Source organism: Nylanderia fulva, unplaced genomic scaffold (genome assembly GCF_048542155.1).
Source record: "Nylanderia fulva isolate GAGA-0341 unplaced genomic scaffold, ASM4854215v1 Scaffold6, whole genome shotgun sequence".
Taxonomy (NCBI): domain Eukaryota; kingdom Metazoa; phylum Arthropoda; class Insecta; order Hymenoptera; family Formicidae; genus Nylanderia; species Nylanderia fulva.
The window spans coordinates 2,340,949-2,595,882 of record NW_028190698.1 but is presented as its reverse complement, the minus strand read 5'-3'; the positions used below and the strand labels follow the sequence as shown (position 1 = coordinate 2,595,882).

Here is a 254,934-nt window from a genome sequence, read left to right as displayed (position 1 = left end):
TATCCGGATGCAGATTCAACTTGATTTCGATGATCCGAATAAATTAAAGTCTTTTCGTATACACAATAAATTTGGATCGTCGTTTTTCGTGGAAAAAATAATTCGAAAATGAATAAATAATTGAAGAAAAATGGAGCAGCCGCGATATTTGTAGGATATGCGGGAGATGCCGCGAATGATCGCGTGCTCGCGTGACGAATACGCGATTCGCACTAAAGGCGCATCGACTCGGGCGATTCGCGATCACCCGGAGTTTCTCTCACGTGCGACGAAGAAGCTCGCTTCTTCTGCCATCCTCGCGCTCACGTTGCTCTTCCTCTTCCACCATCGCTCTCCTACATTCCTCCTACTCTCTCGCATTCTCCCCATATTCTCTTAATCGATAAACAGAATTGATTCTTTAACCCCGCGATGCCTCCCGGGTCAATCCGTTGATCGTTTCCAGTAATAATACCTCTGGAAGAAATTATGTTAACATTTTCTATCATATTTCTCTAATTTTAATATTTAATATATTAATATTTAATATATTAATATATTAATATTTTATTATTTAATATATTAATATATTAATATATTAATATATTAATATTTTATTATTTAATATATTAATATATTGTATTACTGTATTTATTTATAAAATAGAAATCAATTATATATTGATTTCAAAAATATATTTATAATATACAGGATATATCTAAATAAGAAAAATTTTAGGAGATGATTGTCGAAAATTAAGGAGAATTATTTATTTTTTTTCTCAAATTTTGGATAAATTAAAACATGAAACTTGGTGGATATTTTCCACTAAATATTAAAAAAAATGAAAAATTTTTATATGTATAAGAAACCCCCCTTAATTTTCAACGAAGAATCATTTCCTAAAATGTTTCGCACTTATTTAGATACACTCTGTGTATTTATAATATATGCATATACATGATTGTAATTATAATTATAAATCATATATTAAACAGAGAATATACGTAATATATTACGTAAAAAATATGTGTGAAATACGTAATGGATACCTAATGTTAATCAATACGTAATGTATATACTGAATATGTCAGTGTACATTTTTATGTCAAATCTCTTCCTGTCATAAACTGATTAGAAACAGGCATCCGTGAAAATATAGTGGTGCGTTATCTATGCAGAACCAACAGCAGGCAATGACAATATTATCTTAACGCAAACTAATCGGGTAAAATATAGTGCACGCTAATAGCTGGAAATAACTATACATGTAATATTTCGTCAAACAGGAAAGTGACGCATTAAGCAATACTAGAAGTAGTAAAAATACAAAAAAGTAATAAAAAATATCGATCGTGATAACGTAGAACAATATTTAGGACAGTCTTAAAGTTCTATGTTTAAACGTCAAACACTGTACATCTGTCTTTTCTTGTTTGCATAATAATGCAGTTTGCCTTACAAACTCTTCTTCAGAATCTTCAAATTTATTTCGAATTCTCTTCGGGTTTTTAAAGAAAGATTCATAGATTTTTGCTTATGAATAAAACAATCTGTACACACACATGCTTTATAGATATGCGCATATGTATATGCGATGCATGTGCACATGTATAAATCAGCAATTCTTATTGAAGAAACAACTATAAATAATCGTTCTTTTTTTAGAATTGAATTAAATTTTATTTGTTTTTAAATTTTTTGGAGTACTGTGTTTTTAATAAGATATGACGTTAAGTATATTAATTATTTCAGTTTCACGTTACAAATAAATTCAATAATTTAGCTAAAATTTTTCGATCGAATTTATTTCACGTTTTTTTGATCTGCGATAAATAATAAAAAAATAATTGTAAAATGTAAATGATTTATGGATATATTTGTATAGAAATATCATAGTAAGATATGAAATATATTCGTTTCTAATGAGGTGTATCTAAATAAGTGCAAAAAATTTTAGGAGAGGATATTTTGTCAAAAATGAAAAACAGTTTCTTATATAAACATATATTCTTATATCCCTTCTTATGAGAAGTTAAATTTTTCTAAAAGAGAAACATAAAAATTAATTTTTTTTTTAATATTAATAAATATTAATAAATATTCTTCTTATTAGTAGAAAATATCCATCAAATTTCATTTTTTAATTTGTCTGAAATTTGAGAAAAAAAACTTAATTTTTACCTCCCTCTTTAGCAAAAAAAGAAACTTGATTTTCGACAAAGAATCATCTCATCCTAAAATTTTTCGCACTTATTTAGATGCATCCTGTATATACAAAAATGAACCAAAAATCTCGAAAGATCTGTCTTAAACACTTGTTAAAATTAATTACAATATAGCTACAAGAAAGAGAGAAAGATATGACCTACAAACTACAAATTGTATATACAAACTATATCAAATTAATTCTTACAGCGTTAATTACACGCATCTCAAAATATAATGAATGGACATATCACACACAGCTTCCAGAGAAATGAGAAAAAAGCGCACAGATGATCACATTAGATTCGCGCTCCTAATTTCTTACTGTGACAGAGCAGATGTCATGTAAGGAGAGAAGGTAAAAAAAATCGCACTAACAAGAGATGCAATTAATTGGAGCTGTGTTAGAGTATATAATCATTACGAGACTGGGGTGTGTATCGGTAGGTTAGGTCGGTCCATGGCGTTAATATCGACCAGTCGCGCCGTATTGACGGCTAAATTTCGGACGGCGCCCAAAATGGTCGGCGTCGTGTCTCGTCGCACCTGGCGCGCGTATGTATATATATATATATATATATATATACACATCAGGTGTACACTTACCACTGCGCTGCATCGTCGTTCTCGTTCCAGCGGGACCTCGTCACAGCGGCTCATCGATCATAATCCTGCGCTGCTCCGAAGACGGGACGCGGATTTACCGGCGCACTTCCTCGCATGCCACGCACGGCGTGACACAAAGACGGGACGCGTGACTCGACCCCGGATTTTCGACTCGGGATCGCGAGGAAGGAGGTGGCGCGCGAGCGAAGGGAAAATCCGCGAGAAACGTCAAACGCGGGCACCGGAGGACGCGACGCTCCCGATCCGCCTCGCACTTTTCAAATTCGCGTAGAGCACCTCGCACGCCGATTCGAGTGTTGCTGACGCGTGCGCGTGCGCACGAGGAGCGACGCGAAGCTAGTCGCACGCGTGACTGCCAACTTGGGAGTGAGAAACGACCACCTGCCATCTGTCGGCGCGCCGCGGAGCTAAACGCGCGTCACGTGATCAGCTGATCGCGGTGCAACGTGTTCCTCTATTTATTATCCGCAATATTTGTGTAAATATATATATAAAAAAAAAATAAAAATTGCAGAAGCATTCTCGTTTCTGTCATCTAAGTGACATTTGTATTCTCTGCCATCTAATTTTTATTATCACTAAAATAAAAGGAGACATATTTTGAGGTTATAAGACTGAATTGTTTGGAAATATTTTTGGAGTGACAAGTATACTGATGCAACCAAGGTAAGTTGTTTGATTGATAAGAAAAAAAAAAAAGAGATAAGCGACTACGTAAATGAATAAATAAATGTATTTGATTACTGATGAAATAATTTGTTTTACATTTAGGTTATGGGGAGGGCATGTTGCATCTTGGGATGCCCTTCGGGCGGAGACGCCCCGTCTCATCAGATACCTAAGAATCCAATTCTCTTTCAAAAATGGAAGAACATGATCTACTCTGAAAAGATTCAACATCTGACCGATGAGCAGATAAGCAAATGTGCTGTGTGCTATCGGCACTTTGCAGATGAGGATTACCTAGTGACGTTCAGAGTCAGAAAATTGAAGCGCGGCATCGCACCTTCTTTAAATCTGCCGAACAAATCTACCACTAATAATTTCAGGTCTAATACTGTTAAGATAGAAGTGGAAACTGAAATGGAAACACTCGATGGGGATAACTCGACAAGCATGTTTATTGAAAATCTGAAAATTGAAAGGCAAGCTGAAACAGAAGTACCGGAAATTGCATTGTTTGAAGATATTCCAGAAGAGGTTGAATCCTACTTCCCCAAACAACTGCAACAAATTTCATCGGATCAGCATAATGTAAAACAAACCAATTCAACAGCAGAAGCATTTAAATTATGTCGCAGAAAAAGAGCATTGAGGAGAAAACAAAGGAAACTAATGCCCGAAAATTTAGTATTGTTACGACTTAAAAAACAAGCCGAACAATATGAAAAAACACCTACAATACAAAAACTATTATCGTTTTTAACACCTGCTGAAGTAGCATCTATTAAAGCCAAGATACGCACATCAAGATACTCGCCAAGAGTTTATGTTAGATTATATTATGACATTGCTAAGAAGCAGGCTCTTGATCAATTGTAAAATTTGTTAATTTGAGATAAATTTATAAAATGAATTATAAATTGATTCATAAATTGAAAGGATATGAGAGAAATTAAGATGTGCAACCTATTATCTCAATATTTTTGCACATATAATGAGAAATGAAGACATGTTATAAATTACAAGTATGACTGACAATTATAACAAACAAAATATCGCATTTACAGAAGTTCATAGGTCGATTGAAAAAATCAATTCCACATAATAACATAACGAGTACCATCTATTGTAAGTATATTTTTATATTAATTATATACAAGTTGCATATTATTTCTTCCGATAAAAGAAAATGCAAATTATATATATGTATACTCAATAATGATTTATATATATATATATATATATTTAATATATGTATATAAATCAAATATATGACATGTGTGATGTAATCATTATAGAGCAATGTATTTATTTAATCTGTATTTTTTCAGATAATTGAAGAATAATAAACATTCTGGACGATTTTGCTACGTAACAAAGTCGCAAATCCTATTAAACATTCTTCTCTAAACAGACGGAAAAGGTACGAGCGAAAACGATGCTAGGTAATCGTTCGAGGGTTGTATCGACACAACGATGGTTTTACTGTATTTTTAAAAACGAATACATGAAATATACATTTATAATTATATACATGTATATATATAATTTGGTAGAAGGATTACATTATTCTCTGAATATAGACCTCTGAAGGCTATCTTATCGCTAAACGACGTCGTAAAGAGTATAACGTATCCTCTCTGAACACATAATCTTGACGGGGATTATTCTGTTGAGCACTTTACTCGCCGGTGATGTATTTTTTGTAGTTTTTGTTATATTTTTCTTTTTTTTTCTTTCACTACGCGAGAGAATCGCTATACTGACAGTAATCCGATGATATCCGCGTTCAGGAAACGCGCCGATAAATATAATATAATACCCAGGTAGCAAATTGACGTCATTAAATATCAAAATGACGTCATTTTGACGTTTTAATCATGTCAGTTTGCTACTTGGGTGTTTAATGGTATTTATCAGTGCGTAATCGATTCCGCGGGACGGGAAAATAAAATCGATCGAAATTTGGTACAAATCAGAGATACACAGCAAAGATGATACACCCTTTAGGATCGGTTGTCATGTGCGCAAAGTATAATTTTTTTCTTTTTTTTTTTTCGAGCGTTATAACACATCCAAAAAGTCGTCCGACAAATTACGTTGAAAAATACTCTCATTTATACATTTATATTAAATCTATACATCTCTTATCGATTTATATTCTGGAGGTGCTGCATGTTTATGTATTTTTTTCTTTTTTTTTGTATTCTCTTTCTCTACGCGTCCGCACACTAATTATATATATATGAAATAATTTCAAGATGTGCTCGATTCTACGACCGATCTCAAAGAATTAGCGTTCGTCGTCTGTATATATTAATTAGGAAATACTTTCCCTTTAGTGATTTGCAAGTAATTATTATTAGTGATTTGCAAGATATACCTATATATTTTACGAAACGCTTTTTAGCTCTGGATTCGATTTCTTATTCACTTTCTTCATGTTGCTGGTTCTTTTTTTTTCTCACGACGATTCGAGGAAAAACGCGCCGAGTAAAAAATTCCTCTCATTTTCTAAAATCTCGATCAAAGATCTCTGATAATTTTTTAGTAGATAGATAAATACAAGAATACGACAAGTGAACGAGAAGAGTGAAAATTGATTTAAGAACGATGTCTTAAAAATTTGCATTTAGTACGTTTCTTCAATTATTGATTCGATCGATACGTAATTAATTAATTAATTAATCGATACGTATTAATTAATATTAATTAATCACCGTCTCGTGTTAACGTGATTAAGTCGATAAAATATAAAAAGAGAATCTTTTGACTTTTAATACGATAAGACAGATCGATATGACAGATGAGAAGTGTATATCACGACAGAAGTAAAATTATCCCAAAAAATCCCTGAATAAAGATCGTATTTGACTCGTGCACGTAGGAGATATCTAAGGGAAAGTGTGCAAAAGTAAAAAAAAAAAAACTACAATTATATCATCCCGACGCCTTTAGGCCTTTACGGAATTAATGGTTCGAGTCCCTCGACAAAAATCGTTTGGGGCCCTGAAATAATATCTTCCGATTGTGCAAAAATTCCAGTAATATTTATCTTGAGAGAGTGTCACCCAAGTAGCGAGCATACGTCATTTTGACGTCTAGTGACGTCATTAGACATCAAAATGACGTCATATTGACGTTTAATGACGTCAGTTTGCTACTCGGGCACTTTCATAGACTATAGATATAAAACAGTTAACTTAATCGAATAAAATGACGCCTAAACGCGTCCCTGACTAGTACGGGACAGTTTGTGCGCGTTGATACTCGTAAAAATCGATAGTATACATATATGTATATATATAGAAGACCGTCTCTGTGTCTCTCTCTTTCTCTCCTCGATGCACGCGCGAGCTATGAACGTCGATCAACATCGGAATGTGTATTAATTTGATTGTATGTCGCCTGGGGCACAATGTTGACCGACTACTGGATATTACAATCGCAAACGTTGTATTTTCAGCAATACGAGAGCAAGACGAGTGAGCAATATATCGAATTAAATCGACAAACTGACAGCGCATACAGAGTATATATATCTCTCTTAATATACATATGTACGTATCGAGTATAACTTCTCCTCTCTGGATTTCTCGATTAATCAAAGTTTCGAGAAGAACGAAGAAAATCTCTGCGGACAATCATAGTCGTCGAGGATTCATATATATAGTTGGAAAGATATTTTTTTAATTATCTCGGGAAACAATTTCTTATATATAATTATATATAAATAATTGTATAATTACATACATATAATCGTAAAATTATATGTGAAATATATATGTCTATTTTTATACATAATTATATAAATTATAAGGGTTCATATATAATCATGTCGAATAATATATGAAACATATATATTTATATATAAAATATAATTTATATAAATTATATATAAAAAAACACTTTTATTTAATTATGTATGGACATATTTTATATATAATTTTATATTGTTATATATAAAATATTTTTTCCCGGGATATATCGCACGAATTTTCTGCATTTCTTATTTTTTTACACCTATTTAATTTGAAATGACAAACCTGTGACATCTTTGTGTGCGTGTGAAAATATAGTGATGAGAAAATAGTATATTTTTGTCGCTCATACTTGGTCCAGGCGATTGTACAGACATAATTCGTCGCTCGTAATCGATCAGAGTTTCGATATATATAATCGCTACATTTTACTGACGATAAAAGCCGCGAGAGTGGTTTCTCGTCTCTACTTAAAGGAAATAACATGTCGTGCGTATCGCATACATCTATCTCGATATACCTTGATACGTGTAAATGATTGTCCGTGATTGTCCGTAGTTCGTAGAGAATAATCACACTTCGATATATCCCTTCTATTCTTTATCTTTGCCCGTCTGTTCCTTTTTTCTTCATTTTTTTTTTTCAAGTATAGGAGAGGGAATATAGAAGAGCGAAAGAACGAGTCTTCGCGATTTGCGAGCCTCGATTTTGTCTCTCCCGACATTTTTATCTTTACTTTCTCCAAATGTGTACCGGGGTGTGCTTAACGTTAAGGACACTTAACTTTGTATAATCTCTTACGCCATTAGTTAGAATAATATTTAACCACACACGAACGAGATTCTTTGGAATTGGGTGACGAAACGAGATCGATTGTAACTTCGGCGATTTTTCTTTTTTTTTTTTTTTACGATTTTTTTCCTCCATTTTGCCTTCGATTATTATGTATTACATATATAATGAAGAATGAAAATTACGTTTCTCTGGTTGAATTAGAGGATAGAAAATATTTGACACGTAAAATCCTGTACGAATATAATCCGATTTTCGAATTTATCCCCCAAAAAAGTATCTTATTTTTCCAATTAATATACGTCTGCATTCTACACATTCCGACGTTTAATAATTTGAAAAATAAATCCACTCTCCCTCTTTCTCTAAAAGAGATTTTTATCCATTTAAATTGATTCTGAAGTTCATAACATTTAATATTTATTGCACGGCATAATTATAGTCATGCGAGTGCAAATTTATTATTGGCTATATAGACTTTTTTATCTACTTTTTTATAGAATGGGTTTTTTCATCTGCTTGTCTACTATGTTCATTATAGCTTTATCATGTTATATCCTCTTTGATATTTTAATTACAATCCAAAGAGATAGAGAGAGAAAGAATTTTTATCTTAAAGAGATTTTATTTATTTTTCATTTAAATTCGCGATTCACGCTCCAATAAACAATAGTTTAAAATGGATTGTTTTATAAACGTAAATTCTGCGAAATTCCCACGTTCAATAACGTGAAAAATGAATTTGTTTTCCCCTTTGTTTCTCTCTCACTTTCTCGATGTTTATACATAATACGCGTATGATTTCTGTTTATTTTAGATGTGCTGTAAAATTTTCCTTCTTTATATGTGCAGGCACATACATAGAAACAGATAGTTAAAAATCGAATTTATTAAAATTTATAATATTTAGTATTTTTTTATTACGCGACATAATTAGTAGCGCCAGTATTTATTATTGGCTTCATACATTTTGTATATTTTTCGTATGGAAAATGCCCCATTCGCGATTATAATATCGAAGAAGCTGCAGATATTTCTTTTTGGAAGAAGTAGATCATTACGATCAGAAAGGGAGGAAGAGAGCGAAGAGGCAGAAATCGAGACAGATTTTTATACATTTCAATGAACAAGTATTTAAATGGATTGCTTTAGAAAGTAAATTCCGCGAAATATTCCGAGATTCAACGGATCGCAAAATAATTATGTATAAAATTTATTTCTCTTTTTCAAAATCTATGTATATAATCTCTATTTATTTATTTTGAACACTAAAGTTTTCTCTCTATGTGCACAAACAGTGCTCAGATCTAATTAACCGAAGTTCATAACGTGTAGTTTTGATTAGACGACAAAAGTGCTGAAATTAATATTTATTATTAACTAGACACGCTTTATAAATATATAAAATGGCTTGTAATGAACATTGTGCAACGCTAATTGCTGGAGAGCTTCTTTTATCGACCAACGAAGGTCGAGCATTATTACTGAATACTGAAACTGATTAGTATTACTGAATTGACGACGGCAGTACATGATTATGATTGCAGTAATTATGATCAAAATGAGAAAAAGATATTGAAAGAATTTCTTTATTTTCTAGAAAAATTTGTATCTCGATTTAAATTTATGATTAACGCACATTTGTTCAAAATAAATTGTTTTAGAAAACAAATTCCACGACATTCCGACGACGTTAATAATATGGAAAATAAATTGTCTAATTATCTTTTCTTCCCTATTCTTCACTTCTTTTCTCTCTTTCAATATTAATGTATATACGTGCGCGTAATTTCTGCATTTATATATTTTGAATGTGCTGTCTTTTCCTTTATGCATGTATACGTGAACATACAGTCAGGTCAAATTAACCCAAGTTTATAACGTTTAAATTTCATTAGCCGACAAAACATTAATTAAATTGTGCGAAATATATATTTCGCATATGCAAATATATATATAAAGGTAATTGCGATTAGAAAGAGAGAGAAAAGAGGAATTTATATCCATTAAAATGTATGATTAATGTTCTAATAAACAATTATTTAAAAATAAAAACTGCTTTAGGAACAATAAATTTGACTCGATGATTTCGCTTTTGACATTTGAAACGTTCTGAATGTCTATTCTTAATGCGAGGAAATCACTCGACTTCTCGTTTCGCGCTTTAAATCACCACCGTTAAAAATCGAGATTATATTCGCACATTTTCAATTCGACGGAATGTCGAAAATCGTGTCAAATCGTATCAAATTCTCGGATTTTTTCCAGGGAGTGGCATGATTGAAATTTCATTTGTTTCTTATTATTCTTTCTTAATTTTTTTAAAATTCAATTTTTTTTTCATTATTTCGTAATTTTAATATTTTTATATCAATTAAATAAAATAAAAATAGTATAATTAGCTCTGTTAAACTTAATAATTGTAAACAAAGAAGGGCTATAAGAGCTATTGAACGCAATACAGTTGACAGTTGATATTAATAAAATTTATTAATATCAACTGTCAACTGTATTACGTTTAATAGCTCTTATAGCCCTTCGTTGTTTACAATTATTAAATTAAATAAAATTGCAAATAAATTCCAGTGTTTATTCACAAGGAGAGCAAATGCTTAATTCTTTTTACTGATATGTGATGAATTCTGTGTATATATTTATTTCGCAATTTTCGAAAGGCAAAAGGAGTCCTTGCGATCCTTAATTAATACGCGAGTTCACCGAAGTTCGTATTAACTCGTTCCGCGATCAGTTCGTATCTTATTTCGTATTATAATTAGACGACGTGACCGGTCGCGCGCGAATGCACACTTATCATTAGCTACACACTCTCTTTGGACACGTATATTATACTTATCCTTACATAAGTATATCTCGTGACGCGTTGGTACCAGACAAAGCTGTCCAACGAAATATATATTTTTTTTTTCAACGTATAATATTAGTGAAATCCAATATTAGTGTACTGGTCGTGACTGATAGATTTAATATTGAATTAGTGAGACTAGACAAAAAAGGAAGACAGAAAAAGGGTTTTGTGTGTGTGTTTGTGTGCGTAGAAGTGATCGGAAAAGTCACATCGAGGATAATAAACGAAACTTACGCGGAAAAGTTTTTAAAATCTTATTGCTACTAAAATCCTTCAACGCACGCATGCACACAATCATCGGAAACTGCGATTTTAGATTTTCCCCACGTGACTGCGCGGGCGAAAAAGCACTTGATAGATCAAATAAAATTTTGACACGACGAAAGATTGTAACCATTAATTTGTATGATTAATTAGATATATATGAAGTTTCGCTTGTCGAATCGAGATATTTAAGTTATTAGAATATTTGAGAATATATAAAATATTTTTATGTCGAAAGAACTTAAATTTGAAGAGAAATAAAAATGTGAAATATCTTTTATTTATTTATTCCTTCGCGCATGTGTAATTAAACAGTAACGAGAAATAATTTTTTCAATAGAAATGATACATTTCTCATGCTTGAAAAATTGCATATACACAAATGGATAAATAAAATATATTAAACAATTATTATTTATCACAAATAATAGTCTCTTAATTTATACATATATATATATATATATATACACGGAAAGAATTTTCTATTAGGATTTACTTTGAAAATTATGGTAATCCTGGAACAATACGGTATTGGAAGAATTATATAAGAGTTTCTCTGATTAATACATATTATATTTACCACAATAAAAATATTAATATAATTATATGTGTTAAATTTTACTATGTATATAGTAAAATTAATCGAACATATTTTTATATCTTATTGTGATAGATATTAATATTGTTTATGGTGATAAATATTAATCAGAAAAACTCATAAAATTCTTCCAATATCATATTGTGATTACTATAATTTTCAGGATAAATTAAAAAAAAATTCTCTATGTACATACATACATACATATATTTTTTATATACATATATGCATTTATAAATTAAAAAACTTAATATATAAATTAAAAGAAAAGTTAAACTTACATTAAACTTATATTAAATATATATTTATATGAGGAGACCACAGATGATGGTCGTGAAAAACCCGATTGCGTATATATGTGCGTGCGTGCGTGAAACCCGTTCAGACGATCTATAATTTACGATAAAAATTCGAGATAAAAATCTATTTACAATTTCACAATGTGTACCGCATATCGTACGATATATGCACGTATATATATATTATTTTTTTCCAAATGTTATTTCCTCTGGTTATTACACGCGGCACGTAAAATAATAAATAGAATTAATCTGCCGCGAATTTTCCGCCGCGAATCACAGATCGTCTAAAGTGTGTTTTTCTCTTTTTACCCGATTACGCCTGAGTTATAAAAGCTAAATCTTAAGATTTAGTGATTGTGTAGTGCAACAATTGACGACTGCGACGTGCGGCTAAAAATTTGCTCGCACGTCGTTATTCCACGATACTTTTATAGATTTTATTACATAGACAAATATATATCGACGAGAAAAATATTTATTCTTTTTTGTCTCTCCGTACGTGGCTAAGATAGAGAGATATATTTTATATATATGTATATATATTATACTTTTTCCTTTCTTTTTCTTTTTTGCTTTTTTTAGTCTTGCGTGCATTACGTATGCATTTATGTATTTCTATAGGAAATATCTCCTGTCGATATGCAGGCTGTTTCAGAAGTCGCGATTTACATCTCCGATCTTTACTTGCAGATACGAAGTATGGATCCGTGACGTTTTTAGCTCACGGTTCCATGTTCGTCTCGAACTTATCTTATGTCACCCGCCACTTTATGGAGTCGATTATTGACGTTTGACCCAGATAAATGAAGTTCAGAATCGGACGGTATATTATGAGCTCTTTAAGTTGCGCGAAGAGAGAATTTAATTCTTAAATATGAATTTATTATAAAATTATTATATCATAATAGATATAAAATAATCAAGAAATATATGCAATAATTAATAGTTAATATTTATAATTAATTTCATTATTTACCGTTAATTACGTTATATTGTGTATATATATATATACACATGTAGAATATTGAAATATCAACATATACGTATATTAACACTTTATCATCAAGTGTTTTCAAAGTTTTTTATTCAAAACGGAGATGTTTTCTTGCATCTTTTTATTATACTTATTATTGATATAATTGTGATAATTAAAAATTCGAGATAGTATAGAAATATTTCGTCATTGACATATATCTTTTTGTATGTTTTTTAAATATAAGTGCTTCATTTATACGAAACTGGAAACACAGAAATTTGCAGACAAAATGTTAATATTGCCCGATTATTCGACATGGAGAATTAACATCAGGAGGGACTGATTTTCGGAGTTGGCGACTTCTGATACACCCCCATACGTCCATTGCTCGTTATACATGTCTCCCAGAACCGCATATCCCTGAATCCTCCGTCGCCACTACGTCGCGACAGAGATAATATATGCGGTGTGAATATTAACCCGGCGAGAGGGAGAGATTCAAGAAGGATCTCTCTCTCCCTCCGAATTAATTTGCGGCCGATTCGCGATCTTGGCCGCCGAAGTTTGCACCTATACAAACCTGCAATTCCTTCTTCTTTTTTTCTTACATCTACGATTTCGCTGACTCGCAATCTGGGCAAATTCGCGTCTATACGCACCCGCGAGGCTCCTTTTATTTAATTAGAAGAAGAATCGAAGAAGTCGTTGAGACGTCCTCCCGAGAGAGGATCCTTCCTCGAGTCCTTCGCAGGCTCCTTACGATTGACCGAGCGTGCGAGCGAATCGATGCGCGCTAGTCAGAGACTCCACAACCACCGCGATCTTGTCCGATCTTTGTTCAGCGACGATCGTTGGCACTTCACGCTTCGGGCTGTCTATTGAAGAATTGGTACTGCAACAGAGAGAAAAAAAAAGGGAGGACGTCCCTTTACGGCTTCGCCGTTTCTCGTACAATGCGCGGCGCGAGACACGTCGCGAGAGTAAAGAGGAACCGCGTTAATGATCGATCCCGTTGAAAGAATGTCCTTGAACTCGCAGGATACATAAGCGCTCTCTCTTGAAAAAATTGTCTAAACTTATTCAATTAAAATCTCTCTCTGGATCTATAATATTCCTTCCGTTATTAATTTTTTTTTTTTTAACGCAAAGTAATATTCTTATCTTGTCCTGAGAAATTGAATCGACTATTGACTCGATGTCCGAGGAAATTACCATTTTTTTTAGAGAAAGAGAGAGAAAGAAAGAAAAAGAGAACGCAAAAAATATTAAATTCTTAAATTGTACGATTACGATACAATTTTTATATGAAAATATATATTTAAATGAGAAAATACGCGTATAGTTAAAACTTTGATATATATATTCTTCCCGAAATTATCGCGTTTGAATTATCATCAATCGCGAACAGGAAATTGCTTTGATCAACATTTCGATATCGCGCGACGGTTTCTCCCAATTAAGGCTCCTGGATCCTCGTCGCGGCCATGTTAGATTGTGACGTCAAAGGCGAGAAAGCTACACAAAAAATTCTTTATATTTTGATGAAAAATTACTTCAGATAGCTTTGGCACACTTTTAAAATAATCTGAAATTATCCTTTTCTCTTTAATCAATCAACAGCTGTAAAATAACAAAATCTGATATCACAATTATTTTACGGTTGTTGATTGTCAAGGGAAAAATAATTTTCACACTATTTTGAAAGCCATCTGAAATTGTGTTTCATCAAAGAATCTTTTTATTTAAAAATGGTACGCAAGGAATTTTCAGCGTGCATTTTCTCGCCTCTGACGTCACAATTCCAACACGATCGGCGAGGAGCCAGGAGCCTTAATCAAGAATCTAATCTCTAAGGAGAAGAGGTGCATGTGGGAGTGATCAGACGGAGAGAGAAGAAAGAGATAGAGAAAGAGAGAAAGAGAGAGAGAGAGAGAGAGAGAGAAAGCGGCAAGCACGAAGCAAAGTCTTAGCGAATATCCTTACACTGTAACGGAGGGTCAGTGGGAATGTTGTCCCGGTAGCTGGAGTGATGGAGAGAGTGTTGGTGGTGGTGGTGGTCCATTCAGGTTCAGGCAGATGGGGGGTAGTTGTCTTACCATGCTGGAGCCAACCTGCTGCAGTAGCCCGATTCCCTGCTGCGACGACGTCGAGGATACGGACGGCCTTCTCGAGCCGCGAATACTGTTTAGGCTCGTACTGAGCAGATAGGGCACGCTGCTACTCGTGATCGGCATCCCACCTCCCTGTCAACAGATTCGATTAACTTAATACATAGACTTATTCGTATATAAAATAAAGCAGGATTTTTTCCTCCAACTTTTTAGGTGTCTTTTTATACTGCAGCAGCAAATCAGTGATGAAAATTTATTACAGCATATTTCTTTGTTCTCTTATTATTTCAAGGTTTTTATATATTCTCATAATAATCTATTTTATTCTTAAAATTCATTATTTAACTAATATAATAATAATAATTAGAATCAACTAATTGCGTGTTTTTCTGCTTTGCTGCCTTTGCTGTTCGTTCAACTGAACTTCATCAACGGTAACAAACTGCTGCGGCAGCATTCTGCACATGAAATGGTACCTTTTCTTGAAATTATGCAATTTTGTGCGATTCTCGACTTAATAATACGTATACACCGCGCGATCAATTAACGACTGCTGATTTATTTCTGCTTAACGCCGTGTCGTATGATCAATAGAGGTATTCGCTTTTATAGGCGACAGGTAGTTTTCCGATTGTTCCAAAGCGCATGCAAAAATGTCACTAGGTCACGTTAGTTTTAAACTTCTCGTGTTTCATCTGGTTAAAACGCTAGATAAAATTCCGGGAGAGTCATCGAATACTTTTGAGTCTCGAAATCGAGATGGGAATGTCAATCTCGCATGATTCATCTCAGGAGAGTATCGTCGTTCGCGATCTCCGAAAATTCAACAATTCTCATAAATATTTTACTTGCTGTATTATTTTTTTATACTTTCCGTATCTACTACACCCTTTTATTATGTTTCGTCATTGCGTGTCGCGTGTCAAAGATACATTTCCAACGAGAATTAAAGTAGGCGCGGTGAAAGAGATACACATGCATATATATTTATACATATACAGACGTATTCAGTGTATTAGAATCAAATTAAGTTAATTATAAATTATTATTCACAGTGCACCTAATTATTCAGGTTTGTACAAAAATAATTCCATAAAACTAATCAATATCAGATATAATGTGACACAAACATCAAGAGTGCAGTGACTCCGTTTACTAATGCAAATATGGATTTCTATCACTAAAATAGATGTTTACGAATAATATTCAGATCAAAATATCATGAAGAAATCTTCAATCTTTTATAAAAAAAATAATATGAAACTATTAAATATAAAACTATTGAAAAAAAAAACGCAAAGAGTAATTTCAACATAAAAATGTGAATCTAATAATTCGTATACGTCTGTATATGTGTACATATAAGAAATAGATGTATATACCGTAGGCGGGGATAAATTAATATTGGATCCACGTCGTTCCTGGGGTCCGGTGCTGGAGTGTCGACGAATCGGTAAACCACTTCCGGGTGTCCCACCTGGCGAACTGGCGCAGGACGGCGCTATCCTTATCTTCGGCGTCATCAAAGTGTTATCCGACAGGCGTCTGCTCGTGAACGTGTTGGCCACACGCAGGAAATTGTTGTCGTTGGGCGACGATGAGGTGAACCATCCGCCAAACATCGCTAAACAACCATTCCGATTCGGTTAGATCGATCTCGTTCTTTGCGTGTTTCCTTCCCGAAGGGAAGGGATTTAATTTCCCTTTCCTCCGTCCGAAAGGATTGGCCTCTTAATATTTCATATTAAGAGAAGAAGAGAGAGAAAACTGCCACATTTTTACTTACCAGCCATCGAATTTTTCCGTGCCATATTTTCCGCGGACGCCGTCGATAAGGAACCTGCGTACGGAGAAATGCTGTTTTAGTATCTTGACCGTGGGTTCCTCGGAGGAACCGTTATCATAAATATTAGATAAAGTTAATGGACCCGTGTTCTCCCTATCCTGTCTGCTTCTCCGATCCCGTCTCGCTAAGAGACGGCGGTTTTATATTTATAAACCATCGTTTATAATTTAATTAATATTCATGAGAACCTTATTTCGGGGCCGATATTTCACTATGAAAAAGGTGTCCTAAAATGAAAAGAGAGGACATTCTTCCAACTATCATGAGTGACTCGAGAAGGAAAAAATCGAAAAAAAATTAAAGACTGTGTGAAAGCTTTAAAAGAAATTTCGTTTCCAATTCATCCTGCGACGTCATTTTGACGTCGAGTGATATTATTAGGCTACTTGAATAGATTCAGAAATCAAGGAAATAAATCGGAAAAAATTAAAGATTGTGAAAGCTTTAAAAGAGATTTCGTTGAAGTTTACCAAAGTAGCAAACTGACGTCATTAAACGTCAAAATGACGTCATTTTGACGTCGAATAATTATTAGGCGTTAAAATGACGTCATTTTAACGTCTAACGTTTAGTATAATCAGTTTGCTACTTGGGTAGATTCGCACGTAAAAAAAAAGTTGGAAGAGATGTTTGACATATCTGCGGATATTTAATTAAATATTCGCCGATACCGATACTGTTCTTCCTGGCCATATCCTCGGCCGATGAGGTCTTGCGTTGCTCGATGCGCAAATTCGGAATGTTGAATGTCGGCACGTGCATGTTATCGGTGCTGTACTGATGTCGCAGGGATCGATACTTGTCCGGACTCGGTAGTGATAGATTGTCAAGCGTCAATTTGTTCCTTTGATTTCTACAATGACAGAAACGAGAGGAAAAGAGAGCTTCAGTTTCTCGATTTATATACTCGATATAAATTCTATGGATGCATTATACGGATGTATATATCGACAGATGCGCGATATTAATTAATTGATAGCCGCCATATTTATTAATTATATTAGGCAATTTCCGTAATCGAGTTAAGTCTGCCGTATATAAATGGGATCTTCGTTTCGGCGGAACATCCGTGTTTCCGCGAAATAAAATATCGGTCCGGCTTTTTCTCGTTTTCTTTAAATATCATTATTCACACATAATTACTAAAATGTGTAATGAATGACGAATTCATTTTACGAGTGAAAAATTCTGCAAAATTATTTCACACGCGTCGTTAAACGTGGCCGCGTTTTACATATCGCTCGCTTTATTCTCGCGAATAATTATTAGAGAAAGAGAGACCCGTTTAACCGATGCTTTTAATTACACAGTTCGTTTCTAACAATAAGTGTCTTAATTGCACTTGCCTCTCGATGTTATTCAACATGTCCTGCAGCACCTCGAGGAGCAAGATGAATTGCTCGAGATTCAGAGCCGGGTTGACGGTTTGTGGCAGCAAAGATGGCATCGCATGAGCCGCCATCCAGTTGACAGACAAGCCGTATTTTTTATCGGTGAGCATCAGCCTGTAAATATCTGCAAACGAACGAGACAGATTAGCCTTAGGATTGTTTGTATATCATTCGTATTATATGTATAAAAAAAAAATATATATATATATATCGTCTTTCCTCTCCTTAAAACGAGAATATCTCCGTCTCTTTGGAGCACAAATCATTTATTTCTTTATTTTCCCTTCCTTTAGTCTTCGTTTTTTCTTTTTCTTTTAGACGTTGTTTCGAGAACAGAATCTCTTTCCTTACTTCATTACGGATTAAAATGGTCTCTGGTCTTCTTTTTCCTTACTAACAGGCATTTGATCTGAAAGTCCTGGGATTTTATTGAAATATTGTACATTTGCCCGAACATCATATGATCAAAATAATTGCGCTTGTCTCGAAAAATATAATTATAAAATGAAACTTTGATTCATTTTTTTAGCACTTTTGAATTCCAAATGAACAAAAAAGAGATTTATATTATTCTTTAATCTTCTTTATATCTCTTCTTTTATGTATAAAAAAAATTTAACGACATAAGACACGCGAGTAGAAAAATTTGTGTTTTCTTGTTAAAAACGGTTCCCGTTAAAATTTTTGTGTTAAATATTTGATACATTCATGTGTTAATTTAACATATTGCTATTGTGTTACTTGAACTTAAATGTTAAATTATTAAAACTGAAAGAAGATGTAAAAATATAACATAATGTGCGTCTATTTTCAATTTTACACATTAAATATGTTCTGTTTTATTAAAGACAAAATTTATCTGTTAAAATTTGCAGAAAAAAATGTTAATTTTTTATTTTATAATATGAATGGGAATGATAAAATCTACAATTAACATATTTTTAGTTAATTTTTACATTAAAACTATGTTAATTTTACACAAAATTTATTTTAAATTATTTAAAGTCTTGCATTTATTTTGTGTTAAAATACACAGTATTTGTCTCCATCTAACATATCTATATTGGGTAAAATAAACACAAAAATTTTTCTATAAACCGTTTGGGACATGTGATACTTATCTCTGTTTTTACCAGAATTTTTTCAACTGTGCATATAAAAAGGTAAGTGTGTAAAAGATGCTCGCTCTTTACTTCACTTACTTACAACCCGCACGACGATCTCGGGCTCTTGCAGCTTGACTTTACAGAGCAGCGGTAGGATGCAGTCGATGATCTTCTGCTTCTCGAGACGGCTCAGGATGCACGGCACTACGTCCATCAGTACTCGCGCGTCCGCCGAGTTGTTCTCGAAGGCGTCCAGCAGCTTCGGCAGCACCACATTACGTATGGCGTCGTCCTCGAGGTAGCTCGTCACGTGCGATACGGCCACAAACGCGGCCATCTAATCGACGAACAAATCAAAAATATCATTAATATCAGAACTCTACTTTCTTAGAAGAACAGCAATTTCTTAGGTAGTTCCGCAAAAATCAGCTGAATTAACGATTTAAAATTTTTTATATATAATTATAATATAAATTCTAAATTACAAATATGGGAACGCAATATAATTTTTTATTATTTTCTGAAAAATAACAATCATTATTTTTCCAACAATGTAACATAACCAAAAATAAACTCACATTGCGTTGCGTCGATTATCTAAACCTCTCTGCTTTAATATATCCGCTTTAATGTTCCACTGCTGCTCTGCTACAATCTCATATGGTTTGGCACATACTGATCACTGCACTGTTTTTTCTATTATTTTATATTTGCAATAATTATTTATCGCACTTCACTACACACAGATGCACTTTGAAATAAACGACGATACGAAAAAAAATAAGATCACTCGCGAATGCATTCGGCACTTTCGATCCCGCTCGATCACGTTCGATATCGCCTTCGCGAATAAAAAGTCGAACAAAATATTCGTTGAAAAATATACTTTTCGGATTCCGGGAAAACGAGCGTCCTAATATTAATCACATTAAACGCATCGAAATACCTTTAAATTAATTCGTGACATCCATAGAAATATATGTGGTGGTGGCGCGCCGCGTCTTTCCGTGACATCGCAAAGCACGCGAAGTAAACAGAAAGTGTCATGGCGGAGTGACACTTGCGCGCCAACGATTGTTACGCGCATAGTCCCAACAGCTGAGTATCTCAAGCAATGGTGCTCCTCTCCCATAATTTGAAACGACGGTTTCGATGAATTCGCGCATTCTCGAACACTTTCTGAGATACTCGGACACTCCAGAAGATGCTGGAGCACTCGCGGAACTCCTCGACGAGACGCGACACACACCTGTCTTATCTACAGCTGGATTCGCACTGATCGGTGGTGGCGCTGGCGTCGCTGGCTGAAGTAATTCGCAGTCGTGACGTCACGTCAGTATCGGCCGATTTCATGTATTACTACGCGCGGGAGTTTTCTACGCGTAAATAGTAAATAATATAATCAGCAAGTGTACATAATTTTAATTCGCCGAATTTCAATTATGCACACAATTTTAATTTTTAATTTTTTATTATATATACATATATAATTTTAATTTGCTGAATTTCTATTATGCGCGTAATTTTAATTTGCCGTACTTCTTTTATGTAAATAATTTTAAGTCGCTGAATTTTTATTATGTACATAATTTTATTGTATACATAATTTATTTTTGAATTTTCATTGTGCACATAATTTTAATTCTTGTATGTCCATTATGTTTTAAATTTTTATTTGCCAAATTTCTGTTATATACATAATTGGTATTCTTGAATTTCTATTATATATTTATAATTTTTAATTTTAAATCACTACATTTCTATTATGTACATAATATAATAGAAATTAGTATTTATGTATTATGTACATAATTAAAATTCAGTGAATTAAAATTATGTACATACACTACTGATTATAATTTACTATTTACGAAAACTCCCGCGCGGAGTAATACATGAAATCGGCCGATACTGACGTGACGTCACAGCGTGACGTGCTTCAGCCAGCGCCGCCACCGATCAGTTGCCAGTCCAGCGGTGAAGGAGCAGGATGTGCGTCGCGAGTGCTCCGCGTCTGGTCTAGATTTCGTGCGCGAGTAACGCGAATAAACGCGAGTGCAAGTCCAGGAGTGTCGTGTTTCGACGCGATGGACCGAATAATCTTCTCGAAGAGCATCCGGGCGTCGGCGGGCCCCGGGAGTCTCGGAGCGTCGCGAATTCGCGGAATCAGCAAGCTTGGGGAGGGAAAGGGGAGGAGGGACTTATTGCTTGAGATATCGAAAAGTGTCCGAGAAGCGCGAATTTATCGAAACCGTCGTTTCAAATTATGGGAGAGGAGCACCATTGCTTGAGATACTCAGCTTTTGAGACTTCGCGTAACGGTCAGTGGCATGCCAGTGTCGCTCCGCCATGACACTTCGTTCGCTTCGCGGCGTGCCGGTAGATGTCACTATAGACTTCTATGGATGTCACGAATTAATTTAAAGGTATTTCGATGCGTTTAATGTGATTAATATTCGGATGCTCGTTTTTCCGAAATCGGAAAAGTATATTTTTTCAACGGATATTTTGTTCGACTTTTTATTCGCGAACGCGATATCGAACGTGATCGAGCGGGATCGAAAGTGCCGAATGCATTCGCGAGTGATCTTATTTTTTTTCGTATCGTCGTTTATTTCAAAGTGCATCTGTGTGTAGTGAAGTGCGATAAATAATTATTGCAAATATAAAATAATAGAAAAAACAGTGCAGTGATCAGTGTATGTGCCAAACTATATGGGATTATAGCAGAGCAGCGGTGGAACATTAAAGCGAATATATTAAAGCAGAGAGGTTTACATAATCGACGCAACGCAATGTGAGTTTATTTTTTGTTATGTTACATTGTTCGGAAAATAATGATTGATTGTTATTTTTAGAAATATAATAAAAAATTATATTGCGTTCCCATATGTGTAATTTAGAAATATAAAAAAAGTTTTTGACATATTAAAAATAAAATTATTAAATTATATATATATATATATATTACTATAATGCTAGAAAAGTAATTATTTTGTTAATAATAAATTTAAGAAAATCTTAATAAAGTAAAAAAATAATTTTAACTGAATATAGAAATAAATTAATTTACAAATTTAACGCTTATTTTATAATAAATGATAAAAAGTTTGATTAATTTTAGCTAACAACAAATTAATTTTGTTCATTATTTTCCGAACAATCAATAAGTTGAATACGATATTGTATAATAACATTTTTGAATAAATATAATTAAGCTAAATAATATTAGGTAAAAAAATCTTTACAATTATTTAAATGCTTAAATGCATAACACTAAAAATTTTTTTTATTTTTGGGGAGGGAAATACTGGAGTGACTTCTCTTTTTTCAATTAACTAATATTAGAAAAAATAAAACTAACTTGAGCAAAAATAAGACTAACCCGAGGAAAAATAACACTAATATTAGGAAAAAAAAATTATTAAAAAAATGTAATAAAATTATGTGCATAATAGAAAATTAGCAAATTAAAATTATGCACTAATTAATAATTCGGTTAATTAAAATTATACACATAATAAAAATTCGATGACAAAACATAAAATTATGTGCTAATAGGAACTCGGCAAATTAAAATAATATTAAGTTTAACTACAAACTGTAAAACTATCAAACGATTTGATTGTGATTCAAACCGCAAACTTCGAGACAACCAACTAGCATCGCAGAAAAGAGGCTTTAATACTTCGATTAAAATTAAATTCACTTAGTTAACATGCCTTTTTGAGGAAAGGAGGATAGGGGAAAGGGTGTCTGTACTTAGTGAATCATTGATTTACAGTAGATTCCTGACGTCATTTAGAGACGAATTTTATTGTCACAATTAGTGAAAATATCGAGGCATCAATAATTTTCAAATGATTGAAAATAAAGGGTTTTTCGCAAATCAAGTCTTGTGGAAACAAAAATATTAACAAAATCACATTCTTTAGTTAATTTCAAGTAGAGTTTACTTTTAAAATTATCATTTAAAGCTTACAAAGAAAGAACTCGGAAATTCAAAAAATTCTGAAACTTAGTGTACAAGTAGAGTAGTTCATTTGTAACACAAAATTTTTTGTTCGTGCTAAATTACGGTCTGAAGAGGTGAAACTACCCCTCATTAGTAGACTTTCTATTTTTCTCAATAAAATTATTTAAGATATCAAAAAATGTTTCAGACAAAAGTTTTATAATGAAGGCACCTCTATTCAACTACGTTAATAAAATTTTGAAAAAAATCTTGTTGGGAAATTTTTTTCAAATATTGTCAAAATTATTTTTTCAAAATTTAAAAAAACCCCTCAGATCGTAATTCAGCACGAACGAAAATAGTTTTGTGTTACGGATAAACTGTTCTGTTTGTACACAAAATTTCAGAGTCTCTTTCCTTGTTAGTTACAAAAAATACATAATGGCAAAAATTGGGAACATGTAAAAAATAATGACGTTCCTCGATATTTTTGCTCAAAAAAAATTGTCTCTAAATTTCTTTCGTCGCGTTCAGGCTCGACAGTGTTCAAACCGATGTTTCCTTTCTCTCTCGTCCTGAAATTGATCGTTTCACTTACCCGTACTTGAATGGTCGAGTTCTCGAAGGACATGTACAGCATGGAAAGGACCTCGCGCTCGTGCTCCTGGGGCGTCTTCTCCAGGATGACGTGCAGGTTTTCCAGCAGGGTGACGGTTCCCTGAATCGACTTCCGATTGGTGAAGAGCGGTCTGCGAAGAGAGAGAGAGAGAAAGAGAGAGAGAGAGAAAAAGATGGAAGCCTATCTCGCGCGGTCTCCTGCTCATTTCCGTCGTCACTTCCGCTTGCACGTTTCTACGTACTTGAGCGTGGGAAACACAATTTGCTGGTACTCCTCCTTGGTGCAGTTTTGAACGATGTAGAGCATAGGCTGCAACACGGCCGACAGCACTTCCTGCGTCTGCAACTCCGCGTGAAGATACGTCCAGATGTGCTGATACCAGAGTTTCTGCGGAAAATGTTGTGCGTGACACACGTGCGTGATTAGGGTCAGGGATTCTCTTCTCTTTCTCGTCAAATTTACAATACGAATATTCCTCGGTGTATTTTCTCGACTTCCCGAGGATGAAAACGTACAACGGAACAACATCGTATTCCTAATGGAAATTCTACGGCGGAAGGAAAAACGTATAACATCGTCATCTGGGGAATCGCGGGAGAACGTAAAAGGGCGCTTCGTCTTCGATCGAAAGTGCATTAGACAATTACTTCTAGATTATGTGGATATCCGTTTCCCGAGAGTTTTCATCCCCCAGTCGAAAGCTCCCGCCCTGAATAATTAAAACGTCTCTATACCTTCGGCATGTACGGCAGGAGTTCCCTCAGAGTCGTCGTGTAAAAGTGCTCCTTCTGCGACACGTCCTTCATTTTGCTGACATCGAGAAATTGCAGGGCGTGCACGAACGGGTCCCGAAAGAACTTGATCATGGTCAATATTTGCGCGGTTGGCCTCTGCTCCGGATCCTTGTGCAGGAGTCGCGTGCAGGCTTCTCGCAAGGGTATCGGCACCAGCGGCAGAAGAACAGGCGACTTGATCGTCCAGCTGACGTATTGGCGTGATCACAAATGAATAACACGTCCGTCGAATTATTTGTTTAGGAGACTTCAATTTTATCATTTTATTATAAATTGATTTATTCAATTATCGAGTGTCAAAATTCAATTTATCCTATAACTCAATTATGAGTTCGCTCTTATTCGATTTATTCAATTATGAAAAATCGATTTCATTTCTTTTATCATTTTTTTTTTTCAATTAAATATTTATTTATTCAATTGTCAACCCAATCGATTTTATTTATTTCATAATTTTTTTCAATTAAAAATTTATTTATTCAGTTTATGCAATTAGCAAATGTCAATTTAATTTATTGCATGAATTTAAAATGTTATTGAAATGTGTGTGTGTATATTATGGGATTATATTGTGTATGTATGTGTGTGTTCTGCATAATTATTGCATATTAATTTACGGGATGGCAGAAGGATTAACTGTGCGATAATACAGAGCGGAGAGGACTCTCGAAATATTCTTCACATCGTGAATATATATTTTTTTTTTTTTTTTGGGAAAATTGCAGCTATACCCTTTTGACCATTGAAATGTTGAATAAAATCGTGAATTCAAACGAATAGAGCGTAGCAACGAATGACGCACTACTACGTCTCGCCATTCTAACGAAAAACAAACGCAATTTGAAGCTACCGGAATAGAATAAAATCAATACTTTTTTTTTATATAAATAAATAGGTGTATATCTCGCAAAGAGAATTTCAGCAAATAAATTGCATAGACGCGCTTTTTTTAACCTTCCCAATTAGATCAGCCAGCTATGATTCGATCGCAGCTGCGCGATAGAATTTGCAAGCGATGCTCATGGCTATGAAAAAAAAAATATGTATACTAAAGATTAAAATTTACTTGTGCAAAAATCAGAGAGAGAGAGAGAGAGCGCGCGAAATAGAGACTCTTTCGAAGAAGGGAAAAATATCTCTCCATATCCCGAGAGTTAAATGCATTCAAAGAATATCCGCGAGATCCTCTCTTCTCTGACATTCCTAAGGGAATCATTCTTTTTTTTCCGTCTCTCCGGGCGGACCGAGATTAACTTACGGTCTCGAGTTGCTTGAGATAATCCGAGCAGCTGTGATTCGCCTGTATCAGAGGTCGGCCCTGATTGTAGATCGCGCATATCGTCATACCTAGGCTGTACATGTCGCTGGAAAAGCTCGCGAGCTTCTTCTGCTGCACCTCCGGCGCTGCAACGTGTTGCATTTCAGAACATGACGTCCAGTCGCGACGACAGAACATAAATTAGCATTGCAAATGAGAAGAGAGAGAGAGAGAGAGAGCTGCTACCATCAGTAATTTTCGCCTCGATCCAGACAAAAAGTAGGGGGATGCAAAGCGACGCGAGTCGAGTTTGTCACTGAAGTTTCGGAGATAATAGAGTTTTCCCGCATAAATCCGATCCTATTAATGCCGCCGAGCTCATTTCTCTCGCGTATACGCAAACAAGCGCCTCTTCTTTTTATGTATATGTGTATATATATATATATATAAACGCCAGGAGCCAGCAGGGAATTCGATTTGCTTTCATGGCCAATCTCCCCTCTAACTGCTCCATCTTCCTTCCTTTTCCCTTTAATATTATCGTGTGTCCGATGATATAAATTGTCCTTCACTCGGCACAATTTATTAGAGACTTGCTGCTTCCAGATCCACGTGTCGATAATTTTCTTTTATTTTCCACAGAAATTATGACGATATTTTTTTATCGTTTTACGTATCGTTGTCTATCAATATCGCGTGTTGTGCTTAGATGATTTTAAAATTATCTAGATAAAGATCAGATGAAAATACGATATGTAAATTCGTTTTAGATAAGATAAAGGTAATTTTGAATTTAAATATATCTATAAATAAAAAAGATAAAATTGTATAGCGATTTATTCTAAGTAACTTATTCCAGATAATATTTTTAAAATCGTTACAAAAAACTGAAATGATTAAAAGGCTATAAAAATCTATACTTTTATTTGTAAGTTTTTATCGCTTACTGCTTAAGTTTTATTACTTGAGTATTTTTATGTGCTATGACTCTAAGGCACAAATTAGCTGAATATTTTATTCTAGATAATTTAATAAAGATAACACTTTTATATTCATCTAAAATGCATATATAGATAATATATATATTTTTATTATCCATATAAAGATAAAATAACGTCAAAATTTCAGATGACCATCTATATAATTTTATTTAGATAACAGCAAACACTGATCGTATAATACAAAAAAAAAAAAAAACGTACTTGAATTGTTGTTAATAAATCGTAAATGTTAAATCGTTTAAATTTTAAAAGGCCAACTTAACGAGCTTATATGCTAATAATTGAAAAATTTTTATTTATTAATTTACGTCATACTATACAAAAGTTACGATAAACGTTTCGACTGTACGACAGTCTTTCTCAATATCTTAATAATATGTTAAAAAATTAATTTAGTCATTTCGACATCATAAATAAATACAACAATTATAAGATTATATGACGAACGCCGTACAAAATTCATGATTGTTGGCATGTGTTAGAGCGTCAGATGCTGTTATATTATGTAACGACATTTTTTGTCAACGAACATAACACCTTTGTTAAAAAATTATTTCTTTTTACTTAACATAATCACAATGTGTACTTTTTTAAAAACAATATCGATACAGATATCGATTTGTTTTTTAAAAAAGTACACATTGTGATTATGTTAAGTAAAAAGAAATAATTTTTTAACAAAGGTGTTATGTTCGTTGACAAAAAATGTCGTTACATAATATAACAGCATCTGACGCTCTAACACATGCCAACAATCATGAATTTTGTACGGCGTTCGTCATATAATCTTCGGTATATTAGTCATTCCTAATATCTCCGATCCATACATATACATATATAATATATACGAACGTTCGATATAGGAATGTATTCATCGAGAGCTCGGGGTTCAGTTCAATCGAATTACAAAACGCGATATCGAATCGTTACGTTATTGTAACGGCTGTATAATTAGATTTCTGCTTTCATCGCGCATTCATCGCGTTAAATACAATTGTGTAATACCGAGATTGCTTCATCTAACACACGAGGATATCGCGCGCGCAAACAGGGGTGAAATCGGGGTGGGAAAAGGGAAAGAGGGGGATGCAAATAACCGCGTTTGATATTAAACGCGTTTCGCGTTTTTTATCTTTCTCGCTGTTGCATAAAGATCTTTTAAATTCCATTTATTTAAGAGAGGCAAAAAGAATGTCTATTTATAAGGACGCAATATTCAGGGTTTTGCTATTTATAGAAGAGCCATTTTCTATTTACGAAGAAAATCAATTACTCGGGTTTCGAGAGAGCGAGAAGGCTCGAGAATGCATTTAATCGCGTTGAGCGACAACGAAATACAAACTCGATTGATTTCACTAGGTATAAAGTTGAGTGACTCGAAACGCCGCTTTTCCTATGTGTAAACCGGAAACAGCTCTCTCTCTCTCTCTCTCTCTCTCTCTCTCGCTCGGCACGTGTACGTCAACGGGGGCGTATATGTCAACGTCATATGTTAACACGACATTCTGGGCAGCTCACCTATGTAATCGAGATTGGGCTGAGTCATTTTAGGCATGTGCTTCGTCCACGATTGCACGGTTATTGGTATCTCCTTGGCCGCCTCTAACAACACGAAAAACGCATTCTGAACTAACAGACTGCCTGATGTCATCGCAATTTGCCCGATATCATTTACTTTCTTTTTTTTTAATATTCATGCGCTCAAATTTATTTTAAATTTATACCCACAAAATTCTCCTTTTTTTAGATAATGTCAATATTTGCCACTACGTGCAGGATGTATTTAAATAAATGCGAAAAATTTTAGCAGATGATTTTTTGTTGAAAATCAAGGGAGATTGCTTATATTAACATATATACTCTAAAAATAAGAAAATTAAAAAAGTGAAATAGGGGTTGTTAGTTTCAACCCCTTATGAAGATATAGGAAGATCAAAAAAATATGAATAAATATTCTTTTTATTTTTTAGTGAAAAGTATCCATCAAGTTTCATTTTTTTAATTTGTGTGAAATTTGCTCCTAAAATTTTTCGCACTTATTTATATACAACCTGTATTTTAACAAATCTCGTTCCGTCAAATTTAATATTTGACAATTAAAGGAAAAAGCAATACGACATATGCTCTTTATTTTGATGGAAAATTACTGACAAAAAGTAACGAAACTTTGATGAAGGAATTTATCTTTGATACGAGGGATAACGAGACTCACCGAGAAACTCGAATCCCGATAACTTCCACGTGCCTCTCTTCGTGATGATGATGCTTGTCGGGCAAACGTTTCTATGAAGAAATTTACAGTTGCCGTGAAGAAATAAGAGGGCCTCTGTGATCTGCAGAAAGAAAATATAACAATAAAAAAATGTCTATATAGATCGTCACACTGAAATGTATATGAACCATTACATTATTTTTCTCTCACATATATATATTTTTATTATAAAGAGAATTTTCTTTTGGAATTTACCCTGAAAAAATTATAGAAATTGTGGGACAATATATGGTATTAAAAAAGTTTTCTAATAATTTCTCTGATTAATATTTACTACACATTTTTATTGTGATATTAATCAGAGAAACTCTTACAAAATTCTTCTAATGCCATATTGGATATTTTCCACTAATAAAAAGGATATATTAGTATTGTTTGTACCTTTCTGTATATTATAAGGGGATGAAACTAACAATCCCTATTTAATTTTCTCTTAATTTATCATAATTGTGAGACAATATTGAATTGAAAGAATTTTAAGAGTTTCTCTGATTAATATTTGCCACAATAAAAAAATATTAACATGTACATAACATAGTAAAATTAATATTTTTATATTGATATATTAATATCTACCACACGAGATATAAGATATAACATATGTTCCATAAATTTTACCATGTGCATATTAATATACTTTTGATTGTCCTATTAATATTTATATTGTCCCACGATTACCATGAATTTTCGCGGTAAATTCAAAGAGAAAATTCTCTCCGCGTAATAATGTTAACGCGTTATTTCTGTCCGGAAAAATTTCGATATTACTTTTCCGCGGCATTTCATCCACGTTCAGCTTATTCGCGTCTCGTTTATTTACTTTTCGCCCAAAGATATGATTGCGGGATCCGCGGGTCGTTAGACCGCGATTGCAAGTTTCAGTCGCAGTTTGAAGGGAATTTAAGGGCATCAAGTATTCTATTACGCTTCGTAATACATTCTATTATGCGAGAGAGGGCTGCTGCGACACCGTGATGGAGTTGATTTCTCGCGGTTACAACCGGGAACTCGTTTTTGAGAAAATTCGCTCGGTTCACCCTCTTTCTCTCTCTCTCTCTCTCTTTTTTTTCCAGCGCATACGCATGCGTCTCCGGATTCGACTTAATTTTCCACAACACGACCCCGTTATATCGCGTCTCCTGCTTACGCACAATGTCATGGTCGTACATGCGTACTCGTGTGTGTATGTGTATGTGGGTCTCTCTCTCTCTACCTCTTTTATTCAGTGCAATGAGATCGATCGCGTGTAATTTCCGCTCCGAATAGCGAAAATCGATTGTTTGCACGCGAAATTTCACACGATTCGACATCTAATTTCACGTTATAATTTACGGATACATTTGCTGTCGTGGTAACAATGTACAACGTGTTTCTAAAATGTCAGAAATTTTAAGAGCGTATTCTAAGGGTCAAATTAAGAAGAAAAGTTTCTATAAACATGGGGCCAAAAACGAAAATTCCTCTCCAATAAAATTGTCGAAACCACATAAAGTATTAATTATTACGCTGTATAAAATTTCAATGATCTATGAAAAAGTCTATAATTCCCTTTTTTTCTCCCAATTTAGGGTCTGTAACTCGGAGAAAAATCATTTTTGGACTCATGTTTATAGGAACTTTTTTTCTTATTTTGATCCCTAAAATACGCCATTAAAATATTTGGCATGTAGTTTTAGAAACATGTATAACTTCTATCGAAAGCTCGTGAATGTATACATATATATATATATATAGATCGTATTAAATATTATTGTATTGGAGAAAAGAAAGCGAGAAAGGAGAAAAAATATTTCAATATTGTGAAACGATATAGGTGAAGAGAGAAAAGCTTAAAAATACGCTACGTCGATTTTTTTTTCGTTCACCCCGATCTCGTTTTACACGCTTACGACAACTTAACTGCTAATGGACGAATCCCATTATCGGGTGACCCTGTATTTGTGGAGCCGCGAAAAGTATAATTATCGTTCGTTTTCTTTTCATCGTGAAAATGGAGACAAACGAGAGAAATTCACGAAAATTGATTTATCGGGAATACTTGAGGCGTAAGAAAGAGAATTGAAGCGCGTTGCGCAATTTCTATGGCGGACATCCGATGACATTCCTTCTTTTAAACGGAAATTTGGCTTTTCTTACGTAATTTGTATTTCTGAAAAATCATTACGATGTTATACTAAGACGATTAATTTCTTTTTGAATAATATAATACAAAGATTTTTTTTAAATATTCATCGCTACTATTTATCACGTTATTTTTGCCATGAGAAAATAATTCATTTTGATAAAATAGAACAATTGTATAGGTACAGAATTTTTATCTTGTTTTGACGAACCATTAATTAAAAAATATTATATATTTTATATTGATAAAAAAGGCAATAAAATTCTTCAAAATAATAATTCATTTTTCAAATAAAATATCAATTCAAATTTTTTTAATATAACACACAGTTGCGGCTTTTTATAAAATAACGTATAAATATTCATTCCCACGTGCACTTAGATTCTACAATTTTTCGCGAAGAGAAAACAATGAAATATATCCCAAGGATACATGTGTATAGGAGCAATTTTATTGGAAAAAAGAAGAATGCGACTTTCTATCGGGAGATCTTGTTATCACCTGCAAAAGGCCGTACTTGATCTCCAGCTCGAGCAGCTCGTACTCCTTCACGAAGGTCGAACGATGGTGGCTCGTGGTCGGGGGATGATTCTGCTTCCCCAGCGGTCCCGAGGACTGCGCCGCGAGGGTGTTTGCCAGTTGTTCCTTGTACGCCAGGACGTTCGCTAGGCTGGCCAGGACCGGTTCCGAGGCGAAGGCTAACGTGTCCGCGCACTCCTCCACTTTGTACGCCTACATCATATATATATATATATATATATTTTATATGTGTATGGCTCGTGAAAAATAATCACGGACGAATATTTGAGCGTTCCGAGCGGAAACGTCCCGAATAAATTGACCAAATTCGTTGCCATCCATTTCGTTTCCAAATAATCCTGTTTCCAATTACATTTCACTATGTGTGGGTATATTTGCAATACGTATTGTGTTTTAAATATAATTTTCCATTTCAGAAAGAACATGCCTCTCGTCGTCTCTATCGCTTCTTTAATCAAAATTAATTTATCTAATAAATAAATCAATAAATAAATTTTCTCATACGGCATATTTTTGCAATACGTATATCATGTTTTAAATATAATTTCCTATTTTAGGAAGAAAATGCCTCTCTATCGCTCCTTTAATCAAAATAAATTTACCTAATAAATAAATAAATTTTCTCATACGGCATATTTTTGTATATCTGCATCTCGAGACGACTTTCAAGACGAACAAATGCGAATTAAAAAGAAAAAAATATATATATAATTAGCTTATTGCGACGATACTTATATCAATTATCTTGCATACATCAGAGAAGTTTCAAGAAAATTGGAAAATAAACTTGTATAAAGGCCAAGAGTTCTCTCTCTCTTTCTCTATCGACGAAATTATTTTAGTTCGATTTAGTCGACTTGTGAAATGTAGAAGATACGGACGGAAAATTAATTTATCTAATAAATAAATAAATAAATAAATTTTCTCATACGGCATATTTTTGCAATACGTATATCATGTTTTAAATATAATTTCCTATTTTAGGAAGAAAATGACTCTCTATCGCTTCTTTAATCAAAATAAATTTACCTAATAAATAAATAAATTTTCTCATACGGCATATTTTTGTATATCTACATCTCGAGACGACTTTCAAGACGAACAAATGCGAATTAAAAAGAAAAAAATATATATATAATTAGCTTATTGCGACGATACTTATATCAATTATCTTGCATACATCAGAGAAGTTTCGAGCAAATTGGAAAATAAACTTGTATAAAGGCCAAGAGTTCTCTCTCTCTCTCTCTCTCTATCGACGAAATTATTTTAGTTCGATTTAGTCGACTTGTGAAATGTAGAAGATACGGACGGAAAATTAATTTATCTAATAAATAAATAAATAAATAAATTTTCTCATACGGCATATTTTTGCAATACGTATATCATGTTTTAAATATAATTTCCTATTTTAGGAAGAAAATGACTCTCTATCGCTTCTTTAATCAAAATAAATTTACCTAATAAATAAATAAATTTTCTCATATCTGCATATTTTTGTATATCTGCATCTCGAGACGACTTTCAAGACAAACAAATGCGAATTAAAAAGAAAAAAATATATATATAATTAGCTTATTGCGACGATACTTATATCAATTATCTTGCATACATCAGAGAAGTTTCGAGCAAATTGGAAAATAAACTTGTATAAAGGCCAAGAGTTCTCTCTCTCTATCGACGAAATTATTTTAGTTCGATTTAGTCGACTTGTGAAATGTAGAAGATACGGACGGAAAAGGGGATGACGGAATATGGCCACCCATTCTGGAGGAGGGAGAGAAACTTCTCGCACTTCACCTTGGCCTATTTAATGCACACGCGTATACATATACGTATATATTTACGTACCTGCAGGAGCTTCGGATGCGAATATCGTTCCATCTGAGTCGCGCCAGCTCGCAAAATGTCCGTGACCGTTTCCCTGCGTTTCGGCTTGTGCAGCTTCTCCACGGAGCGTTTGTCGAACAGGAAGATCGAGACCTCCTGCAAGCGAATTGAGAGTGTCTGAGTGTCTGTGTTTAGATGATTGAAAAATTAACTAGATAAAGATGAGAAAAAATATATAAATTATTTGTCTTAGATTAGATAATTTTGTTTTAAATATATCTACACTGATTGTGAGAGAATTTTCTCTTAAAATTTACCCTAAAAATCATGGGATATCGTGGGACAATATGGTATTGGAAGAATTTTATAAAAATTTCTTTAATTAATATTACTTATAGTTTTACTATGTATTAATTATAATATACTAATTATAATTAATACATAGTAAAATTTACTATGTGCGTATTAATATTTTTATTGTGGTAAATATTAATCAGAGAAATTCTTATAAAATTTTTCCAATATCGTATTGACCCACAATTAACATATGATTTTCAGGGTAAATTCTAAGAGAAAATTCTCTCCATGTAGATAAAAAATATAATTATAATTATGGCGATTCATCTAGATAATTTTTTAAACAATATTTTTGAAGACTGCTTATATAAACACAGTTATTAAAAAAATGTAAATTATAAAAGGGATATAAAATTATATGTATTCATATTTTTATTTATGAATTTTTATGTCTTATTGCTTAACTATTTAAATATTTTTATCTGAAAATTATTCTAGATAATTTAATAAAAGATAATAGTTTCTTTTATTTAAGATGCAGATATAGATAATACATATTTTTATTATCCATATAAAGATAAAATGACGCGAAAGTTTCATCTACATGATCATCTATATAATTTTATTTAGATAACAGCCAATCACTGGATATGTAATTATATTTGGCGTTCGCAAAGAATTCGATATTTTTTTATCCTTCGTCTGAATTGTTTCCAATCGCAGGAAGTGAATTCGAGCGAAATATGGAATGTGTTATTGTAGTTTTATCGTAAATCGAGAGAAAAGTGAAAGATTTATTCAGAGTAAAATATATAAATCCTTTTCGCTCGTTTTCTCTTTCTTTTTCTTCCTTTCTCTCTCTCTCTCTCTCTCTCTCTTTCTCTTTCTTTCTCTGGAAATAAAATGTTCATTGAAAAGTTTCGTTTTGACAGTAGAATGGCGTTCAGTATTTTCCGATATGTATTCTTATATTGAAAGCTATTTTCAGAGCATTAGAGAGCATAAAGATTTGTGAAATTATATTCGGATGAATAATATATATTTATTTATTAGTTTTATATAAAGTTGAATTTTATGAAATATATATATTTATATTTATTTGTATATTTAATATTATACATATTTATATTTATTTATAATTATATATTTTATGAAATATATACACGCAGAGAATTTTTTCTTAGAATTTATCCTGAAAATTATGATAATCGTGGAACAATATAGTATATTGGAACAATTTTCTAAAAATTTCTCTGATTAATATTTATCACAGAAAATATTAATATATGAACATAGTAAAATTAATCAAACACATTTTATATTTTATTGTTGTAGATATTAATATTTTTTATTGCGATAAATATTAATCAGAGAAACGCTTACCATATTGTCCCATTATTACCATGATTTTCAGGATAAATTCTAAAAGAAAATTCTCTCTGAGTAATTTTAAGAAGTATGTATTTTTCCATTGCAAATCAAAGCTTTCTCCAAATTAGAAATGATTTTTTTTTTTTTTTAATGCTTTCTCCGAATTAGAAATATTTTTGTTTAATGTAAGGCAACAGCAACAAATGCAATAGAGTTTAATTATCTAAATTAAGGACCGAGATCTCTTTCGAGATGTGTCTGTCATTATAACACCTTAATCGCGCGATTCAATCTTCCTTCCTTCTAATGATGACATCAGGCTAGAGAGAGAGAGAAAGAGAGATAGAAAGAGACAAGGGGACGATTGGATCGCGGATTAGTAAGTAATCCAATTCGAGAAATCGATTCCGAAAGCGATCAAATAAGGTTGAGGCGCGAGAACGATGAGACGGATTTCGTTATCCGCCAACTTGTTTCGGATCGATTCTCGCGTTTCAATTCCGAAGATAAATTCCTGAAAGAAATGATACAGCTCGTCAATTTGCAATGTTTGCTGTTATCCAAATAAAATTATATAGATGATCATCTAGACGAAACCTTGGTGTCATCTTATCTTTATATAAAAATATATACAATATTATCTATATCTGCATCTTAGATGAAAAAAGTATTATCTTTACTAAATTAATCTAGAATAATTTTCAGATAATTTTGCTATAGAATTATAGCACATAAAAATACTTAAATAGTAGAATTTAAGCAATAAGCGATAAACATTTATAAATAAAAATATGAATACATATATTTTTATATCCTTTTTATAATTTACATTTTTTTAATAACTGTGTTTATATAAAGCAGTCTTTAAAAATATTATCTAAAGAATTATCTAGATGAATCGCCATAATTATAATTATATCTTTTATCTAGATATATTTAAAAAAATCATCTTCATTTATCAAAGATAAATTTACTTATAATATTTTTATCTCATTTTTAGCTAATTTTAAAATCATCTAAGCACAACACTGGATGTTAGGAGACGAGGAAAAAAAATATCGACTCCTTCGCGAACACGCCAAATATAAACATAATTAATTGCAATTAGAATAAGAAGCTCGATAATAGAATTAAAAACAATTGATAAATGTTTGGGCCTTTTTTCGAGCAGGAGATACAAAATAATTAAACCGACATCAATCTTCAAATTAATCATAACAATAATTGAAAGCAGAACGTTTCGTGTTTTTACTTAAGCCTTCCTTCTGTCATTATTTGTTCCATAACACAGCAATTAATATTAAGAAAACATGTTGTGTGTTATACTACAATTTTTGACATGTACATCATAATTTCATTTTATTTTTTACCGTTTGACATTATATATATTTATTCTTACTACAAAGATGAGAAGTTTGCGTTAAACATACAGCGTCATTAATTTCTGCGGCTGAGGAAAGCTTAAGTAAAAGCATGAAACGTTCCGCTTTCACTAAATGTCACGATTAATTTGAAGATTAATGTCGATTTAATTACTTTATATCTCCTGCTCGAAAAAAGGCCCAAACATTTACCAATTGTTTTTAATAATTAATTACATACATAAGTAAAAGCACGAAACGTTCCGCTTTCAATAAATGTGACGATTAATTTGAAGATTGATGTCGATTTATAATTGTTCTGTATCTCCTGCTCGAAAAAAGGCCCAAACGTTTACCAATTATTTATTAATAATTAATTACATACATAAGTAAAATCACGAAACGTTCAATAAATGTTACGATATTAATTTGAAGATTGATTTATATTTTGTATCTCCTGCTCGAAAAAAAAATCCAAACAATTGTTTTGAACAATGAATTACATACCATTCGGTCCTTCTTCCGGTAGCCGTCGTAGATGCGCCAGACATTTTCCGGTCCAGCCGTGGCTGACTGCTTCCCGATCTCGTAGGTGTTGCGTATCGGGTCCGGGAGCAGATCGCAGGGCGTCGTACTGCTGCCTCTGGACTTGGCGAACATGGCTGAGGTCACCAGGAAGCGAGGGTCCCTCAGTGGATCAGCGTCGACCTCGTCCGTTTGTTATATCTGCCGAGCGAAAGTTCACGTCGAGTCAAATCAAGCCGCGTCGTCGCGCCGGAAGGATAAACGGGAAGGCAAAAGGTGTAATATCGCGAAAACAATCTCTATGCTCGTTCGTGTCAATGGGATATTCCCGCGGTATGATATTCGCGAGTATATCTCGGCGTGCGTGGATATACGGGGTGTCCCAAAATTACGGACACCCTGTTAATAGGGAAATTCCTCGGGTTATTTGGAGATTTTTCCTCGGCAAAAATTTTTCACAAACTAAAGCTTGTGGAAATAAAATGTTAACAAAATCACGTTCTTCGATTATTAAATTTCAGGCAGAGTTTACTTTAGTAGAATTTTAATTTCAGGCTTAGTTACAAAGATTCATGATGGCAAAAATTGAGAACATGCAAAAAGAAATGATGACCTTTTTCGACATTTTTGCTGAGGAAAAATCGTCTCCAAATAACCTGAGGAATTTTCTTATTAACAGGGTGTCCGATAATTCTGGGACACCCTGTATATGTGTGATATGAGGGAGCTCGCTGAGAGATTCGCCAAAATTATGTTGGCTTTAAATGTCATCATTGTGTCGCATGAAAATTTTTATTGTGACGATGAGAAAAAAATTCTTGAAAATTGCTTGATCTCTGAGAATTGAAAATTTTAAGTCTTTAAATCCTCCCTAAAGAGTTTCTTTCAAACCTTTAAATTTCCCTTTTTCTCTTCGTCTTTTTATTTATTATCCCGTGTCTCTGAAGAAGAGAAATTTAAAAATGAAAATTAAAAGAAATTTTACTTAGGGAATTAAAATATTAGAGAGATAAATTAAAAGGTGGAATTCGAAGGAATTGGAATTACATTTATATATGTCAACCGTTTAAAAAATTGAATTTTTTTCAATCGTTTGACTCTAATCGTTTTTATTAATATATATATTTCTCTTTTTATGTTATCGCGTGATATAAAATTTATTTCATTTGATTAAACTTTTTTAAAAGATTCTACGATTTTTAGTCGATTTCTTTCTTTTACTGGAATTTAATCCTGGGAAACCCCTGTGGCTTCGTGATTAATTAAATTCTTTTTTCTCTTTCGCAGTATTATTCTGCACAGAATGTCCAAATACCTACGAATTCTTTGACTTTGAAATTGTATCTATCTAGAGAAATACTATCTGTGAAAACTTTTTAATTATCGACACTGAAAGTTTCGTTGAAATTAAACGGGCATGAGATTTCGTTACCTATTTGCTATTCTGCGGCTTAATTTGCGCAAACTCGTTTTTTTTCATCCGAGAATGTTAAGTAAGCCCGTAAATATTGAACTTGTAAGCTAAATATTGAAACGCCTTTGTGATTTGCGGCAAAATATATATTAACCGTTTATACAGTCGTTTGCAGCGAAATGCAACTATTCATCGTGAGCTAAATTGCGACTAAAGCTGAGCAAATTGTATTTTCACAAAGGAAAAGGAACGTTCTTTTTTTTGTCATTTGCGCTATAAATAAGAGGAAAATTAAATTTATGGAAAGTTTAATTCGTATAATATAAAACGAGCATTTTCAAAAACAGGGAAATCTCTTTAATTATCTAAGTGACTAAATAAAGAGGGATGAAAGAAAGAGAGAGAGAGAGAGAGAGGGAGGAAGGAAGGAAGAAAATCTGTCATCAACATTGACATTTATTATTCATTATTCCATAACTTAAAAAATATGAATTAATTTTATGTTAGAGAAAAAATCGTTCAAAAAAAGATTAAAATTTTATTTTTTTACAACTCGTCTCTCTTCATAAAATTTATATTTCGATACTCGGAGACTTTTTTTCAGTATTCTCGTCCTTCGGAGGAAGAGATATTCCGTGAGTTATTATTCGCAGCTCTCGCGTGGGAGTGAAGGTCGTTGTCGGATCTTTCTCGACAATATAGAAATACGAGTTTTTCAGAATGGCGTTGCTTTCAGAATATCCGGATATAATAAGAAAAAAATTAAGAAATATCAAAGTGAAATTCACGTGGACGCGTCACTCGTCCAATAAAATCACTCAAATGCTCCTTAAATCGAAAAGGATCGATATATAATATTAATGCTCAGAATCTCTAATGCTTATATATATATACATATATATATAATTAACAATTCCTGTGTATAAATAATAATTTATTTCGCGAACACGGTGTAAAATTATCTCTCGATCGGAAATCGAATTAATCAAAATTTATGATTCATTAGTTCTGCGTTTATTTTATCGTTAGATAAAAATAAACGACGCATATTTATTATTAGTTATTTCTTATACGCCTACACATCTAAACGGATACGCACATAAAATCTGAAACGCAAACTCCTTATTATGTTTTTATTACAGTCAGGTAAAACCATGATCAAAAAAAGAAAAGAGGAAGAAAGAGATAGAGAAAATCTTATTTGTTTAAACTGACATTTACTGTGTGTGCATTTCACAATAAATAATAATAATTTAAATGTGATTTTCTTGAAAAGTAAATTTTGCAAAAAAATATAAAAGTTTATTTCTTTCTCTATAAATTTTCTTAATTTTCCAAATATTTGGGAAACATTTCGAGAGACACTTGAAATTATTCTTTGCTCTTTTCCGTGTAAAAATAGAGATCGTTTTCGCATACATCCGTCGAAATGCAAACTCTTCAATTTATCTTCGAATGCTAGGGCAAGATACGATCAGCATGGACGTCTGTAAGATTTTTTCCAGAAGGGAGCATAATTTTTGTCTTTTAATTTTTGTTTCTTAATTTTTTAAAATTTATTTTTTGTCATTTTTAAAATTTTTATTTTTTTATATTAAATATGCAAATAAATTGTAATGCTTTTATTAAAAAAGAAAGCAAATGCTATATATATATATTATAGGATTTTGCAATAATATATAATAGGAGTTCATTTTAATACGTAATTAATTAGTCAAAGATTTTGTACGCGCGTTACGTAAGACATTTTCAAGTACTTTGGACAAATATATTTAATTCTGACATAATACGGAATAATAATATAGTTATTAAAAATTCTCAGATGAATATGCGACTGACGATGGCACAAAAAACTTCATTAATGTAATAATATAATCAGAATGAAAGAGTGAAAGACAGAGAGAGGATGGAAGAGAAGGACGATATATCGTTTTCTATTTTATAATTATAGTTGTAATTGCTTTTCTATGTACATATGTATGCACACGGAGAGAATTTTCTTTTAGAATTTACCCTGAAAATCATGATAATTATAATTAATTATAATTTATTTAATAATTATTTTAAATTTATTATAAATTATTTATATAATTAATAATTAATTATTTTTTTAAATAATAAAATATTTATATATAGAGAGATAGGATAATATGCTGTTGGAAGAATTTTATAGGAGTTTCTCCGATTAATATTTACCACCATAAAAAATATTAATAGATACATAATAAATTTTACTATTACATGTACATAGTAAAATTAATCGAGTATATATTATTGTGGTAGATATTAATACTTTTATTGTGGTAAATATTAATCAGAAAAACTCATAAAATTCTTTTAATAAATATCATATTGTCTCACGATTACCATGATTTTTAGGGTAAACTCTAAGAGAAAATTTTCTCTGTGTACACAATAATGAACTCCACCTCTTTCTCTCTTTCTCTCTCTGTATGTGTGTATATTTCTTTATATTGGAATTTAGACAAAAAATCATGCCTCGAAAAAAAGTCAGTTACACGCGCGAATACAAAGAGATATCGAAATCGGTCGAAATTCACGTCTCGTTTCACGATCAGTTCATTTTCACGCACGCGTGATTGATACTGTTAATTAGTCAAACACTTTTTACACGTGTAAACAAATATGCTTTCTTTTGACACACTTTCATTCAATGGTTTCTTTTTTGGCGCAAAAGAACGTTTGCAAGTTTTGGGAAGAGAGAAAATCTGCATTCGTTATTTTGAGTAATTATTTATTTTACGTAAATATAATTAAAATAAGAGATAAAGAGAGAGAGAGAGAGAGAGAGAAATTTTTTAAATATATACGTATATATAAACGCGCGAATATAATGACGTTTGCATGTGTGTACGTGTAACTTAATTTCCTTTGAAAGATTTTTCATTGCGTCGCATTTTGAATGCACACGTAATTAATATTATTAATAATTCAAAGATTTTTTAAATGCGTTTATATATAACATTTTCAAATACTTTGGACAATTATATTTAATCCCAACATAATACAGCACAAGATATATTTGAAGACGTGGGAGGAGAGTGAGAAATCCTAGCAGAAGAAATTATAAGGGAAAATGACGAATAAATGAATAGTATCAGCATAAAAGAGAGAATGAAAAAAGGTGTCGAATCGAAGAGAGAAAAATGATATATTGCTTTCTTCTTTGTAATCGGTTAAAATAATTTTTCTATTTTTTGTACAAGTATACAATGACAATACCATTTTCTCTCTCTCTCTCTCTCTCTCTCTATATATATATATATATATATATATTTATTTATTTATTTATATGATAATATTTACTTATATCACGGTCAAAAGATCCTTTCTTGAGAGTAGTCAGTTTGATACGCGAATACAATCGAAAGACATCGAAATCGATCGAAATTCATCATGATTAATTTTCTTTTGACTCGTGATTAATTACGATACGATACGCGATTGATATTGTTAATTAGTTAGACTTGAATATATTTGAGTGAATACGTTTAAACTTGATATATATCAATAGTTAATTTGATTGTTTCTTATTCTGTGTAACAAAACTTGTTGACAAGAGAGACATTCCGTGTAGAATTGTTATTTTAGAGAAAATATAGCGCAAATAAAATAAAATAAATTATATAAAAAATTTTTTAAAATTCTTAACAAATATACTTTAAACAAATATTATATATATTTTTGTTTTTTGCGATATATCGAAATGAGCGACACGCTCCGACGCGTTTCTTCTTCAAAAAGATTTTTTTTTAACAACAGTTTATGACACACACGCGTATAATCGAGTGACAAACGAATCAGTCAATTTAAAATTCGTCACGTCTCATTTCGCGATTAATTCGCTTTGACATGTGATTAATCGAAGAAACCCGCGATTGATATTGTTAATTTGTCGAGCACTTTTCACGCTCGTCGCACACATAAAACAAGAGAACAGTTTCAAATTTTTATTAAATACACTTTAAGCAAATATATTTGATTCTGACATGATTCGTGCATCGAAAAGTTTGAAGCTATTGAGATTGCAACGGATGAGACCTATTATTATCAATAGAGAAAGAAGTTGTAGACCATATATACTGTAAATATAATTAGAACAAGAGAGAGAGAGAGAGAGAGAGAGAGAGAGAGAGAGAGAGAGAGAGAGAGAGAGAGAATTTACTTATCTATGTACACTGAAAAAAATGTTTGTCTAAAATTACATGATTATGCTGGGTTTTTTTTCAACACAGGATAATCATGCAATATTGCTACTCATATGGAAGATTAAAGATTATATGTAATTTTATATGAAATATACTCTTATATATTTTCAAGATTAAAAATATTCCATGGACGTGGAATTACACGTATATAGGAAACGCTAGTAATATATAAATGCTTTAAATAATGTTATGAATAAAATGGATAAATACATATAAAATAAAGTTCTCATAAAGTAAAAATACAAAATTTAAAATTACAAGTAACTTTTTGCATAAAAATAGTAATTTTATACATATATTTTTACATTAATATGTATTTTCACTTTAAAAAATATGGAAAGAAAATAGAATGATTACAAAGTAATTTTTCCAGTTTTGAACAAATAATTTGTTCATGTAATGTAAAAGTATATTTTTTTCAGTGTACATGTATGTACTTATAAACGTGCGAATCTCTATAAGCGTGCATACTTATTTTTATCTTGATCCTTCGTCAAAAACAGTCTGTTAAATACACGCGTAGAATCAACAAACATTTGAATCGGTCAATTTGAAATTCATCACGTTTCACTTCGCAATTAGTTCATTTTGACATGTAATTAATCGCGCGCAGCCACACGCGATTGATATTGTTAATTAGTCGAACACTTTTTATACTTGTTGCACACATAAAGAGGATAGTTTCAAATTTTTATCAAATACGCACTTTAAGCAAATATATTTGATTCTGACATAATGAATCGGCATCTATATAGATTTGCTGTTTCTGAAATGAGAATTGCTAAAAAGGATTAAGCATATACAAATCGGTTTTATAGGCTTAAAATTAATAAATATAATCAAAACGAGAGAGAGAGAAAGAGAGAAAATGTGTATGTAAGAGCCCGGGAAAAAATTTTTTATATAAATTATAAATAATTGTATAATTATACATATAATCGTAAAATTATACGTGAAATATGTCCATTTTAGACATAATTATATAAAGTTATATATAATAAATTATAAGAGTTCATATATAATCATGTCAAATTATATATAAAACATATATTTATTGTATATATATGAAGAAATACTTATTTATTATATATATATATATATATATATATATATATATATAAATTTATATAATTATATATGCAAAGCACTTTTTTATATGGACACATTTCATATATATAATTTTGCGATTATATGTAAAATTTTATATATTTCTATATCATTTTATATTGTTAAATATAAAAAATTTTTTCCCGGGAACGCACGAATAATATCTCTATAGGTGTAGAGGAATATTCGAATCTATATATCAATTCGAAAATTGTCTCATCTCGCAAAGTTATTGTGTTTATTTGACACGTGATTAATCGTGCTCACAAACACGCGCGATTGATATTGTTAATTAGTTGAATAGTTTTTGTGCGCTCGTCGTACGCATAAAAAAACGACAGTCTCAAGTTTTTATTAAATATATATTTAAACTATATACTTTAAGCAAATATATTTAATTTTGACATAATGAATCGTAGATATGCAGCTCTGATGGTGAATTTGGACTTAAAAACCTGGCCTACCTTACGGGACTGGTACTATATGCATATGCAGAAAATATAATTAAAATTAGAACGACAGAGAGAGAAAATTTATTTATTTATATATGAATATATATTATTATCCGGTAAAAAAGTTTTGTATATAACAACATAAAATTATATAAAATTATACATATATAATCGCAAAATTATATATGAAATATGTCCATACATAATTAGATAAAAGTGCTTTTTATATATAATTAAGTATATAAATTTATATAATAAATATACATATAATAAATAAGTATTTCTTCATATATATAAATATATATGTTAAATATATAATTTATATATAAATATATATAATTATGTATAAAAATGGACATATTGCACATATAATTTTACAATGATATGCATCAATATACAATTATTTATAATAAGAATACTTTTAAGTCAGCTCTTTTAATTTTAAAACCACAATCTACACTTCATTCCTCTCGACCAATAGAGCCAAACGCGATGTTATTGCGACAATTAAGAAAGAAAGAAAATTTGGAAACTAAGGAATTTGAATCCTATGGTTGGGATCTCAAAAATTCCCCTTGTTCCTTCTCTTAACATCCCCTGTAAATAAATAGGCGAGAAAAATATTGGTCCGAAAGTCGGCTGAATTGGGAATCGAACCCTAGACCTTCCGCTTGCCGGTTCGATTCCCGATTCTGCCGACTTTCGGACCAATATTTTTCTCGCCTATTTATTTACAGGGGATGTTAAGAGAAGGAACAAGGGGAATTTTTGAGATCCCAACCATAGGATTCAAATTCCTTAGTTTCCAAATTTTCTTTCTTTCTTAATTGTCGCAATAACATCGCGTTTGGCTCTATTGGTCCAGAGGAATGAAGTGTAGATTGTGGTTTTATAATTATTTATATATAATTATATATAAAAAATTTTTATCGGGTATAAGGACACGAATAAGAATATGTGTGTGTTTATTTTTGTTTTACGATACATCGAAATGCGCGACATAAGGAAAGGTTGAGAGATCCTTCGTCAAAAGCAGTCTTTTACTCGCGTACAATCGAGAAACACTCGAATCGATCAATTCGAAATTCACGTTTCGTTTCGCAATTCGTTCGTTTTTATGTGATTAATCAAAAGCACATTAGATTGTTGCTATTAATTAATCGAACATTTTTTACGTGCGTTACAGACATCAAAAAGACAAACGTTGAAGGATCTTTCTTCAAGAACAGTCTGTTAAATATACGCGTAGAATCGAGAAGCATCCGAAGTGGTCTATTCGAAATTCACGTCTCGTTTTGCGATTAGTTTTGACACGTGATTAATCGAAGGCACACGCGAGTAATATTGTTAATTAGTCCAATTCTTTTTACGCGCGTTACACATATATAAAAAAAAGAGAAAAAAACGGTCTCAAATTTTTATCAACTACTTTAAACAAATATGGATTATATTGACAACGAAATAAGGAACATGCTACACATGTATTATTGTCCTCCGTCTCTCCGTAGAGGGAGATCGAGGCTTAGTCCGCAACAGAGAAGTAAATTGTGGCAAAAGTTGATTAATTCATTAATAGATTTGCGTTATATGACATATGAGTAAGTATCAGAACGAGAGAGGGAGAAAGAAAGAGTGTGAGAGAGAGAGAGAGAGAGAGAGACCCGATAATAAATTTTTAATATATAACAATAAAGAATTATATAGAAATATATAAACATAATTGCAAAATTATGTATGAAATATGTCCATACATAATTAGATGAAAGTGCTTTTTATAATTAAGTATATAAATTTATATAATAAATAAGTATTTCTTCATATATATAAATATATATGTTAAATATATAATTTATATATAAATTTATATAATTATGTATAAAAATGGACATATTTCACAAAATATAATTTTATAATTATATGTATCAATATACAATTATTTATATATAGTTATATATAAAAAATTTTTACCGGGTATAAGGACACGAATAAGAATATGTGTGTGTTTATTTTTGTTTTACGATACATCGAAATGCGCGACATAAGGAAAGGTTGAGAGATCCTTCGTCAAGAGCAGTCTTTTACTCGCGTACAATCGAGAAACACTCGAATCGATCAATTCGAAATTCACGTTTCGTTTCGCGATTCGTTCGTTTTAATGTGATTAATCAAAAGCACATTAGATTGTTACTATTTATTAATCGAACATTTTTTACGTGCGTTACAGACATCAAAAAGACAGTTTCGAATTTTTATCAAGTATACTTTTAGTATATCAAATTTCGACATAATGATGTCTAAATTTATATATTTGAGGCAAATCGGTGTGGGATCATTGAGTAGAGATGTCGATGTGGACCGGTTTTACATGGAAATTGTGTAAATATAATTAGAACGAGAGAGAGAGAGAGAGAGAGAGAGAGAGAGAGAGAGAGAGAGAGAGAGAGAGAGATACATATTCTCTACTTATAAGTGCGCGAATAATGACTTCTATTGCAGTGCATATTTATTTTTGTTTTGTGCACAGTAAAAAAAATTGTGTTAAATTTAACACATTTCACATGTCCCAATTTATCCACTCTAATTTTAATGTTAATTTAACAGAAAACAATTATGTATTTAAATAACACACGTAATATGTGAAAAAATAACACAAAAAAATATAATATAAGCAAAAATTCGTACATTTTCATTTAATTGTGTTGTTTTAACACTTAAAAATAGTGAATATTAACTCAACAGACAAATGTCAAAATAACATAACGACAATATGTTATATTAACATAAGAGTATGTTAAAATTTTAACACAAAAATTTGTACACAAGATAATTTCAACAGAAATACGAAATGTTTTTACCGTGTGTATATATCGAAATATGTGACACAAAACGTTGAAGGATCTTTCTTCAAGAACAGTCTGTTAAATATACGCGTAGAATCGAGAAGCATCCGAAGTGGTCTATTCGAAATTCACGTCTCGTTTCGCGATATAGTTTTGACATGTGATTAATCGAAGGCACACGCGAGTGATATTGTTAATTAGTCGAATTCTTTTTACGCGCGTTACGCATATATAAAAAAAAGAGAAAAAAACGGTCTCAAATTTTTATCAACTACTTTAAACAAATATGGATTATATTGAGAACGAAATAAGTAACATGGTATACATGTATAGTCTTATGTCTCTCCGTGGGGGGAGAACGATACTTAATTCGCAACAGAGAAATAAATTGCTGCAAAAGATTCTTGATTCAGTAACAGATTTTCGTTATATGACACAGGAGTAAGTATCAGAACGAGAGGGAGAAAGAAAGAGTGAGAGAGAGAGAGAGAGAGAGAGAGAGACCCGATAATAAATTTTTAATATATAACAATAAAGAATTATATAGAAATATATAAACATAATTGCAAAATTATGTATGAAATATATCCATACATAATTAGATGAAAGTGCTTATATATATATATATATACATATATATATACATATATATATATACATACATATATATATATATATATATATATATATATATATATAATATTTATAAATATGAAGAAATATATATATATATATATATATAATATATATTTCTTCATATTTATAAATATATATGTTTCATATATAATTTGACATAATTATATATGAACCCTTATAATTTATATAGAAATAGACATAATTAATTTTAAAAAATTATATGTGCATCTTAAAAATAGACATATTTCACATATATTTTTACGATTATATGTATAATTAAAAATTATTTATATATAATTATGTATAAAAAAATTTTTACCGGGGAGAGAAAATTTACTTGTACAAAAATGTATATATAATACTTATAATACTTGTGAATACGCGAATGTCCTTTATGTGTGTACATTTATTTTGTTTTCCTATACATCGATAGATAACACGAGGAGACTGTTATGAAAAATTCTTCCTCAAGAACAGTCTTTCACCTGCGTAGAATCGAGAGACATTCGAATCGGTCAACTCGAAATTCATCAGGTCTCGTTTCGCGAACATTTGACACGTGATTAATTACGTATAGACACACGCAATTAATTCGATCACTTTTACTCGCATAAAAACAGTTTCGAATTTTTATCAAACATACTTTAAACAAATATATTTGATCCTGACAAAATGATCCGTGTATATGTGCCTCGAGTGTCACTGCAAACGATAGTAAAGATTATCAATATATGGCTCACTGGATATGATGGATTTGTTAATTGGATTTATATGGCATGCAAGTAAATATAAGCAGAACGAGAGAGAGAGAGAGAGAGAGAGAGAGAGAAAATTTTCTTGTACAGATTTTATAATATTTATTTTAATTGTTTTGAAATATCTCGAAATTCGCGACACGCGTTGAAAGATTTTCTTCTAGTCTGTTATAGAATCGAGTGACATTCGGATCGGTAACTTTGAAATTATCGGCACGTCTCATTTCGCGATCAATTTATTTCGTGACACAATATTAATCGCGTATAGACACACGCAATTAATATTGTTAATTTATCGAACACTTTTCATGCGCGTCGCACGCATAAAAAAAGACGAGAAATTTCAAGTTTTTATCAAATATACTTTAAGCAAATATATTTGATTCTGACATATAATGGACCGTAGAAATGTAAATTTGCCGCGATTGTCATTTCCAATGATACTAGAGATTATAAATTTATATAGATTATATAGATTAATTTATATGGGAAATAAGTAAGTATAATCAGAACGAGAAAGAGAGAGAAAGTTTCCTTGTACAAATGTATAATATACTTATAAATGCGGGAATAACCTCTATAGGTATTTATTTATTTTGTTTTGCGACATATCAAAATTCACAACACGAGGAGACGTTGAAGATCCTCTTCTTCAAGAATAATCTGTCAGCCGCGAAAAGCATTCGAACCGATTAATTCGATAATATCGTCAAGTCTTGTTTCGCGATTATAGTGACACGTAATTAATCGCGTATAAAGGAACGCGATTGATCATTATTAATTAGTCAAACACTTTATATGCGCGTTGCACATATAAAAAAGAGTTTCAAATTTTTATTAAATGTACTTTAAACGGATTTTGGTGACGAACGGACGTAATGGTGCATCAATAACATATATATAGATTTATCGCTATCAGGAGTGAAATTTAGACGAAAGGCTGTCAATGCATATAATAATTGGGCTTATGTGTAAAATAAGTAAATATAGTCAGAACGAGAGAGAGAGAGAGAGAGAGAGAGAGAGAACATTTATTTGTACATACGTATATATAATACTTATAAATGCGCGAATAATGACCTCTATGGGTGTTTATTTATTATTTTTCGCGATACATCGAAATTCGCGACACGAGGAGACGTTGAAAGATCCTCTTCAAGAACAGTCTGTGACACGCGTATAATCGTCAAATATTCAAATCGGTCAATTTGAAATTTGTCATATCTTGAGTTTTGCAATTAATATAACACGTATTTAATCGCGTATAATGAAACGTGATTAATATAATTGTTAATTAGTCAAACATTTTATGCGCGTTGACACATAAAAAAAGACAGTTTCAAATTTTTATCAAATATCCTTTAAAAGGATTTGGACATAATTATGCATCGATATATAGATTCATCGTCATTAACAGTGCAATTTATACGAGAGACTGTTGATTCGTATAACACTTGGGCTTATATGCGAAATAAGTAATTATAATAGAAACCAGAGAAGGAGAGAGAGAGAGAGAGAGAGAAAAAAAAATTTACTTGTACAAATATATAATACTTATAAATGCGCGATTGATCATTATTAATTAGTCAAACATTTTATATGCGCGTTGCGCATATAAAAAAGAGTTTCAAATTTTTATTAAATGCACTTTAAACGGATTTTGACATAATGGTGTCTCGATATATAAATTTATCGCTATCAACAGTGGAATTTATACGAGAGCCCGCCAATATAATTGGGCTTATATATGCAAAATGAATAAATATATAATCAGGACGAGAAAGAGAGAACATTTATTTGTACATACGTGTAACACTTATAAACGCGCGAATATTTATTTTGTTTTGCGATATGTCGAAATTCGCGACAAGGAAACGTTAAAAGCTCCTTCCTGAAGAACAGTCCGTTATAGAATCGAGAGAGAGAAAATTTTCTCGTACAGATTTTATAATATTTATTTTAATTGTTTTGAGATATCTCGAAATTCGCGACACGCGTTGAAAGATTTTCTTCTAGTCTGTTATAGAATCGAGTGACATTCGAATCGGTGATTTCTAAATTATCGTCACATCTCGTTTCGCGATTAATTCGTTGTGGCATGTGATTAATCGACGAAACCCGCTAGTGATATTGTTCATTTATAAACTGGAAAAAAAATTTTGTTGGATTAACAAAAATTCTGTTCGAAAATGGACGAAACGGAATTACTGGTTCAATCTACCAGAATTCCTTTTAATGCAACAAGCATCTTGTTTGTACAACAAATCAGTTTGTTGGTGTAAACAAGATATTTGTTGTATTAAAAGAAATTCTGGTAGATTCAACCAGAATTCCGTTTCGTTCTATTTTCGAACAGAATTTTTGTTAATCCAACAAAAATTTTTTTTTCAGTGTATACCTTTTGCGCCCGTTACATTAAAGAAAAGTTACAAATTTTTATCAAATATACTTTGCAAATATATTTGATTCTGGCATAATAAGTGGAAATACATTAAACTTAAACATACAATATCTAACAGCACTTCGCTCGATTGAGATTAGACAACTTAACGCAGATGATACCTCTATAATATAATAAATCGGCTTTTTGTGAACCATATATGTAAATAATATATCTCATATGCAAAATAAGGTAAATATAATCAGAACGAGAGAGAAAGGGAGGAATAAAACAGAGAAAAATAGTAAAATTTGTTCCCATTTCCTTGATTCGTTCACCATATGAGGGAAAATAATAACGAAGCACATATATACACGGTAAAAAACATTTCGTATTTCTGTTGAAATTATCTTGTGTAGAAATTTTTGTGTTAAAATTTTAACATACTCTTATGTTAATATAACATATTGTCGTTATGTTATTTTGACATTTGTCTGTTGAGTTAATATTCACTATTTTCAAGTGTTAAAACAACACAATTAAATGAAAATGTATGAATTTTTGCTTATATTATATATTTTGGTGTTATTTTTTCACATATTACGTGTGTTATTTAATTACATAATTGTTTTCTGTTAAATTAACATTAAAATTAGAGTGGATAAATTGGGACATGTGAAATGTGTTAAATTTAACACAATTTTTTTACTGTGTACTCCTTTTGTTCCGCGCTCTCCAGGATTAACGCTCGCGGAATTTTAATCGCACGAGGGAGGACGCGAACGAAAAGTTTTCGTCGGATTGACGTTAACGGGCGTTATATCCGCTCCGGTAAATCGATATTAAGCGCGCGCGAGCCGTTAACGTTAGCAAGCGCAACCCCTCTAAATCGCCAGGCCCGATCTTGAAGGCTCGGTTTCTCGGCCCGCGGCGACGCGTTATCCTGTCGGATATTCCCGGCGCGACCCCAATCTCACCCCTAATAATTCCCGCGCGTGTAATCGCCTTCCTTCCGTCTTACTTCTCCACCGAAGAAGACCAGGAAGATCCTCAAAAGGAGCCAGCGAACTATAATTATCCGCGCGATATACAATACACGACGAGAATATATATATATATGCATATATATATATATCATCGCGCAGGCAGACGCGAAGTGCAAAAGGCGACGGACCTATATATACGGATGGATAGACAGACGAGGGAGCGCTTGAGTGTGTGACTCACCTGTTGCCGAACGATATCGGAAAACGCGCAACAGCACACCAGCGTACATAGGCTCTCTCTCTGTGCCGAGGACAAGAGGAAGAGGAAGAAGAAGAGAGGAGAAAGAGTCACCCCTCGGTGGTGGCCAGCGGTGGCTGCTACAGGGTGAACGACGAGGACGATGATGACGACGGCGGCAGCGGCGACGGCGACTTCGAAAAGGGGTTAATAACGCTTGCACGCGACAGTTGACGCGAACTCTCGAGCGAGTGCGGCGAGTGGCACCGAAATAAGGGAGCACTCGCGCGCGGACGGCGCGCGCTCCTGATGCCGCGTGTGTATATATATATATATATATATATATATATATATATAAAAATATATATATAATATATATTGTATATATATATGTGTATATGTGCTTGTAGATGTGCGTGGACGCCGCGCCGCGGCCGACGGATGCGCCGATGATGCGTGGCGACGATGGACTGGCGCGCTCGGAGGAGAAGAGGATCCTGTTATCCTGTAAACAGCGCGCGATTCCACCCCCCGCGTCGTCACCGCCGCCGTCGACGGCGACGTCGACGTCGACGTCGACGACGGCGCCGGAAAAGAGAAGAAGCCGCGCGCGTGCGCGCGAGCCCTCCGCCTCCTGGCTCTCCGCCGGCGCCTGGCGCAGGTCCTCGCCCGGTTCGGAGCTCAGGGTGTAGGCCTCCGCGTTGCCTGGAAATTATAGGTCTGGGTTGCAGGGTAGGTAGGTAGGTAGGTTGGTAGGTTGGTAGGTAGATAGGTGCGCTGGATATGTATATATATATTTATATATATATATATTCATGCGGGGGATGTATATACAGGGTGTTTCTAAAATTACGGCAGAAATTTGAAGGACGTATTCTAGGGGTCGAAAGAAGAAAACCTGGATCCAAAGTTGCTTTATAGTCGCCTTAATTTGGGAGGAAAAATGAAACAATGCGAACTGACGTCATGAAACGTCAAAATGATGTAGTTTGCTACCTGGATATACATATATATATATTCATGCGGGGGATGTATATACAGGATGTTTCTAAAATTACGGCAGAAATTTGAAGGACATATTCTAGGGGTCGAAAGAAGAAAACGTGGATCCAAAGTTGCTTTATAGTCGCCTTAATTTGGGAGGAAAAATGAAACAATGCGAACTGACGTCATGAAACGTCAAAATGATGTAGTTTGCTACCTGGATATACATATATATATATTCATGCGGGGGATGTATATACAGGATGTTTCTAAAATTACGGCAGAAATTTGAAGGGCATATTCTAGGGGTCGAAAGAAGAAAACGTGGATCCAAAGTTGCTTTATAGTCGCCTTAATTTGGGAGGAAAAATGAAACAATGCGAACTGACGTCATGAAACGTCAAAATGATGTAGTTTGCTACCTGGATATACATATATATATATTCATGCGGGGGATGTATATACAGGATGTTTCTAAAATTACGGCAGAAATTTGAAGGGACATATTCTAGGGGTCGAAAGAAGAAAACCGTGGATCCAAAGTTGCTTTATAGTCGCCTTAATTTGGGAGGAAAAATGAAACAATGCGAACTGACGTCATGAAACTGTCAAAATGATGTAGTTTGCTACCTGGATATACATATATATATATATATTCATGCGGGGGATGTATATACAGGATGTTTCTAAAATTACGGCAGAAATTTGAAGGACATATTCTAGGGGTCGAAAGAAGAAAACCTGGATCGAAAGTTGCTTTATAGTCGCCTTAATTTGGGAGGAAAAATGAAACAATGGACACTGACGTCATGAAACGTCAAAATGAAAAGGTGCAAACTGATATTAAACGTCAGAATGACGTAATAGGTTTGCTACTTGGGTGTATTATAAGCTTTCACAGATGAATACTTCATTTTTATGTGATTTTGAGTGGGATATATGAAGGCTGCTAATTTTCATTTTTGCACCCTTGTATAGGGTGTTCCATAGGAAATTGCTGAAACTAATCAACTGTCATTTTTTAACGCACGCAGTTATTGAGAAAACAAAAATTGTGTTGGAAAGAGGAATTAAAATCCAGTTTTTAATCAATATGAATAAAATGTATATCAGTTTATTTTATTGATAAAAAGTAATTTAAAAAAATCCTAAAAATGACAGCTGATTAGTTTCAGCAATTTCCTACGGGACACCCTGTATGTAGAAACTTGTTTCTCATATTTTGATCTCTAGAATAAATCCTCCAAATCTCTGCCAGTTTTAGAAACACCCTGTATATATGCGGGGGATGTGGATCTATGGGGGTGAGAAAGGCGAGAGAATGGGGATTGATGCGGGATATATAGGGGGTGTTTTCCTCGCCCTGGCGTCGAAAAACCTACCTACCTGCCTGCCTGCTTGCCTGCCTGGTCGCCTTCCTGTCCGCCTGTCATCGATACGCTCGGCCGCTTCTTCTTGCCTCTTCTACTCCGAAACGTCACGTAACGATGAGCGATTGTCCGGCGGCGGCCGGCCGACTGATTCGACTCTAATTGACTTATTAGCTGTGAATCGCCGACGAGATCGATGGTCCTCCTAATCCTCTATTTTTAGCGATCGCGCCGGAACTCTCCGCGTAATTTTTGTCTTCCCGTTTTATTCCTCCCGATTCTCTCCTTTTCTCGAGCGCCTCGTTTGTCATTGTCGAGACGCGACTATTAAACTTGTTTGAAAAATTAAAAGCTAACTTAGGATATAGGTAACATCGTTAATCAAACTTTGATATGGGATTAAGGATTTTTATATTTTATGAAAGATTTATTCGAAGACGATTTTTCCTCGATAAAAATGTCGGGGTGGTCGTCGTTTCTTGCGTGTTTTCAATTTTTGCTGTCGTGAATCTTTTTGTAACTAAGCCTTAAATTAACATTCTGTTAAAGTAAACTCTACCTAAAATTAACAAAAGAATGTGGTTTCGTTAATATTTTATTTTCACAAATTCACCAGGCTTAGTTTAATGAAAAAAAAAAACTTATTCTTCATTTAATCGCTAATAACTCGAAAATTATGCGCCTCGATATTTTCGCTGAGGGAAAGTCTTCTCCGAATAACCCTAGAAACCTTCTATTAAAAGGTGTCATAAGTCCTGGGACATCCTGTATACTCGAAGAGGGAAATCAAACTTTATAACATAAAAATTATACCTATACATTTTCATAATTATTTTGATGCGCGCTTATTACAAACTTTTTTTTACAAACTTAGACCGTCTCGATGACGCAATTAAGAAGAGTTTGTGGAGGAGTAAATAAGCGGGGCGTGCAAAAAAATAAAAAAAGAAAAAAAAAAGAAAAACGATGGAAATTCGAAACCTACACAATCGCGCGAAATCATGCTCGAAATGAGTCTTGCTCAAATTACGACGGGCTCATCTCGTTCCTGCATTGAACTCCTCGGATCTCGTTGCGTATAAGCGTACCCTCTGACGTCACACGCGCGCCGTTCCAAATCAGAAATACGAGTCACGGTCGTACCTATAACGCCGTATTGTAAGCAAGCTTGTTACGAGTCAACGAACCAATCAATGGACCGATCTAATTTCGTCGTGATCGTGCTATTGTGTCCGTCGCGGCGTCTATTGTACATCCGGCCCGATCGGATCTCTTTCACAATCACAATCCGTTTTCCCCGACGACGACGATTCGTGTCGGCCGGAAAATTTATGTCCCAATGAGATTTCGCGGACGCGTTCTTTCGCTCGCTCGCTCTCTCTCTCTCTCACTCTCGTATATAAAATCACGACCCCGAATTAATCGTGCACGCGCCCGACGTCGACTCGCTTTAATTCAATCGGACACGGTTTATGCGGAGGGAAATCAATTACGAAATGCGATTTTTCGAGTGCAACCATTTTATAGAAGAATATTAAAAACGAAATTCCACGCGGCTGGTGCGTAGAAACAAAAATAAATTGTCTTCCGACTTTCTAATATAGAAAATTATATGTAGATATATACAAAAAAATTTTCATGATAAAATATCGAATGTCTAAAAATTGACAATATTGACTTTTTCCGTATTAATTGTGTCTAATTAAAATTGTCAAATAATGCGCTTATTGTGAGATTTTATAAGAAGCTCGCGTTTTTCTTCTGAAATATTTGCGATAATATAAAATTTATACAAAATTTATATTATAAACTTAAATTTTTTACAAGAGATTACAATAAAATTATATATAAAGAAGAAAAAATCTAAAAAATATAATCAAATAAAAATTTGTTTAATAAAATCAGTAGATGAATAAATTAAATTGCATTTGGATTTTATCGAGTAAAAAACATTATTAAAGATATCATATTAATATAAATATAAATTAGGATAAACGAATATATTATTATTAATATAAAGAAAAAAAATATGTTAGAGTTGAATAAAAAAATAAAAACTGAAAATTACTTTATAAAAATTACTTATTAAAAAGATAAAGGAGAAAAGATCAATCTCATATTTCTACTGAAAGTTAGATTAAGTTATTATATAATTTATGTGTGTATGTGTGTGTATGTTCTGAAATAGGATTAATTATAATTAGGTATACAATCAAGTAGGCGTAAGTGTTTATAACGTCGATATTTACAATTTGAAACTCAATTATTGACACGCGCAAATAGAGAGTGAAAGTTATTAATATACGCGTATGTATATTTCATTGTATAGATTTATTTTAAGTATCATAGAGGCAGATTCTTTGGATTTTTGACGCCTATATTTATTTCCTGTACACACAAGAAACGCCAGCTCATTATTTACTATCGATCTTCGAATATCAATATTGAAGGTTTTACGAGACTCAGTCTCTTAAATTGAAATCTTCTGAAAGCAGATAGTTTTCACTCTTCAAATTAACGAAGGGTAATAATCTTGTGATTTCTCTCAAGTTCAATTTGCGAGAAAAAAATAGAGAGGAAGAGACGATATCTTCTCGTGATTTTCGACCCTTCGGGCTCTCGGAAAATTATCCGGTATTACAAGAGATATTTTCAATCTAATCGGCAGTTCGTATATATATCGTGAATTATTTGCGATGAATATATATGAAATTAGGGCGCGATTGAAATTCATTGCATCAAACGCATTATCGTGCAAGTACCATTTTCAGAACGCGCTCACGTCCGGAACGGAGAGTAGCGAAGCTTCCGCTTCGTATCGAACCGTTTATACAGATACGATTACGCGCAGGACAATCGGAAATAGCGGCGTAACATTTGCTAACGCTATTAGGATTCTCCCGTGCGTGATTGACAAGGCCGAGGGTGATGACGCGTCATTGGATGATGACAGACGCGAAAATCTCTACGAACTAAAAACTTGCTTTTATATCAAGTAAACGATTTATTATCCAGAAAACTGTCGAATATATTTTCATTGACACTGCATTCATTGGACGATCCGGAATCGATTTTTAGGGAAAATATTTTTAGAGAAAGATGTCTTATATTTCATATTTTTTGCCCTCAAATAAAAATTCGATATAAATTGCAGCCAAAGTCGATTTAAAAAATATTTTATCACTCTTTATAATCGAAATAATTGAACAAAGGCCTTTTTTCGAGCAAATTTTTTGACAATTAATTTATTATTGAAATATTATACACTGCGGAACGTTTCGAACATTTACTTATGTCATCTTCAGTCGCTAATCCTTACGAAATATTTTAAAAATAACATGAAATTGTGTGTAATAACACCATAAATACGTACATAACTCGACAAGTCAATTATTAGTCATGACAATTAAAAACATGTACAACAATTGTGTTCGTTCGACGTATAAAAATATTATTCACTTATGTCAAAGCATGGGTATAACGACCCTATCGAGGTATTACTTAAAATGAGTTAAGTTTTACCTCGATAGGGTCGTTATATCCATGCTTTGACATAAGTGAATAATATTTTTATATATCGAACGACATGTACACCAATTGTGTTTTTAATTGTCATGACTAATAATTGACTTGTCGAGTTATGTACGTATTTATGGAGTTATTACACAATTTCATATTATTTTTAAAGTATTTCGTAAGGATTAGCGGCTGAAGATGACATAAGTAAATGTTCGAAACGTTCCGCAGGGTATGATATTTCAATAATAAATTAATTGTCAAAAAATTTGATCGAAAAAAGACCTTCGTTCAATTATTTCGATTATATAGATTATTATTATTCGAGCCGATCTTTTTTTGTATTATATAACTGTCATTTTAATTTTATCACTCATTTAGCTTCTTATAGTTTAATTTTACTTAATAAAGTAAACTACTTATTATCGAAAAAACTGTCGAATACATTTTTAATTGGCATTGGACTCATTAGACGATCCGGAATCGATTTTTAGGGAAAATATTTTTAGAGAAAGATGTCTTACTATATTTCATATTTTTTGCCCTTAAATAAAAATTCGATGTAAATTACAGCTAAAGTTGATTTAAAAAATATTTTATTACTCATTTAACTTCTGATATAGTTTAATTTTATTTAATAAACAACTTATTATCCGAAAAACTGTCGAATATAATTTTAATTGACACTGGACTCATTAGACGATCCGGAATCGATTTTTAGGGAAAATATTTATTGAGAAAGGTGTTTCATTTCATATTTTTTGCCCTTAAATAAAAATGCAATGTAAATTTGCAGCGAAAATTAAATTAAAAAATAATTTATGATCCATGCATTTAGCTTTTCAAAGTTTAATTTTCGCGAAAATAATTTTTCTCGTTCTCTCCATCGTTTGTTGAAAAAATTATTAATGCCTCAGAATTATTTTATTAATTATTAAAGCTACAAGCTTAATTGTCTAATTTATCGAACATAATAGACTTAATCTATTATGATATTATAGACAACAGTAAATATCTAATCTATTAATCAGCTGTAATTATTTAATCTTTAATCTTTTGTTCTCGCAAAATAATAATTTTCCGCTCTTATATATATGTTTGTTTACTCTATAAATGATTAAAGTGCAGGTTTGAATTTTCCTCTATCCACGTAATACGACAATGACATGACAGACCTATTATATTTTTAATTGATCACATTTTATTTTTGAATCGAGATGCAACAATTATTTTTCGTGATTATGAAAATATTTTGCGCATTTTCTCTTCGTAGAGAAAATAATTACAGTAAAAAATCTTATTTATTTTTTCTTCTAATACATCAACAACGTAATCGATAAAGAATTTAGTAAAGTATTAAGATTTCATCTATCTATTACGTTTCCTACAAAGTGTGATTATCATTTCCATTTCCTTTATTTCTCGACAATTAAACGTGAATACAGAAATGCTTTAAAACACTGTATGATGCAAAGGAAAAAAACAAAAAATGTTTTTTCCTTTACATTAAATTTTTTATTCAATATACATACTTTTGAAAAAAAAATTAAAACAATATTTTTAATAAAAAAAAATCTCTGTTCAACAAACACAGAATTTGCATATCGTATCGAGTTTATTATTCGACACGTATCAAATAACAAAATATTAATCGTGCGAGTGTATCGATAAAAATATAGTAATGTTGAACCATTGATCCAACCGCAAAATATTTAACCGCGAAATTAACCGCATTCTTGTATTGAATTAATCATCATTTTCCGCCCTTGTAGAAATTTATCACTTGTAACGCCAATTAATCACTTATTTCGAGTACTTAATTACTTATTTCGAATACTTAAATTACTGTATATCAGTATTTTAAAAGTATTTTAAGTTACTAGTGATAAATTTCTATAAGGACGGATCTCGTCGCGTATACAGGGTGTCCGGTAACTAACGGACCAATGATTAAGGGTGGATTTTCTGGCCAATTTGGAGACGATTTTTTCTTAGCAAAAATGTTGAGAAGTCAATAATTTTCGAGTTATAAGCGATTGAAAAAAATTGGTTTTTTGAAAATTAAACGTTTTGGAGTTAAAAGTCACATTCTTCAGTTAATTTTAGGTAGAGTTTACTATAATAAAATTTTAATTTGAGTTATAAAGATACACATAATGACAAATATTGGAAAGTTGTAAAAAATGATGACCTTTTTCGACATTTTCGCTGAGGAAAAATCGTTCCCAAATTGACCAAAGAATCCATTTGTAATCGTTGGTCCGTTAGTTACCGGACACCCTGTAAAAAATTCGGATTGTCACTCTAACAAGTTTAATCCAAATTTATATACGCTCGTCCCTCCGCATAAATTTCTTTTAATACCGCTATCTTGTAGCCATAATCCTTCAGTCCATCTTTCGAATTGCGCGACCTTTGCTTTTATCTTATAAAACTTTCAAACACGATTATTCCAAAGTTTCGGAACATTTACCGCGGTGCTATATATGTATATAGAATAATAAATCCGATTCGATTTGCATAATCAGACGAATATTTCTTGAGAAGAGCATTTTCGCAAGAGATTTAACGATAATAGATTACAGAAGAGATTTATGAAATTGTTATGAGTATAAAAAAATTATAAAACGAGAGAAGACGCGACGAAATAAATTATGAAAAAATCGATTTGCAGACAATATTTTATGCGAAATATAATATATGTATATGATATACATTTTACACAAAATTGTATTATCAATAATGTATACATGATCTATTAATTCATTTTAATGTTGTTATTTTTATTATAATTATTTTTACTATTGTTATTATATAATATACATCTCTTTACGAAAAGATGTATTAATACATCATATATACACATATAAATGTATTAATGTATATATGATATATTACAATTTTTAATATATAATGTAATACAATTTTTTTTTGTAAGATATGTATGGAAATATACGCTTGTGAATGATATATGTAAATTACATAATAATGATTATTGTTGTCATTTTTATTATAATTGTTTTATATAATTCACAAACAATAATATTTTATCTCCAAAGATTGAAATAAAATCGATAAAATGTCATTAGATTATAATTAACATGCAAATAAATACAGAAAGGTCGCTGTTTTAAAAATCATGAATTTTTCAATTTTAATGTTATTGTATTATTATTAATTATCAAACGAGTTTAATGTTAATCAATTGCGAGAATATGGATTTTGATATTAAAAAAAAAAAATACTTTTTTTTATCGCTGTAATTATTTGCATTCATATTATTACTATTATATATAAATTGTCGGATTTGCATTTAAAAGGCGACATTTAACGATGATAGATATAAATGCTCGATTTCCGTATAAATACGTCAAATGCGCTAAATTGTTTACGAAATGAACAAAACCGCGGATCTCGAAATCACCGACCAGTTTATTTTGAATGACGATAAATAGCGAAATATATATCATCTGTATACACGCAAATTTATTTGTGCATTGTTTATATTAATTAGAGTCGTTCAACGTTGCACGAAATCGTGAAACTGTTTCGAGCATGGGATTGCGAAGTATAATTTGGAATCATCTCCAAGAACACGAGATTCCGAAAAAATAATATTCATCCGCATATATATACATAATAATTCACCTCATAATCTCTCCCAGTATTGAATTGTAAACGATTCGATTAAAAATTGGAATTGAAAATCTCTCTTAATTACCTTGTTAGAAATTCACGATTTAATCAACAATCCTTAAATATTGCAGCCGTCTGTTCAAGCTGGAGATGGAATATGAAGTAAATACAGAGAGAGGGAAAGCGCGCACAATTTTTACATTCAAATATGGCGGAGCGTTTAAATACCATAGACTTTTGCATACAAATAGAGCGCGCACTCTCGATTATTTTTTACCTTATTTATTTTTAATTCACTCATTTACGAGTTTTCATCCAATGAGATGAAACCGTCTAGAAAACAAAAATTAGCAACTCTCTTTGAACGAAAAGTCTATGGTAAAAATACACAAAAGTAAAATTCGCGTACGAGCGATTGGCTGCGTTTTCAAGCTTGACTTCGCGCGCGATTGAAGTTTTTTTCAGTATATATATACGACATATTCATGCGTGATCCGTGCATGAATATGTACGTAACAACACGCAGGCGCAGGGGAAGATATCTAATGTTGAATCTTTCGTATGTCGTGCTGTTTTTCTCACCTTCCTTCCGCATTAAACGCGCGAGCGATCGATCTTTCGTGCGAACGTGTGAATCGCGCGATTACGCGTCTGAACCGAACGTCAAATTCGTCGAGCTCTCTTTCGCGCGCGCTTTTTTTTTCCCTAACCTATCCGACCCCCTTGTGTGTCTCTCTCGCTCTCGTGCGGCCCTGTGACACGTCGCGTTTGACGTTTCCCCGGCTGATCGTCCTCTCGCTGATCGAGATCGACAAAAAAAAAAAAATGATAAACATGACGGTCCCTTTTTCTCGCGTGCGCTTCGCGCAGGTTATTTGTCCGCTGTATCTGTCAATCGTGTAACCTAACTTAACCTACCTCTCAATCTCACGCGATTTACTTGGAAAATATATCTCGATTGTTTTTTTTTTTTTTTTTTCAGCACAAATGGTATAGAGGATGAAGATGTTGAATCCGAACCAGAGCATCCTCTCGTATCGAGGCCGGACTTTGTTCCAGATACATCCAGGCTAGTGGTGAGTTATCTGTTGTAACTATAAAAATTATAGAATATGTAAGAATAATTATAAAAATTCTTCTTCTTTTCTTTTCGTTGAAAGAGATAATTGTCAAATTTTGTGTGATATGTATTCATCTATTATATTATTACTTTACACTTTCCGTTGATTGTTCTGTATATTATAGTGTGCAATTTACATCAATCATAACTTTGTGCGCTGCTTTTTAGGACAACAACATAAGTTGTCTCGTAGGAGAGGCCTCTGGGGTAATGCAAACTTCTAGACAACAAAATAAGTCCATCATACCTGTGATAGAAAGATTAAACCTCAATGATGGTTCTAGTCGAAGTGAAACATGTAACTTAGGAAATAATTTTTTACCAAATAACCCCCGCATGTTAAAGAATTATTATTCTAGAATATCTTGTGGAATATATTCAGAGGACGGAAAATATTTCCTCTCTGCGACTCATGGTAAATTAAATTGTTAACATTTATCACATGTTATTTTACATGCACATTGTACGGAAATAGCAATTGAACTCGTGTAATTTTCTAATCTCACAATAAGTTGTCGATTGTCAATTAATGTTCAACTTGTCAAATCTTTGCACATAAATCTTTATTATTTACAGATAAACAGTTGTATGTGTATAGCACGCATAATGGTAGATTGAAGCCATATAGGACAATTCAGGCATGCGATGTAGGTTGGAGTATTCTGAGCGTAGCATTTTCTCCAGATAATAGTTACATCGCTTACTCGACTTGGTCGGAGACTCGTAAGTACATTGTGATTATACGACGTGCGTTTACAGTTTTGATGCAACATATATTTTTCTTTTTTTTTTTTTTTTTTTACAGTTTTTCAATGCCCTCTTTTGATGAAAAATGAAAATGATTCCAGTAATGGGATGCAAACACTACAGTTACACCCGAAAGAGCGACCATTTTGCGTATTTTCAATAGCCTTTTCGAACGATGGTAGAAATATTATTTGTGGCGCTAATGACAACCGTATTCATATGTATGATCGTCAGCGCAATCAAAAATTCAGTGAGGTTCGTAAAATCATTAGCTAGAGAGGAGAGGACGTGTTAGCGATATTTTTACATTAGCCATTAATTTTTACAGATTGAAAGTCACGACAAGCATGTGAATGCTATACATTTTGCTGATGACTCTTCACAAATTTTTTTCAGTGGCAGCGACGACGGATTGTGTAAGGTAAGAAACTTCTTTCCTTCTCTTTCTCTGATATAAATCATGAATATCACGAGAGAGAGCATAAAAATATTTTTATGTAACTGATATAGTTAAGAGATAGGCAATTATTCTCGAAAGTTCTCTTTCTCCACACACACACACACACATACATACATACATACATACATACATACATATACTTTTTTATATCTTTCTATCCGTTTAGGTGTGGGATATGAGACGAGATAAAATGGTTGGAATGTTTGCTGGGCATCAAGATGGAATTACGTACATCGATTCACGCGGCGATCAACGATATTTAATATCCAATTCTAAAGATCAAACCATCAAGTTGTGGGATATGCGCAGATATTCTACAGAAACAGTCAGTCAATCTATGTCTTGGGATTACAGAATAAATCATTTAACTGCAGCAGGTAAATATTCATTCAAGCTAACTAAAACAAGAAAAAAATGCTCGAGACAGTCATTGTTTTTATTTTTAATATATATATATATATATATATATTGATTGATTGATTGTAATGTGCAATCATTAATTATATATATATAATATACAATATACAATGATATTTTGCTGTTTTAGAACGAGGATGTACAACTTTATTAAAAAACGACACTAGTGTCATGACATATTACGGTCATTCCATTCGTAAGACTTTGATACGTTGTCATTTCTCGCCAAAAATTACAACCGGCCAACGATATATTTACACGGGAGATTCGAGGGGTCGACTTATCAGTAAGTTTTGATCCTGCTGAGCTATCGGACGCAAATTCATAAATGAGCAACCTGGTTTTACACACTTATTTTTCTCAATTTCAGTATACGATCTTCTAACGGGAAAAATAGTGCACAATGTAAGAGGTCACACAGGATGCGTCCGTGATGTTAGCTGGCATCCTTATGGCCACAATATCCTTACCTCATCGGTAAGTAAAATTATTACGAAAATTATTGTTATAAAGTAAAATAATTACACTACTTATAATTCGTATTTTATGCCTATAGTGGGATGGTAAACTATGTGAATGGAGCTACATGGGTGATAGGAGTCCCGATGTGTAATAATAAGAAGACAAGGAATAAGTGATTACTAGTCTCATACCAGAGTGAAAGAATAGTTGAATGAAGGAAAGATTATACATTCATATAAAAAGATAAACAGAAAAATCTTACAAATACTGCAATTGATCTATATTTGTAAGATTTCTCTTTTTCCCGAAGCAAAAAGTTTATAAGAGAAGAAAAGGAACGAATTTGTTTTGAAAAGCAGACAGGAAGAGGAAACGGCTATTGATGATGACAAGCTTTGCTGGATTAGTGCTTTTGATTTTCCAGAATACAAGTAAGTGTTGTACAAGACTGAACAAACACGCTTTTTCTCGCCCGCCTTTGTGTTTGCGTATTTTGAGGCAAAATTTCTCGCCATGATTGTTTTTTGCGTCATCGACACAGAATGAAGACTAGATACAATCATTACTTAATCTGTTGTGATGATACCAAAACAATCTGTTTATACTATGTACGCTACGTATATATCTCTTCCTCTTTTCATATTATTTTACAAAGATTTTAAACTACAAAGAAGCGATGTTTTTTTATTTAAATCGTCGTCTCGTTTTTATGAAATATTTGACTAGTTATTTCATTAAACAATGCTTTAGTTGACAATATTATATAATCGGTTTTTTCGTGGACTGTTATTTTTATATTTGGACATAGAAATTAAGCTAACAATAAGTAAAATTAATTATCTTCAAAACGTTCTTCTTTTTGAACATATCTCTATAACTTATAAATTCGGATCGTTCTTCTATTTAATTTTAACTATGCAAAATAGTTTTTCGGAGATCATATTGTATCATTTTTTTAACAGTATGTAAGATATTCGGGACTGATCGTTTTTATGTTAATGGACAGGATCTTATTTTTCAAAAACGAATAAAACAAGAGAAAATAAAAATAATTTTAGCATCAAAAATTTTTTGAATAATTTTTTATATAAATCAGATATACAGATAAAGGTTCAAGTTCAGCTAGCACAAGATTAAGAGAGAGATTTTCTTTTTGTGAAAGAAAAAATATCTCCGAAATATAATGTATAATTATTAAAGTCTGTTTATTTTAAATTTTATATTATGTACAATATATTTTATAATTTATTCTATAATTATAATTATGGTTTATAATTATAATTTTAATGTTTTGTAATTATAATTATGGTTATATTTTATAAGTATAATTATATATTATAATTATAATTATATTATAATTTATATATAATATAATATAATTTATATTATATTTTATAATTATATTATATAATATAAGTTGTAATGCTATATTAAAATTATAAAACTGTATAATTATTAAAATCAGCAGCTATTTTATCATTTTATTACTCTATAAGAACATATTCATTCGCGATTTTAATATTACTGGCAAATGTACAAATCTTGGTGCTTTTAATATTAAAAGTGACTTGCACAATATTGCAATTTTAATTAAAATTAAGTAAATTTTGCATTATCTTTGATATAATAAGAATAAGATGTATAATCGCGGGTAAAACAGTCTCATTTTGTACAACACGCAGTACTTATTAAGGTCCAAAAGTGCGCGTATAAACACATACATACACATAAGCGGTTTTCTTATCATATAATTATTATTTTTTATTGCGACGTCAAATAAAACGTATTAATTTAAATGTATGTACTACATACATACATACATACTGAAGTAAAAATGAGATAAACATAGTTTAAAATTATTGAAATTATTGCGTAACGACAGAGAGAAAGAGAAAATCACGTGTATGTATGGAGTTTTAAAAATTAATTAACTTTATAATTTTATTAAGAAATAGCAACTATTGGGCGATTCGTGATTTCGAACCGATTATGAAGTCCTTATTCTAATAATGTACATTTTTATATCCAAAATGTAATATATTGTTGGTTTAATATAACACGATTATTATATGACTTGGCATTTTAATATTATATTACGAACTCTTTTTCAGAACTTTATTAATACTTTTTAAGTACTTTTCTTAACGTACTTAAAAAATATAAAATTGCACATATAGACACAAAACTTTATAATATTTTTTAAAAAATCTTCCAGAAAAAATATTACACTGCATTTATAATTTATAGTCTATTGTACTCTGTACATTTTATACAACTTTATTGACATTTAATTAATTCTAGCATTCTAGTATTGAACGTTAACGCGGAATTTGATGCCTGCGACTACGTAATGCGAAATCCAACACGCGAAAAAAAAAATAAATAAAAATATGTGCAACTCGCACTCGCGAGTTTCTGTTCTGCATATAATCTTTGAATCAACATGACATTACGGAAGCCCTAAAAACGGACGATAATTGATTTAACTCGCGAAAGAACAAAGAATTTGGAAGTCGCACAAATTCCAATAGCAATCCATCGATCGTGATGTAATTTGCGGATGTTTGCGATTACAATAATATTATATAACACGCGTAAAAATTATAAGGAAAATTATACATACATATATATATATATTTTAATATATTTTTATATGTACATATACAGGGTATTTCTAAAACTATGTCAAAAATTTTAAGGAATTCTAGGAGTAAAAATAAGAAAAAAAATTCCTATAACAGGTCCAAAAATATTTTTCCTTCGATTTATAGCTCTCTTAAAGATGGAAAGATTTCAAGAATCTGTGAAAAAGTCTCTGACAGCTATAATACATTTTTAGATTATTTCCCCCAATTTCAGGGAGCTATAACTCAGAAGAAAAGCATTTTTGGATCCATTTATAGGAACTTTTTCTCTTATTTTGACTCCTAGAACACGCTCTATATTTTAGAAACACTATATTTTATACATATATATATATATATATATATATATATAAATTCACGCAAATAATATTAGTATCCTGAAGAATATTATGAACTGTCTTCCAAGGCGACAAGGTTTATTGAAGCACGAGAGAAACCTTGATTTACCGCATTTTATTGCATCCTTGAAGAATATTTTTCTCAAACTTATCCGAGATCTAATTCTCAGAACAAAACATATCTACCCTACAGACCATACTTGGTTGTCGTCGACGCGCAATGTTTCTTCTCGCAGATTTCCACGTGAAAAATCATCGTTTGAAGATCATCTCGCCAGTAGAAGACCTAAGGTCGAACGAAGTCTCCGCCACTTCCAGATTTAGTTGCACGCGAAATCTCTATTTAGAGATCCATTCGTCGGTGGAAGTATATGAAGTATATACACACGATATATTTCCCGGACGGTCCTTGTGCGCAATATCGAAGGGACCTTGAATGAGATTCTTCCACAAGAACGAACGCGACTTATTCGAGACTTAAGCGTATCACTGCGAAGAAAACTGACAGCCATAAATGGAGCTGCCTTAATTTCTTACGCGATGGCATTTATGGCGCTATAATTCTTTCGCACGTTGTTTTTCTTTCTCCAGTTTGTTCAACACGTACGTTTTCTTCAATTTTCTATCGCAATTACGATGACGAGTGATAAAGTGCTGTTTTGAGGAGAAAAAATCACGATAAGAGTCTATTCACGTCAAAAAAGAGAATTTATTAGAAATTGAAAAAATATAAATATAAATATAATAAATTATATGAATTATCTCGATTTATTAGTTATTTTTTTAAATACAATAAGTCTGCTCGTGGTTACAAAAACATTTCCTTTCGAATTTTCTGTTCCTTTATTTTGATGAGCAAAATACAAGTATAGATGTAGAAATCAAATTATGATCGTAATGAGGGTAATATATAGAGGGTAAATAACTCACAAATAAAGAGAGGATAATACACGTGATTTATTGTATAATACGAATGTGTTTATAAGTCTAAGAAGCTAATGCTTCGACTTATTGCTATCTTTGACTCCTGTTGATCCGTCATTTTTTCTTCGATCCTTATCAAGCATGGTTGGATTCCAAGATTTTCATTGTCGTCATCGTCGAAGCGTAATTCATTTATACGATTGTTCAGCAAACTCGATACTTTTCGACAGAACGACGACATCATATTAAATGAGCTTCTCGTTTTTCTTCATTCGGGTGACTATCAACGGTTCTCACCTCCCAGATCTACCTACGAGAAATCACCTCAAGGTAAGGTGGGTGGCGGGAAAATGTCGTTCCTCTCTTTTCTTTTTTTCCACGTGCGATGGATTGCGGCCGCAATTACGTGATGTAACGCGATAAAAGCCAGATAAAAGACACTCGCGAGTCTTCCCGATCGCCAGGCGGATTGTCAGTCGCGCGACGATATCATTAGAAACTGTCAGTCGTCGTGAACCGGTGACAAACAAGCGGATAAGAGAAACACCGTCATCATCATTATCATCGTCGGTTCGAGCGAGCTCAGGTGGAAATCACCCAGACATCATCAGGTATATACATGCAAACGATGGAGAGTCAGATGATTCTTCACCCTCCTTCTCATCTCTGTTATTTTTCTCGCATGAATGAAGAGTGAAACGTGAAGGAATCAGGGATCTGCATTCAGTGAATTGTCTAATTATTTTTTTTTTGTTTTCATATATTGAAATTATATGCGCTTACGAGATTATCGCAGCATTTTTGCACTATATCCGGTTTCCGATTATGCGTGGATTAAGGTATCAATTTTTATTTCGTTAATATATGCAGAGAAACTGGATACTGCTGTTGAATGAAATCGGAAACTTGAAAAAGTTGTGTAAAAACCAACAGAGTGCAACGTGCTGCTTGTAGAAGGATAATAATTCATAATAAAATTTATGCGACCATTATTCAACTTGTCAATAATAATATATCCAATTATATAACTGTTAAGACACGTGTTATTGCATTTATATTGTTGAGTGGGGAATTATAACTAACAGTTATATAATAGTTATTTGGTGTTTGTTGGGATAATTATGATCAAGTGTTAATAAGATAATAACATTATTTAACACATTAACAATTACCATTTTATAAGCTTTCCAGATGAATGACTAATGTATTATACAATATGTTATTTTCCACGCTTCGACTACTAATTTGAATCTGATCAAGCATTATAAAAAAAAATATCAATGCAGATCGGACATTTATCGAGTTAAGAAGAAGAAAAAACGTTTTTTATCATCCACGACGAAAATATGGCAACCGATTCGTGCAAGATCAAACCGATTTCTAAGGACATAGGCCGCAGGAACGTCATTCCTATAATCCACGTTCGAGGAACGCACTATGAGATTGGCTTCGATATAGTAAGAATCAGATTTTTACTTATAATTAGTAGATTTTGTCCGATTTTTTTAAATTCTCATGATCTATCAGAGTGATCAGATTATTTCAATTTTTCTGTATAACAATTATTTTACTTTGCTTTCCAAATCAGAGTTTAACTTAATACAATTAATAGATCTTGTTCGATTTCCTTAAATTTTCACGATCTATCAGAGTGTTCAATTTTTTTGCATAACAATAATTATTTGTTTTCAGGGTCAGATTTTTTATCTTGTTCGATTTCCTTAAATTTTCACGATCTATAAGAGTGTGACTTCAGTTTTCTTGCATAACAATAATTATTTTATTTTGTTTTCCTGATTTTTCCAGATTTTTACTTATACAATTAATAGATCTTGTTCGATCTTAGTAGATCTTGTTCGATTTCTTTAAATTCTCTCGATCTATCAGAGTGTGATTTCAATTTTTCTGCATAATGATCATTTTCCTCTGTTTTTTAGTGTACAATACTCCCAGCAAACATCAAGTAACAATTACGAGTATATAACTGTTAATTATAATTTACACACGTGTTATATCGCATTTATAATGTTGAGTGAAAAATTATGACTAATAGTTATATAATAGTAACTTGGTGTTCGCTGGGTTTATTAGTATTTCTGATTTCAAGCTTAATGACCCGCGCTTTAATTATATTTTGTAACAGATTGTCTTATATTTCGATTTATTTCGAAATTCTATGAAATTATTATTAAGATAGTCCGGTTGACTTACAGATATTTATAATATATGTATATTATTTATAGGTATATGTGAGTTGGCTATTTTTACTTGATTTCAAATTTTAAGTTGCAATTACAATGTGCCAGAAATGATAAAATCAACGTGAATACAAGTTCTTTAATGTAAATTAAAATTATTTTGCACAAGATATATTTTTAATATGTAAATCAGTTTCTCAATTAACTTCTGCAACATCTTTACTTAAATCTTTGCATGGATATATTTGTAAATCCATTTTGTAAATCAATATATAAAGTTTTAAAGCAGATTCATCGATAATTTACTGTTGCACATCAAATTTTTATTTTTATTTGTCTTTCTAATTCAAAAAAAAAAATTTAGAGACTGAAAGAGAAATATCTGTCACTGATAATATTATATTTATATAACACTTTTTCTTACGATATAAATGATGTAAATGACACATAAATTGGTATCGTTAATAGAAGCAATATCTCAAGTGAAACGAATCAACTTCGACATCCATATGCATGATTGAGTAAAAGAAATGTAATAAAATAATTGAATCGAAACGAGAGCGCGAGTAGAGAGAGAAAGAGAGAGAGAGTGAGAAAATAAGGGGTGACGTTCACTCGGATTAAATTCTCTGCATAAATTATCACGCGACATGCAATACATATATCAATCACGCGTTCGATTAGTTATTATTTTAATTCGCTCTCGAGATTGAAAGACTCGAAAGGATGACGAGAAAATCGGGCAAAATCTGTTTCCATTTTTAATGTAAATTTTAAAGGAATTTTTATATAATAGAAAATTAATCTCTCTCTCGATATAATTGAATCTTATATTTTCTTTCTTGACGTGTCTCTTGTTTGCCTACAAAAGGGGCGCACTTTCGCCAAGATGATCCAGGATTTCGTGAACATTTACACACCGCTGAACGAAACCTATCTACCTTTGTTTGCCACCGAAAAGGGCAAGAAAGTTTACGAGGAAACCCTTAATGCGGTAAAAAAACAATTCCCTCAATATGTGAGGGAAATCGAGGGAACAGCCGATGGTGCGAATGTACCCTTTTACAAGGTATGTCCCTTGTAAAATATAGCTAATATAAATAAAAATATATATAATTGATGAGAATAATCAGTATAATTGATTAGATAATTAATTGATTAATTATTTGGTATAATTGATTAAATAATTAATATAAAGAAGATAAGAAAAGAAAGAGAAATTTAGACATTTTATTTAATTTATATATATTAATTTTTATATTTAATTTATATTTAATAAATATGGAGAAAAAATTGGCATCGTTGAACTCTAGTTAATAAGGATCAATGAAAAATTGATAATTTAAATATATATTAATTTTCATTTATATATTAATAATTTGATTTTAGAATTTAAAAATATCTTTTTTGGCCTCAATTATTTCGAAATAAATTTAAAAATTATTTACGTGCTATATTATTTTAAAATCAAGATTTTGATTTGTTCCTCGCGTGCAAAAGATCGGATAATTTTTGCAAATTAAATAAACACGTAACATGATTGTTGCAGCTGTTTCTAATGCATCTGGATGACATTATTTCAAACGTCACGGTCGGAACCCTGGGAAACTCGCTTCCAGTCGGCTGTTCAACTATAATATGCAATCACCTAGGACATGTAAGAATGATAATAAGTTAAAATATAACTCACTGATACAAAGTAAGCGTGTAGTGGTCAAGGTGAAATATCTTTGTAAGTCAAACATTGTTTTGCGTGTTCATTGTTTAAGTGTCAACATTAATCACGATGAGATAAGATGTTTTTTTCTTTTACGATCTATTTTTCTCATTCTATATCAGATAATATGTCGATGAGAGAAAATTGATTGTGAAATCGTGATTTCGCTCGAAGTTAATAAATAGTCGATTCAAATATAGGATATAATCATTACTTCTATTATTTATATATATAGTTACAATAGTAACTATATATAAATAAGTAATAGTATTAATAAATAAATAATAGTAGTAATAGTATTAATTATATATAGTTATATAGTTACAGCGAAAAATTATTTAACACTAAACGGACACAAACACACGCCATGAATTAACGTGGAATGCAGATTTTTTAAATATAATTACATGTGCATATTTTAAAGTAATATTATATTATAATTAGAATCGATATAGATAATACTACTGAGAAGATATTAAAGATACATATTAAAACATTGAATACAGATACGCATGAGTTAATTGGAATGCAAATTTTTTTACCATATGATTTTATACATATTTAATTTATCTTATTATAATTAAATAAATTATGGCGATGTAGAAAATGTAATTTACCTTCAAATTCTCGCATAATATAATATATGTTCAAATTCTCGCATAATATAATATGTATATATAGTAAAGTGTAAATTGATAAAATTGAAATAATCAATAATTAAGAACCCTTATTGTGTTTAGGAAAAAAATCCGCGACAGAGAAAAACGTATTAACTCGCTCTCTTGCGTTTTATAAAGATATACAAACACGAATATAGCCGAATGGTGATCTCATCTTATGTAAAACAATAATGATGATATTAGGACGGATTATTAATTTAATACAACTTTCTTTTCGTTCAAAGAAACGTACGTAACAAGATATGAAATGGCAGGTATTATTTCACGACTATAAAACATATTACTTTATAACAATAATCGAATAATAATTATTATTGTTTTATACATATTATTATATCTTGTTGTACTTTTAATATTATATATCTACTTATTCCACTTATTCGATTTTATTTTGTTTTCGCAGGAGATTCTAGGTCACAACGAAGACGCCCTCGCGGAGACCTTGAATCACTGGTACCTGGTGAGCGCCCATGTGATCGAGGCCGGTTACCAGGAGGAGAAGTTCACGTCATTAAGCTATGCTGGTTTCCTGCCGGGTTACACGATGGGCTACAACCATCATGGTTTTGTTTTCAGCATCAATACCCTGAGTGCCCGTGTCCTACGATCCGGCAAGACTCGTGAGTTTCATCCCTTCATCCCTGAAATTTCGAACTCTCTTTAGAATTCAACGTAAAAAAAAAAATTAATTAAAATTCATATTTAAAAAAAATATATATATATAACTTTGTCATTCATCATTTGTATCCTGAAGTTCTTGGTCGACAAAGACGTATCTTTTATATTCAATCACGTTGATTATATAATATTGTAACTTGATTGAGATGAAAAATCGTCCATCCTGTTTGAAAAAACAAAATAAAATAATTTTGCAGCGCGATACTTTTTGACGCGGGCGCTTCTGGGCGTGAAGAACTTCGTGCAGGCGCAGCAGATCCTGAGGAACGAGGGCTACGGCGCGGCGGAGGGCTTCTCGGTGAACATGACGTTCCTCGCACAGGAGGGCGATCGGATGTTTCACAACGCCGAGGTGGGCCCGGCCGAGGCGAACGGCGTCAGGTCCCAGCTCAACATCCTGTCTGTTAGTCCGGGCGAGAACACATCGCATTGTAACATGTACATTATACGTCTACATTATGCGTTATTATTGCGTAAAATATTCATCGCATCTTTAATTTATACAGATATCATTTTTTGCGTTCTTGTTTCCTATTAACTTGTCAATTAAAAACACGTGTCAGTTAAGAACACGTGTAAATAAATCGAATCAATCTTTGACAGATGTTCATTTACATTTCTGTATATATATAATAATTATTATTATTATTTAATATATTTGATATATTATTTATAATTATATATAATTATTACTATTATTATTTAATATATTTGATATATTATTTATAATTATATATAATTATTACTATTATTATTTAATATATTTGATATATTATTTATAATTATATATAATTATTATATTTTTGTAATCATTAATTGTAATTATTTTTTTAATCAGATAAGTGCAAACGAAAGAATACAATAGTTAGCTCGTTCGTCTTATAATAATCTAAATTTCGAAATATATTAAAGTAAAAAAGTTATTACTCCAAATTGAAATAATAATATAATTACTGAAGTAATAATATTTAAAATCGCAAACATAAATTATTAATAAATTATTAATGTACATGTATTATGAATGGGATGAATCATTATTTTCACATCTTTACAAATTAGCTATTTGGTCAATAGTCGAGGATACTGAAATAATTAAATAATAATGTATGCATCGAATAATTGAATAATAATGTTTTTTTTATTACATGCCTTTGTATTAAGCAATAACAACTTCCATTGTTTCAGGTATCTGCGTCTGAAGGTGGCAGAGGTGGAAGGATTAATCATAAAGAGCAGCATCCATAGGACAAAGGCGATCCGCAAGCATCCATTGCCCAAATGTCGCCAGGATGTGATCGACATACTTAGTGATCAGACGGACAATGAGTTCAGGGTGTATCAGGAAATCAACAGCAACGATCGCGTCAAAACAATCGCCACTGGTACGCCCTGAAATCAGGAAGTCGAACTTATATAGATCTTTTTTATCTTTCTTTGAAATTAAAATTGATGATAAGACTATGGCCAAGCATAGATTCGATATTTATTAAGAAAATAGGAAGCATTGTAAAACAAACGCGTAAGAAAGATAACGTCATACTTATTTAGGATTTCCCTATCAACTCGTCTGAAATTAGACGCTGACCGATTAAAATCCAAGCACGTCTTCCAAGCATATCTCTTAGAATTCTCTTCGCAGGATCACAAAGACCTGAATGCGAACGAGAAAATTATTGTGCGTCTCGCGCGTACGAGATAATTATAATAATTATTATTCATCAATTGCAGGTATCTTCGACTGCGTCGAACGAACGTGGTCCATTTACACGGATAAGCCTCAGTGCAACGAGCCAATTCTGGTAATACCTATGCAGCTTCGAGACTCTGCGACTTTGCGATGCAGCAACGGGAAGAAATAAAGCTCTGTTGCCTCTCATCTCGATCGGATTTCCATCACCGTCGCTCGAATCACGAGTGCAGTTGTTCGTATTAAGTTGGCGCCTCATTATGCGCGTATTCTTAATCTGCAATTCCTCATTTGTTATTATAAATCATCTATTCACTGTTTACGAATTACATATGATCGCGAATACGCGCATAAATCTAATGCTAGCTTTTGCATAATGACATACATATATATAATAAATAACATAATATATAGGATATATTACATAATATATAGGATATATTACTATTATATAAGTAATTGGTAAAAACAAAAATATATTTTCAATCTTCTCTCACATGCAATGTAAAAATAATCTAATGTCAGACTATCAATATTAATTCCCAATACTAAAAAAAAAATTATCTACAGATATCAATATATGTATAGATTTACTGAATAAAATAATGAGATTTTATACATTATATGAAATCCTTGCGCATTGCGTCAATGTCAATTTTTAATTTTAATTGAAGGAAATTGGCCATAAATACTATTAAAAATCGTCATTATTACGGTACATATTGGGCAAAGGGAATAAAAGTGTTGTGTCTATTTCATAATTTCATCTTTAATTCCTTGATATTTTCGTAATGAGTACATTGTTGCGATGATTCTTCCGTTTGAGTTAATTTCGGGAACTGTTCGCCTCCGATCAATTGTAAAGTCCTCAACGCAAAATTGACTAAATTTCGGTAAAAAAGCAATATATATATATGTTTTATATATATATAAACTATTACAGAATCCATTTTTTTCGTTTAAACAAGATTAGCGCGAAAAACGCTGTAATACGAATAACAGCCTTAGCGCTTTACCCAATATGCTAAAAAAAAATATATATATATAAGCAACCAGTCGACGTTGCTTCCCTAATTAAATAAATGTACAAAACATACCGCCTCTTTGCACTTTTACATGCAGATATACTCTGCACATTTTTCTTGTTTCTTTCGTTATATAATTACATTTTTTTATTATCCTTGTTCGTATTTATAATTGTGTGTCTTTCACGGATCATTGCGCAAAACAAAATTTATAATAAACCGATGTTGTAATTGTTGTACAGCAGCTCCAGCGATTTTTATTAATCGAATTACATAGGTATTTAAATATGGTGCGCGTGGATTGAGGTTACAATTTGTCGAGGTACGCGTTCAAATCTGGGAGACCCTCTTTCAATCCCTTCCTCTTACGTGTATCCTGCAAAAAAAAGCATACAGATTTTGTCAAGATCTCAATATGTGATTGTAATAAACGTAATTGTATCTCTCATCTGATTATTTGTTTATATAAAAGAATGTACGTTTCCCTATTCAGGCGAACCAGGACATTACCTGGAACGTCAAAACTAAAAACGCTCTCTCTTCCACGAGATTAAAAATGACGGTGGCATTGTATCGATCACCGCCATCAGTTATGCACGTGGTGAAATCAACGCGACACAAAATATATGTACCTGCACAACTTGGTATGGTCGAGTGCTGGATTCCATCGGATCACCTGGCAGGATCTGCCAGTGATCGAACACGCACTGTGGGAATGCCTGACCACCGGTGTTGGAGCGTAAATCGGCGGTGAAGCCGAAGGATTCGTTTACGGGAAGATAAGCTTTAACTACGAACATGGGAGTACCCGCAACCTGTTGTTCTTCGAACACGTGACCTCTCCTACGGTTCAGCACACCGTAGATACCACCGACTGCTACTTCTGGGCACTGCAAAAAAAATTGAAATGTAATCGTGTCTTAATAGATTTATTTTCTATCGATTTTATGTAAGATGTACATTAATAGGTCTTCGTTCGTTTCAGCTGAACTGGCTGCATTAATTCAGAATTTATCTTTTTTACTCGTTGAAAGGAAAAAGATTAGCTAGTCCAGCCAGTTCAGCTAAAATAAACAGACTTATTATTGAAATAACATGATTTACCTGAATTTCACATAAGTAAACGGGTTCCATAATTCGGGGTGAGGCAGTGAGAAGACAGGCATAAAGGCAACGTCTTGTGGTAGGGATAATTTGACCACCACCTCTGTGAATCGCGTCGGCGTGTAACGTTACGTCGTGAATGTTGAAGCGTACACCTCTCAAATTCTCTTCCGAAAGAACACCCTGTGATAATGTAGAAACAAATTGTATTTACGTTGATCACGCAGGTATTACATGCAAAACGAGAAATCTTGCGATAGATCTTTACCTCTTTCGTAGCCCATTGGAATCCAGCTACTACAGAGTCCTTAATTTCATTGAGATACTGTACACCCTTGGTGCAATCGACCAATATATTGGGTCCGCTGCCATCAGGTCCGAAGCACCAGATTTTCCTAGCCTCGGTAACATCATAATCGTATTTTTCATTCAAGTAACGAGCGCGCACTTTGAAGTCGTCCCGTGGGTTAACATCACCCTGCAAAATATCAGAAGATAAAACTTACTTTGGTTTATTTCTATCTTCCTTTCTTTCTAAGTTGCCTACAGTTTATACAGTCTTATGACTCATTCCATCGTCTTCATTTAACTGTTACATTTCACTCAATTTTATTAGATATTACATTAATTAATAATTGAGTTTCTGAAAAGAGAAATGTCGAACTTACGCTGTCAATGTCCTCAGCGAGACCATCCGGCATCGGACAAGCCATCATGAACAGTCGATTGTGTTTGTTCGGAGATTTCGAAAGACACATTTGATTCGACTGTTCAGAAATCGTTTCTCTATAAGATACGACGGGATCGGACTTCTTAATCGGGATACATGCGTGGTCCTCTTCAAGATCTTTCAGACAAATTTCGAGATGCAACTCTCCGGCACCGGCGATGATATGCTCGCCAGATTCCTCAATGATACACTGCACCATAGGATCGGATTTTGCCAGACGCTTAAGACCTGTCAAATTAAAAAAAAAATTAAATCATATATTTTCGCGAATAAAAAATATCTTAAAATAAATAATATTTAACGATATTTTTGATATCGTGTCAGATGGAAAAATTCAAATCATGGTTTATCATAACCCAATGCTCAAGTCAATCTCATCATGTGAATCATACCACATACAACACACACACACATATATGTATACATTTCTAACAAAATATTTGTTTAAAATGTTATTAATTATCAAGATTGGATATAACTATAAACTTATTAACTTTTTTCCTAAATTAAAAATTTCTTTCCATTCCTCAATGCCATTATTTTTTCTAAATCTTAAACATTGAATTAAATTTTAATAAGAGCATTCTATAATGTATGTCAATCTTACAAGTATGATAATAAAAAATTTTATACTATTAGTTTTAATTTTTTTTCATAATTGTAATTACAAAAAAAAAAAAAAAAAAAAAAATTTCTATATTAAAAATAATTTTTATTTCGTTATTTTATATAAATTTTTAAAAAATTAAAAAATTTCTAAGTTATGACATTTTAATTTAATATAAATATTTTTAAAAATTAACTTTTAATTTAACTAAAGTTAATTTAATCTTAACTTTAATTGAATTACTTTTTTCTTCATGCAATTTTGAACTAAATTAATTTTATAAACTATTAATTTTTAACTCAGATTTAAAAAATAATAAACTTATCCAATTCTACTAATTATATTTAAATCGAAAGCTTACGTACCTTCGACCAATTTTGGCAAATCAGCAGGATTCTTCGGTTCTACCGCGACACGTACGACGGGCGAAACCGAGAATTTCATAACTTTCATATTGTGGGCATCCTTAAACGTCGTGATGGTACCAGTTTTTACCAAGAATTGATCAACACCCACAAGACCGCAAATATTACCTGTATTATAAAAAGATACATTAATAAACGATTTAATTGAGCATGTATAATGTAAAAAAAATTCTAATTTTGTTTAATTAAATCAGCTGGCCGTTCTATTTGTCGATCATAAATTATCAGAACAGGTCTGTAGAACAATCATCATTTTTAAAAAATTTTTAGACATTTTTTTAAAATTAAAATAACACCAAAATTAGAAATCTTGAACTACTAACCGGAAGGCACATCTTCGATAGCTTCGACATAACGACCCATCATCAGAATGGTACGTTGAATAGCTTTCTCGTACAAATCTTCTTTCTTGCCCGGTTGGAAGTTGGGTCCCATAATACGAGCCTTCATGCCGGTGCATACCTTGCCCGAGAACACTCGGCCAAAAGCGTAGAAGCGTCCTTTATCCGACGTCGGTACCATTTTCGAAACGTACATCATCAAAGGTCCGTTCGGATCGCAATTCTAGACAAAAGATAATTAATTAATAGACAAAAATTATTATTTTATGTATATATATAGTCGATTATTTTATATTTTATACATATATGTATATATATTTTTTAAAATCAGAATTTCGATTTCCTTCATTAAATTTCGGAACAGGTCTGTGAAATAGATGCTCATCATGTGTTTGTTTGAAATATTTAGAAAAAATTATATATATTACAATTCTTGTATATAATACAAACCTTGATGCCAACAGCAGCTTCATCATCAAGAGGTCCTTCGTATAGCATCTCCATACGATATTTTTGAGCAGTTACAGGAGATGGCAGGTGAATGGCAATCATCTGAAGTAGAGCTTCTCCGGCAGGCAACCACGTTCTCATAACAACCTAAAAATAATGTGCATGATAAAAAATATTCCAAAGTAAAAAAAAGCCAATACATTTATCGAGCATTTCTCAGAAATACTAGTATTCTCTCATTATAAATCAGAAGAGGTGTCAGAAAAACTAAAATTATCATCATACTTATAATAAGTATCTATGCAACATTTACTTTCGAAATAAATATTACCTTTAAAAGAGCTTTACCATCCTTGTCCTTATCTTCGGGTTTCAGCACAATTCCCAGTTTTTGCAAAAGAGTATCTGCCTCCTCCTTCTTATAATTCATAATACTATCGAAAACCTATAAATAAGTTTAGTTTTTGTAATTTTTTTATAATAATAAAACATTTTTGTTTTTTGATAACACTAAAGACCAAAAAAGTGCTTACCTTATAAATCGGATCTAAAACGTACATGCAGAAGGATCGTTTGTTATCAGTTTCCTTCTGTTTGCTCCATTTCTTGGTCTTAGGATTGAAGAAGGACTCGCCCCACAATCTGTTCATAAGTTTCACTACGTCAATCTTAAATTTCTCAGCATACATTTCAGAGAATTGTTTTAAAGTAAATGCCCAACCATGGAGACCAGAACCGAAACCTACGGAACCCTTGCTGGGATCTACCTGTTTACAAATATATCATATTTATAAAGAAACTTTATGTATATAATTGTTTTGATCCAAAAACAGAAATAATTATTCCTTCACTTACTCTAACTTCGCCCATGGGACCATCATCATCAGAGTACGTCGCAATAATAACGTTAACATTTTCAACAATACGTTGGAAAGTTTGATAAAGATCTTCACTATCCAGCTGAAGTTCCAACAGTGCGCGATCCATTTTGTTCATAAATAAAACAGGCTTGATACGCTCCGCGATCGCCTGGCGCAATACAGTTTCAGTTTGTACGCATACACCTAGAAAGAAACAAACAATTATAATTGTTTTTCTTTTATTTTGGGAGAAAAATATTAAAATCTTTGTAAAGATTGTATTTTATGTATATATTCTCTTATAAAAATATCCTAACATTTTAAGAGGAAGGATTTGTAACATTTGTGTCGTAGCATATTAGTAACAGACATAAAGATAGAGGTCCACTAGTAGCGTTTAGACACACTTGTTCTTTACTCTTCTTCCATTGCACTGTCAACATTATCAATGTACGTTGATCAGCTGCAGATGCAAACCAAACGACATACTATAAAGTAACCCTTGTGTGCTGGAAGATCAATCTCTTTGATCGTACCAAAAAAACTTATGTACGAGTGCTAAATGAAAAAGAAAGAAAAATATTAAATACATACCGGACACACAATCGACGACAACAAGAGCTCCATCAGTGACACGAAGGGCGGCTGTGACTTCGCTTGAAAAATCTACGTGTCCAGGTGAATCAATCAGATTAATTAAAAAGCCCTTCTCGTCTTTGTCACGTTGATCAGGATTTGTGATGAAGACTAAATCTTTCTCTTCAAGTTCAAAGAACATGGAGATTGCACTGAAAAGAAAGGAGCAAGTGATAATATTGAATAATGTAAAATTAAGAGATCGATAAAAGTAGTGCATATAATAAATACTGAAAGATGCGACTTACGTAGATTTAATAGTGATACAACGCTCCTGTTCATCTTTACGGGTATCAGTAAACCGGGTTTCACCGGCCTTAGCACCAGCGATAATACCAGCCTTGGATACAAGGGAGTCGGTCAAAGTTGACTTTCCGTGATCCACGTGTGCAATGACGGACATATTTCTGATGTTCTTCTTTTTGTCCATCATCGTACGGATCTCGTCTACCGTAAAGTTCACCTACAACAATGCATTTTCACAATTAAAACATGCTTTATTTTTATTTAAGTTAGTTTAATTTAAACCTACATTAATTCCAATTTATCTGAATAATTAATATATAAATTTACAATCAATTTATATATAAATTTGTAAATGTATACTAGATAAGATAGTTGATGCACTTTGCTATATATGTAATTCCTTATAACACTCTATTGCAACATATTGCAATATATGAAAACATGTAGATATTTCCAAATTATACAAAAAATATTTCCTTTTCACGTCCTTTTTATATTAAATCAATTTAATTCTCATATAATAGTAATATCAAATACTTTTGCAAAAAATTTGAAAAATTATCCAAAATAATATCCTAACATGAGAGGCTAAAAAGAATTTGTAACATTTGTGCCGTAGCATATTAGTAACGAACATAAAGATAGAGGTCCACTAACAGCGTTTAGACACATTTGTTCTTTACTTTTCTTCCATTGCACTGTCAACACTATCAGTGTACGTCGATCAACTGCAGATGCAAATCAAACGACATACTAAAGAGTAACCCTTGTGTGCTGGAAGATCAACCAAATTACCAGTTTGAAATATATACTCTGTATATCTCAAAATAAATTAATCATTTTTGTATTAATAAATAAAAAAAAGTAATTTTATTGAATGTATATGGTAACGTAAAGTTAACAAGTAGAAAATGTGCATCAAGAAACAAAGGAACAAAGCATGCTGTTTTAAGTCTAACCTAAATAATCTCCAAAAAAAAAAAAAAAAACCAATAATACATATTTATGTAAAATTTATATTCTGAATATTAGTAAAAACAATTATTCACTTTGAAGTAAAAATGAAAAAATGAATTACAAAATTAAATAAAATGACAAAACAATGCGCAATATAAAATGCAATCACAGCTTGAAAAAAAAAAAGAATAGATATTAAAAAAGCCATAAAACATTTTCGTAACAATAAATTAAAACGTTTATTCATTGAAACAGTCAAAGGCAGCATAGAATTTTATGACTGAGAAGAAAAATTGTTGAAAGAAAAGATGCATAAAACTGAAATAAAGTAGATCGAACAAATAAATGAGAATACAAAAATCTCAAGATAATACAAAGGATGATAATAATAATCGGAATTGATATTCAACATTATATATATTTTCCCGCTATTTTCGGGTAGACCCACATTTTTCCCTAAAATTTCTCGCTCGACATCTTCGACAAAGAAAAAAAGTCTCCGAGAAAGATCAAGAAGCACGTTGCCTCATGTATCGACACGAGGCTGCGTCGTGACACGTCGGTGGGAGAGCTAGAAGAACGAGAGCGCGAGGCAGCGATGAAAGATTTCCGCCCGGAGACGGAATTTTCACGCTCGCGTGACATTTCACATCTGCCTCGGACGCGAGGCAGCCTCCTCTAAAATTCTCCATACGCCGAAGCGTCCGCCTTGACGCTTCTCATAATCGCAATTTTGCCTCGACATACATTTTTCCTACCGCGCAGGCGGATCCCCCCCGATGAATAACCACTCGGGAGCGAACCGCGTGGCCGAGGAATCTCGTCGCGGAGAGAACGAGAAGGCGCACGCTGGATCCTCGCGAGCACGTTGCTCGGCCCGAGCGGGCACCATGACACGTCGCGGGCGATAGCATATTTCCGCTCGGGACACGTCGCGGACGTGACGCCGCGGGCGGCGGAATCTCGGCCGAGCCCGGGGACGAGGTTCCGCGACGACCCCTGAACCGCGTGGCGCGGAACAGCGTGGCCGGAAGCTCGGGATCCGCGGCGAGGTTCCACGCGTGTCGAAATTGCGCAATCCTGAGTAATCGCCGTCACGCTCTCTCTCTCTCTCTCTCACCGTCTCGCGGCTTCTCTCCTCCGCGAACGGATTCTCGAGAGCCGAGGTCGACGAGATCGCCCCCAGGTCTCGGGGAAAAAAAATATTGCGGGCCGCGCGTCCTCCGGGGCCGCGAGCTCGCGATCGCGACGACGGCATCGCGACGCGGTTACGTACCATCTTGGATGTTGTCCGATCGCCGACGGCCTGGTCCGAAATATACGTGCACCAACAATGGCGAACTCCCTCGGAAAGACCTGGCTATCCGCCGTGCACCCGAACGCCGCCTCTAATGAGTGGCGAAAGCGCCGCGTCGCGGCGGCGTGGGACCGCGCCGGCCAATCGGAGCGCGCTCCGCCGCGCGGACCAATCGCGGCGCGGCGCGCTCGCGCAGGCGCGCCACGCGACATTCGAACAACCTGAACTTGCAGGGTGAGACTTGCGGACGTTCGTTCGTTACTCTGTCTTATTGTAACATTCCGAAACGTCCTCTTCGATTCGGAAAATGCGAGAAGCTGCGACTCAACGAGGATTTGGTTCGTATTTACAAGCTCTTTTACGAGCAGAATACAAAATATATATATATATATATATCAGCTGGTGAAAAATTGGTTAGAAACACTTATCGTATGACGCGTAGTGATGATAATAAAAAATTAACTGTTATTACTTTAATCTCAAACCGCGCAAAAACATACAGAAATCTAAAATGATAAGCGAATTGTGCAATGATAATTATAAGAATTAATCTAATCTCTTTTCCCGAGAATACTCGATGTTTGACATATGATATAATTTATATCGAATAGTAAATGTGGATAGATCCTAAATTAAATGAAAAATAACTAATAAATAAACTAAATAAAAATAAAATAACATTTTTGATTGAAATGCGAATATTCTATAATCTATTGTCTTGTATTGGATATTTTTTTTTTGGACAACTGCTGAGCTGTACAGCTGCGTAAATTAGTGCAAACTCATCTTGCTATCCGAAATCTAAAAGCTACACCAATCATAAATAAGAACGCTCAATAAACGATATGTTATGCTATAGATGCATTGCTTGCATTCCTTGCATTGCATTCCACAGGATTTTGGAACGCACTTCAAAGCATTCTTGCACCTGCCGCCATCTATCTATAGATAGTCAAAATGTTTCGAGAAATCGATTATACTATATAATCGAGATAATCGATAAATTTTTTAAAAGAAAAATATAAAAATAAATTTTTACAATTAAAAAATATATATAATATTCTACACAAGCGATTGCGACGATTGTTCTTGTCAAATCGAAACGATTTCGCTGAAAAAATATTAGTTTTTTGGTAAATTCTTTCTTTTGAATAAATTTTGTTTTATAAAATTTTTTTTATTGACTTAGTTACAAAGCCACTCTGTGTGTCATGTAAATCAAAAATTTTTCCGCTCAAATTTTCCCTAAGATAATGTCAATTTGACAAAAGAATTCGCGAACTCTGAAGTAATTCCAATGTATATATGTATATTATAAATTATATAAAATGTGTTAATAAACCGACCACAACTGGCAATGTTATTATTTAGTTATTTATTCAAAATTCAAAAGTCTGATTTTGAATAATAACATTGCCAGTTGTGGTCGGTTTATTAACACATTTTATATTTTTATTTCCCTGGCGATTCATAAATTACTCGTAATTATAAATTATGTAGAGATAATTCACTTTCCATGTCTGAGAAATATAACGTGCGTTAACATGCTTAATTACAACACGACTTATTGACTGTCTAATAACATTCGTGTCCACGTGCAAAGTGCACGTCAATAAATGTTGCATATATATCTGAGTCTCTTATTGTTAGCTAGAGATCACTTTGACAAAGTTTAAACGCATCACTAATTCAAATTATTATACGTACATAATGCAAACTTAAATAGAAGTAAAAGTTAAACTGTTAGAAAAGTCGCGAACTAAAATATTTTACAATATTTAGTCTTCATATAAAAACACACAGATTATGAGAATCACTTCTATAGAAAAAAAGATTATAGCGATTTAATTGTTATTATATGCTCTACCACTTTGTTCATAGTTAGACTATTTATGTCCACCCGGAAAATCAATCTCTAAAATTAAAGAAAGAGCAAAAATCGCAGTGTAATGAAGCCTCAACGATTTCCTTTGCAGCTGTTCTCGTGAATATTCACGCGGTCCGGATTAAAGGTTCTTCCACAATGCTTACACGGTACCAGCTGGCTCAAATGTGTCATCCAGTTGGCCTCCGTCGTCGCCGCCTGATCAACCATCATATTTCCCGTCCGGGAATCTTCTGCGAACAGTGAAGTCATCATTGCAGAATGTATCGTACCTTGAAAAGTGTAGATAAAATCTTAAAAAGGTACTCGTAATTAAGTCGATAAATAATGCGGTAACTAATCCGCGTTCGACTGTTACAAAAACTTGCAACATAAATTAACGTCGAAGTAAAAATTCTTTAGAAAAGATTTAGACTAAATAATGTTTTTTATTAAGTTAATAAAATATTATTATTTTTAATATTTTATATAATATATATATATTTTTTTATTTTTAATTAAACTTTTAAAAGCAGCGATTTTTCTGTATTTGCGACACTCGGATTTTCAAATCCCTATCTCGGAAATTACATTTTTCGTATATTTGTATGAAAATTAAGCAAAGAAGAGAAGCGAATTTTTTTCATCACACACGAATTATTGATTCATTGTAGGCGGCACTTTTGACCAGGAATAATCTGCGGTGTATAATAAATCAGGCCTACACCCACTTCCATTCCATGACGGTGCATAAAACGAACGCATTATGGATTCATACATCATACATGCACGCGTAATCGCTTTGGTAACCGATTGATTGACTAAGTACTTGACGTATTACTCTTGACCCTGACAGCGGACAGAATGCATCTCAAGGTAAGATAGAAATGTGTTTGCGAAAGGACAAACGTATTTTACGTATTGAATAAACAATTATGAACTTGAGAAAAAATCAATTTTAAATATTATTCATTATGTTTTCAGACAAATATTTTTATCTTGATTATTAATTAGAGAAAGATTAAAATTTATTTAATAATATATAATTGTTTCTCTAAAAATTTAATTTTCATGTTTAAATAGAAAGTGCTACGAATATTAAATCAGTCTCTTGTGTTCAAATATTAAACTCTTCTTTTAAATGTACGTACTTTAATTGCACGTTCTTCCGATGATTTTTTCGACACTTTATATTTCCATGATATATTCACATATATGCGTGAGATTGACTTACGTATGTATATGACGTCAGGTTTTTGCGGCTCCTTTCTTCTTCGGCTCGGCGACAATTTGTCATTCTCGGCGTGCCATTTCTTCAAGCACTGCGGCTCGTGAATGGCGATACTGGAGGACCCGAAATCTCTACCGCAAATGTAACACGTGACGGTCTTCTTTTGCGTTAAATCCTAAAAATCAAGCAATTTATACATCTTCTTCTTCTTTCCTTATCTTCTATTAAATGTTTTATTCACAAAATAATTTGCTACTTGCACGTTTTCTTTCATTGAAATCGCAAGTTTTGCTTTATTTCGCAAAAATGATAAAGACGAGATCGTTTATACAGAGTTACATATATGGGAATAATTCATTTTAAATATTAAAATATTTTTATAAATATTAAAAATTAAAATATTTAAAAAATGACCGATTACTATAAAAGAAATTTTATATGACGACAGGAGGTCGGCTATGGAGATTTAATCATTTACGTGTTTTTTTTCTGTAAGGACGCACCGGATACGTCGACGAAGCTCCCTGGTTTCCGGCCGATTTTTGTCTATGGACGGTCAAGTGATCTTTTTGCTCGCTTTCTGCGGAATTATTCTGCATCTGCCATCGTCTACTGCACTGAGGCTCATGGATTTTGATGCTTCTGGTGCCGAAATTTCGTCCGCAAATCTGACAGGCAACTGTTGGCGGCACATTGCGCCCGTTCGACGGCGTGGACAGTCGTTCGTTATTCTGGAGAAAACACAAATGATGAGAAGAAAATATAAAATCTGAAGATTATTGAAGAAAAGCTTCAGTACCTTCGGTGTAGCTTTACAGCTTCTCTCGTGGACCGGCAGTCGTTCCGGCAAAAATGTCCTTCCGCACTTTGCGCATGGAATTAATTGCTCCTGAAAAATCCAGATTTTCATGTCTTTGATCATCAAAAAAGGAGGTAAAAAGAAGAGTCAAATTATCTATTTAAAAAATTCTTCCAAAAAAGATATTCGAATAAAATGTGCAATCGCGGGCGCGCGCGCGCGTATATAAGTATTTAAATATATATTAAAATATATATTATATATTATAAATTATTTAACACACTAGTAGAGAAATACCGAATAATTCAATTAATAATTGCAAAATAATCTGAGAAACAAATTCTTTTGTTCGCCTGTAAGACTCGGTCGGATTTGAAAATATTAAGATCTGAAATCTACAATTTATATTAGTGCATGCAAAATTCTGACTTCTTACGCAAATGTTCGTTAATCATCAAAACTCGCTCATTTTGTATGCGTTCGTGCGAGTTAAATGCATATGAGATGTTAAAGAGCAAACTTTAATATTCTACGTTTTAGAATTACGCACTCGAAGAATTACAAATGGCACGAAATCTTCGCACAACATCGCGATGCATATTTTCATTATGATTTATAACTCAACTTTAGACACCTAAAGCGAGTTGAATATATTTGAAATTTAAATATTCATTTCTAATTTCGATATTCGATTCTCCAGAATTTTTTAAAAGCTAGATGTGTTTGTGAATCTCCGTCTGCGCATCTATATAAATCTGCTTCTCGCATCATCGGTTAACGATTGCGTCACGACAAGATTAATGAAGCGCGAAAATGGCGCGGCGCGCTTCTCGCGTAAAGATAATAATCGTAATACCTTATTCTTAACGCTGCAATGTTAATTAAGCAAGAGTAATTACCTGACTCTGTTCCCAGGCGGCCGCGTTCCAATCGCTGTGTTCGACTCCGACCCCAGGTCTTTGCGGTCTAGGTCGTCTTTGAGACGGAGGCAGCAAATTATTCTCGCGATCCCACTTCTGCAATAGAGACATTCGCATAAGTAAAGTAAAAGTAGCATAATAACAAATATAGTTATTGAGCGACTAAATATATATAATATATGTGTATACATATACGAAATAAATATAGAAAAATAATTAATTATATTCAATAAAATAAAAATAAAATATTTAAAAAAATTATTTGATATAAATAAATTAATTAATCAATTTTATGATTGTTAAATTAAAATTTTTGAAATGTTTTCTTTTAATAAAAACGCTGCGACAAATTTTTGCGACGATTTATGCGCGGCATGCAGCTATTGTATCGATTTTACATTGCAGCATATTGACATTGCTGTTGAGGGCATATACAACGTGTTTTTTAATGTCTATCATTTAAAAATATATACCTATATCAAGTGACTATATGTGTAAACGCGAAATTTGCTGATCGGATCGCGGATGCGCAAACGCGGGAACACGAGAAAGATAAGAATCGAATAGCATCACTAACGCGTTGTTTGGCGCTAAAACTTGTGCGCAGAAATGCGAGAGACATGGATGATCTACTAAACAAGTTTCATCATTACAGGGGAGAAACGCGGTCGATCGATCGGAGACACCCTGTACTAGAGAACGCGCGAATTAACGATATCGCTTATATAGTTATAGTTATAGTTATACTTATGGTACTATACGACACTTCGCACGAATCTGCATCCGCGAGATATCGAGCTCGATGCCGTGCAAACGAGTCGCGCCATCGATTTTGCAAAAGGGCCTTGACTTATTACATGCGCGCATTGTCGTGAGATGCTATTATATTATAAACTTTCTGTATTGCTTCCGCGATGAAATCGCGGATGTCACACGTAAAGTACGGAATTTATTCGGACATTTCCCGATTAATCGCTTTAACTCGATTTTAAAAGACTCTTCATTAAGTTAGATAATTAAATTATATAATTAAATCATATAATTTGTGAACTATGAAAGAGGAATGAGATTTTTATTCATAGAAGTATATAGTTTAATTATATGATTCATGTAATGCGTTTTATGAAGCTTCTTATTTTTCCATCTTCTTGATTAATTAAATATATGAAAAATTTTATCATATTATTATATGCGCAATAATTATATATAATTAATAGATCGAAAAGGGGCTCTGATATAAAGAGTCGATAAGGGTCAGACACATATATATCAGGGGCAATAAAATCATTTTTTTTCTCTCTACTTATTTGAATATAAAATAAATTTATCCAGAGCCTTTTTAATTTATTATTTTACATTTATATAATTATTGCGTGCATATACAAATGTGATAAAATTTTTTCCGACTCTAATACCAGGCCTTTTTATGCGTTTGTATTTATAAAATGTGTTATACTAAGATGTGATGATTAAAATCATTTACCTCCATGCACTTAGGTTCGTGAATGGGGAAACTGGCGGTGCCGAATTCCCGGCCACAAATGTAGCACGTGATCGTCTTGGGGCCCCGTTTCGCGGACGACGACCTGACCTGCCGACCCGAGTCCTGGGCAGAAGGATCCTGAGAAGCGACCGGCCTTGTCTCGTCCGATCTGTTCCTGTTCCGGTCGCTGCGGAAGTTCAACGCCACCGGCTTCTGGATCGACTTGGGCACCGGCGGCACCGCGGGCTTCGGCTTCATCGTCGACGTCGGGATGTCCTTGATCTTGGTCTGACTGCCCTTCGGATGACTGTGAAATCGCTCCGGCTGATCCGGACGTCCGCAGGTCTTGCACGGCTCCGGAGCGCTCCTCGTCGACGACGCCGCAGCGGTGAATATCTCCAGATCGCTCGGCAAACCCGCCCGCGAGTTCCTCTTCTTCACCGAGGACAGCACTTTGGGAGGACCATTTCTAGTCGTATAGATAGATTCAAATAGACATATGTAAATACGCTTTTAGTTGAGTCATCAAATGCGAATATATAGTACCTATTTAGGAGATCTTTAAATTGATATATTATGTAATTATTTTTTGAGGATAAAATTCATGATTTTTTTCCAATTTTTCAATGACCATTTAACGTAAATATTTGATATTTTTAAATAATTTTATAACATCATTTTTTATTTATTACGTCCCTATTTGATTTTAAAGTAAAGTTTGAAAACACTTGAAGGAAATTTTTATAAGTATAAGAGAAGACTCTATAAAAGTTGCGCTGCTACTTTTGATATATGTATCTGCAGAATACACAAAGAAGAAAGCAGTAGTGTTATTTCGGCTTATATAGAGCCATTACTTCCAATGTCTAGCACGGTACATCAATAACTTATTTCCGCAGAAATGTACACTCGCGCGCGTATTTTTACAATAGTTTTACTTACATCGTGACTATGCATCAGCGATTCGATCGAAACAGTTGTTATATTATTTTAATTTTCTAACTCTTCTAAATTGTAGTTTATTTTACAATTTAATTTTTAAATCTGAACATTTTCAATAATTTTAATAATTTTTTAAAATAATTTTTATGCAAATTAGATTCATAATAATGTATTATGTAGAAACTTGAAAAATATCTTATATGTCCTAAAAAAAATTATTCAATTTTTTTCAGAAAAGTAAATGGCTCATCTATGAAACAAATAATAATCAGATCACCGACCTATTATTATTATCGTCGAGTTTCCGGACATCAAGGTTCCGTGTCGCGGGTCCTGCGGGCGACGTGATCTTCTGACCTCCGGTGGGCGATCGCGATCGATCGATCTCCTCCATCTGACGATCTGTCATCGTCGCGGTCCGCGGGCCGCGGATCTGCTCGAAACTCCGTCGCTGGCGGTGCGTCACTGGAGCGTCTTCGCGGGACGACCACGAAGAGGTGGACGTGGCGGGGACGGCTGCGCTTCGGCGGCGTCGTCGTCGTGTCGCCGATGGCGATGACGACACCAGCAACAACGACGATGCGGATGTCGTGGTGTCTCCGCCGCTCGACTTGCTCACGTTCCGGGTAGACTGATGGAACCGCGTCATCGAGTCGCACAGCAGCTCCTTGCTCAGCAGCGACATATCCAGCTTGTCCACGAGCGCGGGATCCAGGACGCTCGGCCGCGCGAGATTCGCCGTCTTCGGCCGCTCCGGCTCTTCCGCGCGGAACCCGTCCGTCCGTTTCATCTTCGGCGGCCAGGTGCCGGTGTTGCTGGCCGCATTTCTTGGCGTCGTCCTTTTGTCATCCGTCCTCTTAGTCGCACCTGTTCAGACGATACTCTATTGTTGATTACGATGAACGCCGATGTCATTACGCGTGTTACATTAGTTAATATCCATTAGAAAAGAGCTATAATTATTGTAAAAAATTTCTCACAATTGTTTTTTCTTTTTTTAAAGATCTCAGATTAATGTACACTGGGATTATTAAATATAATTGATAATTTAACGTTTGTATAAGTGGATAACGGAAATTAAACTTGATAAGATCGAAAAAATGTACTAGGAAATAATAATACAAATAATATTGATTTAAAATTATTTTTTCTTTTAACAAAATTAAGTATTTCAATTGTGAGAAATTTTTCTCTCAAAAATAGATATTAACTTTTGTCAGAGATAAACTTGAAAAAAATATTTCAATTCAAGAATTTACTTATACTATTGCGTTAAAATAATATTTTCTGCGGTATCAGTCAACTAAATTTATCCTGTAAATTCTAAATCTTTTTGTCAATACATTCTATTTATAAGAAATATTTATATTTTTTTATTAGATATGTCAATTAAATTGTGAGTGGAGTTCCGCTATATAACTCCATTTTAAATATGATATATAATCTTATTAATAATTGATGTTTTGAACAATGTACATTATTTTAACATGTACATCAATAAGTTTGCGTTTGCGATAAAATACGCGATAAAAAATAATACACATGACAGATGTACATTACCTTTCAAAATTTTCAAGTCATCTTTTAGTATGAGAAACGTTTTCTCCGACAGAAATTCACACGGTCCTTTCTTCCACTTCATGGCGTATTTTATCAATTTCGTGATCTTACAAATCGCGGATATCAGAATTATTCGCGCGCTGCGAACATATCATATATATATTTCTCGCTAAATTTTCTTCCTCATTGATTCGCACCAACACCTTTACATTGATTTATGGTGAGGTGAAATAAATTAAAAAATGTATCACTCTTCTCAAAATTTCATCAATCAGAAATTACGCGTTTTATAATATATATTATAATTTATATCTCATTAATGACGTGTTTCGTGAAAATTCACGTGATGGAAAATATTCTGTTGTCTTCTGTTACTCAGCAGCCTGACGTCACAAATGTATAGTACTTTTCCACCCGATGAACACAGGCGATAAGTAGCGATTTCCGTTTATCTATCGAATCGATTATCGAATCGGAAACATAAAAATCTACTTAATAATTTTAATTAATTTAACGACAACGTCAAAATAATGATTTCATACCATTTACGTTGTATATGCGAGAACGTGGTTTCTCGATTTTAAAATTTTGTTTTACAAATCGCACACACGTAATACAGATGAAGAATGATCGTTCCGATCGTGTATCCTTAATGGTGCGTGAACGTAAAGCGGAAGTCAAATTCCCGAGTTCGACGCGCAGCTCCTCGCCGTCGAATTACGCGGCGCACTGCGAGGCTCGGCTTTACCTTGCCATTAACTTCGCACAGCTTTTACCTTCCTCACACATGTACGAGTATGAGTGTGCGGTCGACTGTGTGACAGTACACAGGTGGCAGAGGAAAAATCGATCCAACGACCACCGTTTAAAACGGCTATAGCACCACGCTAGGGTGTGTGTTCTCGTCATCGCGCGGAAGTTGTTCGGGCGAGCGATAAAAGTACGCGGAAATCACGAAGGGAACCCTTTGCTATAAAATAACAACGTACAGTCCGGTTCCGTTTAAGCAAAAAATATCCTCTATATATTCCGAGAGATCTTATCTATATTCATTTTTTTATATATAAATACAATATCAAAAAATCTGCCCGTAGCGTTGTACAATAATAAAATAATGTACTATATACAAGATTTATCCATAAAAATATGGTATTAAATAACAATACATATTTTATATTAACGACGGTATCTATATCTCTTGAAGTGAAACCACAGCTGAAAGATGTTGTTGTGAAACTGACATCTGAATCCGCGTTTGTACGAATATTCCCATTCCCGGTTGACAATCTTGAACGCGATGTCCTCATAAGGCGGGCCCGCGTGAAATCGCAAAATAGCAAAGTCCTTATTATCGGCGCAAGGTGTCTGAAAGTTAAACATCGAAGATTAACTCTCGAAACATCCGTTATCGATTAAATTAAATATTAAATAATTTTACGCGCGCGCGCGCGAGAAAGATTACATTATATATAATTATATTGTGTGTATATATATATATATATATATATATAATTATAATATTTAGATATAATTATATATACACATTTAAATTTATACATGCATATATATGTATGTATGTATCTTACCAGAAAGTATTCCGGCGTAGTATTTTTATCGATAAGATCTGGATAGAAGATGTTGAACTTATAGCCCTGCACAATCTTGGGCGGCGGATTGTCCATGTCGTAGTGCGTTTGGTTGTACTTGTTCCACTCGAAGCCGGTGTGCACGCGATTGAAGTAACGCGGCTTACGTGGTCGATACTTGTCCGACCAGAGATAGATCTGTGCCTCGAGCGACGACTCTACACTAAACTGGGCCTCGTCCGAGCCCATGCCTTTGCGCGCCTCCCGGTGCATCGCTTGCTCCTCGGTCGTTAGCACGTTCTGAATCTTCCTGCCGGTGCTGAGCACCTGCTGCCTCGCGTATTCCAGTCGCTGACTGTCCTCGTCCTCCTGTGTGACGAGAGTCCCCGGTTCGAGTTGCGAATACTGTATATAAGTAGGTGAATAGCAACCCGCTTCGTATTCGCGGAAGGATTCGTACAACAGATCGTCGGCAGCATTAGTTTCCTGATTATTACTGGAAAATATAGGAAAAATTTATTATTAGTTTATTATCATTGAGAGAAACAAAATCAAAGAACCCTGCACTAAATACATAGGATTTTGACTTTCGGTGGAATTGGCTATTTTTTATATGTTGTAGCTTATGTTTTGCTGAACAAAAGATGTAATAGCTTCAAAGCTAAATATTGGATAGTTACTGAGTTACAGCCAGTTAAACAAATTCGTAGAGCCCAAGTTTTTCGTATTTGACTGGGTGTAACTCAGTAACTATCCAATATTTAACTTTGCGGCTGTTACATTTTTTGTTTAGCAAGCTACAATATATAAAAAGCAGCCAATTCTATAGAAAACCAAAATCTTATGTATTTGGTTCAGGGTTCTTTTACTAAATTAGGAAAAAAATCGATGTGAAGGAGAGAACACTTACTCTGGACTACTTTCATTCTTCTCGATTGTTGTACTCGTGGAAGGCTCATCCTGCTTAACCAAGGACTCGCTCTCCTGCGTTTGCGAGCTCTCAGCCTCGTTCTCTGCTCTAGCTACACCTTGTTCGGCAATCAGAACCTCCAACTTCTTACGGAGGTTTTCTTGATGTCGATCTCTAAGTCGCGCCCTCGCCATATGGGCTACATGATTAATACTTAGCGTGAATAACATGCATTATTATTTACAGTTTATGTTTTTAAATTAATCATTATATCTCTCTTACCTTTCAATTGCGACAATAGACTTTCCCAGTATCCGATATCGACGCCTTCTGGTTTTCCCGTGATTTTCGCTTGAATCTGCAACTGTAAAGCTTCCAATTGCGTTGCAGTTTTACCCTTGAAAATACTCGTAACGTCTTTGGCGACTGATTCATGAATTCCTTCTCTTCTTCCAACAGCTGAAAAAGGAAATATAAAATATGATATAGAATACGAATATACCATAAGAATAGAAAAAAAGAATCCCTCTTCTTACCAACTTCGTATTCCGTCCGTTCTAGTTTCCTAAGCTTGTGCAGCTCGTCCTCCACGATCACCGTTATGTCATTCCAGTAATCTAAATTTTTACCCCTCTCCAATTCCTTGTAAACCTTAATATCCTCTATGAGATCCTCCAGATCTTTCACGTGCAAACCTCGCAAATACGTGTATGGTTCGTGCATTTCCACCGCGTCGACCTCTTCCTCTGCACTGATGTACTTCGCAAGAAGATCGATAGGTTTCGCCCGACCGTCCTGAATCCTAATGCGAGATCTCAATCTGGCCTGCTCGAGGTGAAATTGATCTTCCTGCCGAGCCCATTGCTCTAGTTGCGCAGCTTCTTTACCTCTTTGCAACATAGTCATTTCCTCTTCTCTCTGCTGCCGCTCTAATTCTCTCTCTTGCCTCCTCTTCTTCACCTTCTCCAACTCTCTCTTATTCTCCTCCTGTTTATGTCTGTTACGCATCTCCAATTCCTCTCTGCCCACACCGAGTAGACCCTCCTTCCCCAATTTTTTTGACCACACAAAAGTGGAGAGAATATTGCCATCGCCAAATGGATTATCTGTATTTGTGTAATGTAAATAGTCATTGTCCCAGCCCATTCTCTCCTTTCGCCTGCGTTCCTTGGCTTCTTTCTTCTTCAGCCGACGTAGACGCTTCTCCTCTGGCGTTTCTGTTGCCTTCATCAACTCCTTCTGGCGTTTACGTTCCTCGATTTGCTTCTGCCGTTGCTTCTGCAGTTTTTCCAACAATTTTGTGGAGTCCGAGGATGAATCTGTAGACGAACCATTGCTAGGTTTACTCGTATCAGACGACGAAGACGATATCGACGACGTGGACGATGAAGATGATTCCCTAAGTAAAAAATATATGTTATGAAACCAGTGTTGTATTTAGATGATTTTTAAATTAGCTAGATAAAAGAGATAAAATTTTATATATATATATATATATATATATATATATATATATATATATATAGCAAATCATCTAGCTAATTTCTAGATAATATTAATTTTAACACCGCTTATGTAAACACAGTTATAGAAAAATTTAAATTATAAAAGTGATATAAAAATATATTCATACTTTTATTAATAAATTTAATTTACTTATATTAATAAATTTGTATCGCTTACTGCTTAAATTCTACTAATTGAGTATCTTTATGTGTTATAACTCTAAAACTCTAAATCAAAGTATCTGATCATTATTCTAAATAATTTAATAAAGAAAACACTTTTTTATCTAAGATGCAGCTATAGATAAATCATATTTTTATTATCTTTATAGATAAGATAACGTCAAAGTTTCACCTAAATAATCATCTATATAATTTTATTTAGATAACAGCAAACACTGTGAAACAAAGAGCACAAAAATCTCGAAAAATAATTTTAAAAATCTGCGAAAGAAACCTACCTCTTTCGACTTTTATGTTTGGAAGACTTCTTCCGCGATTCGCGACGAGCACGAGAATCCTCGTCCTTGGACTTTTTCCGCCTCTCGATGGACCTTTCCGTACGTTTGTGTCCGGATCCTGCCTTGGACCTCCTGGATTCCGCGTAATCGCGATCCCTTCGCGACGTTCGCTCCTTACGTCTGCGATCGTCATCGTATTCCTTCCTCGATCTGCGATCGTTGTCGCGAGAATATTTCTCCATCGTATCACGAGAAGAAGAAAAACAATTATTATCAAAATAGAAAAGACTCACGCGCCTAACCTTCGCTCCGGCGCGACGACGATGCGTTTGACAGTTGCGCCATCTCGCGGTAGCCGCGAACAGCTGATTCACAGCTGACTACGCGAGTCAACAGCAGAGTCGAGCGGAACCAACAGACTCGGAGCCCGAAAGTGTCGAAGGGATTGAAAAGGAATCGTTCACGATCATCGACGAGATGATCCTTTCGTCGATACTGATTCTGAATTTTATTTTCGTCGCACGTCCGGTCGTAACGTCACGAAAAAGAAATAAATCTTTTAAAAGTCTCTCTTTTGACATTGCGGTGAGGTCGACTCCACTGCTCGCATGCTCATATCCGTTAAAACTTTCAAATTAGACAGCGTATGCACGCTAGCGCGAGTTCGGAAGATTTGTCCCGCGTGTGTATTGTGTACTTTTTTGCCTCCTGTCAAATCAAGTCTGTCTCTCCCACTCGTTCTCTGAATTGGTGATCTCGCACGAATTACGTCGACGGATACACGATGTCGGACAACATCTACTATTCCCGCAAGTACTACGACGACAAGTACGAGTACAGGTGGGTACTTGCACGCAGAGAGTCCTTCATGGATACCCCCTTTCTTCTTCGTCCTTAGACGTAGCCTTCGTTGATCTCGAGTCCCCGCAACTTTTGACATTTCCTACGTCCTCCACGAGGCTGAGACGACTCCGTCTCTGCGTCTGATTCATCCTCTTCTTTTCTCTCGTCTTTTTTTTCTTCCTCGTGTTTTTCCTCCTCGTCTTTCTTCGTCAGCGAAGCATCATTTAAATGGCCGAAATCGAGAAAGTTCCTGCTGTCAATTTGCTTTCTTGTCCAAACCAAAGCTCATTTTTCGACATTTTTCGCATCTTTTTTCTATTTCAATGAATCTTTTGACACGATTTTCTCAGATTTCTTGATTTCCGTAGCGTAGGCGTTTTGTTTTCGGATGAAAGGGAAATAGTGCTGCATATGTACTAATACTATAAAAAAATAAGATAATATTGCTAAAACTTTAATTATAAAAACTGGATAAAAATTCGAGAAAATATTTTCTAAATGTTTGATTTAAATTAAATATTAATTTTCTATATATTGCATTAATATTACAAACTATAATATATATTTAAAATTAAAAAATTATGAAAGGAAAGTTAAATATATATTTTTGTTTGATGTACTAATTCGTAAAAATAATATAAAATTGAATTTGGAAATTATTATCTTGCACAATGCCATAATCAATTTTTGTTAAAAGCAATTTGATAAGAATTTATTAACAAATTGAATAAATTTTATTTTTTTTAATAGTATATATATATATGTTGTAAATCTCTATAAAAAGATTAGAAGATTTATCATGCGTATTTCTTATTTTTTTTCATGTATTTATGTTTACATTTTCTTTTTCTTTCCATTAATTTTTTCTTTTATAAATTCTTTATAGGCATGTTGTTTTGCCAAAGGAAATGGTAAAACTAGTACCACAAACTCATCTGCTCTCTGAGCAGGAATGGAGGGCCATTGGAGTTCAGCAGAGTCAAGGATGGGTACATTACATGATTCACGAGCCTGGTATGCATTTACATCAGTAATCTAACATTTCTAATATCGACACAATTATTAAGAAATTTGTTATAACGAATGATTTCAGAACCACACATCCTTTTATTTAAGAGGAAGATAACGACACCCCCAGAACTAAGAGAGGAAGACAACTGAAAAATGTGGCGAAATTATATATTATTAGTTTGTAAATAATGATTCAGATCATGTTCATATTTATAGTGGGACATATTTGTGACGGTAAAGCAATGTTACTTTCTCTCTCTTTAGCATCGCAAATACGCTGCATGATCCAATTATTAACTTTCTATTGATTTGGTTTAAGAAAATTGCGCAAATCAATCGTACATAAACCTGGTTTAGTTAAATTCCACAGAATAGTATGCCCATGGTCTTCATGTTTATTACTTTGCTTAGTCATTTGTGAAGAAATGTCGAGCAAGTATACTGTATATATGTCTATAGAGTATCTTACTTTAGTTTTTAATCATTCCCTTGTCATAGCTTTGTCATCTTTTTGCATAGAACTCAACACAGAGAAAGATGTCTTATGATATATTAACTCTAAAAATACATGTGACATACTCTAGTTGCCCCCAAAGGTAGTAATTCCGAAGCAAAGTAATTTATAAGAATTTATTCTTGTGATGATACACAGAGTGCCTTGTAGGAGATTAGTCTGAAAATTACAGTTAAATTAAGGCGCTTAGGATAAAAACATTAAGTTTGACAAAAGTTTTAACATAATTAATACAAAAGAAGTGTAAACACATTATGTTTCATGCAATTTGTTCATTTTAAAACTTTGACTTTAATAAGTTATTTTTATTTTATTTTTGCACTTTTCTTTTTGATTCAAGTAATCTTATATAGTGTATCCGATTTATATAGCCTTTAGAAGACTGTATAAACGAATACATTAGTTCATACTCGAAATACATAAATAACGAAATTATATTATTCATTGTAATGCGAATTTTTCCACATCCGAACGTCAGATATATTTAGCGATTTTGATTTACTTTTTATAAGAAAAAAAAAAGGAAAAAGATGTATTACTAATTATATTATGTTAAATAAATGTTTGCATTTATGAACACATAATATTATTTTATTTATAAACAATATTACCTTATATTTAACAATATTTTCTTTACGCTTGTGTAATAATCATAAATTTGACAAAAACGTACATCTAAATGCAGATATTTATAAGTTATAATCTCTCAAATGTATATATTTTAGTTTATTTCACATATACCATGACTCGTACGACTTTCGACAACACTGCGTAACTTTAAGGATTAGAAGAATTTGACACCTTGATTATCATCAAATAAGATTAGCTCTGCCTTTCTGGCATTCTCCAGTGTCCTCAGCGATCTGATTAGTACTTCTGTATCAAGACCATGGAATTCTGTAAAATTTAGACGCATGTAAAAAGAATCATGGATTACTATAAGTAACATGAATCGCAACAAAGAATTATAATTGACCATTGAAGCGTACCTTGATCAGTTGTGTCCTCCCCTTGTGTCAGTTCGAATAATGTGCATACAGATCCGATGAAACCGCTCTCCTGGGCCCAATTATGAATTATATCACCCCATTCCTCTAAAGTATGCCAATAAACTAGCCATCTCTGTTTGCTTTTGTCCAGTGGAGATGCGTTCCCTGATTTTCCTAGTTCTTCCAGTATTAGTAACACAGCTTCAGACGGCAACCTTCCTATTATTATTTTGTTAAGGAATTCTTTTCGAGCAACAATTTTCTGACTAAACTATTGTAAATAGCATTATCATTATTTTTATTATTATCTAAACAAATTAATATTAAATAAACAAATAATTAAATACATGCGCAGAGTATAGAAATTTCATTGAATAGAGCATACCATAAGATTACATAGTAAAATAGTACTATGACAAATAAAAGAAGGATACTATTTATATTGGTGTTATTGAACAGAGGATTCGTGTGCACTTCTCGCACATCTACGACGGCTTGCTTCGTGATACGATGATATTCCAGCACTAAGCTCTTCCAAGCCGCTATTTGTTTCGCTCTGGTATCCGCGTGAGGTTGAAGTCTGCAATAAGGAATGAAGGGAAAATTATCAATTACGTATCTGCCTATTTCCGAGTATTTTTTTATGCAAAAAAAAAAAAAAGAAAGAAAAAAAACATTAAAGAATCGTGAAACATCGACATACTTTCGTTCTCGAATTTGGTTCTTAACCTATGCGACGACTTTTACGAAACAGATATCCTTTGCATTCGAGCTCACACTTATTCGAAATATCAGCGTGACGTTTTCATTTCGTTCTGCAAAGACACGCATGTTTTTTTCGGCGAGGATACTCACGTAAAAAACGGAGGGAAACTGTACTGCCACGGCCATTCAATTTCTGCCATTGTCAATGATCAATTGTCGCGGGACGACAATTTGTGCGTACGCTATCGTGATTCATACGGATATTATTCCGATAGAAATAATTCAGATTCGGAGCGTCAAACGTGCTTTCAATTTGCCGAAAGTAATAATGTATTTTTCGCATTATTGCGCGGACGATAAAAAAATAAAAGCACAACCGTATCTGTTGTATTTCTTAATCAGCTTCAAATTTTTAATTTCTCTGTATATAAATTATTTTCAAATTTCTTCTCTCTTAGACTTGTAAGCCTCTGTGGATTCTTCTCACAATATGCATAATGTACCTTTATTAATCAGGATGTGATATTAATTATTTAATAATTCCTTTTTTTGTTCAACAAGATAAGATTAATAAACAGTTATGTTTAGTTAATATTTTTATATGTAAAAAACTCTAATTGATGTTTTAATTCGAACATAAAAGTTCATTTTTAGTTTGATTGCATTATATATATTATTTATTGTTTTGTATGACGCACATATAATTCTATATAAAACCTCTAAATAGTTTACGCATGAGATACTTTCATAAAAAAAAACAATTATTATTTCTCTTTTTTTCCTCTTTAACTTATTTATAATTTTGTCTTTTGAATTTAAATATTGTATTTAAATATTGCATAAAATAGAGAAAAGCTTTTAAAGATTGGCAAAATAGAAGGATACAATTAAGAATTTTAACTATATTCCAAAAGAATCACTATTCTAAAAATTTAATATTTTACATCTAGAATTCATCTACAATTTATTTTCATAAAAAAGATACACTGTACAATACAGAATTTACAAAATTTCCGGAATCACAGTGTGCTGTCAAATTACCTCGGAAAATCTGCACAACTCTGTAATATAAAAACTTTCTTTCTTCCTAATATTTCGAAAATTCATTCGCAATATAATATATACCCTAATATATTAAGATAATATACATATTTAGACATTTATTTCAAAATATAATCGATTTCTTCTATTCTATCCTCTATTCTAGATTTTTCCTTTTTGTAACATCATAAAGGCCATTGCACGTAAAAAAGTTTTAGTCGTAACTGTAAAATTTAAACAAATCGACCAATCACAGCGAGTAGTAACGTTTACTGCTTACGTTTTACAATTACAATTTACATACGTTTTACAGTTACAACCAAAATATTTTTACTTGTAATGGCCTTAAGTAAGGATACTTTTATTATGCTGTTCTCCTATTGCTCACATTTGTCATGTAACATTTTAAAGTAAAAAAACGAAAGACAGCTCACATAATGATATTTTTATCTTGCGTAAGCAATAGAAGAACAGATTAAAAGAAAATTATAGAATAGAGGAATCTCTCTTTCGATCATAGACATAAATAGACTAATTATTCTCTACATTAAAAAAAATTAAATATTCCCTTTAATTTAAGGACTAGGTAAAAAAAAAAAAAAAAAGACTAAAAGATGTACTTGCACAGTAATTATAGAATAGAGGAATCTCTCTTTCGTTCGTAGACATAATATAAATAGACCAATTGTTCTCTATATTTAAAAAAAATTAAATATTTCCTTTAATTTAAGGACTAACAATAAGTAAAAAAAAAAAAAAAAAGAATAAAATATGTATTTGCGCAGTAACTTCTAGCAAAATTACAATTTGACATTGATATAACTGAAGTCAATTCTAACAAGCTTGATTTTTTTTCATTAACTTTTAGCTATATTCTCCTTTTATCTGTTCCTTACACCAATTCTGAGTCTATTTATACTATGTCTACAGTATCCAACAATACTAGAATAGAAAAAATCGATTGTATACTGGTTTCCGCCTCGGAAAAGAACTAAATTTCAGATGGCGAGAGGATATGTAATGAATCCATCTGAATTTAATAAAAATACGGACTGTCGCGCATCTAAAACGTCTCGTCTATATTACATATGATTTGTCATTAATCACCAAAGTGAACCGATAGATTTATCATGCAAGAGCTTGGTGTTTCATAAATCGATTCCTTGTCGTAGATTGATTCAATAATAGTCGTGAAATCAATCTATTTGATGTGACAAATGATGCTCGAGATAATAAAGATCTTAACTGCATGTTGCTATACTCTCTGCTCGTTGCCTCATTAGGCTTTGAAGAAGCGCACAACACGGACGACGTACTGCTTGCATATCGGACATTCGGACATTTGTTTACCGCAGTTTATGCAGCAGGCCATATGACCGCATTCTAAAATCACGCATTCGATCGGAGCGTCCCAGCAAATTTTGCACAGTTCCTCTTCACTGAGTTTTTCAACATCTACAAAAATTTATTCATAATAGTGTAAAGTGTTTCTCAAAGTAACACAAAACACATATATAATTATACATAAATTACACTTATTAATAATCTAATATATTTGATTCTTACCTTGTCTAGATTGTGTGTACTCCTGCCACAATCTGGACACTCTGTTCAATAACTCTTGCCTTTCTAAGCAACCTTTGTAATCTACGCGATTTGTACTCAACAGATTTTTTAATTGTTTAACATTTAGATACTCTAATTCCGACGCCTCCTTTATATCCGACAGTTGTACTTTATCCGACCACTGCAAGAAAAAAAAAACAGAATTATAAAATATATTGATACGTATGAAATGGTTGCATTTAGTGGAAAAACTGCTTTACAACTGTTGTAAAATTCGTGAATCTACTGTGTTTCTTTCTATTTTCAAAAATAGGTGCTACCCAATATTTTTTCTTCTTATATGTCTTCTTTTTCTTTTTTAAAAGAAGCATTATAGCAGCTGCAACCGCGATGCGTCGTCTCCTAATTTCTGCTACAACTGCAAATACCACTGTATGTCTATATTGTTCTATATTGTATTGATTATTATAATCCATTTTTATACGCGGAAAGAGAACAGAACAGAACGGAGCAATCAAAAAACAAATTTTTGCTTTTTAACGCTGTTTTGTATTGTGGTAGTGGGAGTAATATGCTAGCTTTTCTTCGCTCCATGAAAAGGAGGACATAGCAAACAGTTTTTCAACACTGCTTTACATTGCGGTAAAGTGGGGGTAATACGCCAGCTTTTCTTAGCTCCATGAAATTGCACCTTTAATTGGTGCATGCTTTCAGCTAAGATCAAGAGCATACCAATCAGATTCACAAATTTTACAACAGTTGCAAAGCTGCTTTTTTTGCTGAATGCAGCCAATGTCATCGATTATTAAATATTGTCTATCGTACCATGGGAATTTCTGTAACCATATCCGATTTTTTTTCTTCGTTCGACGCTTCAGAAATTTCCTCATGTTCGGTAATTAACGGTTCTGCTGCATTATTGGGTTCGACTGGACTGCTGTCGGTTTCCGAAATTTCCTGTATCTCAACTCTTGTATCGTTACTACTACTTTTCGTCGGTCCCTCCTCGGGTGATTCGCTATCGCTAAGTGGCACGCTAATAATCGGACTGCTATGACTACTCTCACTTGCCTCTTCCGCCATTTCGACGTCTTCGCTTCTTGCTGGTGCTTGTGCCTGCTCGTCCTCATGCATTTCATCATTTGCAGTACTGACATTTGGAAGATTTTCTGGTCTGTCGAAGGAGGGATATACTCTAGAACTGTAAACAAGCGTATTATTTTAAAATATTATCTCGTAAAATGTGTTTAAATTTATTCGAGACTTTTATAGAAAACTGAAAAATATTTTTGTCATTCTCTTTTGTGAAATTAATAATAAAGTAGTCGTGAAAACTGAAACTATGAATGCTTAATATAAACATATACTATAGATCTTTTCTATACAATTTTTTTTTATATATATCTATTAGACTATGTTGTAATATTTTGTAATATTTAACTATTTACCAATAGGAATTGATACCAATAGGATTTATTTACGTGAAAAAATTATATCACAAATATAAAAATTACTTATGTATCGAGAGATGAGTGTTTAAAAATGTTTAAGAAAAACAATATGATGCTTAAAAGATGATTCAAGAAAGTTTTCATTACTCAAAAAAAATTTAGCCCTCAAACAGTTAAGTGTCAGTACTTTTACATGCTGCTATGTAAAATGTGACATACAATTGCTCTTCAGCAGCGTTTTGCGTCCTTGTACTATAGTCAGTACTAGAGCAAGGGTCAGTTCCGTTAGCAAAGAGCATTAGTAAATGTACCAAGTCTTCTTTCTCTGAAAAATCAAAGTATGGTCTGTGAAACTCTCCATCATAGCGCATGTTCAATTTTCATTTCAATGAAAAAATTCTATATATAATACTTAATACTACACATGCATTTGTATAAATTCAAAGTATATTAAAATTTGAACTTAATCTTGCAAAAAACTTTACATATTATATTCATAGAAACAAAAAGAAAAAGATTTAATAAGTACATTAACAAACGTTTATGATAAATTTATATCTCCACAAGTTATTTACATTCAAATTTTAAATAGACCATACTACATTTAAGAGAAATCTGTTTATAGATCTCTAATTCAAAGAATTTTTCATAAGTTAGTGTTTATTAAAAGGATATATTATATACACAGACCTATGTCAACAGATTTTATTAGCGCACATACCAACACATCCCTTGATAGAGACCTTCTTTGCCACAAGATACTGTCGTAAATCCTTGCAGCGCATCTGCCTGATCTGATTCCTCACAAGTGGCCTCCTCGATAGTATTCCACAGCTCTCGCAGGTAAACACCTTGTCCAGTCGTTTGATCACGCATTCCGAGCAGAAGTGCCTCAGGCAATCTGCACACTGTTTCTGCAAATATATTATACAAATAATACAGGGAGAAGTTCAAGTGTCATATGGTAATACATTTTTATTTTCGCAAAGCAGAGAACTATGACCTGATTCGAAGCTGCAAAAAGCTTCTGGAAGTGTCAATGTTTAAAGATATTTAAACATTGACATTTCCAGAAAGTGGATCTTTGAATTAGGTCACAATTCTCCGCTGGAAAAATAAAAATTACATACAACACTCAAACTTCTAACTGACAACAAGTAATTTAGCAGGGATAAAGGATTGATATTCGCGATGACATTTATCGAAGGGAATGTCCTCCAAGTCCTACTCTACGCGCAGTTGGACGAATCATCGCGTCTCACAGCAGGGTTTCTCCTCAGGTTAAGTTAAGCGGAGCGGAAGGAAACCACAGGAGACACTTCGGAAGGAGAGACTTCGCTTTCGCACTCACTTTTCTCTTGAACAAATTGAACTTCGCACTGCACGCCTCGCAAGCCATCGCCTCGTTGGAGGGATCCCCGGAGCCGCCCGTTCGTCGGCCTGAAAAACAAAAGCAAGTCGCAGAGACGCGTCGTGAGATTACGGAGCGACAAGAATAATAAACGTCATACGATATTACATCCTACGTAAAATCTACGATAGAGAATGAATGCTATACACACGCACGTCGTAGAGGCGACATAATAGGGAGCGTAACCTTTTTTTTCCTCTTTAATTAATCGATATAGAGAGACTATCGGTGCACTGTTATCGGTCCAGTATGGCCGACGACGACGATGACGAAGTCGGGAAACGAAAGCGCCGATCGGTGAGGAATGTTCCTGCACGTCGTCCTCGTTTCGCGCGCCTTTTCTTCTTCTTTTTCTTCTTCTTCTTTTTCTTCTTCTTCTTCTTCTTCTTCCTTCTCTTCTTCTACTCTTCTTTTTCGCGCTGCGTTTTTATTCTCGCGATAGAGGGGAGAAATTTTGAACGTCATCGCACATCGAACTAATATATGATGTCATATATGTCATATGACATATATATAGTTTCGCCGATCCTCGCGGGAGACTTTATGCCCCTGCCGCGATAACATCTTTTTTTTTTATCATCATTTACATAAGTTTTATATCACCGACGAGGTATCAAGGCGGTTTTATATTACGTATATATCGAGAATATCGATATACGATATTATCGATTTAGATACGGGCGGGACTATATATCGATATATACGAGATTAGATTTGAATTTCAAAATTCAAATTAGCGCCATTCCGCGAAAATTTAATTATTAATTTATTTCGCATTATATATATATATATATATATATAAATATATACATATTTCTTGTGAGTTTTATTGATGCAAGATTCAAGTATCTTTGAGTAAACTATTTGAATTCAGGCGAATTACACATCTTTTATCGATTGAGTGTAATGTGTGTTTTTCGAATATGTATATTATTAATATAAGTGCGCGCTACGCACGTGTGTCATTGTTCTTGTTTAATGATTTTAATTAATTGTATTAATTTTATTTTGACAGTTATTAAATTAAATAACTGTTAACTCTCGCGATGACAGTCGCTCGATGATAAGAATATAACGCGAATATATATATATATATATATATATATATATATATATATGTATATATGTATGTATGTATGTATATATAAATAATTAAATTTATTATTCTATGTACAAAATGTGAATACATATAATTTTAATTCCCGATTTTTTATTATGTACATATAATTTTAATTTCCGAATTTTTATTATGTAATACACAATTTTAATTCACCGAATTTCTATATTTCTATATTTTTTGAGAGAAGATTATTTATTCGATCTTTGTATGTATATTTTATGTATAATATAATTTTTGTACGAATAAATTGTGTAAAGTTTAATCAAAAACATTTCTTAAAAAATGCATTTTATTGCATATAATTATTACTCATATTTTATGTATTGTTTTTCGCGTGAGATAATTTCGTAAATAATTCGTTTACCTTTCTGTATAAAAAATGCTGTAAAGGTAGGTCGAATAAACAATTATTACAATATATCACACACAATGCTGATACATATACTATATTTATTATGGCAGCATGGCATTGTGTTCTGAAATTATCGAACACGATTTATGTTTCTCTCGTGAGAATACTTTACATAATATACATATATCATTATTCGGTTAAAAATCTCACGAAGAAAAATTAAACTATTAAAAAAATATTAAAAAAATTAGATTGTATAAAAAATTCTGACAAAATTAAAAAATTATAACAGAGAAAAAATCGCAATTATTTCTAACTAATAATTCGTACAAAAAATTGAATTCCTAATGACGATATATGTACAGTGGCTCCCGAAATATAGAGAAAAGAAATCAAGAGTGATAAATAAATAAAATAAATTAAATTATAATTATAACTCGAGAGAAAATCTAATATTATTTAATTTTTTACTCATCCCTGTATGTTATCACACATGATCGCGCAATACTGATACTTTCTTATCCATTCCCGTATCTCTGTAATTATATATTACAAAAATCGTATACACGCACGCACACACACATACACACAATTAAATATAATTAATAAATCAATAAAATTATTCTTATACTGTACAATTAAATATATAAAACATCGATCTCGTTTTACAACGTCGATGACTATATAGCCAAACTTTTGGCAGTTTCTCGTATTCGGATGATATTATAGGTATATACATATATGTAATATATTATACCTATACATGTATATGATATCTCGGTCGAGAACTCGACTTATCACTGTGTCATAGTTACATAATAATGGTAATCTCGTATTAACATTATTATACTTATTTGTTGTTAAGCTTTTTCTTATCTATATATTTCAATTTACTATTATGCGGAAATTTTCTTTTAATAGAAACTTTTGAAGTGAATATTTCATCAACGTAATGTAACCTTGGAACCTGAGACTTTTCTTCATCCTCTCTTTCTACATCGGATGGATGGTATTCTTCATACTTCGTTCCGATATCCTTGTCAAAGGTTCTTCATCGAGTTCGTTCGAAATTTGATTCCAGTGCTCATCCTCTTCGTCTTCTTCATCGTGCATCGAATCTTGCCTGAAGAATAATTGAAATTTTTTCATTTGTATAATAAAAATTTATAATACGTTTATAATTATGTACATCTGTATAAAAAGAAAATGCGACTTAAATTAATTAATTCCGTGCATCTCTATGCATCAAGTCATTTTATGAATTTTTTGAAGCTGCTGTAAATTTAAAATAAAAAATTACAATAATAATACTAACTGATATTTGTTGGTGGAGGGTAGAAATAAGGATTTCGGACAATCCTTAAAATAGGGCCAGCACTCGCCGTGAAATTTCCCGCGATTTTCTGCCTCGACGTATTCCTTGAGGAGACTTGAGAACGGCGATCGGCTGGCACTAGAAATAAATTTCGCAATTTTATTCAATATTTTTCTACATAACACATTTTTTATAAACTATATTTATTTTACAGTAATTAATTTATTATTCGTACACAGAGAGAATTTTCTCTAAAAATTTACCCTGAAAATCATGATAATTGTGAGATAATATGGTATTAAAAAGAATTTCTCTGATTAAATGTTTACCACAATAAAAAATATTAATATATATAAATAGTAAAATTAATCGAACATATTTTATATCTTATTGTTGTAGATTTTAATATTTTTATTGTGATATAAATATTTAATCGGAGAAACCCTTATTAAAATTCTTCCAATAACATATATTGTCCCACGATTACCATGATTTTCAGGGTATAAAGTCTAACAATAAGAGAAAATGTTCTCTGTGTATAAAATAAAATTTGTATTTCATAACAATTTTTCTCGAAAAATTCGCACAAATTGAATTGACTTACGTGAAGAACAGCTTCAGCATCTCGCCGATCAGGCCAAAGTTGTTCAGATGGTGACCCTGGACCTCGCAGATCGCCCTCAACAGGCAGGCTTTCCCGTTCATCCCCAAGGTGCTCAGCATGTCCTCGGCGGTGACGTAGAGCAGGGCTCGTTCGCCGCCGTGGAAGGCGTTTTTCGGCATTTCCGCCACGTCCCGCTTGTGTAATCTGCGTTTGATGAAGGCCGCGATAAAATCCGCCATCATCATGCCGGCCTGACGGCTGTTTAGCTTCCTGTCAAAGCTGGCCGGAAGAGCGCCGTATGGGTTCTCGTTGTCTGTCAAGCCCAGCTTGTCGAAGTCGACTGAACAAAATTCAGAATTCTGTCAATCGTGATTGGAAATCATGTTTAGATAATTATTCAATGTTTAAGTTAAGAGCTAAAAGTAGAACATTTTTTCTCCGATCACATCCTTTTTATTCTTAAAGAAGGAAGAGGAAATATTTAAAGAAGTAGACTTTAATTGGATGGAATTTTAATGCAGCTCCTAATTATAATTAAAACAAAATAGAGTCTGGTATTATTTCTTTGTACAGTTTTTTTATAAATAAATTAATTTTTAATGTAAAACAACTATGGGCGTTCGCAAGATTTTTTCTACGAGGGGTATAATTACATTTTTTCTTGTTTTGAATTTTTTTAAATTTAATTCTTTATTATTTTCATTTTTAATATTAAATACGCAAATAAATTCCAGTATTTATTCAACAGGAAAACAAATGCTTAATTTTCTTACTGATTCAAAGAGGCCCCTCTTGCTCTCCCTATGGACACCCATAAAAATAACCATTGGCAATTAATCATCGATCATCGAGTCGTGTCACAAATTTAATTTTTCCTCTTTGCGGCTTTGTACGAGATTCCGAGAAAACGAATCGTGATGATGAATAGACGGACTCACTCGTGAACGGCAGACTGATGGTCATGTTGCTGAGGAAACCGTAAGGAGGATGTCTGACGAAGGGCAACGCCAAGGTCGGCGTGATCGTCATAATCGTGCCAGGTGGAAGCGCGATCCGTCCGTCGTTCGTGAACCAGAAGACCCTCTTCTGCCTGTGATGCGGTTCATTGGAGGCCTCTTCGTTTTTCTCCACATTTTTCCCGGAGGTTTCTCTCAGCAGGGCCAGACCGAGTAGCAGCAAAAGTCCTCTTCGCGTCATCTTGTCGTCCGAGCAGCTGCTGATAACAGTTATAGCAAATAATTGTCAGGTATGAATATGAAAAAATAGAAAATAATTAAGATTCCTGCGTCGAAAGGTTCCTTTTGCCCTATACGCTTTGCAGAAAAAGGTACAGCAAAATTCAACCGCAGAGAAGGTAGTTAATTGGTGTTTTAAAGGTATAGGTGTTTACCGTAGAGAGAGATGTTTTTCACGGCTTTGCAGATTGTAGACCGCGCGCGGATTAGATTAATGGTCTTATTTACGAATACCCCGTAATTCTGTCGTCTTCCTAATGACGCGCCGGCGTCATTTCATTCAAGTAGGCCGCACGACAGATCCCGCGGAATTATTTGCGATAAATCGCAACGCGTATATCGCACTCGCGCGAGACTTACGGTACCCACGTTACTGGATCTTCTTGCGCGGTAAAACGTCTCTCCATTCGCACATGGGGAGGGAAAAAAAATTGTTCTCCGACAGATATCGCCGATGGATTTTGTCGTCGTCGTGTCGATTAATATCCTGTTCGCGTGCGAGAACATTTTCGCCTGATTGATATTCCGGACGAGTGCGTCTGGTCGCCGGAGTTCAGCCAATTCGGCCAATTAGAAACTTCATTTGTGGGTAAGGAGGCTAGATCGGAATTCTTTTCGGGATAATGGGGCTATTTCTTCGCACACTCTTCTTTATTCCGTCTGATGAATATATATCTAAGTATTTTAATGACATTTTTTTAATCAATTTTATATTACGCGCTCCCAGGTAGAACGGAAAACTTATAATGACATTGCTGATGACGTTACTTAAAATTAATTTTGAAAAATCAATTTTTATATATTATAATTATTTGTTTATTCTATTGTTTACACATTCCAACAATATCTATACTCTTCTTTATTCCGTCTGATAAATATATATATAAGTATTTTAATGACATTTTTTTAATCAATTTTATATTACGCGCTCCCAGGTAGAACGGAAAACTTATAATGACATTGCTGATGACGTTACTTAAAATTAATTTTTTTATATTATAATTATTTCTTTATTCTATTGTTTACACATTCCAACAATATTCAAGCAAGATAATTTTTTTGAAAATTATATAAAGCGACTGTCTTATATTAGGAAGCTTCAATTATTTTTGTTTAGATAAGTTTTACATAATGAATAAAATCATGATGACGTGACTTAAAATTCATTCTTCATATTCAAGCAACTTAAAATTGTTTGAAAATTATATAAAGCGATTATCTACCATATATGATTCCTTTGGTCATCGTTAAATTATTTTCGTCCAGATAAGTTTTACGTGATGAATAAAATCATGATGATGTCATTATGAGTTTTATCTTTTATTTGGGTTGATGGGTACTGAAAATTAAAAATTAAAACATACTCGACAGACAGGGCTAAATTGCTTCGTTTTCATTACAATAAAAACGCGTCTTGATCGCGTGTCTCGACGGATCTTTTTTTCTCCCCTTCGCGATACGAAGAAAACACACATCTCGTGTCTCCCTACTTACGCGATTACCGGGTTCACTAGGCTTTGGCCGATTCCGTACCTTTTTGATCGATGTAACAGTATATACAAACTGTAAAACCCCACGTGGGATAAGGGGGAATCAGGCGACTGGGACTTCAACCCAGAAAAACTCGATTTGTCGTTCGTCCGTATATAGGTACACATATCTGACGTGTCACGTTATCGTATACCGTTTGCTTCTCGAATCGCGATAACCCCGCGATCCGAATCACCCGAGCACAAATATATATTGATCGTAAATTAAAATTATTCTCCTCTTTAATGAATTTTTCACGATTGAAAAGTGTGCATTATACTTTCATTAAAAAAATAATAATTTATCATATCTAAAATAAAATAAATAATTTATAGCATATATATTTTCATCTATTTCCGAATATAATATATATAATAACTATTCCCCTCTTTAATTAATTTTTTACAAGTGAAAAGTGTACATTATACTTTTATTTAAAAATATATAAATTAATAATAATTAATTGTATCTAGAATAAAATAATTTATATACGTATTGCAAATAATTTATTGCACATATATTTTCATCTATTTCCGAATATAATATATAAATTAAAAATGAAAACACTTAAAACGCGACAAAAATGCATACAAAAATGAAAAATTAAAATAAATTAAAAAAAATAACTATACAAAATAAATAAGCAGGATCCACAGTTATTGGGAAAAAATTAAAATACATAAATAGATAACTAGAAAAATAAGTAAAATAGAATAAAATATAAAAATAGAATAAGTAAACAAAATAAATTATAAAAATAATTCTGCTTATTAGTTTATGTTTGGAGAATAAAAAGTTATCAAGCAGCCTAATAAATACGCGACATTTGTCACGATTAATTTTTTCGATTGTTATTAATACAATTTCCTATATACCACACATATATAAATTAGACTACATCAATATTTGTCCACGAAAAAAAATGCAACTTAATCGGACAACTCTACACTTGCGGCCTAAATTTTTGACAGTTCACGACAAGAGGATCCTCTCCACATCCATTACAACCGATTTAAATACACACATCAATGTAACGTACCGCGTTTTATGAACTTGCCCCCGAAATTTGGCCACATTTAACCCGATTCGTGGCCGGAATCTCGAACGCCGACCGGTATCATATCCGAAATGTATATATATATATTTTCTGCGAAGTAGCCTCCTCGAGAATTCAGCGGAAACTAACGTAACCGAACGTCGATTTGATCTAGATCGTCGGCGAACCGGCGGCCCACATCGTCATCCGACACGGCGAGAGTGAAGTTCGGTAAAGAGGAAAGAGGAAGTAATTCTTGAGGAGAGTTAGGAGGCCGACCGCTAAGTGCACACATATATATATATATGTAGGCATTTTGATATGCAGGCGGTGTCGTCCACGCGAGGAGAACGAATTATATTCTCGGCCATGACGGCGCCTCGGAGTTGCCGCATGCACCTGTAATTAGGTTCCGGTCCTCGCGATATGTGTATATATATACATATGTATCGACCGCGATACCGCACGCATTTTTCGACGGAACACCGTTAGCTCCCGCTACGAAAAACCGGGTCGTCTTTAAGGTGGTTCCTCATCATCCCCGACCGCTTTTTACCGGTTCAAGAGATTCGGATGCGTCTTTTATTCGGATGAGACGACGGGACCCAGGTAGATAAATCATCACATCATCGCATGATTTTATTCATCAAAAGTTACCTGCGGAAAAATAATTTAAGAATGACAAAACGAATCATAGATTTAAATCCCCCTAATGTAATATAAAAGGAATTGCTTTATTATATAATTTTTAAACAATTATGTTGCTTGAATATTGTTAGTAATATGTGTAAACAATAACATAAATAAATAATTGTAATATATAAAAATTGTTCTCACGACGTCGTCATGATTTTATTCATTACTTTACTAAAAGTTACCTAGAGAAAAATGATTAAAAAAAGATTTAAAAATGACAAGATGAATCATAGATTTAAATCCCCCTAATATAATTGCTTTATATAATTTTCACAAAATTTATGTTGCTTGAATATATTGTTAAAATATGCGTAAACAATAAAATAAATTAATAATTGTAATATATAAATATTGTTTTCCAAAATCACTTTTAAGTGACGTCATCATGATTTTATTCATTACTTAAGTTATCTGGGGAAAATGATTAAAAAATGATTTAAAAGTGACAAGAGGAATCAGATTTTAATCCTCCTAATATTATATAATTGTTATAATTTTCAAAAAAATTATGTTGCTTGAATATTATTAGAATATGTGTGAATAAATAAATAATTGTAATATATGTATATAAAAATTGTTTTTCAAAATCACTTTTAAGTCTTCTGACAATGAGTTTTATATTCTACCTGGGGATGTTCGACGCGATAGCGTTTGTCGAGTCTGGTAGCTCATTCAAAGTTAAATGTCACAAAATATTATATGTCTATTAATTATCCTTTTAAAATTGTTTATGATCAGAATTAATTTTATTTAAGCCGGAAGCTATTTTTAAAAAATTTGATAGAAAAATATTAGAAAATCGACAATATTTGAATTATTATTTAATTAGGCTTTATTTAAGAATATATAAATAAATGAGGAAAATTTTCATTTTGCATAGAGCATTCCTTAAACACCGCATATCTTATACATTTCTTTTCTTTTTAATTGAACGGAATTTTTTACATTATTCATTGAAAAGAGATTTACTACTATTATTTAACGTTATAAAATTTCATTTATATTTTTTCGCGTTTCAAAAGAAAGACACGATCAATACATCATCTTATCTTATCGTCCTATTAATTTTTCCTCGGTTAAATATCTTTAGTCAAGAATCTTTGGTGCCTAAAATCGTTTCGCGGTTGAATTGCGCGACGAGCCAATTTCGATGAATAAAAACACGTGTTACGTCGTGTTTTGCTTCGGACGCATGCTGCAACTTATATATACACATCCATACAGATGTATGCATTTTACATTCCTTCGCATCAAAATGTAACAAATTCCTGACCTAGTGCCCGCGCTTAACGGTATAATACCCCGTATTAAAGAATTGCGCTCTCAATGATTTTTGCGAAAAAAAAAGATAAAATTATCCATCTACATTCCAAATTCATTCATTTATTGTTCAATACAAATTCTCTTGTCAAATCAAGCGGCGGAATATTTGTTTTCCGAATTAATCCTCGATCATATATATATATATATTTTCTCGATCATATACAGGTATATATACCCGGGAAATGTAAAATAAAGGAATAAAAAGACGACGTCCGAGATGATATCCGCGAATAGATTTACTCGCTCGATTAGTAACCGAAATGATTTATTTTCAGATTATGACCTCCGAGAGATTGCCACGATCAAGTGCCAAGTGCACGATAGAAACGCCTCGTCGAATAAATTAATTTACGTCGAATAAATTTATTTAATGTGCGCGCGTAGCCAGGTGTGACGAGGACTAATTATCGCGCGGTCGTAATCAACTACATACTTTCTAATTGTATGCGACACGTGCGGATGTTTAGTTCATGAACGAACAATTAAAAACTGAGTTGTAATAATTACATACTCTGTAACAAAAAGAAGAATATATATATATATATTGTATATATATAGATATTATTTTTATTATTCTTATAATAGAACCGAAAAATTAGATTGAAAGAGTTGGATTAATTTTGACCGCTTTTTACGACACACTTTTGGGTACATTAACCATGATTTAAGAACATTAGATTTTTAAGTGGAAGCGCATTTAAATATAGGGGCAGATTTGACAAATATACTATACAATTTTAAGTTTCTTCTAATTATAAGAGGGCATTAATTTCAAAAAATCTGCTACATTATTTTCACGAGACTTTTAGTAATGATACAACAATTAAATTTTTTAGATGGGAACGCATTTAAATATTGGGGCAGATTTGAAAAATTTAAAGATCACAATTTTGATTTTTTTTAAAGATAACAATAATATTAAAAAGATAAATATATATAGCAATATGTAAATATAAAATATAAAAATAAAATAATAATCTCAAAAAATCTGCTACAATATTTTCGTGAAACTTTTAGATATAATTAATAATAATAAAAAAATTAGATTAGGTAAAAACTCATTTAAATTGGGGAGGGCAAATTTGAGAAATTGAAATTTCACAATATTTTAATTTTCTTTTAAGAGGGTAATAATTTAAAAAAAAAATCTGCTATATTTTATTCCTTGACATGTAACGTGCAGTGTTACAGATTACAAATCGCTGATTTCTAGAGATTTATTGTGCATATCGTGATCGCTCTCCTCTCGTCCCCTTTCGACGTAATACAAACATTCCTTTCATAAGACGGCACGCACACGTTCATTAATGCGCAAACATGCACGAGATCGTGCTTCTGTAATCCGAGATTTGCCATATACATATATAATATATATAGCTATCATAGCGAAAGCGAACGTGGTGATTCGTGCAGCGAATGTGTCACATGTAAATTATGGTGATCCAGATGCGAATGCAAATGAGAATATAGGATGTGTGCAAAGCTTCTGTTTAAACTTTGTTCAAATAATATCATTATAATTATCACACGATCAGTGTTTGCTGTTATCTAAATAAAATTATATAGATAAAACTTTGGTGCCATTCTTTTATCTTTATATAGATATAATAAATATATATATATATATATATATATATATATATATCTGCATCTTAGATGAAAAAAAGTATTGGCTTTACTAAATTATCTAGAATAATTGCCAGATAATTTTGATTTAGAATCGTACTACATAAAAATACTTAAAGGTACAAATTTATAAATATGAATATACATATATTTTTATATCCCTTTTATAACTGTGTTTACATATAAGCAGATTTAAAAATTATTATCTAGATGAATTACCATATACATATAATTTTATCTTTTACCTAGATATATTTAAAACAAAATCATCTTCATTATTATCTAACGATATCATTCTTATCTAACAATAAGATTAATTTGCATACTTTTATCTCATCTTTATCTAGCTAATTTTAAAATCATCTAAGCACAACCCTGCATATGATATATACAAGATCAGATCTTTCTTTTACAAGACAAAAAAATTATAAATATAATTTGAATATTATTTATATGTATATATGTGCAAAAGATTATTTCGTCAAAAATAATGCTTATTCTTTCGATGTGGAAAATTAAGGAGAGCAATTATATATATATATATTAATTTTATATGCATAAATAAGAGAGATGTGCATTTAATTAATAAAATTTATACATACATATGTCTTTTCGAGCAATTAATTCTTTACTCGTTTGTGTAACTTATTACTATATTGCAAAATAATGAAGGATTCTAATTGAGGAAGAGTAATGAAGAAATCACACAAGAACGAATCAGTCAGAAATCGAGGTGAGTTAATTGTGAGAATAAGAATTGATAGCGGACTCGCGTTCTAGTGACAGGACGATCGTTATAAGGTCATAGTACGGATATCGCCTCGGGGGACACGACTAATGTAAGTTCAGATCCAGACTTGAAACCCGTCGGATGAGCTTATACTTATTAGTCGAACTGGCAGGAAAATCCGGATTTTCGAAAGAACCGCGAAATGCCGACGAGGTCTCGACACGTGACTTTATATAATATATAATGTTCTTTCGATAACGAATGCAAGTACCGTTCGCAAAGATAAATTTTTATTTATGTACTCACTAAATGCGCGATGCATGAACTTGTATTCGCGTCATTTACAAAATCTAAACATACGATTTAATATTTATTCCTCTCATATTTGTTTTCGTCGAGAAAAACAAGTTAATGATGAGGATCTTGAAATTTTAAAACTCTCAGACAAATTTTTAATGATGCAGAATCAGGATTGGGTAAGCTATGTAATGATTTTTTTAAACTAAGTTAAGTTCAAGTTAATTGCTTATAAAATTAATTTAGTTAAGTTAAAAGTTGTATGAACAAAAAATTAACTTAAAATTAATTGATGAAAGGCTCGTATAAATTAACGAAATTAAAAGAAATAAATATTGTAGGCCAACTAAACGAGCAAAATTACATAAGATATAAAGATTTATTAATAATTAAATTCTCATTCCATTAGAGAAACATTATACAACGTAAACGTTTTAAATTAAGTTAAAAATTAACTTAGTTAAAGTTAAGTTAATATTAAATTAGAATTTTGTTGGTTATTCTTTTAAAATTTATAATAACAAACAACAAAGAAATTTTGATTTTTATATAGAAATATATTTTTTTGATAATTACAATTGATGACAAATATGATTATAAAAATTAATAATACTTTATTTTAAAAATAATATTATAACTTATAAAAAAATAATAATATTCAGAGATAAACAAATTTAACTTAGAATAAAAGTTAATAAGTTTAAAATTAAAAATAACTAGTTGAAGTTAAAATTGTTTTTTTAACTTTTAACTAATTAACTAGTTATTATCTAACCTTGTGCAGAATTAATAAGTGGATCTCGTTTCTTCGTTAATGTTTTAGATTTTGTCGATAAAACGCTTTAATTCGTAGTCTCGGAAATAAATATAAGATTCTCCAGATAGAACATAAAACTCATAATGACCGCATCATAATTTTATTCATCAATTAAAAGTTGGCTGGACAAAAATGATTAAAAAATGATTTAGATTAAAGATGATAAAAGGAATCATATAGAAAGCTTCCTAATGTAAGATAATCGCTTTATATAATTTTCAAAAAATTATGTGGCTTGAATACTGTTAGAATATGTGTGAACAATAGAATAAATAATTGTAATATATAAAAATGTTTTCCCAAATAAATTTTAAGTGATGTCATCAGCGATGTTATTCGGGGTTTTTTGTGTACCTGCAGTGTTGTGCTTAGATAATTTTAAAATTAACTAGATAAAGATGAGATAAAAATATGTAAATTCAATTCATTTTAGATAAGATGAGGATGATTTTCTTTAAATATATTTAAATAAAAAATAAAAATTATTCTAAATAATTATATTAATTTCAGTAAAAAAAAAACACTTTTTCATATCTAAGATGCAGATATAGATAATACATATTTCTATTATCTATGTAAAGATAAGATGCCGCTAAAATTCTAACTAGATGATCATTTATATAATTTTATTGATCAGCAAACACTGTCTATCTGGGTCTGTGTTGCGGAAGGAGACGCGAAATTCTGTTTCGCGAGAGAGAGATGTTGCATAATGTGAGATCGATTCTTCTCGCAGAAGTGTTCTCCTAGAAGATGTATACGTTCATCGCGAAAGTATAAATGCGCCGACCGTTATGCTGCATCCAATGTGAATGGATGCTGCTAAATCGATGCTGCGCTCGGTAGTATAATCATAAACCTCACCGAAGTATATCATATTCCACTACACGTGCCTTAACCACGGAGATTAATCCGTTCGCTCGCTTCAACAAATCGTCCGGAGATCCACCTGTTCATTATCGACCGGCAACGCTTTTTTGAATTAAATCAACAACGAATTGAATGGACTAAAAAAATCGAACGGCGGAACGAAGAAAAAACTTGGAGGGATTAGCATGCAGAAGAAATAGTGTTTGATGCTCGACTAAGTCTGATTATTATCGTTATTATTGAAAAGAATTATCCAATGCTGTAAGAATATCAATAAAATAGCTACAACATGTTTAGAATAATTCTGATTTTTTTATAAAAACTAAATATTTTATTATAAATTTTTGATTGTATATATTGAATAAAATTTTATATATAATTATGAAAAATTCAGAAAGAAAAAAATGCAGTATTCAAATTGTTATAAATAAAATTAGAAAGAGGGATGAAGAGAGGCGCGGAAAGTCGATTAAATTCAAGATGACTGTGATTGATAAATTACCAATTAATAAATTTTCTTACCTTTATTCACAACAACAGGCGCGATGTTTCGCGACTTCGTGCAGCGGCTCGGATCGACGCCGGTGATATGTAGGGTAAATCTTGATACACACTGATTAACAGAGTTGATTAACAGTGTGCTGGCACACTACGCGTTGCGTGGATCTTCAGTTTTTCACGCGCGCATATTTCGTTCGTTTTTGTACTTAAAAAGTGTCCCTTTTTATCCGGGCATCGTCGGTCACAAAAATAGAGAGGAGGTTGGAAAAGGAGGAAGAGACAGAGAGAAAAAGAAAGAAAAAGTATAAAGATCGAGCCGATCTAGTTCTCGTTCCTTATTAACGCCCGTTCCGTTTCGTGCCTATCCGGAGAATGGATGGGCGGACGAATATCGAGATATCGAGATATCGCTGCTTCCCGCGACTCGCCCAGCCGATCATCTGTCACCTGTCATCGCACGCGGATGTCAATCGGCGCTTCATCCCGCCTTGGTCTCCTGCTCCGAGTCGGATCGGTTCGATATATTAGCACGATTAATTAATTTATTTAATGGAGAGTGGACAAAACTCGTCTCAATCCCCGTCTCTTTTCGCGCGCAACAAATGTCACGGGCAATTTTTTGGCGCGAATCGCAAGATTAAATATTTTATATATAGTCTCCGCACGTTTCTATCAATTTTTGAATGAATTTATATTTTAATTACGACAGATGCTGTATCACGTTATTTTCATCTTACATCTCGAATCTGTTTGGAGAGCACTTTGTCGAGAATACGACGTCCACTGCCGAAATTTCGTTATTTTTCTCGCGAGCGATACGCGACGTCGGTCCGAATATTTTCCTCTCGTAACATCGCGCGTTCTCGAAAAATCAACTCTGAACGTAGCTTTTCGACTCTTCGCGCTTTTCGCGAAACATCAAACGTGCGTGGCGCGCCGGATTCGGTTGCGTGCGCACGCAAAGAGCTGTGTCAGTCGCTCGCGCGCACGTTCGCCGACTTTTTCAGACTGATCGCAATTTCGCGCGCCGGAGACTCGTTGCATCTCCCCTTCCTCGGGTCTACCCTGTTCTTTTTCCCCCCAAGTGCGACCTTGCGCTCGATGAATTATTAATATTTGATAGCCATATATTTTATTTTTATACTGCCATCTCGGAGATATAAATTTATATATTATATATATTTTATTAGATATATATATATATATATATATTTATTTATTTATTTATATTATATTTTATATATATTATATTAATTCACATATATTTATTTATGCGTCATATATTATGTAAAATAAAATAAATAATCAAACAAAATTAATATTAGGCTATGAAGAACTAGCGCGAAAAGAAGAGCGCAAAATAAATAATAAAATAAAATCAATGATATAATATATTATATAATATATTATATAATATATTATATTTTATATATATTATATTAATTCACATATATTTATTTATGCGTCATATATTATGTAAAATAAAATAAATAATCAAACAAAATTAATATTAGGCTATGAAGAACTAGCGCGAAAAGAAGAGCGCAAAATAAATAATAAAATAAAATCAATGATAACTAATAAAATAAAAATTAATAAAATTGAAAAGATTATTTTATATCATGACTCTTATTAGCTCTTTTATACATATAAAGGTATTATTGTATCTGTTTCTTGTTACCTTTGTACTTTTTTACATCTCTTACGAAGAAGGTATGATAAACATCGACTTGAAGCTTAATAAAAAAATCCAAATAAACATCGATAATATCCTTCTTTCTTCTGCTTCTTGGTTTCCGTTCTCGAAGGAACCGTTTTAGTATTCGAAAATACTTGGCACAATCTACTGGAAGAAGACGCATCCTGCCTTCTGTGAAACAAGGTTGTGACAACAGGTGGTCCCGAAGCAAGGTATATATCAAAATTAAAGTGAATATGTTAAATATAAATATATATATATATATATATATATACACATATATATATCTTTATTCTTAATCTAACTTCTCTATAATAATATGCATATTATATAATACTTCTACATGTGCACAAAAACTCTCTAAATTTTCCTTAAATTAAATAAATTTTAAGATACAAAATGATAAGATTAAATTAAATAATAATTAAATTAGAAATAAAATAAATGTGATTAAATTAAATAAATCATAGATATAAAATAAAAAACATAGAAATTTAATTTAAATTAAATATAATGCAAAAGCAACTATTGAAGCATAAAAAAATATATCAAGATTATTTTCTAAAAGAGAATTAAATATGCCAAATTCGATCTTCTATCTCCCTTTCTTGTTATTTCACAGTTTGTCCTCGCAAAGGACTTTAGGAGAGATAATTTGCGATGAACCTCGATCTTCGGGGGAGAGAAAGAGAGCGAGTTCTTCTTTCTTTTCTGGATCTAAATACGGAATCGATATTGAGAACGAAGAGACACACGTGGAAAAGGAAGAGAGGCGTTTACGCAAATGAAGGAGCTACAGCCGGCTGGAGAATGAAAAAAGGGCAAAATCGAGGTACGTCCATACGCAAAGATAGCGGTATACAAGAGTCGCGAAGACGAGAAAAAGGGGGTTAAACAGGGAAAGGTGGTTACGGTTGCAGAGCGTAATAATGAGATTACCGTTAACAATAACGAAAACGATAGGAGTAAGAATAAGGCCGGGGTCGCGTGTCGAATCATCCCCTATTAGGCCCCTCGAAATTTTCAGACATTTTCTTCTTCTCTTTTTTTGTTGCTGTACAGTGTCTGTTCAATATTTTTATAATATATTGAAACTCGACAAAAATATATAAATTAAAAAATTTATTAAATTCGAATAGGTATTTATTTCAATACTGCATAATAAATTATTTATTTGAAACTAATAATATTGATTTGACGTGAAAAATATTTATTTGATATAAGAAAATCCCTTACAATAGATAGAGAAATATTGCTTCAAATAAATGATTTATTAGGCAATATTGAAATAATATACTAAATATTTTTCGCCATTGTGTCAAATAATTCTTTCCAATGACAAGTATTTTTGTAGAATTATTCAAACGTGTTTGTCAAAAATAAATCTAAAAATATTGATGACACGTTAAACTATTAGTTTTATAAATATGGGATGTTTGTTTCTGGTGAAGGTCCTTTAGCAAGGAAAGAAACGCGCAGAAAATTTAAAAGGTTTTTCAACATATTTTATTATATTTGTCTGTGGAACGAACAAGGTTTTTTTCTCATAATACGATAATACTAATCCTAAATGAAATCTTCGAAGGCTCGCGCGATCCTCGCGCGCGGAAGATCGCCCTGCGAAAAAAGAATTCTTTCCTTACGTCATCTCTCGACGAGGGATGAAGAAAATTTTGTCGGCGTGTCAGGATGCGCGCGAGTCCCTCTTTCATAACAAATCGCATAATAATAATAATAATAATTCGAACAAATCACGTACGAAGAATACGATCGAAACGGGAAGGATGAGAGGAAAAAAAAGAAAACAATGCGCGCATATACAGGGTGTCCGTTAACTAACGAACCAACGATTACAAATGGATTCTTTGGTCAATTTGGGAACGATTTTTCCTCAGCGAAAATGTCGAAAAAGGTCATCATTTTTTACAACTTTCCAATATTTGTCATTATCTATCTTTATAACTAAGCCTCAAATTCAAATTTTATTATAGTAAACTCTACCTGAAATTAACTGAAGAATGCAATTATGTTAGACTTTTAACTTCAAAACGTTTAGTTTTCAAAAAACCCATTTTTTTTTAATCGCTTATAACTCGAAAATTATTGACTTCTCAACATTTTTGCTAAGGAAAAATCGTCTCCAAATTGGCCAGAGAATCCGCCCTTAATCATTGGTCCGTTAGTTACCGAACACCCTGTATACGCATTTATAGTCGCATATATATATATATATATATATATATATATATATATATATCGCGTTTTAAACATAATTCATCTTAAATCAATATACATATATATATATCTAGCTCTATAGAGGACCTTAGCATATACTTGTACGCGCTATAATAAATCGATAATATGGCACTTACTATATATGTATATATATAGTTTACGGCGTGTATGTGTACGTGTGTAAGAGCCGAAATTAAAAACTGCGGTACATCAAATAACCGGTTATTGTCTGATAAGTTGGTAGAGCGATATGCTTATCGGCGTGGAGAGTGAAACTGCTGCAACAGGTTCGTGCAACTAATAAACGGCGGATATCTGTGTCGCATATATGTATATATATATGCGTGTAAATGTGTGTGTGTTCATCTTTTGCGCCAAAGTCGGTTAATTAACGTCGCGATCTTGTATGTATATGTACGTGTAAATGTGTGCCCGGATAACGGACGGAACTGTGCATAAATTCTCATCTCGTTTCGTGTATAAAACGTCGGGAAATATAAGATCTTTATGATATATATATTGCCTCGTTGTGATATAATAATCGCCGCTATCTGATTTCCGCCCCTGAATGTGATCGGAAGTTTCCTCTTTCTCGATTTATTTGACGTATCTTACAGCAAATGCGCAGCCAATTTTTAATTCGATAACAATTTCTTTCGCTTAGAATCGCGGCGAAAGGAGTACAAAATCTCTTAAAGAGTCCTACGGAAAATTCGCTAATGATTTAACTCGCTTCTTTCGAAGACCTCGAAGAATTGCATCGAGAATTTGTTTGATTTTCGAGATATGAGAGGAGAGGGTAATTATTATATAATATATTATATATATATATTATATAATATATATAACATATTAAATGTATATAAAATACATACGCATATATATGTATTGTATATAAAATACTCTATACATATAACATTGTGTCTCGAGAAAAGCGAGTTGGATCACAATTTTTCCTTTCACCGCGCGAGCACATTTTATTTCTGCAAATCTATATATATATATATATATATATATATATATATATATATATATAAGATTTATTAATTATATTCATGATCTCCCTAATTTCTCTCTTCGTCGTAACTCACTCGGTGAATTTTCGTGACATTGATATACTAGAAATTACAATCGAACTTATACACACGATAAGTACACCATCCGTTCCATCGACATAACAAGTGATTTCGAAGGAGTGATTTTTTATTCTATTTCCCGATTAATTATTTTTTTTGTACGAGGGTGAGCGAGATTATATATACGATTGTACATATCCTAAATGTAATAAGGAAGCTCCGTTCGCCGTCAACTTGAATGGCGGATTTTATGGATATATATACGATATTTTCTTGGCGAATTTTGCCCGCGACTTGTCGTTGTTGTACGCAATTAGTTCTATACCCTAAAAAAAGACGTCCCTCTCGGGACGTCCCAGTAAAAAGGCACACTTAATTCTAGGTCGTTCAGTTTTTTTTGTACGATAGTAACTGTCGGGGATCTCGATCATCTCCCGATGATTCTCCAAATTATTCTACACGCGTTCACAATATACGAGATGTATGTGGTCGACAATATTAAAAAAAAAAAAAAAAAAAAAAAAAAAAAAAATCAAAAAAAATCAAAAAAACGAATAAAGGTCGAGATTTAGACACTTGGCTCGCTATGGCAGTGTGGTTCCGTTTTGTAAAAGCACGGTGATCCACAATAATTTACGACCTACGATATATACCCAGGATGTCCCACCCTTCGCGATTTTAATATCTACGACAGATTCTTTAAGAGCTTGGAATCATTCCTCAGCAAAAGTGTTGCGAAATGAATGACGCGGATTTCTCGAAAATAAAATTTGAAAAAGATAGATTAGACGCAATATCTTAATTTACAGTAAATTCTTTTTATTTATAGCCTTTAGTCTAATATAATTTTCTATTTACAGTTTATCTCGGAAAATATATTATGAAAAATTTGAGCAGTTTTATGAAAATAGATCTTTGAATCTATAAAAATAGGATTTCATTGAAAATTTGACATTTGATACATTAATTATGTATATCAGATATTTAATTTTTTTTTAATGTTTATCAGATATTGAGAAAATATAAATTTAACTATTTTATCATCTTTTCTTAGAGAAAGCTTATATTTATTATAAATATTTAGTATAATTATCGAATAATTAATTTTATAGAAATGAATATACAGGGTGTCCGGTAGTTACCGGACACCCTGTATATGGCAAACATAATATTAACATATTTAATATAATATTAAATGTAATCATAAAAAATTGGCAATAAATTACAATTTTTTCCTCGATAACTTCACTAAGGAAATCTCGATTTTAGATTCCTCCAGAAATTCGATCCTTCTTGGGACACCCTGTATAATTTTTGCACTTTGCACCGGGCGTATGTTTGCGCACCGTTTAGATTATAAATATCAAGACGATAAGAATAATTAACAATCACTCTAATCTTAATTCACAACCGAATCGACTCGTCGGCTCTTTCCAAAAGTAAAATTAGGAAGAAAAAAAGAAGAAGAAATACAATAAGAAATGAATAAACGAAACATTTAAAAGTACAAGAAACCGACTGCTTGTTATTTTCGTTAAAACGAAAGGAAAAGGGGTAGAAAAAAAAAAAGAAAAAAATTAATAAAACAAAAAAAGAAAATACATGTGTGCTGATCTCGCGACAACGCTCGACCTTCAGATCAATATGTTAAGAAAAGTTTCTCTAAATAAAAAAATAGTCAAGAAATTGAAAACGGAAATTTCTATCAATATTAGATAAATATCTCTTTACCTAGTATTGTTAATTTACGTATATATAACGAGGAAGTACGCGAAACACACACGGGAATTTTCCGCGTGAATAGTTTCTTGCATTGTTGTGCGATATTTGACATCTTATTATGTACCTGTCATCATTCCTTTTGTCTCGCTCCCCCCTTCCCCCTCGCGTTTGTCAAAATTTTCGTTTCATCTGTTCTCTCCCTCCCTTCTCTCTCTCTCTTTCTTCCCCTTCGCATAATTTTTCGCCGCTAATAGAAATTATCCTTATCACTGTAACAACAAGTAGCATATCAAGAGTGTCATATTAAAAAATAAATTTCAACCGTACAATTAACAATATTATTCATTGAACATTCGCCTTTCTGTCCGCGAAAAGGGGCCTCTCTAATGAGACCGACTATTCGTAGTAATTTGCAAATATACAATGCAACGTCGGCCTGAATGCGGTTCTTTCAGGCGATATTCGCTTCGTCCCTTTGTAACATTTACACAAAAATCGCAACGTCACAACTGTCGCAACTTCGGGGAACGATGAGCGATTATAATTTAATTATTAGTAATTAAAAATAAGAGTCTTTGGTTTCTTGCATACTTCTCTCTCTCACTCACTTTCACTCTCTAAGATCTCGGCCTATGTGTCTCGTTGACGCATTTTACATTTGTCTTTATACACAACATATGTACATATATACGCAAAGCCTTCATCTTCTCATCATTTCCTTCAATTTCATTAGTCTTCTTTCATCGACGCGTTGCAAAACGATACGATACGAGAAGAAGTCTCTTTATCGATTTCGAAAAAACGCGAAAATGCATTATACTGGCAAATATATATATATATATATATATATATATTTTTTGTCACGCTCGTTCGAGCTAATTTTGATTTAGAATGCACGTTGCGATATACACGAGATAAATGCGAAACGCGAGGATGAGAGAAAATATTCAAGATTCTTTATAAAGGTTAATGAAATTCAGAAACGACTTGGATCGGACGATCAAAATTTTCATTAAAATTTTATAGAGAAACACTCGCGCAGAAATTATTAAATGAATCATCAGATGAATAAATACAAGAGATCGCGTCTCGATCGATCGAATGACACAGTATTAATTAATGTTCGTGTCACATTGAAAATTATCATGTCAATTATATTTTCAAAATTTCCTAAAGCGGATCGAGTGATCGATCTATTTTACTTCGACAAGAATGCATGTTATCAGTAGTAATTAGCATCTCGCAGTCTTTCGGGGTTTGTGCTGTTTTTTTTTTTTGTTTTTTGCTTCGCCATATCATTAAGTCTGTAACAGTTTACGTATATACTACGGAGGTAAAGATATGGTATATTATGTACTTCGAAACTGTAATACATATGTATATGTATGTATCTTTATGTCGACATAAAAATCGGAGTTAAAAACAAAAAGATTACCGTGAGCAGAGGAACACTATTACTAGAAACGATATAGTCTCGATGCCGCGTATAGATCATTTTCATTTCATTTACCTCTAATCAGCTAACTAACGACGAACGTACTTCTCGAAGAGCGAATATAACTTTTGTACTTGTGCGGTTACTTTTTTGTTCTCTTTTTTTTCGTTTTCTTTTTCTTTTAATAGAACATGCTTATACATATTATTCAGACTTGTTTCTCTTAATTAAGGCAGAGTTTCGTGATGCTCGGGTTAAGCACTTTGGCACTCGCTGGTTTCGGTTAAGTTGATAAATCCCCCTTTACGTCCATGTTAACGCACGCGTTTACATGTGTTTTGTCCGATGTTTCGCAGTTGAACGCAAAAGGGAATTTTCTTTCATTTTTCGTAATTTATTTATATAATAAGATCAGGATATACCAGGCAATGCTACCTGTTTACGGTATGGATTAAACGCGTCGTTGTCAATAGCTTTCGGAAACGAGGAACGGAGAGAAAAACCGCACTCGTCGTTCAACATATCATCGTTATTAGCTATCCGACTGATTCAAGAATTAAAAATGTAACGCTAGTTTAAAAACATAAAACGCGACACACGATATAAAAATCCAACGGCCGGATTTTAACGTCATTTTGGTATTAGTATCGTGGGCAAACGCGAGGAACATATCGATTGCCGAGCGAATAACAATTTTTTACTCCATATAAAGTCTAACAAATTTTTTTTAACTTTTGTTTTTTGTGCTTTTTTTTTGTTTTTTTTCTGTCTTTTTTTTTTAATACGGACAACGAAGAAGAAAAGTTAAAAATTAATTTAATTTCTTTTCCCCCAACGCATCCTGTCGGCACTAAACGCGCAAGGAACGTCATTCTTGTTCTTCGTTGCCCTTGTCACTGACAACACTGGTGAAAAGTTCTCCACCCTTATCCCTTTTTAAGGATCGTCTAAGGGCGATCGCTGTCGTGGAGGCTCGTATGGACTCGCCACGGCGATCTCTACGAGCATCCTGAAGGAGTCGCCGTTGTCCTGGTGCGCGTAGGCGTTTTCGAGGGTGCGAGGCGGTAGACCACGATAGTGGAGTTCCATCTGCTGCTGCTGTTGAACACCAGGAGTTGCCGACAGGTGTTCCCGAGGAGCGCTCCAATACGCAGCAGGTTCGCCGCTGGAGTTGTCGTGGGAACTCTCGGAATTGTTGTCGTTTCTGTTGTAAAAGAAATGTCCTGGTTAATTCATCAAGTTTAAAAATATACAAAACACTGACTCTTTCGTAGTTAAAGCATTTGATCTATTTTGCTTTTAATCAATTTTTCAGTCTTTTTTTCTTTGTTATTGGTATTTTTAATTATTTATGTTCGCGATCGCGCGAACGTCTTGAAAGTTTACTGTGCAAATTGCAATTAAGCAGATAATCTCACAATAGTTGAGCAGGTAATTTCTGCTATTTTTTTGCTATTTGTCTGTCCTTTTGCATCGAACACAATCATTGTACCGATACAAAACTTGCCTTCGTCGAGCAGAAGGATGAGAGATATCGTCGGCATCTAACTGTTCGACTTGGTTTTCTGCATAGGGTCGAACGATTACGTTGGGCCATCGTATCAAAGGACGTTCCTCCTCGCTGTGATAATCGTTCGGACTGCTCTCGTAATCGTTCGGACTGTCCTCGCTTCTGCGTAGGTAAATCTTGAATGATATATCTAGTATTTTCGTATATTTAATCTAATTCTTACAATCTGTCTCAAAATGTTCCCTCAAAAGCCTCAGTCAGTAGCGAATCAATGAGTAATAAGCGGGTAAGCAATTTTCTTCCTGCTTTGGTCACTTATTTTTCTTTTTTCTTTTTTTTTTAGACGTACACTTCAAGAAGTCAGTGATGTCGCGTCAGTAAGTGTCGGTGAAGTCAGCGGAATTTTCTCTCGCGCTAACTACTACGTTGGGGAAACAAGAAAGAATGACAACTTACCGATATGCAGCTTCCTCGTCATAATCGTGATCTCTCTCCAAATCACGAATGTCCCCCTGTGGCGAGGCAACCGCTCTTTCCACGCCGTGGAAATCCCAATTCTGGGGCCTCGGCACCTCTTCAATCAGGTCCGACTGATCAGCCCGTCGACCCTGGCGAGAACCGCTCTGAACACTACGACGAGCTCGACGCGATATCGTATAGTTCTGAGGATCCTTACCATCCTTGCGTAGAATCTCGGGCAGGATACGTCGCCTGGCATTTATAAACCAGTTACACACCTGGAAAAGAAACATGTAAAATGGTCTGAATGGTCTAAATGGTTTAAAATGGTTGGAAAAAATGGTCTAAAATTCTAACAAAATCGATAAAAGGATATTTCCATGGATTAATATACATATAAAAGGCGATAAGAGCTAAATTGAAAACAATTATACTAACCTGTAGGATGGAGAGCCGAGTAAGCTCGCTGAGATGCAGCTTCTCGCTCTCACTGGGATAAGCGTTGTACCGATGTTCCATCAGCCAACGCTTAAGGATGTTCACCGCTTCCTTGGGCAGGTTGCCGCGGCGTTTCCTGCGCGACGAGTCCTGACCGGAAGCGGCGTGGCGATTTCGCCGAATGTCAGGCGACGTATCCGGAGAGATGTTCTCCGTCTCGGACAATCCGCTATGATCTTCGTCCGTGGTGCTGGATGCTCGGGTCGGTGGTAAAGCTCCCACCGAAGCTCCGGTCGCGGCTCCAGGACGTCGATTATAGAATGGAGCCACTGCTGAAACAATAAAAAACAATTGCGTTTTTGTTAATCATAAATAATTGGCAATTTTTTTTAAATAATAGAACTCATGTATATCGACGTGATTTTTTATGAAAATTTTTTGGAGTTTTTTAAGGTTTTATTATTGGTAAAAAATGTGTTAATGGTCGAATAATATCTAGTTTTTCGTGGATCATATTTTATTCTTTTTAATGTATCTTTTTATGTTCAAGTTACATATCAATTTCATGATCGTGCGCGCGCACAAATGTCCTAATTATATAAAAATTTATAATATAAATCCGACCTAATGTCACCGCCAGAGCATGTGCAAAGGGTTACATGCTGTTTTCAGGTGTCTTTTTATACGCAGCATGCTGCAGCAGCTGACTTTCCTCAATTGAACTTCATCAATAGCAACAAACTGCGGCAGCATGCTGTACATGAATACTAATTTTATATTCAGAATATCTCTTAACACGTTAATTAACGATCGCGTTTGAAGGTGTGACAGTGTTTTTAAGTATGATAAATTAAAATACGATAAGAATAAGAAACACTTTCGATTGTGTAACCGAGATAAGAAAAACACGCGCATATGTATGTCCCACCTGACTTTCTTGGGAGAAGTATAGAAGATACTTTTTATTTCTTCTTCTCGGGAGGCATTTTTATTTTTTTCTCATATTTCAGACAAATTAAAAAAATGAAACTCGATGAATATTCTTTCCACTAACAAAAAAAATATTTATTAATATTTTCTTAATCTTCCTATATCGTCATAAGGGGATGGAACTAACAACCCCTATTTATAGAATATTTTATCAGAACTTTTTAACGGAATATGATTATCTAAAAATATGCGTGAGAAAGTTTGATTTTTTTAGAGAAAGTTGTTTGTATTTTTTTTGTAAAATCAATAGTTTTTAAGAATCGTCAAAAATTGTTCGTACTTGTTTAGCACCCTGTATATCGCTATAGTCTTCGTTTACGAGCGAAAATCGGCGGCGATATCGCGCAATAGAGAGAACTCTCTTCGGGACGCGCCTACGCATTTCGCGCGTGAGATTCCCTCACGCACCGAACTTGCGGCTGATTGGCCGAGATTCGCCTTTCATTGAGGCGGCGCACGCGTACGAACGTCCGGATTATGCAATTCAAGGTTACGGTGGAGCGAGCGTAAACAGGGAGGTCGTAAGAATAAGCGAGCTACAGTGCGAGAGAGGCGACCGACCCGAAACACCGAAGGAATTTGTTTTCGATCGATTGCTGACGAGCAAAGCTGTCAAAAAACTCGCGACACGTCGATATGAATATAGGACTTTTGTGGTCGATGATGTACCCGAGTCCTGATCTTGACGGAACGTCTATCGTCTATAAAAAGGGCGCCGACAAAGTACAATACTTGGATGGCAAAAGAAAAAAATTCTACGAATTTTCGAAAGAGTAGATTGGAAATTCATGGGTGTCGTCTCTCGAAGCAGATGAGGAGGCACAAGGTATACTCTATAATGTATCTTTTAAGTGATCTTTTCTGAATTTTTTCGACTTTCGTTTCTGACAAGAATTTCGTTTCTTTAGAGAAGATTAGGAGTGCAGATTCAATAATATTTTTAAATCTCTTACTTCTGCTCTCGTTTTAAACAATTATCGTTCTACCACACAGAGGAAATTTTCTCTTAGAATGTACCCTGAAAATGGTAATAGTGAGACGAATATGGTATTGGAAGAATCTTATAAAAGTCTCTTATAAGAGCCTCTTATAAGAGAGAATTTTATAAGAGTTTCTCTGATTCATATTTACCACAATAAAAATATTAATATGTACATAGTAAATTTTACTAAGAATTTTTGTGATAAATATTAATCAGAGAAACTTTTATAAGATTCTTCCAATACCATATTGTCGCACGATTACTATGATTTGCAGAGTAAATTCTAAGAGAAAATTCTCTGCGTGCAGGCTACCTGATACCGATTGTTAATGTTTTCTAATCAAGAAAAAAACATGGTTCATATTTATACAATAAAGAATGGTCGCATGCACGATACTGACCATCCGTTACCCATGGTCAGTATGAATTTTAAGAATGAACTTTCTATATTCCGAAGCATTAGCTAATTTCAGTGGAATTCGGCACATTTGACACGCGCTAACACGTGTATGGAAACTGTCAGAAAAGAAAAGTTAATTGGATAAAACTTCGAAAGAAGAGAATTTTCGAACCTATATAATAAAAGAGATAAAGTTTCAACAGATTTAATTTATGTAGGAACCGATTATTTTTCGTTTCAAGCTAACAGGATTTATCTTGCGTTCTCATGTAGTTATTATTTAAAACGCATTTTACACATATCGTTATTTGTTAATTAATAAAATATTATAAAATGTATTTAATGTATGATATTATCTTATACTTTTAATATTAAAATTTCAAATAGATTAAATAAAAAATGCACCCATAAACACATTATTGATACACATAAATCATGTTAGTTATTATAATATAAATAATAATAAAGAGGAATATTTTCATTCGAATTTACTCTGCACGCGATAAATAAATATTATATTACAAATAAATATGAATAATTATTTTTAAATACTTTCAATGTGGTAAAATTGAATATAATAAATGTGTATAAATAAATAGTTTAAAAAAATAAAAATCAGAAAATTGAAAACTATTATCAGTGCATTTATCATAAAAAGGAAAACTACATGCAACAATTTAATCGAATCTAGATGATCATAATTTATTTTAAAAGAACGAAATAAAAATATTTTCGCGAAGAAAAGCTACGCTTATAATTGTGCAAATACACAATAATATCGCGCAACACTCTGTAAGACTATCGGAATTTTAATACATAATCTAACCGAGTATATATATCCGAGTTTAACGGGTCACACAATCTCGCTCGCAAGCTGCGCTGTAAATAATAATATCAGAATGTTACATAAAAATCGGGACGATATCTGCGAGAAGGGTCAGAAAAAGCGCATGCGAGGGTCGCGTCACATTACTAACATTCGCGATTGCAGAGCTACAATTTTACATATTTTCGCCATGCAAAGCAATTCAAAATTAGATTATACTCGTCGACATTTTTAGAGAAAAAAATTAAAAAATACAAAAAATTAATAAACGTCAAACAACATTAAAAAAAAAACTAAAAATTCGGATAATAGAATACAAAATAAAAAATACGCGATAAAAATGAAACTATACTTGTCGGAGTGACACCACTGCACAAATTGTGCACTTCGTACATCGCGTCGAAAGACACCGCGTAAATCATATGGAAATAAACTCTAAGGTCGGTTTCCCTTTCCACGCGATGCGGTCTCGCGCGAGTTGTTATTTGAATAAGATTATGTAAAACTTATGCGAAGCAGAGGTCGATTCGTAAGCGACGCAAACGTAAAAAAGAAGAAAAAAAAGAACGACAACAGGGATACGTGCGAGCTGTCAAGCCGGACAACAAACGTCGATAAAATCCTTCGGTAAATTTGCGACTTGAAACTCACTTTCGTTTCGTAAAATTAAGCGCAGTCGATTAGGGCGATATGTAAATATGTAAATTATAGAATATTACAAAATTATTTTCCCTATTTTATCAATTGAAAAAAATTGAATAAAATCAAGGAGTAAACACGTCTAAATAAATTGTATATTTAGCTTTAAGTGTTTTCTATTTTTTAATATATACATATATATATATATATATATATATATATATTTAATTAAAAGCAATTCCATGGATATATTTATACCGAGGAGAGAAAATATTTTTCGCCTGCTCAAAAAGTCATTGTAACTTAAGTAAGGTCTTATTATGACCGCTTAATAAGACCTTACTTTAGTTTTACTACATATTAACCCTCAGTTACCTCTCTGGGTTACGTTAACCCATATCAAAAATGATTTTTCCGAAATTTTAGAAGATCACTTTTCATTTTTTCTCAAATATCTCGAGTCGTAGAAATCTGGTGACATTTGTACCGATATATGCTTTTTTCTTACTGTCTGGCGTATCGATTAAAAAAAATACTTTAAAATAGCTTCATTAGATCCAGAAATATAAACAAAAGAAGACTCTGGGTTACTCTAACTCATGAGTGGTAAAATAGGGTGGCCAAAAATGAGTGGTAACTGAGGGTTAATATTTTTATTGTGGTAAATATACCAAGGAGAGAAACTATTTTTCGCCTGCTCATGAAAAGTCATTGTAACTTAAGTAAGGTCTTATTAAGCGATCAATTGCTCATTCAAAGGCATCCTAATTAAACTACTGAATCACGACCACTGTCGCTTTTTCGATCGATCGCCACGAAACAATCTGTTGCCAACCGCGACCCTGCCAAGTGTCATTACACTCCGGTATGCCTAGCGTGAGTTTAGAAGCTGGCATTTCGTGTCAATATAAATTTAGCAGGATCCTCGTAGAGTTGACTGTCGTTTCGTGGCGCGACATCGGTTTAAAATACGATAATAGTTAAAACAGTTTGAAATGCGCGTTTAAAATAACAATAGGAGAAGCCACGAAGGCATCGATCGAGTTTTCTCTCGTCTTCTAGTCTGGAAAATTTACGTTCGAAATGATGGGCAAATATATGTTCATCTTATATCGAGGTTGACAAGTCAACGATGCGATTTAGAGAGAGATAATATGACGATGTTTACGTTACAATCTGGATTCGAGCGAGTTGCAGTTATATACTTCTGAATGTATAGTGTCTCTATTGATGATGTTTAGACGCCGATTGGTCCCTAAATAAACACTATTTGATATATATGTATAATCACCAGCGAAGAAATCGTAAAAATCAAATTCTTGTAAATATACAGAATGGATTTAAATAGTGCGACAAATTTTAGGAAATGATTCTTTGTTGAAAATTAAAGAGGAGATTTTTTATATAAGCATATACCCTTATATCATTTTCTGAGAAGTTACATTTTTCTAAAGAAGATAAAAATTAAGCTTCTATTTTTTTCTCAAATTTCAGACAAATTAAGAATGGAATTTGATGGATATTTTTCGTTTTATTTTTTTTTAATTTGTCTGAAATTTGAGAAAAAAAATACAAACTCAATTTTTACCTTCCTCTTTAGAAAAGTGTAACTCTTCAGGTAGGGATATAAGAAACCCCCTTAATTTTCGACAAAGAATCGTCACCTAAAATTTTTCGTACTTATTTAAATACCCTGTATGCAGGAAGAGAGAATTTTTACTTTCAAGAATATCTTCTTCACCCCTATTTTTACCTTCCTCTTTAGAAAAGTGTAACTCTTCAGGTAGGAATATAAGAAACCCCCTTAATTTTCGACAAAGAATCGTCACCTAAAATTTTTCGTGCTTATTTAAATACCCTGTATGCAGGAAGAGAGAATCTTTACTTTCAAGAATATCCTCTTCACCCCTATTTTTACCTTCCTCTTTAGAAAAGTGTAACTCTTCAGGTAGGGATATAAGAAACCCCCTTAATTTTCGACAAAGAATCGTCACCTAAAATTTTTCGTGCTTATTTAAATACCCTGTATGCAGGTAAAAGGAAGAGAGAATTTTTACTTTCAAGAATATCCTCTTCACCCCTAATTTTACCTTCCTCTTTAGAAAGGTGTAATTTTTCAGAGAGGGATATAAAAAACTCCCTTAATTTTCAACAAAGATCATTACATCTAAAATTTTGTATACTTATTTAAATACACCCTGCATACTACAGATAAGAAAAAGAGAATTTTCACTTTCAAGAATATCCTCTTCATCTTTAACTTAGTCGCGCGATTATACTCGACCAGCAGTCGCACTTATACCTAGGTAATGCTAGGAAGACTCGTCGTTCTCAAAATAATCTAAGTGTTCCGCGCTGGTCCCATATTTAGCGCGAATATCGGACTGATTCGAGTGTCGGGTCAAACGGAGACCGAATAAGATGCGAGACAATAATACGCGAAATATGAATATATATATATATATATATATATATATATATATATACACTTTTGATTGCCACAGTTGGACAATTTATTTTCTTATTCAAAATGGTCCCCGTTAAAATTTGTGTGTTAAATATTATATTTAACATATTCACATTGTGTTAATTTAACATACTGCTGTTGTGTTAATTGAACTTAAATGTTAAATTATTAAAACAACTGGAAAAAGATGTAAAAATAACACAAGGTGTATCTATTTTTCATTTTACACAATATATGCATATGTTCTGTTTTATTAGTAACAAGATTTATCTGTCAAAATTGATAGAAAAATATGTCGATTTTTTATTTTACTTAAGTGGGGACGATAAAATCTAAGATTAACATATTTTTTCAATAAAGTTATGTTAATTTTACACCAAATTTTATTTTAAATTAATTGAAGTTTTGCATTTATTTTGTGTTAAAATATTAACACAGTATATTTATGTCTCCAATTAACATATCTATATTATGTTAAATTAACACAAAAATTTCTGTGAATCGTTTGGGACATATATTAAATTTAACACAAATTTTTCAACTGTGTTTCACTTAAATTGTCATACAAAATATACAAAACGAAACAATTTAAACGATCGAAAGATATGCAATTATTTCATCAGAAAAAAAATCGAGTTTATCCAATGTCTATTATCTCAAATATTTGGATACATTTTTAAGAAAATACGATAGATATACATATATGTTACTCTATTAAACAATCATATACAACATTAGTCAAATGCACTGACTAAATTAACAAATATTTATTTCATTACTTCCTAATAAATCATTTCTTTTAAACAAAAAACTATTTTTCCCATCAAATCAATATTATCAGTTTCAAACAAATAATTTATTTGGCAGTATTGAATAAATTTTTTTCGGTGTAATAATATATCCCAATCTTGTGTGACTAATCAAGTAGCAATAATTAAAGGAAGGACACTCTTGTAAGAGACACAATTTTAAATCTTATTCGTGGATCAATATCTTGCGATATCTCGGATGTAGCGAGGATTTTTTTCTGAGGTGCAGCGGGTGCATCTCGTCGAGGGACAACGATGCCCATTCCGGAAACGGAATCCACCGCTAGAGAGGAGGACCGAAACTAAACTTAGCGCTTGAGTTTTGCAGTTACGTAAGGTCCAGTAACCCGACGATGTAAAATTAGGATAGCTCTCCTTGCTTTTGCGCGTGTGCGTCCCCTAATTTTTTTTTTTTTTTTTTTTAGCGACAACTGTGTGTCCTCGTCTCATAGTTTGGAATGTCCATCCATCTTACAGCTCGCGACAGAATCCATGTTCGATGATGGATAATCTCATATTCCGTATTTATTTGGCGTGTTGCAAGACTTATCTTGGCGACTTTTGCGCGTATAAATATTACACATACACGAATATTTTAATTAATAATATTAAACATTATGCTATAATCTTGGCAGAGATATATGCATGTAATTTGAATAGATTACAGATATTATAAATTCGCGGACGATGAAAAATATTACATGGCAATAAATTTATCATCATATAGAAATAACGTTCGATTTATATCCGTATATAAGATAACGAATTTATTTAAATATTTATGTATTTGTACACGTCGCATATTTCTTCAGCTTTTTATTAAAAAAAATTTTGTAAAAAAATTAAAAATATTTTTTTATAATAAAAGATGGCTTTTCCAAAAAGGTTATATTATAATAAGATAACGCATGATATGATATTTTTAGCGGTACAGATAACAAAAATTGCAGAATTGACCCGCCTTATTTTATATGACAAGTGTTAAGGTGATATAAATCCCTTAAGTTAATTATAAAGATGTACGTTAAAAAAAATGTATGTGTAAAACCAATAAATTTTCATACAATATTCGACCATTCAGTCTCTTCCTCACACCCTCTTATAATATATGATATATATCATATATCAATATTAAAGATTACTTAGAGGCCGGTTAACTATAGACAAAAATTTCAAAAAAGATTAAGATTTGTAAAATTGTAAAATTAAAATTTTACACACGTGACAAACAATATTTGCAAAAAGAAGAAATTTTGGAATCTTTGTAAGGTATTAAAAAAAGGGATAGAATATTTTATCCATCTATCCTCTTTAATGTTTTTTTAGACATTCTTAAACGAAAAAGTTGTGTGATTATTGATTAAATAAAGCATTGCCAGTGTGGTCGATTTATATAATAAACCTTTCTTTAATTATTAATTAATTTATATTTATTTATTATTTAAAAATTACGTAAAAATAAATAAATAATACATAGTTTCATGATTAGCTAAAATATAAAATGGATTCTATCTCTAAAGTGGTTGATTTACGGACCTATGTTGAATGGATGAGTAAAATACCTAATCTGGTTTTTTATAATACTCTGTAGATTGTAAAAATTTTATTTCTGCCCTTCAATACGCCCCTTATTAAAGAGACCCTTATTATAGAATTCGAGATTGGTTTGAATTTTGACCCAAGATGACAACCTGTTAAGCAGGTACATTTCGGGTTCTAATAGAAGCTAAACTAGTAAAGAAAATGGCGCATTACAATAGATGACGACTAGTTGGAGCTTCAGCGACTTTTCGGGCCTATATTTTTCTCGCCTATTTTTCCACACACACACACACATATTTAATGTTCAAAGTTAATTAATATATAAAATCTAGTAATCTCTCAAACCAAGAGATACAGTTTTAAAAATTAATTTTCGCGCTTGGCTTTATTGGCCGATTTAAATATCATATTTATATTATTTTTAATTTAACTTTTAATTTAATTTAATTTGAACTTAACTTTAACTGATTGTGAGTTAATTTTTTGTTCAAGCAACTTTTAACTTAACTAATAAATTAATTTTACAAGCAACTAACTTTAATTTAACTTACAAGGGGACACTACACCCAGTACATTGAGAATCGGGATGCCAATTTTTTTGGTGATTCTAGATGTCAAAAAAAGATATACGTGTTTCGGCGTTTTGTCGAATGCTCCTTAGTTTTCGAGTAAAAAATTGTTTAAAAATCGAAAAGTGCAGCAGCGATTAAGAGCTAACTCGTAGGTCGCAAGTTCGAGTCCGTGTCTCGTTACTTTTTTTTTTGTTTTATCTTGCTAGTTTTGAAAAAGTGTTGTTGTTTAAATATATTTATTTATTTATTTATAAAGACAAAATATTTGAAAAAAAAAAATTTTTAACGTAATAATTTAATTAAATAAATAAATAAATATATTTAAACAATAGTTTTAAAAAATCATTAACTTACTCAACCCTGTGTTTACTTATAGGTTGTTAATTTCTTTTCTCGGTTGCACTGAAGCATTCGATTAATAATAATGTTTCAAGAAAAGCAACTAACAACCTACCAACGCAAATACAAATGTTGGCATTCGCTATTCATTCACTAACTGTATATCCCCACTTTTAGATTTTTCCTATATTTCAATGTTTCCAGCATTTGCTGTGTATTTATGTATATTATTTATCAATTAAAAAATATAAAAATTGCATAGCAGTTCCTCTTTATATTAATTAATAATGAACAAAATAAATAAACATATTTATTAATATCTTGAGAAAAGTGAGTCATAAGTTCATGACATATTTATAGTGACAGTTGCAATTACATTTCATTTTCCTCATTTGCCAAAGATGCCAAAAGATATTATAGACTGATGTCTATTTTCCTACTTAAGTAAGATTAACCACAACAGCTGCTTCGTTACAACAGAAACGATTATACAGTAATAATAAAATAAGTAAAGTGTATTGTATGATATTATATAGGAATAACGTTCTCCATCTGTATGTATTATAAAAAAAAAATACACCAAATTGAATTTTCTTTTATAACAAAGATTCCATTAAATGATCTTATAGAGATAAAAGTTTTCTTTTTATGGATTTATTTTTTTCCATAGTATCACTTTTTTATGATTATCCTATGTTATCCCTAACAGCATATCCCGAAGACGTTCAGAGAACATCCTGAGGATGTTCAAATGTCCTCTGGATATCCTCTGGATATTCTCTGAATATCTTTCAGATATTTCATAATGACAGGTTTGTTTCACATAGGAATATTATTGTTTATTTATTCAAATGCACATTATTTTTCGGAAATGCATTCTATTCACAATGACAAAAAGTTCTATTCGAGTTCCAACATTACTTGAGTCCATCGAGTTCTAGCATTACCTAACTCCAAATATAAAAAGCATGGATTATTCCCAAACGAGTCAAAGATATAACAATGTGACAAAGAAGTAGCTAGTAAGTTTAAGTAAAATATAAAATGTTTTTGTGTGAAAATTTTTTTTAAAGAAACTCTGAAATGGGGCTGCCATTGTAGACCCCGCTTTAAAAATTAATTATTAAAAAACGATGGTCTGTGAAACTATTTTTATTGCTGCGTCACTGAAATCTTGAGAAAATTATAAGATCTCAAAATTGATAGAACGTTTTTGTGATCAAGAAATAGCGATCGAGACTGACCTACGGACGATCTACCGCACGTTGCATATGGATTCGACCAAGCTAAGATACGCAATCACCGTATTCAATGCAAAGTGTATTGATAGACGGAGCGTGTACAAACAGATGTCACGGACATAATCGTTGCGATATCTCAGCACAAGGGAGATAATATGTATAGAGATACTTAATTTTTCTATTATATTTTTTAAAAATTCCTCCAGAAAGGAGGATGTCCAAAAAGTGCGATTTTCAGTAGATATCTCGATAATTTTATAATTGAATTTATTCACAAGTCATAATAAATAAAAATATATAATAAAAATGTTTTATAAAATAATTATTAATATTTTGAAGATTTGAAAAACATTCATAATTATTATGAAGCATTTTTATTATATATTTTTATTATTTATTACGACTATGTGAATAAACAAAATTGAATTACTGCGGAAAAAATATTAAAAATTTTTGTTATTTTTCTTTCTTTACTGTGTACTGTAACACAAAATTAACATTTTCCTACATCTACAGAGAAAATATTGATTTCATTCTTAAATGACTTTTTTATGATTTAAAAAACTCTTTGAATTTCATTAGTATAGTATTTCATATAATATGCTAAGTGTGTGTGTGTGTGTATTCTTTTTTATTTTAATATATATCTAATATTATTTTTATGCAAAATATACACCATACTGCACAAAATAAAATTTTCTCGTAAATATTTATATTTCTTCTTTAATGTAATAAAACAAGACAGCAATTTATTTCAAAAGATCAAGCAAATTTATTATTAAACGTTTATTTTTGTATTTGTACAGACTTTTCTAAAAACGTGAATTTAAAAAGTTTGCACTTGTTATATATAAAGATTAAAATATTTATTTCGATTTACAAGCCAAAAAGCTTTTATCAGAATAATTTTTATAATAAAAAATCGAAAAAAATTAAATAAAAATCACATTTTTTTACAACGGCTATCGATATTAGGCGCAATTGGTTCACCGTGGTAAAAAAAATTGTATTCTTATTTTTAAACGGCGTCAAGAGGATTCTCTTAATTTAAGGCATTTCTCTACTGAAAATAAGAATATCATCTTAAATTAAGAGAATTATTATCTCTAATTTATAAGAGAATCCTCTTGGCGCCGTTTTTCGGTGTTGTAATTACACAAGTCGCTTCTTCTCGATTAGAGGGCAAGTATAAAATCTCGCATGTGACATCTTATTAGAAGTATAAAAACGATTAAAGCTCGCTACGGACGAACAATAATATAATATACATATTATAGATGATATAATATAATATACAATAATTATAATTAAGAACTGAGATGTAATATAAATGTAACATTATATTACAAACAATAATGAACAATATTATATTATATAATATTATATATTATATATTATATATTATATTATATTATATATTATATTATATTATATTATATATTATATTATATTATATATTATATTATATTATATATTATATTATATATAATGTAAATGTAATATTATATTATATTATTGATCAGAGATGAGCGATAATATGTTATTATGACTTTGTCCTTTGCAGTGAACACATTCTTTTAAAAACAATGGCTAATTGTCAAGATATTTTAAAAAATTTACGCGATAGGTCATCAGAAGAAGTTTTTAAATTCTAATACACTAATAAAGAATTCAATTATATCAGATTATATTAGAGCAACGCTAGTTCTTGGTTATAAAAACAAAATTCTGGATTTCATCACATCATATAGAATTCAGAAATTAAAGCAAATTTAAATTTTTTAACGAATTAAGTAAAGAGAAAAAGTTTTTAACTATTTTCGAAAGAGCACAAATAAATTTTTTGAATAACGTGCTTTAATTGAAAGTAATATGAAAAAGAGGCATAAATGAGACAATATTAATGTAAATGTGTCAATTCTAGGGATTGATGACAAGTAAAAGATTAGTGCAAAATTACTAATCTAAAAAAAATATTGCTATTTTACAATTATATATCTAGTTAGTGTGAAGAGTTATAAGATAAAATAAAACATAAAAAAATAATTTATAATGTATCACATCTGTTATCATATAAAAATTCAAATTCAATGACTTATCGTAAATTGGTATATATTGTCTTATCAGTAATATACGTTTGTATATCAGTCTTCTCCTGCGCAGTTCTGAAGATAGAACATTGTTGCAACATTGAGAATTGTTTGTGTGTCTACGAAGAAGCTACTATGATGAGTTCGATGAATTAGCTTCACATGATGTAGATGAGGTGATTGAATTCACACCTTTTTCGATTGAAGAAGTATTACATTTATTTTGCTTCTTACATGTAGTCTGTCTTGATTTAACAGTTAGCTTGCTCATCGACATTTGTAATTTTCTTTGATTTTCTTCTATTCGCGCTTTCATCACACTATCGAAAAGTTGAGATTCAATTTTCATCTGTAAATCTTCTGATAAATGATTAGTCATTTCACACATACTTTCAAAAAATTTGTTAATGTATATTTTATTTTTTGATTTTGTATTATGACTTTCATCGAGTAATTCTTTTCGGATGAAATCTGATTTGTTGAGTCTTTCTAATAATCTTTCTCTTTTTTCTGATGATCTTGCTGTTCTCTCTTTTCGTTTTTCTTGCTGTAGTACAATCATCTTATCAAATTGTTCTTTATTATTTGGGGATTTGGGGAGATTTGATATTTGCTCTTCTATATTATTTTTGTTCATTTCTATGTCTATTTCTTCTCTACGTTTTGTTTCTTCTACATTCTCCATAAGTTCAGAAGTATTAATTTGAGATCCATTTGATGTATTCAAAAGGGTTGCACTTGTGCTTGGTTTATTCATAGGAATTACAAACTCCATCATTTTGCAAATCCTCTTCTTGCTAGCGTCTTTTGTAATTTCTTCTTCATTTACTCCTGATCCATAACGTTGTAGTAGTTTTTTCCAAAAATCTTTTGCCTCTTCCTCTAAAATTAGAGATATATTATGAATATTACAGGTAGATATAGAAATTACAGATATATGGCAACAAGAGATTCATTTCGATCAATGACTTATATAGCTTAATGTGAAAGACCTGGGAAATTGTTAAAGAAGCTTTTGATGCTTTGTGGAACCACTTTTTTCATTTATTATAGTTTTAAAGGACTGTAGTGACTCTAAAATTATTGCAGATAATCAGATTTTTATAATTTAAAAAAAAACATTCAATTATATTACTGCGTAGGTGCTGATACAAACAGAAAGTTTATTATTTATTAATATTAATTTATTAATATTTATTAATATTGACCTGAGATTTAGGACGTTTTAGTAATGATGGATCTTTTAATGGAGAATATTTCAAAGATCATTCGAGTATTATGTTAAACTTATAGATAAAACTGTAAAAGTCACATGTGTTTTACACAATTATTTAATTAGAAATAACTATTACTATAATATAAGTGAAGACAAAATTGGAAATTTAAATAATGATCAACTGACACCACAGACAAAAACACAAACAAAATTGACACACATGTTGACATTTAAAATAAAATAAAAATAAAATAAAGTTTTTTGTAAGAGAAGAATTTTGCAATTATCTTAATACTGTTGAAAGCGTTCCGTATAGCAAAGGTGCAGAAAATAGATTAAGTACATTACAATAATAGTTGATTCAAAAAGTTATATAATGATAATAATTACTTAAAAAAATAATTTGAAGATAAAAGAAATATAACAATAAGGTACCATAAAATACATACCGTCTTCTAAAAAGCTGCATTCGTCATTTACAATTTTCCAAGCATTATCACATTCTTCCTTTTTGTACTCCTTGTCCATTTGCCATAAGCATGGATGTTTTTTCACACGTTCTATAAAATGGTCCATTTCTCTCGTTAAGATACGCAGAAAATAAACGCCACAAATGAAACTCACGAACACTAGGATATCTAAATCGACAAGGTCGACCAACGTGTATCGACCGTCAAAGTTTGTATAAATTGTCGAGTCACTTCGACGTATGTGCCTTTTTATTTACGAACAAACCAATTAAATTTGAGTTGAGGCAACGCAGGAGGGGACAAGATATACTTTAAAATATATGTAAAATATAACATATATTATATCGCTCGTCGTCCTTAAAATTAAACATGTTTTAATATTTCCTTTGGAAGATTTGAAGTATTTGTACGAATAATAGAAGAAGTGACTTTCTTTCCGAAAACGAAAGTCTCGTTGACGAAACAGAAAATCATCCTGTTACAGTATTATCTCCACGTCATCGTATATATTTGCGATTAAGTGTTTGGATGGGTTCGTCATCGTAAAAGAAAAAGCTATTTATGCAACAGAGATAAACATGATGAACGTATTAACCTTTCGTCGATGGCTAACGCTCTCTAAGATTTGGGTCAGGCGATACGGACATCTCATTGAAGATGTATCTCTCTCTCTTTCTCTCTCTCGCTCTGTCGTCTTTAAAGTTTTTAATATTTATTTATTAGGAGAAATAGGAGAAATGCAAAAGATACAAATAAGCAAGAAGATAAATACTGATTTAGAGCAATATCTTGTTATTCCGTAACTAAAATAGAAAATTCAGAAAATCTGATCTGACATATAGATCGATGTCACTAATAATAGCATTAATAATCATAATTCCATTTTTGGATAATTACTTATACTTTATGAATGGTGAGCTCTAGACAGAATTCGCTAATATACGAAATATAATTCAACAATAATCTATTTTAATTAGAAAAAGCAAACCTCATCCAAGATAATAAAATAGAGATCAAAGTTAGAGAATTAATTCAGATAAAAGTTGAAAATTAAATAATCTGAAGATGTGAGCCTGGCAATTTATTATTTTCAACCGACTGATAAAAAATAAATAATAAACGATTATATGAAAAATACTAACCGGTTTAAAAATGTCACATAAATGATATGCATTTAATTATCGAATTGAAAGTAAAGAAAAATGTGCATCTACGAATGACATATATTAATGAGATAAGATTAATGTTAGACGACAGATGACAGAAAATACACATGTCGTAAATCTTTCTATAAATTCTATCTTCTTAAAAAAATCTTAAGATTATTATATAAAAGTTCATTTTATAAAAATATTAAATCTTTTTTTGGAAAGGCTAATTTGATGTTAAGAAAGTATCACGTTTTTAGAGGAACATTTTTTTAAATATAAATTTTAAATATTTTGTGATCCACGGTTATTTATAGAAATATAAATCCCAGTTATTACAAAAAATTATTCAATTTTTTTCGTGTACTTAAACATTTATAAAATAATTTCAATTTAGTAATATCAATGTCAATATTAATTTGCTTTATACAGGGTGTTCGGGAACTCCGGTGCCAACCGTTGAGGGGTTGTAGGGTAGGTGAAAATATTCAACTTTTATTAATAAACATGTAGTCTCCGACGACGCCTGTCAACGATGCACGATCTGACTGCGAGGATCTTCAATGCTTGTGAGGTCGTCCAGCATACACCAGGCATTTTCGAACGAGTTCGGCAAAGTATGGTGCGGCGGTGTAATGCCTGCATTGAATTAGGAGGTCGCCATTTCGAGCATCTTTTGTGATTGCATTTTTTGTGAAGGAAAAATAATAAAGTTACTGGCGTCGACAGGCGTCGTCGGAGACCACATGTTTATTAATGAAAGTTGCATATTTTCACCTACCCTACAACCCCTCAACGGTTGGCACCGGAGTTCCCGAACACCCTGTATAGTAATTTTCGTATGCTATTTTTTTAATCTAGCAGCATAAACCTATTTAAATTTTGCATTTCTTATTTTATAATTTTCTACATTAAATGCACCAATTTTAAATTTAAAATTTGTTAAAAATATATATATATATATATATATATATATATATATTTATATACAAAATTTTAAGGAAGAAGAAACTTTACCTAATATTTAAAAAAAAAATATATATATATAATTTTAATTTTTCCTTGATTTTAAAATTGGATTTGACAAAAATTATAAAAATGTATAAGAATAAATGAGAAAGAGATAAATTATTGATGGATAGAAAAACAAATGGAATACTTTTGTCTGGCCCCATTAAGTTAACCCCCCCCCCCCCTCAACAACACTAAATAAATTTTTATATAGCTTAAAATAAGTTAATTAGTTGTCGAAGTCAGGAATTAGATGCTCGAACCGTTTATCAGAAAATTAAATTTATATTGAGGGGCAGGGCAGCTTAATGTTAAGTCAGCCCCCCATATAAAAAATATAAATAAAATAATTTAAAAAGAACGAATATGTAAGAATTAGGTGTTAATTAAGTGCTCTCAGAATCCGTTTAGATATATAAAAAAAAATTTCTATCACTTTACTCTTGTCCAGTCGCCGCGATCGCCCTTAGAGTCCAAAAATCTGTCAAACGAAGCGAGCACCTAATTCCGGACTTCGGCATCTAATTAGCACCTTATTTTAAGCTATATATAAAACACGATACACACCTCCTCTTCTCGGCCATAGAGCCAAACGCGATGTTATAGCGAAATTAAGTGAGAAAATTAAAGAATCTGGGAATTTGTATCCTATGGTTGGGATCTCATAAATTCTCCTTGTTCCTCTTTTAACTTCCTCTGTTGACTAAACCGGGAAACGAAGACCTTCCCGATTTAGTCAACTTTCGGACCAATATTTTCTCGCCTATTTCTTTACAGAGAAATAGGCGAGATTTAGTCAACTTTCGGACCAATATTTTTCTCGCCTATTTCTCTGTAAAGAAATTAGGAATCTGGGAATTTGTATCCTATGGTTGGGATCTCAAAAACTTTCGGACCAATATTTTTCTCGCCTATTTCTCTGTAAAGAAACTGGCGAGAAAAATATTGGTCCAAAAGTTTTTGAGATCCCAACCATAGAATACAAATTCCCAGATTCCTAATTTCTCTGTAAAGAAATAGGCGAGAAAAATATTGGTCCGAAAGTTTTTGAGATCCCAACCATAGGATACAAATTCCCAGATTCCTAATTTTCTTACTTAATTTCGCAATAACATCGCGTTTGGCTCTACGGCCGAGAAGGAGGAGGTGTATATCGTGTTTTATATTAAGAGCCGATATAATCTAATATTCTTATCACTATATATAAAAATTTATTTAGCGCTGGTGAGGGGGCTAACTTAATGGGGGTCTTTTGTCTCGCTATGTCAAACGTCATATATTAAATCTCTAACATAAATATAGTAAAATCAAAGTTAAAGATTCTATTGTACGATAAATTTATCGATCGAAACCAGTTCCGGATTAACCGAATATGCGGCCTTAGACAGATTTTGGTTTTGGGGCCTATGTAAGGCGAGGATTTTTTGAAAATTAATTAAATATATGAGCACTAAAAAGGAACCGTAATTAAAATAATGCGAAATAATTTTTTTATTATAAATAAAATTTTTCTTCATTGGTTGATGGGGGCCTTTTTGTGATGAGAGCCTTTTTTAGTTTGCCTATTGGTTAATCCGACCCTGATCGAAACTGCATCGAAATTTTTGAAATGACGAAAGTTTTTCTCCGAACAACGTTGCACGCGAATGGAATGTTAGCCTTGCCAAGAGACTAGAGCGTGCGCCATTGACGTATAAGAGCACGTGGTTTTAAGAACGAATTGCCCGGGGTTCACACAAGCACACAAACGGAACTTCACAATCAACGGAGCAGTATTACACGCTAAAAGACATCGCACGCGCTTTTAACACCGCATAGACGTAGAACACAATATGAAAAAATTAAACATTTGCTCTTCCTTTGAATAAAAGAAGGAAAAGCTGTACTAAATTTTACCGATTTTCTGCCCTAATCTATAAGAAAATGTTTTTCTTCAATATAATTAATATTTTGTCTGCCTTGCTCGAATTTAATTAATTCTGCCTGCTTTTTAAACATTAAATAAGATCTCAATTTTATTTATTATTTAATCAATGCTTCTTTTAATACCAAAAAAGCTATATAAATTTCAAAAATTAGAAATCTTCCAATTTCAAAAGTATACGCTACATTTTGAATCACTCCTTTCGGAAAAAATTCTGCGGATATATACGAGACGCCTTCGCTTTCGTCTCGCCACTGTCATGTCAACATGATTCGTCAAAAAGCGCGTGATTTCGATCAACGAAATGCGAGTGTCGAATATTCGTTTTGGATAGATGTGCCAAGTTCTCGCGGAACATGCAGTTCTCACTTCAGCGACTTTTCGGACCTATATTTTTCGCGCCTTTTTCTCCATATGTAAGTTTCGAGATTAATTTATATATAGAACTTTGGGATCTCATATTGAGATACAGTTCCGAATAATTAATTTTTCGTTCTTTGGCTCTATTGTCCGACTTAGAAAACATCATATTTATATTTTCTACATGAAATTATTAAAAGAATATGAAAAAAGGTAAGAATCTTCTCTCGACTGTACTGGCAAATATTATTTATTCAATCACAACGTTTCGACCCTTCTTTGAGTCCTTATCAAGTGATTTGTAAAAATAAAAATAAAATGATAATTTTAAGATGTCAAGAACGAACATAGTGCCGACAACACTGTAGTTTGACGAAAAGGTTTAGACGAGATACTAAAGACTCACTCAGTCGACTCGGTCCAAAGTGGAGTCTTTAGTATCTCATCTAAACCTTTTCGTCAAACTACAGTGTTGTCGGCACTATGTTCGTTCTTGACATCTTAAAATTATAATTTTATTTTTATTTTTACAAATCACTTGATAAGGACTCAAAAAAGGATGTCGAATCGATATCGATTCGACCAATTCGACATCGATTCGACATCAATCGACATCGATTTGACGTCAATTTAACTATCATTTCTGGCTGGGTTATAACTCAAAAATTATTAATGTCTCGACATTTTTGTTCAGGAAAAATCATCTCCAAATTATTCCAGGAATCTGCCGTTAACAGGTTTACTACTAGTTCTAGGACATCCTGTATAAAATTATATCATGTCGATTATCGATGAATTTTTAAAGAAATATTTAGAGTATATAAAAAGAAGTTTTCGAATATATTATATGTATATATTTGAAATAATATATGTATATTATTAAATCTCTCACTGTACTCTACACTTTCGCCAACAGATCGGCAGCAAAAGTTGACGTTCGAGTATTACGATTTTTCTTTGAACGCGCGCCACGTGCGTGCGACGACGTGACCGTGACTCGATTACAATCGCACCTACAATCGCGTGATAATCCACGTGTGTCGATCATTCATAAAAAAAGAAGAATCTTTGCGCACGACCGTGTATCATACTGCGATCATTATTGACAGCCGGCAATTGACAATCCGCTATTTATTGTCATTCGCGCGCGATAAATCCGTCATCGACGAAGTCGTAAACGGAAGTAATAAACTTGATAGTATTTTTTCTAAGCTGACACGCCGAACCCAGTGAGAAATGATTGGTCGAATCGTCATCGATTCGACATCGATTCGACGAATTTGATATCAATTCGACCATCATTTCTCACCGGGAATGTAACTTTTGACCATCAGCGGATTAGGAAATTATGAATAAGAATGAAAGAAATATTTCAATAAAATGAAAAAGAACTATTTTTGTCTTTACCTGGCCTGTCATTGCCCATTCTTTGTTCTAAATGCATGGCAGCTGGAGGTAGCATTCTCTTGGAAGCTTTTCGGTATTGAAGAAGGTTCACGTGATGGATAATATCTGATTATATAAATATATGCACACATCCACACATTCCAAAGTTCCTCTATCCTCTTTTAAAACACACAAAACCGCACTTTTTTTATCTGAGCTCTCGATTATGCAACATGATGCAATATGCATAGTTGTCAATATAATTATTATCGAACATCCACTCTTTCTGAATTCCTTTTTTCTTTCTGATCCAGAGCAGAACGCGTTTGCACCGATATCTTCGCTCTGTCAAAAAGCGCCGCCAGCTATCAAATGTCAAAAAATGAGAGCTGTCAAAAAATGACAGTTCGCGTTTAGTATAATTTCTCGAGTCTCTCCGAGATCTGTGAGACGAGGATGGATTTCTCATCTGAATCCTTCGCGCGAAACGACTTAGAAACCACGACGACGACGATGTTCCGTTTGCACCGAGGCGACCTTAGCCCGGAAGCACATTATGGGCCGAAAACCGGTTCGGTCGAAGCACGAGCGTCCGATTTCGCGAATCGCGACGAGGCGACGACGACGATGACGTTCGAGGCGCGAGGACGACATCGTTAACCCGCTGATTCCTCGGCGTGGGTGCATTTGAGAAACCGGGCGCCGTCCTTCGCTCCGATCGTTCGTACACGATAGCCACATCCGATATCCTCTCGCGTCAGCTTTCCTCTCGCCGATGACAGAACGGATCCGGAATGTCCGAATGTCGCGCGTCGGTCACCGATCTATTTCTCTTGCTCCGTTTTTTTTCTTTCCCTTACACTCGCGAGAAACTTTTACGCGCGCGAAACTCGCACAATTCGGTGTACATCCGTGACGTATGCATACGTCTCTCCACGTATGATGCTTCAAGCGGACTGAGCAACGAGCGGCCCAAGCACAATGCGAAGTCGCGGTTTACCCTACCATCACTGGCGACCGCGACGAGAGGGAGAAGGATTGGGGAGTGAGAGAAGTCGATGGAGAGAAAGAGCATACATAGCGCACGATAGTTATGTCACGTACTCGTAACGATAAGCAAATCTCCACGCGGAAAATTGGCGGGTAAAATTTCACGGGAAAAATGTCGAGTAGGAGAGAAGCGCACACACTTTTGCATAAGCGCATAAGAAATTCGATTGCTTGAATTTTTTATGCATACGTTTATAGACCAATCAAGATTCTTAGCTTACGCGTATGCGCTTATGCAAAAGTGTGTGCTCCAGGCTACAAGTTGTGGGAAAATATTCTTTGTCTCTTCCCGTTTCTTTTATCTCTCTTTCTCATTCATTCACACACTTCTCTTCTGTTTAAATTTTAAGGCTTAACTGAATTTTTCAAATGGGAATCCCTATTTCTGACTACGGAAATGGAAAGTACATGTGATGCAAAACAAATTTGACATGTCTGTTATAAAATATTTTATCATGCAATATCATGTAAATATATATAATTATAAATAAATAATATAAATATATAAATATATATTTTTGTACTAACTGTTGATTGAAGAACTTAACGACATGGAACGCGTTACTGGCATTTTGAAATCGTCAGGTAGCTGTTCTTGTTTGTAACGTCGACTAATCTGTTTGGAAGCCCTTGTGAAAATGAACGATCTCCAATCCTTGGACCCACATTGTTAGAAAATCGCAAGTCCGAGTCTCCAGGCAAAATGCCAATAGCCAATGAAATCGCTGGTTTCCGTAAAAACGAGATTTTAAGACGATCTTATGGTCAAATAGCACCATTTCCTATCGATAAACTTGAAGAGGAAAAATTCCCTAACAACGCGGGGGTTGTCCGCAAATCGGCCATCGAGCCTCGTCGTTGTACCCCAAAAAGAGTAATTCCGAGCACTGATTTAGGGGGTAAAGGAAAAAGAGGAATTCAAATCTCAATTTAGAAATTGTTCCTCGACTTGTCTTACTAAATTTTACTTTATATTATTTTCCGAAACAAATATAAAAATAATCATGGTGACTAGTTTTAACGATTTAAACAACGCTTATTTATCAATAAAAGAGGTTAACAACTAACAACTTGTTGCTTTCAGCTTTTAGCGTATAATATCTCATACTCATATATAAACGTTTTTGTAAGGGTAAATATATACAAAGTAAGAAATTCAATTAATGTATAGACAAGATGTTTCAAATTTGCAGTCGATTAAATTATCTTAAAAACAAAACGTTTTTAGGAAAAATATTCTATATAGAAGTTGTAGAATTATTTTGAGGGGAATAGAATATCGTGACCAAAAGTTGCTTCGGCGTTTTTCAGAGTTATTTAATAAGTTAACACAGTTTTATTAAACGAAATCATCGTCTTTTTTTACATAAATTAATCCCTTGAAATATTCGGCATACGAAGTTATATAAAGATAAAATTGCTAAAAAGTGAACATAGTTTACAAGATATTTTATACTTCTTGCAATTAGTTTGATATAATCTTGCATAAACTACGAAATATTTCGTAAAATATAGCCATTTTGGCCCGTACTTTATGCCCCGTCCACTGTGCAAGAGTGGCTGTGTCCTTTTAGAATAGAACTTATTGTTAGCTCTTAGGATAGGATGTAGAACTGACCATTCCAGGGACAGGGAAAAGGAATTCTTTCGAAATGGTTCCCTTATTTCTAGATCACTTCTATGCCAGTGATGGCATAGAAGTAATATAGAATATACAACGAAAAAAGTCATTTCTTACACACCTTTCAGCATGCGTTATTACTGTTTTTTTTTTTTTACTCTTGAAAACGTCTTTAATTTTGTCAAGAAGTCGAAACGTCATGAGTTAAATGAATAAAAAATATTGGTCGTTTTATAAATTTAATAAGTTTTAATTTTATTTCTTACTGGCGACTACGACACACAGTTAATAATCAATTAACATATACATCAAAATAATGTTAATAATATAAAAAATATTATGCTACACGGAGATTATTTATTTTATGCTTTCAGGGGATGCCGGAGGTATGTTTTTACCGACCGAATGCGAATAAATTGATGAATAAATCCTTTTCCACGATTAAAATACTTATAAAAACTGACCGCGTTAGCTATAATTGCATATATAAATAAAAAAATTACAGTTTTGTTATTGACTTCTTTGTGTCAGTTCGTAATACTTATTTAATAAAAAAAGTTCTGCAGTTTGTCTGTGCGTGAAATATAGTATACGCGGTAAAAATAATATGAAGAATTATTAGTAAACAATTAAAAGTGAGATTGCAAGTCTAATAAAAAAGTTATATATTAAAACCATTTTCACGCGTATCGGACGATACAGAGGCAAGAATAGGAGGAAGAATTAAGGAGCATGATGGAAAGACTAGAAGAGTATTTCGATCATAAGAGGCTAGAATTGAATGCGAAGAAGTCGAAAGTTATGAGATTTAAGCAAGAAGCACACACTTTTGCATAGGCGCATAAGCGTAAGCATAAGAATCTTGATTGGTCTATATAAACGTATACATAAAAATGGTAATAATTTCGTCAACCATATCTGGCTATAAATACTATTTATTAAACTTCACGACGTTTCGGCCATGGGTTTCGGCCCTTATCAAGTGCTACTTAATACCGCATTATTGTAATAACACTACTTATTTGATCTTAGGTCATGACGTGATGTACTGTCATGATAATGTGTTACGAACTAACTCTAGTATACATAAAAAATTCAACCAATCGAATTTCTTATGCGCTTATGCAAAAGTGTGTGCTCATTGCTTTAGGAGAAAGGTGGAAAAAAAAGGGAGAGAGAATGGAGGAAGTAAAGGAATTCACGTATAGGCTACAGGAATGGAGGGCAATAACGACAGCTGTGGAAAAGGACGAGAAGAGCGATGGGGCAAGTTTGGGAGGTAGAGAAAAGAAGATTTGGAAAAGACTGGGGAAAAAGGCTTTGGCTGTTGGACAAGCTGGTGTGGACAGTGCTGAGCTATGGAGTAGAAATATGGAGGTGGAAGGAGAGACAAGGGATGGAAAGATTAGGGGAAAAGTACCTGCGAGATGGGCATTAAGGGTAGAAAGAAGGACACATGGTGAGAGAAGAGATAAGCAGACAAAAACTGAGAACAAGAGCAGGAGAGGAGAGGGTAGGAAGAGGATTGGTTCGGAGAATTGTTAAGGAAGGATTGGGAGGAGCAGAGGAAAGAAAGAGAGGACAAAATAGAATGACTTTCTGCTTTTCTCGAAAATTATTCGAAATATCAAAAATTATTTTATAATAAAAACTACTCTATTTATATCCACATTAATATATAACTAAAAAAAAACGTTTGCAACTTTTGGGGAAAATTTTTTCAAAATTTTATTAACGTAGTTAAATAGAGGTGTTTTTACTATAAAACTTTTGTCTAAAATATTCTTTGATATCTTAAATAATTTTCGAAATATATTGAGAAAAGCAAAAAGTCGTTCTATAATCATTATGAAGAGTGATTTTTCACCGCCTCAGACCATAATTTAATATAAATAAAAATAATTGTGTGTTGCGGATGAACTACTCCATTTGTATACAGTGTCACAGATTAATAGACAGATCGCCAAAGGCCTGTCTAAAGAGGAGACCGTCATTTTTGCCGTCATTTTGTCTTACCGACACACTTTGCCCCTGGTTCGAGTCCAGGCTAATAAAATCCTTTAATTTTACCAAAAAACTTTGCCTCTAGTGCAAGTTCAGGCTAAAATCCTTTGATTATACGTGTAAAATAAAAATATTCTAATTTAATATAAATTCTAATTTAATATAAATGTTTTTAAAAATTAACTTTTGATTTAACTTCAGTTAATTAATTTAATCTTAACTTAACTCAGTTAATTTTTTATTCATAAAACTTTTAACTCAACTAAATTAATTTTATAAGCAATTAACTTTAACTTAACTTAGTTTAAAAAAATCATTAACTTACCCAACCCTGCACAAGTGTCAAAAATGTCCTACGTAATGAAGTAAAATGTGCCATTAGTTGAACGAACGATACGACTCTTATCTCTGGTGTCAACAGATATAACTTGGTTGCCCTGACAGATTACGTGATGATTACGTGATTCCTCTCTTTGCATCGTCGTTTCGGCGATTTCGCTGCCGAGATAATCGCGCAAAACATCCGATATGTCATCTCGCGCGATGTCAACGAAATCATAAACAGATCGCGACTTGAAAATTTCTCGCTTCAAACGTTGCTTCAAGGTCGTCTGTGCTATTCGCGTTTTATTACATATCGGAAGCATTTCCGTTACAAATACAAAGGAATCGTATAAACGTATACAAACCTTTTTAGCTCGCTCGATTAAGATATTCTCGATTAATCGATTATTCAAACTCGAGAATTCAAAATAGGTCTTCCTCTTCTTCTGATCGTAACATTGAAGATTGCAATATATTCTATCACGGTACATATCCATACATTTATATATTGATTTTCAAACTGGGGTGACATGTGACCTAGCATAATAAATCACTAAGTGACTCTGATAAGCGAAATATCTCAGATTCGAATCCGATTTGAACATCCCATTTTGTTTGCAAAAAAAAGCCTGTGGAAGAAAAAAGTGGATTTGAGAGAAAGAAAAGAAGGATTAAGAGAGGAGAAAGCAGAGAAAAAAGAAGATTAGAAAGAAGAGAGAAGAAAAGAACGAGAATAAAGGGAAAAATGTGAAAGGACAATCATATAATACAAAAAAGGCTCGAATAATAATATATACAATCGAAATAATTGAAAGATTATGAATAAGAAAAAGGAGCAATGAAAGAGTCAAGGAAAGGAGTCAAGAGGAAAAAGTGAAAAGAAAGATAAAAAATCTTTATGTTTGTTTTCCTTTTTCTCCCTTTTTGTCAATAAAAATTCTAAAGTATTTAAAGCAACCTATATTCACATTTTGTCAATAAAAATTCAAGTATCTAAAACAATCTATATATTCATATACATACAAGAGAGTTTTACGAGAAAGAATATTCAATGCCCAACACAGATGAGTATAAAAAAATGGTCATAATGTGGAAAAAACAGTTATAAATAAGCATACATTAATGGAAATCTGAAAAATTATGCCTTGACAGAAGACATAAGAAAAACGGATATGTTAAAATGTTTATGATGCAAGGTAAAAAAAACTTTGTCATCGTATTATTGCGAACGTGCGCGAAATAATTAAATTGCTGTAGTTCATATCGAGCCACAATTAACTCAATGTCAATTATTTAAATCGTGAATCTTTCGACAAGGACGATTTTTTGTTAGATAACCGAATAGCCTTCTAGAAGTGATAATAGAAGAGTTACCCTTATCTTATCAGAAACATGCTTGTGTAGCACGTATTCTTATTTTCATTTAGTACTTTTATATATGTAAAGCGTTATATTCCAATAAAACGAATGTCGCTACTTGAAGATTATCCTTCAATTCTACTTAAATAAAGTCCGAATCGATCGTAAATATTTCATAAAATGTCAATATATCTAAATCTAAAGTCATTATTATAATGGACACCGTATAATTTCTTTTCAATTTCTCCTTCATTTAACAATTAATTCAATAATTCCTCAATGTTAAAGTGGAAAAAATTCACTAAAAAAATCAAGATTTCTCTTATTTCTTGAACAATTTTCATTAAAGTTTGTTCTAAAATTATTTATCTGTAATTTAATTACCGATGTGAACCCGGCGCCCAACTTTAAAAAAATGTTTTTTTTAAATATATTTCGTTTATAACTCTTTTGTACCTGTTTGTACCGTCCGATTTTTCGTTTGTATCTTTCTCAGAGGATTATAAGATACAGGTAGTTAAAAAAATGGTCAGCGACCACTTTTAAAATATTTTATTTTCATTGATGGCATTCGAAAGAGAATTGTTTGTACCCGTTTGTACCCCATTCAAATCTGAAAACAGCACCCGTTTACAGATTTTGAATATTTTTAAGAATGACAAAGTTATTCCTTACGCGAATTCTGAAAAGCCGGCGGTTTCTTTGAGGTACAAACGATTTAAAAGGAGGTACAAACAATTCTCTTTCGAATGCCATTAATAAAAATAAAATATCTTAAAGTTGGGCACTGACCATTTTTTAATCCCCTGTATTTTATAACCTTTTAAAAATCTTCCTCAGCAAATGACGAACACCGACAAAATAGCAGCACACATATTCAAAGCACATATGAATCGTATTTCTATTACAAATTTGTATTAGACTTCTAGTCTAAGTTTAGAGGGTAACAGTGCCTATCTCTCGTCTTCGGTCTCGCTATATAGTGCCAGTGGTATCCTGACATTCGTCAAGCAATTCTTAGAGCAATTCAAGAACACGCGCGATCTTTGCACTTCCTCGTAGATGATACCGATATTAAACCCGTTAAGAGAAGAAGAATGTATGTAGCTTTCTTTCGTGTCTTCTAATCCCAGGGAATGTGTGTTTTTATTCACAAAGTGTATATGTTTTATATAAAGCAGTTCGTTGTAGACGAACTGTCAACCTCATCATAATAGTTAAAAAAGGACAGAAGTAAGATTTATCTGAGTTTTGCTGTAAATGGAAAACAACTTATATGTGCTTTATATAAAGTTTAATAATATAACGTAATCTTGAATTTAAATCAACAGAAGAAAATGCAGAGAAAAATAAGGAATAAGAGAAAAGTCAATTGAATAATAACATTTAATAAAAGATATATTTTAATCTTTAATTTACGTTAAAAAAATAAAATTTAAGTTTTTATACCCCAAAAAATATTAAAATTGAAACAAAGTTGACATTGGTAAATATATCTTATTTCTACATTAAATTTCAAAAAAGGAACAATTTTTAATAGATATTTTAAAAATAATAGCTAATGCATGACTTTTCCCAGTTTTCTAAGTCTGTGGCAACTCTGAATTTATTTATAAACTAAAAAAATTTCACATATTAAATTTTCCAATTAGTTAGATTAAAATTGTGACACATTCAACAATAATATGTAATTCTCGTTCTTATAGCGCTCCTATACATATATATATATATATATTAAGTAGAAATATCGCAATAATTTGCGCGGTATGCAGATAAAAAATGATAATTTAAATATAAATTTAACGTATAAGACGGGCAATAAGAGCCAAATCGCGGATGACAATGCGTTATCCTAACGAAACTAAATAATTTTCCGTTAGAATTAAATACCGGTGCACAAGGCACCAAATTTTACTTGGACACGGCCAAGATTTTAAATATGAAATAATCTCATATTTGAGATTTAATTTCAATACCCCTTTAACCCCCCTACGGAAAATAAATAAATGAATGCAAGAGAAAAATATAGATCCGAAAGTCGCTGAATCGGGAAACGAATTCGAAACCTTTCGCTTGCCGGGCGACTGCTCTTCCAGCTGGAAGAGCAGTCGCCCGGCAAGCGAAAGGTCTCGGATTTGTTTCCCGATTCAGCGACTTTCGGATCTATATTTTTAATATAGTAAAAAATGATAATTTAAATATAAATTTAACGTATAAGACGGGCAATAAGAGCCAAATCGCGGATGACAATGCGTTATCCTAACGAAACTAAATAATTTTCCGTTAGAATTAAATACCGGTGCACAAGGCACCAAATTTTACTTGGACACGGCCAAGATTTTAAATATGAAATAATCTCATATTTGAGATTTAATTTCAATACCCCTTTAACCCCCCTACGGAAAATAAATAAATGAATGCAAGAGAAAAATATAGATCCGAAAGTCGCTGAATCGGGAAACGAATTCGAAACCTTTCGCTTGCCGGGCGACTGCTCTTCCAGCTGGAAGAGCAGTCGCCCGGCAAGCGAAAGGTCTCGGATTCGTTTCCCGATTCAGCGACTTTCGGATCTATATTTTTAATATAGTAAAAAATGATAATTTAAATATAAATTTAACGTATAAGACGGGCAATAAGAGCCAAATCGCGGATGACAATGCGTTATCCTAACGAAACTAAATAATTTTCCGTTAGAATTAAATACCGGTGCCTTGTGCACCGGTATTTAATTCTAACGGAAAATTATTTAGTTTCGTTAGGATAACGCATTGTCATCCGCGATTTGGCTCTTATTGCCCGTCTTATACGTTAAATTTATATTTATATTACAGAGCTTTGTTAAACTCTTAAAATGATAATTTAATCAAATAAAAAAATTATAATTCAAAATCATAATACGCAATTATAAAGTAAGACGATCGTGAAAACTAATGCGAGTCATATCGCGTAAGTTGAAAGTTGTCACTCCGTGAGATATTCTCTGGAGACCGAGAAGTGCCTGAAGATGTATAGGGTATATAAAACTAGATCACCAAATAAACCGTTCTTGCTATTAGCACGTGCCCTCTAAACACCTTGCGCAAATCCTCACTCGCGCGAGTGCTCCTTTAACGATTTGAACAAATCGTGAAGTGACAGATCGTGAAGAAATCCGTGCTTCTCGTTAGCTCGTCGCCGCTAAATATGAAGACTGTTCTCGATTTTTATTTTGTGCGATTCTACAACCGTCCGACCCTACAATTGCGCGTCTAAATGACAAATACTAATCGCAATACTAATTTAGTGAGGTTTCAGTTTAGCGAAAAGTCAGGAAGTTCGCAATAAAAATCTAAAATATGTTGTTACATCATCTCGATGCTGCAGTTTGCAGGGTTGGGTAATAATTTTTAACTTGGCTTAATTAATTTAAAATGTATTAATTTTGAACTTCAACTAGTTATTTTTGATCTTAAACTTATTAACTTTTTTTCTAAGTTAAATTTCTTTTATCTCTGAATACCACTATTATTTTTTATAAGTTATAAACGTATTATTTTTTAAATAAAATAATAATAATTTTTATGTTCAATTGTCATCAATTTAAAAAAACTGGTATACAAACATTTTATTTATATCCATTAAAAACTGTAGACTTTTCTCTGTCGAACACAATTTTTGTTTTCTCAATAACTGCATGCATTAAAAAATGACAGCTGATTAATTTCAGTAATTTCGATGGGACACCCTGTATGTGTCGCATGTTTAAAAATTATCAAAAAAACATATAATTCTATAAATTAAGAGTTTAACTAGGCTCTGTAATATAAATATAAATTTAACATATATAAGACAGGCAATAAGAGCCAAATCGCGGATGACAGTGCGTTATCCTAAACGAAACTAAATTTTTTCGTTAGAATTAAATACCTGTGCACAAGGCACCAAATTTTACTTGGACACGGCCAAGATATAAAATTGGAATAATCTCTGCAAGAGATTTTTAATTCCATGTATCCCCTATTCCCCCTAAAGAAATAAATGCGAGAGAAAAATATAGATCCGAAAGTCGCAGAATCGGCGATTGCTCTTCCAACACTGGAACTGTTGGGAGAGCAAGACGACTGTTGGAAGAGCAGTCGCCCGGCAAGCGAAAGGTCTCGGGTTCGATTCCCGATTCTGCGACTTTCGGATCTATATTTTTCTCTCGCATTTATTTCTTTAGGGGGAATAGGGGATACATGGAATTAAAAATCTCTTGTAGAGATTATTCCAATTTTATATCTTGGCCGTGTCCAAGTAAAATTTGGTGCCTTGTGCACAGGTATTTAATTCTAACGAAAAAATTTAGTTTCGTTTAGGATAACGCATTGTCATCCGCGATTTGGCTCTTATTGCCTGTCTTATATATGTTAAATTTATACATATATTTCTATATAAAAATCAAAATTTCTTTGTTGTTTATTATAAATTTTAAAAGAATTAACAAAAAATTCTAATTTAATATAAATGTTTTTAAAAATTAACTTTTGATGTAATTTCAGTTAATTTAATCTTAACTTAACTTTAATTGAGTTAACTTTATGTTCATGCAACTTTTAACTTAACTAAATTAATTTTATAAGCAAGTAGCTCTCAATTTAATTTAGTTTTAAAAAAATCATTAACTTACCCAACCTTGAGAGTTTATAATTTATAGCTATTATATTTCTCACATTTAAGAATTGTCCTAACTGTAAAAAAATCATTTTCTCTGTAGGGAGTAACACTTGACAATAGAACCTTAATTTTTCAAAAGATATTACTAAAATATATTATACATTTTATGTGACAAATCTTCACAATGTCTATATTGTGACTTAAAAAGAAAAAATTCTCACATTGAATAGTCGACTATTTCGACATGTGAAAGATATATTATAAAGAAACTATGATATGTATTGTAAAAAAGAAATATTAGATATATTATACCTCACAGCATGAGCTAGCATTTAAAGAAAAATATAGCCATCACTTTCAGTAATACGAAGTTTACTGCAGTTTCTATTACTATATTATTACTTCAGACTAATATTACTTAAAAACATTAATATAGTCTATATTTTTACAGAGGAGAGAGAATTATCAGACTAGTATATAATTAATTAAATAGTGCATTTTTTCGATAAAAAAATTTCAAAATTTGGAATATTTTCGCATTATTAATCTAGAATTCATTTTAAACAACACATGTACATGGTGTCCCATAGAAAATTGTTGAAACTAATCAGCTGTCATTTTTTAATGCACGCAGTTATTGAAAAAACAAAAATTGAGTTGAAAAGAGGATGGTCTGCAGTTTTTAATGGATATAAATAAATTTGTTGAAAATATTTATCATTAGTTCATGTAATTATTAACACTTTTTTCAATAAAAAAACTGGTATACAAACATTTTATTTATATCCATTAAAAACTGTAGACTTTTCTCTGTCCAACACAATTTTTGTTTTCTCAATAACTGTATGCATTAAAAAATGACAGCTGATTGATTTCAGCAATTTCGATGAGACACCCTGTATGTGTCGCATGTTTAAAAATTCCGTTAAATTTATTAAGAGATAAATAAACCGCGGTTAGAGAAATTACAGAGTGCGGTCGGAAATATTCGCGGTTGCGGGAAAAAAATGAGTAGCAAGTTTTTGTATCGTATTGATAGGATATTGATATAACATGTAAGACGATGATATGTGACAGACTAAAGATCTCTTACACCCGTTTAATGCCTGAAACATGTCAAGGAAACTATCCGAGCGTCAAATGTGCAATAACAGTATGCATAGGTAAAGGTTCGAGAAATCAATTAGGCGGGACCAAAAAAGGGGAAAAAAGGGTGGAAAAGAATGTGCACATGGATAATTCGTGAATATTGTTTCATCTTTCTTTGTCATGTGCTTGCGTGATTTGTCGGGTACCAAAACCAGGGGGTCCAGCAGACAATGAAAAAAATTCCCTGACTTTTTCAGATTTTCCAAGATCAGAAATTCATTTTTTTCCGACTTTTTAGTATTATTTTTTCGAAATATATAATTTGCATATATCTATATGATAAATCAATTAAATGTTAAATCATGAAATTCTTAAGATATTTTTGTCGACAATGAAAAGATTCGGAAGTTAAAACAAAAATTTAAATCAATTATACAATCTGCATTATGTACATACGATAATCGAAACGCAACATGTCATTATGACCATTGAAATAATCATTTTCTTTATTTATATTATGTCAAATTTTTTAGTTTTATCGCTATCAAACACATTAAAATAATTTAATAACTATTTAATAAAAAATTAACTATTTAATAAAAAATTTCAAATTATTGAGACAAATGTAGAATGTGAAAAAATCCAAATAAATAGTAAAATTACGCGACATCTTGAAAACTGAGCTTTTCTTTCTCTCTTCCTCCTCTCTCTCGCTCGCGAAAATCTCTCTGTCAAACTGCCAGAAGTCACCGATTTTCGACGCCCGGCAATCTATTTATAAATGTCGTTCAGACAAACATACGTTTCTAACGTTACTTAGCGCACGTCGATTGTCATCGGCATATGAACAATGTAACGCCGATATCATTGACTGAATGCATTTTGCAATCTAAATTTTCTGAGTGAAGGCTCTGTCAAAGCGGCGCCTATTATCTTCGGAGACCCGAATTTTATCGTGCACGATAGTTAGCATTTATTCGCGGCAAATAAACGTGCTGGTGCAACAATATGATACTCTTACTCAGATAACGATGAAATGAATAGTTTGTCTTGGCAAACGTACACTCGTTAATTTACGAATTCTACTTTGCGTTTTCGAAATTGTAGATTAATAATAATTTCGGCGTCGGCCGAAATTGATGGCGATGATTGATATTAAATTTAGGTTCCAGATTTTTGGAAATTACAAGAATCGCGGTGTCGAAATTCATCTGTCTTCGTAAATTGTAGAGATTTCATTTTTCATGACAGGTGACATTTGAACGAAAAAGACTAGTTTTTCAATTATTAAATTAATAAATCGAAATATCTTTCGCACCCTCCTTCGAGTTGGACATAACGGATATTTATACGCTTTATATCAAAGAGCTCTAAGAGCCAAGAACTTTGACGAAAAAAAAAAATGTAGGTATGACGACAAAAAGGATAAAAGTAAATATGTATACAGTGAGTCGGAGAGATAACCCACGCGACCCTCCTCAACGTCGAAAAGCAAAAGACTTTGAAAATATTTCGTAATCTAAGGAGAGAAACGACTTGTAAGCAGGATATGTGTCATCTATTACTTTACCATTGATAATCAAAACGTGGTGACACTTATCTGGATTATATTTGCAAATATCGCTGGATCTTTTCCGCAACAAATCGCCAAAATACATATATACCGTATTTAACTAATAGTGTCCTCTTTCGAATAACTATATGCACAAAAAGAAATTTTTATTATTGTTAGAATTTGTCCTAAAAATCACGGTAATCATGGTAATCATGGGACAATATGGTATTGGAAGAATTTTACAAGGGTTTCTCTCTAATTAAGAATATTAATATCTGTACTACAATAAAATATCAAATATGTTCGATTAATTATACTTATATCAAATTTTTCCAATACCATATTGTCCTACTATTTCCATTGGAAAAATTTGATATAAAAATTTCTGTGATTAGTATTTATAAAAAAATATTAATATGTACATGTTAATATTTAAAAAAAATATTAACATGTACATATTAATTTTTTTTATAAATACTTTATAATCACAGAAACTTTTATATCAAATTTTTCCAATACCATATTGTCCCACTAATTCCATGATTTTCAGGGTAAGTTCTAAGAGAAAATTCTCTCTGTGTACCCTATATGCCTGACAAATAACGAGAGAAATGTCTCTGATTAATATTTATATTACAATAAAAAATATTAATAACGTACATAGTATAATTATCGAACATATTTGATATTTTATTGTAGTACAGATATTAATATTTTTAATAAGAGAGAAACCCTTGTAAAATTCTTCCAATACCATATCGTCCCACGATTACCATGATTTTTAAGATAAATTCTAACAATAAGAAAAAATTCTCTTTGTGCATATAATTATTAATCAAAGAAACTCTAATAACATTCTTCCAGTACCATATTTTGTCCCACGATTATCATCATTTTCAGGGTAAATTCTAAGAGAAAATTCTCTCTCGCAATAGTGAGAAGCTTCTAACGTCAAACGCGGATCGACAGCGAAGAAGACGCGGGGAGAGCGAGAAATCGCGAATATCTTCGCGACGCCGGTAAATTCCGGGATCTAAATTTAATGACATACAACGCACAGAAAAAGAAAGAGAGAGATAGAGAAAGGAAGAAGTGGGAGGAATCGAAGCGCAAGCGCGAGACTTAAACGCGAGCACTAAAAGCCAGAATACGCGCGCTCTGTCTGTGTCTCATAATAAGTGTTCCACATGACGAAGCCGGAAAGGACCCTCGTTCTCTCTAATGTCGCGTCGCGACTGAGTGCCGGTATTTTTAATATCGTTCTCCTAAGTTTAGACCGACGAATGGAACGTCAGTCGTCATCGTCGTCGTCGTGTTCGTCTTCTTCTTCGTCGTCGCTAACGACTATGAGACGGTCAAGAAAACGTCAGGTGTCAGTTAGCTGCCGAAGACGATCCCGATTTCGAATTCCACGTCCGGATATTTTTTTCTTTTTTATTTTCACGATCATTTTTCTTCCTTTCTTCCCCCATAATTACAATACTTTCTACGAGAAAGGAAAAGGATGAATTTTTTAGGTCCGATTCGGCTTCGGAAAAGGTTTCTATGCTATCTGTCAAAGAAATGTCAAACTAAACATTTCTTATAGGTCAACCAAAACTGACCAGTTTCTAGAAACTTTGAAACTCATGAATGATATATATCGCGATTGATTATTAATTATCTCGAGAATTAAATTTCTCGACTTAAAATTGTTGAATATTTAAAATTAACCGATAAATAATTTTTTTCATTCAAGACAGTAAGAAGTTGTTTGATATCAGAATCGTAGATGTACTAATTGACTCTTCTTTTTCTCTATATCACTCTTTCATTTTATTTATTTTTTTTTTATTATATTCTCAAAAGTCAGTTTGCAAAAAATACTTCACTGCAATATTCTATAACTTTACATTATTATTAACAGTACTCGACATTTTATTTATGTTATAATATTTTAAATAGTTATAAAATATTATACAAATATTTATACAAATATAATTTAAATAGTTATACAGTATATTCAAATAAATATTTATTTCAATACTGCTTTATAAATCATTTATTTAAAACTAATAATATTTATTTGCTGTGAAAAATATTGATTTGATATGTAAGAAAATTCTTTTCCAATATTTATTTATTTCAAATAAATGATTTATGAGGCAGTATTGAAATAAATACTTATTAATTTAATATTTTTTTTCAGTGTGCAAATAATTATATTTTAAATAATTAAAAAAAGTAAACTACTAAAATTTAAATTAAGAATTTTAAATCAAGAGAAAGAGAGAGAGAGAAAGTCCCATCAAATCGTTCCGCGTGATTACACAAATGTTAATAAATCAGATGTGGAAATTATCGGAGCGTTTAATGCGTATATCGAGCAGAGAGAGAGAGAGAGTGCGCAATTCGCATCACATATGAAATGGATTAACTCACTTATCGATTCGATATGATTAGAGGACACAGAGAGCGTAAGTGTGAGCATAAATCAGCGTTAATCGATCGGCTATGCGGAAGCGAAATCTATCTTAACAAATTCTAGACCGGTCTGTGTGTGTGCCAAGACTTGCAGCTCTGTAATCCAACATGTGTGCATCTAAATCACGCGTTCTGGAATCTCTCGCTATTGAAAAGAATCAAAAATAAAGAAAGAAAAAGGCAAAAAAAAAAAAAAAAAAAATATATTTTCCGATATTTTTCGGCGATTTTATTCATCTGTTTTTTCTGCGCTTTAATATATTTTCGATTTCACGACAAAAATATTATAAAGACAGGAAAAATAAAAATAAAAAAAATCAGCATTTTCAAATATTGTAATCTCTGTTTTTTTTTACTTTCACTCCTAAATAGACATTTTACAAAAATTTCGCAAGTTAGCTATTATACAAATATATATACTATTGTATTATTATTTTATATATTATTATATATTATTATGTATTATTATTGTATATTATTTTTATATATTGCATATATACGGAGAAAATTTTATAAGAAAAAATATTAATATCTACCACAATAAGATATAAAAAAATATGTCCGAGATTAATTTTATTATATTAATATTATATTAATTTTACATATTAATATTTGTTATTGTGATAAAAATATTAATCAGAGAAACTCTTACAAAATGTTTCCAATACCAACTTATGTCCCATGACTATTACGATGTTCAGGGTAAATACTAAAAGAATATTCTTTCTATCTATAAAATAATGATTTCGGTTGATATCGAGTGATATAAAATTGAGTTCGTAGAGACATTTGACAGGCGCAATTAATATAGTTGCGATAAGGAATCCGATTCCATAAGCAGAATTTCCCGCAATTAATAAATCTATGTATATTTAGATAAATGCGATAACAGCTGATTCCGGCGATCTTATCTACGAAGTAGCGAGGAGAGATTTAGTGGGAGGAATAAATGCTACCGATCGCTGATGGATAATCGGATAAACATCTAGTGTTACTTATTGTTAGTGTCGCGAAGACATATATCGCGTTCGTTTTATCGCCGCTCATTAACTGACGTACTCAATAACTTGACAGTTACGCGTCTTATTCTCGGTCTTTCTCGCCTTCTGGTGATAAGCGACAGTGAAGTAACTTTGACAGAAACGTCTCCCGAGTTCGGGAAGTTGGTGAAAAATTGATCGCTTAAATAAAGAATCGCTCTTTCGCTAGTTATTTTTTCTATTTTTCTTCCATCGAAAAAAATTTATTGAATTCGAATAAATATTTATTTCAATACTGCCAAATAAATCGTTCATTTGAAACTGATAATATTGATTTGATGTGGAAAATATTTATTTGATACAAAAAAATTCCTTGCAAAATAAATAAATATTTATTTGCTTCAAATAAATGATTTATTAGGCAATATTGAAATAAATGTTTATTAATTTAGACTTTCTTGCAATGTCAAAGTAACGAAGGAAGTCTCAGAGCCGGGTGAATATTTTAGATTATAATACTACAATTTAGATTCGTCGCTGATAACATTGTGACCATTTTCGTGCATGCACAATCGCGATTCGAGAGAAAAAGAGAGAAAGAGAAAGGCTGAAAAGAACACACATGAACCGAACTATCCAACAACGATCCTAATCGCGCCGTCAAAGAGTCACCATCGATCGTTCCTTTCGAAATGTCTCACCTCGCCATTAAGAGGTCGGAACAACCGAGTATAAATAGAAGAACTAAATGCAAGATTTCAGGGGTCACCGACAGGATGCAACTGCCGCCTTAAATTCGTTGGCGCGATCCGCCTGTTCGATATATCCGCTATAATGTAATCCATGCATATGAAATGGGGGAGAGGCCATTTGCCCTCTCTCTTGGAATTAGTACAAAAATTGAGCATTTTCTCTCCTTTTGAATAAACTCCTGGAATTTATTTGCATATTTAAGATTTAAAAAATAAAAATTTGAAAAAATTAAATTAAAAAAAATTAAATAAAAAAATTAAATAAAAAAAATTAAGAACAAAAAATAATATTAAATCCGCGGTTTTTTTACTCTCCATCGAACTTTTTTGTATATATAAATTATTTATTGTCGCATTTCTTTAAAAGCGTCCTGTTGTAAGACAGCCCCTGGAGGGACTTTGTTCGCTGACAAAGGTTACGGTCGCAATTATCGTAAATCAAAGCTTTTCAAATGCTTTTCAAATGTTTTTCATCTCGCACTGTATATAAATATATCTCTGAGCAAATATATAAATAAAAGCAACAATTATATATAAAGCAACAATTATATATAAATAAAACCTGTAATAAAAAAAATATAAATTAATATTATTATTAATTTTATAAATTAACTTTTACTTTAATAAATTAACTGTATCACATATCGGTATAACTGCATACATCATATTAAACGGAAAGTATCGTCTCATAGTCTAATTCTTTGTTCAATTCTGTCATCCAAAAGAATGAAGACTAATTTTTTTTTCAAAAGAATGAAGACTAATTTTTTTTCAAAAGACTACACAGATTGAATATACAGGGTGTCCCATAGAAAATTACTGAAACTATTCAGCTGTCATTTTTTAGTGCATGTAGTTGTTGAGAAAACAAAAATTGTGTTGGAAAAAAGTCTGCAGTTTTCAATGGATATAAATAAAGTGTTTGTATACTAGTTTATTTTATTGATAAAAAATAATGACAAAAGTGCTAATAAAACTAATGATAAATATTTTCAACAGTGCCAGATTTAATAGCAATTATTAAAAAGATCGTCAATAACATTAAAAATGACATGTTAGAAAAAGTTTTTACGAGTTTTCGTAAAAGAATAGAATTTTTGTTCAAATGATGCACACTTCGAAAATATTGATTATTTACATATGTGATTATTAGTACCTTTTTCATTACTTTTTTCAATAAAATAAACTGGTATACAAGCACTTTATTTATATCCATTAAAAGCTGCAGACTTTCCTCTTTCTAACACAATTTTTGTTTTCTCAATAACTACATACAAAAAATGACAGCTGATTGACAGTTTCAGCAATTTCCTATGGGACACTGTATATTTGAAAAAAAATTACTTTACATATTATTTTAACAAAATGGCAAGTATGTTTAATAAAACTGCCCATTGACTTAGCCTAGATTCATGTATCAACGTAAATGACGTTGACTCTTAAGGTTTGTTTTCTATTCCTGCACTGGCTGAACTGTGCACGAATAGAAAAGCCTTTAATGACCCGATGACAATAGTTGTCACAGTGTTCCGCCGCTATTCATTGAGAAACTGCTCATTAGACGGTCGACGTGTTTATGTGTGTGACGTGATAAAAAAAGCCAAATGTATTAATACATTACAAGTAGACTGACGTGAACGAGCTTAAATATTATTTAAAAAATCACGCTAGCCACTTCTAAGCTTCCCTCGTTCAAACGTTTATCCCTTCGATTACAATGTGCATTGTACTATATTTGTTATTATAAAGGAAATAATAATATCAAATATTCATTCTGCTTTAAACTCTACAATGGGCTCCAAAAGCATGATTATAAACTCGCGCATTTAATGACATTTTTAATAATAGACAAAATATATATTTTTAAATCTCTGCTTTCATATTATTTATATGTTTCATTCTAAAGATGTATTAAAATTTTTTGTACAATTTAATTAATTTTATGTATATTTGTTATTATAAAGGAAATAATAATATCAAATATTCATTGTGCTTTAAACTTTTATAATGGGCTTCAAAATAATCGTGATTATAAACTCGCGCATTCAATGCAATTTTTAATAATATATAAAAATACATATTTTTAAATATCTCTGCTTTTATATTATTTGTTCCATTCTAAAGATGTATTAAAATTTTAATATAGTTTATAACAATATATATATATAAAGTATATTTAAACAAATAAATATTTAACTGATTAATGAATTTTTTAAAAATAAATTATATTGAAAGAGAACATCGTCTCAATTAACTATTTGTCATTCGTAAAAACAGATCGACTTGAGATAATTTTTTAAAAATAATTCCCAGGTATTTCATCGAGCTCCTATAGAGAGATCGCAATTGGCAGGGATGAAATTGACAAATTCTCGTCAGTTTATGACACCGCTGTTCCGCGCGGAGCAAACTCGTCGAGAGGACATAAGAGACAGAGAAAAGATATGGGAACGAAGCGCGACCAAGAAGTGCGACCTCATCGTAAAGCGTTACGTAACACCGATAGCGCCATTCGCGCCCCACGCTTCTGACAGCTCGGACTTCAAGAGCCCGCGCGCGTCTTATCGCGCCGCCGTGTCGCGCCGGATTCATATACATAAATGTCGCCAAGGGCGTCCGCAGGTGGGGGCAAGAAGGGGCAAATGAAGAGCAAATGCTTCATTTTTTAATTTTTTTTTATTTTTATTTCTTATATTAAATATGCAAATAAATTCCATTGTTTATTCAAAAGAAGAGCAAATGTTTCATTTTTTTAAATGATTTCAATGGAGTTTTGCCTCTTGGAATCATTAAAAAAATTAAGCATTTGCTCTTCTTTTGAATAAAAAATAGAATTTATTTACATATTTAATATAAAAAAATAAAAATAAAAAAATTAAATTTAAAAAAAATTAAAAAATAAGAAAAAAAAATGTAATCGTGCTCCCTCATGGAAAAAATCCTGCAGACGCCCATGTACGTCGTTCAAGGTTCGCGAAATATCGTGAGAGGCGAAGGAACGATGGGACAGAGTCGAACGCGAACCAGAGAGATAAAAATCAGTTTAATTTTTTTCTTCTTCCTCTCTTCTTTTTTCCCTCCCGATAACAATTATTATTGCGCGTTACGCAACTCTTCCTCTCTCGGCAGTAGCATTCGTGCTACTGGCCAATGACCAGGGGCTAGATAACGCGCATACGTGCGACCCACTTACAGACTTGCTAATCTTGGACTATAACTCGAACTAGATTCCTCCGAGTTACCGTCCTCCTTCTTCTCCTTCTGCTCCTTCTCCTCTATTTTTTCCTCCTCTTCGTCTCCTTTTTTTATGATGATTTTGCACCACGAAAATCTTTTATTGCGCGCGCGCGCATTTATTTCTCGCCCCTTCATCTCGTAAAATAATTAAAAGAATTTCGTAATCTCGACGCGAAACGACATCTCGAAAAAGTTCAAAAAAATTGTGAATATCTTCTTCGTAAAATACATTATTTTAAGTATACTAGAAATATTTCGAAAAACAAGGCTTTTGACATTTGAAAATATATTGCAAGGCTTTGACATTTGAAAATATATTGTATATTAATATATTATTATATTTCGATAAGCAACATGGATGTTTTATAAAAAATGCGCTGCACCTGAACATTTTTTTTAGAAAATCTAACAATGATTTCAAAACGAACCTAATCAAAAGGGCGGGAAAATTAATCCGCGAATAAATCATATAATTGCTAAGAAATAGTCGAGGATAATTAATTTATTCTGTTTCTTTCTTTCGTGCTCTTTCCCTTTCTCTTATAAGACTCGAATGATATATCTAAAATATATTTAAAATTAATATATTTAAAATGATATAAATATATACTTATCTTATTTTAAATACGAAAACTATAAAGAAGGACGACTGAAACCGCAAATAGATTTATCGTGTCATGAGATAGTTAACTTTGTTAAAATTTCTGGAAAATATTCTTCCGGCTCTGTGTCTACGTAATGGATACTAAATAAACTCAATAAAGATAGAGAAAGAGAAACTTGGCTGTCGACATGAATAGAATCAGATATAAAAGACAAACATGAATCGAATACGTAAGCGAAGACGATCCAATTGCATTATAATGGTAATTTATCCCGATGTGCATCGTTATATCGGCTATGCATTTTTTAGAAAACCCAAGATGTTTTTTCCTTCCACGACATCTAAATGAATAATTCTATGACAATCGAATATAAATTTCTGAAAATTTTCAGAAATTAAAAAAAATCTTTTTTTATAAAAATTATCAATTATAATGTGTGCGTGTGTGTGAAAATTGCCATTTCTAAATTTTTTATTATAAGTATTTATAATTTATCACGAGATTAATAATTTGGAGGGATGAAATTGGAGAAAATGTCACTCTTGTGGTGAACTTTTAATGGACTTAACTTGACAATCCATAATAGATACAAAGAAAGGAGAAAAAATATAAAAAAAGCAAAAGTGTTTAAGTCAAATATTTATTATAAAAGTCTCTGAAAAAAAAATCTTATAAAAATAAATCATCAGATTGATAGAAAAATATCTGTCAAACTGAAATAAATAATATAAAGAAACATTTTCTCGCTTAAAAGCTCAAAATGATCAACAACAAAAAAAATGTAAATTTTTTTTGTAACATGTTGAACATTTTTCATGCTGACAGATGTCAGCGTCAGAAATCCAGTGGCTAAAAGTGTAAATTGTTATTTTTATTTTTCAGGTGAAAATGCAACCTTAAAAGTTTACTTGCAAAAAATATTTTGCATATGTCATGCACAAATTTGAATTTATCCCACATATGTGAATATGTATTCTTAAATCTCCAAAAAATATATAATTGTATTGTCATATTCTTCTCAGAGAAAACAAACTGTCAATGAGCTTAAATCTATGCTTGTAACCAAAATTGTAACACTATGCAAAAACGAAACATGCGTAAAATCGCGAATATATATATATATCTTTCGTTTAGCGGAATTCGCGCGCTAAACAAAAAAGAAAAAGGAAACGAAAGAATTAGTCTCGTCTACGAAAATATCGACGACGCTTTTTCTTTGCCACATAGGCCGTACGAAAAAAGAAACGAAATGAAAGAAGAAATGACAGATCCATACACACACACATGCACACACACCCACACATACATGCGAGTTATTCGCTTAGGACAGACCATTTTACTTTTTTCAAGGCGTTTACAAACACGTGCTTCCCGCGCAAAATTACCCTGTCAATGACAATTTAATCGAGGAGAGGGTGTCTCGAGGGAGGATAGAAACAGCAGACGCGGAGAGACAGAGAGGGATGCCGAAATATATCTCTGTGAACGTCAAGCGAGCGGCGCGTGACAGAAAGACTCCGACTCGAAATTTGACAGTTGGCTGTCGGGAAAGTATACATATGTATATAATGTGTGCCCGTTTCCTTGCAGTGAGCCGAGTAAGCCCCGTAGATGCTGAGCCGGGTCGGCCCGGCTGTGCAGCGCAGAGCGCAGGGAACCCGCGCCACTCCGAGACCACGTGCCTCTAATGCCATCGCATTGGCTGAATTGGCTCGTTCGGCGCGGTGGCGTCCCATGACAGAAGCCAGCGAGTCACGGCGCTCTGACATGTGCTCTGAACCGCGCCAAGGACCGGTGCATGCTTACGCGAGATATTCTATGCTATGATATTTTTAAAAAATCGTCCTTCTGGACGTGGACTCACCGATGCGATCCATTACGCCGGCAAAATCGGGTCTAAAATCCAAGTATGGTCGACCGTTGTTTACGATCGTCGGACAGATGGTCGGAAGAGGGGGAGAGAGAGAGAGAGCGCGAACGAGCTGTCAAAGAGAATTTTATCGGTCAAAAGTCAACGAATGTCCGGAGCTCGCCGAGCCGTCGTCGTCGTTCCCGTCGTCCTGTCATCCACGAGACGATCTCCAGATGCCCGGACGCGAAAAATCAGCCACGTGCGTGAATTTGCGAAAAACGTGCGAATTATTTCCCTCGACGTTACGATGCGTCCATGCGGCGTGGTTGGCTCATGCCCGTGCTCTTTTCGTCTCCCGCGTCTTCTTTCGCGCGGCACGAAAGTGGCGACGACGAGAACGGCGACGACGATGCGGCTGCCGTGACGGGCGGCTGGCAAAATAAAGTAATATTACACACGCGACAGCACTCACCGGCGTTTAATAAAGTTCTCCGCAATCCGTGTCCCACGATTTCCTGCACCGATGCGTCGTTGTCGGTCTCCACGCCGCGTCCCTTCTCGCCACTGACAGATACAGATAAACACAGACTTCTGAATTGACAGTTCAGGCAGTTGCGCAGGTAACTTCTTTCGGCGTGGCGGCAAGCTTTCAGCGGCTTTAACAGCGGCTCGCAGCACCACCTGTCGCGGACAAAAAGAATAACAACGCCGCAGAGTCACTCGTGTCGATAAAACAGCCGGCGAAAAATCACATTTGTCAAAATATAACCTTCCTTCTCGAACGAATATAAAAATATATTTTTCCATTGCAAAGCGATATCGAAGCGCGTAATAAATTTATTTCTATTTTAATTTTTTATCGATAAAATTATGAGGAAGAATATGAATACTCGAATCAACGGGACAAATGTCATTCTGGTGCCGTATCAAGAGAAGCATGTCACAAAGTTTGTCATTACATATAATTTTCTGTTCTTTAAACGTGCTTTATAATATTAGATAAAAATAAAATATAATATATATATAGTATTTTTTTATATTGTATAATTATATTTATATTTATTATATAATAAATATAATATATAAATAAAATATATAATATATAAAATATATATATAATTTTTATACTACACGTTAAATTCGTCGATAATTTATGTGAAATTTATTTTAGGTATCACGAGTGGATGAAGAATCCAACGCTGCAATACTTGACAGGCTCTGAACCGTTAACTTTGGAAGAAGAGTTTGAAATGCAGAAGCGATGGCTCGAGGACGAAGATAGTAATATTATTCGTTAGTTTCGTTGTTTATTATGTACCAAGTAACTATAGCTTCAAGCTGTTGCAGAGTGTACCTTCATTATTCTGGATAAATGCGTCTTCTTGTCCACTGGAAGTGAAACAGGTACATCAATGTCAGGTTGCGCCAAGACTACTATATGTATCTTCTTCTTAGAATAATCCGTTTCAGATGCCATGATAGGAGACACGAATTTATTCTTCAATGATGCACAAGAACCACATATTGCTGAAATAGAGATTATGATAGCTGATGAAGCAAGTCGAGGCAAAAAAAGAGGCTGGGAGTCTATTATTCTTATGATGCGTTATGGTAATTTAAATTTGATAGTAACGACTAGTTTCAACATTCCTTTCTTTATATTAATTTCTATTTATTTTGTAATAGGCTTTGAAACATTGAATATTACTAAATTTTGCGCCAAAATAAAATCAGACAATGTAATGAGCATAAAGATGTTTGAGAAGCTCGGTTTTCAAGAAGTAAGTTGAATGGAAATTGTTCCTTAATTGCACATTTACATTAAATATTTCATTACTATATGCTGAATTTAGGTAGAAAAAAGCGAAATTTTCCGGGAAATCACTCTCGAAAAGGAAGCATCCTCTGACTGGATGAGCTGGTTATGTCATTCTGAATTGCAATCAGTTATACTTAATTCACATTGACCTACTGTTAAAATTGTTGCACTATGTAATTAATTATTAATATATTTTTTTAATTGTATGATGTGTATGTAATTTATTATACATATGTATATGTAAATAAAAACATTTTGATAATATAAAATACTCTAATGTACGTCTTTGTTCCTTCTCCCTACAATGTAGAATAGGGACTTGGTAGAACCACTGGATGTTGATACAACGTAATTGACGTACTTAAATCGTGATTAAGCATGATTGATTCTAAATGGTTAGCCAGCTTCTACACGCCAGTTTCAGCATCACTTTCAAAGTGATACTATCCATTCAAGCAAGTCAGTTACAACAGTAGTAGTATCTATTGTATATTTATCTTACCTGATAACGCATTTTGAAAACGTGAAGCAAACGATAAGACTTGTGACTAGCAAAATAAAGGTAGATATGTCGCTGACGAAAATTCTTCGAATGACGAATAGTGTTATGCAGAAGAGACCGTTGCTTTGCAACTCGGTGATCTATGGTTCGTTCTTCACGAGCGCCGAGCTCATTCGACAGAATTTCAGTAATACATCCAAGGTGAAATATACATTTGGATTTTTTGTCCCAAGATAATATACGAATGTATAGAATTATTTTGCATCATGTTCACAAGTGGATTGTAATTGTGTGTAGCCAATCGTCGAAAAGCCTAAAAATTCCGCGGATACCAAGGGACCAATATTAATACAGATACAAAGACTTTGTGAAACGTTGAATCTCGTAGATGAAGATACTTCGATGCAATCGACGAATTATAATTGGCCTCAATTGAAGAGATGCGCAATCTATGGTTGCTTCTTGGCTGGACCAATATTATATAAATGGTATTTCGATCACTGAATGAATGCAAAGTGTCTATTTTTCCTTCTTAATGTGTTTACGAATTAATATGAATGTTATTAACGGCAGGTACAAATGGCTTGATACATTCTATAGCGGAACATCCACAAGGATTGTTCTAACAAAACTCTTTGCGGATCAATTTATCTTCACACCACCGTTAATTATGTTTTTTTTCATCAGTTCGTATCTTCTTGTGTGTTTTGCACACAATTCAATACCGATATATCTAAATTTTATGCATTTTATAATTTATGTATATAAATTGTAATTGGATCCATAAATTTTTCAGGTATGAGTTTAATGGAAGCTAAATCTGATATTCTTCAAGAATGCAAAATCAAGTTTCTGCACACTTTTCAGGTTTGTTTCCAAAGTCGAGTCGGAAGAATTATATGTAATTTTTGTTTTGTTCTTTCAGACTTCATGTGGATTTTGGCTACCGGTACAACTTGTAAATTTTATGCTAGTTCCATCGTCTTTACGAGTGACGTACGTCAGTATCGCTTCCTTCTGCTGGATCAATATTCTTTGTTACTTAAAAAACGTACCTGTTGCTGAATACAAGCAGACAGAATAAAATATTGAGAATTTGCATTATGTACCTGAAGAAGTAAATAAGACTTATTTATGAGATTGGCTACTTATTGATTTCTTTCGACCTGATATTATTGTGCAATGAAATCATTCCAAGAGATATCAGAATAATATAATTTAATGCACAATTAGCATATGTAGACAATTTATTGTTTGGCATTTATTTTCGAAAATATTTACAGGAACACAGCGTGTTGCATTGGGACTGAGTATAGTTATCTTTCTTCAAAAAAATAATGAGAGTAAAAAGTGCTAGGCCCTCAGAATTTATTATTTATGTACAGAGTGTATCATTGTATCACTTGCGGCCTTATATCAATGAAAGATGATTTCAACAAACTAGCTGAGAAATATAGATACAAAAAAAAAAGAAAAGAAAATATTATGAACATTGTTGGGTGATCTTTGAAATATTTTCTATTATAAGCCAGCCTTGTCATTCAATATATTGTTCTGTAATAGAATTGAATTAAAGTTTTGGAAGAAAATTTCTTTCACATTCTGAATGTAGTCAGAGACAAGTATCACACGCAATATTATTGCTAAGTAAAAATTCCTGTTCATGTCGTTATGATACTGTCTGCTTACTCGACGACACAAGCTTGGCTTTCAACACAAGAGTGTTTCTCGACGAGCAATTGGTGCTTCAAGTTTTATATATCCACGTTTTTTCTTCTTTGAGAGCAGTCTTGTGTATGTCTCTATATAAACTACGTTACCGTGCGCAGATATACGAGTAAATACAGTCGACAGCAACAACACAAGTAAATAAAGCCCGGTGCTGTCGCACGTGTCCTTGCGCGTGTGCTGAGTCATATATTTGTCTATTTCGATAATACGATTCGATTGTACGGATTATCGATGAACAATTAAGAAAGACGTCTAAGAGGAATCCAACCCTATCTCGTGGACGAAAATATATTCATTGTTCCACTGGCTGTGCGCTTTCTTACGAGTCGCGCCGCTACTATAAATAAAAATTCACATATATATATATGTATATATGTATGTGATTCTCTCACCTGTACTTAGATTTACTCACCGGTCGCGTCCTGTGGCGTTAATGGTTTATCGATCACCTTTTGAATCACATGCATCCACTGCAATCTGTCATCATCACTTTGCGCAGAAAGTAAATAAGTCCTATCGGGTGTCTCGAGTGTAAACGAAAATCCTTGGTCTCTAGCACCCTGTGGTACACCGACCTTTACCGCAAATCCTTCCGAACTGTGTCCTAGGAAGATTTCACCCTTTGGATGCGCGTCCTTATAAGATAAAGAAAAGAAGTTAGCAATGTGTAGATCAATCGAGAAATAATACGAGAAATAAAATAGAGGACAAACCATGGGATCATCGTGATACATGAGTTTTCTGCCATCCAAGGTAAACCATCTTTTTTTGTAAGCGTCTGTATGTCTTGGGCCGGTTTTCCATAGGAAACCTTCACGTGGAAAATCTCTCGTGAGTTGCGACAATAATTCGTTTTCACTCGACCCCGGATACGCCACCTGTAAGCGATGCAGTTTCGCGCATCTAATCGCGAGGTACCAATTCGTGATTACTTCCGGGTCTTCGTGATACACATAGATATGTCTCGTTGTACCATCCTTCATAAAAGACAGCTGAAGACTATTTTGATTGCCAGTTTTAGGCGGTGCAAATGCCACATTCAATTCCGATATCCTTAACACAGCTTTGGGTTCCTTGAAACAAATAGGAAATTATGTTATCAACTTGTATATTTTTTTATTCAGATCTCATCTATCTCACTTAAATCACCTTATTTTCTTTAACATGATACTTGAGTGTATCCTCAGCCTCGCAGAGTACAAATTTTCGTGGATGATAACGTGAATCTTCCTTTCCACGTTTCATTAAAAATCCTTCCATAAATCCTGACACGTAGTGATTTTGTCGTTCGGGATGACAAAACTCTTCCCTCTCATATTTCGCTCGTATCCACTGTTCGACTAAAACTCTAACAATTTTCCAAAATTAGTCTCTACCAACACAGACACTTTAACGTTAGATTATTGGTAGAAACATACGATTTAAAATGTTTAACTGTAATCTATCACTGTTAGCCATGATAAGGCGAATAATAATGTCGTCAGATAAACGAACTAAAACAGGAAAACCACAAATAGCACTTGATAACTCACTGTGGGGCATCTGGGCTTGGTCTACGATAGCAAGAAGGTACACGTTCCTCATAATGCAGTCTCGCCGCGGTATTACCCACTTCGTGTATCCTATTCACTTGGGAATCTTCCCACCTATCTAACTTTAAGTGCTTCACCTTCGATATATGTGCTCCCATAGATCTGTGTACGCCGGCACATCGTGTGCAAACGAATATACCTATGTTGTAAGACGCCCATTCTGGATCTGAAATATTCAATGACAGTAAAATCAGTAAAACAATAATAAGATTGTAATGTATGATAAAGCAAGAAACAAAGAAAAGAGAGAAGCTATCACATCCGTTCTCGAAAATCAAAGAGATCGCTATCGTTCCTACTAAAGGATGTCACTTATCGCGAGCGAGATTAAAGATTCGCTCGAATGTCGTAACGTGAAAGTTGCAAAACACATCGAATTAATTCGAGGCGTCATTTCGCGAATCGCGCGATCAATCCGCGAGTTTAATCGTTCGCGCGATTACACGATTGTAATAGCTAAATATCGCGATAAAAACAAACACGTCTCTCGAGGAGCGGAATTGCGCGACGTTTCCTAGGTTATATCGAACGTACGCGAATTTTCGCGCGTCTCGCTCGTCCACGAAGGCCGAGGTTAAATGGATCCTTGTTACTGGACGCACTCACTCTTGGCCCCACAGTCCGCACACACGTTGTTCCCAGACTTTTTCAGGAGTTCCGCCAACAACTTCTCGTTCGTGTCCGCCATCTTAAAACATTGACATACGACGATGCTCATACACCGTGGACGAACGCGGCTCCTCCTTTTTCCGATTATTTTTTCAGATATATACAGCGACGACCATAGAATAGAAAATATATAGATGGAGCATTTGTTCGCTTTATTTGCACCTTCTGCACTCTAAGCCTTCTCTTTTTCTTCAATTTGAATTCATTATATGATTTTTTCGACTATCGATAAAGCATGATTTTTTTCTTTAATTTATAAATATATGTATATATGTTATTATTAAAATATTTTCACACACATGTAGATGACACTTTGTGACACATATTTTTGATAAGAAAATGATTTGTCAAAACATCAGATAGAGAGATAGAGAGAGAGAGAGAGAGAGAGAGAGAGAGAGAGAGAAATATACTTCTCTCTCGCTTCACCATGCTGCGCACTGGGAGATGATGGAGGAGAGACTGACGTGCGTCAGCGCGCGCAGCTGTTCCCCCACTCCGCTTTCTACTCTATCACGTGACGCGTGACGTACCGCATACCAGCGCCGCCTGACGGTCAAAGTCAATTCAAAGTCGCACGTATCAAGACGCACTCTCTCTCTCTCTCTTCTCGCCACGATAATTAGGTAATGTACGAAAAATTCTTTAATTAAAGCAGTATTGTACGGTGACATTAAATGCATTGAAGCATGCGGAGAATACTTTGATCAAAGCAATATTACGACTCGTAAGCAAGTGACAGGTGTAGTGTTTCGCGTGCAGCGACAACGAGACATCCCGTGTTATAGGCTACGTTCGTTTTAGACGCTTTCAGCGGTATAAACATCTTTTTACTTTTGTCTTCGTTTGATATTCGATGTACAACGAAGACAGAATTAAGATGCTTATAGCGCTGAAAGTGTCAAAGCGAAATATATATTTTAACTGTACGTATATGACGATCCTACATATACATTTCTTCCCGAAGAATACATCATCTGTTTATACATATTTGTGCAAATAATGCACCTTCGCGAAATAAATGATATCAATATCCTTGTCACAAACTTTGCACGCACATCTCTTTGCGCGAGTTTCTGTTTCCAATTCGCTCTTATGGAAATTTAAATGCGCGCGTGATTTAAATATGCATTTGGCCGGCATCATTTTGTATAATTACATATGTAATATATATCTATATATGTATGTAAGTCCGCAGTCTAGAGAATATCTAGTCATTGGCTAATCTGAACAGCCAATTTCACGTTGCACGAAAAAATCTTCAAGAATCTAATTTTTTATCACGAATATTTATAAATAATTATATTTATTTATCTTGACAATTGAAACGAAAGAAATTTAAATCCGGGACATTTATGCAGACAATATAAAAAGGTAGATGTTTTTTACAAATGCAAACTAAATTATTGTTTACGCCTACATTTAGAGGTTACATCAATAGAGTTACATATGTCAGTAAACATACGATGACACGTGCACGTGTGTGCATCTGTTGCAAATATTGCGTAATTAAAACACGTTGCGTCAGACATGTGAATGTTTTAGTATCTTTGCTCCGAAGAATATTGTATCTCGATATTGATCTACCAATGATTCTTTCAAGGTTACCAAAAAATGACGAATTATTAAAGAAATTGTTGGTGCTTGGCAAACCAGGACAGAAAATCTGCGACTCATCGCGAATATGTTCACACCACTTTGAGGAAGATGGAGGTACAGCATAATCAGAGGTAAATGATTTTTAAAACAAGATGCGATGCTATCTCTTCATCTGAACGAGGAGAGCAAGGATGATCAGATCCCTGACGATAGAAACATGGTGGAAACTATGGAAAACGAATCGTTAAATATCACAGTATCACAAGTAGGCGCTGGAAAAGACAGTCAGATGTCTTGTATCACTGGAACGAAAGTACAAGATACTGCTGAAGATACCTGCAATAGTACTGAATTTGTTCCTCATCATGAATGCCTTGATGAAACACAAGTGCCTGAAAGGTAAGCAATATAATGATACTTTTATATAGTATCTAAGAGAATATATGTCACATTGAACATATTTTTTTTCAGACTATCAACTTCATTAGGCTCTTCTTCGAATGAACCGAAGAAAAGCAAGAGACATCTTTATGACGTCCGATGGGAGGAAATCTCTACCTCTCCAGTGCAAGCTAAAATTTATTGGGAAGTAGCAATTAAGAAAATTACACGACAAAAGGTAATTTTGAGAACTTTACGACAAAAAGTCAAAAGGTTAAAAAAGACAATTTTAGAATTAAGGACCCGCGTAAAACACGTAGCGAATAGCGATTCCTAGTAATTATAATATTGTGTAATTCGTAAGAGTATGTCAATATTGTCTGGACAAATATATACATCATATATATAAGCTGTATATAATTTGTATACATATATAGATTGCACATGTGGTACAAGTAAACTGCTTTTTTCTTATTTTTTTATATATTTTATTTTTTCCCTTTAAAGTTAAATATGAATATTATACATTGCATAATATATAGCTTAATTATGCATATATATGTTATATATTATCTATATATATATATATATATTACACTCATTGAACTTGAAATATAGAAAGTGTAAACGGTGCAGATAGAGTTTCTGTTCGAAAATCACTAAATTTCTAGGGATATTCTACTGAGAATATATATGTATAAAAAATTTATATATTTATATTGGATTTAATTAATTATTTTAATTACGATTGTAAAAAATAGGATCAGTATTACGTCCCCATGAAAAACATGGTTACAATCATTATGCATCTTGGAAATAGTTTTCGTCATTTCCTGCTAGGGACTATATTTAGCTCTCTTATATTGCGATATACAATCCAAAGAGCGCTTGCGAGAAAGCATTTATCAGTCCATAAATATAAAATAAAAAAATGTATAATACTAATTTATTCGAAAATAGAGAAAGAAAATGTGCGTGTTTTGTCTTATTTAAAATTTATAATACTTTGTAATTTGCAAATTTTTGGAATATTTTATAAGTACATATTTATTATGTATATAAAATATTATAAACACACTCTTTCATTTACAAAATTTCTTTTATGTTAAACAAAGTAGAAAGAATATAATCAAAGGGTCTACTGCTTGTTAAAAAATCTATAGGAATCTGTAATTTTCGTGCTACCGTTTTACTTGAAAAAATCAGGGAATTCTTTGATGAAACTTTTACAATTCAACAAATTTTTTAAATTATTTTGTTTGTGATTATTGTCTTTATATTATAAGCAGTCGGAAATTCATTGATTAAATTTTAATAATCAATACAGTGATATGGCCACATATCACTGTTCTATTTTTTTTTCTTACAAGATTTGAGTAGACATTCTAGTTAGATATTTAATGAATTAATATAAATTAATACATATATATTATATATAAATAAACAAGATGCATATTGTTTATGAGTACTATATGTCTTTTTAATATTTATATAGATGTTTCATGTTGAATTTTTAATCGTTGATCAACATTTTGTCATTGCTCCGCATCAGTTCTATGATTCCGATTTGAATCTGAACTACTATAAACTCGAAAATGTTTGCCGATAATCTATCGATGACAAAGTGTGTCAGACGAGCATGAAACAGAGACAACACAAACACACCGGGTGACTTGTGATTAATGTTTTTGCAGACGGCCGTTGTCGAGGACGAGCCCATGGGGAGCTCTCACTGTTTTGTAGCCGACCATTTGCCACTCACCCTCTGGACATTCGTTACGAGTTGTTGGGCGCTTCGATTGCTATCACCTTTGGATTATTCGGAGATGGTATTGCCACTATCGATTTTATGCAAAATTTATAAACGTGACAATTTTATCGAACGATTCTCCACGCCTTGACGTTTATTATTCAGATTCAAAATATTAAAATATAAATATTCAAGCCCGAATCATCCCTTCAGGAATTCAAAATTCAAGAAATTATATTATTGAATAATTATGAAATTATTTGACAAAATAATTCTTTAAGTTTCTATTAAAAAAAAAATCAAATTTAATTTCGTCGATGAATCTGTCATTAGGGTCTCCCTGACTAAGACAAGACCCTCTGGAACAACAGGGTTTGTCACTGTTGCGACAATAGGGAAATCGAAAACTTTCGCACGCACCCTCGAATTCAGGGATGCTAATTGGTGGGTGGTTAGCCCGTAGCCACCGGCAAGTTTTCCAAGATTTATGAGCGCTGCGGCTAAAGGCGTGAATAAGCCCGGGTCACAGCCCCGGGAAGGGTAGCGCAAGATTTTGAATTAAATGTCAACCGCACGGATGAGACACGAAACTAACGTCTCGCCACGATGTCTGGGAATAACGATGCCGCCACAACTTCAAGCATTATTTCCACCCGGTATAATAATTTAATGTTTTGCGATCTCCCAATCGTCAAATATAGACGGAATTTATATACAAAAGATCTCTTTAAAATTGTAGATCCAGCCACTGGATGATGATTTGGACACAAAATCTAGGCATTAAAAGAGAAAGGACCGTCTGAATGTGAAGAGATTCGCTGATGATGTTTAAAGAGAGACCCGCTTCCGAAAATTCAAAGCTGTCTAGAAGAAATAAAAGGTAGAGTTTTTGTTCCCATAATTTTGTTTGACGAAATCTGAATATTTGAAGAATTAAGATAACGCAGGATTTAAAAAAAAATGTACAATTATGTAATCTATTATCTTGTTTTTTTATAATTCTCTGATTAAAATTAATCGCGTTAGGTAGCTTGTCTGGTTTCTAATGAACCCTGCGTGTCCGACGTGCGTACGAAAATTACAACTAAATTGCAAAACACGGGATTTCGTCGTAATTATCACTTGTTGTAGCCCCGACCGTGTCGTCTATCGCGCTCGAGCGAATCTCATGTTGGTCCCCATACACGCACCCGTATACACGTTAGCCGTAAAGTATGAAAAATGATGTATCTTGCGTGAGGGCTTAATGGTCCATCCCCTTTTTCCCACGCACGCTACTCGTCGCGGGGCGAATCGTTTCGAAAAATAACGATACTATCGGTAAATATATTCTTCGCGGATAAAGCTTTATCGCGAGTCGTTGAGGGTGGTTTTTGACGGGAAAAATCTAAATAAACTAGAAATCTGAAAATCAACCTTTCATGATATTCTCCCCTCGAGTATATATCGCGAAAAACTCTTCTACTCTTCATATTTGTTTAAAAAATTCTATAAATATATTTATACATATATACGTATAATGTGTCTATAATAAATGTTATGTGTATTTCCACTCGGCGGCGAAAACAGGAACCACCCTCGAAAAGAAATAAGAAGGACGAAGAAGAGCTATAAATTCTGGGCGACGAAACTCGGCAAGATGCAAAGACCGTGGGGCAAGTGCAATGAAAGTGCCATTTGGTACAGCACACACGACGCTCACCCCCTTCTACCCCTCTACGACTGGCACGTGCCTCGAATATAATTTATTGCAGTTGGAATTTTGTGGGGTGTCCCGCGAATCCCCCCTGCGTGCACCCTTTGTACCTAGCGACGGGTACAAGCTACTTTTGTTGTCCGCGCTCGATATACCAGAATATCCCGCCAATGATGACGATGATGATCGGGTTCGAGCACTCGAGAGAGAGAATTCATTCGTCGTTTTATTCTCATGGAGAATAGGCAAAGAATTGGAGACGCAGAAATCATTTAATTAATATTAATATTAAATTATTAATAACAATAATATAGTGTTTATTTAAAACGTCAAATGCTTTTATCACGAAATTGTATTGAAAATTTTCTTTATTTAAAATATAATTAGAGAAAGGGAAAAATATTCTTATACGCAGTTGATAAAAAATTGCTTCAAAATAATTCAATTCATTTGAGAATATAATTAAATCTAAAAATCGATGGGATAATTATCGCCCTGCTTTCCTTCTAATGTTAGTAATTACGAAAATTATTCGCCTCTGTTCTCGATCGCTCGGTCACAAATACTAGACCGAGACCCGTGTGTTTCCTTCATCCGTTCAATACCGCGTTTTCCGGCGTCTCCCTAACGAGCCTGTTCTCCTTTTTTCTCTCTTCCCTCTCTCTCTCTCTCTCTCGCGCGCGTGACAACCCTCCCGGTGGTTGACAGAAGGAACGCTTCTGTCGCGGGCGACGATATATCGACTTCATACGTGTCGCACTTGGAAATCGCGGTGGTTTTTCAGAGAGGAGAGTCCCAATAATTCGGATCCCGTATTTTGCCGTGAGCGCCACTCGCGGGAGCGAGAGAATCCCGGCTACCCTCATCGCCAAAACAACCACCCTCGCGTACGTGAGCGGGATGAGCAAGCGGGAGAGCGGGAGCGAGAATCCCAAGTTTCGAGTTCGTGAAAAGTTCCAACGGTTTCGTTCTCGTCCCTTCGCACTCTTTCCTCGGATTCCCTTTTTTTTTTTTCAGAAGAGCGCCACCGCGCGATATCGAATCGCTCGTCTCGAGTTCGATTCGAGTTTATTTTAGGTCCAGCTTGAATGGGGGTGCGAACTGAAAGCGGAGAGAGAGAGAATCGATAGTAATTATATCCGAAATAAAAGGAAAATAACGCGGAAACGAGGGAAAATTGCCGGATTAAGATAACCGGCTTTAAGGAGAATTTACAGTAACGCGTTCTGCGAAATTACCGATTTCTAATCTGCGAGAACGGCCTTTCTGGAAATTCGCCGACTCCCGTTTTACCCTCCTTCGATCCTATCGTTTATCCATTTTGATTCCCGAAGAGGAAGAACTTGAAAATGGATCGCGTAGGTTTAAGGATTAAGTTATACCCGAAACGGATCTGCGTTTATACCGCGTGACGCATATATTATTTTTTTTTTTTTTTTTTTTTTTTGGTCACGCTGAAGAGTCCGACCTCTCTTAAGCGAAAATGCAAAGATTTTCCTCGAATTAAATGGCACCTTTCGAGATTGCCCCTTTTACGATTTCCGTTTGTGATATTCTTAAAGTGTATTAGCCCCGTCATGAGTCCCGCGGGAGCAATCTCCCAGAAAGTTTCATTCAAAGTCTGGTTTGGTTGCCGGTTATATATATATATACATATATCCTTCTTATCGCGCCTTGTCGTCGCTAGAAAAATTCAAGGATGCGAGATCAATCGGAAAACTATCGATTTATAATTGCATTTTCATACGCGAGCGCTAGAAGAAAACGATAATAAAACCCAGCAAACACAGTATATAAATGTTATATACTTAAGTTTGTTAAATGTAACGTATATGTTAGTTGTAATTTCCCACTCATAGATGTAACATTTTTAATATTACATTGTAGTTATATTGTCATTATATCCCAAGATAGCACTGACTTATCAATACATCAATGTGCTATTTGGTATATAATTACAATATAACTACAATGTAATATATGTTATATTAAAATGTTACATCTATGAGTGGGAAATTACAACTAACATGGATGTTACATGTAACGTACACGTTATATTACCTGTTACATTCCGTTTTATTATAGCAATGTAACAATTATATATCGGTGTTTGCTGGGTTTATATAAAATTACAACTAACATGTACGTTACATGTAACATCCATGTTAGTTGTAATTTCCCACTCATAGATGTAACATTTTAATATAACATATTACATTGTAGTTATATACCAAATAGCACATTGATGTATTGATAAGTCAGTGCTATCTTGGGATATAATGATAATATAACTACAATGTAATATATGTAATATTAAAAATGTTAAAAAATTACAACTAACATATACGTTACATGTAACATGCTTGAGTATATAACATTTATATACCGTGTTTACTGGGAAAGTATATAACATAACAATTTAGTATTGTCGTTCGTAAACAATTTTACCGATTTTTTTTACGAATTTTATTTCACGCCTTTATGACATTCTGCCGAATCTGGACTGTTTTGCGGCGATCTTGTTTTTTTTTTTTTTTTATTTTTTTTTTTTTTTTGGTGGTTTTGTTTTTACAAGGAGCAAAAATATCATTGCGATTCGAGTCGAGCTTTGTTAGCGGAAGGACGCGCGGATTCTGCGTGATGCATCGACAACACGGCGTGGGAGTCTGCCAGGGAGCGGGAGGAGGGGTGGAGGGGATGCTGCTGGACCAAAATCTGGCCTCAGTCGTGCGCGACGCGCCATATGCGGTGGACCATTTGTCAGCCGGCTCACAAAGGCCAATAATCTCGCGTGACACGTGTGCTTCCCCTCGATAAAAAGCGTTACGTGTCGCGCCGCGCGTTTTCGTGAAAAAGCTTCTTCCGCGCGCCAGAGAAATTTCGGCCGTCGTCCGGTGCGGATTATTTGCAGGCCGCGCGATTCTATATAGTCGCTCTTTTATATCGTCTTTTGATATATTCAATTCAAATTGTTTGATTAATCGTTCAATTGTAGATTCTGGAGCAAATTGTTTGACTCAAACCCGGATTCGCGAAATGTTCCCGCTATCCTGTCATTCGAACATCTGGAACACGTGGTACTCGCCGGCGAAGAGGTTGCGAGGAATTTAGATTACATCTGCGATTTGAAATTGGTAAGTCTTTTTTTTTTTGCTTATATATACGTACATTTACACGTAATTAAAAATTACTATACATTTCACATTTATACATAATTAAAAATCTTATATGTATATATATATATATGCATCTTTTATAGATGTGTTTGTCAATTTTCTTTTTTTTATATATACATAAAAACATTTCTTTTTTTATATTTTATATAATAGTATATTATATTTTTTATAAGAAAAAATTCTTATTAAAATTATCAGATCACTTTTTATTAATTATTTTACACATACATAATTATTACATATAATAAATTATGTATTATAATAATAACATATTATAATACATAATTTATATTCTTGTTTACATAAATAAATGTAAACTTGATAATGATGTATTACGTGAAAAAATCAGCAGATATTCGCGATAATTTCGTGACGAGTTCTGCTTTCTTCACATTTGCCATAAATACGTACGTCTCCATTACTTTGTGATAAGTAGCACAAAATAAACTCCGATATAATGCATTATTGTTCCAACGTCAGTGACGAAGTTAAAGTTTAATTCTTTCAATTATGAAATTAAATTAATGAAATTAAATTATTGAATATACTCCGGATTTGTTTTGGAGAGAATCCGTAATTGACGGGCGAGATCGCGTCATTAAATAAGTCAAACTTTCGGGGAAAATAAAGGCTCGCGTTCAGCGAGAAAATACACGATAATTTATTTAATCATCGAACGCGCGATAAGAAATTAAAGAGCGCCGTCTATACGGATTAAAACGCGCGACGCATAATTAAAGCGCCCTCGTCCGTGCAAAAGCAAGAACGGGGTACAACGATATGCGTAGGGGATAGCTTCTAATTTAACGCGAGATTTTAAACACCGTAGTAAATATCACGGAAATCTGGATAATTACCTGGAGGGAGGATAAAACGCCGGATTCTCTCTCGAGCGCGCGCCGCGGCCTTTACATTTATTAGGGACGAACAAAAGCGCGCGTGGCGAGATAAGAGCCCGCGCTGAATCACGGCCCGATGAGACACAAAATGTGTAATGTAAATGCGCTTTCGGTGTAGAGTCGCGCGCGAGAAGCACTTAACAATTGCTTAAAATAACCAGAATGCGTGCGCCGCGCTCACTCGCACGGTGGAAAATGGCGCCGTTCTGGGCGCGTGCCGCTAAATTCGGACCAAATTCGAGAATCGAAATGCATGTATCGCCGATGCAACTTTTAGCCGATTCGAACGTGTCCCGCATGTTTACGCGTACCTGGATAGTTTTATTTATATATTTTACGGTAGGAGAAATAGCCACGTTTACCGAAAATTAAGATTAATCGCACATATATGTATATATATCCTATTAATTTTATTTATTAGTTAATTAATTTTTGTTATATACAATTAAATATAATTTTTTATTGTTTATATAAAAATTAATATATATATATATATATATTTAAAGATATGTATTTATCAATTTTCTTTTTATAAAAAAGTATATATCTTTTTTAAATACTTTTTATATATAATAGCATATTATATTTTTTATAAGAGAAAAAAATTTAACTGTTTCTAATATTATTAGTTTCAAACAAATGGTGTTAATGGCATTATTGAGATAAATATTATTTGAAATTAATAACTTTTTTCAGTATATAATTTAAAAATATACTATTATTGTATATATAATAATTAATATATATATATATACATCTTATATAAATATTTGTATTTTTTATAAGAAAAAATCTTCCACCTCAATTCTTACACAATTTCTTATTAAAAATATCAGATCAATTTTTATTAATACGAAGATTGAGCGCGAACCTATCGCTAAGGATATCGATAAGGACCGATTACCATAATCCTTCTACTGGAAGAATAAGATAGTTGGGAGGATCTTTACAAACTTCCCGACGTTTCGGATTTTCAAAATAAAAAAGTCTCACGGTCTTTTGTTTTTTTTTTCCGCGGAGAGTTTGGTCGCTACGTTATCTTATATCCAGAGGGAGAGAGAAAAAAATCTCGGGAAGTTCTTAAAGACCGACGCCATTTCTTCGGAAGGGATCTGGCCGTGACTTGTCTCCCTTCGAGACGGCTCCGGGAAGAACTTTGAAATTTTTCGTATCCGCACAGAGTTGCAAAAGCTCGCGTCGGCTTACATGTATATCCTTGGTTCCTTCTCTACCCGCCATCCTTCAACTTGATCCTGTCTTTTATTTTTACACCGTTCGTCTCTTCCCGCGGGAGAAGAGATACGCCGAATGAATCCTAAACGAGTGAACACGAATTATAGAAAGGAGGTGGGAACTATATATGTATATGAGCGGTCTTAATTTTCGGTATCAGCCTCTCTCATCGTCCTTGTACGATCCGTTTAATTTCTATTTCACATCTACAGAGTTGTTTCCTTAGATTTTGAAATTAGCTAGATAAAGATGAGATGGAAATGTGTAAATTTATTTCAGATAAAATAAAGATGATTTTATTTCAAATATATCTAGATATAAAATTATATGGCAATTCATCTAGATAATATTATTTTTAAGACCGCTTATATAAAAACACAGCTGTAGAAAAAGGAAATTATAAAAGGGATTTATTTATATTTTTAATAAAAATACTTAAGTATTTTTTTTTATCCAAGATGCTAATAAATATTTTTATGATCTAATATATGATGATGCCAAAATTTCATCTAGATGATTTTATTTAGATAACACAACAAACACTGCACGTCTGACATGCAATATATTCAAAGGAATAGGATGTTTAATTTCTATTTCACATCTACAGAGTTGTGCTTAGATTTTGAAATTAGCTAGATAAAGATGAGATGGAAATGTGTAAATTTATTTCAGATAAAGTAAAGATGATTTTATTTCAAATATATCTAGATATAAAATTATATGGCAATTCATCTAGATAATATTATTTTTAAGACCGCTTATATAAAAACACAGCTGTAGAAAAAAGGAAATTATAAAAGGGATTTATTTATATCTTTAATAAAAATACTTAAGTATTTTTTTTTATCCAAGATGCTAATAAATATTTTTATGATGTAATATAAAGATAGGATGACGCCAAAATTTCATCTAAATGATTTTATTTAGATAACACAGCAAACACTGCGCGTCTGACGTGCAATATATTCAAAGGAATAGGATGTTTAATTTCTATTTCACATCTACAGAGTTGTGCTTAGATTTTGAAATTAGCTAGATAAAGATGAGATGGAAATGTGTAAATTTATTTCAGATAAAATAAAGATGATTTTATTTCAAATATATCTAGATATAAAATTATATGGCAATTCATCTAGATAATATTATTTTTAAGACCGCTTATATAAAAACACAGCTGTAGAAAAAGGAAATTATAAAAGGGATTTATTTATATTTTTAATAAAAATACTTAAGTATTTTTTTTTATCCAAGATGCTAATAAATATTTTTATGATCTAATATATGATGACGCCAAAATTTCATCTAGATGATTTTATTTAGATAACATAGCAAACACTGCACGTCTGACATGCAATATATTCAAAGGAATAGGATGTTTAATTTCTATTTCACATCTACAGAGTTGTGCTTAGATTTTGAAATTAGCTAGATAAAGATGAGATGGAAATGTGTAAATTTATTTCAGATAAAATAAAGATGATTTTATTTCAAATATATCTAGATATAAAATTATATGGCAATTCATCTAGATAATATTATTTTTAAGACCGCTTATATAAAAACACAGCTGTAGAAAAAGGAAATTATAAAAGGGATTTATTTATATTTTTAATAAAATACTTAAGTATTTTTTTTTATTCAAGATGCTAATAAATATTTTTATGATCTAATATATGATGACGCCAAAATTTCATCTAGATGATTTTATTTAGATAACACAGCAAACACTGCACGTCTGACATGCAATATATTCAAAGGAATAGGATGTTTAATTTCTATTTCACATCTACAGAGTTGTGCTTAGATTTTGAAATTAGCTAGATAAAGATGAGATGGAAATGTGTAAATTTATTTCAGATAAAATAAAGATGATTTTATTTCAAATATATCTAGATATAAAATTATATGGCAATTCATCTAGATAATATTATTTTTAAGACCGCTTATATAAAAACACAGCTGTAGAAAAAGGAAATTATAAAAGGGATTTATTTATATTTTTAATAAAAATACTTAAGTATTTTATTTTATCCAAGATGCTAATAAATATTTTTATGATCTAATATATGATGACGCCAAAATTTCATCTAGATGATTTTATTTAGATAACACAGCAAACACTGCACGTCTGACATGCAATATATTCAAAGGAATAGGATGTTTAATTTCTATTTCACATCTACAGAGTTGTGCTTAGATTTTGAAATTAGCTAGATAAAGATGAGATGGAAATATGTAAATTTATTTCAGATAAAATAAAGATGATTTTATTTCAAATGCATCTAGATATAAAATTATATGGCAATTCATCTAGATAATATTATTTTTAAGACCGCTTATATAAAAACACAGCTGTAGAAAAAAGGAAATTATAAAAGGGATTTATTTATATTTTAATAAAAATACTTAAGTATTTTTTTTTATCCAAGATGCTAATAAATATTTTTATGATCTAATATATGATGACGCCAAAATTTCATCTAGATGATTTTGTTTAGATAACACAGCAAACACTGCACGTCTGACGTGCAATATATTCAAAGGAATAGGATGAATAACTAGCGGGAGTTAATGATCGTCGTAATCGGGCGGAAGATAAGTCTTCGACGTGGCGTTTCGTCGTTTTTCATTTCACAGATAAGACCTATAGGCACCTTCCGCCTTTATGAAGTGGTGGTTTCTCTCGCGATGAAGAGCGGAAAATGAGATGAAAATCGGAAGACGAGAAGAGGGAGGAAGTGAAGCAGGACAAACCGCGGGCGAGAAGATGAGATACGAAACTGCGCTCTACCTGCTCTTCCTGCTGATCCTGTCGCTCAATGATCCTTCGTGGGCTTCCGCCGAGATCAGAGGTTTGCTGATTAATTAGCTTGTCTCAATTAATACTATATTAAACGATAACATTATTATTATTTATTTCATTCAACAAAATGAGTCTCTCAGTGTATAAAAATCGATATCACAGATATGATTTCTTTTCATACAAAATAATTATAATAATTATTAAAAATATATTATCAAAAATATATATATATATATATATATATATATATATATATATTAAGAATATATTTTTAAAGAAAATCAGTGTATAAAAATCGATATTACTGATATGATTTTTTTTTATACAAAATAATTATAATAATCATTAAAAATATATTATTAAAATATATATATATATATTATTAAAAAATATATATATATATTTTATTCCATTACAAAGGTGATTTATATATATATATTAAGAATATATTTTTAAAGAAAATCAGTGTATAAAAATCGATATCACAGATATGATTTCTTTTCATACAAAATAATTATAATAATTATTAAAAAAATATATATATATATTATTAAAAAATATATATATATATATATATATTATTAAAAAAAAATATATATATATATATATATATATTAAGAATATATTTTTAAAGAAAATATATTTTTTTTGTTAATATAACGACATGTGTTGCTTCTGTCATCAAGTATCTCGGCACAAATATGTTCGGATAGCCGGATGATTCGCGGATGATTGCGATCCTATAGAAGCTTCGACGGGAATGAAATTGCCTAGCTTAATGAAGCGCTGAGGGGCGAAACTTCGTTGAGAGAAAGAACGTTAATCACCTTTGTAATGGAATAACATTCGCCTAGATAGAGGGACAACGTATTTAGCGTCATCGTTAAGGTTTGCAGAAAGAAAGAGCCCATTTTTTGCATATCGCTTTATAGAACGAAGATATAAAAATCAGGATAAAGCGCGCGCGCAGAAATAATTCATACATTATTTATTAGCGTTAATAGAATAAAAATAAATGCGCCTCGTGTTTTTCTTGTGTACCCGATGCGTCAAAGGAGTCGTTAGTTTATGACTATTCATGTCCCTCGTAACGAGAAGACCGTATGCGTACAGAAGCTATCGCCCGAGGATACTTGATGTAATTAATTGTATGCATTGTCACGCGTCTGTGATATGGATAGCCTGTGCAACGGCCGTATATACTACTATAGCATTGTAATAGACATTAAATACATCATTGAGAAATAACGCTATGTGTGATTTAATATATCACCGAGAGAAAAAAATATATTCTAAGAAAAATGTAAAAATTTTAAACATGGGATAACAACAAATATTATGTGTATTATTATTTTATTTTTATTATTTATTATATATAATATTATATATATATATATATATATATAATATTTATATATTGTTATTAATATATTTATTATATTTATATTTTGTTGTATATAGCATTTCTTTGGCAAAATAATTTTCTATTCTACTTTTGTCATTTTCGAGATTAATATTTGAAATGCCTTTCGTGCAGATGCGATTTAATCAATATTTAATTCAGAAAAGAATATGGAGTGGAACGCGAGAATTGAACGATATCGATCTATCAAACACGAGAATACATATATAATACCCGCACGCACACGCGATAAAATTAAGATGACAAATATAGCCGAGAGTGGAGAAGCACACAAAGAGGAGGATAGATACGCGGTGCTTGATTTCAGAGCGCGAGATCGCTGACATCAATGGCAATTAATTAGCCGGTAAACTCCTGAGTAATTTCATCAGTCCGGTGCAGTCGAGGGTCGTTGAATAAATAAGGTCGTGTTGTGATCGGGAATACCGGTGGCGACGTTTCGATAACCATTCCTTCAACGTCTTCGTCCTCTCCTTCGCGAAATACACATTTATTTGAGCGAGATCGATTTTGTGCGAGGCTCCCCCAAGGGTCTGCGAGAGCCTTGCGGAAGGGCCAAAGAGAAACATAGAGTAATGAACGAAAGATTGTAGGGGTAGCTGAACGATCAATCTGAATTCCATTTCTCTCTCTCTCTCTTTCCAAAATGTCTGATTATTCCTATTACAGACAATTTATAGCGGTGTCTAAAAAACCGAATGTCCTTTTTTTGGAGGAACAGAGGCACGAATTTTTCAGCTTCGTCCTTTTTTTATTATCTATGTTATGTCTGTTATCTATGTTGTATTTGTAAGTTGTTTTTTATTTTGTTTAAATAACATATTTTTCACGTAGGATGCAATCGGACCATCAGAAATTCGGTGGGCTGGATTCGCTGGACAGGACGAATGGGACGATGCATCGTGCGGATCAGAGCACCACTAAGAGATCCGCAGGTTAATATACACATCAATCTTTGTTATAATTATTTTCAAATTATTTGGTCTATCTTCAATTTATAATTTGCAATCAAATTATATAATCTAGATAATAATATTTGAAATAATATTTGAAATTAAAATAAATAATTTAAGAAGGAATAAGCGGAATTAATCAATAATTCATTAAAATCGTATGAACTTTTATAGGTGATCGAGGTGAAAGTCAGGAGATTACAGGTGGGTTTCCTGAAGGAGGCTCGATGCGAGGGAGCGTATTTTCAGTTCTCGGACAGCGCGGACGATCCTGACGACGAGACAGGTCGATATTGCGGCCACGTGACCGGAAACGCTACGAGGTATAACATCATCTCGTCTCGTCCTTTCGATTATCTTTCGGGTTCTTCGTCACTGATAAAGTCACGTCTGTTTTTCACGCAGGCTATTTTTGCGACGTGGCCCGGACCTGACCATCACCCTGTCGTCGGACGCGCACTTTGCGTCGATGAACCCGGTCATCTTCTCCGCGCAATTCTCCATTCTACCGACCCGCCTCGCGGTCGAACGTCATCGCGGTTATTCAGCGTCATCGTCGCCCACGTGTCCCATGGAATGCACCGTACGAAACGAGCGCAGATCCTGCAGACTGACCTCGCCGGGTTATCCTAGCGTCTATCCACGTGGAATCAGGTGCGCGCGAATCGTGGGCGTCCGCAGAATTTTTTTCAGCAGGATTACTTTTTTAATTTTATTTTTTATTCTTATTTTTTATAATTAAATATGCAAATAAATTCCAGCGTTTGTTCGAAAGGAAATCAAATGCTTAATTTTTTTATTTCAAGGAGGGCAAATGTCTCCTCTTGCTGTGTCGAGTTGATAAATTTGACAAAAATGTATTTTTCGAGAAAATAGAAATTTCAATTATGTTTGTCGTGATATTTTAATTATATCAAAATTATTCTAACACAGATGCAGGGTCGCGTTGGAGTCGAGCGCCGGTCGCTTCAGGATAGGCGGTCAGCCGGAGGACCTTTTCGACCTGATGAACTACAGCGATCAAGAGAGTTGTCAAATAGAAGATTGCGAGGGCTCCCTAGAGTCCGAGGGACTCGGCCGGTCGTCGTTCTCGGCCTTCGCAAGGGTCACGAGGAGTCGGGATCGTCTCCTGGAGGACGAATCTATTATCGGGGCCGATCGATTGAGGAATGGGACACAACTGTCGGACGAGACGCGCCTCGGAAACGAATAGGCAATTAACGAGGCACTACGAGAAAAAAGCGGCACGGTGGTACAGAGACAGGCAATATCATCACAAAGAGCCGCCGAATAGGCTCGGCACGAGCGTGCCGAGACTTCGCATAAAATCAATGCGTTCGAAGATAACGAGGCAGGACCAACGGAGGGTCGACCCGAACCGTTATCTCAATGGCGACCCTGAAAGACCGAACGAGACGTTCGGTAGCGCGACGGTGCGTAACTCGTTCAAGCAGAAAAGGGGGATATTAGTGAGAGCTTCCGTTAATAACTTTTCTTTACAAAGTGTACTATCTGCACGCACACATATATTAAGATTAAAGATATTAAATAGCTCTATCATTCAGCTGCTATTCAATTATTCGATTTTCAAGTTTATTTTGATTATTATAATTATGAACCAAATAATTGAAACTATCAACAGATATATTTAAAAGATAAAAATAACGAGAGTAACATTGTTATTTTGGCAACAAGATTTAATTATATTACTTATTAATTATATTTTCGCATCTCTCCTATGCTTGCTCTGTTGTAATAGATATAGCTTGTATATAATTTTTTCAGATGCTGAAATATCCCGGAGAGTCGGAGAACGTCACGTGCGACGGCGGTGACTATCTCGCGCTGCTGGAAAACGTAAACGGGAGGATCCTCGAGATCTCCAAGTTTTGCGGCAGCGGACGCGTGCCGCGTATCTATTCGCGCGGGAGAAACGTAATCCTGGAGTTTTACGCTCGAAAGGACGGCACCGTGACGCACGATGGCTTCCAAGTGACCCTGCAGGAGGAACACGTCTCGCAAGAAATGAAACACGTGAGATGCGAGTTCGTGTACAGGAGCTCCCGGCGTAACAGCAGGGAGAACATCAAATCCCCGCGGAGCTGGTATCCGCCTAATACCGTGTGCACTTACAAGTTTCTCGGTAGAGCCACGGAAAGGGTCTCCGTTCATATAAAGATCCTCAGAAACGAGCTCGGCCACGAGAAACTGGAGACTAAGCGAAACTTTAGCCTCAACTATTGTCCGGGGAATGAAATCACTGTTTATAACGGAATGCAGGTAATTGACTTTCGGTAATTGACTCAAGTCTTGTTTGTTCTCTGGTCGCTTTTCCCAAGTTTTCCAGTTTATACAAATTGACAAGAGTTTGTAAACATTCACGCGAGAGTCAATTTTTAATATATGACTTCTTTAATTAATATGTCTTAATGATGCGCAAATAAATAATTAGACGCATACATGAAAAATAAAGGAAAATTCAATAGTTTTTACGTTTTTTTTTGTTTAAAGGATTTTTGAAAAATTTGAATGATATAAAATTAATAAAAAACTTGTAGACATCTTTATCAAGTAAATTCTTTTTTAAAATTTATTTATCATTTTTCGGAAATGATCGAGTTTCTCTAGACGTTCTGTCTTAAAGATTGACAACGATTCGCAGGTGAACGGCAGCTTCCTGTTGTGGTCCTATTGCGATGCGTCTCACTGGGACATCAACAACATTCAAGTACCTTTGACGTCTAGCGGAAACGAATTATTGATCCAGTACTACAGCGCCAAAGGGTCCTACGATGGTCAAGGATTCACTTACGCCGTATCTTACCGATTTGTCAGAAAAGAGCAAAACTCGACAAGTACGAAGCGCAAATATAAATCGATCTCGTTAAGGCCCATCAATCTCTCGACTCTGAATCTCAACGATACCGATGTCGATTACGAATGCGACAATAGAATCGGCACGTTCAAAAATTGGTTCGCGGTACTTATGGTTTTTGGAGTAGTGTCCTTTATCGGGGCCGTCGTCACAATAGTTGCCCTGACGGTCAAATGTTTAAAGATCAAATCCGCCGAGAAGAAACTCTTGCAAAATACAAAACGGTAATAATTACATTAACAAAGTTTTATGTTTTCTTTCTCTCTTTCGTAATCCATTGATTAATAATATGTAATTAAAAACGATCTCGGGAATTCGTTTGAGAGACGAAGATATTGGAAATTGAAACAATTTCGCGTTTAAATGGCCAAAATAAAACCCACTGAGGTCCCACCGAGACTTGAACTCGGATCGCTGGATTCAGAGTCCAGAGTGCTAACCATTACACCATGGGACCTTGATACTTTTTCTATGAACAATTAAATAGCACATGTAAATATTTGCGAAAAAATATCACGAGAAACTGTTGAAACACGATTGCATAGACATAGACGATAGATAGACCGATTTAATATCGTTATTCAACATCTTCTTGATATCTTTTGCAAAGATTTCTCTTTTAAAGAATAATGTACAATGTATACCAAACTGAATTTTTATACGTAACAAAAATAATGAATCGCAATAAAATATGTATAAATAAGCGGATGGGTAAAATTGTTATATAATTACTAATTATATGTATGTTATATTCTTTTTCTTTTTAGGTTCTACGACATTTGTATATTCTACGTGGAAAAGATCTCACTATTCAATATGAATTATCTTATTTTGCATCAAAAAGATAATTTTGATTATTTTATTTTGAAAATTACATATTAAGGTTTTAACAGTATAGTATTGATTAAAAAACTTGAGATTTATTTTAAGACAAATTAAGATAATTATTTTATGAAAGTAAACAGTTTGCGAGAGAGAAAGAAGATAATGCGGAGATTTTTTAAAATAATTCAGATAAATTACGGATACGGAAGACTCGCGCGGCAACCCGTTATGCATCACACGTATAGCATCGATTATTGCATCATATCACGGAATTTCTCGCAAGATTACGATAATACAAGGTATATGACATTCCAATAATTATCAAATTGAAAGAAATAAAAAAATAGACAAATTTGAAAATTTTCTAATTAATAAAATATTATTTTATATTTCATATAATTAAGTGCGCATGTTTTCTGATAAATAATTTCTTCAAATACAGGTACAAAGATTTCAATATGGATCCGAGATACTAAATGAAGATAAAAAGCACAGTGGATTCTTAGAACATATTTTAATATAACACATATATGCATTTTATGTATAAAAAAATCCTGCAGGAATTCTCACGTTGTCGATAACGTCGCCGGCTGTGTTACCGACCGTACGACTCATTTCCCGCGCATGCGCGGCGCAGCGATGTTGTGCACGCGCTGCGCAGGAGCAAAGTACCGTCGAGACAACAGTCCGATTTGTCGTGTGCCTATCTCCCCGTGTATTGAAAACGAATTTCGACGGAACGCACGACGAAGATGGCCGGCACGGGAAGCGGTGACGCCGGTGGTTGCTGCTCGTCGATTATGAAGAAACTCGGCCTCCAACCCGTCACGCGATGCAGCCTCGCCAAGTTCTACGTGCCGGCACTCGGCGCCGCCTCGTATACGGCGATGTCCGTCAATGTCATGAATCCGAGTCTCGTCATCAAGTAAGCAGGCAGTTCCGTACATAATTCCGGATGTTATTTATTCGTAATACATATGATTCAATGTTTATCATTGACGAGACAAATCGTAACCTGAACGAATCTTCTTTCTCTCTCTCTCTCTTTCACTTTTTCGCTTATTACGTAATTCTGATCGCATGCAATTTATACGTCTTGTTGCGATGATAAATGAATCTTAATACGATCAATTTACAATTAGATATATCTATATCTACATATTTCCATGTAGGATCGACATGACATTTTTATCTCTTGAAGCGAGACAGCATGTTTATAAATGATGTAACAGAGAGGAGAGAGAAAAAGAGAGGAAAAACATAAGTAGAACATATATATGGAACTAGATCTAGGAATTTGAAGAATCCAAGTATCTAAAAATTTAATTAATATGGTTTCAACATCTTGATATCTTTTGCAGCAAAGATTTCTTTTTTGAAGAATAATGTACAATGTATATCAAACTGAATTTTTATACGTAACATAAAATATAATAATGAATCACAAGAAAATATGTATGAATAAGCGGATAGGTAAAATTATTATATAATTACGTTTAGAGGAAGAAAAGTAATAGCATTTTTCTTTTCAGAGTATTCCCAAAGAGAGACATTACAAACGTCTTGCTGGTTGGCACTCTAGTTGGAACTGGATCATACATCTACACACGTGAGCACATAAAGACTGCGCCACAGTCCGTAAGAGTTTTGTACAGGTGAGGAAAACATGGTATATGCGAGAATATATTTATCTCGTATTATATTTCTTATGTCTTATCTGTCGAATTTATCTTCTAGTGTTACCGGGGCGGTATTATTGAGTTTGGGATCTGTCTTATTGTGGGCAGTGATACGTTCCGTAGTGCCACCAAGTCCAGCCTGTTGTACGATAGCTGGTATCGGCACTGGAGTGGCATTTCTTAAAATTGGCTCGAGCTATCTCGAGTTTGTCGACAACCAAGTAGCGAAAAAGTAGGCTGTTTTTGTTATGTACTTTCTGTTTTTGCCTCTTTTCTATTTCAAATTTGTATTTTAAATTATTACGAGAGGAAATTGCATTGAAACAAAATGATACATCTAAAAGTATCGTTGAATTTCAACTGAAATTTTTACAGACGTAAATTATTCGCGAAAATATTATCCTTTTCACCTAAGAATTTTCTATTTACGCGAGATTTCTTCTAAGAAAATAAGAAGAAGATGAGTCGATATTTTTATGAAAACTCGAATCGTCACATTGCACATGCGCTGTCAACAATTTCAGTGTTGTCGAAATTTTTTGCACATTAGTGAATGTGTCGAACATTCGCTACTCTTTTCTCTCTCTCTCTCTCTCTTTCTCTCTCTGACGCTCATCGTCGCTTTATACCTGACAATGTTACCGAAATCGGATGAATCGTTAACACAAATTATTTACACAAGATATATTTTGCAATATGCACGTATTTTGGGAACTTCTAGGGAAGATCCCGCATAATTCCGGATCGTTTCGAAAACCCGGAAAATATGTGCATACGCATATGTTTTGTAAACGATACAGCATTCGCATAAGGATGCATCGTCATGTAGATAACTGTCACCATAAATATATTCGAATATACGAAGAGTGTGACACGAATTCAAGCCTATAAGGAAAAAGGGACACTAAATTATTTAACACTCTTATCCTGTCCGGAAATTCCATCGATATCCCTATTTCTTTCTTATACTTCTATTATAAAAATAAGATATAAATAATATTGAGATTGGTGTGCCAGTACAAAAATTGCGGCTAATTGCGCAAATGATTTTACAATATTTAGATTAAATTTTTAGTTATTTATTTATTGAGAGAATACTTGAAGTCATGTAAGAGTTGAGGAAAAGTCGAGACTCGCGAAACTCGTTTCTTGTAACATGTAACAAAACTGGTAAAGCTATTCCTTCTTATTGCAGTCGTTCGTTTCACTGAACTGTGTTTGTTTCCTCGAGCTGTCATCGTTTATTTATGCGTACTATTGCACTCTCAGGCGATTGCAGACGAGCACCGAGAGTCAGATAAGAGGAACCTCCAGACAAATGCAAATGTAAACGACTCGCTGTGATATTTAGTACATGCATATATATAGGCACGAGTCAATCTCACTATCGACTTTTTGTTTAGTCTTCGTAGCGCAAAAGAAGCGCTACACTATAGTGTGTGCTAGTTAAAATTAATTATAATACACGGTAAATAAATGACGAAACTCTAAAGGATGCGGAGATACTTTCAAAATCGCACGTGCGAAATGCGAAAGTCCCAAGTTTCAGGGTCGCTCTTTAATCACGAAGCGCATCCTGTTCGTCCATCGTAATTAAATGCGATTGACACGAAGGCTCGGATCTTCATATCTTATCCTGCGCGACACACATTACGATGCATCGTCATAATTACTGAAATTATATGCGATAATTTATCTTATTTTTGAGAGAGAAACAAAGAAAGATATGTTTGCCCCCTCCCATATATTGAAAATAAAAATACAGCAGCGTTTTATATACAGTGTCTTATCATCTACTTACGAGCTCTTCGCCAATTAGAAAAATTTTTTTTTTAATTTATCGCGGCCATATTAAATTGTGACATAGCGAGAAAATATACATTGAAAATTTTTGCGTCTTATTTAAAAATTAGATAAGATATTTTGATGAAACACAATTTTAGATGGTTTTAACACACTTAATATTCTGAATACTATTTTTTTTTTCTCTTGACAGTCAATCAACAAGTGTAAAATAATTGAGACATGAGGCTTTGTTATGCATATGACTATGCATGTGAACAGTCATTTTACAGCTGTTGATTGATTATAAAGAGAAAATGTTGGTTTTCAGAATATTTTAAAAATATACTAAAGCCATCTAAAGTTGCGTTTCATCAAAATATGTTATCTTTTTAAAAATGACACAAACATCTTCAGTGCGTATTTTCTTGCTTCTGACGTCACAATTTAACATGGTCGCGCATCAAGGAGCCTTAATAAATTTTCACTTATAACTCAAGAATTAATGATATAAATGTCTAAAATAGAGAAAGAAAATTAAATTTTTTTTTCAACATTTTCATCGAGAAAAAATACTTGTAATTAGCCATAATTAGACACAGATATGGAAAACACTCGCTAGGGCAAGGACACCCTGTATATGCGATGCCTCGTCGTGCCTTGTTGCAGTGTCGCTATTGTTTCGTCGCATCGCAGATAATGATACGGCATGCTTTCCAACAATTGTCAGCCTCGACGTGAAATCCGACGATGATTACGAAAGCATTTCGCTTCGCGGGATGACAGCGATGAGTTTGACAAACGCCACATCGCGATTTATTGCGATAAATAATTGTGCCCCGAAAAAAAAAGAGAATTTATCGCGTTGAAAAATATCTCATTTCTCTTCAAGAGGCAAGATATCGGTACGATTGCCTTTCGATAAACAAAATTTGTATTGATAAAAGAATTATATTGACTTTTTACAACACAATATATGACAAACAAAAATTATAGAAACGATTTAGCTAGGCTTTATTTTGTTGTACTGGATAGAAAAAAATTTGACGCTCGTGAAATATAAAAAAATATTGCTTATAATTTATTAAAATTCTTATATAAATACGACGTAATATTCGATTTATTGAATAATTAAGAAACTAACTCTATACGGATCTACTCTCTTTCTCTCTCGTGATAAAGGTTCGTACATTATTTCTTTTCGTATGTTTTATCGAAGACAAAATATTTAAATGCTAAAACACTGTCCGATATTATCAATCAATAAATATTTTCGGTACCACGTACAATATCGTGGGTTTTGTTAAAGGCACTTAAACTTATATACTCATACAGCACACAAATTTGCAGCAAAATTGTAACAACATTGCAATATTGCACATTGCATAGCAATATTGCAGAAATATTATATAGTGATGAATTTGCAATATAGTTTAAACAACGTTGCAGCAACATTTCAGAAATATTATGAAAATAAAATTCACGCAAAAAAATATTAGGTACAGAACATTCAGTCCGATCATGTATTTGGCACATTTCTAATAATCGAATAGTAATATTACATATATATTTTATTGCATTATTGCTGCAATGTTATAGAACAATATTTTTGAAAGCGGACATTTTACCGTTGCTGCAACCTTGCAGCACGATTGCTGCAACATTTCACAATGTTTATGCAATGTTGTAATATTGCAATGAAATGTCACAATGCTGCTGCGATCTTGTTGTATGGGTATATATTTATGAATGTAATTAAACTTATCTATTATACGCATGTCTTAAAAAAATATCGTAAAATGCTGCACCGAATACAGATATGTACATCTATTTGAAAGTCTTTTTCCCAGATGCAAATCTTTGAGCGGGAAACTCTTTGGAGGTCAACGAAATGTGTCAGGAAATATTTTTTTGCGTCATCGTACAATTTCCAATCGGAGCAGCGGTAAAAGGACACCTATCCGACATACGCAATGCAATACGTGTATTCCATTGTCGCATCGCGGAATAGAATCAATCACGATCGACATGTATAGAGAAGGATCCATCAGCCCTATCTTTTTTCCTCGGCTTCCTCTGTTTTCCCTCGAAATCCAAAATGGATGAAGAAAATAGACGAGGGACGTCTCTCTCTCTTTTCTTGGCAAAGGGCGACATCGTGATCCGTCGAGATCTGCGAGAGACCGAATCTCCCTTGCTGAAGACACAGCCGTGGAAACTCGCGGAAAAGCAGGGTCGATCCCTAACTGTGATGAGGGTGCAACGGCGCGGTTTCGTTGATATCCCTCGACCGTAACGTCGTCGAGGATGTGAGAGCGTTGGAGAGGGCCTCGGCGAGGCTGACGGTCACCTTGTCGATCGCGTCCGCAACCGGGTGCGTGTGATCGTGCTCGTGGTCGTGATCGTGATCGTGGTCCTCCTCCATCTCCCCGTGCGAGTGTCCGTGACCCTGGCCGTGATCGTGACTGTGCGAATGAGCGGCTGCAAAAATAAAACGTGGAATTTTGTCATTTTTCTCTCTCACAATTTTCTAACATATTTTATAACATATTTTTTAAGGAAAAAAATTAAATTCTTTTTTTCAGACGCTTTTTATCTATATAACTTGCAAAAGTTTTAAATCGTAGTTTATTTATAATTTTATGTGTCGCGTATCTCTTATTATATGTGCGTAAATTCCTCGATAAGTCTCTAATTTTTTAGAGAAAAAAGATTAAATTCTTTTCTTAGACGCTCTTTATCTATAATTTGCAAAAATTCAAGATCGTATCTTATTTATAATTTTGTGTCACGTATCTCTTATTATATGTGTGTTTATTCCTCGATAAATGTTTTTTGTATTAGTTTTTTTTAGTGAATGAGCGGCTGCAAAAAAAAGCGTGGAATTAAATTTTTTGACATCCTAAAGCTCTACTTTTTTAAATTTTTTAAATAAAAAAAATTATCTCTTAAGTGCTTTTTATCTGTATAATTTGCAAAAATTCAAGATCGTATTTTATTTATATATTATAATTTTATATGTCGCGTATCTCTTATTATATCTGCATATATTCCTCGATAAGTGTTTTACGTATTACGTGACGCATAAATATAAATAGAATTCCAGAGCTCGTTCCAAGAAGGCTTTGGAATAAATTATAGTAGAATAAGGCTGTTGTATTTTTTCCTCATTTGCGCATTTACTTTACTTTTCTCAAAAATGTATTTTCGGAATAACTCATCGTATATATCAATAGAAATAGACTCAACTAACCGAAAGTACTTAATTAACGATAACGGCCTGGTACGGATCGCGCCGTCGAATAAAGTGTCTATAGAAGAAAGTTCGACGTCTAGTAACAGTAATCGATAATTACGTAGAACCAACAATAATGTTAATTGGTAATAAATCGTTATTCGAGTTCTCTCGAATGAACAGCTCGCGTTTCGTGACAGGGCTACATATATAGAGCGAGTAATTTGTCGTGTGTCCGTTTCCTGTCTGTCTACTTATTTCCGGCTTGTAATTGCCCGCATGTGCACGAAATTCTCCAAATGGAGTTCAAACAGACGGCTATTTCGTCATAACTTGAAATGCGTCAAACTCTCAGCTCGGTCGAGAAAGCCGTCGAAAGTCGGTCGGATCGTCCATCGACCTAAACGTCCTCGGGTCATTGCCGTTGGGTGGAGAGAGAAAGCCTTAAGATATATGCATATACAACACACACATCTTTTATACGAGAGATCGATCCGATTCTGTCTTTCAGAAGACTGTTTGAATTGGTGTACGACACGATGACGTCGGTTCCTTATTTCCGGCGCTCCTCGTTACGCGAGAAAAAAATGTGTCTCGGAAGAAGTGGGTTGTTTCCGTGCGCAATTTGCCAATCATGTGGCAGTCGAGACGCGAGTCGTGTAAAAGTTCATGTCCCGCATAGTCACGTAGGAGTAACACGCAAAGCTCACGTATTTTATCCCGGATAAATCCCTCAATAGGTCGTTTAATATAGATATTAGAGTAGTAATGGATAGTAATAATGGTAGTCGAATTCTCTTTCAGATATACATATATACATACATAATATATAAATATTATATAATATTATATATAATACTTTATATATTGTATTACGTAAAATTTAGTATTTAATTATGTATATATACAGGATGTCGAAAAAATTTTTAAAATGAAAACTTAATTTTTATCTCCCTCTTTAGAAAAGTGTAACTCTTAAAGAGAGATATAAGAAAGACCTTAATTTTCGACAGAGAATCATCTCCTAAAATTGTTTGCACTTCCCGGGAACAAATTTTATATATATATATTTATGCACAATTAGATACAATTTATATAATATAATAATTAGATACAATTTATATAATAATTATATATAATTTTCTCTCTTTAAATCTTTCGTCATGTATATATATTTAAATACACCATATATAGAAACATCGTAAAAAATATTACTATAATTATAAATATTTATTAATATTTCAAATATAATTAATATTTATATTAATATAAATTATATATATAATTCATTATAAATTCGATTTATTATAATTTCAATCTATTATAAATAATGTGTAATTTATATTAATATAATTTGGAATATTTTAAAATTTAGACTTATATTAATATTTTATAATGTTTCTCTTTTTATATTTACGTGTGTAATACTATTTTAATCGTAAGATTAGTTTCACTCTCTCTTTTCCCTCTTTCTCTCTTTTTTTTGCTAATGCACAGAAAAATATTGCGTAACAACGAGTTTTGAATTGCGACTTTGCGTTCGCGCATTCTCGCGAGAAGGTCAGAATGCAATTAAGATTATGCAATAACAAGTGGCATATCCCGTGGAGAGGTATAATCGTTATTACGATCCATCTCTTCTTCCCACCTGCTGTCACTTTCTCGACGAAATGACACTTATCGTGCAATCATTCCGGGCATTATTGAATATGTCAAAGTAATATCGTGCACGTAGCGATTAAATGTTTTCGCGCCAAGACGCGAAAGTAGAGCATCGCGTGGTATTCAAATTAGATGTTGAATTAGATGTTTAAAATACGAACCGCTCTTCGGAAAAAATAGAATTAATGACGCATTTTTTTATTTAAAATTTTTCTGCAGAACTAGCAGAAATATTTTTCGATGTATTTTTTCTGGCCACATCGTATATCGATGTTTAAAATGTCTCGTATTTTTATTTATTTATCACAATCTGAAAAAAGTGAAAATAAATCCTGTTGACAACAAACGAGGCACTATTTAATAATAATAACAATAAGAGCACACGAAAATATTTTCATGATTCTACAATCAGTTTTATCAGTCATTGACTCTATTTGTATTGAAATAAATAATACAATAAAATATAACATTAGTTATCAAACGAGTTTATCAGGTAGTCATGTCGAGATTGACAAATATTTTAGTATTCTACATATATAGATACACACTAGACAAAAATCTTGTTGCATTAATAAAAATTCTGTTCGAAAATGGACGAAATAATTACTAGTTAGAATCTACTAAAATTCCTTATAATGCAACAAATTTCGTGTTTGCACAAACAACTGCATTTTCGAACATAATTTTTATTAATGCACCATTTTTTTCCAGTGCATATATAATATACAAACGTCTCTCGTATGTCAAATAATATATGAAACATATATATTTATATACATGAAGAAATACTTATTTATTTTGCATATATAAATTTATATAATTATATATAAAAAGCACTTTTATCTAATTACGGACATATTTCATATATAATTTTGCGATTATACGTATAATTTTCTATATTTCTATATAATTTGATATTGTTATATATAAAAATTTTTTCCCGGGTCAACTCGTCTGTTTAATTATGATATCAAAGTATAACGGTATAACTTCGATAAGAGCTACCATTTTCGCGACATTAATAAGCTCTCTAAACGAAATAGCGTTGCACGCGATTCGAGGGAATTTTGCCACCAATTATTCCCGCTTCAAAATTTGCTTCGACCCTGACTTTTCACTTGTATGTATAAATTCGTCGGCAAATCGATTAGATTAAACGAGAACTAACACGTGCAGAAAATGCATCAACTATCAAGGGCGTACCCGTAATAGGTTTGCACCGAGGCGAACGATCCTGCCGAAACCAGCTGGGCGATAACTATTACGGATTATCTGCTGGACACGCGCGAATGACGTAAGAAGAATCGCTCGAGGCGATCCTTCGTATTACGACTTCGTATACAACTCGGCATTTTTTTGTATCTGCACTTCGGATCAGAAAGAAAGAGAAGCTCTTTCATCTTAAAAAGGATTCCTCGCTTTATGTTACGAAACTTTTTTCGATGCCCTCGTTGTTACGCAATAAACTCATATGATGGTTCTTTTTTATATTAGCTTTGATAATTTCGAGATGGATTTTTTTCAAACACAGTTGAAAAGATATGTATCGATCTTCATTTTAGATCATCAGAGAGAAAGCGAAGCTCTTATATTCATCTTAAAAGAGATTTCTCGCTTTAATTATATTACGAAATTTTTCGATGCTCTTGTAAATTCATATACAGAGTATCTAAATAAGTGCAAAAGATTTTAGGAGATGATTCTTTGTCGAAAATAAAGGATAGTTTTCTAAAGAGACAAATTAAAAAAAATGAAACTTGGTAGATATTTTCCGTTTTATTTTTTTAATTTGTTTGAAACTTAAGAAAAAAAACAAAAGCTTAATTTTTTATCTCCTTCATTAGAAAACCGCCCTTAATTTTCGACAAAGAATCTCATCTACAATTTTTCACACATATTTAGATACATCCTGTATACGATGATCCTTTTTTATATTATCTTTGATAATTTCGAGCTGGATCTTTCCTAAACACAGTTGAAGAGATACGTTTTCATTTCGAATAAAGTTAAAGAATCTCCATTCTCCATTTATGAATTTTCAAGCAGACTTTCTGCTAAAGATAATTTAAATTCCAATCGAAAGAATATTAAACATATTCGAGACTGAGAGGAGAAACGAGCTCTCATCATAAACAGTGATTCCGATCTGAGTGAGAAGATATGAATTACCCACGATAAGATAATTATAATTGCTCTTTGATGAAGAATAATCGCATACGGATCCTAAATGAGAAAATCAAGAAGAGAAAGAGCCTTAATGGATGGGAACTTTCACCCTCGATGGCGATAGATTTACACCGGAATAGACACGTGGAAAAATTCCCGCGAAATCACGCGGGAGAAACCGAAGAGCGCGAAAACGCGCGACAACAACGATGATGCAAAAATCTGTCCGTCCGGATACGGTCGCGACATGCTTCAAAGCTTTTCTTCCGGGCAGTGATGGGTAATATATATACATTTCAAATGTATCTCAATACAGATGTAAAAAAATATATCTAGATACAGATACAGATACACAAATTAAAATGTAGATACGGATACTCACAAAAGTATTTTAGATACATATCAGATACTTTTAACTTATATTTTATCATAATAATGGTGATATACAAAAAATTTACTGAATAATTATTTTATCTTTATTAATATTTTTGTTTACGATTTTATTCGTTAGTCTTAACACGTGAAAAATGCCTCAAAGATATCGTCACTCAAACTATTTCGTCGTGGTATTATTTGACCAATGCTTAATAATTCCTCAACTGGTGTTGATGACGATATTATTGACAACTTGCAGCCTTGATCTTTTAAAAATTTAAAGAATTGGGCTATTAAAAAAAATATGTGAAAATGTATCTGCAAATGTATCTGAAAAAATCAATTCAGATACCATATTTTGTACCTAGATACAGATATAGATACTTCAATTCGGATATATATCTCAGATACTGCATAATTTCATTTTTTAAATAATAGTAGATAATCTTTTTGTAATTATTTTAATATTAAGTATATACGTATAGTATATAATCAGAAAATTTAAAAAATAATTGTATTTAAAAATATTTATAAATGTATTTAAAATATAATTAGTATTTAAATATATATCAAAACCAAAGTATTTCAATAGTATTTAAATACATGTCAAACAGTATTTAGTATTTAAATATTTTGGTTCGTAGTATCTGCCCAACTCTTCCGGGAAACTCACTGGCGATTTGCAGACCCAGCATCAGCGTGAACCCGACGATGATCGCCATCAGCTGCAACAACCCGCTCTTCTCGTTCGCTCTTTCGCGCGCCAACACCTCGAAGAAGACCACATAGAGCAGAGTTCCGGCCGCCATGCCCTGCAGAATGGTCGGCGTTGGTCCCAGGGTTTCGCTGTCGTTCTTGAAGTGGCCCAGTGCCAGCCCAATCCCAATCCCAATCGGCGTCACCATGGAGAAGACTGACAGATATCCGAGGGTAGCCCGCGTGGACGCGCCAGCTACGTAGAGCTCCATCCCGACGCAGAAGGAAATAACTAGTTTGTGGGTCGCGATGGCGGCCGCCAGATAAACGACCGAACTGATGGAGGGTTCCAATCCTACCGCCAGACCCTCGAATATCGCGTGGAAGGACAATGCGAGCACGGTTAACAGACCTTGCACCGAGGTATTTTGCGTTATCGCGCCATGATGCTGATGCTGATGATGCTGCTGCTGCTGATGATGATGATGATGATGATGATGGTGATGATTATGATCATGATGATTGTTGCGATGATCCTGATGGTGATGATGGTGATGATGATGATGCTTGATCGGCGAATAGTTGAGTTCCGACATTGCCAGTTCCGGATCGGATCGTCTCTCGACGACCTGACGTCCCTCGCTGGATAACGCGACCGGCGACAGGACGAATATAGCCGGCAGGACCTTATCGTCCTTGGTCACGTGGTTCCGCAATTCGTCGAGTTTCGATCGTTCAAGGCCCGCCTGGCTCTCCTTGTCCTCGAGGTCGTCGTGGTCCTTCCATACCGTGGATCTCGTCGTGGAAACAGTGGCGGTGGAGCCGCTCAAGGTCGACGGACCCGTCTGATTATTGTTGCATCTGCGCACCGAGACGGTCCGATAGAGCAGAGCCTCCGAAGACTCGGGTTTTCCCGTGAGGGCCGCGTGCACCGCTTCCTCGACCAGGTAGACGAGGAAGAAGCCGCCGCAGAAGAGCAACTCCGCGAGACCGAGAGAGCCCAGGGTAGGCAGCTGCCCGTTCGACTGATGGATCTCGACGCTCTCGCGCACTTCCGGTGCCAGATGTAAAAACGTCGTGAATAGGAGCACTCCACCGCCGAAGCAAAGCAGTAGCGATGTCAGAAGACCCTGGGGACGATTCGTCATCTACTAGGGTAAGAGTGCTTGGCGTACGCGAACTCGCGGACCTCTACGGACTCCTCAATCGTTTCGGAATCGATTTTGATTTTTTCAAGAGGTGAACATTTTACGTGTCTCTTTTACAGGGTTGGGTAATAACTAGTTAATTAATTAAAAGTTAAAAAATTAATAACTTTAACTTAGCTTAGTTAATTTAAAATGTATTAATTTTTAACCTCAATTAGTTATTTTTGACTTTAAACTTGTGAGTCATTATTGTTTATTTAAAATGATAATTTTTTAAATGTTATATTTAATATAATTATTCAAAAATTACTTATGTACTTCAATATTTTTTAATCTTTTGATCATATTATAAAATTGTTTTCTTGAAATTTTCAATAATAATACAGAAAAACACAATTACAATGTTTATTTTATTTCGAGAGAAAAAATTTCTTATTTTTCTATATTAATTAAAATACAAAATATATTAATTGATATAAAATAATAAAATAATTATCTTATATCAATTAATAAAAAATAATAATCTGTTGCACAGATTAATCAAAAGCTCAATTGATTATTTATAAAAAATTTTACTTTTTCACAAACCGCAATCGGTTCTAATTAAATGCATATATAATTAGGTGCATATACATGACGTTCGTAAAGTCAATGACATCATGACTAAATGGTTAAGAAATCGATTAATTCCGGATTATTCAGAGAGTCCGTAGATGTAGATTATAAATACCGAGCACTCTATATATCAACTAGCAGGTGTACTCCGGATGTGTTGCGGTTACTTCACGATCGACTAACAATCTCATATTATTTACAAACGAACCGTGAAAATAAACATTTTCTTTGTACGATTTTTTTTTATTTTCGACTTTTCGATCAAATACGATCTCTTGTCTTTGTGCCGGCTCATCCAACATGTTTATGATACACATTAATGCTTGCAATCATATTTGTCCAAAGAACATGGAAAAAATACTTTAAATTTTAGATGTCTTTATATTATATCTGGAATTTAATTATCATATCTAAATTTTAACTACATTTCAGATATAAGAGTATCTAAAAAAAAAAAATTAGCTATGATAGCTGATATTTTTTTATCCATGAATTCGACAAAATCCATTGATATTCACGAAATAAATCTATACGATTTTTATCGATTTTAATTCCATGGAACATGGAAAAAAATATTAACTATCATATCTAAATTTCAGGTGTCCTTATATTATATCTGAAATTTAATTACCATGTCTAAATTTTAACTTTTCAGATATAATATATAAGAATATCTAAAAAATGTAGCTATGATATAGCTGATATTTTTTTCCATGAATTCGACAATATCGATATAAATCTACGATTTAAATTCACGATTTTTAATCGAGAAATGACCCGTGCAGCGCAAAATTATGCAGTGAATATCAAGGATATCCGCTGCCGCTGTCGAGAATAAATATCCAAGGACGTCCACTGAGTGTATCTCCGTTACGTCGATTAATTTCCCGCTAATTCGACCTGTATTCGAGCAAGAGATGTGCTCGAGATTTCTTAAAGAAAAAAAAAGAAAAAAGACGAGAAACCTCCGGAGACCCTGTTGAGTCGATCGAAAAGGGACACAGGCAAATTCATCGGGAGAGGATTTTTTCCTCGATAACGTACTTGTTTGTTCGCCGCGGAAGCCGAGTCGACGCCCGGAAATGACGAAGTGCTGGAGCGATCGGACGAGATCGGCCGGGATTGTTTCCGAAGTCGTTTCTTGGCCCTGCAACGTCCCACGATCAGCGGCAAAGTTCCCAGGGCCAGAGAACCGAAACCCAGACCGATCATCGCGCCGATCTTCGACATAAGGAGAACGCTGTACGTCGTCGTGTCTTCTTCCATCTCTCTTCTTTCCAACGAGATAACGATATATAATCTAGATCTCGTATCTCGACAAAAATAACTCCAATCTACGCGCGTGTCGATCCGTCTTTCTCGCTCCGACTTAAAGAACCGCACTACCGATTAAACTTGTCACCACTTCACCACCTTCTCGTAGACGAGGCTCTCATCTCACGAGCCCCATTCTTGCTCCTCGAGCTTTTTATCCGAAATCACCCGGGCGAAGTCAGGTTGATGGATGGATGAATTTCCCGTTTCGATGCGGAGGAACTCAACGCGCCACGACGGCCGATCGGACACTACTCCGACTCTCGTCGGTCTCGACTCGACGAGAACTCGGCTCGATCGGACCCCTCGGCCGCCGCCTCGTCGTCTTACATAGTCCGAGCCGAGCCGCTTCCTGCCCACTCCCGACAATGTCCCGTCCTTCTTCAACGATCGCTCGCCGCCGCGTGTGTTTACACGCTCGCTCTAGCACCTGCACGCGGTGACTGATCGCTCTCAGTGGCGTCAAATCAACGCTGGACCCCTTTCGAGGAGACGGGAGGTCCGAGGTGTCGAACTGCGCGCGTCGAGAAAGAAAGGAAAAGGAAGGAAAATTTTTATTTCAAATAAAAATTTTGAAAAATAAAGGAAAATAAAAGGAAATGGAATAAGAGAGGTAGGATGTTGAATTTGATGACACTAGTCTCGGTCGTGTCGATCGTAATCTTTTCTGTGCTCTACTTTCTTTAATGAGAAATTTCTTTGTTTCATGTGATATGTTTGTGTCAATTAACATAGAGATATAGTTGGTATCGAAAATTTGATCAGAGATTTTAATGCAATTCCAACAATCTTATCTTGAATTCTTCTGCCAATTCATAGCACCATAAATTGGCGTATAACCAGTGTTGTGTTTTGATGATTTTTAAATTAGCTAGATAAAGATGAGATTAAAATATGGAAATTTGTCTAAGATAAGATGATTGTGTTTTAAATATATCTAGATAAAAGATAAAATTATATGGCGATTCATCTAGATAATAATTTTTAAGACTGCTTATATAAACACAGTTATTTAAAAAAAATGTAAATTATAAAAGGGATATAAAAATATATATGTATTCATATTTTTATTTATAAATTTTTACTGCTTACTGCTTAAGTTCTACTATTTAAATATTTTTAGGTACTATTATTCTAAATCAAAATATATCTGAAAATTATTCTAAATATAGTAAAGATAATACTATTTTCATCTAAGATGCAGATATAAATACATATTATTTTATTATCTATATATAGATAAGATTGCGCCAAAGCTTCATCTATATAATTTTATTTAGATAACAGCAAACACTGCGCATAAGACATTATTAAGAAATCTTTACTAAATTTTAGCTATGGTAACTAATATTTTTTAGCCATAGTTTAACGGAGAATGTTATAGCTAAAAAATATTAGTTGTCATAGCTAAAATTTAAGCATGACAACTAAATTTCATGTGTAATATATGGACAGCTAAAATTTAGCTGTGGTAGCTAATTTTTTTTTTCCGTGGCAAAGACATCTTAAAAACATTTGCTACTTAGGATCTTTCCAAACATGAAAGCCCTTTGTATACTTTTGCCGCGAAGAATTCTAACAAGCGTCTTCAACATTCCAAAATGCTTCGAATACCTATTTATTCGCAGAAAAGTTAAACCTACAAGTTCACTCTCCGAATGGCAAGTCCTTCACAGCATAGAGCACCTTAAACAATCAGGCACATTGCTGCCATGCTGTTCTATGCTCGACGACGAAGTTCGACAGTTGCAACGCATAATGCAATTTCATGCGTAGGCGCGTGCATGATGATGCACACGCGTGAATGAAAGAAATCGTCGTCGAAAGACGACGCTCTCTCTGCGTGGAAGGGAACATAAACGCGTGCAGACATCGCCTACGTCACGTCGCAATAAACATTTGCATCGTCGAATTGGAATATACGAGAAGATGAGGATAAATCTTCCGAGAGCGCTAAGTGTCACCGAGAATATAAGAGAGGAAGAGAGAGATTAATGGACGGATGGAAGAAGAGAAATTGCGAGAGAGACCCCCAAGTATCCCTTCGCAGACTTTTGACGAGATTGATTAAGATTTTTATACAGGCTAGTTAAATTTACTATTTTATTTTATTTAATTGCTCTTTGTTTTTATTTTATATTTAAGTGCGGTTGCTTTCATCTAAATATTGCTCGAATAGTTGGCCATAATTTCTATTTTGTTTATACAGGTTGTTTTTAAAATTACATCAGAGATTTTAAGAGCCTATTCTAGGACTCAAAATAAGAAAAAAAATCCTATAGATCTAAAAATTTAATAAACCCCTTACATTTCTCTCTCAAAATCGGATTAAATTGTCAGAACCACATAAAAGTAAAATATTCATTACTATATAATTATTCTCCCAGTTTTAGGGAGCTACAACTCGGAGGAAAAGCATTTTTGGACCAATGTTTATAGGAACTTTTTTTCTTATTTTGACACATAGACTTAAAATTTCTAACGTAGTTTTAGAAACGCCCTGTATACATGGAAATAAATTTCTCTCCTTTCGATCTCATATCCCATTTAATTTCCACGGCGTGTCGAGCCACGGATGAGAAAATGTAAAAGGCCTCCTCGCCGGTCGCTTTCGAAGCAAAAGGCGTGAATTTAGAGACCTGGCGATCTGGGCCAGCGACACACGATCACGCCACCCGGTGATTATTCACCAGGCTCCGGCGATATACTTTCACCCTTTTGCGCGCGGCGAAAAAGCGAGAGGATACGCGCCGCTCGGTTTCGGACGCGTCATTGAACGTCGACGATCGAAACACGGGATTCAACGAGCCGTGGAAACGATCTCCTGGAATCGAGATCTCGATCGGCACGAGCCACTACTTTGTACGCGTGTATATGTATATCGTCAATTAGTCGATAAAGAAATAATTGTGCCATTCACTTTCGCGATTTTTCAGGCCTTTTTTCCTTCCTCTTCTCTTGCCTGATCGCGGACCATGAAGGACCATTCGAGTCATGCTCGAAAGAAACATCCCTCTCCTCTTCGTCACGAGTGACTCACACAAATGAGGGAAAAAAAAGACTAATTTTCCGAGGGAAAAATCTTTTCACATCAGAGAGTCGACCTTAGAAGAATCGTCTAACGTGTGAATCATCATCGAGAACGTCCTTCGCATCTTACGTGTCGCATTCTCTTTTCTCTCTCTGTCCTTCCCAACCCATCTTTTTCTATGCGACTAGTTTACGTTGTTTCGTACATTGGCCTCGACCTGCCCCTTCTCATTCTCTTTTGATAGAGAGCACCCGTGATAACTGACTGTTGACCAGCGAATAATTGCTTGCTGACAATCGATAAGTGTCGACCCTCGACCTCGGTTATGTGTTCGAAATATCGTCTTCGTTTTCAAGATTCGATTCTATTAAGCTTTCCCGGTTCTCTTTCCCTTTCTCTTATATCTATTTTCCTTGTTATTCAATTGTCGATTTTCGAACACTTGAATTTATTTATAAAATGTATATTTATATATTTTTAAGATTTTTCTAAATTATTGATACATTTATATTTTGTCTTAAAGAAAAAAAAAATCTACCCTATTGGTAGAGAAATAATACTCCATATCACGGATTTAATCGGAAGCTCAGAAAGTTAACTGATTATGATAAATTATTGATTATATCATTTAGCGTCTTATCGTAACTTTTGTTTAGCAGCTAATCTCTTTATCGTCAATTCATCATATTTTTTAATTTTTCCATGTGACTGTATACGAGGAAAGATCGAATGTAATTTTCCAATTAGAAATAAGCAATCAGTCACAAATGTCACGATAAATAAAAAGCATATTATATATATATAATAATCTTGATAAAATTATCAATTTTATTCGACGAGACAAAAAATGTGCATGTATAATTCGAACGAAGCGTAAAGATAGAACGTTTATTTTCAGCATCAAATATATATAAATATTTAATTCCTGACTGTCAGTATTATTAAAGGATATAAAATTGCTAAACGTTAGTGCAAAATAAAATTGTCTGTACTTACTCGACATCTGTAGACCGAACATTATGAGAAAGCCGAAGAGAATCGAGACGTATTGCCACAATCCGGATCGATGCTCTTGCAGAATCTCGAAGAAGACGACATAGAGGAGAGTGCCAGATGCCAATCCCTGCGAAGACGCAAAGATATAGGTACATAGATTTTGTTAAAATTACTAAATAATTATCAATCAAAATTAATATTGAACGCTAGTGGTGAAAATAAACTTGACAAACTTGATTTCGACGTAACTAGCAATTTTATTCAATACTTTCACGACGTTTCGACCATTTGGTTGTGGTCCTTATCAAGTAAAACGACGTCGTTGACGAAACATCATAGCGATGGGACGTGTTCCTCTTTTAACTATTAATTTTAAATATGACTGGTGTTATGTTGCGTTAATCTCATTTTAATTGATGGAATTTTCACTTGATAAGAACCACAACCGAATGGTCGAAACGTCGTGAAAGTATTGAATAAAATTGCTAGTTAGGTCGAAATCAAGTTTGCCAAGTTTAAATAATTATCATTCATTTTTTGTTGAATTTATATTTTATACGTCGTTTCGATATCATTCGATTTCAAACGGTGATGGTACTTGAAAGAATCGAATTACCTGTAATATCACAGCCATCGGTCCACTCGCGGCCGCGCTTTCGCCGCCGACCAAAGCCATCCCGATACCGATTCCTATCGGCGACACCACAGCAAATGTGCACGTGTAAATCACTGACAGATACGGCCTGGTTCGAGAAGCGAGCAGCTCCACGCCGATGCAAAAAGCTATGACAAATTTGTGGGACGCCACCGCGAGGAACATGTACCTGTAAAATTATCATAAAAACTTTTGTACTCGGCTCGAATTATTGTGTTACAATAAAAATAAAATATCGACGGCAATCGGAGCCCCCTCCGATAAAAACTTATTATTGTAGCGGAAGAACAATTTTTTTAATCGTGTTTGTAATGTTTGAAATATCAAATTGAGAGGATAATTATTAGACAAAAGAACTTCGATCATAGACTCAAAGTTACTTTTATGGATATAATTTGTAAAAGCTCTTTAAAAAATTAATCAACAATTAAAAGGCAATAAGAGCTAATTAAATTCTATCAATTAGTAATTTATTTGTGAAAGAAACTATAACATATTACGTTACGAACGAATTTATTTTAATTTTTGTCTGTTATTTAATATGTTATACTTTCTTTCACAAATAAATTACTAATTAAAAAAATTTAATTAGCTCTTATTGCCTTTTAATTGTTGATTACTTTTATGGAATTTCGGATGAGAGAGCCAAAAAACTCTGTCTATGAGGCTGATAATGGTGCCTTTTTTATGGCAGAGAGGGTGCTGCGACTCGAAGTTTAAATATCTTCCTGAATACGTCGGCTTATGAAACAAATCAAACTCAATGCTCCCATTGTTCACAATAATGGTGACGTCTAAAAAATTCAATCGGTTGTCAACCCCCTTCTCCATGGTTAACTGCAATCTCGGATGGAAAGAGTTAAAAGTGTTTAATACAATATTAAGCATGGAGGCCGCCAACGCGATATCGTCAACGCTTAATATTGTATTAAACACTTTTAACTCTTTTCATCCGAGATTGCAGTTCACCGTGGAGGAGAGGGTTGACAACCGATTGAATTTTTTAGACGTCACCATTATTGTGAACAATGGGAGCATTGAGTTTGATTTGTTTCATAAGCCGACGTATTCAGGAAGAAAATTGAATAATTGTAATTGTATAATCTTGCCCAGACAACACCAAATCCAAAATCGGCGCATAAGATATCTTTAAAAAATCTTTAAGATATCTTTTGAATATCATATCACAAGATTTCTTAAAGCTGTCTTAAAGATTTCTTAATGATATCTTCTGCGCCAATTTTGGACTTGGTGCTGTATGGGTGCGTTTACATATATATATTTTTAATTTTTTATTACAATTTTTAATTATTAAAATTAGAATTAGAATTTTTAATTACCATACGTGATCGGCGGAGCTCTCTAGACCGATCGCCAGTCCCTCGAATAGCTCGTGCACGGATAAGCCGAGTACTATTAATAATCCTCGTAATGAACTTATAATGAAGTCATCGTTAGCGTTTGTTATCACCGGTAAATGGCTGTGACCTCTATGAATATTAAAAAATTGTAAAGCTTTTTTTTTCAAGAAATGTCATCGATATGCTTCATCGATGAAAATCGATATTTCCGTGATGAAAAATAAATCTTACGTATGACCGTTGTTGCACGACGGTGTTATCTGGCCATTTTCCACCAATTCGTTTGTACTGCGACTCATGTCTTTCTTGTCTGTTATCTGCTGCTCTACTTGCCTCTTCCTCAGGTACGAGTGTACAGATTCCTCCACTAAGTACATGATAAAGAACCTGCGGAGAAAGATCACAAAAATTATTTATCCTTAAAAAATATAAAATTCGGATTTTATTGAAAGAACAGATAATAAACAGTATATATTTAACATATTAATGTATAAAGTGAAACAATATAATTACATAATTTATATTAAAATAATATAATATATTAATATTATAAAATATTATAATATTAACACAACTAATATTGATTTATAATATTAATATAATAAATTATGATTAATATAATAAAATATATTAATATATTATCTAATTATTATAATCGTATAAATTATAATTATAAATTATAATTGCATAATAAAATCGTGACTATATATTATGTTTTTAATTATTCTAAATTGATTACAAATCTAAATTGAGTAATGAGTAATTTGTTTTTTTCGTTGTGGAGGAATCTCTTACGCGCATCAATGAAAAGATTCCACCTTTTTCCTGATGCGATTTTTTTTTCTTAATCTTAGATCTGACACACGATGAGACCTCGTGAAGAATCATAACTTACCCGGCGCACGACAGCATATATGCCAATGGAAACCTGAGCGACTCCATCTTGCCGGCGGCAACGAGATTCTCTACACCTTCCGCGACTTCCGGTATCAAATGGAGGAACGTTGTGCTGAAGAGGACGCCTCCGCCGAAGCCGAGCAGGAGGCTCACAACTCTCGTAGATCTATAAACACGGTATATTTTATCACTTTCACATGCGCACCTATCTCACTAATTCGATCGTATTTTTATATCGTGAAAAGGAAGATCTTAAAAACGATATCGGCAAAGTGCGAAACGTATTATTGTGTGTCACTTAGGATTACATTGTTGTAATCTCTCAAGTATCAGAGCAAATATGTACGCCTTGAACCGTTTACCCAATTTACTCGCCATTTCACCATTTTATTTGCCATATATGAGTAAATGAATTAATGATAAAACAGAGAATATATCGATAAATATATATATAAATTATTTTCTAAATATTTTTCTATATATTTTCTATGATTTCTATATTTTTTTACCATTACATATTTCTCTTTCTTGATATAAATTGTATTGAAAATTTATCACTAAAATTATTGTCACATGATTCATAAATATATAAGGTGACTGCGATGCTAAATACACTCACTCGAAAAGAAAGCGATATACTTAATATTTGGAAAAAAATCACCTTTCAAATGACGATAACTTCTTAAATAATAAAGATAAAAAGGTTTCTAAACAATGAAAATAAAGCTTGGAATCTCTACTTTAAGAATCTATTTATTTCAATGTTGCGAGATAAATTTATTAAAAATGGCAGTTGACAAAACAAAAGCATGCAAAATTAAAAAATAAATTCCGAGTTTGCCAAGGCACTCAGCGTGAGTCAAATGTCGTAAGTGAATGGGATAAAAAACATACGATAGTACAGAGTCTCCCCTTTAAAATGCTTTTTTATTCATCTCGATACGATGATTTTTCGCAGAGTTATTCGCATTTAAAGTAAAAAGCTGCCTTTTTATTTAAATGCGAATAACTCTGCGAAAAATCATCGTATCGAGATGAGTAAAAAAGCATTTTAAAGGGAAGACTCTGTACTATCATATGCTTTTTATCCCATTTACTTGAGACATTTAACTCACGCCGGATGCCTTGGCAAACTTGTAACTTATTTTTTAATTTTGCATGTTTTTGTTTTGTCAACCGCCATTTTTAATAAATTTATCTCGCAACATTAAAATAAATAGATTCTTAAAGTAGAGATTCCAAGCTTTATTTTCATTGTTTAGAAACCTTTTTATCTTTATTATTTACGAAGTTATCGTCATTTAAAAGGTGATTTTTTCCAAATTTTAAGTGTACCGCTTTCTTTGGAGTGAGTGTATTTAAGAGCTATATTTTTCATTTTTTTATCAGAATCGTTAGTATGCATTTTTATTAACGACCTAAAACGAGTGATGTATATCTTTACCTGGTATTTTGTCCGTTCAAATCCCACTTGAACCATTTGGCCAGTAACATCGGCATGATGCCCATTATTGTGCTAACAGTGCACAAAACTACCATGGTGACAGCCTTAGCGATTAACACGTCTTGCGGCTTGTACGGGTCTAAGGGATCATCATGATGATGATGACCATGTTCATCGTCATCGTCGTGATAATGCGACGTGCTGTTTGTGAGGAGCTGTGCCATGATGCCAATTTCGCGACTTCTCTGCAATAATTTGATAATAATGAATTTAAGTTACGCAAAATGCAAAAAGTATTTGCGAGGAATCAAAATTTCCTCATTCTTACATCGCGTCGATCAAAAATAGGTTTCTTTTTTCAGGTCAATTTAAAACACAGAGGGGGAGAAAAAAGCGGAGGAATTTTAATATTATTTATTATCCTATAAATTATTAATATTATTATTACTTTTATTATTATTATTATTATTATTATTATTATTATTATTAGAGATTATTGATATTATTTAATATCTTAGAGAAAGTGTGGCTATATTCGATGGAAAAAAATAGATTATTTAATAGTCATCGATTGATCATAGGTATCCAAAACTTTCGGTCGTAACTTTCAGATTTACAGCACGAAATGTCTCTCGAATTTCGTCGCGCGGAAATGCGTGCCTAATCTTTTTACGACCTTTTATCTGGGTCTGCATTCTTCGCGCAAATTCGTCACAATCAGCAGTTTAAACTCATCAGCAGTCGAGTCGCGCTTTTGTAACATATATTTTATCTTTCTTTCTTTTAGCCCGACGAATATTTCGTTACATGTACATGAGAAGTCAGTGTCAGTATAGTATTACTAAAAGAGAGAGATATACATATATCCTCATGTTTCTGTGATTTCCACGTTCTTGATTTTTTTTTATATATCAGCTGTTTAGAGTTTACACAATTCACATTAGCGTTTATATGATTCGTTACAAGAAACTCGCGTCATCGTTACATCCTCTTTTTTTTAATCGCTTCAATCACTCTCTCGAATTTATCTCAATTAACTTAAAGTGCTTTGCAACTCTGATGATCAAGATGGTCAGAATAAGTCAAGTTTTTTTACAATTTCACTGATAAAAGTGCGATTCGCGTTTAAAATTTACACATTTGGATAATTATCACGCGATAAGTTGCACTGATAATTTATGTTACCAGACGACAACAAAGATATAATTATTATTGTGTCAAGGCTTTATCATAAGTTAACTGTATTCGATCAAAGTCTAGTTTGGACCACCCGCAAGTTAGACGCAACATATGAAGTGGAAGATAATTCAGATTGGCATCTTTAAGTAAAAGTTTTTCACGATAATCTTTACTTATTTTAGTTTTTCTTAAAGAAGATAATGAAAAATGAAAATAGTATATTATTAGATATTAAATTTGATATAATCGGATCATTATCAAAATTCGACTTTTCGGATAAAAATAATTGCAAATAACTTTTCGTGTCAAATTTTTCAATAGTTTTGTAATAATTTTAATTCAATATTGTATTTAAAAAGAAAGTTGTACTTATATTTGCATTATCTCGATAATATATGATAATAATATTTCTATTATTATCGCATCATTTAAAACTTTGAATATAGCTTTATTATGTCTTTGTATAACTTGTTTATTTAGAAATTATATAATTTAGTTAGAAATTATGTAATTTATCAGCGGATGCAAATAGGATACTCTTCTGAATATATGAATTTCAGAATAATACTTGATCAAAGATGCGAAACAATCAGGTCTTAATTGCTAAATTAGAAAATTAGGTTGTGCTAACGCCACAATGTGCAATCGCAGCAAAAAGCTGTTTCAAAACGATACACTGTTGAGAAAGTAATCAACAAGTGACACGGTTTCGTGAAATTTAATAATAAAATAGAATGATTGTTAAAATACCGATTCAATCTTATATTATATCAAAGTTGTAAATTATTATTATTACATATTGAATCTTACTATATCATCAAAATAGAGATAAATAATTAGTTTTTTTTCTGAAATATATGTATATATAATTTTGAAATAATTAAGCCACTTAAAAATGTAAGAATGTATACATATATTTAGATTTAGATGAATAATTACGCGGAAAGAAACATATATATAGTTAGCATGTTTAGCGTATCATATTATATTTGGATTTGATATAAGGTTTTTAAAAATAGCGCATATTATTTTACACGTCTCTCTGAAAAAATGCAACTTGCTCGAACGGAATATTTTGTTGGAAAAATCCAATCGCACGTATCGATAATTTGTTTAATTTTTTATTCGCTATTTTGGTACCTGTTCGGACGTTTTTCTTCGGCTTTCTCCTCGCGCTCTTCTCAAGTATTCTACGGTCAGTCAAATTAAGAGACGAAATAAGAAAAGGAGAGAAAGAGTATGTTTACAACGCCAGGTATAATCGTGACAATCGACGTACTACTAATCGCACTGTCTTCCATCCATATATATATACACGGTGTGTCATTCGATATCTCCCGGTGATCTTCAACGTTGCCGGGGGCGTCGCGCGATAACGTCCTCAGATAGTAACCGCGGGTCCGCCGTTGGTGGCCATTATGCGTGTGCATTAGACACAACACTTATGAGACTTATCTCACGTAGAGCGATCCCATGTAAAAAATCACGTCAAAATGACGCGCGCTTGAATGTGATCCAGGTGATGGAAGCGCTCCGGAAACGATTATGATCTCGATTAATCCTTCTGTCAACACGTTTTATTGTCATCTTTTCATCAGTGTATGCTGGATACTTGAGTACCAGTGTTAGCTGTTATCTGAATAAAATTATGTAGATGATTATCTAGATGAAATATTGATCATCTTATCTTTATATAGATAATAAAAATATATATTATCTATATCTGCATTTCTTAGAAAAAGTGTTATCTTTATTAAATTGTTTAGAATAATATGTTCAGATAATTTGGTTTACAATTAGAGTCATAGCTCATAAAAATACTTCAATATTTTTATTAAGTAGCAGAACTTAAGCAGTAAGCGATAAAAACTTACAAATAAATATATAAATATATCTCTTTTCAAATTTATATCCTTTTATAACTGTGTTTATATATAAGCAGTGTTAAAAGTAATATTATTTGGAAGTTATCTAGATGAATCGCTATATAATTTTATCCTTTATCTAGATATATTTAAAACAAAATCATCTTCATCTTATCTAAGATAAATTTACATATTTTCATCTCATCTTTATCTAGTTAATTTTAAAATCATTTAAGCACGACACTGCTGGGTACCAACCGCGTATTTCCAGTTTCCACAATGTTGTCTTACATTGCGACAATTTTTTTACAACTGCCAGGTATCAAACATTCTTTCCCGATTTTAGGAGGTTTCCGAATACAAAAGACTCCTCTTGTATTTTGTTTTGAGCGGAGAAAAGTTCCGATACATTTTTAATATTTTACCATTGACAGAAGGATTAAATGAGATAATTAATAATCGATGAGGCGGCATATTTCAAAATTAAAAAATATAATACCGAAAAAAAAAGAATAATTAAAATACGATCTTAAATTCAAAATTATGTATTTTTTTTGTCTGTATATATTTTTTAGCTGTTTTAATTCCTCGATTCACATACTTGAATTTTTCTCGTCGATGCTTCCGGACCGAGATCGGAATTCTCGAACTTAACAGCGTTTGCTACGGAGAAGAAAGAAGAAGGAGAGAGCTTGGTTGCGAAAAACTCGCTCGAGACCTGGGAATCGCGAATTCCTGCCGGTCGCAAGATCGGTAAAATTCAACGGCGCGAATTAATGGCTGCAATCAAAGAGGGAATAAGTGGTAGTAGCAGTATATAGTTTTTGAAATGTTGCGGCGCGATATACCTAAGGGAAAATGAACGTAGAGTGAAAGTGCATCGGCGACGTGACCCTCTAGTATAGATAGTAAAAAATGCCAGAGAGATAGGAAGGGATAAGAAGCGGAGAACGATTTTCTCTGTCGTTCAAGGTAAACTCGAGGAGTTCGCGATAATCGATCGCATACCTAGAAGAATGAAGAAGTCATTATTAGTAGATTGTTTCTCCAACTATTAAATTTCCAAATCGACGCGACATGGGACTCCGGGAAAATCCTCGTAGCGTTGAATTCTCGCGGGAGTGAAGTCATCGTCGAAAAAGTCGATTCTTTTTCCTTCTTGATTGACGTCGCTTGCATTAAAATTGATTGCGTCGAGAAATATTCCTTTATTTAATATAGATACGTGTTATTCCGTCGCCTAGCATTTGCGATTACGTTTTGTCCTCTTCAACTCGTTAATCCGCGAATTATTTGAACAGTTGATATATATTTCTATACGGCTGTGTAATCTCTTTGTACAAATACAGCTGCTGATTATGCATCGCTATCGTAATCGCGACCCACACACATGTATATACGCGATTAATTAATGATATTGGTATTCGAATCACAAGGCGAGAGATCCCTCACCCGATTTTAATTTTCAAGAACTAACGGGGTGTTTAGTATCGTAAAGTGGAAGATAACTTGATCGTGTGAAAGATTTTCTTATTTCGAAATATTGAGACATAAGAAAATAAGTATAAGTGTTTATTACTTTTACATACTCATATATACTTATTTACTTATAATTCATTATCTGATATTCATATTATCAATTATTATAATTATATATTACTAATATTATTGCCATTATAAAGGGGCCAATATTATTAAATTATATATTATATTTTTTATAAAACTACTATATATTGCAAATTAATTATAATTATAATTATAATTAAAAAGAAGTAAAAACAAATAATAAGAGTTAGTAAGTAGAGCGCGTACATACACTTTATTGCGAATTGAAAATTTAAATCACAAATATAATTAGCGCATGACGCAAGAGCAATCAATCGAATAAAAAAAAATATAAATATTAATGTAAAGAATAATACTGCTAAAGTCTCTCTTGCATCATAAACTTGCTATTGCTTTTGATGACATGAAAAACTCAGTATTATTTTTTGTATCAACAATTTTTATTCGTTTGACAGTGTTGTGAATTTATTTATTATGTATGTATAATTTCTATTGATATTACTTTTCTTATTATGACTGCGTTCAAGATAATTCAAAAAATGAATCAAAAAAACATATATTATACTTATGATTTATATTTCTGATTCACAATAATGTCTTACTTATTATTAGTGCGCTGACTCTTATTGTCATTTTTTACTTCTTTATATTCAGCAGAGTATTTATAATTGTATTATATTAATTGTGTGTTTTTCCTCTATCTAGACATATGAATAATTTGAAATCTTCTCGATTAATTGTTGGAAATATCTATTGAATGAGCTATACGATAAAAATGTCATGGCTTTTAAATGTTGTACATGGACATCGTCCAATGATAATATATAAAAATCATTTTTTCAAAATCCGAGAAGAAAACGTCATACTTTAGCATTAGCATTTTACTATCCGTTGTTTCTACGTGCGTGGAAAAGTTGTATTATAAATTTTTTTTATCTATTAGACAATTCTTTAATCATTCTTCAATCATCTTTAATCATCAGAGTAATATCGAGGGAATTGGCTTTTATCGTGTTCGTTAATTAAAAATTTTTTTCAATAAAATTTTTTTGTACTCATTGTCGGTACTTTCTTTCAAGATATCCATGCTGATGTTTGCATTTTGGGAATTTTTCTGAGGAATCCCTCTACTCGCAGAGAAAAAAACTGACCGTAATCGTATTGCAATTTTATTTGATCTATTATGATATTTTTTGCAATAAGAGAGATTTAATTAATAAATTTATAATTAATAAAAATTATTATAAGAATTAATAATAAGAATATTAAGTCGGCTCCTTAATTTTTAAAACACGATCTACACTCTATTCCTCTCAGCCAATAGAGCCACACGCGATGTTATTGCGACAAGAAAGAAAAAATTTGGAATCTAAGGAATTTGTATCCTTTGGTTGGGATCTCAGGAATTTCCCGATTCAGCCGACCTTCGGACCAATATTTTTCTCGCCTATTTCTTTACAGGGGAAGTGAGGAAAGGAACAAGAGGAATTTCTGAGATCTCAATCATAGGATACAAATTCCTTAGTTTCCAAATTTTCTTTCTTTCTTGTCGCAATAACATCGCGTGTGGCTCTATTAGCTGAGAGGAATGGAGTGTAGATCGTATTATAAGAATTTATATAAGAATTATAATAAAATGTAATAAGAATTATTATGAATTAATAAGACAAGAAAGAATGAATTTTTCTCTCGCAAATTTTCGAAGGTCTCTTCTCTCATTTCGGGAAGTTATCTTATTTGCATTTGCCCGGGAGTTTCCCAGGAGCGTGGGGAATTCCTTCGTGGACGCTTAGGGGAAACCGTAATAAGTACTCGTGTCTCTTACAAGAATATTTATGTGGCACACGTGTGTTATACTTAATATGCGATACGAGACGCGTACCGGTTTTGTTTGTTAATGTATACGCATGATTCACACAGACTCGAGCATAACTTGCAGACATTGCGGATATTTTTAGTTTATTTCACCAGCGTCAATGTCACTTATTGTAGCGACAAGGCATACTATTAGCTGACTATTCATTACTTTTCTCTCGCTACGCCGAAATTAAATCGAAAGACACACGTGCGGCAACATACACTGAAAAAAATTTGTTAACTTGACTAAAACTTTCAACTAAATGAAATTAAGTTAAAGTTAATTGCTTATAAAATTAATTTAGTTAAGTTCAAAGTTAAAATTAAATTAACTGAAGTTAAATCAAAGGTTAATTTTTAATTTTTTGTTAATTCTTTTAAAATTCATAATAACAAATAACAAAGAAATTTTAATTTTTATATAGAAATATATTTTTTGGTAATTATACAATTGATGACAAATGAACATAAAAATTAATATAATACTTTATTTTCAAAATAATACGTTTATAACTTTATAAAAAAACAATAATGATATTCAGAGATAAAAGAAATTTAACTTATAGGAAAAAAGTTAATAAGTTATTTTAAATTAATTAAACTAAGTTAAAAGTTATTAACTTTTTAATTTTTATATTATATTTAATTTAAATATTTTTATACATGTTCAATTAATAAAATAATATTTACTTGATAGATTAAGTCAAGTTAACACATTTTTTCAGTGTATACATACCCTTGTCTGATGAGTGTATCGTGCGTCTAGAATCGATTGAATAAATGATTGATTGATTTCATTCATCAGAATAAATAGATGAGCCGAAAGAAAAAAGGATTCAACAGTCAAAGATATTAAATAAACATTTTTTTAATAAATCCGTCCAATTGAGCCACTACGTAGAAATAAAATACGTCTCAAATTTCAGGAAGTTACGCGTTGTAATGGCACGTTCTGTAGTATATATTTACTTTTCTCTTACCTCGAATCGCGCAGGGACTCTCTCAGACGAGGAACTTCCGTCTCCAACAACAGATATCACACGTCTGCCAGCAATTCAATCCTCGGAATGCGTCGTCAAGGACCGGTCACGTTCGTCGACGAAGGGAGAGCAAAACGATCCAACTAATCGAAGTAATTGATCGAATCTATCGTCGTCGATGACGGATTTCTGACGCCAGGGAGAAAAAGACAGATATAACATCAACACAGAAGAACGGAATAAATCATCTTCTCTCCGAAGAAGAGGATCAGCGCACTCGCGGCAGCGAGATCATCCCGCTGATGATCTCGGAGATGAAAAGAAATGGTTCGCCAGTTGTACACTTTTCTCTCGAGGAAAAACTGTCCCCCGAGATAGAAAAGAACCGATGACAGATGAGACCGTCGAGCGCGGAATAGCCGACGTCGAGGACGCGCCGACTTTAAATGGGAGGACACGCAGCCTCGGAAGGGATCGCGCGGAATGCGCGAGCGAGAAATGAGTGAAGCGTCGCGTGAGGAGAAGGAGTTCTCGGTGAGGTCTCGTCGTATACCTGACGTGCCGTGCCGTTCAGGATTCCCCTCCCTTAGGTGCACCGGGGCACTTCGGTGGGGTCGGGCCAAGAATGAATCCGTGGATGCACCCCGATGCACGCGTACGTGCATCACGTGCACGTGAGGAGAGAGGTCTTCTCAGGTGAAATAAATATGGAGAGGAATTTTATTTAAATTTCTATTTGTTTCTAGTGGATTTGAAGATCCTGTTAGATGGAGAAGGAATAAATGAATTAATACTTTATTATTATGATGATGATAAATGGGAGAATAAAATCGGTTTAAAGTTGCATTATTAATAGAGAATCCTCCTCAAATTCATTGAACTATTTTAGGAGAGAGGTTCTCTCTGGTAAAAAAAATATGGAAAGGAATTTTATTTAAATTTCTATTTGTTCCTAGTGGATTTGAAGATCCTGTTAGATGGAGAAAGAATAAATGAATTAATACTTTATTATTATGATGATAATAAATGGGAGAATAAAATCGGTTTAAAGTTGCATTATTAATAGAGAATCCTCCTCAAATTCATTGAACTATTTTAGGAGAAAGGTTCCCTCAGGTGACATAAATATGGAAAGGAATTTTATTTAAATTTCTATTTGTTCCTAGTGGATTTGAAGATCCTGTTAGATGGAGAAGGAATAAATGAATTAATACTTTATTATTATGATGATGATAAATGGGAGAATAAAATCGGTTTAAAGTTGCATTATTAATAGAGAATCCTCCTCAAATTCATTGAACTATTTTAGGAGAGAGGTTCCCTCAGGTGAAATAAATATGGAAAGGAATTTTATTTAAATTTCTATTTGTTCCTAGTGAATTTGAAGATCCTGTTAGATGGAGAAGGAATAAATGAATTAATACTTTATTATTATGATGATGATAAATAGGAGAATACAATCGGTTTAAAGTTGCATTATTAATAGAGAATCCTCCTCAAATTCATTGAACTATTTTAGGAGAGAGGTTCCCTCAGGTGAAATAAATATGGAAAGGAATTTTATTTAAATTTCTATTTGTTCCTAGTGGATTTGAAGATCCTGTTAGATGGAGAAAGAATAAATGAATTAATACTTTATTATTATGATGATGATAAATGGGAGAATAAAATCGGTTTAAAGTTGCATTATTAATAGAGAATCCTCCTCAAGTTCATTGAACTATTAAATTACCAATGTAAGGAATAGTTGATGTTAAATTTGGAATTACAGTGGCTCCTCAAAAAGATATTTGACCCCAGGAGAGAACATATCCTAAAAATGCGGTAGCTATTGATATAAGATAAATTGTTACAATTAATCAAGTATGGAGAGAATGCAGTTAACGACGAATAATCGGCCGGAATGCTAAAGCGGCGCGGTTTCTCGCTTAATTTTATGCATTAGTTATTAGAGAGATTATCTTCCTTCGCGCCCATTCAATGGAATCTTCGACGGGAGAAAGAAGAGGAAACCGCGATCTTGGAGAGGATGTGGGGAGTCATTCGCATGCCGAAGACGTCCGACTACGATTCTGTTATCCGCCGGGTTTTTTATTATGGAATCTTCAGCCGGAGATTCATCGACCAGAAATCTTGATCTAAAAAGCGTCAATTAATTGTATAACCCGGGAAACAATTTTTTATTTATAATTGTTTAATTATACATATAATCGTAAAATTATGTGTAAAATCTGCCTATTTTTATACATAATTATATAAATTTATTATATAAATTATAAGGGTTTATATATAATCATGTCAAATTGTATATGAAACATATATATATATTTAATGAAGAAATACTATTTATTATATATATATAAATTTATATAATTATATATAAAAAGCACTTTTATCTAATTATGTATGGACATATTTCATATATAATTTTGCAATTATATATGTATAATTTTATATTGTTATATATAAAAAATATTTTTCTGGGAAATTATGATTGCTTATCGATATGTGTTGTATTACATAACATATATATGGATGGATAAGATTCATCTCTTAAAATTATACGATGACAGTCGTATAATTTTAATATAATATATTTAAAAATTATTTAACAAACAAGTTCAATGCACTTTTTAATTTTTGAATAATATATTTATTATATACATTATAATTAACACGCACATTCTCTCTCTCTCTCTCTCTTTCTCTTTTTTAATTAAATTGACAGCCAGATGATACTGGAATTATATATTTGTGTGAGTGTATTATGTTTTGTTTATGAATTTTTCTTTCATTTGTCATTCTTGGAAGAGCACCAAAGGACATTATAAAATAATGAGAAAGCAAATTGAAAAAAATAACAGCAAAATATTAAAATATGTTATCATGAATGTAAGTTTCAGTCTTTCCAGAATCGCAAATGTTTATTCAGTTTGATATGATTCAGTTCTTATTTATTTTCTATCTCGTTGGTTTGTTTTAATTCAATTATTTATCGCATAATATTTCCTCTTCTGCGCCGGTCATGGTTTTCATAATATATAGAATTTCATATTGTTCGCTGTTTTTTATTTATTTTCGCTGACGCTAGATAGTTTTAGATAGCGAAAAGGAAAAAAATGTGATGACTCGAAAAGATATCTATACGAAACGAAATATTTTTTGCAATTTAAGAATCGACTCTAGCATTTTTTCCGATTTCTCTCTCTCTCTCTCTGTTTTGATAAAATTGATAAATAGTTTAATCAACCAAAAAAAATTGTAGAAAAAATTCAATAATCCTCGATGATGAAAAATTAAGCGCAACAAATTATTTTTAAAAAAATAATAATAAAAAATGACTAATATAAAAATCAAGCGAGACAAAAACTTTTTAATTAATTTTAGATATACATTACTTTTAGCTATGCTATTTACTGATTAAAATTAAACGTTTCGAGTCATCTTCAATAATTATCGTAGTAACAATTCATTTTTCGATTCCTTCAAACTCCATCGGAATTGTCGGAGCGATTCTCGCGCATTTATTTCTCAATACAGATCCTTTCTGCGTCGAACGTATCTACGTAATAAATTAATTTGAGTCTCTGATGTAATCCCTCGCAATCTCGGAATCGCAACGTTTATTCGTGCAGGTACGCATACATAAACGGCGAAATCAGACGCATCGTCGTCATCATCATCATCATCACCATCACCATCACCGTCATCATCGTGTTCGGAGCGCGAGGTAAATCGAGCGTTAAATCGCAATTAGTTGCCCGCAGCTAGCTTTCGTTCGCGGATTTCATTCGCGGTCGATTGAACGTCCTGTCAGGTCGTTCGTCTTCGCGACATTGCTCTCTTGCATTGAAGAGACGCCGGTAAACATGTCCGGTGTGACTCGGCGGCGAAGAAATATTGTATATATTTCACGCTTGTTACGCAAATATTCATAGCCACGTCTAGATGTGAACACAAGAGGAGATTACTTCGTTCTTTTGTACTATACTAATGATGCTCCTTGTTTCGCTCACGCAAGGTAGCGTGAGTCATTCATCGTTTTGTTTAAAAACTCGTGTATTTCAACGTAAAGTCTATACTTTATATTCATTACAACTGATGGTTAAGAAAAGGAGAAACTTTAAAATTATAAATGTACAAAATACCGCTTTTTGAGTATATAAATATATAATAGCGCAATTTCATTAAATTCGTTTAATTTTCTAATTTTGCATGCGAATGAGGAAACGAAAACTCAAGATGTACAAATTTCTAATTATCCTTGAAGAATTGTTGATATTGAGATGTGGAAAAATTTATCTTACCATTTTTTAAATAAATAAATTTTTCTTTATCACTTATTTTGGGGACTTGAATGAAGGAAAAAAACTTCTCTCAGGATTTTCGATATTCTAATTATCTTTAATATTTCAAATTGGTGCAATCGGTATTTCTATAAAAAATGTGTTGAAAATTTTATCCTACCATTTTTAAATAAATAAATTTTTCTCCATCGCTTTTAGGGACTTGAATGAAGGAAAGAAACTTCAGGATATTCTACATAATTCCTTGTTATTTCAAATTGGAGCAATCGGTATTTCCATAAGAAGTGTGTTGTTAAGAGATGTGGAAAATTTTATCTTATACAATTTTTAAATAAATAAATGTTTCTTCATCACTTTTAGGAATTTCTGTTCAACCTCTGAAGGACAAACTTTCGAGAAAGAACGATTGCGACGCAGAACATAATAATCGCCAAATCGCAAAACAAGAGTTCAATGTCAACGAACTATTTCGTCGCAAAACAATTTAACTGGAAATCCAACCATTACATAACGATAATTTCGATCGCTAATCAAACAATATGTTGTTTTTCTACTGATATTATGTGAGATTTCTCTCTTTGTTTGTCTGTTTGCCCAAAACGTCAAGATAACTTGATATATAGAAGAAAATATTCCTTATTAAATATTAATCGCTCATCGATATATAAACGAGAACTATTGTCATCTTCAAATCCTATTTTTCTCTCTTATCCGCTTATCACTAATCAAAATTATCTCTGAATATTATATTACTGAATAGTATACATTGTACTGTGATCTCGACATATCTAAAAATAAATATTAGATAACTAATTGAATTATTAAATAATTAGTTTGCCTAAACAGGTTCCAGAAGATATCACTACGTTGGATTTCTAAGAAGACATCGATAATATCATTTTTTACAGAAAAAAATAATCGATGTATCTTAGTTTTTTTTTATAAAAGACAAGATTGACTACATTAGCTGTTATATGAAAACTATGAATGATTACACAAATATTTTTAAAAATTATTACAAAGCTCTTCGAGATATACATATCAATTCAATTTGTCATTTATAACTGCAAAAATATTGCATATAATTGCATATAATTGTATGAATAATTATTTATTATTTTTCGATATAAACATTTTTTTCTTGTTTTTTCTCTCGTGGAAAATATTTGTTAAAGAAGTTTGCAGAATCTAGGTATTTAAAACTGCAAAATTAATAAATAGGAAAAGACGAGGAAATAAGATGCTCGAGAAAGATAGTCTCGAAATAGAAGTTATGTATCATTAGATTCACAGATTCCAGGACAGGAATCACAGCGGCGTGTTTGCAGAAAAATCGCGAGATAAGGATAAAAAGTTCCCCGTTCTTTTTCTCGTCGGACATGCACTCTTTGGGTCATATATGGTGTAATTTCGCGGTAAATAAATTGCTATCGAACGACGAGGAAAGAACTGGCTCCCGGTGATGTTCGCATCGTAATTTCCAACATTCGTAATTCTCAATTCTCTCGGAAATGCTTTCGAAAAATAGTCGCAAAGTGCGGATATAATAATTGTTCCCTATGCTATATCTTCATCATTACGTGAAATTGCGTCCGCACATGTACGAAATTACATGTAATGATGAAGATAGGGAACAATTATCTGGACTTTGCGACTATTTTTGAAAAGCGTTTCCGAGAGAATTGGGAATTTCCGAAATTCGATTCTAAAAAACCCACGGATCTTATGATTCGACATACGATACTTACAATTAGTCTCAGTAAACAAATTATATAAATTATAAAAATTATTATTATAATTATAATATATATATATATATATATATATATATACTTATATACATATATATAATTTGAATAATTATATATATAATACGAATATATGAAAAATTCTAATTATAATTTATATGAATTATTTATGAATAAAATTTTATGTATTAATTTGTACGTATCCAAAAAATTAGAACTAATTATAATAATTATAGTATTAATTATATAATAAGTTTGATTATCAACGAGAGATTTGAAAAATATAATATAAAAATATTCTGTCGTCTATCGCTATTCGGAACATTAAAATATCATCTCAAGAGCTGATTTCTCTGCCCCAGACTAAGAGAATGTAATTGATTTAGTGGACAGCAATGTGCGACGATGAGGACGCAATTAAAGGTAATCAACGAATCGATCCTAAATCGATCAACAAGTGGCGATAGCTGAATGAGTGTTTATCATTCCGATTCGCTGTTTTGCTGTTAAATTTCGTTTATTTTCGAAACAGAACGCAAGCTACTATTAATGATGATAGTCGTTAATAACAGTCGCAACGTTCAGCTAAAATGATTCTAAAATAGTAAAAAAAGATATAATCCTATATTTCGGCTAATTTGTGCTGCCAACACATTGCGATCTTATGTAGAACACGATATTATTAACTGTTGGACACACACGCGATGTCGTTATATAATTCAAACAGGTTCCAGAAGATCACACTACGTTGGATTTCTAAGAAGTCATCGATAATATCATTTTTTACAGAAAAAAATAATCGATGTATCTTAGTTTTTTTATAAAAGACAAGATTGAATACATTAGCTGTTATATGAAAATTATGAATTATTACACAAATATTTTTAAAAATTATTACAATTATATTCAATTCAAGATATATGATTTAAAGTATCTCAATTTCAAACTATTTATATTTTTTAAATGTGTATAATTAATATATTAATTTATAGTAATGTGATAATAATACTGACTTATGTGTGTATATATATGATATAGATTATAGATTGATATATTGATAATATTATTCTAATTTTTTTTTTATAATATTATGCTGTATAATAAATAATAATGATTCACTATTTGATATTTACAGAAAAACCACATCATAATCATATCTCAACACCCAAGGAATTGCATCAGTGATTTATGTCAGCGCTGTCATCCATTAAAGTCTGTTTGAAAAACAGAATTATGTTAATTCCAATTTTATTTCATCGTAATTTTCCAAATTGTAAATGTTTTCTAAATTGTTGCAAATTAATAACTCTATGATATTTTGTGTTATTTTTTTTTTTTAAAGAAAACAATTTCTTATTTCGCAGTATTTTGGAATAATATATGTTTCATCAAATTCTATAAGTATGATATGTGTTTCGAAAATTATTTCATCGATAGATGTAAGTAATAACTAACATGTAGTAATAACTAACAAGTCTAATGTGGTCAAGCTGACGTAAAATCTCTCTCCCTCTTTTTTACTGTCATTCCTCCTTTCCCACATCATTATTCTTCATTCATTATTTGTCATTGTCACCCTGTCGCTCGTTGGTGAATGAACGCAAGCAATTGAACAGGCTCGACGCAAGACTGACGTAAGTCCATAATTCACAATTTATAAGATTCACATTGAATAATTCGACCTTTCTGATTGCAGTCTCATTTTGTTCTTTATTTTTAGAATTATTCGGTTGCATGCAACATACATTATAGAAGAATTTCGAGCATATCGGAGCATATCATTGACATCTGCGCAGAAATGATTCAAATTCATTACAATTCAAAGTTAGTATATAATATAAAAGATTAGAAAAAATTCAAACGGACTATGAATCATTTTTAATAAATTTTAATTTTTCACTTTATCGTGCTATTCGTTCGAAATTGACGACACGACAGAGAATGATCTGTATGTATCCGTATTTCATATAAATGTATAAATAAATGGTTCAATTTTATAGATGTGTGTGTATAGGTATACGTGCGCACACTTTATTCTCTCGTACGTTAAAGGATGAATGCTTCGTAATTCTTTTGATATTGCGAGGATATATCGTATTATATTAGGATCACCCCGGGGTATCACCAGATGCGAGCGATAGTAAATAATCGTTTAGCTAAAAGTAACAGAAAATGAAAACTGAGCTCTTTTAATAATATATATATATATATATATATATATATATATATATTATTAATATATAAAAAATATATAATAAAATATATAATATATAATAAAATTAATATATAAAATAATAAATCCAATACAATTAATTTATAATTATCCCCTGACAAATAAATAAATAAATAAATAAATAAATAAATATATATATATATTTATTTATTTATTTATTTATTTATTTGTCAGGGGATAAATTAATTTGATTGGATTTATTATTTTATATATTAATTTTATCACCCTTATAAATATCTCTAAAAATAAATTAATGTAATTGATATTACATATATTAATACCCGCAAGTCAATTACATATAAAATCGTTTCTAAATAAATTCTGAATTATACACATCAGTCTAATCCTTCCTTTCTTTAAAAAAGGCATATTAACTGAATGAATTTAATTTTAATCAAAGTATCGAGGTCTCTTTTCCGCGATGCTGGTTGGTTGTACCAAAGTTTGCTTCGCGGTTTGAATCACAACCAAATCGTTTGACAGTTTTATAGTTTGTGGTTAAACTTAACATTATTTTAATTTACCGAGTTCCTATTATGCACATAATTTTATGTTTATGCACTGGAAAAAAAATTTTGTTGGATTAACAAAAATTCTGTTTGAAAATGAACGAAACGGAATTACTAGTTAAATCTACCAGAATTCCTTTTAATGCAACAAGAATCTACCAGAATTCCTTTTAATGTAACGAGCATCTTGTTTGTACAACAAATCACTTTGTTGGTGCAAACAAGATATTTGTTGTATTGAAAGGAATTCTGGTAGATTCAACCAGAATTCCGTTTCGTCCATTTTCGAACAAAATTTTTGTTAATCCAACAAAATTTTTTTTTGTTAAATCTACCAGAATTCCTTTTAATGCAACAAGAATCTATCAGAATTCCTTTTAATGTAACAAGCATCTTGTTTGTACAACAAATCACTTTGTTGGTGCCAACAAGATATTTGTTGTATTGAAAGGAATTCTGGTAGATTCAACCAGAATTCCGTTTCGTCCATTTTCGAACAAAATTTTTGTTAATCCAACAAAATTTTTTTTTGTTAAATCTACCAGAATTCCTTTTAATGCAACAAGAATCTACCAGAATTCCTTTTAATGTAACAAGCATCTTGTTTGTACAACAAATCACTTTGTTGGTGCAAACAAGATATTTGTTGTATTGAAAGGAATTCTGGTAGATTCAACCAGAATTCCGTTTCGTCCATTTTTGAACAGAATTTTTGTTAATCCAACAAAATTTTTTTTTATTGAATCTACCAGAATTCCTTTTAATGCAACAAGAATCTACCAGAATTCCTTTTAATGTAACAAGCATCTTGTTTGTACAACAAATCACTTTGTTGGTGCAAACAAGATATTTGTTGTATTGAAAGGAATTCTGGTAGATTCAACCAGAATTCCGTTTCGTCCATTTTCGAACAGAATTTTTGTTAATCCAACAAAATTTTTTTTTGTTGAATCTACCAGAATTCCTTTTAATGCAACAAGAATCTACCAGAATTCCTTTTAATGTAACAAGCATCTTGTTTGTACAACAAATCACTTTGTTGGTGCAAACAAGATATTTGTTGTATTGAAAGGAATTTTGGTAGATTCAACCAGAATTCCGTTTCGTTCATTTTCGAACAGAATTAATCCAACAAAATTTTTTTTTGTTGAATCTACCAGAATTCCTTTTAATGCAACAAGAATCTACCAGAATTCCTTTTAATGCAACAAGAATCTACCAGAATTCCTTTTAATGTAACAAGCATCTTGTTTGTACAACAAATCACTTTGTTGGTGCAAACAAGATATTTGTTGTATTGAAAGGAATTCTGGTAGATTCAACCAGAATTCCGTTTCGTTCATTTTCGAACAGAATTAATCCAACAAAATTTTTTTTTCAGTGTGTCATCGACTTTCTATTATGTATATAATTTTAATTCACCGAATTACTTTTGCATAAAAAATAAATAGATATGAAAGTAATGAATAATTTATCCTCGGCTTACGTACGATACGATCTACCTATATTCGTACGAAGTACTGGCGCGATCGCGGCACCTTTGCCGCGTGGCATCGACGGAAACGGCCGTTGATCGCCGAGCTAGCTAGCTCGCTCGCTCGTTCGTTCGCTCCGACCGCGGTAACCCTCAGTTGCATGTCGGATTTCGTGCCCGCGCGTTGTAGTTTCGACCCGGCTGCCTGGCTGGCTGTCTTTCGCACTCGGTGAAGACCGCTCTCGGTGAGTAAAACTTCTTCCTATCGATTCCTTTCGAAACCTCGACTCACCCTTGTTCATCCCTCGAACTTCAAATCCGCAAAGATCATCGGTCGAAGACGTGATCGTTTCCAGCGAATTATTATTTCGACAGGTGTCAATAAAAAAAAAAAAAGAGGTAACAGTTGTTGACTTCGTGACGAGTTCGTTCGATGATGAGTCGATTCAACTTTAGGAGAATGTAGAATGCGTGAAATAACAAAGCCGGTCGAATCGGAGTAACTTGTGTCGACGAACGACGGTACTCAAAGACAGCTGTCTTTAGAAATACAGTCAAGGCTACATACGAATAAGGGGATCTTATCTTTTTTCTATTCCAAATAATATCCTGAACAAGAGTTGCGACATTGGAAGCTCAAAGCCGCAGAGAGGAAATTCGCGACGTTCGATCGTCTCTATTTTACGCGAAGAACACAATGACTCGATAGAGAGCGAGGGAGAAAAAAAATTCTAGTTATCGTTCGTATATTAGATTAACGATAATTTATCGGTGAGAATGATTCAGAACGTTTTACGTAACGCGCGTATATTTCTCCTTTATACTTATACATATACGTGGTGAGAATCGGAGCGGGAACGAGGAAAAATATTGCCGGACGAATTTTTGTTTTCAACGACCGGCTCTCTCTAATCTAGTCCGTGATTAGCGGAGTGGAACGATAAAAAAAGGAGGAGAACCAGGTGCAGTGCAAATGCGAATGCAAAAGCGAGAGAATTAGTGTGTGAACCTGCGTAAACGTCTAGTAAATTTATCCGGTAATCGAGAAGAGGGAAGAAAAGGGGAAAAAAATTGCGCTCTCAGGATATGGCGAAATATCGCGAGCTTTCGCAAAAACAGAGAGGCCGCGTAATTATTATACTCGGTGCGTGCATTACGTTTTTTTTTTTTTACCTTCCGATGCGTTCCCTTCTCTCTTCCGCAAGAGCGAGAGAAAGCGATCGCGATTTCGGATCATTCTACGATAACGATAAACGCGATTGATAACGATTAGGACGCGCGAAAGAGTTCTCCTTCTATAGAGAGATAAGAGTTCCAGATGTAAAAAAATCGGAGTACAAATGTGACCCATCATTCGGGTGTCTGAAAAATTAATATCCGAATTTGTATCATTTTTGATACATTATTATTATTGTGATTTTATAAATTTTTGACATATCGAAAGTGGTTCCCTATTATACTTATAATATTTCTTATTGACAGCTATAGTGTTTGCTGTTATCTAAATAAAATTATATAGATAATCATCTAGATGTTTTGGTACCATCTTATCATTATATAGATAATAAAAATATGTATTATCTCTATCTGAATCTTAGATGAAAAAAGTGTTATTTTTACTCAATTATCTAGAATAATGTTCAGATAATTTGGTTTAGTCACAGCACATAAAAATAATTAAGTAGTAGAACTTAACCAGTAAGCGATAAAAATTATAAGTAAAAATATGAATATATATTTTTTAATGCCTTTTATAATTTACATCTTTGTAATAACTGTGTTTATATAAGCGGTCTTAAAAATAATATTATCTGGAAATTATCTAGCAGATAAATCGCATATAATTTTAACTTTTATCTAAAAATATTTAAAAGAAAATCATCTTTATCTTATCTAAAATAAATTTACATATTTTCATCTCATCTTTATCTAGCTATTTTTAAGTCTGCTTGTCGAGATTACGATGCCTAGCGTCATATAAAATTCTTCTCAACCAAGTTTGATCGTTGACATCATATTAATTGCGTGCTCTCCTTAATCGGGGATACTTAAACCAATTTCATAATTCCTCGGAATTCTTCTCGTCAGACGCTCGAGAAGACATTTATTATCCCACTTTATACGTAAAAATATTAATTTCACATCTCAAAGAAGTTCGATTCAACACACGATCGAACTTTTATATACCCACATCTTGCAGCGCGATTGATTAATTCGAAGAATGACATTGAGTATTAATTAATGTTAATTTCGCGACCTTCTGTGTGCAACCTGCAACAAAAGTGCACATGGACGAAAACAATACGCTATTATGTTTCGCTATTTACTCGCTTCGCTTCGCGACACGTGCGAAAGTCATCAAGAAATCGGAGATGTTTTACATTAGACGTTTCTCTCGTCTCTTTAGCGAAAGTTAAAACGGCGAAAGCGAGTTCGAAGACAGAGAGGATCGAGATTAAGAACCCTCTCCATGCGTTTGTCCGCCCGCGAAAAAAAAAGCGTCTCGCTTTTTTCGTGGGTCAGCCGAGCGTTTGACGTATGACGTATGACAGACACGCGCGTTACGCAACCGCGGGAAGCGAGAAGAGAATCGCGCTCCGATCCTTTTATACACGTTACAGGTAGGCGTGAGAGGCGAGGATACCCGTGACTCACCTCTCTCGATCCCGATCGTGTACTTGAACGTGAATCGTCGACCACTTCCGATACCGGTTTTCTATATTCAGAGCGAATCGTGGGCGAAAAATTTGCATTCGTGATTTTACGTCGAGAATTATTCTTCTTTTTTTTGTCGCGCGAAATAATGCGTTATTAATAAGACAAAATTTGTTGAATTAGGTAAATAAATGGAAAATTAATTGCAACGATAGTAACAATTAATTTTTCTCAGAAAAAAATTCGCAATTACGTTATTAGCTTTGTTTTTAAAAATATATAAAAGGATATAGACTGCATTTACATATCTCATTGGCAGTGACAATTAATACACTCGTTTTCTCGTAGGCAAAAAATTTGCATTAATGATTTTCCGTTAAGAATCCTTTTTTTTTTGTTGCGCGAAATAATGCGTTATTAATAAGACAAAATTTGTTGAATTAGGTAAATAAATGGAAAATTAATTGCAACGATAATAACAATTCATTTTTCTCGTAGACAACAAATTCGCAATCACGCTATTATAGCTTTGTTTTTAAAATTATATAAAAGGATATAGACTGCATTTACATATCTCATTGGCAGTGACAATTAATATACTTGTTTTTTCGTGGGCAAAAACTTGCATTAATGATTTTCCGTTGAGAATCGTTTTTTTTTTGTCGTGCAAAGTAATACGTTATTAATAAAACAAAATTTGTTGAATTAGGTAAATAATAAATTGAGTAAATAAATATGAAATTAATTTGAATTAATGAGAATATTTAAGGGATGATGATTAATGCACATTGTAAATAGCACATTTACATATGGCAATGATAGTGACAATATGTAATTTTTCTCGTGGGTAGTTCAGATTAGTTTTTTAATTGTTCGAAATAATACATTGTTAATGAGAACAAAAATGCGTATTAATTCAGAGAGAACCTTCTCTTAGAATTTACCCTGAAAATTATGATAATAGTGGAACAATATGATATTGGAAGAATTTTATAAGAGTTTCTCTGATTAATATTTATTACGATAAAAAGTATTAATAATCTATAATAAGATATAAAATATGTTCAATTAATTTTACTATGTACATATTAATATTTTTGTGATAAACATTTAATCAGAGAAATTTTTATATAATTCTTCCAATATTGTTCTACGATTACCATGATTTTCAGGGTAAATTCTATAAGAGAAAACTCTCTTCGTGTATCGTAAATATACTGTTTATACAAATGAGTATTTTAATTATGATCTCCCAAATATATTCTCATTGATATAATTTATTTGATATTTTTTAAATGAAAAAATACATATGAATTGTCACTTTTTAGTGTTTTAAACACAAAGATACCGCGCGAAATAACATAAAATAAAATTAATAATTAATGTCTTCGGAATTATCTCGTAAAATTGACCGAGCATTGTTCTGCGTAATATATCGGATTAGATTGAAATGAGGTGCAAAATATGCGCAGCTGGATTAATCAGTGCAAAATGTCGAGCGGAACTTGATGCAAATGGGATAGACGGCGGGACCGAAAGCTCGACCCACTGCACTCGATTTAATCACCAAGTGTTCTCGATGACAGCCATGGTGCGAAGGTTGTTCCAATTAATGTTAAACGATGTAAAACGTGTCGAAATATATCGACACGAGCAATCTCTGTCTCGCGTGAATGATGAATTTATTATAATTAAATCGCGTTCGCCGAAACTGACACATTCATATTTATATTAATAATTTTTGCTCGATAAGAAAAAAACTTATCGTTCAAAAATGCATATTCTCAAGAATATTTAAACATTCTTTTACATAAAAAATAAATATTACTATATATGAATTAAATAATATTAATTATATATTAATATTAAATAATATTATTATATTATAAATATTATTCCTACAACAAACGCAGAATTTTTAATAACATAATTTAACGAACCGATAAATTTGCAAAAAAAAAATACGATCTAAATTCAAGGATGACGTTTCTCTTTCTCTCATCTGGTTAGGAAACTTTGGACACTTTGGTTTCGATTTGCTAAGAAAATATTAAAGATACGACCGATATAGTATCATACCTATCGATATAGTACTCTATCGAAAAACCGGGTCACGACAAAATTCACGGATGACGTTTGTTTTTTTTTCGTGTATTTTGGCCACGATAGGGGGAAATTTGTTGCGCGCTCACGCGTGTCTCCCCAGTTCTTGTTCTGTATGCCGGTCCCACCTGCCGTTTCCTGCTTCCTCTCGTATCCCTTTCATTCCCTTCCGACGAATTAGGGAGGCGCGACGCACCTCTGCACGCAAAGTGCATTCGACATTGAAAAAAAGCACTGTCGGTCGACTATCTTTATTTAGAGTCCTAGATAACAGAGATGCGATTCTCATGGTGTCGACATTTTGGTTCCTTTATAGGTTCTTAGGAAGACGAGACGCTAAAGGTAAATGTTAAGTCTCTAGGAAAAGAAGAAGGTATTTCTTATACATAAAATATATTATTAAAAAAAGATTCACAGAAAAATTCAATATAGCTTTGAAGAAAGTTTTTCAAGTTACGTTAGGTTAAATTCAATACTCTACTAAATATTTAGGCAAATAAAAATACTTACACCATAATAATAGCTTTATACTACACTTTGTATTTCTCCGTAGACTCTATTTCTTTGTTATAATGTTTTCAATTTCGCATGTATTAAAAAACTTCAGTGATGCTGCGACCACGTGATTTTGACAGCCCATCAATGACAGGCCATGCCCGTGAGTGTCGCATCTCTGTTAGAAGACAGAAAAATTCAATATAGCTTTGAAGAAAGTTTTTCAAGTTACGTTAGGTTAAATTCAATACTCTACTAAATATTTAGACAAATAAAAATACTTACACCATAATAATAGCTTTATATTACACTTTGTATTTCTCCGTAGACTCTATTTCTTTGTTATAATGTTTTCAATTTCGCATGTATTAAAAAACTTCAGTGAGGAAACACAATGATACTGTGACCACGTGATTTTGACAGCCAATCAATGACAGGCCATGCCCTTATATATAAAATATATTATTAAAAAAAGATTCACAGAAAAATTCAATATAGCTTTGAAGAAAGTTTTTCAAGTTACGTTAGATTAAATTCAATACTTTACTAAATATTTAGACAAATAAAAATACTTACACCATAATAATAGCTTTATATTACACTTTGTATTTCTCCGTAGACTCTATTTCTTTGTTATAATGTTTTCAATTTCGCATGTATTAAAAAACTTCAGTGATGCTGCGACCACGTGATTTTGACAGCTCATCAATGACAGGCCACGCCCGTGAGTGTCGCATCTCTGTTATCTCGGACTCTACCTTCATTAAGCGTGAGGTCGCGAAAGAAGGCGTTGAGGGAGCCGCACCTCGCTCATTCGGAGAACAATAAGTATATAAGAGAGCACACGTCGAGCCGAAAGAAGGACTCTGGGGAAAAGGGCTGCTAGGAGGATCGATACCTCCGCTTTAGACCGCGGATTCAGAAAGAAACGAGAAAAGGAGAGAGAAAAAGGGTTAATGGCGAGAGAGAAAAAAACGATGCAACATCTGGACGTTACGGTTTCTTACTGCTATATAGTAGAAGAAGGTGAACGAACCGTTCCTCGATTCTTCGCCTCTTTCTCTCTCTCTCTCTCTTCGCGATGTGCATCTTGCGCTCTCTCGACACGCAGAAGATTGCTTCGGATGCCTTACATGCTTAGACGCCGCGACCATGTGTTGCAACTGCAACACCGACGTTGTCCGCTTCATTCATTGCATCGGTTTCGGATAGAGTCGATTAAATTCGACAATTTGCAGGGGCATTTCAGAGCGAGTCCGCTACGCCGGCCCTGTTTTCCCTGTTGGATGCATATATAAGAGATGATGCAAAACGCGGCAGACGACTCGCCGCGAGTGTCCTGGGGATCGACGCAAGGATTTACCGCTGGCTTTTACCGTTACGATATCTCTAACGGGAGATGCGCGACCGGAGAGAGAAAGAGAGAGAAGATGACGGAGGGAACAAGGCAATTTCTCTCGCGCTTTCCAGATCGGCCGCGCGCAGGTTTCAGACTTCAACCTGTGATATATATCTTTGTACGCACATATTCAATTTGCGGAAATATCTGGTTCCTCAATCTCAGTTGGAAGAATTACATTTCCTCTCGTCGAGATATTTTATTTCGATTTAAAAAAAATATATTTTGTTTCGATTAAAAAAATATATATTTTATTTCGATTGAAAAAAATATATTTTATTTCGATTAAAAAAAATATATTTTATTTCGATTAAAAAAAATATATTTTATTTCGTTTAAAAAAAAATATATTTTATTTCGATTGAAAAAAACATTTACGCAGGGTGCAACGAAGACCCACGAAAGATGAGGAATCGATTTCACGTGTATTTAGTTAATATTAAGGTTGTTCAGAAAATAATGCTCCACATTTTTTTCCTCAGAAATTATTTATTCAACAGGTTTAAAATTTGCACACAGTATATAGGTACATGAATATTTGCTTTTGCTGTTTTAGCTCTTGTCTTGTTCATGTAGTCATGTCCTCATTGTTTGAATTGTGCCATCGTCATTTTCAAATCTTGTACTGGAGAGATCTTTAAATTATATCTTTAAGTGGTCTACAAAAATTCCGGAAATCGAAAGCACAGTTTAGCAACTGCTTCTGATATCCAACTATTCGGCTACTTGAAGGTGCACTTTAGGAGACAAGGTTTAGAAAAATGACAAGTATGACATGCATACAATGTAAAGCTATAAAAGTTGTATAGTGTGTGTAAATTTTTAAATTTATTGAACGAATAGTTTCTGAGAAAAAAATGGGGCACTTATTTTCCGAACAACCTTAACAAATGGAAAATAAAAAATTATGCACGGAGCTTGCTCCTCTGAGCAGAAACGCGTTGCATTTGGCGATTGCATTATTCGTTATGCAAATGCAGCACCGCATCGCGGGGTTAGCGCTCCATCGGAGGACGGATGTCGGAGCTTTTTCGAAATTCTGTCACGGCGTGTATAAACACGAGACGCAACGGCTCGTGACGACCTTTGATCACGCAGTCACGACTGCCGATCGTCGAACCTGGAAGTCACCATGGGGGAAAATATACATGCGTAAGCGCCTATTTTTTTTTGTCGTTAGCGGACGACGACGATGACGATGACGACGAGGCGCTTCTCTATATCCTGTCTGTCTGCCTATCTATATATATATATATATATATATATATATATATTTTTTTTTTAAGGAAAAAAAATATATATATATATATATTTTTTTTTAAGGAAAATATATATATATATATTTTTTTTTTTTTTTAAGGAAAATATATATATATATATATATATATATTCCTTCTTTAAACAATAAACTTGATATTCCCAGACTATTATCTCACTTGTCAAATTGTAAAATTTCCGTGCGTTAATTAAGGAAAGTCTGCCCGAAAAATTATATTAAAGTAAAATAAATAAAAGAAAATCATATTAGTTAAATATAGCTGATCCCTATAAAATATATTATATCGCATGTATATATATATATATAAACCTGATTTTATCGCCGACTGCGCAATCTCCTAGCGTGTCCGCCGCGCCGCGCTGAACTCGAAAATCATCGCGAAAGAATAATCATCGCGTTACGTAATCGAGAAAATTGTCTCCGCGCGCGATACGGACAGGTGGACAAAAATTGACAAGTAACGGCCGTAATGTCGCTGCGATAAGAAAGAAATACATAAATCTGACAGTTTGCATATTTTTCTCTCTTTTTTTTTTTTTTAACAAGAATCCGGAAATATGTAATAATGATAATCTTTATAGCGCAAGAATGACGTAAAGCGGACAATAGTCTTTTTTAGTTTCACGTATTTGCGACAAAAAGCGAGGCTACAGCTGGCGTGCTGATATAATGTCTAGTCTGAACGATAAGAAAAGTAAATGTAAATTCGTGTATACGTGTAAAGAAGTTGAAACAGAAATATCTACATGCGATATAATGTATTTTGTAGGGATCAGCTATATTTAAATAATATGATTTTCTTTTATTTATTTTAATTTAATATAATTTTTCGGGTAGACGTTTCTTAATTAACACACGGAAAGAGATGTTCAACGATTCGACAAATGAGAGATAATCGTCTGGGAATATCAAGTTCGTTGTTTCAAGAAGGAAAATACCCATAGACGATGCAGCTGCATCGTATAATTACGGTGAGTAACAACGATTATTTCGAGCTCGTCTCAGTCGCATCTTTCGTCATCGCGTTATCTCTATAACGCCTCGTGATAAGCGATAAATTCGAGCATGGAATTTCAATTTTCGCGTCGACCGTCTCAAACTGATAGTAAAGAATTAAGAACCTAAAATACGAATCATGTTAACACTTGAAACGTGAATCTAGCTTTATGAGAACCACGGATAAGCGCTTCCGTCATTACTACGGGATTATCTTCCATGATCATTATTAGAAACGATCATTGTACACGTACAGGATGTCCCAGAATCAACACAATCCTAACTTTACTGGCAGTAAAAGATCTGTATTTCAAATAAAATTGAATTTCTAAGAAAATTTCAATAATAAAATATAATAGAAATAGAATTTCTAATAAAATTGAATTTCCTAAAATGCATAAAATTAATTGGATAAATTTTTATTTGAAAAAAAAGGGAATGACAAATATTTTTTACAATTGTCAAATTCGTACAAGACTGAAGAAACCTTTTATAAAGGTTTGCAAAAGACAACTTCTCGACCTCATCGAATAGCTAAGAGTCTACAATTTTTTTCTTTTATATTTACATATATGATATATACATATGTATATATTTCGACAATATGCTGATAGCCAACTACAATATTTATCACAATTATATTTATCCGAAGCTATATTTGAATAGCTAGAAGTCTTTCCGATCTAGTCTAGCTAACTTGGTTCTTCATGGAATATGACTAGTCTTTATCGACCGATCGTGACACTTTTATTGCTTCTTCAGTCAATAATGCACAGCTTGAAATAAGACCGCGGGATTGGACGAGTGCTAAGAATCTCTCCATTCAGCATACCTGGTAGAGCGCCGGAAGTCGTACGGACAAAGACCCATTCGTCGGAAATCTCTCCGACGACGGCAGAGAGAAAGTGCACAAAAGGCTGTCGTCGACGATTTTGCGTTTCTTACAAGCGAAAATTATTTCGTTTCATTATTTATTTCGACATTGCACACCGGTCTCTCTTGGCCTGATTACTTTCTTCAAGTAGTTATATATTTATATTTTTGTCGACTCTAAATTAGCTAAAAAGAATCCAACTAGGAGAACGAAAGTGTCTAGTATAGGATATAGAATTTCTATAATAATATTTCTCATTAATAATTCAATTGTATTTCGTTAAAAATTTATATTATACAGAACATAAGTTCCGAGTAATGTGACTTTCTCGCATAACTGAGATCAAAACGCATAGTTATATTTCAAAAATATAAATACCCCAACATTTTTTGCCGACTTCAAATTAGCTAAGAAAGAACGAAAGTATCTTATTATTAGAATACTCCGAGATATATATCAGCGCTAAAATATGTCTGTAATAATATTTCTCATAAATAATTCAATTGTATCTCGTTTGGAATTGCAATTTATATTATACGGAACATAAGTTCCCAGGTAATGCGGCTTTCTCGCACGTCGGAGATCGGAATAACGTCGATTGCTATAAGAACAACTGTATTGTTTTCGAGCGTGCGACCGTGTTTCTGCATATACAATATATTTCTGCATTTTTTCCAGAGTGAAGCTCGGGATGGAGAACCAGCAGGTATGGGTCCGGGACCCTCAAGAGGGTTTCATAATCGGGAAATTCGCGGACATGGTGGATGGAGACGCCCTGATCCTCCCTCTAGATCCAAAATATCCGCAACGTACCTGTCCGCTGGACGAGGTTTACCCTGCTGGTGAATACACCAAAGATGTCGAGGATAATTGTAAGTTCTTCCCCAGACTCGAAAATGGTTCGATTCATCCTCCCAAAGAAAGAAAAAGTACCAGTACGATAATTTTACGCTATGAAATGTTAAGGGAATTCTAAACACCATGGTTTATCGATAAAACATCATTTCGCACCCTTTTTTATTGATTAAATAGAATAATAAATGCTTTCTCACGATTAAAGTGCATACAGAAACAAAACGCGAACCTATACCGATTTTATGTTAAAAAGAAGTTTTTTTTAATAAAAAAATTAAAAATTATTTTAGGATTCCCTTAAGGGGAGAACAAAGAACGTAAGAAAAATATTAATACGATAATTTTACTTTGTGAAATGTTATGGGGATCCTAAACACCGTCCTGGTTTATCGATAAAACATCATTTTGCACCCTTTTCTTTTTATTGATTGAATAAAATAATAAATGCTTTCTCACGATTAAAGTGCATGTAGAAACAAAACGCGAACCTACCGATTTTGTGTTAAAAAAGTTTCTTTTAAATTAAAAAATTAAAAATTATTTTAGGATTCCCTTAAGGGGAGAACAAAGAACGTAATGAAGAGAGATATACGTTAGCGCCCGTTCCCTCGATTGTTACACACCGTGACGAACTTGTTTCGTCCGAGCTCTACCGAGAGCAGATTAAGATCGCGCGGTCACGCTAGCTTCTCACGCGACTTTCGCTCTTTTGCAAAGGCACTTTCACTGATATTCTTTATTTATATATATTTTTTTCTGTCTTTTCCTCTTCTCTCTAAATTGAATTTCCTCTCATCATCAGGCGCCCTGATGTACCTGAACGAGGCCACGCTGCTGAACAACATACGCACTCGCTATTTCAAGGACAGGATATACGTGAGTAATTTTGCGTGTGGTGACGAGCTCAAGTAATCGCGCCTTCAAACATCATCATCATCACGAGATCTTTTTTTAAACGCTCATTACGCTATTCCGGTTGCAGACTTACGTGGCCAACATTTTGATAGCCGTGAATCCGTATTACGAGGTGAAGGACCTTTACTCGCCGCGGACTATCAAGGCTTATCAAGGGAAGTCCTTGGGTGAGACGCCTCCGCATGTCTTCGCCATCGGTACGTGACAATGCCCTTCCTCTTTCTTCTTCTTCCCATCGTTCATTCGGCGACAGAGTACAGGAGGTCCTTCCTTTTTTTATGTTCGCAGGCGATAAAGCGTTCAGGGATATGAAGGTGCTAAAACAATCCCAGAGCATTATCGTATCCGGCGAATCGGGAGCTGGGAAGACCGAGTCGACCAAGTATCTCCTGCGATATCTCTGCGATCTCTGGGGCTCGACTGCCGGCCCGATCGAACAGAAGATCCTCGATGGTAAAGAAAAAAACGCGACTCGAACATAATTGATTCGACATAACTAATGGAACGATAGTTTAAAAAATCCCATAAGATCTACGTGACTTGAAACAGCTGTTTTATTAATCAAGCGTCTATATTCT

General features: G+C 33.0%; 21 protein-coding genes, 2 long non-coding RNA genes, 1 other non-coding gene and 1 pseudogene across 52 annotated transcripts in view; 12 read left to right on the top strand and 13 right to left on the bottom strand.

Annotated features, from left to right (window-relative positions):
* The first annotated feature begins 2,692 nt into the window (after positions 1-2,692).
* Positions 2,693-5,008, top strand: LOC114941037 (uncharacterized). The gene is made up of 4 exons (XM_029315882.2): positions 2,693-2,742; positions 2,824-3,480; positions 3,586-4,605; positions 4,809-5,008. The coding sequence occupies exon 3, from the start codon at positions 3,589-3,591 to the stop codon at positions 4,354-4,356; it is 768 nt and encodes a 255-aa protein (XP_029171715.1). The 5' UTR covers positions 2,693-2,742; positions 2,824-3,480; positions 3,586-3,588; the 3' UTR covers positions 4,357-4,605; positions 4,809-5,008.
* Positions 5,009-13,438: 8,430 nt separating this feature from the next.
* bma (SCY1-like protein bma) lies at positions 13,439-52,950 on the bottom strand. Of its 4 annotated transcripts, XM_029317006.2 has the most exons (11): positions 52,476-52,949; positions 37,418-37,636; positions 33,903-34,037; positions 32,013-32,243; positions 29,330-29,450; positions 28,636-28,719; positions 26,117-26,262; positions 24,799-25,045; positions 24,306-24,451; positions 24,044-24,194; positions 19,705-19,827 (listed from the first exon to the last, which is right to left on the bottom strand). In XM_029317006.2, exons 2-11 carry the CDS (start codon positions 37,568-37,570, stop codon positions 19,766-19,768), a joined length of 1,476 nt encoding a protein of 491 aa, XP_029172839.2. In that variant the 5' UTR covers positions 37,571-37,636; positions 52,476-52,949; the 3' UTR covers positions 19,705-19,765. The 4 variants fall into 4 exon arrangements, with proteins under 4 accessions (XP_085343831.1, XP_085343832.1, XP_029172839.2 ...); XM_085487705.1 differs by lacking the exons at positions 26,117-26,262; positions 28,636-28,719; positions 29,330-29,450; ... (2 more) ...; positions 37,418-37,636; positions 52,476-52,949 and adding exons at positions 13,439-13,928; positions 15,020-15,279; positions 16,530-16,771; ... (1 more) ...; positions 17,665-17,846; positions 18,340-18,508 and having other exon boundaries at positions 19,587-19,827; XM_085487706.1 differs by lacking the exons at positions 26,117-26,262; positions 28,636-28,719; positions 29,330-29,450; ... (2 more) ...; positions 37,418-37,636; positions 52,476-52,949 and adding exons at positions 13,439-13,928; positions 15,133-15,279; positions 16,530-16,771; ... (1 more) ...; positions 17,665-17,846; positions 18,340-18,508 and having other exon boundaries at positions 19,587-19,827.
* On the top strand, positions 46,063-67,257 carry LOC114941854 (DDB1- and CUL4-associated factor 11). Of its 6 annotated transcripts, none has more exons than XM_085487710.1 (10): positions 46,063-46,235; positions 62,961-63,054; positions 63,267-63,513; positions 63,675-63,821; positions 63,904-64,100; positions 64,174-64,266; positions 64,472-64,682; positions 64,853-65,008; positions 65,093-65,199; positions 65,279-67,257. In XM_085487710.1, the coding sequence occupies exons 1-10, from the start codon at positions 46,078-46,080 to the stop codon at positions 65,333-65,335; spliced, it is 1,467 nt and encodes a 488-aa protein (XP_085343836.1). In that variant the 5' UTR covers positions 46,063-46,077; the 3' UTR covers positions 65,336-67,257. The 6 variants fall into 6 exon arrangements, with proteins under 6 accessions (XP_085343836.1, XP_029172854.1, XP_029172846.2 ...); XM_029317021.2 differs by lacking the exon at positions 46,063-46,235 and adding an exon at positions 46,733-47,013; XM_029317013.2 differs by lacking the exon at positions 46,063-46,235 and adding an exon at positions 47,572-47,918.
* A 2,006-nt stretch (positions 67,258-69,263) lies between these two features.
* Positions 69,264-76,939, top strand: tan (C45 family peptidase tan). 3 transcript variants are annotated; one of them, XM_029315853.2, is made up of 8 exons: positions 69,264-69,421; positions 70,378-70,548; positions 72,161-72,358; positions 72,839-72,946; positions 74,090-74,306; positions 74,562-74,802; positions 75,550-75,746; positions 76,093-76,939. In XM_029315853.2, the coding sequence occupies exons 2-8, from the start codon at positions 70,438-70,440 to the stop codon at positions 76,221-76,223; spliced, it is 1,203 nt and encodes a 400-aa protein (XP_029171686.1). In that variant the 5' UTR covers positions 69,264-69,421; positions 70,378-70,437; the 3' UTR covers positions 76,224-76,939. The 3 variants fall into 3 exon arrangements, with proteins under 3 accessions (XP_029171686.1, XP_029171695.1, XP_029171677.1); XM_029315844.2 differs by lacking the exon at positions 69,264-69,421 and adding an exon at positions 69,429-69,702; XM_029315862.2 differs by lacking the exons at positions 69,264-69,421; positions 70,378-70,548 and adding an exon at positions 69,428-69,702.
* A 368-nt stretch (positions 76,940-77,307) lies between these two features.
* Positions 77,308-84,805, bottom strand: eEF2 (eukaryotic translation elongation factor 2). The gene is made up of 14 exons (XM_029315830.2): positions 84,709-84,805; positions 82,478-82,692; positions 82,188-82,381; positions 81,589-81,797; positions 81,267-81,500; positions 81,065-81,178; positions 80,734-80,880; positions 80,266-80,506; positions 79,883-80,050; positions 78,849-79,138; positions 78,449-78,658; positions 78,181-78,363; positions 77,709-77,966; positions 77,308-77,452 (listed from the first exon to the last, which is right to left on the bottom strand). The coding sequence occupies exons 1-14, from the start codon at positions 84,709-84,711 to the stop codon at positions 77,384-77,386; spliced, it is 2,535 nt and encodes an 844-aa protein (XP_029171663.1). The 5' UTR covers positions 84,712-84,805; the 3' UTR covers positions 77,308-77,383.
* A 1,080-nt stretch (positions 84,806-85,885) lies between these two features.
* LOC114940980 (uncharacterized) lies at positions 85,886-94,360 on the bottom strand. 3 transcript variants are annotated; one of them, XM_085487709.1, is made up of 8 exons: positions 93,529-94,360; positions 92,250-92,835; positions 91,027-91,495; positions 89,523-89,639; positions 88,624-88,713; positions 88,328-88,555; positions 87,828-87,999; positions 85,886-86,886 (listed from the first exon to the last, which is right to left on the bottom strand). In XM_085487709.1, exons 1-8 carry the CDS (start codon positions 93,608-93,610, stop codon positions 86,687-86,689), a joined length of 1,944 nt encoding a protein of 647 aa, XP_085343835.1. In that variant the 5' UTR covers positions 93,611-94,360; the 3' UTR covers positions 85,886-86,686. The 3 variants fall into 3 exon arrangements, with proteins under 3 accessions (XP_085343835.1, XP_029171634.1, XP_029171625.1); XM_029315801.2 differs by having other exon boundaries at positions 85,886-86,844; positions 93,529-94,359; XM_029315792.2 differs by having other exon boundaries at positions 85,886-86,847; positions 93,529-94,355.
* LOC114941004 (uncharacterized) lies at positions 86,137-94,702 on the top strand. Of its 4 annotated transcripts, XR_014925893.1 has the most exons (6): positions 86,139-86,916; positions 87,268-87,469; positions 87,846-87,966; positions 88,321-88,757; positions 91,041-91,414; positions 92,202-94,702. It is a non-coding gene; the product is annotated as an uncharacterized LOC114941004 (long non-coding RNA). The 4 variants fall into 4 exon arrangements; XR_014925890.1 differs by lacking the exon at positions 92,202-94,702 and having other exon boundaries at positions 86,137-86,916; positions 91,041-92,187; XR_014925892.1 differs by lacking the exon at positions 87,846-87,966 and having other exon boundaries at positions 86,140-86,916; positions 91,041-91,527.
* On the bottom strand, positions 94,554-98,347 carry LOC114940971 (cactin, spliceosome C complex subunit). Its single transcript, XM_029315779.2, has 6 exons — positions 97,991-98,347; positions 96,561-97,423; positions 96,307-96,483; positions 96,025-96,223; positions 95,115-95,610; positions 94,554-94,893 (listed from the first exon to the last, which is right to left on the bottom strand). The coding sequence occupies exons 1-6, from the start codon at positions 98,230-98,232 to the stop codon at positions 94,705-94,707; spliced, it is 2,166 nt and encodes a 721-aa protein (XP_029171612.2). The 5' UTR covers positions 98,233-98,347; the 3' UTR covers positions 94,554-94,704.
* A 231-nt stretch (positions 98,348-98,578) lies between these two features.
* Positions 98,579-101,695, top strand: Cks30A (Cyclin-dependent kinase subunit 30A). The gene is made up of 3 exons (XM_029315812.2): positions 98,579-98,830; positions 99,720-99,847; positions 99,927-101,695. Exons 1-3 carry the CDS (start codon positions 98,775-98,777, stop codon positions 99,992-99,994), a joined length of 252 nt encoding a protein of 83 aa, XP_029171645.1. The 5' UTR covers positions 98,579-98,774; the 3' UTR covers positions 99,995-101,695.
* Vps25 (vacuolar protein sorting 25) lies at positions 100,928-102,415 on the bottom strand. The gene is made up of 4 exons (XM_029317689.2): positions 102,203-102,415; positions 101,782-101,927; positions 101,348-101,566; positions 100,928-101,255 (listed from the first exon to the last, which is right to left on the bottom strand). Exons 1-4 carry the CDS (start codon positions 102,250-102,252, stop codon positions 101,143-101,145), a joined length of 528 nt encoding a protein of 175 aa, XP_029173522.1. The 5' UTR covers positions 102,253-102,415; the 3' UTR covers positions 100,928-101,142.
* Positions 102,416-102,999: 584 nt separating this feature from the next.
* LOC114942835 (E3 ubiquitin-protein ligase RNF34) lies at positions 103,000-107,757 on the bottom strand. 5 transcript variants are annotated; one of them, XM_029318288.2, is made up of 7 exons: positions 107,677-107,757; positions 107,462-107,550; positions 106,832-107,024; positions 106,330-106,435; positions 105,485-105,860; positions 104,660-104,840; positions 103,000-104,548 (listed from the first exon to the last, which is right to left on the bottom strand). In XM_029318288.2, the coding sequence occupies exons 1-7, from the start codon at positions 107,690-107,692 to the stop codon at positions 104,373-104,375; spliced, it is 1,137 nt and encodes a 378-aa protein (XP_029174121.1). In that variant the 5' UTR covers positions 107,693-107,757; the 3' UTR covers positions 103,000-104,372. The 5 variants fall into 5 exon arrangements, with proteins under 5 accessions (XP_029174121.1, XP_029174125.1, XP_029174152.1 ...); XM_029318292.2 differs by having other exon boundaries at positions 107,673-107,737; XM_029318319.2 differs by lacking the exon at positions 107,677-107,757 and adding an exon at positions 107,622-107,657.
* Positions 107,758-109,397: 1,640 nt separating this feature from the next.
* LOC114942806 (uncharacterized) lies at positions 109,398-122,564 on the bottom strand. 2 transcript variants are annotated; one of them, XM_029318249.2, is made up of 5 exons: positions 121,595-122,564; positions 111,851-112,128; positions 110,913-111,252; positions 110,309-110,446; positions 109,398-110,116 (listed from the first exon to the last, which is right to left on the bottom strand). In XM_029318249.2, exons 2-5 carry the CDS (start codon positions 112,107-112,109, stop codon positions 109,987-109,989), a joined length of 867 nt encoding a protein of 288 aa, XP_029174082.1. In that variant the 5' UTR covers positions 112,110-112,128; positions 121,595-122,564; the 3' UTR covers positions 109,398-109,986. The 2 variants fall into 2 exon arrangements, with proteins under 2 accessions (XP_029174082.1, XP_029174091.1); XM_029318258.2 differs by having other exon boundaries at positions 111,851-112,125.
* An 838-nt stretch (positions 122,565-123,402) lies between these two features.
* LOC114940965 (uncharacterized) lies at positions 123,403-140,286 on the top strand. Of its 2 annotated transcripts, XR_003821565.2 has the most exons (4): positions 123,403-123,484; positions 123,895-124,104; positions 131,594-133,963; positions 139,490-140,286. It is a non-coding gene; the product is annotated as an uncharacterized LOC114940965 (long non-coding RNA). The 2 variants fall into 2 exon arrangements; XR_014925926.1 differs by lacking the exon at positions 139,490-140,286 and having other exon boundaries at positions 131,594-134,857.
* Positions 130,618-176,762, bottom strand: LOC114940928 (uncharacterized). 3 transcript variants are annotated; one of them, XM_029315750.2, is made up of 6 exons: positions 176,558-176,762; positions 176,098-176,215; positions 132,148-132,479; positions 131,707-131,987; positions 131,248-131,412; positions 130,618-130,944 (listed from the first exon to the last, which is right to left on the bottom strand). In XM_029315750.2, the coding sequence occupies exons 2-6, from the start codon at positions 176,108-176,110 to the stop codon at positions 130,677-130,679; spliced, it is 1,059 nt and encodes a 352-aa protein (XP_029171583.1). In that variant the 5' UTR covers positions 176,111-176,215; positions 176,558-176,762; the 3' UTR covers positions 130,618-130,676. The 3 variants fall into 3 exon arrangements, with proteins under 3 accessions (XP_029171583.1, XP_029171573.1, XP_029171587.1); XM_029315740.2 differs by lacking the exons at positions 176,098-176,215; positions 176,558-176,762 and adding an exon at positions 152,581-153,541; XM_029315754.2 differs by lacking the exons at positions 131,248-131,412; positions 176,098-176,215; positions 176,558-176,762 and adding an exon at positions 152,581-153,542.
* LOC114940944 (uncharacterized) lies at positions 144,426-146,949 on the bottom strand. Its single transcript, XM_029315762.2, has 2 exons — positions 146,710-146,949; positions 144,426-145,926 (listed from the first exon to the last, which is right to left on the bottom strand). Exons 1-2 carry the CDS (start codon positions 146,834-146,836, stop codon positions 145,178-145,180), a joined length of 876 nt encoding a protein of 291 aa, XP_029171595.2. The 5' UTR covers positions 146,837-146,949; the 3' UTR covers positions 144,426-145,177.
* On the top strand, positions 176,329-178,175 carry LOC114940951 (N-acetyltransferase 9-like protein). 2 transcript variants are annotated; one of them, XM_085487936.1, is made up of 6 exons: positions 176,329-176,705; positions 177,257-177,366; positions 177,433-177,489; positions 177,556-177,696; positions 177,772-177,866; positions 177,939-178,175. In XM_085487936.1, the coding sequence occupies exons 2-6, from the start codon at positions 177,270-177,272 to the stop codon at positions 178,050-178,052; spliced, it is 504 nt and encodes a 167-aa protein (XP_085344062.1). In that variant the 5' UTR covers positions 176,329-176,705; positions 177,257-177,269; the 3' UTR covers positions 178,053-178,175. The 2 variants fall into 2 exon arrangements, with proteins under 2 accessions (XP_085344062.1, XP_085344061.1); XM_085487935.1 differs by lacking the exon at positions 176,329-176,705 and adding an exon at positions 176,747-177,032.
* Positions 178,176-178,273: 98 nt separating this feature from the next.
* On the top strand, positions 178,274-179,544 carry LOC146720838 (mpv17-like protein). Its single transcript, XM_085487934.1, has 5 exons — positions 178,274-178,607; positions 178,704-178,894; positions 178,980-179,092; positions 179,203-179,273; positions 179,332-179,544. Exons 1-5 carry the CDS (start codon positions 178,473-178,475, stop codon positions 179,488-179,490), a joined length of 669 nt encoding a protein of 222 aa, XP_085344060.1. The 5' UTR covers positions 178,274-178,472; the 3' UTR covers positions 179,491-179,544.
* Positions 179,545-179,635: 91 nt separating this feature from the next.
* On the bottom strand, positions 179,636-182,653 carry LOC114940916 (arf-GAP with dual PH domain-containing protein 1). Of its 3 annotated transcripts, none has more exons than XM_029315718.2 (6): positions 182,336-182,653; positions 181,670-181,895; positions 181,287-181,485; positions 180,851-181,210; positions 180,550-180,772; positions 179,636-180,471 (listed from the first exon to the last, which is right to left on the bottom strand). In XM_029315718.2, the coding sequence occupies exons 1-6, from the start codon at positions 182,445-182,447 to the stop codon at positions 180,407-180,409; spliced, it is 1,185 nt and encodes a 394-aa protein (XP_029171551.1). In that variant the 5' UTR covers positions 182,448-182,653; the 3' UTR covers positions 179,636-180,406. The 3 variants fall into 3 exon arrangements, with proteins under 3 accessions (XP_029171551.1, XP_029171541.1, XP_029171560.1); XM_029315708.2 differs by having other exon boundaries at positions 179,636-180,474; positions 182,336-182,648; XM_029315727.2 differs by lacking the exon at positions 182,336-182,653 and adding an exon at positions 182,264-182,329 and having other exon boundaries at positions 179,636-180,474.
* Positions 182,654-183,815: 1,162 nt separating this feature from the next.
* On the top strand, positions 183,816-184,852 carry LOC114940901 (uncharacterized; annotated as a pseudogene). Its single transcript, XR_014925916.1, has 3 exons — positions 183,816-183,943; positions 184,001-184,396; positions 184,469-184,852. The product of XR_014925916.1 is annotated as an uncharacterized LOC114940901 (transcript).
* A 1,632-nt stretch (positions 184,853-186,484) lies between these two features.
* On the top strand, positions 186,485-201,892 carry LOC114940872 (uncharacterized). Its single transcript, XM_085487888.1, is given in 11 exon segments — positions 186,485-186,784; positions 186,868-187,008; positions 190,820-190,958; positions 194,845-195,984; positions 198,193-198,293; positions 198,486-198,634; positions 198,717-198,965; positions 199,245-199,500; positions 199,502-199,744; positions 200,097-200,591; positions 200,974-201,892. Coding segments are annotated over 8 exon segments (2,079 nt in total). The 5' UTR covers positions 186,485-186,784; positions 186,868-187,008; positions 190,820-190,958; positions 194,845-195,839; the 3' UTR covers positions 201,415-201,892.
* TRNAQ-CUG (transfer RNA glutamine (anticodon CUG)) lies at positions 201,572-201,643 on the bottom strand. Its single transcript has one exon. It is a non-coding gene; the product is annotated as a tRNA-Gln (tRNA).
* A 760-nt stretch (positions 201,893-202,652) lies between the features above and the next one.
* Positions 202,653-204,568, top strand: LOC114940909 (uncharacterized). The gene is made up of 3 exons (XM_029315696.2): positions 202,653-202,936; positions 203,544-203,666; positions 203,749-204,568. Exons 1-3 carry the CDS (start codon positions 202,764-202,766, stop codon positions 203,924-203,926), a joined length of 474 nt encoding a protein of 157 aa, XP_029171529.1. The 5' UTR covers positions 202,653-202,763; the 3' UTR covers positions 203,927-204,568.
* LOC146720837 (uncharacterized) lies at positions 203,751-217,606 on the bottom strand. Its single transcript, XM_029316609.2, has 3 exons — positions 216,414-217,606; positions 213,584-214,736; positions 203,751-207,953 (listed from the first exon to the last, which is right to left on the bottom strand). Exons 1-3 carry the CDS (start codon positions 216,633-216,635, stop codon positions 207,715-207,717), a joined length of 1,614 nt encoding a protein of 537 aa, XP_029172442.1. The 5' UTR covers positions 216,636-217,606; the 3' UTR covers positions 203,751-207,714.
* A 5,156-nt stretch (positions 217,607-222,762) lies between these two features.
* Positions 222,763-225,180, bottom strand: LOC114941592 (uncharacterized). Its single transcript, XM_029316617.2, has 4 exons — positions 225,068-225,180; positions 223,622-223,789; positions 222,958-223,113; positions 222,763-222,855 (listed from the first exon to the last, which is right to left on the bottom strand). The coding sequence occupies exons 1-4, from the start codon at positions 225,101-225,103 to the stop codon at positions 222,820-222,822; spliced, it is 396 nt and encodes a 131-aa protein (XP_029172450.2). The 5' UTR covers positions 225,104-225,180; the 3' UTR covers positions 222,763-222,819.
* A 17,713-nt stretch (positions 225,181-242,893) lies between these two features.
* Positions 242,894-254,934, top strand: part of jar (Myosin heavy chain 95F jaguar) — an 18,948-nt gene continuing 6,907 nt past the window's right edge. Inside the window, exons 1-5 of one of the 2 annotated variants that reach the window (XM_029315551.2) lie at positions 242,894-243,030; positions 253,265-253,458; positions 254,244-254,317; positions 254,424-254,553; positions 254,645-254,809. In XM_029315551.2, the coding sequence (XP_029171384.1) occupies positions 253,278-253,458; positions 254,244-254,317; positions 254,424-254,553; positions 254,645-254,809 (550 nt within the window). In that variant the 5' untranslated portion in view covers positions 242,894-243,030; positions 253,265-253,277. Of the gene's footprint in view, positions 243,031-251,610; positions 251,688-253,264; positions 253,459-254,243; positions 254,318-254,423; positions 254,554-254,644; positions 254,810-254,934 lie in introns of those variants that run through there. The other variant, XM_029315555.2, reaches the window with a different exon arrangement.

Coding starts and splice junctions, on each gene's coding strand:
- LOC114941037 (XM_029315882.2), top strand. CDS start 3,589: ATGGGGAGGGCATGTTGCATCTTGGGATGCCCTTCGGGCGGAGACGCC.
- bma (XM_085487708.1), bottom strand. CDS start 37,570: ATGTTCGCCAAGTCCAGAGGCAGCAGTACGACGCCCTGCGATCTGCTC. Junction 32,244..33,902: donor CGCATCCGAAGCTCCTGCAG/GTACGTAAATAT, acceptor TATATGATGTAG/GCGTACAAAGTGGAGGAGTG. Junction 24,452..24,798: donor TCCTGCCGTACATGCCGAAG/GTATAGAGACGT, acceptor CATTTTCCGCAG/AAACTCTGGTATCAGCACAT.
- LOC114941854 (XM_085487710.1), top strand. CDS start 46,078: ATGGATTATATTGACAACGAAATAAGGAACATGCTACACATGTATTAT. Junction 63,822..63,903: donor CTCGACTTGGTCGGAGACTC/GTAAGTACATTG, acceptor TTTTTTTTACAG/TTTTTCAATGCCCTCTTTTG. Junction 65,200..65,278: donor ACAATATCCTTACCTCATCG/GTAAGTAAAATT, acceptor TTATGCCTATAG/TGGGATGGTAAACTATGTGA.
- tan (XM_029315853.2), top strand. CDS start 70,438: ATGGCAACCGATTCGTGCAAGATCAAACCGATTTCTAAGGACATAGGC. Junction 72,359..72,838: donor CGAATGTACCCTTTTACAAG/GTATGTCCCTTG, acceptor TGATTGTTGCAG/CTGTTTCTAATGCATCTGGA. Junction 75,747..76,092: donor CGTCAAAACAATCGCCACTG/GTACGCCCTGAA, acceptor CATCAATTGCAG/GTATCTTCGACTGCGTCGAA.
- eEF2 (XM_029315830.2), bottom strand. Junction 81,798..82,187: donor TGTCGTCGATTGTGTGTCCG/GTATGTATTTAA, acceptor GTTTCTTTCTAG/GTGTATGCGTACAAACTGAA. Junction 80,051..80,265: donor TATCGAAGATGTGCCTTCCG/GTTAGTAGTTCA, acceptor TTTATAATACAG/GTAATATTTGCGGTCTTGTG.
- LOC114940980 (XM_085487709.1), bottom strand. CDS start 93,610: ATGAAGTGGAAGAAAGGACCGTGTGAATTTCTGTCGGAGAAAACGTTT. Junction 92,836..93,528: donor TGACTTGAAAATTTTGAAAG/GTAATGTACATC, acceptor TCGTCTGAACAG/GTGCGACTAAGAGGACGGAT. Junction 88,714..89,522: donor CCGCCTGGGAACAGAGTCAG/GTAATTACTCTT, acceptor TGGATTTTTCAG/GAGCAATTAATTCCATGCGC.
- LOC114940971 (XM_029315779.2), bottom strand. CDS start 98,232: ATGGAGAAATATTCTCGCGACAACGATCGCAGATCGAGGAAGGAATAC. Junction 97,424..97,990: donor AAACATAAAAGTCGAAAGAG/GTAGGTTTCTTT, acceptor TTTTTTACTTAG/GGAATCATCTTCATCGTCCA. Junction 95,611..96,024: donor AAGAATGAAAGTAGTCCAGA/GTAAGTGTTCTC, acceptor TATATTTTCCAG/TAATAATCAGGAAACTAATG.
- Cks30A (XM_029315812.2), top strand. CDS start 98,775: ATGTCGGACAACATCTACTATTCCCGCAAGTACTACGACGACAAGTAC. Junction 98,831..99,719: donor GACGACAAGTACGAGTACAG/GTGGGTACTTGC, acceptor AATTCTTTATAG/GCATGTTGTTTTGCCAAAGG. Junction 99,848..99,926: donor TTACATGATTCACGAGCCTG/GTATGCATTTAC, acceptor GAATGATTTCAG/AACCACACATCCTTTTATTT.
- Vps25 (XM_029317689.2), bottom strand. CDS start 102,252: ATGGCAGAAATTGAATGGCCGTGGCAGTACAGTTTCCCTCCGTTTTTT. Junction 101,928..102,202: donor AGTTTCCCTCCGTTTTTTAC/GTGAGTATCCTC, acceptor TCCTTATTGCAG/ACTTCAACCTCACGCGGATA. Junction 101,567..101,781: donor CAATAACACCAATATAAATA/GTATCCTTCTTT, acceptor AAATAATAATAG/GAAGGTTGCCGTCTGAAGCT.
- LOC114942835 (XM_029318288.2), bottom strand. Junction 107,025..107,461: donor TCAATTTGTTCAAGAGAAAA/GTGAGTGCGAAA, acceptor ATATATTTGCAG/AAACAGTGTGCAGATTGCCT. Junction 104,549..104,659: donor GTACACACAATCTAGACAAG/GTAAGAATCAAA, acceptor AAATTTTTGTAG/ATGTTGAAAAACTCAGTGAA.
- LOC114942806 (XM_029318249.2), bottom strand. CDS start 112,109: ATGACGCGAAGAGGACTTTTGCTGCTACTCGGTCTGGCCCTGCTGAGA. Junction 111,253..111,850: donor CATCAGTCTGCCGTTCACGA/GTGAGTCCGTCT, acceptor AATTTTGTTCAG/TCGACTTCGACAAGCTGGGC. Junction 110,117..110,308: donor CCCTCCACCAACAAATATCA/GTTAGTATTATT, acceptor ATTATTCTTCAG/GCAAGATTCGATGCACGATG.
- LOC114940944 (XM_029315762.2), bottom strand. CDS start 146,836: ATGGACCATTTTATAGAACGTGTGAAAAAACATCCATGCTTATGGCAA. Junction 145,927..146,709: donor ATGCAGCTTTTTAGAAGACG/GTATGTATTTTA, acceptor CTCTAATTTTAG/AGGAAGAGGCAAAAGATTTT.
- LOC114940928 (XM_029315740.2), bottom strand. CDS start 152,635: ATGCTACCTCCAGCTGCCATGCATTTAGAACAAAGAATGGGCAATGAC. Junction 132,480..152,580: donor AATGGGCAATGACAGGCCAG/GTAAAGACAAAA, acceptor TTATTGTTTCAG/CAGTGGCTCCATTCTATAAT. Junction 130,945..131,247: donor CATCCTTCTGCTCGACGAAG/GCAAGTTTTGTA, acceptor CTTTTACAACAG/AAACGACAACAATTCCGAGA.
- LOC114940951 (XM_085487935.1), top strand. CDS start 176,956: ATGAGGAAGAATATGAATACTCGAATCAACGGGACAAATGTCATTCTG. Junction 177,490..177,555: donor GTCCACTGGAAGTGAAACAG/GTACATCAATGT, acceptor AATCCGTTTCAG/ATGCCATGATAGGAGACACG. Junction 177,867..177,938: donor AGAAGCTCGGTTTTCAAGAA/GTAAGTTGAATG, acceptor TGCTGAATTTAG/GTAGAAAAAAGCGAAATTTT.
- LOC146720838 (XM_085487934.1), top strand. CDS start 178,473: ATGTCGCTGACGAAAATTCTTCGAATGACGAATAGTGTTATGCAGAAG. Junction 178,895..178,979: donor GGACCAATATTATATAAATG/GTATTTCGATCA, acceptor TATTAACGGCAG/GTACAAATGGCTTGATACAT. Junction 179,274..179,331: donor AGTTTCTGCACACTTTTCAG/GTTTGTTTCCAA, acceptor TTGTTCTTTCAG/ACTTCATGTGGATTTTGGCT.
- LOC114940916 (XM_029315708.2), bottom strand. CDS start 182,447: ATGAGCATCGTCGTATGTCAATGTTTTAAGATGGCGGACACGAACGAG. Junction 181,486..181,669: donor CCAAGCCCAGATGCCCCACA/GTGAGTTATCAA, acceptor GAAAATTGTTAG/AGTTTTAGTCGAACAGTGGA. Junction 180,475..180,549: donor AACGCCACAGGACGCGACCG/GTGAGTAAATCT, acceptor TTTTATTTATAG/TAGCGGCGCGACTCGTAAGA.
- LOC114940909 (XM_029315696.2), top strand. CDS start 202,764: ATGGCCGGCACGGGAAGCGGTGACGCCGGTGGTTGCTGCTCGTCGATT. Junction 202,937..203,543: donor AATCCGAGTCTCGTCATCAA/GTAAGCAGGCAG, acceptor TTTTCTTTTCAG/AGTATTCCCAAAGAGAGACA. Junction 203,667..203,748: donor TCCGTAAGAGTTTTGTACAG/GTGAGGAAAACA, acceptor TTTATCTTCTAG/TGTTACCGGGGCGGTATTAT.
- LOC146720837 (XM_029316609.2), bottom strand. CDS start 216,635: ATGGAAGAAGACACGACGACGTACAGCGTTCTCCTTATGTCGAAGATC. Junction 214,737..216,413: donor CTTCCGCGGCGAACAAACAA/GTACGTTATCGA, acceptor AATCGTCCCCAG/GGTCTTCTGACATCGCTACT. Junction 207,954..213,583: donor GCTGGGTCTGCAAATCGCCA/GTGAGTTTCCCG, acceptor TTATTTTTGCAG/CCGCTCATTCGCACAGTCAC.
- LOC114941592 (XM_029316617.2), bottom strand. CDS start 225,103: ATGGTTCAAGTGGGATTTGAACGGACAAAATACCAG. Junction 223,790..225,067: donor TTGAACGGACAAAATACCAG/GTAAAGATATAC, acceptor CCGTGTTTATAG/ATCTACGAGAGTTGTGAGCC. Junction 222,856..222,957: donor TCGTGCAACAACGGTCATAC/GTAAGATTTATT, acceptor TAATATTCATAG/AGGTCACAGCCATTTACCGG.